Source organism: Oncorhynchus gorbuscha, linkage group LG09 (genome assembly GCF_021184085.1).
Source record: "Oncorhynchus gorbuscha isolate QuinsamMale2020 ecotype Even-year linkage group LG09, OgorEven_v1.0, whole genome shotgun sequence".
In the NCBI taxonomy this organism is placed as follows: Eukaryota; Metazoa; Chordata; class Actinopteri; order Salmoniformes; family Salmonidae; genus Oncorhynchus; species Oncorhynchus gorbuscha.
In genome coordinates this window covers 56,111,540-56,352,591 of record NC_060181.1, presented here as the reverse complement: position 1 = coordinate 56,352,591, position 241,052 = coordinate 56,111,540, and the positions used below count along the sequence as shown (strand labels likewise).

The following is a 241,052-nucleotide window of genomic DNA, read 5'->3' as shown; positions in this document are numbered from 1 at the left end:
TGCATTGTTTGTTCCAATATGTCTGAACATAAAGGTATTCTCAGTATTCATATTAGAATGCACAACACCATTATCTGAAGTGATTTTACAGGGGTACTACTGCTCTTCGTCTGTGGAGTCTTGGGGGAAGGGAAGCTTTTTTTGCCAGCTTGTAGGAGGTAGTCAGGTTGAGCGATCCCTCATGCTTGTTTTTACCTGCTGCCTGTGCTTTTGTGCAAAGTTTGTCTCCTGTGAAGATAGATAAGGTGCATTATGGGGTTGCATCAATAGAACATGACACCTATGGAGAAAGGTTCAAATCTGGGACTTATCACTGCATGTCAACCATAAACAGTGTTGATGTAGACAATTAGTCATAAAAACAAACAGGTTTTGCTTTACATAACACTAAGTAGCTGGAGTTCATCAGAATTCATTCAATTCCACATGAAATTGGCATTATTAAAAATCTTAACAAGCCTTTTCACACTCCATATTCTTAGCCCAAGACGAGACTGACCCTGGGATAGCTTAGCCTGTGTACACACAAACATTCGTTAACCATGGACTTAGTTTTTTGCCTGGCTACCCAAGGCCTTTTCACACTGCATTGTTCTTAGCCCCAGGCTATCCTAGCCCCATGCTAGACAAGACCTGGAATAGTTTAGCCTGTGTTCACACAACCATTTGTTAACCCTGGGCTAAGGATTCACACTTTTATTCCAAAGCCCTGGGCAAACGTGAACAAACACAACATGCGACCAACAAGCATTTCGCTACACTCACATTAACATCTGCTAACCACCGTGTATGTGACCAATAAAATTGGATTTGATTATATCTCTGACACGTGACCAATGTTATAAGTAATGAGACATGTGTTAGTAACACATTGCCTTTCGCTTCGAGCCTAGCATTTGATTTCCAACCCTGATGGTTTGTATAAACATTGCCACCTCTGTCTGACCTCAGAAGCAATTGTTTCACTTTTGAAATTCAATTTCGCCCTACATCAGAGAATTATGTGCACGGACGAGACAACTTCTCCGATTAAGGCGGAATCATGAAGCAATGTTATTATAATGGATATATCCAATAAAATGTCAATACAAAAGCTATGAAAACAGATGAAAATTGAGCGTTTGCCAGCCTGCACAGCAACCAATGTTTTTGCAAGGATGAAAGTATTTCGTTTTTTGTCCTCAGATGGAAGGATGAAATCACGACTTGTCCTTGTTCGGGCGGCGTTCGGCGATCGACGTCACCAGCTTTCTAGCCGTCGCCGCTCCATTTTCAAGCATCCATTTGTTTTGTCTTGCTCCCTGCACACCTGGTTTTCATTCCCCAATCACACTACATGTATTTATTCCTCTGTTCCCCTCCCCCCCTCATTTCTTTGTGTGAGATTGTTTCGTGTTACGTGGACACGCTAGTGCTGGTGTGCGGTTATTCCGTGTTGTATATTCACGAGCGAGGTATGTTTATTTGTCTGTACTTTATTATTATTGTGACTGTTTGCGAGTTTTTGCACTTTGGCATATTGGATAGAGGTTTCGACACAGTGGCGTCAGTCTGTTGGTTTTTTCCTGCCTAAATCAAATGTGCGCCTGTTCACAACTCTCTGCTCTCCTGCACCTGACTCCGCTCCCAGTACCCACTCCATTGACAAATAGTATGAATTTGCTTATCAAACTAACGTATAGAGCACATTACAGACATCAGGAGCAAATGTTAATTAAGTGACAGTGCAGCTTGTTGTGATTGGACAGTGAACATTCAAGGCATTGTTTTTGACCTTGTTTCACACTTGCTATTTTGTGTTTCTGGGGCTAACCCCGAAAAGTCCGTGCTAACCCTGCACCGGAACAGGTCCAGCTAACCCTGGGCTAAGGGGGATGCTAGACCACTTTAGAATGTGCAAGTGTGAACACATGCTTAGCCCCAGGCTAAACTCTCCCTTAATCCTGAGCTGTGAATGAGCCTAATTATTCTTGTGTGAAAAGTATTTCAGTACGCTTCCAGAAGGCATGTTTAAATACTTATGATTAAAGAAAGTCCTAAAAATGTGAACAATAGACCCACTAGCGACAAAGGGTGTCCTTATCTTAGGAAGGCACCTTCAAACGTCCTACTTGGGGTATGGGGTGACTGATTGGCTTTAGGAAAGTTCATCCAGGGGCATCATTGGTCATGATATCCTGGTTAGCAGGACTGTTGCAGTATCTGAATCACCTGTCAGGGGGGAAAAACTCTTGTGACGTTATGTTTATCTTATTAAAGAAACATGTTAAGTGTACTTTATTCAGACAGTTGTACCACACCAAGTGGAGGCAGACAGGTGGAAGAAAAGGTAGGAAGGAAAGGCCTGGGGACTGAAGCCAGGGCTCCGGTGGGGAGAAGCATATTCGGGGAGTGTTCACTGCTCCACCGCAGACTCCACATGTGAAGTTCAGTCTTGTCAATTGAGCATACCCCCCCCCCCCAAGAAAAAAGAAACAATAAAAATCTAATCAAATGTTATTTGCCACTGGCGTCCGAATACAACAGGTGTAGACTTGCTTGCTTACGAGCCCTTCCCAACAAAGCAGTTAAAAAATAATGGTAAGAATACTAACACGAGGAATAAAATGCACAAGAATGGAGTGTTACAGGGGGTACCAGTACCAGATCAATGTGCAGAGGTATGAGGTATTTGAGGTAGGTATTACATGAAGGCAGGGCAAAAGAACTAGGCGTCAGGATAGATTATAATACAGTGGCTTGCGAAAGTATTCACCCCTCTTGGCATTTTTCCTATTTTGCTGCCTTACAACCTGGGATTAAAATATATTTTTGGTGGGTTTCTCATTTGATTTAAACATGCTTACCACTTTGAAAATGCAAATTGTTTTGTGAAACAAACAAGACCCCCCCCCCCCCAACAACAACAAAACATTTTTTTGAATGTGCATAACTATTCAACCCCCCCAAAGTCAATACTTTGTAGAGCCACACCTTACAGCAATTACAGCTGCAAGTCTCTTGGGGTATGTCTCTATAAGCTTGGCACATCTAGCCACTGGGACTTTTGCCCATTCTTCAAGGCAAAACTGCTACAACGTCTTCAAGTTGGAATGGGTTCCGCTGGTGTACTGGTGTACAGCAATTAAGTCATACCACAGATTATCAATTAGATTGAGTTCTGGGCTTTGACGAGGCCATTCAAAGACATGTAAATGTTTCCCCTTAAACCACTCAAGTGTTGCTTTAGCAGTATGCTTAGGGTCATTGTCCTACTGGAAGGTGAACCTCCATCCCAGTCTCAAATCTCTGGAAGACTAAAACATGTTTCCCTGTATTTAGCATCATCCATCATTCCTTCAATTCTGACCAGTTTCCCAGTCCCTGTTGATGGAAAAACATCCCCACAGCATGATGGTGCCACCACCGTGCTTCACTGTGGGGATGGTGTTCTCGGGTGATGAGAGGTGTTGGGTTTTTGCCAGACAGCGTTTTCCTTGATGGCCAAAAAGCTGAATCCTATGGACAGATATAGGGGCCTTTCAGAACAGGTGTATATATACTGAGATCATGTGACACTTAAATTGCACACAGGTGGACTTTATTTAACTAATTATGTGACTTCTGAAGGTAATTGGTTGCACCAGATCTTATTTAGGGGCTCCATAGCAAAGGGGGTGAATACATAATGTGTGCAAGCACCATTTTTCCATGTTTTTTTTGTTGCATTTTTTTAAACAAGTTATTTTTTTAACTTCACCAATTTGGGCTATTTTGTGTATGTCTATTACAGGAAATCCCCCCCAAAATCAATTTAAATTACAGGTTGTAATGCAACAAAATAGGAAAAATGCAAAGGGGGATTAATATTTTTGCAAGCCACTGTATTAGTAAAATAAAGAACAGAGTAGCAGCAGTATATGATGTCTGTATGTGTATGTGTATGGGTTTTGTGTGAGAGTGTCAGTGTAGTGTGTGTGAGTGTGTACATAGTGTGTATATATAGTATTTTGAGTGTGCATAGAATCAGTGCAAGATGGGGTCAATGCAGATAGTTCGGGTAACCATTAATTAACTATTTAGAAGTCTTATGGCTTGGGGGTAGAAGCTGTCTCTGAGCCTGTTGGTCCGAGAGTTGATGCTCCAGTACCGTTTGCTGGATGATAGCAGAGTGAACAATCTATTGCTTGGGTGGCTGGAGTCTTTGGAAATTATTCAGGGCTTTCCTCTGCAGTGGTGTAAAATATTTAAGTAAAAGTACTATAAAGTACTACTTAAGACGTTTTTTGGGGGTATCTGTACTTTACTTTACTATTTATATTGTTGACAACTTTTACTGTTACTCCAATAAATTCCTATAGAAAATAATGTACTTTTACTCCATACATTTTCCCTGACACCAAAAAGTAGGCCTACTTGTTACTTTTTGAATGCTTAGCAGGACAGTACCATTGTCCAATTCATGCACTTATCAAGAGAACATCCATGTCATCCCTACAGACTCTGATCTAGCGGACTCATTAAACACAAATACTTCATTTTTTATTATGTTACAGTGTGCCCCTGGCTATCCTTTAATTTAAAAAAGATACAGCCCTGTTGATGTGGATGGGGCCGTGCTCTTCCCTCTTTCTCCTGTAGTCCATGATCAGTTCCTTGGTCTGACTGACGTTGAGGGAGAGGTTGTTGTCATGGCACCACACGGCCAAGACTCTGACCTCCTCCCTGTAGGCTGTCTCATCGCTGTTGGTGATCAGGCCTATCACCATTGTGTCGTCAGCAAACTTGATGATGGTGTTGAAGTCATGCGTGGCCATGCAGTTGTGTATGAACAGGGAGTAGAGGAGAGGACTAAACAGTGGGGCCCCCGTGTTGAGGGTCAGCTTGTCGCAGGTGTTGTTGCCCACCCTCAGCACCTGGGGCTGTCCCGTCAGGAAGTCCAGGGTCCAGTTACAGAATGCAGTGTGGAGTGTAATGGTGATTGCGTCATCTGTGGATCTATTGGGGCGGTATTCAAATTGGAGTGGGTCCGGGGTATCTGAGATGATGGTGTTGATGTGAGCCATGACTAGCCTTTCAAAGCATTTCATGGCTACAGATGTGAGTGCTACGGGGCGACAGTCATTAAAACAGGTTACCTTGGCGTCCTTGGGAACAGGGACTATGGTAGTCTGCTTGAAACATGTAGGTATGACAGACTGTGTCAGGGAGAAGAAAAAAATGTCAGTGAAAACACTTGCTAGCTGGTTAGTGGATGCTCTGAGTACTCGTCCTGGTAATCCGTCGGCCTTGTGAATGTTAACCTGTTTAAAGGTCTTACTCACATGATTACGGAGGGCGTAATCACACAGTCGTCCGGCATAGCTGGTGCTCTAATGCATGATTCAGTGTTGCTTGCTTCGAAGCAAGCATAGAAGAAATTTAGCTCATCTGGTAGGATTGCGTCACTGGGCAGCTCGCGGCTGGGTTTCCCTTTGTAATCCCATAATAGTTTGCACGCCTTGCCACATCCAACAAGCATCAGAGCCAGTGTAGTATGTTTCGATCTTAGCCCTGTATTGACTCTTTGCCTGTTATGGTTCATCGCAGGGCGTAGCAAGGATTTCTTATAAGCGTCCGGATTAGAGTCCCACTCGATCAAAGCGGCAGCTCTAGCCTTTAGCGCAGTGCAGATGATGCCTGTAATCCATGGCTTCTGGTTGGAACATGTGCGTACTGTTACTGTGGGGACGACCTCGTCGATGAACTTATTAATGAAGCCCGTGACTGATGTGGTAAACTCCTCAATGCCATCGAATGAGAACATATTCCAGTCTGTGCTAGCGAAACAGTCCTGTAGTTTAGCATCCAATTGAGATTGCGTCATCAGCGGATCTGTTGGGGCAGTATGCGAATTGGAGTGGGTCCAGGGTGTCTGGGATGATGGTGTTGATTGTGTGTCATGACCAGCCTTTCAAAGCACTTCATAATCACAGATGTGAGTGCTACAGGGCGATAGTCATTTAGGCAGGTTACCTTTGAGTTCTTGGGTACAGGAACAATGGTGGTACAGCTTGAAACATGTTGGGATTACAGACTGGTACAAGGAGAGATTGAAAATGTCTGTGAAGACTCTTGCCAGATAGTCTGCATATGTTTTAAGAACACTGTATTCTGCTGTTTTATGAACAACACCCTTTTTGTGTAAGATCTCTACATAGAGTAATGCCACTCAAACTTGTGTAAACAAAAATAGATTTTTGGTTTCACCACCTGTTTAGGGTGAGGCCTTGTCTATATAATGCTTACAAGCCAATTCCTTGTTGCTGCTGGCTTTGGAACAGCCAGACAGACTCTTAGGCGATGTTTACAGCTCATTGGTAATAAACCTAACACACGCGGAGTAACTTATTGTTGAAAAGTATTTTATTATTGTATTTTTCTGTGCTAGCAGTTGCCTACATCAGAACAGGCAGTGAATGTACAAGTGATGACTGTGTCCATCCTTTACTACATGCTTATATAAGCGGTCATTAGCTCTTCTCATATAGAAATATAAAGAGACCCGTATAAAGTCAGCAAACACAACTTTCTCTCTAAAGGCGGGTGAAACAGGAAGTGGTAGGTTTTGGAACATCTCTACCCTGCTGACGTGTGCCCTGACACGGGTTCACTCAGTAGTAGAAATTTGAAAAAAGGCACAAGCCAATAAAAATGTAAATGGGTGAAACTTCCCTTGGGGCTGTTGGGGAAATGCATATCCAATTGGCTCAGAGCCCAAGTACAAGTCACAAGAGTGGGTGAGAAACACAATGTTATGTTGTATAAGGGAAGGGTGTTTTTTTCTGTGTGTCCATGATAAATGCAACACGGGTTCCCTTTCCTTTGCTCCTAACGGCTAAATTGTGGTTTGCTGTGTGCAATAGCCTTAACAATAATTCAGAGAAGGCGCTAAGTCTTTTTTTTTTGGAGATCTCTGATACTGTATGTACAGTTTATACTATTTACACAGACCTGATGCGCTAACCGTTTTGCATTCAGGCCTACACTTTTCGATGTAATCAGAAGTTTCAGTGGTTGATACAATCGTTCTAAATGTAATGTGGATCTTTTTTTGTGAGAACTGTTTTGTGTGTCAATGTTCAATGAAAGACAGGTGATTTAGCATATCATTCAATAGATCCCCTTCAGTCGGAATGCTCCTCCTTCAGTGCTCCTCTTTCCATGGGCAGGAGGAGAGCTCTTTGCGGCACCTATTCATGACAGAAGGCACTGAAAGGGATCACCACAGGCTGCCTTTTCAAGCTTTCACTGGTCTGAGACCATCCATTTGGCTTCAGTGGCTTATAGAGGAGAAGGATGACCCCATCCAACGTATGGGCAGGTCAACACTGCCTTGATCTACCTGCATAAGAGGAACTATGGTCCAGATGACAGTAGATAAGGTTTATAGACAGTCTTGAGTAGAACAAGTCATACACCTGCTGTTAATCCAGATTGAATTCAAATCCACTACAATAGCAATCAGTGAGATATCAACATGTGAGTAAGCATCACTATTGAATAAACATATATCTTTATTATTAATTATCATTATTACAGAATACGTCAAATGATGCTTGACTTATTGAAAAAGGGAAGACATGTTTCAGTAATATATAGAGGACAAAAATAGCTTATAAACATGCGGTGAACATGGATGAAAAACATCAGACTATTACCACATAGTTTTACATTATCCCCCTAGAGTTAATGTGTCAATTTAAATTATATAACAAAACATAAAAATCCATCAGTTTAAGAGATATCAGTTTTTTTCCACTGGATGCGTCTCTATTCACCGCAGTGTCGCACTTCCGCATCTGTGGTGAAAGGTGGCAGAGCTAGAGTCTGTCTGTAGCATCCGAACGGTTTGACCTACAAACTATTATGACCACTCTATGGAAAGGGGAGACTCTAACATGTCAGGAGACTCGTCGGAAGTCGGTGCCATCCATGTGCCAACTTGTGTTTGGTCGTGTCCGAACTATTTGGGCTACAAATGAATGGGCTCTGCGAACCCACAAGCATCACAGGACTCATCTGAAGGTAAACGGTACTGGTTTAAAAATATGAATGGAAGTATGAAGGTAGTTTTGTGCCTACCCAACAAAAAGGGTTTAAATGCCTAAAAACAATACATACACTTCCGCTCAAAAGTTTTAGAAAACCTACTCTTTATTTTCACTCATTCCTACATTGTCGAATAATAGTGAAGGCATCAAAACTATGAAATAACACATGGAATCATGTAGTAACCAAAAAAAAATGTTAAACAAATCAAAATATATTTTATATTTTATACTATTCAAAGTAGCCACCCTTTGCCTTGATGACAGCTTTTGCCATTCTCTCAACCAGCTTCACCTGGAATGCTTTTCCAACAGTCTTGAAGGAGTTCCCACATTTGCTGAGCACTTGTTGGCTGCTTTTCCTTCACTCTGCGGTGCGACTCATCCCAAACCATCTCAATTTCGTTGAGGTCGAGGGATTGTGGAGGCCAGGTCATCTAATGCAGCACTTCATCACTCTCCTTCTTGGTAAAATAACCCTTACACAGCCTGGAGGTGTGTTGCGTCATTGTCCTGTTGAAAAACAAATGATACACCCTGATCTGTTTCGCCTGTCTTAGTGCCTGTCTCCACCCCCCCTACAGGTGTTGCCCATCTTCCTCATTATCCCCAGTGTATTTGTACCTGTGTTCTCTGTTTGTCTGTTGCCAGTTTGTTTTGTTTCCCTGTGCTCCTGTCTTTCTCTAGTTCCAGTTTTTACCATTCTGCCTGCCCTGAGCCTGCCTGCCATTCTGTACCTTGTCACACCACCCTGGATTACTGACCTCTGCCTGCCCTGACCCCGAGCCTGCCTGCCATTCTGTACCTTTCGGGCTCTGCTCTGGATTACTGACCTCTGCCTGCTCTTTACCTGTCGTTTGCCTGCCCCCCCCCCCCTGTTTTTGTAATAAACTTTTGTTACTTCGAAACTGTCTGCATCTGGGTCATTTGGGACAATAGTCCCACTTAGCGCAAACCAGATTGGATGGCATATCGCTGCAGAATTCTGTGGTAGTCATGCTGGTTAAGTGTGCCTTGAATTCTAAATAAATCACTGACAGTGTCACCAGCAAAGCACCTCCACACCATCACACCTCCTCCATGCTTTACGGTGGGAAATAAACATGCGGATATCATCCATTCACCCACACCGCGTCTCACAAAGACACGGCGGTTGGAACCAAAAATCGCTAATTTGGACTCCGGACCAAAGTACAAATTTCCACCGGTCTAATTTCCATTGCTTGTGTTTCTTGGCCCAAGCAAGTCTCTTCTTCTTATTGGTGTCCTTTAGTAGTGGTTTATTTGCAGCAATTCAACCATTAAGTCATGATTCAAGCAGTCTCCTCTGAACAGTTGATGTTGAGATCTGTCTATTTCTTGAACTCTGTGAAGCATTTATTTGGGCTGCAATTTCTGAGGCTGGCAACTCTAATGAACTTGTCCTCTGCAGCAGAGGTACCTCTGCCTCTTCATTTCCTGTGGCGGTCCTCATGAGACCCAGTTTTTACGACTGCACTTGAAGAAACTTTTAAAGTTCTTGAAATGTTCCGTATAGACTGACCTTCATGTTTTAAAGTAATGATGGACTGTCATTTCTCTTTGCTTATTTGAGCTGTTCTTGCCATAATATGGACTTGATCTTGTACCAAATAGGGCTGTCTTCTGTACACCCACCTACTTTGTCAAAACACAACTGAAGGAAAGAAATTCCTCAAATGAACTTTTAAGAAGGAACACCTGTTAATTGAAATGCATTCCAGTTGACTACCTCATGAAGTGAGTAGGTGTTCTAAAATGTTTGACCGGTTGTCACGTGTGCTCCCTCTCCAGCCTCTAGGTCACCAGGCTGCTCGTTATGGCGCACACCTGTCACCATCGTTAAGTGCGTTATTACACTCACATGGACTACATCACCTCCTTGATTACCTGCCCTATATATGTCACTCCCATTGGTTCCTTCCCCAAGTGTCATTGTTTCTATTTCATGTCTGTGTGCTATTCGAGTTTGGCACCTGTTTGAACTTGTTATCAGTATAAAAGACACCTGTCCACAACCTCAAACAGTCACACTCCAAACTCCACTATGGCCAAGACCAAAGAGCTGTCAAAGGACACCAGAAACAAAATTGTAGACCTGCACCAGGCTGGGAAGACTGAATCTGCAATAGGTAAGCAGCTTTGTTTGAAGAAATCAACTGTGGGAGCAATTATTAGGAAATGGAAGACATATAAGACCACTGATAATCTCCCTCGATCTGGGACTCCAAGCAAGATCTCACCCCGTGGGGTCAAAATGATCACAAGAACGGTGAGCAAAAATCCCAGAACCACACGGGGGGACCTAGTGAATGACCTGCAGAGAGCTGGGACCAAAGTAACAAAGCCTACCATCAGTAACACACTACGCCGCCAGGGACTCAAATCGTGCAGTGCAGGACGTGTCCCCCTGCTTAAGCCAGTACATGTCCAGGCCCGTCTGAAGTTTGCTAGAGAGCAGTTGGATGATCCAGAAGAAGATTGGGAGAATGTCATATGGTCAGATGAAACCAAAATATAACTTTTTGGCAAAATCTCAACTCGTCATGTTTGGAGGTCAAAGAATGCTGAGTTGCATCCAAAGAACACCATACCTACTGGGAAGCATGGGGGGTGGAAACATCATGCTTTGGGGCTGTTTTTCTGCAAAGGGACCAGGACGACTGATCAGTGTAAAGGAAAGAATGAATGTGGCCATGTATCGTGAGATTTAGAGTGAAAACCTCCTTCCATCAGCAAAGGCATTGAAGGTGAAACCTGGCTGGGTCTTTCAGCATGACAATGATCCCAAACACACCGCCCTGGCAACGAAGGAGTGGCTCCCTAAGAAGCATTTCAAGGTCCTGGAGTGGCCTAGCCAGTCTCCAAATCTCAACCCCATAGAAAATCTTTGGAGGGAGTTGAAAGTCTGTGTTGCCCAGCAACAGTCCCAAAACATCACTACTCCAGAGGAGATCTGCATGGAGGAACGGGACAAAATACCAGCAACAGTGTGTGAAAACTTGCGAAGACCTCCAGAAAATGTTTGACCTCTGTCATTGTCAACAAATGGTACATTTACATTTACATTTACATTTAAGTCATTTAGCAGACGCTCTTATCCAGAGCGACTTACAAATTGGTGCATTCACCTTATGACATCCAGTGGAACAGCCACTTTACAATAGTGCATCTAAATATTTTAAGGGGGGGGGTGAGAAGGATTACTTTATCCTATCCTAGGTATTCCTTAAAGAGGTGGGGTTTCAGGTGTCTCCGGAAGGTGGTGATTGACTCCGCTGTCCTGGCGTCGTGAGGGAGTTTGTTCCACCATTGGGGAGCCAGAGCAGCGAACAGTTTTGACTGGGCTGAGCGGGAACTGTACTTCCTCAGTGGTAGGGAGGCGAGCAGGCCAGAGGTGGATGAACGCAGTGCCCTTATTTGGGTGTAGGGCCTAATCAGAGCCTGGAGGTACTGAGGTGCCGTTCCCCTCACAGCTCCGTAGGCAAGCACCATGGTCTTGTAGCGGATGCGAGCTTCAACTGGAAGCCAGTGGAGAGAGCGGAGGAGCGGGGTGACGTGAGAGAACTTGGGAAGGTTGAACACTAGACGGGCTGCGGCGTTCTGGATGAGTTGTAGGGGTTTAATGGCACAGGTAGGAAGCCCAGCCAACAGCTAGTTGCAGTAATCCAGACGGGAGATGACAAGTGCCTGGATTAGGACCTGCGCCGCTTCCTGTGTGAGGCAGGGTCGTACTCTGCGGATGTTGTAGAGCATGAACCTACAGGAACGGGCCACCGCCTTGATGTTAGTTGAGAACGACAGGGTGTTGTCCAGGATCACGCCAAGGTTCTTAGCGCTCTGGGAGGAGGACACAATGGAGTTGTCAACCGTGATGGCGAGATCATGGAACGGGCAGTCCTTCCCCGGGAGGAAGAGCAGCTCCGTCTTGCCGAAGTTCAGCTTGAGGTGGTGATCCGTCATCCACACTGATATGTCTGCCAGAGATGCAGAGATGCGATTCGCCACCTGGTCATCAGAAGGGGGAAAGGAGAAGATTAATTGTGTGTCGTCTGCATAGCAATGATAGGAGAGACCATGTGAGGTTATGACAGAGCCAAGTGACTTGGTGTATAGCGAGAATAGGAGAGGGCCTAGAACAGAGCCCTGGGGGACACCAGTGGTGAGAGTGCGTGGTGAGGAGACAGATTCTCGCCACGCCACCTGGTAGGAGCGACCTGTCAGGTAGGACGCAATCCAAGCGTGGGCCGCGCCGGAGATGCCCAACTCGGAGAGGGTGGAGAGGAGGATCTGATGGTTCACAGTATCGAAGGCAGCCGATAGGTCTAGAAGGATGAGAGCAGAGGAGAGAGAGTTAGCTTTAGCGGTGCGGAGCGCCTCCGTGATACAGAGAAGAGCAGTCTCAGTTGAATGACTAGTCTTGAAACCTGACTGATTTGGATCAAGAAGGTCATTCTGAGAGAGATAGCGGGAGAGCTGACCAAGGACGGCACGTTCAAGAGTTTTGGAGAGAAAAGAAAGAAGGGATACTGGTCTGTAGTTGTTGACATCGGAGGTATAGAACTAAGTATTGAGTTAAACTTTTGTTATTGACCAAATACTTATTTTCCACCATAATTTGCAAATAAATTCATAAAAAAATCCTACAATGTGATTTTCTGGATTGTTTTTCTAATTTTGTCTGTCATAGTTGAAGTGTACCTATGATGAACATTACAGGCCTCTCTCATCTTTTTAAGTGGGGGAACTTGCACAATTGATGGCTGACTAAATACTTTTTTGCCCCATTGTATATATATATATATATTTTTAAATGATCTCCTAGATTTAGAAAATACACATCAATACCTTGTTTCTTATGATATATTTTTGGAATGCCTTTTTGCCATTTATGAACGTGTTATTCAATGTGTTTTTATGGGCTTTAGTAGTAGTAAAGGCCCATATCTTATCAAATCATTTTTTCATATTTTTTAAAAACCTAAACGGGTCCTAGAATGCTAAATCAAACAACTAAATGATCCATAGTATGACCATCTTAAAACAATTCCATTTGTCATCTTAGCACCCAGCTTCCCCCAACGTCTTAGACTCTAAGGAATTACATCGGATCCTCATTAGCTTTGTAAATGTAAAGTAGGTGGTGCCTTTTTAACATCCCCTCGGTCAAGACACTTAAAGTTGCATAAAATCTGTTGCCTCTGGCATTTGCTTTTAGGCCTTATTTATAGCACTTCTCAACACATTAGGACTGATGACATTAACTATTTAACTCTGTATATGATCCTTTCTGTCAATACATGATCCATTCAATGAGTAGATCACTGGAATATATATACTAAATCATGGATCTGTACATAGGGACAAGTCCCAAACACGAGCTAAGAACAAAGTACTGATGGATGGATATCAGTCCAGCCAGAGGGACACATTTTACTACTCTCTGCTGCCTTGAAGTCTGAAGTCTGACTTCTTTCAAATACACTGAACAAAAAATATAAACACAACATGTTAAGTGTTTCATGAGCTGAAATAAAAGATCCATGAAATTTTCTAGACGCACAAACACCTTATTTCTCTCGAATTGTGTGCACAAATGTGTTTACATCCCTAGTGGAGAGCATGACAGGTGTGACAGGTGTGGCATATCAAATTGCTGATTAAACAGCACGAACATTACACAGGTGCACCTTGTGCTGTGGGACAATAAAAGGCCACTAAAAGATGCAGTTTTGTCACACAACACTATGCCATAGATGTCTTAAGTTTTGAGGTAGTGTGCAATTGGCATGCTGACTGCAGGAATGTCCACCAGAGCTGTTGCCAGAAAATGGAATGTTAATTTCTCTACCATAAACCGCCTCCAACGTCGTTTTAGTGAATTTGGCAGTACGTCTAACCGGCCTCACAACTGCAGACCACGTGTATGGCATCGTGTGGGCAGCGGTTTGCTGATGTCAAGGTTGTGAACAGAGTGCCCCATGGTGGCAGTGGGGTTATGGTATGGGCAGGCATAAGCTACGGACAATGAACACAATTACATTTTATCGATGACAATTTGAATGCACAGATAACCTGACGAGATCGTGAGTCTCATTGTGAGGCCCATTTCTTTTTTTTAAGGTATCTGCATTCCCAGTCATGTGAAATACATACATTAGCGCCGAATTAATTCATTTTAATTGACTGATTTCTTTATATGAACTGTAAACAGAACAATCTTAGGAATGGTTGCATGTTCAGTTTATCATTATGTTCAGTAAAGTTGTTTTAAATGTATTTTTCTGGTGTCTCCAGGAAAGGGCATAGGAAGTAAAACAGGCACCTTAATTTGTTATTTGTTTTTGCTCTCTTTTCCGGGAAGTAAGTTATGATTATGGGCCTCCAAGTGAAGCCATACTCCTAATTACAATGTGTTCAGCTGTCTTGTGCTTCCAGGGGGCCAGTATAAATAGGTTGCCAGTTGGAGTTTGAGATAGAGCAAAAGCAGTTACTCAGATTTTGTCACGTTCGTCGTAATAATGGTCGGACCAAGGCGCAGCGTATGTTGAGTTCCACATAATTTATTAAAGAAGTGAAACGTTACAAAACAATAAACCGTGACTAACAGCGGTGCTATGTGCACATACTCAAAACAATATCCCATAACACACAGGTGGGAAAAATGCTACTTAAGTATGATCCCCAATTAGAGATAACGATAGCCAGCTGCCTCTAATTGGGAATCATACCAAAAAAAAACAACATAGAAAAAAACAAACTAGAACCCCACATACAAAATATAAACTAGACTAAACCCCTAGTCACGCCCTGACCTACTCTACCATAGAAAATAAAGCCTTTCTATGGTCAGGACGTGACAGATTTATTATTGGTAATGTTCGTTATTTTAGAAGAGTTCGTGATGGGAAGGTTGGCGACGGATGAGACCATTGATTTACGTGTCCTCTGTAAAAATTTAACTATCAGAAACGCACAGGGGAATAATATAACACTTGATTGCTGTATTCTGGAAAAAAAATCGGATTAAGGGAGTTTCCCATGAGAATATTAAAGTTGTGGGTTTTAAAACAAAGTAACCAACACTCACTCCCCTAGTGGTATAGTTTTCTCACCGTATAGTCTCTGTGGACATATCCAAAAAGATCTCACTCTGGGCCCGAGGGCTATGTATTCTGCTGGTTTTAAGTTTATTTTCACATAGTTTGAGGCACAATTTAATTATTTTCTTTCCAAAGACAGTTAAAGACTTAAGATCCCTTTGCTGATATGGAGTGTTTATTTTCCTTGCTTGCTTCCCTGAATCCTTTGAGGATTGTTTTAGAGTAAATAAAGATCAGGGCCCAGATTCACAAAAACTTCTTAAGAAGAAATATCTTCTTAACTGCCATTTTGTCCCTTAACTATAGACCTATGAAGAAAGTTAAGCAAAGTTAATATTCCTAAAAAAAAGGTTATTGGAAATGTTCTTTCACTATTTCTTATGTTTCTCCTTAAGAAAAAGTTCAGAAGAAATTTGATTCTTGGAAATAAAGTTATTGGATTTGTTCCTAATTCCAAGATAGCTAAACCCTTGTTGTAAAATCTGGGCAGTGAGAGCATAAGCTCATGAAAGCAATTGAACACGTTTAATTCACTCACAAACTTCATCTGAAAGTTTCAGTATTGATTATTTTAAACCCAAGAACATGTTTTAGAATAGTAAACTCAGTACGAAATATGCTAACATGATTGCCATAGCTAGCTAAATCGGTTGCCTAGCAACAAACATTTTAAGAAGATATTTAAGAAGTTTGTAGGAAGATATTTGATAAGTTCACAAGAAATCGTGAAATCTTAAGATTTTGTTGAGGAATTGCACTTACGAATTATCTTAAGAACTTGTTTTTTTCTTCTTCAGAAGCTTCTTAATTTTTGTATAAGAAGTGTTTTTGAATCTGAGCCCTCTTGTAAATAATATATTTGGGTTTACCACTCATTGATCCTGTCTACTTTGTCTCTTTTTATGGAAAGCAAACAGCCCTTTAATGAGTCAGAGCTTTTTCTTTGGTTGGGTAATTGTTTGCAGGTGCAATTTGCAGAAGACAAAGCTCCCTCAGTAATATTGGCAATATTTGTGTGAAATGTATTTTCTGAATGAAATCTGTTTTTACTCACATGTGAGGTGCCTGTATTTTGAGAAGGAAATAGGACTGTCTGGAAGTTCCCCATAGATTCTTTGTGGAACTCTGCTTAATTAGACTTGTGAGTTTATTGTGGGGATGAAATGATCTTTTCTCTAAAACTATCTTTCAACTTGAAGATAAACAAGTTGACAATAACCACGTATAAACGGATACTGTATAGACTGATTGTCATTTTTCAAGGACCCAGACACTTGAATGTTTGCTATGAGCTATGGCAGTGCCAGAGAAATTTTCAAACCACAAGCTTTTCAAAATGCTCAGCTGCTCTGGGTTCATCTACCTTGCTGTAAGAGCTGTGTACTTCAGTTATATTTGTCAGTGGTCATGTTTTTACTTTGGTCCTGTATCAAGAAAAGCCTTGAGTTTTTTTAAACATATAGTTGCAAGAAAAAGTATGTGAACCCTTGGGAATTACCTGGATTTCTGCATAAATTGGTCATCAAATTTTATCTGATTTTCATTTAAGTCACAACAATAGACAAACATAGTATGCTTAAACTAATAACACACAAATTATTGTATTTTTCTTGTCAATATTGAATCCATAATTTAAACATTCAGTGTTGGTTGGAAAAAGTGTGTGAATCCCTAAACTAATTGGAGCCAGCTAACCTGTAGTCCAATCAATGAGATGAGATTGGAGATGTTGGCTAGAACTGCCTTGCACTATAAAACACTTACAAAATTTGAGTTTGCTATTCACAAGAAGCATTGCCTGATGTGAATCATGCCTCGAACAAAAGAGTTCTCAGAAGACCTAAGATTAAGAATTGTTGACATGAATAAAGCTGGAAAGGGTTACAAAAGTATCTCTAATAGCCTTGATGTTCATCAGTCGATGGGAAGACAAATTGTCTGTAAATTGAGAAAGTTCTGCACTGTTGCTACCCTCCCAAGGAGTGGCCATCCTGCAGATGACTGGAAGAGCATAGTGTAGAATGCTCAATGAGGTTAAGAAGAATCCTAGAGTGTCAGCTAAAGACTTACAGAAATAAATCTCTGGAACATGCTAATATCTCTGTTGAAGAGTCTACTATACGAAAAACACTAAAAAAGAATGGTGTTCATGGGAGGACACCATGGAAGAAGCCACTGCTGTCCAAAAAAAAACATTGCCTCAAGTCTTAAGTTTGCCAAAGTGCATCTGGATGTTTCACATCGCTACTGGCAAAATATTCTGTGGACAGATGAAATTACAATTGAGTTGTTTGGAAGGAACACACAACACTATGTGTGGAGATAAAAAGGCACAGCACAGCTCACCAACATCAAAACCTCATCCCAGCTGTAAAGTATGGTGGAGGGAGCATCATGGTTTGAGGCTGCTTTGCTGCCTCAGGGCCTGGACAGCTTTCTATCATGTACGGAAAAATGAATTTCCAAGTTTATCAAGACATTTTGCAGGAGAATGTTAGGCTATCTGTCCGCCAATTGAAGATCAACAGAAGTTGGGTGATGCAGCAGGACAATGACCCAAAACACAGAAGTAAATCTACAACAGAATGGCTTCAACAGAAGAAAATACGCCTTCTGGAGTGAACCAGTCATAGTCCCGACCTCAACTCAATTGAGATGCTGTGGCATGCCCTCAAGAGAGCAGTTCACACCAGACATCACAAGAATATTGCTGAACTGAAACTGTTTTGTAAAGAGGAATGGTCCAAAATTCCTCCTGACTGTTGTGCCGGTCTGATCTGCAACTACAGGAAATGTTTGGTTGAGGTTATTGCTGCCAAAGGAGGGTCGACCAGTTATTAAATCCAAGGGTTCATATACTTTTTCCACCCTGCACTGTGAATGTTTACACTGTGTGTTAAATAAAGACATGAAAACATATAATTGTTTATGTTATTAGTTTAAGCAGACTGTGTTTGTCTATTGTTGTGACCTAGATGAAGAGCAGATAAAATTGTATGACCAACTTATGCAGAAATCCAGGTATTTCCAAAGGCTTCACATACTGTTTCTTGCCACGGTAGCTACTTCGTACAGTATACATCTGTGTCATTCCCACAGTAGAAATATTTGTATCGAAACATACTGTCAAAATATTTGTGTGCCTGTTTTAAGCACAATGCCCCAAAGGGGTCCTGTTTGGCAATGAATTGCACAGAAATTGTACATACGTAGTTACAGCCATTTCTTTTTTTTTGTTCATGAAAAAGTGGTTCATTTATATTTCACACTAATTTGTACAAAAGGTGATTGTTCAGAACAGGCTGCCCGCCAACTTACAGTTCCTCAGTGAAACCTCTGGACACTCATCATTCAATCATCGTTCACCTCTCCAACAGAGGTCACAGACGTCGGCTTTTACTCTTCCTTCAAATCAAATTACTGTCTGATCCATCATGGAGGCCCAGGGGCTAGTAGGGATCAATCTGCAGGGTGGTGTCTGTCCACCAGATAGCTGCTTGTATTTGGGACTGAGGCACGTGTGTCTGTAGACTAATTGAATTATCAGGGGTAGTTTGCTCCCTTGGGATGTTTCCATCTGGTGTCATATGTATCTGACGAGATTAGGTTATAGATACATCAGAACATGCAGTTGATGCTCTGTCTGAGTGGAGCTTCTCAGTGCATATCAGGAGTCATAGTCCTTAGACATTATGAAACGAGTGACATTATGATCCCTGGGGGATCTTTAATGTACACTACACGACTAAAAGTATGTGGACACCTGCTCATCGAGCATCTCATTCCAACATCATGGGCATTAATATGGACTTGCCTCCACTCTTCTGGGAAGGCTTTCCACTAGATGTTGTAACATTGCTGCAGGGACTTGCTTCCATTCAGCCACAAGACCATTAGTGAGGTTGGGCACTGATGTTGGGGGATTAGGCCTGGCTCGCAGTCGGCGTTCCAATTTATTTAAAAAAGTGTTAGATGGGGTTGAGTTCAGGGCTCTGTGCAGGCCAATCAAGTTCTTCTACAGCGATCTCAACAAACCATTTCTTTATAGACCGTGCTTTTAGGCATGGGGGCATTGTCATGCTGAAACTGGAAAGGGCCTTCCCCAAACTGTTGCCACAAAGTTGGAAGCACAGAATCATCTAGAATGTCATTGTATACTGTTGCGTTAAGATTTCCCTTCACTGGAACTAAGCAACATGGAACCAAGAAAAACAGCCCGAGACCATTATTCCCCATCCACCAAACTTTACAGTTGGCACTATTATTTCGGGCAGGTAGCGTTACCCTGGCATCCGCCAAACTCAGATTTGTCCATTGGACTGCCAGCTGGTGAAGCGTAATTCATCACTCCAGAGAACGCATTTCCACTGCTCCAGAGTCCAATGGCGGTAAGCTTTACACCACTCCAGCCGATGCTTGGCATTGTGCATGGTGATCTTAGGCATGTATGAGGCTGCTCAGCCATGGAAACTCATTTCATAAATCTCCTGACGTATAGTCATTGTGCTGACGTTGCTTCCAGAGGCAGTTTGGAACTCGGTAGTGAGTGTTGCAACCGAGGACAGAGGATTTTTATGCACTTCAGCACTCAACAGTACCATTCTTTGAGCTTGTGTGGCCTACTACTTCGTGGCTGAGACGTTGTTGCTCCTAGACATTTCCACTTCACAATAACAGCATTTATAGTTGACTGGGATAGGTCTAGGAGGGAAGACATTTGATGAACTGACTTGTTGGAAAGGTGCCATCCTATGACGGTGCTACGATGAATGTCTCTGAGCTCTTCAGTAAGGCCATTTTACTGCCAATGTTTGTCTATGGAGATTGCATGGCAGTGTGCTCGATTTGATTTACCTGTCAGCAACGGGTGTGACTGACATAGCCAAATCCACTAATTTCAAGTGGTGTTCACATACTTTTGTGTGTATATATCGTGTATTTCAAACAACACTGTTGCTATTGTCCTCTTCTGTGACCTTTAGCTCAGTCTGTACATTAGTCTTACTCATCTAACAGAGTCTATGTTCCCTGACAGAACTACAAAAATAGTTACTCAACTACAGACTCACCACTTTTGTCTCTCCCTCAAGACAACCGTCTCTCATTTCCAAGCTATTCTCTTAGACATGATTCATTATATCTAGTACTTTTAGTGCCGACAGGCAAATTTTCATGGTAGGCAAAATAAAGGTTGTTTCGTAAATCATGTTTTTTCTCAGGCTATTTTCTCCAAAAGGCATTGTGATAGCATATTCCCTTTGTAACTGAGAAAGTTGACTACAATAATTCACATCATAAAATGAATCAATTTTGTATTCAGTTTAATAGCCTAATGTTGTCTTAGACAACTATTTCCCTCTACGCATTTCTACTGCTGCAAAATACTATTCTAGTTGTTTAACATTGGATCAGTGTGGTAATAAATAATTCTATCCAAACACAAAGTTTGATATTCAACGGGCCAAAGATACAAAGGCCAGAGGAGCAAATAGGTGTTTTATTTCAACATGCAGTTGTGTGGGAGCAGAAACACATTCACAACCCTTTTATGCTCAAACAAGCAGACGAACCCACAGTGAGTTATGCCTCAAGATGGGTGCAGACATGCAGCTTTTCTCTTTTACGGTATTCTCTTTACATAACTCCTACCAAACAGTCAACACCTGTTACGTTGACGACAGTGGTGTGCCATTGCCAGAAAGTGTGAACTCTAACTGAACCTGTCCAGCTTGTTGTTGTTGTCTGTCTGCTTCATCATCACACGACAACTCTGTCTTTACTTCCCTCTTCTGTCTGTCTGCTGAATGAGGTGTGTCCTCTGATAGATGAGCCAGACGCTGAGAGCCGAGGGGGCTGCTGTGAAATCAACAGACCTCACAGATTGAGTCACTATCTCACAGACTCATCTGCCTACACCAGTCTCCACTTCCCTGATCTCGGTTTGCGTGAGAACTAGAAGAACAAGAAAGGCGTAGTGAGTGCTCTTGTTTCTGTGTCTGCTGCGTGCACACTGCCGAGCTGACGCCGGACTGTGTCAAACGGTCAAAACACTTCCTCTTGACACATCATTCATTTGTAACCTCGGGACTATAAGGTTATATCTGTGCAAAGCAGAGTCTGAGAAAATGAGCTTCAAAGTTTTCACATGCCAGATCTCAGAACTGTTTTGCAGTGAATTCTTCTTTCCTCACTTTAGAGGTATCTAAAGTGCAGGCATCAAAATCGCAATACATTTGAAAACCAGTTTAAACACTATTTAAAAACATTAGTTTAGCGAGATAGAGCCAGAACACATCATCAAATACATGAAGCTAAAGATATCTGTTTATTTGCACTGGATGTGTCTCAATCCACAGCATCTGCCGACGTCACACTTCCTCACCTGCGGTGAAATGTGGCAGAGCTAGGGTGGTGTTTGTCAGACCATGAGACTTCCTGAAAATGAGTCTTCTCATGAAAAGGTCTGTAGTGTCCAAACGGTTTGACCACTCTATGGAAAGGGGAGACACTCACGAACACGATGGTGGCCTCTGTGTCGGTGTGGAAGAATTTGACTGACCTGCACAGAGCCCTGACCTCAACCCCATCAGATGCCTTTGGGATGAATTGGAAGGCTGACTGCGAGCCAGGCCTAATCGCCCAACATCAGTGCCTGACCTCACTAATACTCTTGTGGCTGAATGGAAGCAAGTCCCTGCAGCAATGTTCCAACATTAAGTGGAAAGCCTTCCCAGAAGAGTGGAGGTTGTTATGGCAGAAAAGAGGGGACCAACTAATGCCCATAATTTTGGAATGAGATGTAGACGAGCAGGTGTCCACATACTTCTGGTCATGAAGTGTATGTGTACAAGAAAATACATTATTTGACTGTCTTTTTTAGCCATTTATGAATGTGCTGTGATTCAATGCGTTTCTCTGGGTTATAGCAGTAAAGGCCAAATTCTATATTTAATCAAATAATGTTTTTACATATATTTTCTTAGAACTAAAATTCGAAATGTAAAAGCTAAATGATCGTACTTAGAGCCAAGTTCGCAGATGGAATTATGCAGTTAAAACGTTCTAGTATTTCATTTTTTTCCCTTATTAACTTACTATTTGAAAAATCTAGCTTCACAGACATGAACCATCTCAAGATAAATTATAAGTGACTTACGCAAAAACGTCAGATAGAAACTTACACTCCCAAGTTCTCAAAAAGTTAGAGCCCATTTGGAAATGAAGGATCTGTCTTATCAGGCTAACATCAGTAGTTTGTAAAAAAGGTCATAACTTATCAAGGGTTAGTGGTGAGTTTCACTTCCCATAAACAAACTACCAGTAAACCCAACAATCGAAGTATTGACAGCATTAAGCCTTATAGACAGAGACACTGGATAAATATTTAACGCAACTGAAGTCCCCCTCATTAGTTCATTCCTCTGATTTGGTCATTGTGCATGCTTGGGGTGGGGTGGGGGGTGGGGTGTGCCTGGTCAGTAGTCAATGGCCAGTGCTTAGCTCAACAGGCCAAAGACACAAAGGCCAGAGGCATAATGGCAACGTCAGGGTGCTTTATGGCTCTGGACAATGCAGGACGGCACATCTGGAGCAGGGCCATACTTAGCTCCGTGTGGCGACCCTCCTACTGAGAGGCTTTACACCATTAGCTGTTCATTGGGCAGAAAAGGGGGCACCTCCAAGGGTTATGTTGCTACCAGACGATTAGGGAGTGTTACCCATCTTTGTTCGACTGAAATTCTTTTAGTATAAGGAATGCTCAGTAGACACACATTCGAGGGACTACAGAAATTAGACACTCAGAAAATACACACCGTTCAAGCGTTTGTTTTGGACTTGTCTGGTGACAAATGGCTCTGTGACGGTTAGGGAAAGTTGACCCTGGCTGACCCTTTCAGAGATTCTCTGTTTACTCACTGTGTGTCAAGTCATTAGAGCATCTAACACACGCTCACAGGTGCCTAACCCTAGCCCTCATAAGTACTTGAAGTGAGTTGCAAGTGTTAAGTATCTACCGAGTAGATGCTCTTCAACACTATTACGCTAGTTTCATCCATCCACACCCTGAGTAGATTGAAAGCTTGGACTAGTAAAAAACAGTAAACTTTTTTTTATTAAGCACATCAATCATTTACAGATTATTTTGCCCTCTATTTTGTTAAAAAAGAAAGAAAAAGACATACCGTCAGACCTCTGGTTTTGAATTAGTGATATGTAACGCCTCAGGAAAATAGATAATAATTCAAGAGATGGTTTAGATTAATCAGATTAAAGTTGTGTATGCCTACTAGGTCTTGACAGTAGGACCATTGCGGTTGACATAACTGTCATCGTTTAAAATACAAGTGTTGGTAGAACAAGAACTGGGGTGGGTTTACAGGTTGGTTTTCAATTGTTATTGGTATGTTGTGAATTTGGTAACTGGTAACAGTAACACTTGTAAAGCAGCAAGTCTTATATTCAAAAAAAGTTCTATTGCGCTTTCATCTGTCACCGCACAACTATTGATCCAAACCAAGTTTCCTGTGAAATATCATGAGAACATTGATTTCGTCACCATAACATAATGATATCTTCTCAATGGAGTTGTTTTAACAACAAGTTAATTCAATGAACAAAGAAAATGCTAGATACATGTTTAAAAATTTGCCCTTGGAATGTAATAGTCTACAGCACTGTAAATGACAGTACATTACACTGTTTTCACATTAGGCAATACACTTGCACTACACATCAAAATTGACCCATACATTTGTTTAAATCAAATTTCCATCATTTCTATCCCGTGTGATAAATAGATTTATATTTTACAAATATTTACAACATAGGTAAAACTGTAATCAAATGAAACATAATGTTTAGCAGGCACTAGTTTGCATCAAGCCTTGTTGAGCATTTGGCCATAGGTTCTCATTGACGTAGCAGTAAATGTTATGTCATGCAGCTGGTGAAAACCTTTTTGGCATGGTGAATCCAAGCCTGAAGGAGGGTGGCACGCTCATGGGGATGGCGATCATACACCTTCCACCCGTATTGTAATCATGTATCGTATTTTACAGTATTGCGTTGTAATTATATATTATAGGGGTCATGTGTGGCTCAGTTACTAAGAGCGTGGCACTAGCAGCACCAGGGTGATGGGTTTGATTCCCAATGGGGTCACATACAGATATGTGTGGACTCAATGTTGTCAGTTAGGATAAAAATGCCTGCTACGTAAATGACATATATTACGCTGTTACAGTACTGTAATGGCCAATGCAATTTTAGTAAAGCATGGTTTTGTGTGTGGTACTTAGTTATTTGAAAATGTGCTTAGAGTTTTGAAACAACTGCCTTTTTGATGATCTCTTTTGAATTTTGTATTAAGCGTTGCGAGAAAATGTTCTCGATACTTGTGAAAATTGCACCAAAGCGATTGAAAAAAAATGTAAGAGAGCACAAGTCAAAAACCAACTAAATCTTTCACTTAGAAGTGGAACCAACAACATTTTTATTTAAAAGGTATTTGATCAGGCGCTTCATTTCTAGTGTTGTTGACTTGGCATTTCTTTTAAACTGTGATTTCAGAGAAACACAGTGTTTTAAAAGGTTCATTGCTGTTTTTGAGTTTTATTCTTTGAGGATAATTATCTGGTTTCAGCTGAAGCAATCTGCTGTCACTATACATTCTAATTTAAGATGAATTTATTACCTAGCATATAAGGTTGTGAGCCTGTGGGTCACTCTAGGGTTGGACATATGACACAGTGACCATAAATCTCTGCCCCAGCGACCCCTTGTCGCTCTCTAATGCATGTGATTGGTTAGGGTCAGACCTGGTTGTTTTGACTTCAGTTATAAAATGACTCTGCCTGTTAGAGTATACCCCTACCTACTCCTAGTCACACAAGGCACATGTGCAATACCAGTTGTTAAACAAACTGTCTATTGCGTCATTGTGTGTGCCCTGTCCTGTTTCTGTTGTTTGTGTATGCATCCACATACTTCTCGCTTTCTAAACAGAAGCATCAACAACACAGAGACAACTAAATGAAAAGCTGTTAGGGAAAACCGGTATTTTATTACGCCTACGCCTCTGTTGTAAAAGATCATCCTGTCTGTGCATTGAGTGCTTTCCTATTCACATCCGTTTTTTTCATGTAGATTACTTGGAGGGACTGACTGTTGCAGCACAAGTTGCCCGTGTTCTCCATTGTATCCGATGTGAATGACGTTTTAGGCCATAAAGAGAAAAGCTACCAGATGGTGCTCAGAAAATCCGTACCATTTAGTTATTTATTTATATACGGATTTAGTATTTCCATACTTTTTCCAACCTATTCGTTTAAGATATGTAATATTAGATCACTTCACCTCTCTGATTAAATGTTTGCGTGCTAGTGTAGCTACCATTATGCATGTCTTTTTGACGAATGATTGTGCTTCATGTTAAGAGTCCCACTCTCAAGAGTCCAGGCGCTGTCATAGTTTCATGTTTTTACACCGGATACGATTTTGTATTGTCTTGATCACCCTTTTCTATTTCTTTGAACGTCTGAAACTGAAAGTACATATCAGAAGCCTTATTGGGTCACGTTACTGGAGATTTGTGTACTACTTTGTAAACTCCAGAATGAGAGGAGCTCAAACCCTGATAGAGGGGAGAGGGAGAATATGGGGGGAGAGGGTCAAAATAGCATTACAGTAAAGAGTAAACTCGCCCATGGGTGAATGAAAGCTGCCACATCACACAGCTCCTTCATGCTCTCTCCTACACTCATCCCTCCTGCCACTCTGTTTGGCCACGGTACTCCATGCTTTCTCCTGTTTCCTTGTGATGACTACTTGGACCTCTCCCCTTGTTTTTACTGGCCTCTTTTCGCTATAAATCAAGAGAGGAATTGTACCAACTCCAAGATAGAGCTCATGTTATGCCCTGCAGCCATGACAGGCGCTCTGCACTCCGGTGACAGAGTATTCCCATGTGTATCTGTGCATGGATCATAGGGTAGCTGCTGCCTATAAGAAACAAAAGATGGCTTGTAATGTTGTGACCAAGTGCCCAAAGGCTAATTTGTCAGAAAAAAAAGGGACTTTCATTCAAATATGTTTATGAGAGGCCTTGGGAGGCAAATACATCAAATTGATGAGCAATATATGTCTTGACACTGAGTAACGGATTTAATTTTCTCTCTTGCTCTCTTGTTCAACGACAAATACAATGCACATCATATCCAGGCATTTACGGAGGTCCACTATGTGAGGGACAGCAGAGTTGTACTGAAGTCCACTCCTCTAATATTCTAAGTGAGAATACTAGAGAAGACACTGTTGAGGGATTTCACTGTGAAACGTTTACTGATGATAGCACGTGAAACAGTCTGCTGGGCAAACCACTTCCTGAATTGGGTAGAACATGTTGTTACTTTTCCCACAATAGAACAATTGTTTGGTCTCACATAATGCTTTGTCTATGCAATGTAAAACAACTACTTTCTACTTCAGGAATTGACATCTAATACACAGGTGGATCTGATAATTGATCAAATTCTAGATTATTTTACTGAATCATTTCCCCCTTCTTTTCTCACAAACTCTGTACAATAAAAGGCTACTATATCAGATCGCATCTGTTTCCATCTCCTGTTGGGCGAGGGTAGATTCAGAATAAGCTAGTCTGCGCACATTCAAAAAAAAAATTATGTAATCTTTCACTACGTAGTTGAAAATCGATATGAATGTATTTATGGGAGGACAGGGATAATTGCATCAAGTGTCAGAGCTCAAATTCACAACTTCACAATAAATGTTTTTACTTGGTACAAGGGCCATCTAGTGGAAAGACAGCTGTCATCACACAATGGGTGCACCCTACAACGTTTGCTTAGTTATTTTCCTAAATGCCAATGTCATTTTCTCAGAATGAGTCTGAAATGTGTCCCGTCTTGTGTTTTTCTATGAACAATTGGGAACCAGTCAAATAAATCCCCAGAGAAAACAAAGTGTTGTTGTGACTCTCGAAACAGACGCATCAAAATGTGATACTATTAGGTTACAGAGGGACAATAGCTAGTTAGTGGTGAAAAGGTTTGTGAGCAGAAAATTAGATATCAGTTGAATAAACTACCTTAATGGTAGGATTGAATAGCAGATCAGAAACTCAATAAATACAGTAGATTACTTTTCAAATTCTAATTGATTTACCAATATTTATTATTAATATTTTTTTAGGGGGTAGATCAGTGTTAATATTGCAGGTAGATTGTGGCTTCCTGTCAATGTAATTGTCTGCATAATTTCCAATCCCGCTTTCTTTTTACAATATTATATTTACATAAATATTCAGACCCTTTACTCAATACTTTGTTGAAGCACCTTTGGCAGCGATTATAGCCTCGAGTCTCCTTGGGTCTGACGCTACAAGCTTGGCACACCAGTATTTGAAGAGTTTCTCCCATTCTTCTCTGAAGATCCTCTCAAGTTATGTCAGGTTGGGAAGCGTCGCTGCACAGCTATTTTCAAGTCTCTCCAGAGATGTTCGATCAGGTTCAAGTACGGGCTCTGGCTGGGCCACTCAAGGACATTCAGAGACTTGTCCCGAAGCCACAAATGCATTGCCTTGGCTGTGTTCTTAGGGTCGCTGTCCTGTTGGAAGGTGAACCGTTGCCCCAGTCTAAGGTCCTGAGTGCTCTGGAGCAGATTTTCATCAAGGATCTCTCTGTACTCTGCTCTGTTCGTCTTTCCTACGATCCTGATTGGTCTCTAAGTCCCTGCCGCTGAAAAACATTCCCACAGCATGATGCTGCTATCACCATGTTTCCCCGTAGGAATAGTGCCAGGTTTCCTCCAGCAGTGACGCTTGGCATTCAGGCCAAAGAGTTCAATCTTGGTTTAATCAGACCCGAGAATCTGATAGTCCTTTAGATGCCCTTATGCAAACTTCAAGCGGGCTGTCATGTGCCTTTTACTGAGGAGTGGCTTCTGTCTGGCCACTCTACCATAAAGGCCTGAGTGGTGGAGTGCTACAAAGTTGGTTGTCCTTCTCGAAGGTTCTCACATCTCCACTGGGGTACTCTGGAGCTCTGTCAGAGTAACCATCGGGTTCTTGGTCACCTCCCCCATTGCTCAGTATGGCTGGGCAGCAAGCTCTAGAAAGTGCCGTAGTGGTTCCAAAGGTCTTCCATTTAAGAATGATGGAGGCCACTGTGCTTGGGTTCCTTTAATGCTGCAGACATTTTTTGCTACCCTTCCCCAGATCTGTGACTCGACTCAATCATGTCTTGGAGAATTCATTCAACCTCATGGCTTGGGTTTTGCTCTGACATGCACTGTCAACTGTGGGACCTCATATAGACAGGTGTGTGCCTTTCTAAAACATGTCCAATCAATTGCATTTACCACAGGTGGACTCCAATCAAGTTGTAGAAACATCTCAAGGATGATCAAAAGATACAGGACGCAGCTGAGCTCAATTTTGAGTCTCATAGCAAAGGGTCTGAATACTTATGTAAATAGGATTTTAAAATATATATTTTTTTGCAAAAATGTATACAAACCTGTTTTCACATTGTCATTATGGGGTATTGTATGTAGATTTATGAGGGTGGAAATTATTAAAGTCGAGGTCTGAATACTTTTCGAATGCACTGTATTTAACCCCTTTACTTTGGGGGGGGGGGACAACTACCTCCATACACCCATAAATGTTTTAAACCGGATACCGGTTACCAGACAAGTCCTGACACTTGTGGGGTCATAGAGCAAAACAGAGAACACCATCATGTTCTTGCGAATCTCCCCTTTCTACAGTCACATTCGTTTCTACGGTTCGGACCGATTTTCGGGATGTCTCATGGTCTGTCAAGCACCGCAGTAGCTCAGCCACCTTCCACCTTCCACGGCAGATGTGGAAGGCCGCCATAGGCGTATAGGGAGGATTAAGAAGTAGCTCAGCAAAAAAATAGGTATTTTTATAATCTTAAATGTAAGATTTTGATGGGGATTTTTTAATTATGTTACTTACAGTAGATTGACACACTGGTGCGTCAATAGACTAGTGGCTAATGGCAATGTGTGCCTTGTTGCAAGGGTTGTTACCAGGTTGCAGTTTATTAAGATCCACATATCAACATCATATTAACCCTGGGACTATGTGGCCTTGTGTAGTTACATGTTTGGCATTATTAACATGGTAATTCACAGATGACTTTCAGCACGTGTAATTACAAAACATATTTGTTTCATAGTGGAACAAGAAAATGTGTAATAACATGAAATAAATCATGAGTAATTATACATGTGCTTGCTGGTGTGCCCACCAACAGACCTCAATTCACACTGGAGGGAGAGAACGTCGCCATGAGCTGCCGTCACAACTTCAAAGAGATCCCATTGTGGTGTGGTACAGTTGGTCAACCAGACGGCAAGAACTCGTCATCTCCCCCAAACTTGGTGATCCTTGGGCGGGACTTTGCTCAAAAATAATTGCAAATACTGCACAAGTGTTGAGACAGCAGATGCTGTTTTGCGTAAGATTAACATGACTTTGCTTTCTTCGTTGTTGTTGCTTGAAAATGAATCATTGTTCCACTGTGAATTAGTTTTTTATTTAACTAGGTTTGTCACTTAAGATTTATTTTTATTTTTACAATGACCATCTAGGAACAGTGGAACAGTTTTGTTCAGGGGTAGAATGACAGATTTTTACCTTGTCAACTCGGGGATTCAATCTAGCAACCTTTTGGTTACTGGCCCAACGCTCTAACCACTAGGCTACCTGACGCCCCGAGTGTTGATGCCATAGACTGATTATTTCAAAATTGAAATAAATATCATTGCAGTAATTTATCATTTTGAGTGTTCTTCATGATGTACTAGTAGTAGCAGTAGTGTAGTTCATTAGATTACTTTCGTTTTCAGTGATGTTCTTGGATGTGTCTCTTCAACAGAGGTATCTGTCATAATGAAGGATACATTATTAATTTACTTTGCTTTACAATTTGTAATTATCAGTAAACTGTGTTGTGTGTCTGTTGCTGAGTTGGTAGAGCATGTTGTGTGCAACGCCATGAAGGAAGGTTCGATTCAGTCTAGCTGTCCCTGCGTCTTGGCGATTTATGGTATTTTTATTTGTTTTGTCATTGTAAAAAGAAGCTGTTACTGTGTTTCAACGCACATACTTTTTTGTTTCATAGTTGTACAATGGCACTCCATGAATAAAATGTATTTAACACTTGGAATTCTGTATTTTTTTGTGTGGGAGGGGGTTTACATGTAGCCGACAATACGTAATTACAACTCTGTTATGTTTTTAAAATAATAATAATCGTATTCTGTTTCCTAAGACCTTCATAAACACAATCAAGGGATTATTTGTCCGATAGCATATATGGAATTGATTTATTGGATTGTTAGAATGTTGATGTCCAAAAGACGTGTCATTGGCTCAAAGTAGGGTCCCTTGAGACCTAGAGACCTTACTTGAAAACTGCAACATTTTCTATACGCCCCATGCCAAAATGTGTAGAATGGCAGGAAATTAACTTTAAAACATAAAATCATTGTCATGGGAAAATGGAAACATCTCCACCTTAAAAATTATTATAGTTACATTTGACTGTTTTTGGTACAGTAGGCGTGTTATGATAGTTGTGTAAGAATCAACGCTGGTAGAGACAAGAAGCAGGTACAGAGAGTCAACATTTAATGGCAACGGACATGGAACAGGACAGAACAGCGTCTGGACATGAACACATAACAACATTATTGCAGACACAGGGAACAAACGGGAACAGACAGTTATAGGCGGGGCAACATAATGATGGTGAGAGGTGTGCGTAATGAAGGGCAGCCTGGCGCCCTCGAGCACCAGGGAGGGAGAGCAGGCGTGACAAGTTGCATATTTGGGAATATTTGGCTTAGTGTGTTGACTCTCATTATTGACATGCATACTTATTCCATTTGTTTTCAATCACTGTTGCTATTTTACAAGTATATTGTGAATTTTCTAAACTTAGTACAAAACTCCAAACTGGTAACACAGCAAGTCTTATATTCAAAACCTTTTAATGTGCATTCATTTTGTTTGGAGATACATTTCCATTTCGATCCCATGTGTAATCAAAGTGATCATTGCAGACAACTTCCACAGTCGTTGATGTAAAAATGAATGTCTTGTTCAGATATAATTCAAATGTACAGTACCAGCCAAAAGTTTGGACACTAACAGAGTAACTGATTCAAGAGTTTTTCTTTATTTTACTGTATACATTGTAGACTAATAGTGAATATATCACAACTATGAAATAACACATGGAATAATGTAGTAACCAAAAATGTGATAAACAAATCAAAATAGATTTGAGATTCTTCAAAGTAGCCACAAATTGCCTTGATGACAGCTTTGCACACTCTTGGCATTGTCTCAACCAACTTCATGAGGTAGTCACCTGGGCTGCATTTCAATTTACAGGTGTGCCTTGTTAAAAGTTAATTTGTGGAATTTCTTTCCTTCTTAATGCATTTGAGCCAATCAGTTGTGTTTTGTCAAAGTTTTGGTGGTATACAGAAGAAGCCCTATTTGGTAAAAGACCAAGTCCATATCATGGCAAGAACAGCTCAGATAAGCAAAGTGAAACAACGGTCCATCAGTACTTTAAGACATGAAGGTCAGTCAATCCGGAAAATGTCAAGAACTTTTAAAGTTTCTTCAAGTGCAGTCGTAAAAACCATCTAGCGCTATGATGAAACTGGCTCTCATTAGGACCTAAACAGGAAAGGAACAAACAGAGTTACCTCTGCTGCAGAGGACAAGTTCATTAGAGTTACCAGCCTCAGAAATTGCAGCCCAAATAAATGCTTCATAGAATTCAAGTTACAGACACATCTCAACATCAACTGTACAGATGATAATGTGAATCAGGCCTTCATGCAAAGATACCACTACTAAAGGACACCAATAAAGAAATACGAGCAATGAACACGAGAAACACGAGCAATGAACATGTGATGGTGTGGGGGTGCTTTGCTGGTGACATGGTCGGGAATTTATTTAGAATTCAAGGCACACTTAACCAGCATGGCTACCACAGCATACTGAAGCGATACGCCATCCTATCTGGTTTGCATTTCGAATTATCATTTGTTTTTCAACAGGACAATTACCCCACATACCTCCGGGCTGTTTAAGGGCTGTTTAATCAAGAAGGAGAGTGATGGAGTGCTGCATCAGATTTTTAGGATGAGTTGGACTGCATAGTGAAGGAAAAGCAGCTAACAAGTGCTCAGAAAATGTGGGAACTCCTTCGAGACTGTTAGAAAAGCATTCCAGGTGAAGCTGTTTGAGAGAATGCCAAGAGTGTTGTCATGACGTTGGCCTGGGGGGTTGGTTTATGACAGTCATAAATACCTCTTACCCCCCCTTTTCCTCTCTCTACCCTACTAAGGTTACATTTTCAAAACCCTTGGTTAACATAGAGATTCTGGGAACGTCAGAATGTGGAGGGAAATTAACTATATTCTGGTAATCCGAACAATTGAGCATATGCGGTTGTACTTCATGAATATGATGTCAGTTTGGTTGTCATCTGAGACATTCTCATCAATGATAAGATGACATAAACTCTACAGTGGAAAGTCTACACATCAGAGTTATCAGATTCACATAGAATTGTTGTTCAATTTAAATGTTTGAATATGAAATTATTTGTGATGGGATGAAATATATTTTAGCTTCTAAAATGTGACATTTGGGTTTTCATAAGATAGTGCTGCTCAATCAGTGGCCCTACCCTGTGATGGGACAAGTGCTATAAAACTGTTCAAACATGCCCTCTTCTCCCTTCCTATATAAAGCCTTGACGACAACAAAACTTCCTGTTCCGAGGATATGAGGGCGACGGTCCTATGTCAGAATGGTTCAGAACGAAGCCAACATTAGCATGAGCTTTGGTTGCGAATGGTATGAACTTTGAACTCTTATTCACTACAGAAGTGATACCTCCTAGCTGTTGAGTTAGCGACCACAGCTGCAAACACAGGTTAGGAAGGAACAGACAGAGTATCCCGTCTATCACACAACGACGTTACTACAATGTATCCAATTGACAACCAGAGACATTCTTCAAAGGACAGAGGACTCGGTTTGGCAACACGGCCTTCCATCTACCACCAACCTACTGAAGCGCAGCTCAGAGTAAATATTCATTGCATTTTCCTTTTCCAAATGGGCGGTAATTTAGAATGCATAAGATACTGTATTTACGATAGCACAGCTTTGCCTTTGTTCCTGTCTTCCCGCTCTTTCACTCAACCCAGCCCCTTTTCCTTTGTGTAACAAGCCATCATATCTGTTCCGCCCGCTAGGGATGTTTTCCTTTATGACGTAATTTATAATCAAGTTATGATTAATTGTGTGTATGTGAATTCAATTTTCTATTGCTGATTCAAATTGTTTGCCAGGGTTCTTGCAGATAAAATAATTTAAAACTTTCAGATTATGAGACTGAAGTAAGATGAAGATTAATGTTGACTGCTATTGTTGTAAAATATTACTAGTTCTTTAAGAGTTTATTCGGAAGATAACAGCTCTATAAATATTATTTATTGGTGCCCGACTCTCTAGTTAATTACATTTACATGATTAGCTCAATCAGGTGATATTAATTACAGAGAAATTATTTTATGGAATAGCATGTTTTATCAATTAATCCGGCATAGCCAAAGACACGACAGTGCGCAAAGCTGTCTTCAAGGTGAAGGGTGGCTACTTTGAAGAATCTCAAATATAATATATATATATTGATTTATTTAACACTTTTTTGGTTTCTACATGATTCCATATGTGTTATTTCATCGTTTTGATGTCTTAACTATTATTCTACAATGTAGAAAATTGTTAAAAAATATAGAAAAACCCTTGAATGAGTAGGTGTGTCCAAACTTTTGACTGGTACTGTACATTTTACAGGCACAGTCTATTTTACAATAGTTATATTTGGTTTGTTTTTACTCCTGTCCTTCCTCTAACCTCAACCTTTACAATTGGCTCAATCATCCCCCTCCTCTCCCCTGTAACTATTCCCCAGGTCGTTGCTGCAAATGAGAACGTGTTCTCAGTCAACTCACCTGGTAAAATAACGGATAAATAATAAAAACCTCTCCCATCTCTTTCTTTCACAAAAGTTCTGAAACTGTACGTTTTACTTACACTGTATGTTTTACATGAGTTATCTTGTTGTTATTAGTTATTATTCCCAACCTTCAGCTCCATTCAACCCCTCCCATGTCCATCCATATTGGATTTCTATTTGTCATATATTTAAACTGTGCTGTGATATTTCACCAAAGTTCTGAACCTTTCTATTGTCATAATTTCTACAGATTGTAAATTAAAAATACAACATTTTCTTAAAAGTAATATTATATTATTGATCGATTGACTATGACTTTTCAGATCGCTCAGTAGTGCTGTCTGCAGAGTGTGCTCCAGGTCGAGGTTGCAAATCTTCAGCCATTCCTGGACCTGTGACCAAAAACAAGCTACATATGGACAGTACCAAAACAAATTATCTAATGATTCTTTCTCTTCACAGCAAAATCTGCAGAGCTGGGAATGTTGTATCCCCCATATATATAACACTATATTGGTTGCAATATTTTTTTATAATAATTTACATTAAAAAATTATACATTTTGAATCCGGTGTTGTTTTGCATATCAGTTCATAAACCATGTGCTGTGGAATCGGTATGTTGAAACTATTTTGCAATCTATATGGAACAGCTGTCAATTTTTGGTCCTTAAATGAAACTGGTATACTTTTTTATTTATCACAATTATCTTTAACCAATTATGGTCGTTAAGGCAGGGCCGACAGACATGTTCCCTACTTTTTCCCCCTTCCACTTTCCTCCTCCATTTCTGCGGTAATGCTGCAATTAGTTGGTTGTAATTTTGGGTAGAGCAGACGTTTCCAGAGAGCAGACATTTCCATATATTTTTGTTAGCTGCATGTGTAACAACTCCACCAGTCCAATTTATGATATCATTTACAAACATTCTTCCTTTTTTCCCTTCTTTTTTTCATCGATTAGTATATTTGAGTTTAACCACAATATTTGCTGTATTGTTTGTTATTTTTTTCTTCTGGTGGATTAAATTGAAATTGCAAACAATTTTCTCTGGCTTGTTTTAAAAAATATCGATATTTGGGAGATGATTTCCTTTTCAAATAACTGAAAGTCCGAGGTTGTTATCTGAATAAAGGGAAAAAGGCCACTCTTGAACATGGGATGAGACATTCTTATGAATTTGCTAGAGAACCAGTTTGGATTCAAATACAACTGCTTTTATGACTGAAGACTTTAGTGGTAGGTCTAATGCTTTAATATGAAAGAATTTCGGCCCTCCGAATTCATATTCATTATATAAATAGGCACGCTTAATTTTGTCTGACTTGCCGTTCCAAATAAAATTGAATATTTTTTCCTCGTATAATTTAAGTAACTTCGCTAGGTGTAAGGCAAGATCATAAGAAAAAAATATAAATTGGTTGTATGATTAAAGAGTTAATCAGGGTGATTTTTTCCACAAAAAGACAGGTATTTTCCTATCCATGATAGCAAGATCTTATTGCTAACTTTCTATTAAAATGTATTGGAGGGATAATTTTTTTATTTTGGGATATGTATACTGAGTATGTCCACATCACCATCAGACCATTTTATTGGTAAACTACACGGTAATGTAAAAGTAGTGTTTTTTTGGTGATCCAATACGTAATATAGGGCATTTATCATCATTTGGTTGTAATCCAGAGAGGTTAGAAAAAGTATCTTGATCCTCTATGAGGCTGTAAAGGGATACAAATTGTGGATTTAAAAGAAAACAATTATCATCAGCATACAATGACACCTTTGTTTTTAACTCGATGTATAATGATTTGTGTAAAGCTAATAGTTACGAGCATTGCTGATGATCCACACACGCCCATTTCCAGAAACACTCCATTCAGTTAGTTAGCTCGCTAACGTTAGCTAGGATACTGGTTAAGATTAATGTTACACTTAGGAGTTAAAGGTGTTAAGGGTTAATGTTAGGTGAAGGGTTTTCTAAAAATAGTTCAGGTTAGGGTTAGCTAAGTAGTTGCAAAGTAACTAAAAAGTAGTAAGTAGTTGAAAAGTCGCTAAAATGCTAAAGTTGTCCTTGATAAGATTTGAACTCTCAACCTTTGGGTTGCTGGATATTTGTGTTTTACAACCACCCATCCACCTGTCTAACACCTCATAAGAAACGGGTTTATGTACAGAATAATACGAAATCCTCTGAGACCAAGTTGCGTGGGAGGGAGATGACAAAACCTGTAAGGCAGGCCTGTTACGTGACGATTAACGTAAAATAAGTCTCTGGTCGGGAATTCACGAAGGCTTCAAGAGGAAACAACTGAAAAACATTCTCATGACTTGTGTACGGTGGATATTTATGTGATAGAGAGCACCGAGTCGAAAGACACAGGTAGGCTTTCACAAACCGTGACGTCTCACAAACAATTATGTTTTGATAGTCAATGACTACAGTATACATTTAAAAAAAAAATCCTGGTCCGCTACAGAAATAAAGGTAAGAAAAGCTAATGCTGCTGTAAAAATGGGAATGACAAGAAGTCGGAAGTGATGGTAACACTGCCGATACACGCTGTCTGTTTGTTACCTATGCATATAGTAACTTTGCCCCCATCTACATGTACAGATTACCTCAACTGGCCTGTACCGGTGCCCCCTGTATATAGCCTCGTTATTGTTATTCTTGTTACTTTTTATTATTACTTTTTATTTTAGTCTACTTGGTAAATATTTTATTATCCTTGAACTGGCTTGTAAGTAAGTATTTCAACAAGTCTACACTTGTTGAATTCGGCGCAAGTGGCAAATAAAGTTTGATTTGATACGTAAATAAAACACAATATGCAGCACATTTTGATAATGGGTAGACTATTCAAAAAGAGCACAATCATAAACTATTACTTATCTGGACAAAAATAAGATTAATTTTACAAGCACTGCTCCTTCAATGGCCCTCTCTGAAGTGTAATTGATTTGGCGTTTTTAATATTCTTTTGTGTTGGCATTGTACCACAGAATGAGTCAATGGAAACAAATTCAACAGCTCGAGTTCAAATACCTGGAGCAGGTGGATTACCTTTATGATGACAACTTCCCTATGGGGATTCGGCAGGTGCTTTCTGACTGGATTGAAAGCCAGGACTGGTGAGTGTGTGTATCTGTACTGGTGTCTGTGAATGTGTGTTTGCACACATGTATGCATTTGGTTTGGAGTGTCAAAATACTACACTACAACACTGGAATACTCTGTCTTAATCTCAATGGATGCATTAACTGAGCTGTGTGCAATATTTATTTTTTGATGGGTACTTTACAAATATTATCAGATCCCACAGCAATATCCCTGATCTCTGTTTTTAAAACGTGTGTTTGTACATAATGTTTTCATGTCTATATGTTCACCCGGGGAGACTGCAGCTGTAAATAATTCTGTCAGCTAAATTTGGTGCAAAACATCACCTTTTTATACCCCCCCAAGTGACATTAATATGAGATTATAGCTTTCATCTGGATTCCCCTGGTCAGTCTATGTCATGGAAAGAGCAGGTGTTTTGTCATGTTTTGAATACTCAGTGTATCTTCTACATGTTCTTATTAATCACATTTGGATTAAACACGGTGAAATTGGATACACTTTCTCTTAGCTGTGTATGTGCCTTTTTTCAGGGAAATGGCCGCACACCATGAGTCCATGGCGACAGTTCTCCTCAGCAATCTCCTGTCTCAGTTGGACAGGCAGTGTTCTCAGGAACAGAACTTCCTACAAAGACACAACCTGAAGAACATCAACAAGCAGTTACAGGTGCCACAACAACCTCCCTTACAATACCATACACCCAGGGCAAAAACATCAACAACAAAAAATAATTGGTAGCACTGGTGCTTCCAACTTAAAATTAGGCGCACAACATAACATTCAGGAGCATCAGAAAAGCAGATTTGTACGTTGATTTAGATAAAAGCCTTTATTGGGCCTATATGAATTCTAGCTATGTTTGAAGCACATGCTGTGCTCTCGAAATGAATAACCCTTCAAATACATTGTTTATACATTGTTTATTATCTGACTTTTCTCACGCGAGAAAGACCCGATCGCGTGATGGAGTGCGCAGCACTCGAGGAGAAGGGCACAACAGCCACTGGACACAAAAGGCATGTTTTTTTAGGGTGCATTACGGCAACACAAAGGGGATGCCGCTGTGAAATTCTAGGCATTATCAAGTGCTTGTCAAATTGTGAGTGAGAGACTGATGTAGTGTGTACAACCTGTGCAAAAAAAAACAAAGCAGAGTTCATCTCTTTCTAGCACCTTTTTTCAAATAATCATGCAGCCTTAATGTATTAAAAATCTAAACATATAGCCCAACATTTGTAGAACAATTACATTTACATTAATAACTCTAAATTAAGCATATAAGAATACCTATTTCTTAACCACTCAACACAGAATAGCCACATGTGCACTACCTCAAATCGTTTGGCGAAAACATCCTACTTTATTCAGATTTGTTACAATTGTATTCTTCCTACTATAAAATAATGCCACGGAATTCTAAACAAATCCTGTCTGAACTGTGTAGCCCACAGCCATTTGGCATAGTCCGATAAGGACAACTCAGAGTATGCTATTCTGTTCTTCTGAAATAGACTACATTTTCTTATCATGCTTGTTTAGACCGGTCTAAAACAAATGGATTTATTAGACTTTTTCAAATGTAGATGTTCCATAGGTCAGCATCAGTGGCTTGTAGGCCAGGCCATGTGTGGTAGCCAGGAGATGCTAAATGTGTTTGTTAATTAACGGTCAATTACTGTGAGACCGACAGTTATTTGCTTGACAATCACTGGCTGACGAAATTTCGTGACCATCAGACCTAATACAACAACCCATAACTTCCTGCTAATGGGGAGTGGTACTGTGTAGTCCACGGTTAATCAACTACTTTTTCAAAAGGTCTGGTCACACATCCCCTAGATGGCAAAGGTCAGGATGGATATTGTTGTTTATCAGCTTAGTAACAAACTAAACCTATGCGACCCAAACTGTTCAAACCGTTCCTACCTGGACATATCTGATAGGTAAAAAATATCTAAGGTCGGTGAATGACATAACAAGAGGAAAACTGCCCATGCCCTACCAAATTTCGAAATTGATCCTTGTGCATTCTACTATTACAACTCTCAGCAGCAGTAAGTTAAAGGGATACTTCAGGATTTTGGCAATGAAGCCCTTTATCTACTTCCCCAGAGTCCGATGAACTCATTGATACAATTTTTATGTTTGTCTGTGCAGTTTGAAGGAAGTTGCTGTCTAGCGTAATGGCTGAAAGTTTATGATAACAGCTGTGCTAACGCTAGTAAGTACTGGCTCGCAAAACCACCTCTAACTTACTTCATACTGGATGTAGAGACGTACAAATGGTATCCATTAGTCCATCTGACTCTGGGGAAGTACACCACATTACTGAAAGAATGTGGACACCTGTTCGTTGAACACCTCATTACAAATCATGGGAATTAATATGGAGTTGGTCACCCCCCTTTGCTGCTATAACAGCCTCTTCTCTTCTGGAAAGGCTTTCCAGTAGATGTTGGAACATTTGCTGCGGGGACTTGCTTCCATTCAGCCACGAGCATTAATGAAGTCGGGCACTGATGTTGGGCGATTAGGCGTGGCTCGCTGACTGCGTTCCAATTCATCCCAAAGGGGTTAAGGTCAGGGCTCTGTGCAAGCCAGTCAAGTTCTTCCACACCGATCTCGACAACCAGTTCGGTACGGACCTCGCTTTGTGCACGGGGGCGTTGTCATGCTGAAACAAAGGACCTTCCCCAAACTGTAGCCACAAAGTGGAAGGCTCAATCGTCTAGAACGTCAGATTTCCCTTCACTGGAAAGATTTTTACACGCTTCAGCACTCTGTGGTCCCATTCTGTGAGCTTGTGGCATAAGATTTTGCGGCTAAGCCCTTGTTGCTCCTAGACGTTTCCACTTGACAATAACAGCACTTATAGTTGACCGGGGCAGCTCTAGCAGGGCAGAAATTTGACAAACTGACTTGTTGGAAAGGAGGCATGCTATGACGGTTCCACGTTGAAAGTAATTTGAGCTCTTCAGTAAGGCCATTCTACTGCCAATGTTTGTCTATGGAGATTTACATGGTGGTGTGCTTGAGTTTATACACCTGTCAGCAACGTGTGTGGCTGAAATAGCTGAATCCACTAATTTGAAGGGATGTCTACATACATTTGTGTATGTATAAGTATTAAAAGCCAGACTGAGTTCCAAAAAAAACAAATTCTGGTTCCGGATCCAGACAGTGGTCCGCTAGTTGAATATGACTGGAGTAGTGTGTGTGTGTGTGTGTGTGTGTGTGTCACGACTAGTCAAGGTGGGTGGAATCAGGCGCAGAGAGCAAATAATGAATAAAGGTTTATTCTCCGGTGAACAACAATAAACACGGACAACCCAAAAATACAAACGGGGTGAAAATATCCAAAACAGGAAATAAACAGACAAACCGGAGAAAAAAAACACAAAAACACTGACAGCCGAAACTAAATGTAAAAAACAAACAATCCCGCACAAAACAAGGGCGGGACAACCTACATTATATACAGATACTAATTAACTAACACACAGGTGAAAACAATCAGACAAAACCAACAGATAACCGAAAAGGGATCGGTAGTGGCTAATAGGATGGTGACTACGACCGCCGAGCACAGCCCGAACGGGCAGGAGAGCCAACCTCTGCGGAAGTCGTGACAGTGTGTGTGTGTGTGTGTGTGTGTTCAGTATGGATAGGGAAGTGAAAGACGATATTGTCTTTAAAAAAAACATTTGTTTAAATGTAGCTTTAGAGATTGGCTTACACGTGTATTGGTCTTCCCCATACTGAGTATTCTTTCACTGATAAGTGTTTTCCCAGTCATAATTTGACCTCTTACCCTATTGAGGCGAATCAAAGAAACATGTTCGGAATCTTGCTGAGGTCTCAGGACATTGACTGGTAGATTGGTAGTATATTTCTTAGATTCTCTGAGAATTGTACCTTAAAACACTAACGGGAATAGAAAATGGCTGTTTGAGGTTGATGGGCATGGGGCCATATTTCTGTGTTACACTAACGGATGTAGGGAAGACATACCTCAGCAGAACTTTGTGGTTTCCACACTTTCATTTCATGTGTGTGCAGATCATGTTATGCTTCTCAGAGGTAGTAGTAGCACGAACATTGAGAGGTTTGACTTGGGGGTGGTGCTTGGCGACGTGCGTTTTGTTGTTTAGGTGTAATGTCTATGACGCACAGAGGACAGGCGGAAAATATCTCTTTCCAGACAATTTGTGCTGATTGTTCCTTGAAGGTATACAAGCATTGTTTGGGGTCTGTTCTTTTGAACTCAGTCAATTTAGGGAATTCTATGGAAATGCATTTTATGGGGGGAAAAAAAACCTTCTCCAATGTTTCATACCTGAATAGCATTTTGTTGTGATGGCACTGAATGAAGAATATATTCAACCCACTATGCAAATCTATTAGTACTGGAAATCAAGATTGCAGTGCTTATGTCTCATCTAAAGCTACACTCTTAAAAAAGAAAAAAGGTTACCAAATGGTTCAGCAGTCCCCATAAGAGAACCATCGCCAATACATTTTTTTTATTTTTTAGATTTGAGTCATTTAGCAGATGCTCTTATCCAGAGCGACTTACAGGAGCAATTTAGGGTTAAGTGGCAGATATTTCACCTAGACCGCTCAGGGATTCAAACCAGCAAAATCTTGGCTACTGGCACAATGCTCTTAACCACTCGGCTACCTGTCGCCTCAGCCAAGTACCAGGTAAAACCCTTTGCTTCTAGATAGAACCCTCTCTGAAAACCAAAAGGATTCTTCAAAGGGTTCTCCTACGGGGACAGCCAAATAACCAGTTTTTAGGTTGTAGATAGCCTTTCATACACTCTTAGAGCCGAACACTCAGACACTCTATTTTTCTAAGGGGATTTCTCTTGATCAGCTAAAAAAAAGTCAGAGGGGTGATAGATGGGGTTTTTACTGTCTTTCTCTGAATACAGTAGGCTGAATTACACTGTTGAGCTGACGTTGTTTGTTTGTGCTGTAGTTGTCATTGTGATGATTTAAAGGGTATCGCGTGGGGTTTCAAGACTGAATCACCCTCCTGTCATTGGTCACAGACAAAGACTGAAAGAGAAATCAGGTTTCACATGTTCACATCAAAACTTTCCATTTTGTCACAGAGGCCTTGAGAGAATCTGCGGCATTTTGCAAAACCAGATAAAAATATGGCAAGATGCGTGTGGTGTTTGAGACACATTTTGCAAAGAACTGAGTTCAGATCACAGAGACTGCTAAAGCTAACGAAAGGAACAAATTAAGGGGTACAGAGGGCAAGTCCATTCATGGTTTTGTTCATTAGGATACACTGTAGCAAAACAAGCATTTCTTATTGAATAAGTTCAGCTAATACCTCCCTGTTTCCCTCTTTCTTACATTTTGTGCCTAATAAACACGGCCCATGTAGGCCTGGTCTTTTTACAGTAAAATGTCTCCTTGTTCAAACTGTCATAGTAGATTTTGTTTTTTGCTGATGGCAGACCTGATACTTCACACACACACAACTGATGGCAGACTTTCTCTGTGTGTGCTGTGTCGGTTGTGGTGGAATTATTCTAATCCAAGACCATTTTAGACTTCCTCAAAACAATCAAACATTATTATTTAATTACTGCAGTAAAGGAGCTTGTCAACGACCCACCCGTGGGTGATTTAGTTGAGAGCCCAAACAGCAGGTCTTAAGCCACAGCATTTTATAGCAAAGTCCATCCTCTTGAATGTTCATGACATTTCACAGATAAGAGAGTGTATACAAAGGTACATTGTGCTCTCATGCAACAGACATCAAGATGTACATGGCACCAAATATCGCTCTCTAGTTCATTTACTGCTTGCTTATACAGGAATACTAATGCAACAGACCTAGGTCCTTTCCTTTAAAAAAATAAAAATGGAGGTTGGGTCTCCCTGGCACCGACAGACAGGCACACACACTATTCATGGCATGTTGTCTTATCACCAAGCCTTCGTAAATCTACTGTTGACGTTCAATCTCAGAGGCTTCTCTCTCTTCACACCGACACATGAGAGTTAAGAACTCTTTTGTTGCCTCTAAATAAAAAGTGAGTACTAGTATAAGATTACATTCTTATATAAGAGTAATGTGATTAACGTGTTGTAATTCTACGACACGGTGGAGAGCAATGACAGTACAGTGGGTTCAGGTTACTCAAGGATGTACAGTGTCTGGAAAAACCCCTTTGAAGTTAAATACTTCCTTATTGGTCAATACAATATACATTCTAATGAGAAAGTAGGGCAAACCTAAAAGGATCTGCATGGTCAATCCGAATCTGCGTTTGGCCGTACAGCATTTACGACGATACGGCCTCTGCAGAGGTCAGAGCATTCTTACTACTTGTGCTTTGCAGAGCAATTGAGCAGACCTGTTGTCAAGGAACTGAGTTTGTGTGTGTTTGCAGGAATTCCCGCCCCCGCCTACCATCAACCAATCATGTCAATGCGGAGCTATACGGAGCCCTCCGCATTGTTACAAAATTTGGGAGGCACGCCATCGCCATACAAAGCTCGATTGGGCCTCCGGATGCTCCACAATTGCATCACACCCTCCGTACAGAGCATCCAGACCGTATTTCCGGATCAAGCATAAATCCGCTATTAGCCTCATGTTCTCCCCATGCTCTATTTGTGTTTCTGAGAAACCACCATATCTTGACAGAACACACTTTCAAAAGCTCTTAGAGAAAATCATTTTATTTAGTTTTATTTCACCTTTATCCGTTAAGTTCGAAAAATGTAAATGTTGTGTTTCAAATGTTTTTTTTAATAGTACTTTTATTGACAGGGATAGACATTAAATGAGAGGGAGACAGAGACCCACTGGGCACACCACATCATTTCAACATGAATAGTATTTGTTTGAGTCGTTGATCAATGAGATTGCAACCTAGATTCACCCACTCACAGCCAAAAGTTAGTTGAATTTCCATTGTGCTATCAACCATCTTTAAAAGGACAACCAAATTCCAATGGAAAAACAATGTCAGAGTTTTGGCTTACTTGTCACCCAAATGTCTAAAACTGGGCTTTCGCCCATTTTTTTTAAAAAGCACATCAAAGTTCAAATGGGAATATGATGTCAGATATTTTGTTTATTTATACAACAGATCGTGTTGTCCACTGTGCTTAATCTAGTAGCAAAACCAAATGACCTGGATTGCAGTTGAGATTACGTTAAAAGTACATGGTGTAAGTGATCAATGCTGTTCCAGATTCTACGCATATTACAGAAATTGTGAAGACCTCCACAGACCTGCGACGATCGATGCATGCTATCGTGAACATGCAAGCTTTTATATGATTACATAACTTTTATAGTTTCCCAAACCTCAATATGGTTACTGAATGGATGTGTTACTCGTTTTAAGGTTGAATGTTAGATGACTTAATATTATATAATTGTATTTGGTTGACAACGCAACCAAATATCAACATTTTAAGGAGATGTATCTACTGCTGTCCATCTGAGCAACTAGCTTAGCCCTATTCTTTAAGTTCGATTTTTGCTTGACATGGCTTGACATGGTGACGTGAATCAAACACAAACTATTAATTTGGAAAACCAACAAATGAAAGCTAGTCAATGGTACAGGTGGCACTATCCAAGCAGAAGATATCTCATTCAAATGTTGATATCTGGTTGCGTTGTCAACCAAACACAATTCAATAGTATTAAGTCATCAACCTTAAAATGAGTATCACATCCATGGCCATATTGAGGTGACAAACTATAAAAGTCATGTTATACAATTCAATATCCTACAATTTTAAATCAATCAGAGCTTGAAACACTAAGCCTATGTGTTGTAAAAAATAAACAATAGCTGATTACTTTTAGTCCTAAATAGAATCATTTGACATTCGAGTGATAAAGTATGGTCACATTTCATTTGCTCTGTTAAACCTACCCTTTTGGCATGACTTCGACAGCAACAGTAAATCTATTATTTTATGTGGAAATTGTGGAGTAATCATTCTCACTATAGTGCATTGGTATTAGTCAGTGACAAAAATAGCTAAGCAAGGCTGGGTAGGATTAAAATCCTGGATGGAAGACCGAAGGGTAGCTGTAGATAGATCTATTCTCCAGTAGGATGTGCTGCCCAGCCTATATACACTGCTCAAAAAAATAAAGGGAACACTAAAATAACACATCCTAGATCTGAATGAATGAAATATTCTTATTAAATACTTTCTTCTTTACATAGTTGAATGTGCTGACAACAAAAATCACGCAAAAATTATCAATGGAAATCAAATTTATCAACCCATGGAAGTCTGGAATTGGAGTCACACTCAAAATTAAAGTGGAAAACCACACTACAGGCTGATCCAAGTTCCTGCAAGAGGAAGGCATTGATGCTATGGACTGGAGCGCCCGTTCCCCAGACCTGAATCCAATTGAGCACATCTGGGACATCATGTCTCGCTCCATCCACCAACGTCACGTTGCACCACAGACTGTCCAGGAGTTGGCGGATGCTTTAGTCCAGGTCTGGGAGGAGATTCCTCAGGAGATCATCCGCCACCTCATCAGGAGCATGCCCAGGAGTTGTAGGGAGGTCATACAGGCACGTGGAGGCCACACACTACCGAGCCTCATTTAGACTTGTTTTAAGGACATTACATCAAAGTTGGATCAGCCTGTAGTGTGGTTTTCCACTTTAATTTTGAGTGTGACTCCAATTCCAGACTTCCATGGGTTGATAAATTTGATTTCCATTGATAATTTTTGCGTGATTTTTGTTGTCAGCACATTCAACTATGTAAAGAAGAAAGTATTTAATGAGAATATTTCATTCATTCAGATCTAGGATGTTATTTTTAGTGTTCCCTTTATTTTTTTGAGCAGTGTATTTTTTTTCTTCTGATAGTGGATATAACCTTAAAGATCTGACATTGTTTTAAAGGTACAAATTCAACATATTTTATATAAGGTTTGTCTATGTTGAAAATTGGTTACCATGATATAATCCTGTGGTTGAAATGTTACCCTCAAAACAACAGTGTAAGTTAAATACGTTGACAAATTACAATGAAAGCGCTTTGATTCAACAAGTTTGTGCCCAGTAGAAGTGCAGTGGGACCGGGTTTAGATCGCATGCAGGCAGGGGCCTGCATATGTAAGTCGCTCTGGATAAGAGCGTCTGCTAAATGACTTAAATGTAAATGTAATATGTCAAGCGGTGTAGACAGCAGTAGCATAATATTGCAGTGAATTCAGGGGGTTAGCCCGCACCAGAATTCAAACCCAGGTCCAGCGACTGTCAACCCAACACATTAGCAGTTTTACTAAGAGATTCAAATATTGTGCGTGTGTGTGTGTTTCAGATAAAATACAAAGCCTACCCTCTACTCATGGCCGGGGTCATCTCCACTAGCCTCAGAGAGGAGCGTCGTATCATCGCCTCAGCCAACATACCGGAACAGGTGTTTCACTCTGTTATGTCACCAGGAAACCTCCATGATTTTCCCCCTCTTATCTTTCTTTCCTCAAAATACCTGGGAAAACAGAGGGAGGAAGAGTTTAGACTAAAGTGCAACCGAAAGGCCTGTGTGTGTGCATACAGATGTAGCATCTTAATTTGATCACCCTGTTGCTGGAGAACATTCTCACAATGCAGGAAATGTTAAACTTGTAGTGTATTTGAGGTTTAAAAAGGCTTCAAAAGTTTGTCATGATCCTTTTCAAAAAATGTATCGACCCCATTTAATTATAATCCACATAATAATTTGCATCCTGTTGCTGCAGGATTATTTTCCTGCTGTAGGAAACTGGCTCAAATTTTAAGATCCTACGTGTGTGTGTGTGTGGTTAACCTCTATCTTCTTGACAGGGCCCGTTGGAGAAGTCTGTACAGAATTCCGTGGCCTTCGAGAGACAGAAGAACATGGACAACAGGGTGGTCGTGATCAGGAGTAGTGTGCAGATGCTGGACCCGGCAGTGAAATGTCTAGAGGACATGCAAGATGACTTTGACTTACGCTTCAAAACTATCCAGTCTCGAGGTCAGCTATCTGGCCAATCTGAAATCAACTTCCAGCTCCTATCCCCTATGGAATCCCCAAAGATCTGAGATGATTTGATAGCTCTCATATAATATCGGATAGCTGTAAGTAATATGGCAATAGCTGTGTCTTACCCTCTGGTGGCCTGATGTGGTGGAATGATTGAATAACTAAGGGTAAGACTTTACTTAAGCCCTGCAGGTGTAATGCATTGTGATGCGGTTATAATGCACTGTAAGACTTATCGTAAGCATATAGGCTTAAAATGGGCAATTTGGGATTTGAAAAACAACATAGCGATCACCACCTTTTTGTTATATTCTTCAATAATCAATGGCTATACTGCATTAATTTGAAAGTCTAAAAATGTACATACAAATCCCAGATTGCCCCTTTAAAGTGTTACCAAAGTTGTTATTCCCCCCGCTGTCATATTAGATGTGCTTGTGTCCCTCAGATCAGGCGGACAGGAACACAGAGCGGATGGAACCGGAAGTGGCCCGTCTGCAGGAGATTCTCAACAACCTGGACTTTAGGAGGAAGGTGTGGGGACACTGTAACATGCATACATTTAGATAAACCAGCAATCAGCTATGTTTGTCAGCTGCACCTTTTTACTCTCTATGGCTGTAAACAGTCAAAGCCCTTATCTGGGAGTGAATATGCATTTATTTGAATTGGTGCCACCATTTGCCATTTATAACTGTGTTAGTTACTTATGCAATTGCTGTCTGATGCAGTTTAAGTCTATACAACTCTATGAATATTTATCTACAGTGTATAGATACGATTGTTAAAGATTTTCCTTTTTTGGGGCCTGCGACATGTGGAGCGCACCGAGGCATCAAGCACAATACTGCAAGTTTGATTTAACACTGCAAAACAGTTCAGTGAGTTACGATATCAAAGAATGTTAATTGAATTTGCTTTGGTGCTTATACTACTTCCATCAATTAGTGCATACATAATCATATGGATTGGCCCCAGTGGGAATCGAACCCACAACCCTGGCGTTGCACGTCCCATGCGCTTGCCAACTGAGCCACACAGCAGTCCGGACCAGCATTGAGATTTTATTGTTCCACCATAGGAGATCCTGTCTAAAATGAGTGATGTGATAAAAGAGATTGACACTCTGATAGCCTCCCAGCTGAACCCAGAGCTGATGGAGTGGAAACGCAGGCAGCAGATCAACTGTATAGGTGGCCCACTGCTCACTGGACTGGACCAGCTCCAGAACTGGTAAAACGCACATGTGCAGGAATGCATGCACACGTACATATACCGTACACACACAGTATCAGTCATTTTCAGATCAGCTTTGCTATCACTTAAGGGGTGGGCAATTCCAGTCCTCGAGGGCCTGATTGGTGTCAGTTTTTCCCCAGACCCAACTAACACACCTGACTCCAATAATCACCTAATCATGATCTCCAGTTTAGAATGCAATTTTGATTAATCAGCTGTGTTTGCTAGGGATGGAGAAAAAGTGGGATGCCAATCAGGCCCCGAGACACTGTTCTTAACTCATAACTCAATCCTAAAACACAGTAACTTGGGACCGCCCTCTCTCTCTCTCTCTCTCAGGTTTACTCTGACGGCCCAGAGTCTGTTCCAGATGAAACGTCAGCTGGACAAACTGGGAGAACTTATCCTGAAGGTGACCTATGCGAGCGACCCCATCTCCTTGCAGAGACCGCAGCTGGAGGAGCAGGTCAAATACCTCATCGACCACCTCATCAAAAGGTACTAACCTCAACAAAACCACACACCTCTGGTCAGATACCTACCCTTAACTAAATGCATGTCAGACTCTACTTTAGAGTCGGCGGCGCACCAGTTTAAACAAAGCATAAACTGTCTGCCAGCCTCCCTTTGGTTAAATGACCACGCTTGTGAATTTAGAAAGGCTGAACGTAAATGGAAGGACTGCAAACATTAGGATGCAACCACACTTGTAAATACAAATAATTTTATAAAATATCCATCACAAAATAATTATCCCAAAAACACTGGACACATAGGGACGCATTAATGGTCTTGTTGACAGGGAAATGGACTTATATTGCCTCCACCCAAATCTAGGTGGTGTACACAACTGCTCTCGTGCTATTGTCGTTCTCTTGTGTGCCATCTTTGTGTCATCCTTTGTGCAATGTCCACAGCTCATTTGTGGTGGAGAAGCAGCCATGGATGCCAACCCACCCCCAGAAACCTCTCATCATCAAGACCGGGGTGCAGTTCACCACCAAAGTCAGGTACAGTATGTGTATCAAGATGCAACACAACTCAATTGTGATTATCAATTTGTTGTGTGGGTGCATATTAAATGTGTTTTTAGTCAGTATTTCTGTTTTGATCACGTTGTATATCCAGATTGTTGGTCAAACTCCCAGAGGTGGATTATCAACTGAAAGTGAAGACGATATTTGACAAGTAAGACATCCGCAAAAGCATTTTAATCTCCATCTTTTAGCCAATGTTTGTACACTGGTGACAATGTAACACATAAATATTGTGGCACATTCACTTTGAAGGGTGAGCGAACCAGTGGTTGCTCTTTGCAAGCTCTGTTACACATACTGTGTGTGAACATGTCACGGATATACTGTGTTCTATAAACAATGTTTCATAGACATCCATTAGCAAGCTGGCACTACAATACAGAGTAATTTAGCTTTTTTCTATATTATTTACCCCTGTGTGTAGGTACCTCCCCCCTGGCAGAGTGTGAGTATACTTGTGTGGGCTGTTCAGTGGGAATTTCCTTCTACTGTTATTTAGGCCAATATCAAGTAACGTGTGTGTGTGTGTGTGTGTAGGGATGAGGTAGAACAGTGACCAAAAAGAGCGATACGAGAAGCCATTTTTGATTACAAATCAGATGACCCGGTTTAAAGGATCGGAATGATCAGTTGCCTGGAATTCACCTTGAAATTGAGTTGTTTTTACCTCTGCATGCGTTTGCCATGTATCTTAGCTCATTGTGTGTGTGTGTGTGTGTGTGTGTGTGTGTGTGTGTGTGTGTGTGTGTTTAGTTCAGACTTAACTGTGGCTTTACCGCATCCCTCTCCCTTCAGACATCGTCAGTTCTTCATCCTGACTTCCACCACCAAAGTAATGGACGTGGAGGAATCATCTAATGGCTGTCTATCTGTAGAGTTCAGACACTTGGTAATCTCTCACCTTCACTGTCGCCACTAACATATTCATAATAATTTCAAACTCAAATCTGTTAATCCACAGGTTTAGTGAAACTCAAAACTGAGTTGGTCCAGTGGGGCTGGCTGCAGCAGCCATACTGGACGTATGCAACTGTTTGCAGTGACCCTGTTATATTGCAAAAATGATTTATTATGATCGGTCTGGCCTAGCTGTATATTAAATTGTATGAATAGTTCATTTTATTATTAATTTCTGTATATTTATCTTCAGCAGCTGAAAGAGAAGAAATATGTTAACGGTACAAAGGTGAACGAGGTGAGGGGAAATATGACAGTTGAACAGTAATTTTTGTTTCTCCCTAAATGATGGTTAAGGGTCAGTGACTCAAGCCTATCAATAGGTTACACTCTAGCACAGTGAACTTTAGGAAAGCGTGACCTTTGAAACTTGACCTTCAGATTTGTTTGCGGTTGACACTAGTTTCCACAGCCACAAACTCAAAAACGCTGCCTATTCCTTCTTAAAATCTGATTTGAAACCTAACAGTAACCACACTGCTAACCTTATGCCTTAAATTAAGCAAATATTTGTTTTATGAATTTTTGCGATTTAGCCAAATTAGACCTTTTTGACTGTGGTTACTAGTGCAAACCTTTTTGTTTTCCATGTTAGCCTTTTTTAGAAATGCTTTGGGGAGAAACTAAGTCTTTAAATGACAACTACAAAAAATATAAATTCTGGTCAACCAGAGGTCATTTAATTCAAGTTATTGGACACTGAGGTGAATTAAGAGTTTAATAATTCCGATTTATTTAGAGGTCAATTACTTTGCCTGGGGTGATATCGTTTAAAAAACACAACTTAAACACTTCCATTAAGAAAAAGTAGTTGCTTTCTTAAAACGGTAGAGGGCAACATTACCATGGTTTTAAAAGTTTTCCCCTTAAAAAAAAATGTTTTTACTCCTTTTCAGGACAATAGTGTGTTTGTTTGTATACGTTTCGAGGTGGCACAATCATTTTACCGCAGATGAAAAAAACTTGTTAACTCGTTCTGAGTTAAAAAATAATCATAGATAAATATTTTTATTTGACCTTTTTTTTTATTCACATGACTCAACAAAACTCAGGTCAAGCCTTCCCTCAGATGCTCTTAGGATACAGGATTCTTATTTCATCCAGAAATTTACTTAATGAATGCCACTCAAACTGAAGAGAAAATATTATTACTTCATAGGAGATGGTTTTCCCAGCCTTGTTATGGAATGCTGTTATTTGTTAAATAGGACAAATTCCTTATCCTTGTTGATAGTTTGTCATTGAAATGTATGACACTTTTTAGTGGGTCACTCACTGAACAAAAATGGTTTTGTAGCCCTTGGCTATTGTATTTATTGTGTTCTGAGGAAAGGGTTTAGTAAAGTGTGTGTGTGTGTATTCTGCTGGTTCCAGGGTCCTCTCTCTGTGACGGAGGAGCTCCACTCCCTCAGCTTCGAGGCCCAGTTCAACATACAGGGCATTAACATCGACCTGGAGGTCAGTCAGTCTACACACTCTACACACACACTCCCACACACATTCTTACAATACTCCACATATAGTCCCTCATACATGCCTTAGAACCCCCACATAGCATAAATTGTCAGTTATTATTAGTCCTTGTTAAAAATATGTTATGTAGTTTAGGTCTTAGGAGCATGACTAGATACTGTCGTGTCTTTACTATCATTAACTGAAGACTGATAGTAACTAATTACAGAGAATCTTTGATAAAAAACTATGTGATCAACTGATTAATCATGTAACTAATTAACTAGGAAGTCGGGGCACCAAGGAAAAATATTCAGATTACAAAGTTACAATATCTGAAGTTATTTTAGGAAATGATATCTGATCAATTAGTCTTCGAATTAATGAATTATTTACTTTACCTTACATTAGTCTCATTCCAAATGTCGTAAGTTGTTGGTTATCTGCATGAACCCAGTCTTCACTATGAGTCATCCTTACATCAATTGTCTTAAATAATTGATTTATTACTAAGTAATTCACAGAAATGCATAAACAAAGGTAAATGTAATGATAGGAGGATGTGACCTAGTGGGCTAAACCGGCATGTCGGCTTGTTAGACAAAGGAGAAGTGTGTCGTCTTGATCGTTGGTGAAAAGTCTTTCTTTTGTAGAATTGTCAGTCTCTCTCACTCTCTCCCTCTCTCTGTCTTGGTTAGAGGGGATAGTTCAAAGTGACATTCGTTATAGAATGGATGTTTTGGCGGTTGTCGTTCTCCGCGTTCAATGATACCGAATTCCTAGCTACAGACTAGTAATTAATATCAAAGACATGTTCTCATTCTGTCAGTATCGATAGTTTAAGAGTTTAACCATGTGGTATGGTTAAAAGATTCTGCAACCTTTAGCCATCTCGTAATTGAGGTAAGCACGGTCTGGTGATAATTTCTCAAAGTTGGGTTTTATTCGGAATGGCATAAAAGGGCTGTCCCAGGATGTCTGACCCTAACTGGGCTCAGGGGCGGTCCTCTGATTTAGTTCAAATCCAATTCCCTTTTTGAGTTTTCCTTCATTAAACAGTCCCAAATCACATTGTAAAATTGTGTAAACAGTATCATACACACTCATTCATCTTATACAACAATTGGATGTAAACCTTATATCTGGGGCTATTATATAAACAGCGTTATGGTAATGTGGCCACACCGTCTCCCATGAGCTTCCCAAGTTGTGACAAACGGACCAGTTTGTAGCTGGATTCTTCACCGATCTTTTACACTTTCTCCGGAACATGAAATTTGTTCGTACCTCAAGTTCTGTGAGGCGGAAGGATTTCCTTTGTCTCCATGAAAAACGACTCTCTATAACTGTCCATGAGGTCTTCTCAGGAATTTACGACCTCTGACCACAGCAGCCTAGTTGAAGGAGGCAAGGGGGAGGCAGGGAGCGGGGGATGGGCTTGCTATACATTTACATTTACATTTAAGTCATTTAGCAGACGCTCTTATCCAGAGCGACTTACAAATTGGTGCATTCACCTTATGACATCCAGTGGAACAACCACTTTACAATAGTGCATCTAAGTATTTTAAGGGGGGTGAGAAGGATTACTTTATCCTATCCTAGGTATTCCTTAAAGAGGTGGGGTTTCAGGTGTCTCCGGAAGGTGGTGATTGACTCCGCTGTCCTGGCGTCGTGAGGGAGTTTGTTCCACCATTGGGGAGCCAGAGCAGCGAACAGTTTTGACTGAGCTGAGCGGGAACTGTACTTCCTCAGTGGTAGGGAGGCGAGCAGGCCAGAGGTGGATGAACGCAGTGCCCTTATTTGGGTGTAGGGCCTGATCAGAGCCTGGAGGTACTGAGGTGCCGTTCCCTCACAGCTCCGTAGGCAAGCACCATGGTCTTGTAGCGGATGCGAGCTTCAACTGGAAGCCAGTGGAGAGAGCGGAGGAGCGGGGTGACGTGAGAGAACTTGGGAAGGTTGAACACTAGATGGGCTGCGGCGTTCTGGATGAGTTGTAGGGGTTTAATGGCACAGGCAGGGAGCCCAGCCAACAGCGAGTTGCAGTAATCCAGACGGGAGATGACAAGTGCCTGGATTAGGACCTGCGCCGCTTCCTGTGTGAGGCAGGGTCGTACTCTGCGGATGTTGTAGAGCATGAACCTACAGGAACGGGCCACCGCCTTGATGTTAGTTGAGAACGACAGTTTGTTGTCCAGGATCACGCCAAGGTTCTTAGCGCTCTGGGAGGAGGACACAATGGAGTTGTCAACCGTGATGGCGAGATCATGGAACGGGCAGTCCTTCCCCGGGAGGAAGAGCAGCTCCGTCTTGCCGAAGTTCAGCTTGAGGTGGTGATCCGTCATCCACACTGATATGTCTGCCAGACATGCAGAGATGCGATTCGCCACCTGGTCATCAGAAGGGGGAAAGGAGAAGATTAATTGTGTGTCGTCTGCATAGCAATGATAGGAGAGACCATGTGAGGTTATGACAGAGCCAAGTGACTTGGTGTATAGCGAGAATAGGAGAGGGCCTAGAACAGAGCCCTGGGGGACACCAGTGGTGAGAGCGCGTGGTGAGGAGACAGATTCTCGCCACGCCACCTGGTAGGAGCGACCTGTCAGGTAGGACGCAATCCAAGCGTGGGCCGCGCCGGAGATGCCCAACTCGGAGAGGGTGGAGAGGAGGATCTGATGGTTCACAGTATCGAAGGCAGCCGATAGGTCTAGAAGGATGAGAGCAGAGGAGAGAGAGTTAGCTTTAGCGGTGCGGAGCGCCTCCGTGATACAGAGAAGAGCAGTCTCAGTTGAATGACTAGTCTTGAAACCTGACTGATTTGGATCAAGAAGGTCATTCTGAGAGAGATAGCGGGAGAGCTGACCAAGGACGGCACGTTCAAGAGTTTTGGAGAGAAAAGAAAGAAGGGATACTGGTCTGTAGTTGTTGACATCGGAGGGATCGAGTGTAGGTTTTTTCAGAAGGGGTGCAACTCTCGCTCTCTTGAAGACGGAAGGGACGTAGCCAGCGGTCAGGGATAAGTTGATGAGCGAGGTGAGGTAAGGGAGAAGGTCTCCGGAAATGGTCTGGAGAAGAGAGGAGGGGATAGGGTCGAGCGGGCAGGTTGTTGGGCGGCCGGCCGTCACAAGACGCGAGATTTCATCTGGAGAGAGAGGGGAGAAAGAGGTCAGAGCACAGGGTAGGGCAGTGTGAGCAGAACCAGCGGTGTTGTTTGACTTAGCAAACGAGGATCGGATGTCGTCGATCTTCTTTTCAAAATGGTTGACGAAGTCATCTGCAGAGAGGGAGGAGGGGGGGGGGGGAGGATTCAGGAGGGAGGAGAATGTGGCAAAGAGCTTCCTAGGGTTAGAGGCAGATGCTTGGAATTTAGAGTGGTAGAAAGTGGCTTTAGCAGCAGAGACAGAGGAGGAAAATGTAGAGAGGAGGGAGTGAAAGGATGCCAGGTCCGCAGGGAGGCGAGTTTTCCTCCATTTCCGCTCGGCCTTCCGGAGCCCTGTTCTGTGAGCTCGCATTGAGTCGTCAAGCCACGGAGCGGGAGGGGAGGACCGAGCCGGCCTGGAAGATAGGGGACATAGAGAGTCAAAGGATGCAGAAAGGGAGGAGAGGAGGGTTGAGGAGGCAGAATCAGGAGATAGGTTGAAGAAGGTTTGAGCAGAGGGAAGAGATGATAGGATGGAAGAGGAGAGAGTAGCGGGGGAGAGAGAGCGAAGGTTGGGACGGCGCGATACCATCCGAGTAGGGGCAGTGTGGGAAGTGTTGGATGAGAGCGAGAGGGAAAAGGATACAAGGTAGTGGTCGGAGACTTGGAGGGGAGTTGCAATGAGGTTAGTGGAAGAACAGCATCTAGTAAAGATGAGGTCGAGCGTATTGCCTGCCTTGTGAGTAGGGGGGGGGAAGGTGAGAGGGTGAGGTCAAAAGAGGAGAGGAGTGGAAAGAAGGAGGCAGAGAGGAATGAGTCAAAGGTAGACGTGGGGAGGTTAAAGTCGCCCAGAACTGTGAGAGGTGAGCCGTCCTCAGGAAAGGAGCTTATCAAGGCATCAAGCTCATTGATGAACTCTCCGAGGGGACCTGGAGGGCGATAAATGATAAGGATGTTAAGCTTGAAATATATACCCAAAGAGGCCAAAGTCATGACAATACTTCAACCCTCCATCCCCAGGGGGGCAGCACCAACCGGGTCTAAATGCTGAGCCAAGCCTTTATAAGCCCACAAGTGCAGGCAATCAAGGTGTTTGTCAGTCAGAGCCGTGAGGCTGCTTGGTTCTTTGGTGGACATGAGGCCTTTCGTTTGGTTTAGAGTCTGTTTGGGTATGCCTGTCTCTAGTTTTCCCTTTTGTATGTTTATTTTCGTCACCATCTGAACAAATGATAATCTGCTTGGCCTGGCTGACCAAGAAGTCAAGACGGAGCTGGCCCTGAACTCTGTACTTTTGCTGTCTCCTGGGTACATGCATTCAATACCTAGTCGCATATGCTTACTTCTCATATTAAGTCACACAGTCAGGTTACAGAACAATTAGTTAAGCCTAGGGCCTATAAACCCAGCAAGTAACGGTAGGATGTCTATTCAGTTCTGTAAAGGCAAGCATATATTTTCTGTGTGCAGTCAGGTCCATAATTATTGGCCTCCTTGCAGGCTCAAGAAAATGGACACATTTATATTTTATACTAATAAAATTGCTCAATGCAATTGTTTAACAAGTAATAAACTCTGCGAAAAAAGAAACGTCCTCTCAATGTCAACTATGTTCATTTTTAGCAAACTTAACGTGTAAATATTTGTATGAACATAAGATTCAACAACTGAGACAATCTGAACAAGTTCCACAGACATGTGACTAACAGAAATGGAATAATGTGTCCCTTAACAAAGGCGGGGGGGGTCAAAAGTAACAGTCAGTATCTGGTGTAGCCAGCAGCTGCATTAAGTGTTGCAGTGCATCTCCTCCTCATAGACTGCACCAGATTTGACAGTTCTTGCTGTGAGATGTTCCCCCAATCTTCTACCGAGGCACCTGCAAGTTCCCGGACATTTCTGGGGGGGAATGGCCCTAGCCCTCACCCTCTCATCCAACAGGTCCCAGACTTGCTCAATGGGATTGAGATTCGGGCTCTTTGCTGGCCATGGCAGAACACTGACATTCCTGTCTTGCAGGAAATCGCGCACAGAACGAGCAGTATGGCTGGTGCCATTGTCATGCTGGAGGGTCATGTCAGGGTGAGCCTGCAGGAAGGGTACCACATGAGGGAGGAGGACGTCTTCCCTGTAATGCACAGCGTTGAGATTGCCTGCAATGACAACAAGCTCAGTCCGATGATGCTGTGACACACTGCCCCAGACCATGACGGACCCTCCATCTCCAAATCGATCCCGCTCCAGAGTACACGCCTTGGTGTAACGCTCATTCCTTCGACGATAAACGCGAATCCAACCATCAACCCTGGTTAGACAAAAACGCAACTCGTCACTGAAGAGCACTTTTTGCCAGTCCTGTCTGGTCCAGCGACGGTGGGTTTGTGCCCATTGTTGCTGGTGATGTCTGGTAAGGACCTGCTTTACAACTGGCCTACAAGTTCTCAGTCTAGCCTCAGCTTATTGCGGACAGTCTGAGCACTGATGGAGGGATTGTGCCTTCCTGATGTAACTCGGGCAGTTGTTGTTGCCATCCTGTACCTGTCCCACAGGTGTGATGTTAGGATGTACCGATCCTGTGCAAATGTTTTTACACATGGTCTGCCACTGTGAGGGCGATCAGCTGTCTGTCCTGTCTCCATGTAGCGCTGTCTTAGGCGTCTCACAGTACAGACATTGCAATTTATTGCCCTGGCCACATCTGCAGTCCTCATGCCTCCTTGCAGCATGCCTAAGCACGTTCACACAGACTGTGATCTTAATTGCCTACCGCCTGTAAGCTGTTAGTCTTAACGACCGTTCCACAGGTGCATTTACATTTAAGTCATTTAGCAGACGCTCTTATCCAGAGCGACTTACAAATTGGTGCATTCACCTTATGACATCCATGCATGTTCATTAATTGTTAATGGTTCATTGAACATGCATGGGAAAGTGTTTAAACCCTTTACAATGAAGATCTGTGGATCTATTTGGATTTTTACGAATTATCTTTGAAAGAGGTTCCTGAAAAATGGACGTTTCTTTTTTTGCTGAGTTAACTAATTATTGGCACCCCTGTTTTCAGTACTCTAGCACTTTACCCTTGCAAGGATAACGCAGCATTTTAAAAACGGTTTTATGAGATTGGAGAACACATTGGGAGGGATCGTGTGTGTCTCTCTCTCTGCAGACCTGCTCTTTTCCTCTGGTGGTCATCTCCAATGTTAGCCAGCTGACTGGAGGCTGGGCCTCCATCATGTGGTACAACATGCTGACTGACGAACCCAGGGTGAGCTGACGACACACACTACCATTGTTTTAGGTGTTATCTTTTATTATGCTCTCTAACCCTCCCCCTCTGCCTTTCTCGCTCTCTCTCTCAAAATTCAATTCAAGGGGCTTTGTTGGAATGGGAAACATATGTTAACATTGCCAAAGCAAGTGAATAGATCATATACAAAAGTGAAATAAACAATAGATTAAAAGTAAACATTGCACTTTAAGTTCCAAAAAAATAAAGACATTTCAAATGTGGTGTGTGTATACATTCTCTCTCTCTAGAACCCGGACTTCTTTGCCAGTCCTCCGCGGGCCAGTTGGGGCCAGCTCTCTGAAGTGCTGAGTTGGCAGTTCTCGACTTTCACTGGGCAGGGCCTCAACAGGGAGCAGCTGTGCATGCTGGGAGAGAAACTCATGGGTACAGCAGCCTAGTTGTACACATTACATTTCATTAGAGCATAAAACTCTTGGCATACATACACCATTGATTTGCCCAGTTCATGAGGAACGGCGAACAGTCGCAAGTGTTTTCAAGTTTGACAGAATAGCAATATGAATGATCAGATATTTGTTTAGAATCTCTGACTTCCAAGTATGAAATCGTTCTATATTATCTAAGGATTGTTATTTTTGTACAATAATAGCTGAATATTCATAGTGTATGAAATGTGTACTGGTTAGTTGATATTCAGAATTATATTACTAATCTTCACTGTAGGTCAGCAAGCCTCTCACAATGAATGTCAGGTATCCTGGTCCAAATTCTGCAAGGTAGGTCAAGCAGTCCTGCCAATTCCTATAGTCCTACTACTGCAAGTCTTAAACACACAAGGTAGATGATGTCATGTCTTAGTAACAAATGCTCCCTTTATGTAGAAGCTTTCATATACATGCTGTACTGTCATTCTCCATCTTGACGGGCTTGACTTTTTCATTTCAGCTCCTAGTGGAGTCCTTCTCCAACAAAAAAATCACCTCACTTCCCCTTAACCTACTTCCAGTGGTCAAAGTAAATTGATAAATATTTATGGCATTTTTCAGTATAAAGTTAAGGGTAATTCTCATCTCTTTCCCATTCTGTCTGCTTTTTCCAGGAGAATATTCCTGGAAAGCCTTTCAGTTTTTGGATGTGGCTGGATTTCATCCTGGAGCTAATCAAGAAGCACCTGCTTCCCATCTGGAACGACAAGTGAGACTTGTGGCCTGTCCAGAAACAACCCTTATCCCCTTAGGCCAGGGCTGGCGTGCCCATTAAGAAAGATTAGGTGGCCGCCTAGGGCTGCAGATTGACGAGGGTGGCATTTTGCTAGCTAAACTCGCCAAGAAGACGCACTTCCAACAACGCATAACACCTCACATAATTCTGCCCCAAAACAATTCACTTTTCTCACCCATTGTCATATGGGCTATTTCCACCCAATGATAAGCAGCGCTTACTTTGCCAAAGGCAGGGACTCAAAAATATGTAGCTTGCCAATGCCCAGCTCGCCTAACCAGGGCGCTGTTGGAGAGATGCAGCACTTTGGCGCTCCACCAACGAACGCTCTGTAGTAGCTTTTGTGGTTTTTCTGTAGCCTAGACTGGAGAACAAATTCATGTCATGTGACAGACACTTTTTACATCATTAAATAGCATAAATGGCACCCCATATCATTATTGAAAAAATATATATATATATGACTTAACATTTTAACAAACACCATATCCTAAAAACCGGTCCAAATAAAATGGACAATATTAAACTAGACTACTCACGACTGCTAAATTGTCATGATAATCAATGATTTCACATTGGTATTAAGTCTTTTTTTTTTTTTTTTTTGCTGAGCTGATTCATAGCGAATACTGCATTTCCCAGTGTGTAAATACATCAATTATCATTGCAAATTGACTCCAGATAACTCCTGATGTAACTTGGGTAGCTGATATTCAGATCTTAAATAGTCAAAATGATTATAGCCTAGTTTTAACCTTTTGTCAGGAATCAATCAAGCCAATGCAACTACCTGTTTTACAAACGGTAGTCGTCATAGAACTGTATAGCGGGCCGACAATGTAGGCCTACACTTCTAGTTTTGCGGGAATCGGGAAATGAATCATTTAGGTTCAGTTCCATTCATTTAATCTATTTACTCAGAGGGCTTTAGAACAGTGTACTTCATTACGTTAGTGGGTGTTTCTGCATAATGTAACTGATGGTGTGGTGTTGCTTGTGCTTCTTTCAGCTGCATCATGGGCTTTGTCAGTAAGGAGACAGAGAGGGCCTGTTTGAAGGACAAGGAGCCTGGGACATTCCTGCTGCGCTTCAGTGAGAGCCACCTGGGTGGGATCACTTTCACCTGGGTGAAGCAGTCCGACAGTGGTGAGGCCCGCTCGGTTGTCAATTACTGTGGCGACGTGAGAAATTGACCTTGAAAAGGCTATATGGAACTTTTGCATCTGCTCTTGAGCCAAAAAGGGGTCCCCTTTCATGGAGATAAATATTGTCCAGAAAGGACATCATTAGACATAAAGGGTCACTTCCCCACACCATTTCCTAAAACAAATTATTTGTGTGGTTTCATAAAATATGAATCCATTTATCTTATCTGAACCATGCGGTCAACATTGAAATCCCAAAATTTGAAACAATTAGCACCTAAACTTTCAGTGTCTTAAAATGTATTCTGTAATCATCCAACTCTGATTGGCTCTTTGGTTGTGTCTGTGTCAACAGGAGAGGCGAAATTAATCTCGGTGGAGCCGTACACCAAATCACGCCTCAGCGCTCTCCCGTTCGCCAACATCATCCGGGACTACAAGGTCATCACAGACGGAGAGGTCCCTGAGAACCCGCTCAAGTTCCTCTACCCTGGCATCCCCAAAGACGAGTCCTTCAGACGACATTACAACAGTCCGCAGAGCAAAGGCAAGATGGTTACCAAGACACGTTTATGATAGAGGGGTTTGACTTGTACTTTAGATATAGGAATTGTGACCACCTAGGTTCCAGCAACTTCTCTGTGAATGAAAGTATGTTATGGAGAGTGAAACATTTTCTAATTGTTTTGTGGGGATGTTTACATGTGGTACCTAGTTACTGGGGAGGGGTCAGGGGGCTGGTTGGTACACAACATGCAATTATCATTGGCTGTTTACTAAAATGCCTATATTCTCTTTTTATCTTCTTGCAGTCTTTCCATATATATCAGCTACATGGATCCCCATCTCCACTTTGCAGTGCGTACACAACAGTTTGTTATTATCTTCTAATTTGAGCAGACCAGACAATGCATGCAGACCTGCACCAAAGATATATATATATATATATGATACTTTTGTGTATATATAGTGTGTGGAACACCCCTTCAAATGAGTGGATTTGGCTATTTTAGCCACACCCGTTGCTGACAGGTGTTTCAAATTGAGCTCACAGCCATGCAATCTCCATAAACAAACATTGGCAGTAGATTGGCCTTACCAAAGAGCTCAGTGACTTTCAACGTGGCACCGTCATAGGATGCCGCTTTTCCACCAAATCAGTTCGTCAAATTTCTGCCTTGCTAGAGCTGCCACTGTAAATGCTGTTATTGTGAAGTGGAAACGTCTAGGAGCAACAACCGCAAAGTGGTATGACACACAAGCTGACAGAACGGGACCGCCGAGTGCTGAAACGCATAGAGTGTAATAATCGACTGACTCTGTTGCAACATTCCTCTGGAAGCAACGTCAGCACAGGTACTGTTCATGAAATGGGTTTCCATGGCCGAGCAGCTGCACACAAGCCTAAGATCACCATGCACAATGCCAATCGTCGGCTGGAGTGGTGTAAAGCTTGCCGCCATTGGACTCTGGCGCAGTGGAAATGCGTTCTCTGGAGTGATGAATTACGCTTCACCAGCTGGCAGTCCGACGGATGAATCTGAGTTTGGTGGATGCCAGTAGAATGCTACCTGCCCCAATGCATCTTGCAAACTAAAGTGTTGTGGAGGAATAATGGTCCGGGGCTGTTTCATGGTTCGGGCTAGCCTTCTTAGTTCCAGTGAAGGGAAATCTTAACACTACAATGACATTCTAGATCAATCAAGTCAATCACCACCTTCCGGAGGAAACCCCACCTAATGGAATACCTAGGATAGGTTAAGTTCCCTCTCACCCCACCCCCTGGTTTTAGATGCACTATTGTTAAGTGACTGTCCCACTGGATGTCATAGTTGCACAGTGAAGGGGAAATCTGCTAAATGACTTAAATGTAATGTAAATGTAGATGATTCTGTGTTTCACCTTTGTTGCAACAATTTGGGGAAGGCCCTTTCCTATTTCAGTATGACAAAGCGAGGTCCATACAGAAATGGTTTGTCGAGATCGTTGTGGAAGAACTTGACTGGCCTGCACAGAGCCCTAACCTCAACCACCTCGAACACCTTTGGGATGAATTGGAATGCCGACTGAGAGCCAGGCCTAATTGTCCTACTTCACCAATGCTCTTGTGGCTAAATGGAAGCAGCAATGTTCCAACATCTAGTATGAAGCCTTGCCAGAAGAGTTGATGCTGTTATAGCAGCAAAGGCGGGACCAACTCCATATTAATGCCCATTATTTTGGAATTAAATGTTTGACGAGCAGGTGTATACATACTTTTGGTAGTGTATGTTAGTCAGGGGAGGACCATCCTCTGAACTTCTGAAAAATGTGAATAGTGAAACATTAGCTATCTTTTTAGATAAAACTATACTAAATATATTCACGTCACCAAATAATTTATTGAAACAACGTTTTGCAATAAAGATCTACAGTATCCTCAACAGCACACTGTAGGGTAGCACCAGGGTAGCACCATGGTGTAGCCAGAGGACAGCTAGTTTCCGTCCTTCTCTAGGCACATTGACTTGAATACAAAACCTAGGAGGCTCATGTTTCTCATCCGCTTCCATAGACTTACACAGTAATTGTCAACTTCTGGAGGATGTCCTCCAACCTATCAGAGCTCTTGTAGCATGAACTGACATGTTGTCCACCCAATCAAAGGATCAGCGAATAAATCTAGTACTAAAAGCATAAGCTACAGCTAGTTAGCACTACAGTGCCTAACATGTGGTGAGTAGTTGACTCCAAAGACTATAGTTGAACAGTTTTGAAATCCATGTCTTAAATAAAGTGAGGGCTCTAGAGAGCTAGCTTTGATTTCTTTACTATTTTTTTCAGTTAACTAGTGGATGCAGCTAGCTAGTTTAGCCTACTGAAACACCCGGTTGAAACGGAGGGATGCTATGTTAGCTAGCTATGGCTATCCAACACTGAAGCTCTTCTCCACTGCTGCCGCCCCCAGTGCCTAAACTCCCTCCCCAGAACCCCCCCCCCCCCCACGTCCCCTGGGATGTTTGACGTACTCACAGCACCTAAGCCCCTTGGAGATTGAGACTGTCGTGAGTACAGTAACCCCCCTACCTAAAGACACACTGCAGCTAGCTAGCCTAGCCCCATACTGTAGACCTATCTACTGTAGCCAACTCATCCATCATTGCAGAGATGCAGTTGTGCCTCTCTAAGCCAGTCTCCAAATAACAATGGACTGAACCTGCTGAAATTCGATAATCTTATCTTTTATTTGCATTGTCCTCAGTTAAGCATTTGTCTGACTTTTACTTCCCTATTATACAGATGAGTTCTCCGTACTCCGAGTAACACAAGATGACCTGCAGAGTATGCCAAGTAACTCACGCCTCTACGACTTGTGTTCCACTGAGGGTCACTGGATGTGGCATTTTCTCTTACATCTGATCACAATATATTGCTCTTCTATCCAACTGCTAGTATTGTCTTTGAGCCCATTGTCATGAATACAAACGTATAATGTTGTAAGTGTAAAGTAGATATTACATGCAGTGGTAGATCACTTCTCATAAAATAGATTTATTTAATTATGTGTATTCTGAAATGTCTTGTATTATGTGGCACTAATGTTAGCCTATTGTAGGACTATATGTCTTAGAGAAGTTTATCACAAACTAAGGTTTGGACAACGAATAAATGTTTATTATCCCATTCTTTTTCATTAGTTTAGCTACCAATTTGATATTTTTGCACTAAGAGCCCAAGGCCTCTCGAGTAGAAAAAGGGTTTAACTACATATGATTTCCCCTATTGTCTTTACTACTGAGTAGAATATACCTATAGATAGCCATGATCAACAGCCAGAGGATGGATAAAATATTGTACTGGACAAAGCAATATTTTTTTTCATCAGCTTTTCTCTCCTTGAATATGTGGAATGCTTTTGCTGTCTAAAATTTAACACGTAAACAAATTCCCAAGTAAGATTTTTGTTTTTTGTCATGCTCTTCAGAAGTGCACCGTTTCCTCATATGTTGAAATATTTCGTGAATGATTCAAATGCAGATGTACCCTTCATCTGTCATTTAAACAGTAAAGTATGAGAACCCGGGGGATTATCATGAATTACACACGACGAAGGCTGTTTTCAAACGCCTGGATTAAACGGTTGCCAACATACAGTACATGCATTTCTTTTACCTTAACAATCAAACCCTTTTTTTCCTTCTATTTAGCCAGAGTCAGATTAATTCATGGGTACCTTTTTGTATGTCTGCGTGCAATGCTGAAGGTCGTTTATCAAGCCAATGCTAACTAGCTAACGCCCAATGATTGAAAGTCTACAGAAGCAGCTAGCGTGCTAGAGTGAATAGTTTGGGCAAAAGCAAGTAGTTCAGAGATTCTGAAGTTGCTAGCCAAGCGGACTGGTGGTCCATTTTAAGCAACAACAAAAAAAGGTTGATATGCAGGCTGGGCAACTAAAGCTAACACACAATCACATCAAGCAGCTGTCCATTTTAATTTGTTTTACCCTTTTCTATTTCCATTTCTTTGGATTTATCTCCATAATAATGATGATTTCGCCTGGCTCAGAGAAGCTGTCAGTCTTGTCTGGACACATTAATACAACTGGTGAGTCTATTCTTGGATGCTATTAGGTTAAAACCACATTCCAACAATGTATCTATTTCACAACTCACTACTGTTGTGAAATAACATAACTAATGAATGCATAGGTCGGAGAGGCAGGCTTGCAAGGTTCAGAGTTGGACTCATTGTGGATATGACCCAATTTAGCATGGACATTGCCATTGAGGGCTTCCACCATATTAAAGTAGTCAACTGAGTTTCTTATGGGTTGGGAGCTATCAGCCAATGATCAGAGCATTGTCTTCAAGTTGGGTTAACTATGATTTTTAAATGTCTTTAAAATACTGTATCACCATTCTAGTGGCCACAAGTCAATGACACAATTTGGTTCAGGACTCAAGCAATGCAAGTGGCATTAAATCGCCAATATTAGCTGTATGCTTTTTTTTCCAAACACAAAATAAGAAAATGTAATACTTCAAAATGGAGATGGCCTCAATGACACTGTGCGTGCTGTCACAGATGCCATAGTACATTGTTCATTCAAATGGTTATTGTGAATAACTCGCGGCTATCAACCAACCAGCATCCAAGATCCAAATGTACAGTTTTATAATGACTGTAGCCTATAATGGGTCAAAGGACATTCTGATATTGTAATTGGTTGACTGTCTGCATTGTACCATAATCTTGGCATTAATGTTTTTTAATCATTATCTCTATTGTAGGCCTATGTTTGATCTTGTAGGCCTCATCCTAATATTTTAAATATTTCTTAACTCCATTCTTTTACTTTTCGATTTGTGTGTATTGTTTGATATTACTGCACTGTTGGAGCTAGGAACACAAGCATTTTGCCACACCCCAGGAACATCTGCTAAATATAGGTATGTGACCAATAAAATTGGACTTGATTTTGATGGTTTTGCATACGTGATCAAGCTTCTGTGTATGTGTGCAGGGGCAAGGGGCCAAGCTTTTTTCCCCTTGACTTGAGGGATAAAGTTTTATTGTATATATTTCAGAAAGTGATCAAAATAAGAAACAACTCAATATAAAAATAGGCAGACTAAATCATGATTCATGCACAAAGTGCATTCGAAAAGTATTCAGACCCCTTGACTTTTTCCAAGTTTTTATGTTAGTCTTATTCTAAAATGTATTAAATACATTTTTAAAAATCCTCATCAATCTACACACAGTACCCCATAATGACAATGTGAAAACAGTTTTTTAAAACATTTTTGGAAATGTATTAAAAAAAACACCTTGTTTAAATAAGTATTCAGACCCTTTGCTATGAGACTTGAACTTGAACTCAAGTGCATCCTGTTTTTATTGATCATCCTTGAGATGTTTCTACAACTTGATTGGAATTCACATGTGGGAAATCCAATTGACTGGACATGTCTATATAAGGTCCCACAGTTGACAGTGCATGATAGAGCATAAATCAAGCCATTAGGTCAAAGGAATTGTCTGTAGAGCTCAGAGGCAGGATTGTGTCGAGGCACAGATCTGGGGAAGGTTACCAAAAAATGTCTGCAGCATTGAAGGTCCCCAATAACAGACTGGCCTCCATCATTCTTAAATGGAAGAAGTTTGGAACCACCAAGACTCTTCTTAGAGCTGGCCACCCAGCAAAACTGAGCAATCGGGGGAGAAGGGAAAGAGAAAGGGGGATACCTAGTCAGTCAACTGAATGCCTTCAATTGAAATGTGTCTTCTGTATTTAAACCAAACCCTCTGAATCAGAGAAAGACCTTGGTCAGGGAGGTGACCAAGAACTCGATGGTCACTCTGACAGAGCGTCAGAGTTCCTCTGGAGATGGGAGAATCTTCCAGGACAACCTCTGCAGCACTCCACCAATCAGGCCTTTATGGTAGTGGCCAGACGGAAGCCACTCCTAGGTGAAAGGCACATGACAGTCCGCCTGGAGGACCTCAGACTAGGGTGATTGTACACCTTACCACAGGACAAAGACCCTAAGCACAAAGCCAAGACAATGCAGAAATAGCTTCGGGACAAGTCTCTTAATGTCCTTGAGTGGCCCACCCAATGCCCGGACTTGAACCTGATCAAACATCTCTGGATAGACCTGAAAATAGCTGTGCAGTGACGCTCCCCACCCAACCTGACAGAGCTTGAGAGGATCTGCAGAGAAGAATGGGAGAAACTCCCCAATACAGCTGTGCCAAGCTTGTTGCATCACACCCAAGAATACTTGAAGTTGTAATCGCTGCCAAAGGCGCTTCAACAAAGTACTGAGTAAAGGGTCTGAATACTTATGTAAATGTGGTATTTCAGTTTTTTGTTTTTAATAAATTTGCTAACATTTCTACAAACCTGTTTTTGCTTTGTCATTATGGAGTATTGTGTGTGTGTGTGTGGGAGGGGGGGGGTTTAATCAATTTTTAGAATAAGGCTGTTACAAAATGAGAAATGTCAAGTGGTCTGAATACTTTCCGAATGCACTGTACGTTCCTGAAAAAAATACTGACTTGGAATTTGAGCAGGTTACGTTCAGGCTGTTTCCTATCAGTGGAACTGCACCATCTACTTTCGCTTTCTCGGAAACCACATGGTTTCTACACTGCCGTTCCATCATTTTCTGCCCCTCCCGCCGACAGAACCTGAGAGCACTTGCAAAGATAAATGAAGATACGACCACGACTGTTGAACTTTGCCAAGCAATTGTAATACATGCAGTTTCGTCAGCAAGACAGCTTTTTGAGTTATGAATTAGCTTTTTAAAATGTTGAACATTCCATTGCAGTACAGAAGGAACTACCCCAAAAATATGTGACATTACTTTCAATGCCCTTTTTCAATAATATGTTAGGTTTCTATTTACGGTCTGAATGAGTTACGTTTTTAAATTTAAGTTTCTGATTTCATGCGGATGAGGGAGGTTGCCCGATAGAAAGAACAGCGCCAAAACGCGCACTGGACTTTGATTGGTTCTCTACTGAATTTATGCAAAAGCTTAGCTGCGATAGGCTATACAGAATTAAAAAGCCGACCTAAATGTTCACATGTTTTCTGAAGCAAAGGGCTGGAGATGTTATTGGAGGAACTTTTTCCCATCTATCTTGACTTCACCTTTTTGTACCGTTTTCAACGTTAATCAAGGTAGGTACAGCTTACTGTACCTGGTAGTTACTGTAATCAATACATAGCAGGTCAAATACGCCCAAAAAAGCAATTGTGCATTGCAGGGAATTTTGTGGATATATTATTGAAACGGTCAAATATTGTACATATTTCAAATGATTGTCACAAAATAGATTGTCTGCTCACAGAATTTGGTTGGTAAGGAAAAATATCATTTTTGCCATTTTCTTCTAATGATTTAAAAAAATAATTTAATTAGAAAATTGTATTAGGTTTCATTGGCAGCTACTGACACATACGTTTTTGCATAGCGTTACTTGTGCGGATTAATTTGACAAAAGTGATTAGGCCACCTAATAATTGCATACTGAATCAATGCATGTGCAATAACTACAAGTGTGGTACAATAGATTACCATGTTTGTAATCATGTTTTCATTTGATTTTTGTCTTGCAATGCTGTTTTCAGAATGTATTTGCTTGAATCATCATAATCATATAAAGACACTTCAGTTGATCTTGCAATGCTTCAAAGATGCAGGTTTAGAACAATCACACACCCCATAACCATAGCTGTTGACTGAATATAATTCGCTTCAATCAATCAGCATGTGATAATGGTTGTATATTCTTCATTTGGAACAGGAAACGAATTAGAAATATATCTTGATAAGAGACACATGATACTCAATGGCTCAATGCGTAATCTAATCTATTGATGAAAATACAACTGTTCATCAGTGCAGGAAAGGCTGCAGTATTGTCACTGGGCATCCCTTGTAACCAGTGATGGAAAAAGTATCCAATTGTCATACTTGAGTAAAAGTTAACATACCTTAATAGAAAATGACTCAAGTAAAAGTGAAAGTCACACAGTAAAATACTGCTTTGAGTAAAAGTCTAAAAGTATTTGGTTTTAGATTAATCAAAAGTAAAAGTATAAATAATTTCACATTCCTTATAGCAGTGGTTCCCAAACTCTTTGGGAATGCAAAACTCTGTGTACCCCCTCTAGCGCCAGGGTCAGCACATTTTCAAATGTTGTTTTTTTGCCATCATTGTAAGCCTGCCACACACATACACTACACTAGTTTTCATGCTATTGAGGGCCGAGAATCCTCTCTCACATACTGTTGAAGTCGGAAGTTTATATACACTTAGGTTGGAGTCATTAAAACTCATTTTTCAACCACTCCAGAAATGTCTTGTTAACAAACTATAGTTTTGGCAAGTCTGTTAGGACATCTACTTTGTGCATGACACAAGTCATTTTCCCAACAATTGTTTACACACAGATTTCTTCACTTATAATGCACTGTATCACAATTAAAGTGAGTCAGCAGTTTACATACACTAAAATGACTGTGCCTTTAAACAGCTTGGAAAATTCCAGACAATGATGTCATGGCTTTAGAAGCATTTGATAGGCTAAATTACATAATTTGAGTCAATTGTAGGTGTACCTGTGGATGTATTTGAAGGCCTACCTTCAAACGCAGTGCCTCTTTGCGTGACATCATGGGAAACTCTAAGTAAATCAGCCAAGACCTCAGAAAGAAATTGTAGACCTCTACAAGTCTAGTTCATCCTTGGGAGCAATTTCCAAACGCCTGAAGGTACCACGTTCATCTGTACAAACAATGTTACGCAAGTTTAAACACCATGGGACCACGCAGCCATCATACCACTCAGGAAGGAGACGCGTTCTGTCTCCAAGAGATGAATGTACTTTGGTGAGAAAGTGCAATTCAATCCCAGAACAACAACAAAGGACCTTGTGAAGATACTGGAGGAAACAGGTACAAAAGTATCTATATCCACAGTAAAACAAGTCCTATATCGACATAACCTGAAAGGCCACTCCGCAAGGAAGAAGCCACTGCTCCAAAACCGTAATAAAAAAGCCAGACTACAACTTTTGCAACTGCACATGGGGCCAAATATCGTACTTTTTGGAGCAATATCCTCTGGTCTGATGAAACAAAAATAGAACTGTTTGGCCATAATGACTTGTTTTACTGTTTTATGTTTGGATGAAAAAGGGGGAAGCTTGGAAGCCGAAGAACACCATCCCAACCATGAAGCACGGGGGTAGCAGCATCATGTTTTGAGGGTGCTTTGCTGCAGGAGGGACTGGTGCACTTCACAAAATAGATGGCTTCATGAGGAGGAAAATCATGTGGATATATTAAAACATCTCAAGACTCAAGTTAAAGCTTGGTCGCAAATGGGTCTTCCAAATGGACAATGACTCCAAGCATACTTCCAAAGCTGTGGCAAAATGGCTTCAGGACAACAAAGTCAAGGTATTGGAGTGGCCATCACAAAGCCATGACCTCAATTCCATAGAAAATTCGTGGGCAGAACTGAAAAAGCTTGTGCGAGCAAGTAGGCCGACAAACCTGACTCGGTTACTGTAGCTCTGTCAGGAGGAATGGGCCAAAATTCACCCAATTTATTTTGGCAAGCTTGTGGAAGGCTAGCCGAAACATTTGACCCAAGTTAAACAATTTAAAGGCAATGCTACCAAATACTAATTGAGTGTATGTAAACTTCTGACCCACTGGGTATGTGATGAAAGAAATAAAAGCTGAAATAAATGATTCCCTCTACTATTATTCTGACATTTCACATTCTTAAAATAAAGTGGTGATCCTAAGTGACCTAAGACAGGGAATTTTTACTAGGATTAAATGTCAGGAATTGTGGAAAAACTGATTTAAATGTATTTGGCTGAGGTGTATGTAAACCTCCGACTTCATCTGTAGGTACGTGGTTGCAAAGGGCATCAGTGTCTTAACAGCGTGATTTGCCAAGGCAAGAAACTCTGAGCGCAGCCCTATCCAGAATTCTGGCAGTGGCCTCTGATTAAATTACATTTTCAAACAACCGCTTGTTGTAATTTTGATGAGTCTCTCTTGTTCAGATATTGTTGAGCAGACTGGAGGCAGGGCATGAAAGGGATAACGAATCCAGTTGTTGTGTGTCGTCCGTTTTGGGAAAGTACCTTCGTAATTGAGCTCACAATTCACTCAGGTGCTTCACTATATCACATTTGACATTGCCCGTAAGCTTGAGTTCATTTACACACAATTAAGAATTAAGTCCTCCACAATACTATGGGCCTTGCCTGTTCTATCCACTCGAGAGCTCACCATATAAGATGCCCCTTCTAGCCCCTTTTATTAATGGTATCTGTTGCTTTTATACATGTCTTACTACTCAAAAGTCATCTTTATTCTTGCTCAAAAAACTCCAGTGGCTTATTTTTCAAATTGTCATGTTTCGTTCCTAAATGTCTGCACAAGAGTGAAGGTTTCTGGCGAGAGAGTAACGGTTAATGTGATTGGATGTTAAATATTTCACGAGGCTACCTGTATTTGACATTGTGTTGTTATTTCGCTGAACACTAGATGGTTGAATTTTATTTTTGGCAGTAAAATGAGGCTACTTAGGCGAGAGAGAAAAAACTCACCCAAATGTATAGCCCCGTTGGAAAATATAAATTTACAGTTTGAAAATGTGAAGAATTAAAAAATATATATATATTATTTTTAAAAAAAAATGTGAATCACATGTTTATTTGGCGTATCCCAAACGGCATCCAGTCTAGCTACTTTTAAAGCTTGTTTAAACTATATCCCTTCACCGAGTTACACAGAACGCAGTAAAAAGATAATGGAAAACAGTTCAGCCATTATCACATTAGGCAACATTGGTGTTACCCAGCAGTACTATAGAGCAGCTGACTCTTCCTCAACCCTTCAAAAACTAAAGAAGCTAACTGTATGTGCCTATGGAATGGTACAGGGGGAAACAATGATTGCCATGTCTCTGTACCTGGTTCCTAGATGGCCCAGTGGTTCCAGCTGCAGAAATTAGACTCCAAGTACCTGGAGCAGTTGGACCAGCTGTATGATGATACTTTCCCCATGGAGATCCGCCAGTACCTCAGTGCGTGGATTGAGAGCCATGACTGGTGAGTGAGCAGCAGTGTCTGACTAGGTCTGTCATTTACACAGTATGTGTAGATGTGTTCAAAGGCTGTGTACTGTTCTCATCATTTAAGATGCTGCTGTTTGTTAATCTAGGGAAGGGATGGGCAACTGGCTTCCAGTAGATCAAACCCCCCCCCAAATAAAATATGTAAACTTACTGTTGAGAGTTAGAATAGTATAAAATGCCCAAGGTGCAATTTCAAAATGTGTTTGTGTAAAACCGGATTCTCTTGTTATTTCTGTCACTGACAGTCATTCAATTAGCCCATGTCAGCAACAATTCTTTAGTCTAGCAGCCAGCTAATTTACCAATCTAAACTTGTCACTCAAATATCATATTAAAAACTGCAATAACGTCTCTCCAGCCTATGGCAAAATATGTAGAATGTAACGAGTGCGCTGAGAGATGGGAAGCAAGTACAGGGAGCGAGTGTTTTTAATAAGTAAACCAAAAAAAAAAACCCACACCGACATGAAACAGAGTCAATAACACCTGAGGAATGAACCAATGGGAGTGACAGCTATAGGGAAGATAATCAAGGAGGTGATGGAGTCCAGGTGAGTGTCATGAGGCGCTGGTGCGCTTGCCGATGGTAACAGGTGTGCGGGATAATCAGCAGCCTGATAACCTAGAGGTCAGAGTGACATAGAATTGCAGGAAATGCATGGGTAGACGAAAGCCTGCGCCAACTACCGTAATAAGAAAACTGAAAGTAAAAGTAAGAGATGTATCAAGGTTGACACTTTCGTTGTTGTTGATGTGCAGTTTGTCAAACTCTTCACCTTCTAAGACACTGTGTGTTATGTTCTGTTAATTACTGATGTCCCCTTTAAGGATGGAGCACCCTTGGTCATGCGCAGTGTTGTTCTGTTATTCTGGTACTAACTCGTTTGAGTAAATGTGAAGCTCCAGTTCAATTACTTGTATTCAGAGTCTTTCTTATTATATAAATATGTACTACGTGTTAAGACACTACAATGGTAACGAGGATGATTACCTGCAGTGTGCATCACGAATACAGATGGAGCTCCTGGAAGAGAGGACGATTTTGACTCTGTAGCACAACAGTTGGCAAGCAGTGAAGACGAGGGGAGAGCTGACGAGAACGAGGCGGCAGATCAAAGACCCGTGGAGCCGGAAGTAAAGAGAATGGCTAGCATCGGGAAAGTAGATGTGTTTGATGACACGCAAGAAAACTGGGCAACTTACATTGAACGACTGGAACAGTACTTCATTGCAAACGACATTGCTGATAACAAGATAGTACCAGCGTTGTTGAGTTTAATTACACCAAAAACGTACAGTTTGCTAAGAGATCTGACTGCCCCTCTGAAGCCCTCAAATAAAACATTCACAGGTGATTTTGCAATATCTCCACAATCTTTATCACCTAAACCACTCCTCATCGCAGAACGTTTTTGTTTCCACAAGAGAGATCAGAATGGGGGGGGGTGTTAGTACATATGTAGCAGAGTTGAAGAAACTCTGAACATTGCCAGTTTGGAGAGAACCTAAATGACACATTAAGGGATAGATTTGTTTGTGGACTGAAACATGAACACATTCAAAACCGTTTGCTCACAGAATCAGATCTCACGTTTGCAGGACGTTTGCAAAGGCGGTTGAAATTGCTGTGGCTATGGAAATCGCGACTAAAGATGCATTTGAGTTGCAAAGTAAAAGAAGTACTGACCTGTCACATTTCCCTGCACAAGTTTTCACGCAGCCGACAGCCCCCCCCCCCGTAGCCGAAAAATGCAACAGGTGTGACAGATGGTCACAGAGCAGAGGACTGCCGTTTCAAAGACGAAATTTGTCACAAATGCAGTAGAAGGGGGGGCACATTCAAAGAGCATGCAAAGCAAAATTCAGTCACAAAAGGAAAGCTGAGAAAATGAAAGGGTCTGTGAATGCACTAGCAGAGAACAGTGGCAGTGATTCAGATGAACGATTAATTGGTACAATGGAGTTAAACACAGTGACTCCCAGCAGTAGCATAATATGGGTGACACCAGATATCGAAGGAAAACCCCTCAAAATGGAGCTGGACACAGGATTTGCAGTGTCTATAGTTTCCACTACCAACTACAATGAGCACTGTAAGGCTATGTTGCTGAAGACCTACTCAGGAGAGAGATTGAGCCCAATGGGGGCGTTGCAGGTCAGAGTGCGTTATGGGGGGCAAACACAGCAGTTACAGCTGTATGTGGTGCCTGGAACTGGCCCCCCATTATTTGGCAGGGAATGGCCTTCAAAAAATAAAGCTGAACTGGTGTGACTTGAAGATGCTCCACATGTTCCAGTCCAAAGAGAAAGGCACAGACCAAACACTGGAACACTTGCGGAAGAAATACAACACAGTTTTCAGTGATCAGATGGGAACAGTAAAAGGCTTCACAGCAAAACTTGTACTAAGAGATGACGCAACCCAAATTCTGCAAAGCCAGATCTGTTCCATACTCCCTGAGACCAAAGGTGGAAGCGGAAATCGATCGATCGCTTGCAGGATACAGGGATCCTGACAAGTGGACAGAAGCAAATGGGCCACACCCATAGTTCCTATTGTGAAGAAAGACTGGTCTGTTAGAATGTTTGGAGACTTCAAGGTATCTGTGAATTCAATGTTGCATGTGGACCAATACCCCCTACCACGTCTGGATGACATCTTTGCTGCACTAGCTGGTGGGAAACACTTCAGTAAAATCGATCTGAAACAGGCTTACCTGCAGCTACCGGTTGAAGAGAGCTCCAAACAGTACCTGACAATAAACACACACAAAGGTCTATACAGGTATAACCTCCTGGTTTTTGGCATTGCATCAGCTCCAGCCATTTGGCAACGAACTATTGACCAGATTTTGCAAGGAATCCCAGGAACCCAGTGTATCCCGGATGACATGATCATAACAGGACGCACCGACAAAGAGCACCTGGCTAACTTGGAAGTGGTCCTGAAAAGACTGAAAAAGTATGGTCTACAGGCAAACTTACAGAAGTGTGAGTTCTTCAAAGACAAGATTGTCTTCTGTAGACATGAAATTGACTGCAATGGATTGCACAAAACACAGGACAAAATCGAGGCAGTGGTAACGGCACCACAACCACAAAATATCACAGAAGTGAGATCTTTCACGGGATTGATCAATTACTACAGAAGATTCCTCCCAAACCTTTCAGCAGTACTCCAGCCTCTAAATCAGCTCCTGGAAAAGAATAGGACATGGCGGTGGACAGAGCAGTGTGAAAATGCATTTCTGGAGGCAAAACGGCTCATAACATCTGAACAGGTCCTGATGCATTACGACCCTGAAATGCCAGTGAAGTTGGCTTGTGATGCGTCCCCTTATGGATTAGGGGCAGTCCTTTCACACACACTGAACGATGGGTCAGAGAGGCCAGTTGCATTCGCGTCACGAACATTGAATGATGCAGAGAAAAACTACTCACAAATCGACAAAGAAGCACTGGCACTAGTGTGGGGCGTCAAGAAATTCCATGCATACCTATATGGCAAGCGTTTCACACTGGTTACAGATCACCAGCCGTTGCTTTCCACTTTCAGCCCAAAGAAAGGCATTCCGGCAATGGCAGCAGCCAGGTTACAGCGATTATGCCCTGTTCCTTGCCAGTCATATGTATGACATTGAGTTTAAGCCGTCATCCCTCCACACAAATGCAGATGCATTATCCAGACTGCCGTGTACAAGAGAAAGACAAAGGAGGGTGGATGCAGTGGACATGTTCCATACCGCTCAGCTCGAGGCCATACCAGTCACAAGCACATTTATCAAACAGGAGACAAGGAAAGATGTGACCTTGTCAAAAGTGTACACCTACACCATGTCAGGATGGCCAGCTACTGGCAGAAAGGAGCTGACTCCGTATTTCCAGCGGAGAAACGAAATTACAACGTACCAAGGATGTTTGATGTGGGGAATGAGAGTCATGATACCCCAGAAATGCCAACATCTAGTCTTGCAGCAACTACATGAAGGTCATGTTGGAATTGTCAAAATGAAGCTGCTCGCAAGGAGCCACTTCTGCTGGCCAGGTCTGGATCAACAGATAGAAAACATGGTGAAGAACTATAGTGGATGTTTGGAAACCCTTCACATGCCTGCTCCTGTCCCAGTCCACCCATGGGAATGGACCGCAGAGCCATGGCAGAGAATTCATGTGGACTACGCTGGTCCCTTTGAAAAGCACATGTTTCTGGTTATAGTTGATGCCGATTCCAAATGGCCAGAGGTGTTTTGCACCGACTCCTCCACCTCAGCTCAGACGATAGAGTGTCTCAGAACAACGTCTGCCGCTGCAGCTGGTAAGTGACAACGCACAAGCTTTTGTAAGTGACGACTTTACAAGATTCATGACAGTAAATGGAATCAAACACTCCACCTCAGACCCGTACCACCCTGCCACCACTGGGCTGGCAAAACGCTTTGTGCAAACCCTAAAGCAAGGACTCCGTGCAGAACAACGAGACGAAAGGGACTTTGAAAACAAAACTGGCCAAGTTCCCACATGCCACGAAATGAAAGCCCAGCCGCACTGATGTTCGGGAGGCCTCTCCGCACACAGCTGGACATCATGAAGCCCAACAGGCATAATGAAGTGCTGAACAAACAAGCCAAGATGCTCTCCGGTGGCCGGGAGCGCCATCTCCAAACAGGACAGGAAGTGATGGTGCGAGACTACAGAAGAGGAGGGAAATGGACAAGAGGGAACGTACACACACAAACGGGACCCAGAACTTACCAGGTTCAAGTGAGCCCAGACATAATGTGGCGGCATCACATTATCCAAATGCATTCTACGGAAAACAGCACAACAATCGAGAGAGAACAGGCACAGAGAGATCCTGAGAGTGACACACAAGGAACTGTAGAGGACGGTGGGGCAGTAAAGAGACCCCAGGCTGAAAGAAGGGAACGTGTTGATGAAGGTGCTGCTATAGCAGAAGCTATAATGGAACAAGCACACACTGAGGATGTTCAGGAGCCTCCAGACAATCCGAGGCACTACCCAGAACGAAGGCACCACCCACCAGACAGACTAGACTTATAAACAAACAAACAAAAATGAACTGTTCAAATTAAAAGATGCAAAATAACTACAAGTTCTGGGAAATGTTTCAGTTGTGGTTTGGTAAAAGTAACTCTGATTGTATAAGAGAAGGAATGTTATGTTCTGTTAATTACTGATGTCCCCTTTAAGGATGGAGCACCCTTGGTCATGCTCAGTGTTGTTCTATGTTATTCTGGTACTAACTCGTTTGAGTAAATGTGAAGCTCCAGTTCAATTAGTTGTTTTCAGAGTCTTTCTTATTATATAAATAAGTACTAAGTGTTAAGACACTACACTGTGTTTCCGTGGTCTGGTTGCTATCATTTTAAATGATAACAATAGATTTTAAATCCCGCCCCTTTTGGTTGACGCCCTGCAGGGACACGGTGGCAACCAGCGTTTCCCTGGCGATGGTCCGTTTCCATGACCTCTTGGGCCAGTTGGACAACCAGTACAGCCGCTTCGCCCTGGAGAACAACTTCCTGTTGCAACACAATGTACGCAAGATTAAACGCAAACTGCAGGTAAGGCCAGGGTGGAATGTGGATTGAGGATTGACATTCATTTACAAGGTATAAACACTCAGGCATATTGGGCAATTAGGCCTGGCTTGCAGTCGGCGTTACAATTCATCTCAAAGGTGTTCAATATAGTTGAGGTCAGGGCTCTGTGCAAGCCTGTCATGATCTTCCACACCGATCTCGACAAACCATTTCTGTATGGACCTCGCTTTGTGCACAGGGGCATTTTCATGCTGAAATAGGAAAGGGTCTTCCCCAAACTGTTGCCACAATGTTGGAACATTGTGATCTAGAATGTCATTGTATGCTGTAGTGTTAAGATTTCCCTTCACTGGAACAAAGGGCCTAGCCCGAACTATAATAAACAGCCCCAGACCATAATTCCTCCACCAAACTTTACAGTTGGCACTATGCATTAGGGCAGGTAGCGTTCTCCTCGCATCCACCAAACCCAGATTTGTCCGTCGGACTGCCAGATGGTGAAGTGTGATTCATCACTCCAGAGAACGCGTTTCCACTGCTCCAGAGTCCAATGGCGGCGAGCTTTACACCACTCCAGCCGACGATTGGCATTGCGCATGGTGATCTTAGGCTAGTGTGTGGCTGCTCGGCCATGGAAACCCATTACATGATGTGCCCGACGAACAGTTCTTGTGCTTCCAGAGGCAGTTTGGAATTTGGTAGTAAGTATTGCAACCGAGGACATATGATTTAATGCGCTACTCACTTAAACACTCGGCAGTCCCGTTCTGTGAGCTTGTGTGGCCTACCACTTTGCGGCTGAGCCGTTGTTGCTCCGAGATGTTTCCACTTCACAATAACAGCACTTACAGTTGACCAGGACAGACATTTGACGAACTGACTTGATGGAAAGGTGGCATCCTATGAAAGTCACTGAGCCCTTCAGTAAAGCCATTCTACTGCCAATGTTTATCTATGGAGATTGCATGGCTGTGTGCTCAATTTTATACACCTGTCAGCAACGAGTGTGGCTGAAATAGCTGAATTCACTAATTTGAAGGTGTCCACATACACAAAAGTATCTTGAGGTTCTTTAAGCTAATCTTTAACCATTGTACTGTTTGAGTTTTCAATCAGGATACTGGCTATCCAGTCCTTTGTTACATATGCCTTTGATTTAGCAAATGTAAAGAAATGTGAGGTATAGATATGTCATTCTCATTGAAAGCAAGTCTTAAGAAGTGGTAGAGCTGTTCTATGTGCACTCTTTCTATGCTTCTCATGTATAAGTTTAGTTTTAGCTTCTTTTACTTTCGGATGTGTATCCCAGCTTCAAACAGCTGAAAATACAATATTTTTTTGTTATTGAAAAGATATTTCACATACTGAAATTAGAATTTTAGCAACCAGGAAAAAATGGCACAATTTCTGCATATTGCACCTATAATGTTTTATCTGGTTTGGTTTGCAGGTTGTTTATAATCAGGATAGCAGTGATATTTCCTTTTTATAAATTACATTTCCAAGAGGTAGCAACTAGCAAGTATGTGAAAAAGAGCAGTGGTCCTGGAACAGAACCTTGAGGAACACCCATTCGACTTTTAAAGTTGATTAACTGTCTTCTTAGGACCACTTTCAGGAGGACCCTTTGCACATGGCCATGACTATATGTAAATGTCTGAAAGAGGAGAAGAAAATCCTGGCCTGTGCCTTAAAAAAAGAGGTGAGACACTGATCTTGCCTTTTTCATACTGCCTTGTGGAAATGTGGGAGCATAGTTTGTCGCAGTGTGCGTAATGAATTGTGATTGACACATTCTTTTGTGTTTCTGAGAAAATTTATTGCATGGACAATTTAGTCATGAACTGATTTTTCAGCAAATCTCTTTGCAGCATATATATATATATATATATATATATATATATATATATATATATATATATATATATATATTTTTTTTTTTTTTTAAGTGTTAAACCGCCTCTGATATGATGTATTTTATCTTCAATCATTGCTGCAACAGAAGTAGCATTTCAGAGTGTGAAAGAAGACCATATTGTCTGTAACTGTTTTTGTCAGGAAAACGTTCGGTCTACACAAAACAATGTGGTGTTGGAGAAACAGAAAGAGTTGGACAACAATGTCAACGACCTGAGGAACCAAGTACAGGTGCGCTCATTTGGGCATTACCATGTGATATTGGTTGTGTTTTTTTGTTGTCATGCAGATGACTACGGCATTATCTATATGAAAATAGCCAGTTGAACAGTCTGGAAGAGTAGGACAGAAAATGTTATTCACAAACATCATCGATGTCCATGAAAAACCAATAGTGTGACTTCTGCCCTCCTTCAGAATGTAGAGCAGGAAATGAAGTCACTGGAGGACCTACAGGATGAACATGACTTTAAGAAGAAGACCCTGCAGAGCCGAGGTACTGTGTGAGTTATAGCCTCTGAGCCTGAGCCTGGTCCTAGTCTATTTCAACAGCCTGGGTCTGGGACACGAGACTAGACTGGTCCTAGATCTATTGCTATACGTCAGGGTTGGTCCTAGATCTATTGCTATATGTCAGGGTTGGTCCTAGATCTATTGCTATATGTCAGGGTTGGTCCTAGATCTATTGCTATATGTCAGGGTTGGTCCTAGATCTATTGCTATATGTCAGGGTTGGTCCTAGATCTATTGCTATATGTCAGGGTTGGTCCTAGATCTATTGCTATATGTCAGGGTTGGTCCTAGATCTATTGCTATACGTCAGGGTTGGTCCTAGATCTATTGCTATATGTCAGGGTTGGTCCTAGATCTATTGCTATATGTCAGGGTTGGTCCTAGATCTATTGCTATATGTCAGGGTTGGTCCTAGATCTATTGCTATATGTCAGGGTTGGTCCTAGATCTATTGCTATATGTCAGGGTTGGTCCTAGATCTATTGCTATATGTCAGGGTTGGTCCTAGATCTATTGCTATATGTCAGGGTTGGTCCTAGATCTATTGCTATATGTCAGGGTTGGTCCTAGATCTATTGCTATATGTCAGGGTTGGTCCTAGATCTATTGCTATATGTCAGGGTTGGTCCTAGATCTATTGCTATACGTCAGGGTTGGTCCTAGATCTATTGCTATATGTCAGGGTTGGTCCTAGATCTATTGCTATATGTCAGGGTTGGTCCTAGATCTATTGCTATATGTCAGGGTTGGTCCTAGATCTATTGCTATATGTCAGGGTTGGTCCTAGATCTATTGCTATATGTCAGGGTTGGTCCTAGATCTATTGCTATATGTCAGGGTTGGTCCTAGATCTATTGCTATATGTCAGGGTTGGTCCTAGATCTATTGCTATATGTCTAATGCTATATGTCAGGGTTCCCCAACTGGCGGCCCATGGGTGGTTTTATTTGGTCCCCCAAGTTATATTGAGCCCCCAAAAAATATATAGAGTGCTTTCGGAATTTTTTGTTACGTTACAGCCTTATTCTCAAATTGATTAAATCATTTTCGCTTTGTCATACTAATGACAAAGCAAAAAGAGGTTTTTAGAAAATGTATTACAAATAAAAATGGAAATATTACATTTACGTAAGTATTCAGACCCTTTAATCAGTACTTTGTTGAAGCACCTTTAGCAGCGATTACAGCCTCAAGTCTTCTTGGGTACATACTCTCAAGCTCTGTCAGGTTTAATGGGGAGCGTCACTGCACAGCTATTTTGAGAACTCTCCAGAGATGTTCGATTGGGTTCTGGCTGGGCCACTCAAGGACATTCAGAGACTTGCCCTGAAGCCACTCTTGCGTTGTCTTGGCTGTGTGCTTAGAATCATTGTCAGCATCATCCCCACAGCATGATGCTGCCACCACCATGCTTCACCGTAAGAATGGTGCCAGGTTTCCTCCAGATGAGACGCTTGGTATTCAGGCCAAAGAGTTCAATCTTGGTTTCATCAGACCAGAGAATCTTGTTTCTCATGGTCTGAGAGTCTAAGTGCCTTTTGGCAATCTCTAAGCGGGCTGTCATGTGCCTCTTACTGTGGAGTGGCTACCGTCTGGCCACTCTACCATAAAGACCAGATTGGTGGAGTGTTTTAGAGATGGTTGTCCTTCTGGAAGTTTCTCCCATCTCCACAGAGGAACTCTTGCGCTCTGTCAGAGTGACCATCTGGTTCTTGGTCACCACCCTAACCAAGGTCCTTCACCCCCGATTGCTCAGTTTGGCTGGGCAGCCAACTCTACAAAGAGTCTTTGTGGTTCTAAACTTCTTGCATTTAAGAATAGTGTTCTTGGGGACCGTCAAATGCAGACATTTTCTGGTACCCTTCCCCAAATCGGTGCCTCGACACAATCTTGTCTCGGAGCTCTACGGACAATTCCTACGACCTCATGGCTTGGATTTTGCTCTGACATGCGCTGTCAACTGTGGGACCTCGAATAGACATGTACAATTTACCACAGGTGGACTTCAATCAAGTTGTCGAAACATCTCAAGGATGATCAATGTTAACAGGATGCACCTGAGCTCAGTTTTCGAGTCTCATATGGTCTGAATACTTGTGTAAATAAGATACTACTGTTTATTATTTTTAATACTTTGGCTAAAATCTCTATACTTTTCGCTTTGTCATTATGGGCTATTGTGTGTAGATATCGGAGGAATTTTTATTTTTATCCATTTTAGAATAAGGTTGTAAAAGAAAAACATGTGGAAAATGCCAAGGGGTCTGAATACTTTCCAAAGGCACTTATATATATTATTTACTGAATAAAAAAAATATTGGACATGAAAGACTGTAAAAACACCAGGATATCCGCTCTGAGTGATTTTGGAAATCTTTTCCCAAGTATTCCAATGCATAATAGAGAAACACGTGATCGTATACAAATAGTTTTAGTCTAATATTGTATCTGTTTGGGCTTCTTTCAGTCATCATCTAGTTGATGATCTCTGGTCTATGCTTTAGCCAATGTGACGGTACTGAAATAACAACTTACTCCTACTGTACTAAAAACTAGTTTCCAGACTGAAATATCTATGCTGTAAAATTCCAGATCCTTTTTTAAAATATCATATTGTGAATGCTTAAGGCTATATCAGTTGTGACTCTATGTACTTGTCAGTGGAACAAGAGGTGAATGGGATGACACAGTCACCGGTGGTACAGAAAGAGATCCGTGAAGAGGAGATGGTCATCAGAGAGATGTTCATCAAACTCAACATAACCAGAGAGGTGCGTGTGTATGCGTGTGTATGCGTATGTACGTGTGTGTGTGTGTGTGTGTACTCTGTATGGTTAGCTTGTGGTGTATGATTAGCTTGTGGTGTTTTTCTCCCGACCTGTAGGTGGTGGTGAATCAGATAGCTTACATCCTGAACTTGGCCGAGCAGATCCAGTACACCCTAGTGACGGGGGAGATACCTGAGTGGAAGCACAGACAGCAGATTGCATGTATCGGTGGTCCACCTAATGCCTGTCTAGATCAGCTACAAACCTGGTCAGCCCTGCCTCCTGTCCACTTTAGCTCCTGCCCCTGCCACTACACATAACCTTAGACACTGTTCAGATACTTTCAACCATAACCCTGTGTGTTTGTGGGGGGGGGGTGCAGGTTCACTGCGGTGGCAGAGGGCTTACAGCAGGTACGCCAGCAGCTGAAGAAACTTCAGGAGCTGGAACAGAAGTACACATACGAGAACGACCCCATCACTCAGGGCAAAAGCACTCTGGAGGAACGCGCTCTCATCCTGTTCAAGACCCTCATTGTCAAGTGAGACCCCGCTCCGTCACCTATATCTATGTTCTTGTAGCGATCACATACACATTAGGGTTTAACCAGTATACCGGGACTTACCGACCAAGATCCTTCCCGATTCCCAAGAATAATATTGACGGGTCCCGTGAACCGATGGTATACACATTTTATGCAGCGCTAATGCAAAATATGCTTTGCGAATAGCTGCATGAATGAAGCGGACATATCAATATCTGGCTTCATTCATAGCCTACATTAGGCGTGCCCTCACGTCGCTAGTAGCCTACCATATTTTGCCTACTCAATGTAAAGTCCCCGATAGAAAACATCCCTTCTATAAATTGCATTGCTGACTATCAATAGTAGGTTACACGCAACCTCTCGACGCAGTTACTGGAGGCTTTCTCCATCTCACATTCACAAATCTCCAAGCTATCTTTGTGGCACTGGCAGAGTCTCTAAACATAAACTGCAGCTACCCACTGTTATCAAAATGTCTGGTACATTGTGTCCACAAATGTGCTGGAGGAAATAGACATTGGCAACATTGATCAATGATGTTACAATAACACAAATAGTGCACGTGTGCTATCCTTGTTAATGAGTCGCCACTACTAGGCCTATTTGCATGTCTGTTTAGCGGAGAATCGGATATGTTGTTCCCTATGATAAAGTCACCACAATACCACGACCTTACGAAATCCCCCTGATAGCAAGGGGATGGAAAAGGGCCAACCAACTGGCTGTCATGTAAAACCAATGACATTTTCACTAGGCTGTAGGCTAATAACCTCATCATATTTTTGCTATGTCTCCTGGGCTTCATAACCACGTCTTTATAACAATTCAATAATGATGAGTCTGGAGACAGGAATGTGTTAAAAAATGTATCTAGAACATGTTTGGTCTCAACATGCAACCCCCATGATGCTCTGTGGCACAACCCCAATACACCACATCTCCTCCTTTTCCTACTTAAATTGTAACCCATTATGAACAACAGTCCTGAGAAGGTGACTGTGAGCCCCTAGGTGACTACTGCTGGGTCAGGGTGTCACCCAGTAACAGTTCTGGACCACTCACGACTGGTGGTTCTGTCTGTGTGCCTTTTCCAGATGACGTCCTCTGCAGTCTGGACAGTGTAGAACACAGGACCAGTCGGAGCAATGACTGTAGCAGGAACCCACTTTTGCCCGTCAAGGTAGTTCTTAGCAAAGACAGTCTCCAGGATTAAAATCTCTGCCCTTTGTTCATAATGTTTGATTTGACCTGTTGACTTCGCACTGCCTCCTTTGAGTTCTGAGGTTTGAGTAGGTCGAAGCTTGTGCGTAACACTCTCTTCTTGAGTAGCGATGCAGGCGAAGCCTTGGTGGTTGCGTGAGGCGTGTTCCTGTAGGATAGCATTAAGCTGTTCAAGCATTGTTGCAGTGTCCCTTGACCCTGAAACACTTTTAAAGCATGTTTCATGGTCTGTACGAACCTCTCTGCCAGCCCATTGGTAGATGCGTGGTACGTGGGGCGGACCTGCCGTACGCCATTCACATGTAGGAATGTAGTCATTTCTTAGGGCACTAGCTGCGGTCCGTTGTCGCTAATGAGTTGGAGTGTCGATCCAAACTGACTAAACACTTTTCCAAGCTTCTCGATGGTCTTCTCAGCAGTAGTAGGCCTCATGATGGCAACCTCTGGCCACTTGCTGTGAGCATCAAAGACCACGGGAAACATTTTGTCTTCGAATGGACCTGCAAAGTCGACGTTTACACGTTGCCATGCTTCCTTCGGCCAATCCCACGGATGAAGTTGAGGTACATTGCGAACCTTCTGACATGAGGAGCATGTTTTTGCTTCCTCCTCAATGCTTCCATCCAATCCATGCCACCAGAAGTAGCTTTGTGCAATTTCACAATGACCTGGGTGTAGCTGTTGCAACACTGGTATCCTCAGCGAAGGCAGAATGATAACTCTCCTCCCCCACAGCAGATGACCAGATGTACTGACAGCTCCGTTCTCCTGGAAAGGTACAGTTTCAGTTCTGGAGCATCTCCTGCAGCCTTACTTTTGATGGCAATGTCCATTACTTCAGATAACACTGAGTAATTTCTAGTGTTTCTACGCACTTGTGTTGAAATGACTGGTGCATTTTCCACTAATCTGAGGTAGAAGATATCCACTTGGGTGACTTCGTCTGAGTTGTCCATCTGAGTCCATCAGGGTTGCAATGCAGTTTTGACTTGTGGTACTTGATATCGTAGGTGTGCGCTGACATTAGCAGAGCCCACGTTTTGCGTTCTGCTTACAGCAAGGGACAGAATACCAGAATGCGGTCCAATGATGCTCGTCAGCGAACAATGACCTGCAAGAAGGGTGAACTTCCTCCTGTACAGATACTGGTGAAACTGACGCACTCCAAAAATGATACCTAGGGTTTCTCGTTCTATCTGTGCGTAGTTACTTTTTGCATTGTTCACTTGGATGGATCCTTGTGAAGGCCTCTGGCGTCGATGACCTGTCCAACGTATTCAACTGATGATTGGAAGAATGCGCATTTGACCGTACGAACTCACAGCCTGTAGTCCTTCAATCTCTGCAAGGTCGCACCCAAGTTCAGAGGTAGTCCTCTTCGTCTTTCCCAGTAACGAGGATGTCATCCAGGTAGTATTGTACTCCTGGCAATCCACTCAAGATCTGGTCCATCTCCCTCTGGAACAGTACTGGCACACTTGTGATTCCAAACGGTAGATGACAGTACCTGAAAACCCCCTTGTGTGTCACGACGATCAGCAGTTCCTTTTGACTTTTCATCCACGTGCATCTTAAAATCTTCTGACTTCTGCGAAGTCTACTTATGCTGAACTTTTGACTTCCAGCTAAACCCGCAAAAAGGTTGTCAATGTGTGGTAGCGGATACTGCTCAGCAGACAACACCGGGTTAACTGTGACTTTGAAGTCTCCCATATATCCTGATTCCACCATTATTTTTTTAAAGGGATACCTCAGGATTGTGGCAATAAGGCCCTTTATCTACTTCCCCAGAGTTAGATTAACTTGTGGATACCATTTTTATGTCTCTATGTCCAGTATGAAGGAAGTTGGAGGTAGTTTCGCGAGCTAGTGCTAACTAGCGTTAGCACAATGACTGGAAGTCTATGGTTATCTGCTATCATGCTCATTTATTCTGTTTGTCTTCACAGTTTAATAAATGTCCTTTCCTTTACTCACTGTATATTCCTCCCTTTTATCATGTTGTTTTCCCACTTCAACGTCAGTCTCAAATCCTTTTCTGACATCCCATGACAATGCTATCTCAACTATGCACTTGCCTCGGTTAGCAATACACTGTGCAGCATGGGAACTAACATTTTTAAACATGTAAAAAAATGACTTCCAGACAGAATATGTTCCCATAGGTCCAGACTTACACGACGCCAATCTTTTATGGCTTGTGGGTTTCATAACCATGTCTTTATAACAATTCAGTAATTTTAATATGGGAGACCGGAGTCAGATCAACCATTTATCTAGAACATACAATCCCTATAATCCTCTGCGGCGCAACCCCAATACACCAACATTTTAGGCCTAGATTTAAACTAGGTTAAATTAACAAATTGTGTTGTGTGGTGACTTTTTGACAGAACTGTGAGTTGATTCAATTGTGACTAATAAAAAACATGAAATTCCTGTCTATATTTATAAATAAAAATAATCACTGGAATTATATGATTTTAAATAGCTTTTCCGGTTTGAACGAGAATATTACCAGGATGGTTGCAATTTTCTCAGGAATACAAATGTGTAGTTTTTCGGGAAAATATTAAACCCTAATACACATGTTTAGTAAGTTTCTTTGGACAAAAGCATCTGCTAAGTGGCATTATTATCTATCATTATTATGTAGCAGAGTGGGTTCAGTGAACTACTCTCGCATGAAAGGTAACCTTGCCTGAGATTTGGGGTGTGATCATTAGTCCAAACCGTTACAAATGGAAAACATTTTGCTGTAAAAAGTTTCTGCTGGACAAATTCAAGTAGGGTTCTCCCTGTTTGGTTCCTGATTACATCCCAGAAGACTAGAGTTAGCTCCCAGAGTTAATGTCTAGACTAGGCTTTAGTGGAGTGCCATAGGAGTGTGACTATCAGATGATTGAGAGTATGTTTCTGTGGTGTCTGTCTTTCAGTTCTATCGTGGTGGAGAGACAGCCCTGTATGCCCACTCACCCCCAAAGACCTCTGGTGCTGAAGACTGGGGTACAGTTCACTGTCAAAATCAGGTGGGGGCACCAGTGACACACACACTCCAACCTCAATGTGCAATACTGTATTGATTAGTTAGTAGAATCCGCTGGGTTATATGTTATCAGGTATGCTGAATGTCCCCTCTAGGACCCACAGAGGAGTACAAGAGTTCCGGTGAGGTGGGCTTGTTGCCTTTGGACTCCAGAGTGGACCAACTTAAACTTAATCATGCGTTTGACATCTTAAATGATCATGCCCCAGGTTACATGGAAAAACCACATTGATATGGTCTATAACCAACACAGTCACAATACCAGAGCTTGTGTTATGTCTTGTAAAATCCCAAGAGTAAACAGTACTGCGAGGAGCACATTTTCCATACAGGCATTTGTCTATGGAATAGCCTTCCCTTGGAGACCAAGCAAATAAAAAGTAAAAATAGCTTTTAAAAAGCAGACCGAGGTTTTTTTCTTTTTTTCTTTTCTTTTTTTTGGACAAGGTTGTCTACTAAGGGAAACCAATCCACTGCCCCTTGTGCTCCCTACTGCTGGCCAGTTGTATTTATTTCAAGGATCATTATGATGTGCAATTAATAGATTGTTTTAATGTGAAATGAATACTGTTGATTTTTTTTGGAGGGGAGAAGCACAGTGAATAGTGGCAATTTTTAGGATTTAGGACTTATGGCTGTTTTGTAATTTTGTCTTGTCTTTTAATCATAATATGTGTTATTTTTACCATCGAAGACCACTTTGGAAACACAGAGTTTTTAATTAATACCTTCAAGTGATATCCTCTGGGTCCACATTGTGCATTTTGTTCTATATGTCAAAATACATTCAATTCAATAGCAGGGCTGGAGCAAAAGCCTGCAAACCTGAACAACCTTATTTGAACAATCTTGTGTCAATGTTATCCCCAGACTGCTGGTGAAGCTTCAGGAGTTGAACTACCAGTTCAAAGTCAAAGCTCTGTTTGACAAGTAAGTGAATGTGTTCTAGAAGTGACCTGCCCTGAGAGTATTCTTGATTCTGTAACCCTTTACCTCGAAGGTATTAAGACTACACCGCACGTTCGGAAGTAATGAATTACATTTTTATCAATGACAAGAGTCAAAGCTTGAGTCACTGATGTGGGTTGTCTTTCTTTAGGGACGTGACTGAGAGGAATGCAGTGAAAGGGTAGGAATGAATTTGCTCTTCGTTTTACAACCTATACCTGAAAAAGCCTCGACGTGATTACATTTCCTCTAAATTGATGTCATTGTCCAGGTTCCGGAAATTCAACATCTTTGGAACTAATACTAAAGTTATGAACATGGAGGAGTCCAATGGAATCTTGGCAGCAGAATTCAGACACCTGGTATGAATTGATGCAATGTCGTTGTGTCATATCCTGTATTTAATAATTGTATTTATTTGTCAGGGACCATGTACAACATGCCATTGCACCAGATATAGCTAGATGGCTTGTTTTCATCTGTATTTAAATATGCAACAATAAACAATATAATTATAATATTACATAACAGTTTAAATGTCCCTTGGTCCTACAGTAGCGGGCATCTTAAGAGTCAGAATGTCTTAATGTTCACATGACTGGTTTGCCTTTAGCCACTTTTTCAGGTTTGCTTTGGAGCTTTCAAAGGTACTGGACTCGGTCACACTGGTTGGCAGGGTGCCCCATAATCCAGACGCTCTGACTGAAAAAATTTGTCTGGCCAAATTGTAGTGGTCGTTAGTCTGTTACGAACTCTCCTAAGAGAGTGGGTTGTGGTAAGCGTTCTTGCCTTAGGGTCAGGCGACTCGGTTTGGAGTCCCCTAATACTGTACCGACCGCTGGTCACAGCAATATACACTGAGTGTACAAAACATTAAGAACACCTTTTTTAATATTGCGTTTGCCCTTAGAACAGACTCAATTTGTCTGGGTATGGACTATACAGGTTGTCGAAAGCGTTCCACAGGGATGCTGGCCCATGTTGACTCCAATGCTTCCCACAGTTGTGTCAAGTTTTCTGGATGTCCATTGGTCGGTGGACCATTCTAGATACACACGAGAAAATGTTGAGCGTGAAATCTCCAGCAGCGTTGCAGTTCTTGACGCAAACCGGTGCGCCTGGCGCCTACTACCATATCCCGTTCAAATGCACTTAACACTTTTGTCTTGCCCATTCACCCTCCATTTACCCTCTGAATGGCACATACACACAATCCATGGCTCAATTGTCTCAAGGCTTAAAAATCCTTATTTAACCCGTCTCCTCCCCTTCATCTACACCGATTGAAGTTTATTTAACAAGTGACATCAATAAGGGATCATCGCTTTCACCTGTATTCACCAGGTCAGTCGATGTCATGGAAAGAGCAGGTGTTCATAATGTTTTCTAGACTCAGTGTACAGTATACTGTAAATGCCATACCGATATTTGTGTGCTGCATGTGGCATCTCAACTACAATTATTTTCTTCCCCAGCAACTAAAGGAGCAAAAGGCTACAGGCAACAGAACAAACGACGTAAGGAAATATAACAATTGTTTTCATTTGAATCATTATACGTGTGGTAATGCTGTATCTAAGCTAAGCTACAGTCTTTTAATAGCTTATCATCATTGTCAAAAGAAAGCCTGCGTGTGTGTGTCCACTCAGGGTCCTCTCATAGTGACAGAGGAGCTCCACTCCATCAGCTTTGAGACACAACTCACTCAGTCAGGACTCCAGGTCAACCTGGAGGTGAGAACAACATTCTACTTTGTGGAGCTTTTACTAAACATGGTATACAGTCATGGTAGCAATATTTATAAATAGTACGTACCAAGGTACCTTATTGTCTACTGATGTCCCTTTTCCCTTCTGACTGTGTGTGTGTGTGTGTGTGTGTGTGTGTGTGTGTGTGTGTGTGTGTGTGTGTGTGTGTGTGTGTGTGTGTGTGTGTGTGTGTGTGTGTGTGTGTGTGTGTGTGTGTGTGTGTGTGTGTGTGTGTGTGTGTGTGAATGCGAATGCGTGTGTGTGTCCAGACGACGTCCCTGCCCATTGTGGTCATCTCCAACATTAGCCAGCTGCCCAGCGCCTGGGCCTCTGTCATGTGGTACAACATGCTGACCAGTGAGTCCAAGGTACTCATCTCCTCTCACCTCACAAAATATTTCCTTTCCTGCTTTCTTCCGTCATGTGATCCATGGGCTGCCAATTTCTGAAGAGCTACTGGATGTGCAGGCGTTTGTTCCACCCCAGCTCAGCTGATCATCTCTGTCCCTCTCTTTCCTCCTTCAGAATCTGCCGTTCTTCCTGAGCCCGCCCCAGGCCACCTGGAGCCAGTTGTCGAAGATGCTGAGTTGGCAGTTCTCCTCCGTAACCAAGCGAGGCCTCAACGACGAGCAGCTGAGCATGCTGGGAGACAAGCTCCTGGGTGAGTCTGGGAGAGGGAGATCGTATTGTGACTAGGAGTGGTTTTGTGCCACGACCCAACCACCGCAAAGCCGTCTGTGATATAAAGGCGCATTTGTTGGTTAGACATGAATACAGTTGAAGTCTGAAGTTTACATACACTTAGGTTGGAGTCATTAAAACTCGTTCACATACACTTAGGTTGGAGTCATTAAAACTCGTTTTTCAACCACTCCACAAATTTCTTGTTAACAAACTATAGTTTTGGCAAGTCGGTAAGGACATCTAATTTGTGCATGACACATGTCATTTTTGCAACAATTGGTTACAGACAGATTATTTCACATATAATTCACTGTATCACAATTCTAGAAGTTTACATACACTAAGTTCACTGCCTTTAAACAGCTTGGAAAATTCCAGAAAATGACGCGAGGGCTTTAGAAGCTTTGATAGGCTAATTGACATCATTTGAGTCAATTGGAGTTGTACCTGTGGATGTATTTCAAGGCCTACTTTCCAACTCAGTACCTCTTTGCTTGACATCATGGGAAAATCAAAAGAAATCAGCTTCAGAAAAACAATTGTAGACCTCCACAAGTCTGGTTCATCCTTGGGAGCAATTTCCAAAAGCCTGAAGGTACCACGTTCATCTGTACAAACAATAGTACGCAAATACACCATGGGACCACGCAGCAGTCTTACCGCTCAGGAAGGAGATGCGTTCTGTCTCCTAGAGATCAACGTACTTTGGTGCGAAAAGTGCAAATCAATCCCAGAACAACAGCAAAGGACCTTGTGAAGATGCTGTAGGAAACAGGTACAAAAGTATCTATATCCACAGTAAAATGAATCCTATATCAACATAACCTGAAAGGCCACTCAGCAAGGAAGAAGCCAGTGCTCCAAAACCGCCATTAAAAAGCCAGACTACGGTTTGCAACTGCACATGGGGACAAAGATCATACTTTTTGGAGAAATGTCCTCTGGTCTGATGAAACAAAAATAGAACTATTTGGCCATAATGACCATTGTTATGTTTGGAGGAAAAAGGGGGAGTCTTGCAAGCCAAAGAATACCATCCCACGGGGGTGGCAGCATCATATTTTGGGGGTGCTTTGCTGCAGGAGGGACTGGTGCACTTCACAAAATAGATGGCCACATGAGGGAGGAAAATTATTTGAATATATTGAAGCAACATCTCAAGACATCAGTTAGCAAGTTAAAGCTTGGTCGCAAATGGGTCTTCCAAATGGACAATGACCCCAAGCATACTTCCAAAGTTGTGGCAAAATGGCTTAAGGACAACAAAGTCAAGGTATTGGAGTAGCCATCACAAAGCCTTGACCTTAGACCCATTGAAAATTTGTGGGCAGAACTGAAAAAGCATGTGTGAGCAAGTAGGCCTACAAACCTGACTCAGTTACACCAGCTCTGTCAGGAGGAATGGGCCAAGATTCTGAAATGTTTGACCCAAGTTAAACTATTTAAAGGCAATGCTACCAAATACTAATTGAGTGTATGTAAACTTCTGACCCACTGGGAATGTGATGAAAGAAATAAAAGCTGAAATAAATAGGTCTCTCTGACATTTCACATTCTTAAAATAAAGTGGTGATCCTAACTGACCTAAGACAGGGAATTTTTACTTTTTAATTTTTATGATTGAATGTCAGGAATTGTGAAAAACTGAGTTTAAATGTTTTTGGCTAAGGTATATGTAAACTTTTGATTTCAACTGTAGGTGAGATGGCCAATAGTTTTTCTTGACATTTATGTCTGGCAAGTGAGTTTAGGTGGCCAATTGATTTAGCTAACTAATCTTAAATAATGGCTAACAATGCAATTGTTGCTTAAGATCTATTCACCATATAAAAAAGTAACATCAACATTCCTCACTTCCCTCCTCAACTCATCTCTGACCACTTGCTGCGTCCCATCCGACTTCAAAATGGCCCGAGTCGTTCCCCTCCTCAAGAAACCAACACTCGACCCCATCTGACGTAAAAATTTAAAAAACTCTAGACCTGTATCCCTTTCTTTTCTTTCCCAAACACTTGAGTGTGCTGTCTCTGATCAACTCCCTCACTACCTCTCTCAGAACAATCTTCTTTACCCTAACCAGTCAGGCTTCAAGATGGGTCACTCAACCGAGATTGCTCTTCTCTTTGTCACGGAGGCTCCCCGCACTGGCAAAGCCGGCTGTCTCCTCTGTTCACATCCTCCTAGATCTATCTGCTGTCTTCGACACCCATCCAATCCTCCTCTCCACCCTTTCAGGGCTGGGCGTCTCAGGCGCTGCACACTATTGGATTGCATCCTACCTGTCAGGCAGCTCCTACCAGGTGACATGGAGAGGATCTGTTGTCTGCACCACATACTCTCACTACTGGTGTCCCCCACGGCTCGGTTCTAGGCCCTCTTATCCTATACACAGAGTCACTCGGCTCCATCATATCATTGCTATGCGGATGACACTCTACTACTTTTCTCCACCCTCCCCCCTTCTGACACCCAGGTGGCGACACCCAGCTTGGATGTTGGCCCACCACCTCAATCGCAACCTAATCCAGGCAATTGTCATCTCCTGCCATCAAACCCCTGCAACTTATCCAGAACGCTGCAGCCTGCCTGGTTTTCAACCTTCCCAAGTTCTCCAATGTCACCCCGCTACTTCGCACACTCCGATACCTTCCAGTCGAAACTCGTATCCACTACAAGACCATGGTGCTTGCCTATAGAGCAGCAAAGGAACTGCCCTCGTTACTTTCAGGCTATTCTCAAACCCTACACCCCAATACGAGCACTCCGTTCTGCCACCTCTGGGCCCTCCCGCTCAGCCCTGTCCAAGCTCCGGCTCCCGTGACCCAACGAGCTAACTTAAGATGAATGCGCTAACTGTAAAGTCGCTCTGGATAAGAGCGTCTGCAAAATGACAAAAAATGTCAAGTGTTATGTAAATGTGAACAGCTTATGACATGTGTCCATGTAATGCTCATAAGTGTACGCTAAGGTCATTCCATTAAAGTGAACCAATAATACTAGGATGTTCCTGTGACAGGTCGAGAGGCTGTAGGAAATCCTAATGGGCTCATCCCCTGGACCATGTTCTGCAAGGTGAGCATCGCACTTTAAGTTTGGCGTTTTGGCCAACCCCTGTGTTTTACTATGATCTGTGTAGTAAGTGCATCTTTGCCTGAGCAGAATGTGAACGAGAAGGGCTTTCCCTTCTGGCTGTGGATCGATGGAATCCTGGACCTGATCAAGAGACATCTCATGTGTTTGTGGAATGACGGGTAAGAGCTTTGATTTTCACATTGTCTGAATACGTCTAGAGTACCTCGCCAACAAAAAATATCAAAATCAAAATCACATTTTATTTGTCACATACACATGGTTAGCAGATGTTAATGCGAGTGTAGCGAAATGCTTGTGCTTCTAGTTCCGACAATGCAGTGATAACCAACAAGTAATCTAACTAACAATTCCAAAACTACTGTCTTATACAGTGTAAGGGGATAAAGAATATGTACATAAGGATATATGAATGAGTGATGGTACAGGGCAGCATACAGTAGATGGTATCGAGTACAGTATATACATATGAGATGAGTATGTAGACAAAGTAAACAAAGTGGCATAGTTAAAGTGGCTAGTGATACATGTATTACATAAGGATGCAGTCGATGATGTAGAGTACAGTATATACGTATGCGATGAATAATGTAGGGTAAGTAACATTATATAAGGTAGCATTGTTTAAAGTGGCTAGTGATATATTTACATAATTTCCCATCAATTCCCATTATTAAAGTGGCTGGAGTTGGGTCAGTGTCAATGACAGTGTGTTGGCAGCAGCCACTCAATGTTAGTGGTGGCTGTTTAACAGTCTGATGGCCTTGAGATAAAAGCTGTTTTTCAGTCTCTCGGTCCCAGCTTTGATGCACCTGTACTGACCTCGCCTTCTGGATGATAGCGGGGTGAACAGGCAGTGGTTCGGGTGGTTGATGTCCTTGATGATCTTTATGGCCTTCCTGTAACATCGGGTGGTGTAGGTGTCCTGGAGGGCAGGTAGTTTGCCCCTGGTGATGCGTTGTGCAGACCTCACTACCCTCTGGAGAGCCTTACGGTTGAGGGCTGAGCAGTTGCCGTACCAGGCGGTGATACAGCCCGCCAGGATGCTCTCGATTGTGCATCTGTAGAAGTTTGTGAGTGCTTTTGGTGACAAGCCGAATTTCTTCAGCCTCCTGAGGTTGAAGAGGCGCTGCTGCGCCTTCATCACGATGCTGTCTGTGTGAGTGGACCAATTCAGTTTGTCTGTGATGTGTATGCCGAGGAAGTTAAAACTTGCTACCCTTTCCACTACTGTTCCATCGATGTGGATAGGGGGGTGTTTCCTGCTGTTTCCTGAAGTCACACACCGCTCAAACTCTCATTTCAGTAGGCCTTTCTGAAGCCTAGGTCTGAAGCCTAGGTTTTGTGAAAAGTGACATTATTGTGCTATAATCCATTGAATCTCTGGGATGTAGGTGTATCATGGGCTTTGTCAGTAAGGAGAGAGAGAAGGCCCTGCTGAAGGACAAGGAGCCTGGGACTTTCCTGCTGCGTTTCAGCGAGAGCAGCCGGGAGGGAGCCGTCACCTTTACCTGGGTGGAGCACTCCAATAACGGTGTGTGTGTGTGTGTGTGTGTGTGTGTGTGTGTGTGTGTGTGTGTGTGTGTGTGTGTGTGTGTGTGTGTGTGTGTGTGTGTGTGTGTGTGTGTGTGTGTGTGTTTGTAGCTATACTGTAACATTTATTTAACCTATATTTAAGTAAGCAAGTCAGTTAAGAACAAAATCTTATTTACAATGATGGCCTATACATACATACCCATGCAGACAGACACATGTTTTTGTCGTTTCTTTTACACATTATGAATGTGTGTCCGTCTCTCTCCTTGTAGATGGGTTTCCGTTTTGTAGTATTTTACCAGGTAATCTGACTGCGAACACATTCGCTTATCACATTCTGTGTGTTCATTTATGTGTAACTATGAACATGCAGATGTCCATTTCCACACGGTGGAGCCCTACACTAAGAAGGAGCTGGCCGCCGTCTCTTTCCCTGACATCCTCCACAACTACAAGGTGATGGCTGCCGAGAACATCCCTGAGAACCCTCTGGTCTACCTCTACCCCAGGATCCCCAAAGACAGCGCCTTAGCACGCTACTACAGCCGCCCCACAGAAGGTCACTAACACTCGACCGCAGCCCAAACATAGTTAAAAAGGTCAAAATGAGTAGTTAAAAAGGTCAAAATGGTGATGTGGACTTCCAATTCCAGTCAAAGCTATTTCTACACGATGTTCACTGCATACTTTTTCATATTTTGTTGTGCCACAATTTTTCCCATTTGAAATACTGGCCACTGGTAATGTCTTGGTTCTGATTTTATGATCCCTAAACGTGTATAACCTTTGACCTTCCCAGCCGCTGAGCCAATGGAGATGGAGAGTGAGTTTGATGCTGGCTACGTTAAGAGGGAGCTTATCTCTGTGTCTGAATTGTAAGTGTGATTCTTGTTATGAAACACCTTCTAGTGTTCATTGGTTTTTAGATCACACACACCCACCTAGCCCAAAGTACAATGAAAGGTCAAATGAAGGTGTAAATAAATAATGATAACACAAAAGGTACAGTAAATGCCAAATTACCTCTAGATTTCAGTTTTATTGATTTGAGTTATTCATGTCTAAAGTTGATATTTTCTGCTGGTTGGGTTTCTCCTCAGCCACTCCAGACTACAGGACACCATGATGCCCAAGAGTGCTGAAGTGTACGGAGAGCTGACCAGGATTATTAACCCTGCTGAGATTGATACTGTGGTAGGTTTCAGCCAGACAGCACCAGCCGCACACATATTAGAGACGATGGGAAGATCTCAATTGCATACTTTCTCCTCGAATCCTTCTCAAAACCCATTGGATGACAAAGCCAGAGGTCCCAACTCCCTGACCTCCAATGGGTTTTGAGAAGGAGACAAGGAGAAAGAGTATGCAATTGTTGTGGTAGGTTTCAATAAGGGCAACACCAGCCTACTATGGTAGGTTTCAAGCCAGATAGAACATGTCTAATCATCAGAAAATAGCTGGACTAGCATCATAGCTAGAGCATGTATTTCCAAACCTTTCATGTAAGGATAATTCATGCATTTTTACAATGTGAGAGTACACACTCAATGCAATCACAAAAGTGCAGCATTCCACTATTGAGATGCAGCCCATTGTCCTTGATTCTGGTATTTCTCATGTCCCTCTCCCTACAGATGTGCAAAGCTTTCCCAAACTAACCTGCCCTCTTCAGGCAGCGCCCCATGGAAAACTTGTTACCCCTCTGCACCGAACTGATCTGAAGCTGTTGATTAAATTGAAGAGATTTGTTGGGTTTCCTTTGTAAATACAACTAAAACTGTATACTTATGTAGTCTGTCGTTTTAATGTACATGCATGAGATTTTGGGGCTTCAAGTCCAGCTGTTTGTATTAAGGAATGTCATTCTGTGTGACCGGATAATATTTTGTGAATGCATATGTAGTGTGAAATGGTTAAGCTGTTATACAGTGAGCTTCAAAAATATTGGGACATTTGTTGTTGTTTTGGCTCTGTACTCCAGCACCATGGGTTTGAAATGATACAATGAGATTACGTGTAGTCTGTCAGCTTTTAATTTGAGGGTATTTTCATACATAGAGGGCACCGTTTAGAATTTACAGCTCTTTCTGCACATAGTCCCTTAATTTTAGGGGACCAAAAGTTAATGTGACAAATTCCCTTAAGTGAATTTCAGTATTCAAGTTTAGAATTTGGTCCCATAATCTGAGCACACAATGATTCCAAGCTTGTGACTCCTCACTCTTGTATGCATTTGCTGTTTGTTTTGGTTGTTCGATAATTTTGTGCCCAATAGAAATGAATGGTAAATGTTTGGACAAAGAAGAGGGCTCACACATGCCTGAATAGCTTTGATTTATTTAACCTTGTTTATTAAAATAAATGTGTATATATTCCACTGCCAGGAGCAATCGCACATCTGCACATCAACTATGCCCTAAAATATGAACAGAAAAGGACATCCGTGTTTAGCAATACATTCAGAACTGTCTTTAGTTGGAACTTTAGACTGGTCTGCAACTACTGGTGACACCTGACTTGAACCATCTGTCCATATGACCTACAGGGGTTCAAACACCGGTCTTCTGCGAACCACAATATTGTGTTTGCCCTCTGAGCGAAAGCCTAGGCAGCTGACAAGTTCAGATCACAGGCAAGGTTACCTTTCACTGAATCAACAATAGCAAAACCAATGTCTGATTTTGAGACCTTTCCCTGTATGTCACGGATACGACAGTGTTATGGAGGTGATTGTTTGGAGGGTTCAGGTCTTGTGTTTCCCGGACTACTGGGAGTGGTGAAGGAGGTCGAGTTTCTGTGGCAACGTGTTCCGTTATCATTCTTTGGCTTTCGTTTGAACATTTTTCTATACACAATGTCACCGTCTCAGACAGATCTGGGGAGTTGCTGAAAACCGGCCACGTTGCCTTACAGAGACCAACAAGTAGTGGTAGAGATGTTATGTACATAGAGGACAGAGCTTTCCAATCCACTTGATTTTCCATCTGTGTATTCGTTATCTGGATTAGAACGTTGTGGAAGGTTATTCCCCACTGTGTCAATGAAGCTGTTCTTTATGCTACATCGGTCTTATGGGAAGAAAAAAATATACCACTGTTGTTAATTTATAATTTGATCTATTGTACAGTATTGCTTCATGCGGCCTTAACATTCACGTTAACATCAATTTAAAAAATAAAATAAAAACAGGTTGTAAATTGACTGCAAGTGGTTGTTTTTGGTATCGCTCATGTCATACTGTGCGTCACTCCTCAAGTGGATGGATCTGACATTCATATTGGACCTCATGAGTGGCTATGCATAAAACTGACACACTAAATCAACCAACTGTCGTTGCACCTGTCAAGGATACAACGCTACTGTGCATATTCAAGTAGCAAAGCATAACATACAAATGCAATAAGTCATTCCGGACTTTCCATTCATCTCTTAAGACTCTTTGGAAATTAAATGGAATATGACTACGCTATAATTCCAATCCTGAATTAAGCCTAGTTTATCTTGTGTAATATGGTCCTTTACACACCAGCTGATCTTAACTACTGTGGGGAAATTGATTCCTGGCCACAGGCACACGCTTATTCATAAAACATGACAGCCAAGAGGATTCTCTTTGACAATATTCATGTCAACTGCCATATGTTTATGTATTTAACACGTTAGCCCGCTCTTTTACACAAAACACGTCCAATTGGTTTCCTCCTTTCAGAAAAGTGCTTCCGATGAAGAGTGGGTAGATGGTTTACTTGTAGGCTTCAGTCCTGTTGTATTGGTTTGATAGAAAGTATTCTGTATGATGGCAGACTGGTGTTTTATCATGGGGACGCAGATACCCCCGTTGTGTCGGCAGTTCCTGATTTAAAGACCTCTCTACAAACAGACAACCGCCTGTGTTATGCGCATTACATACAGTATTTAACTATAGGGAAGTACAATTCCACTGTTATAAATGAGAAAATACAGAAAAACAGACAAAAAATATATACAAATTAAAGAGGTTCTTGAATTCTTCACAAACAAAGTCAAAGTACAGAAAAATGATATTGAAATGAAAGCGCATATAGTTCCTATGCAGTAGGGTTGATAAAAAGACCAAGACAAGTCTGAACCCGGATTAGTGGAAGCATAGGAAGTCTGGCAACATCTGGCATCCTTTACATGTGACTAGGGCGGCCATATAGTGCCTCTACCCTAGTGGTGGCCCATCATGTCCCACCGTTTATTTAACTGTCCAACCAGGCATTAAAAGAAGCATTGAAGCTAGAATGGTACGGAGTGACATTAGTGCCAACATCATATCACTCCATAGAGAGTGCCTGATTTGGCCAAAGATTACTGGACATTGTGGCCCTCCAGGAAGAAGACCAAACTGCTAGATGATCTACTACAGGAAGTATTGGTCCTTGATATCATGAAATGAACTAACTTTCAACAGTACATAAATATACAATTTACATGTAGGAGAATATGTATAATATCACTTTATAATTGTACACCATTGTCACAAAGATTCAATTCAGATTGTGCACTTTGATTTGGGACCCTAACACACACACCACACATACTTGGTGATGGAAGAGAGACAAGATACAGCAAAAGTAAGCAACACGGTCGCAAAAGGAGCAAAGCGCACGACAAAGGTAAAGCAAAACGCTTACGGTAAAAGGGAGTATAAAAAAAATATATTTAAAAAAACACACGTTCAATCAAACACACAGTTCAGAAATACGACATCATACAAAGTCGACAAAAAAAGAAGAAGTCACTCCAAAAAGCGTATCCCACCACAAAAACAGCAGTCTAGTATAGTAGAGATGATATAAAAGCAGCGTGGTGCCACCTGCTGGCTCGCAAGGCTACACTACAGCAGGCCGTCCAGGTTGTTCTCCGTCGTCTCCTTGCCCTTCTTCTTGGGGGCCTCTTGTGGGTTGTACTTGTTTTGATAGTCCTGGAGGATGGTGACCACGTCGTGATGGCCAAAGTGCAAGGCCTCCTCCATTGGAGTGTTGTCCCACCTATAGGGAAGATAACGAGCGTGACTGACTGGGGTTAGACTGGCCTACAAAAGGCATAATAGTTCTGGGAGCGAACACTAGTTGTTCTGAAAATGACCGGGGACAAACAAAAGTGTTATTTTGGAGTGGGAGTACACTTGTATTGTAGAATGTACATTGTAGACGCTTACTGTCTCTCGTCCACCCACACACAAAAAAAAACACACCTAAACACACACAAGGCAGACAGACACGTTTCTGTGGGCTTACCTATCCCTGGGAACAGGGTTCACCTTGCACGCCTCTAAGAGGAAGCGCACCACCTCCGCATGTCCTGAAAGGAGAGCAGATGGCAGAGTTGCGTAAGAAAAAAAATACAAATTTTAAAAAACACACACACACACACACACACACACACACACACACACACACACACACACACACACACACACACACACCACCACGCAGTGCAGCTGCCGAGGGACAGCAAATTAACCCCTACGAAAACAGAGGGGGCTGAGTCTGCCAATCCCTCCCAGAGGACCCTGACATTACACAATTTGCCCCCGTGTGTGACAGGAAGAGGGAGGCTGTGAGACGCACCTTCTGCTGCTGCAACATGTAGAGCCGTCCTGGAGTCGTAGTCCCTCTGCTCCATGTCCATGGAGGAGAGGGCAAACCTACAGACAGAAAAGGTCAGCAGTGTCAGATGGAAGATAACGGGCAGAGAAAGAAGACCGAATTAATTCAGAGATACAATAGAAGACGGATAATTATGATTATTATAACTACTCAAGTATTATGAATTTAACATGATTGAAAGAAAAAACAAAATAAATCCCTTTCAATGCGTGTGTGTCATCTGTGTGTAAGAGAGGTGCGTACTGTACCTCCTTAGTGCCGAGACGTCTCCGGTGTAGGCGGCAAACAGGAGATTGATGACAGACTTGACCTGGAGAGAAAGAGGAAGGCAGTTTGTGGAAACAGGCAAACACACACATGCATATGGGGGGGTGTATGTGCCCTACCACAGTCCTTCACCAGCTAAAAGAGAAGCGGAATCTGACAAACATCAATCAGGACTTCTGGATCCCAATCAACTCCTTACAAAAAACCCATGGCAATGGCAGTATTATTAATTATGTAGAATGTAATGCCATGTAAGACTTGCCAGAAGTACTTTTTTTCAGAATAGAGAACCGTGGCTAATAAAGCTGTCAATATTTAATATTGTCCCAAAATATATATATTTTTAATATGTGTGCAGTGAGACCACTGAGCAGTTGGTACGACCAGTAGGTATGTTAGTGAGTAGTGAGTGTATTTTGAGTGATTTAGGAGTTAAGAGAGTTCTCTAGCCCCAGGCAAACCGTGAGTCCTGGCTCGAGCTGCAGGGCAACCGGGGATATTGACAGATTTATTAACCATGGTTATCGATTCTGCCACCCAGTCAATTAGATGCTTAAGGAGCCTTGAGTCATGTTTGAGGAGCTACCAGTATTGACTACAGACCAGATACTATGGTTGGATTCTGGCAGTGTTTTCTAAAGATTGATTGGAGAAAAAAAAAAAAAGGTAGCGATTCACATATTGGGAGTAACACTATGGCACTAGAATAGAAATAGAATACAATTTGAGCTTATTCTCGTGTGATCCATTTACTAACTTGAAGCTTTAGCAGACTATGTGTGCCTTTTCTGCTGCATTGCAGGCTATGGGTCTGTGGTAGCTTTCTCTAATCTAATCATCAACCACTAGAGGGTGCTGAAACATTACTGAAGGCATAGTGACATTGCCTTCAGTAAATGGTCTCATGTTTTTCCCATTGGGTGGCGGTGGTATTGTGGGTAGAGCTTCAAAGCGTCAACGTCTAATCATGTAAACTACTGTTTGGATTGGAATTAAATGCTTTAGATACTCAACTGTACTGGATTGAATTAAAAGAGTGAATTTAAAAAACAGTGCTGGGGTATCAAAAGCATAAAACCCTTGATTCACATTCACAACAAACCAGTAAACCAATCAATTAATGCATTACTCAGTTAATGACAATATGGAGTTATTACCAATTTAGATGTTTTTTTGCTTGGGGAGGAACAGTTGTGCAGTGTTTCAGTAACATCTCAGAATCATTTTGATGATGCTGCAGAATTCAGAGACAACTGCCCAAAACAGAACATATAGGAGCTCCACATCACAGTAGAACACCAATCAGAACAGAATAAAGCAGAGCAAAAACTCGGCATAGCCGTCGGTAGCAGAGCTAGCAGAACTGTACAAAGTAGAATAGAGTCGAGCAAAGGCATTTAGCAGATCAGTGTCACAACTCAGTAGCAGAAAATAACTAGTTAGACTGCAGAGCGCAAAGCAGAGTCGTCCCATATTTCAGCAAGCCATGACACCCATCATCTCAGATGGGTTTTTTATAGTTAGAAGCAGATAAAAATGTGCATTTCTGCAACATTTTCTTACAATGGAATTTGATCTGAGAAATTAAGCTAATTGATTACAACCAATTTGGCCCTTTCAAATTTATAGGATTCATATAATATTCAATAAATATAGTACCCAACATCCAATTTGGACTCAACTTCTTCCTACTATTGAGTAAGACATGAGGAAACCAATACAATGGTTAAAAGCCACCCACGGACCACCCACACCAATCCCACCCCAACAACCAGTATACAGTATCAGTTCTGTCTGACAAGTAGTATGGAGCTGCGGCTTGAAGTATTGCTTCTTAATCTTATGTGATGTATTCCTGTGAATCTAATATTCCCCCCCATTCAAAGAAAGCCATTGAAGTCACTTGCATTATTTACCACAAAAAGATAGCATCCTTTTCCAACCCACAGTCATCAACAAACATGGGCTATGTAGGCTAGTTTTTAAATAAACAAATGTATAGACAACCAATGTGGGGCAGAGAATCTCTGAACCACACCGTTCATATGGGGCCAGGGAGGCGTTTTGGACCGAGATTCTTTTGACTATTAAGAGGCTAGACACGGACAAGTCACTTAGACACACCCAGTCTGAGCATTGTGCCAATAGGTGAAATGTAACACCATAGGCATGTGACCAAAATTGCCACTGCCATAGAATTACACAATTTACTTATATTTCTATGGCAGTGACTACATCTCCCCCACAGGTATCATAATGTGTGTTTGAATCCAATCTGGCCAATATCAGCCCAGCCCTGCACAGACACTGGTCACTGTAGGTGAGATCACACTGCAACACACAAGCGAGCACAGCATGTCAAGGGTAGTCCAGCACATTCCCATACAAAAATGTTTAGACTGTATACAAAAGTGTATACAATTCACCCTAATAAAACAGAACGGGCTCAAAAGAGGCTAATTTTGACTTATTACTAAATAACTTAACTACTTTGATAGTTTTTACCCCTGCTATCACCCTGAAGCCGAAACAGTGACTATTCAGTCACGTTTGTTATAAGTGTGATGGATGTTCCTTGACAGGCTGAAAAAGAATGGCTACAACAGAAATACATAACCATACTATACAGACAGACATAGTACAGCAAGTAACACAGTTGCCAGCAAAGAGAGCACACTTGACTTAACTCACCAAGTAAAAACTGGTTCAGACCAATGACCGGAGCGTGAGCATACAGACCAAGCTCACACAGATCAAGCACAATGCATTCTGGGGTCTCTTCTGATTGGTTCCATTAACTCTGAAAGGGTGCACTGCACTGCATACCACACAAGACCCCTCCCCAAATCACCCACCCCCTCACCTTTCTTTTTCCTGCTCAGGTTGAACTGCGACCAGAAGAGTCAAAGCTAGTCACAGAAACTGCACTTTCAAAGTATTTAGCACACAGACATGATCAGGTACAGTATTTACTTGGGAATTATATGGTGAAAAACAGTAATTAAACAAGAATAACCAACTATTTAACATTAAATTACTGATCGTTACAGATTGTTAAGGGTTCATTAAAACCTCTAGGCACCGTTTAGTACAAACCAGATACAAAATTACCAATTGTGTTGAAGGTACATGTCAATAAGTACCCATTGATACCACAATTTCCTAGTAAGAGAAAACCAGTGGAAACAATATAACAAAAGTGCTTTCACAAAATCCCCTGTTAACTAATAAAACAAAAAGGGTTAAACCACTTAGTTTCAGTTGTGGTAATTTGACAAACAGGTATTTGTTGGATATAGTACTTTATTGGTTTATAACATGGCAACATGATTTCAACAGGTAATTCACCTGTCATTGCAACACACTTCTAGCATTACAACTACTGAAGCTATTTGCTAGTATTTGCAATACTGGCCTCTTGTAGAACTACAAAGTTCTACAAGACAAATACCTAGTGTATTCATCCAAACCAAGAGTCAGTGTCTTTACTATGAGGAGAAAGCAACACCCTTTTATGCCCAAGACACTAACTCAAACTGGTTTTGGTAATAAATCAACACTCCAGGTAGATCAGGTTAAGATCTCAGGAACTCACGAGAAGTTCCTGTTAAATGCAGTGATACACATTCTCAATAAGTTAACAGTGTAGGCTGCTGGTGTGTATAGTGTGTTAGACTTGGAGGGCTACAGCTGTTTTCTCCAAGGCACAGATATGGAATGAAACAGAAAAATGAAAAAAGTACAAGGACTAAAATGAACTTTAAAATATCAAGGTGGGATTCAAACACATTTATTAAATCATACAAAAATATGCCATTTGAAAGAAAGTAAAATAATGACATTGTGGGAAACATTAAACATGTTGCTGTGAAATCATAAAACAAAATCATAAATTGTAATGAAAATACTGGTACGGCATTCAAAAAACCCTTGTGTAAAATTTGATTGGGGTTATTAGTCACATTTTGCAATAGAGTAGAAAAGTTCAGTAAGCCCCATAACTTCCTCCTGTATCCTCTAACGTCACCCTAACTCCTAAGTCTTGCAAGCTTTCAGCCCCTGCATTCTCCATATTATGTCAACATGGGCAAGACATTAGAAAACGCACTCAAACGTGTTTCAGAACATACGAGTAGCAGAAGAAAAATAATTATACAATTTCAGTACAAATAAATAGAATCGATTTAACAGAACTGATTATTTGGTAAATTAGCATTAGCAAGCAAGTTAACGTTAGCTGCTAGGCTAGCCACAGCTAGCTTCACTCCACAGTGGCAGAGACTTGTGAATGCTTTGCACCACACACTGACTGACTGACATCTAAAGGCCTACACCTTAAAAAAAAAAAATCCTTAGTGAAATAGTAGTCCTAGTTCCAAATCACAAGTTTAAATGAAGTCCAAGCATATTGACATGACAAAACAACAAAAATATATTTTAAGTAAAAGTCTGATACTAAAATAAGCTAAAAACTAACTAAAGGTATATGGGATAGGGTTCAAATCAGCCAATTCAGGAATTCCAATTCAATAATTGAAAAACAGGGCATCTGTGTTCAATAACTTGTCAACGAACTGAAAGGGAGAAGCCATGTATCTTTCAAAAATCTTTCCATTTATGAATTTGACATTTAAATCACTTTCTGATTTGACTTCAATTCAAATTGACCCCAACCTTGGCCGGTATGGGACCCATAGACTTATAGAAGAGCACATTCATGACGAAGTCATGGGTAACAAAGGGCTACAACAACTACAGTGTATACCAATTCAACAGTCCAGTTTCAAGAATGATTGGATAACAACATTGAACAAGAAAAACCGCCCCAGCAGCAGGACACCCACGGTGTTGGTTGACGTACATGTGCAAATGTGGCCAACGTTTGTGAAGTGGATTCCCTTGCCGTTCTGCGCTGCTGTTGAGTTTCATCAAGATTACTGCAAGATAACAATCCCCCCCCCCCCCCCCCCAAAACACACACCAGGCAAATACAGTCTTTGGGAAAACTGTAGATACTGTACAGTGCATATTGGAAATAAACATGATGCATTCTTAAGCTACAGTATAGATAAGAGGAACTGGTTTCCCCTTCCTCTTTAAGGGTAGCTAAGCATAATTCACAGTAATAATACGGATTAAATATAAAATTGGTAACAATGTATGATCACACTTTCTCTCAATGGTATACTGACTTGTACAATACATATACGCATGACCTATATAACCACGATATGCCATCTGACATACATACTGCAACTGCCAATGGAATAGATCCAGCAGGATTCTACTAGGCTATGTCATGAAAACTAAAGGGTTGTGCGGTGTCTTGTCGGTCTGTCAGAGCAAGGGTCAAGGTCCCCTCAGCATGGGTCACAGCTTAGATGAACATGGCACACACACACACACACACACACACACACACACACACACACACACACACACACACACACACACACACACACACACACACACACACACACACACACACACACACACACAAAAAATGGGGTGGAATGAATCACCTTTTACGTCCTTGATGAAAAGCTTCGGTCCACTCAACAGTAGTTGAGAAATCGGCTCATGTGAGATCCGTTGTTGGTATGTGAAAGGTAAAGCACTGGTATGCAAGTTAGAATGGTCCGACTGATATCATCTCCGTGTCACGCCTGATAAGTGCCTTATCGTTATAATCTCAGTTTGCTCTTCTAAAAGCATACTACAAGCTCTATGCAGACGCAAAATATCGGAGTGTTGCAATGTCGTTTTTCATCACAAAAGGGCCGGTTCCTTGTAAAAAAGCTCTGGCGTTCGGCGTACCGTTTTTCTACCTGAAAATTGAGACATGCAGTATCATTATTTCTGCAGCCTTGGGGGCAGTATTATTGCTTGGTTCCTTGATAGATATATAGAGATAGATATCTATCTATATAGGCAATTCATCAAAGTAGACTATTTTGCATTGATAACCAAATATAATCTCCGCAACTGAATCCACCCGAAACATTATTTTATTTAGAAATAGTAACTAGTGATTCCAGGCTACTGTGAAATGGTATAACCTGCTGTAGCCAACTTGCTAGCCATGTGTTTTTGTTTTACAACAAAAAAATAAATGCTGTTCTATCTTTAACTGATATGGGAATGAATACACAAGCAGTATATCAAACTGGCATAATGTTTTAGGTTACACCAGCAAGTAGAAGAACATTTGCCAGGGCATATTTCTAAATAATCAATCTGATTATTTCACATGGTGATGTGGGGAGCTAAAAAAGACTAGCTAGCTTGCTATGTTTTTCGCCAGGTTAAAGCCAGCCTACTACTATAAGCAAAGGAAGGCTACGGTTCCTTGTTTTCAAAAAATGAAGACCAAAAAACCCCGCCCAAAAACGTGAGGGACCGGCAAGGATATCCTGTTACCAAAAGGTGTCCTCTACTTCAAAAATCCCACTACACACACACACACACACACACACACACACACACACACACACACACACACACACACACACACACACACACACACACACACACACACACACACACACACACACACACACACACACACACACACACACACACACACACACACACACACACACACACAGTTAAGCTTGTAGTAACCTTAAGAGTCTGTCAACGCATATAATATAATGAGATACATTGTATTTATGTGTGTCAAAGCACAACACTCCACATCTTCCCTTGGCTTTTGGTTTGAGAAAAACTCCCTCGCTTTGGTTAACAAACACATTACAATGGGCCTAATACCCACACTGGCATGTTCGACAGATACAGGACTTCAAACCTGTCAGTAGATATTGAAGCACACATGAAATGATGGATCAAGTCTACTTGCAAAGCCTCAATCTGAGCCAGGCAATCCCTTCAGGCCCCTAAAGTCTGACATTCTAGACAGGCAGCCAGAAGGGCTTCCCTCAGCTCTGCAGGGACCCCAAAAACACAAGAGATGCATTTCAAACTCATAAAAGACACACCCTCGTCCACTTACCCTCGCCTTATTCCCTAGGGGGAATCCCCACAGCCATATTTGTCGTCGGTCCAAATGATTAGCCAAGCAAGGGAAGTGTGCAACGCAAGCCCCTCAGCCCTCGTTTTTAATAGAGTTTGCGAGGGTACAATTATGTTCGCGTCGGGGCCTGAAACACCCCATAATTCAATTCGCGATGATTGTACATCCGCTAAGAAAAGTCCACCAAAACTTAAAACCTCTACGTCAATATGGAGTCAACATACAAGTGTAAGTAAAAACGAATGTAAAGAAGTTACAAATTGTGCTACACAAACACGTCTCGTAAAAGGAATGATGTTTGTTTGGTTAGCTTTTGGAAATTGTAGAAATAAAACATTCCCCGTCTTCAGAAGTTCCAGCTAGACAGGCTAACGTTAGTTAGCTGATTCATATTCTAGCTATGATACAGTAGGCATATATTAATAATTATGTAGTTAATATAAGGAGACATGCAATCATAATTGACTGTGGCGCATACAAAGCACCCACACGCTACTGGTGAATGAAAAGACAATCGTTGCGAGATGAACAAGTGATGAATTTCCGGGCAAGGGCGACTCATTTAAAAATCATTCCTTCCTCCCTCTCCCTGCAAATGTCAACTCGTCAGATGTCATGATATATCATCAAAAGTGTCCACTTCATTTGAGGGCTGAGGGTGTGTCTGTTAAGTGTTTGGATTGCAGCCACGGACACACAGAAAAAAAAGAGGGAGAAAAAAAGTACAGTAACCCAGGTAGAATCAATTATCATTCATCACCAGTACATAATGTAACATTACATTATGTAAAAAAATAAAAACTTATAGAAATAAATAATCCTCTTGATAATTTATATAAATATATGAAGTCATATATGGGTGTAGAAAGGGGACAGGAGAAGGTGGGAGGTAGGGAGCAGAGAGGGGGTCCTAGTTGCGCTCCCCGACACTCTCCATCCTATAGACTACAGTGGTGGAGCTGTCCTCGTGGCAATCAGTGGGCACCACCTTTTTCCACAGAGAGTCTTTGAGAGCTAGCTCTTGCTGAAGGCTCTCGTAATCCATTGGTCCGAAGGTAAACTGCTGTTTCAAGCAACATGGGATAACAGATTAGTTGGGTCTGCCTGCACATGCCACGAGTGCGGCTGCTCTAGGGATGTGTGTCTGACTATCTATGCGTGGTTGGTAATATGTTAAGTTTTGTAACTATGTAATGGAGAATGTGTCGGCCTTTCTTTATTGTGTCTTGACTGTTTGGCGTGTGTGTGTGTGTGTCTGGTTTGCTCTGACAGAGATGCCACTTGCCTCTCAACATACGGATTAAAACACTATTAGACCAAAAGGAAAGGATAATTCAAAATCAATCCTAACCTTTCATGAATATTTAACCAAGCATGCCAAAGCTTACTGACCTCGAGATTAAATCAAATTACAACCCCCCCCCCCTCCAAAAGGGCAAACCAGATAAACAAGTCAATTCCCCAAAATATACCTAAAATTATCAAACATCCACAAACATAATCCGAATGTCAATAAATTAGAGTGTACTGTGGCTATCTAAATAACTAGGGCAGCGATTTTTTCTTTAGGAACTCTCATTAGCAACCCTTAAGATACTCGGCTACAGCCAATTTAGCTCCATTAAATCAGGCACATTATGTCATTCTGGGAAGGTGTGGTAACAATGGAAGAGGGGTGTGTCTGTGTAAAGGCGTGTGTGTGTGAAGGGGATGGTTGTTTCTATGTGTACTCACCCTCTGGTCGCCTCCCTCCCTGCGAGGATCGTGCTTCTTGGCAAAGTGCCTCAGGTTGTCGTAGTTGTGGAAGTTAAAGAGAGACACCAGGTCCTGGAACGCATAGAATCAGAGAGGGTCATGTTCCGACAGAAGGAGGGAGGGAGACACAGAGAGAAAAAGACAGACAGTGACAGAGAGAGATCGAGTGAGATAGAGGGTGAAAGAAACAGAAAGAGAGAGCTCGGACTAAAAATCTAAACTCTAGAGTGAATCAGAATAGCGGTGGGGCTGGGATTCGATCCCATGCGGACATGTCCGTACATGTTATGTGCAGAAGCCGGTGACGCTAACCATTGGTCTAGTGGCAATGCCAAGTCACATGAGTAGGTAAAGTTAACTTCTCTAGGGTAGGCAGCATTTGGAATTTTGGATGAAAAGCTTGCCCAAATTAAACTGCGTTCTACTCAGGCCCAGAAGATAGGATATGCATATAACTGGTAGATTTGGATAGAAAACACTCTGAAGTTTCTAAAACTGTTAAAATAGTGTCTTGAGTATAACAGAACTGATTTGACAGGCGAAAACCTGAGAAAAATCCATTCAGGAAGTAGGAATTTTTCTATTCAATGCCATTGCAGTATCCATTGACTTAGGACTTAAATTGCAGTTCCAATGCCTTCCACTAGATGTCAACAGTCTTTAGAAATTGTTTCAGGCTTGTATTCTGAAAAATGAGTGAGTAAGAGCAGTCTGATTGAGTGGACTCTGCCGTGTCACAAAGCCTTTTCATGCGCGCGACCTTGAGAGTGCCTTTCTTGTTGACCTTTTATATTGACAACGTTATTGTCCGGTTGAAATATAATCGATTATTTAGGCTAAAAACAACCCGAGGATGGAATATAAACATTGTTTGACATGTTTCTATGAACTTTACATATACAATTTGAATTTTTATGTCTGCCTGTTGTGACTGCGTTTGAGCCTGTGGATTACTGAAGAAAACGCGAGGACAAAACAGAGGTTTTTGGATATAAAGAGAGACTTTATCGAACAAAAGGAACATTTATTGAATAAATGAATGTCTTCGGAGTGCAACCATATGAAGATCATCAAAGGTAAGTGATTAATTGTATCTCTATTTCTGACTCTTCTACTTGGCTCGTTACTGTTTGTAATGATTTGTCTGCTGGGCTATGTTCTCAAATAATCGTAAGGTATGCTTTCGCCGTAAAGCATTTTTGAAATCTGACACCGTGGTTGGATTCACAAGAAGTTGATCTTTTAACCTATGTAAAATAGTTGTATCTTTTCTGAATTTCTATAATGATATACATTTCTATAATGTATTTGCAATCTCACTGGATGTTGGCCAGGTGGGATGCTAGCGTCCCACCTACCCTAGAGAGGTTAACACCAGAATTGCTGGTGTTAAAAGTATCAGCTAGAGAACACCTGGCCTTGATGGACCCTCCTTCCAGCCAATGACACATCGGCATTCTAGCAGTCTAATAAACACATTTCATATATATGCTATCGGAAGAATCATAATTTGGTTGTGTTTATGAAGGTCTTACAAAATATTAGAATACTAAAAAACTATTACTTCAAATAACAATTGAATGAGCTTATGTTACTCTAGTCTATAAATAAATAAAAAACACTATTTCAAGAGTTATATCCATCAGAACGAAATTATAATTGAGTTTTTGCAGGTTTAAAGAAACATTGTGATAATAAGAAAATGTATAAAACAGCATATTTTAATGTATTATGTTACTAGTCTTTTCTTAGTAGACAGAGCAAAGCTGCCTCACAACTGGCCATGTTCTGAAAGTATAGACAACCCAGATATTGTAAAAAAGGGATATTTGGAAATATTTATTTATTTGACAACAGTAATTGTCATAAACGGCAGAATATCCCTTTCTGATACTATATAGAAATCAAAACGTTTGACCTGCATGTGACTGAATGAGGATTTGATAAAGTGATGCTCCTTTCCCTGCATCTGTCAATTCCAAGCTACGCCCATCTCTTCATGAAAAATTTGACAACTGATAATATTGTCACTCAGACTATTGTCAATTTTATTTTTAGGCTAACTCTTATTACATGTGAAATTAGTTTCGGTATAGTTGATGAGCCGGCTGTGCAGGCTGACTGGCATTGTTTGCTTCCCCTCGGAAGCAAACATAGAATCAAGGACATCAAGGATAGAATGAAGGACACGTTTCGCACTATTCTAAAGGCCTAATGCAACAGCATGTTTTCGTTTCCCTTACAATAAATTTGATTCGCAATAGAGTAATAGTAAATAAAACAGTAACAGCTTCTTTTTAGAAAGTAAAACATGAAAGAGAATGATATCAACCCGCAAGGCACGCATTCAAATGATTTGGTTTAAACATGAGCCACAATGCTGATAAATAGGCATAAACTGATCACTGCACTATTGTTGTTCTAAATGAAATCAACCTCTTCTCCCTCCTTGTCGTTCAGCTAGGCCTAATTTTCAGCTCAATTGTGAAGTAAAGTGCATAATTATCACCCATTCATCTATTTGTCATTCATTCAGTGGAGGAGAGAGAGATACTCATTAGCGCCTGGCTGAGCAAAGGATCTAAATCATTTTCTGTTTATGATTTTTTTTTTCGTTCCCCAGTTTATGTGTTGTAGTTTGTATATTTGCATGTGTTTATTTCAGGGAATGGGTTTTTATTGCAAACTACAAACATTTTGAAAAATATATATCTTTTTTTTTATTTTAATCAGGGAAGGAGCAGGAGGTTGCTTTTTTTAAATAAACAAAATCAAAACGTCAGTGGCCGTTAGCCTATGGCAGTTCTAGTGTTAAAGAACATTGGCGTTCTTCAACTACATGTTGACAGTGATCCCTGGCATTGTTTTCCAGCCATGCGATCTAATCAATCATCACTTTGTTATTAAGGAGCAGACTAGTGTGGGGCCTCTCTCTACGGCTCAGAGCTGTATCTGTACGTAACCCCACCGCCAGTGACTGGGCCTCAATGAGAACGCACCTACTAGTTCACTATGGGACATACATAAGTAAAACATACATCTACATACAGTATGTACCATTCATAAATCTTGTTATGCAACACATGTCATACAGCATACCATTGTGTGAAATGCCATAACCAAGCTTAGTTGGTGCAAACAGAAACTAGCATCCATCAAAAAAAAAATATACCCGTTTGAGAATAGTAAACAGTAGAGAGTAGAGTGTTACTTTATTGATCCCAACTTGGGAAATTGTTTTATGTCTATGTACTCGTCTGCACAATGAGTTTCCTTGCAGGAACAATAACGTTTGAATTGTAGCAGGAAATGTACTAAATAAGATGTTTCTATGAGGCCTCAGATGCTCCAGGAGGACTATTTGGCTAGGCTAGCTCATTTCTGATGGTAGAAAGATTAACATGTAGCGGTGGCTCAGAGCGGGAGAGGGCGATATATAATAAGCAGAAATATGATCACGTGTGAGGGTGGTAGTAGTAATGTGTGTGTGTGTGTGTGTGGGTGGGGGGCTGAGTATGTCTATTCAGAGGTGTCAATGTGTGTTTGTGAGTGTGTCCCCGTACCGTGCAGAACTGAATGCCTCTGACACTGTTGCCCAGCTTGTCCAGTGGAGGAGACCAGCACATGATGCCCATAACGTTGGGCACCACCAGAAGGATGCCCCCTGCCACGCCCGACTTGGCTGGCAAGCCCACCTGTAGACACAAAGACACAGGGAGAGGTTACCCACAACTCTGTGGACATCAGGGCCCAAATTGTAAGTAGTGCATTATCTAGGATCAGCTCCCCTTATTCATTATGATCCAAGACAAAAGTGATCCAATATTAACAATCCTACTCTGAGACTCAAGGTGAATACAGGCCCAGGGCATTGTACACACTAAGAGTGAGTCGCAGACAGACTCACAGAGTGAAAGCAAGGCAGGGATCAACTAGATTCAGCCGCAGGGCCAATTTTTTCTTGAGGACGGTCTGGGGAATAATTTGTAGACTGCAAATTGACCGCAAGAAGCCAAAACAGATATAATATTTGACTAATACATAACCATTTCAAACTTTGTTTACATTTGTATACAATCACGTGTCTCCCTATCATGCGTGGGAATACTTGATTGGATAATCCTCCATGGGGGCTATAGGTAGAATATTGACCTGGTTTGTTCTGGCAAGGACAGTGACTGGAGCCCAGTGGAGGGAAATTGGGGACATTGTGGGGCAGAGACAGGCTGGATGGGACTAAAAGGGTCGTAATGGGCAGGAGGAAAGGGCAGATTTTGTCAGAGTGGCAGTATTGGGCAGAATAAGCTGTGCTTTAACTGGACCACAAAAGTCAATGTTGTGGACTGACAATCAAGGTGCATCTCAATAGTGTAAAATGGCTTCCCTTTCTTGTCTCCTCTCTTTCATCTGCACTTTTCTGAAGAAAAAAAAACAGGCCAGGTGAAAGCTGTTTTTTGGTCAGAGCAGATAAAGAACGGGAGACTATGGAACATTTATATACAGCAGTGTTGTGGTGCTATATGAGCTATGGCGGCGAGGTACAGTATACTTACGTGGAAGGCGAACTGGCCAGAAAAGTCGTACATGCCGCAGGAGTGCATGAGGCTCAGCGTGTCACGCACTGCCTCCGGGCTCAGCACGCGCTCGCCCGTGATTGGACAGAAGCCGCCATTGGCCAGGGTGGCCGCCATGACGCTGGCGCTCTCGCAGGTCACCTCGATGGAGCATAGCTGGAGGGACAGACAGTTACAACACAAATCTAAGATTAAGCCAAACAGTAATAGTGGTAGAAATACATTAATATAGAACATGCACACAGAATAAATATGACAGTCAAGCGTGAGCCTAGGGCCCCCACTCTGGATGAAAACATACTACAGTATAATCAAAATAGAGTGTATGCACAGAGAATGAAAACCATATACTATAAGCAAAGTACATGCAAATGCATAGAATATAATGTACCCAGTACAACTACTCCTCTCTCTTGTCCTTCTATGGTTTTAGGAAAGGCTCCAGGTTATGCGAGTTCTCAGTGGGCCATGGCAAACATTACCAAAGGACCAGCATGACCGGAGCCTATACGTCAGTGGGTTGTCAGCGTGACACCAGAGAGGAAGGCTGTCAACACCCAAAGGGATGTGACGTCAACACAGCTATCCCATTACACACATTTCCCTTCTCAGCCAGAGAAGCACATGAACAAAGTCACAGTCACCAGACCCAGAAAGAGAGAGAGGGGGAGAGGAGGGGGATTCACAATCTAACCAATACCATAAGCCCGCTCCTTTCACCCTCCCCATTTCTCCCTCCACTGGCAGTGTGTAGTTGTGGGCCGTCTGTCTGTACGTACCTGGAAGTAGAAATCCAGAATGGACGTCATGTCTGTCCCCTCAGGAAAACACTGCAGAGAGGGGAGGGGGGGGATATAAACAGACAGATTACAGCCACACAATATATTTTGACATGACTGATGTGCTGTTCTGTATTTCAGCAATCTTAGACTATACATTGGATAGAGAGAGAGAGCGAGAGAGTGAGATGGCTTAAGTTTAGTTACTCCTTATTAGGGAAAGATAGAATAGCTCCTAAATCAAAATGAACACAGTTGAAGTCAGAAGTATACATACACCTTAGACAAATACATTTAAAACTCAAATTCACAATTCCTGACATTTAATCTTAGTAAAAAAATCCCTGTCTTAGGTCAGAAGGATGACCACTTTAAGAAAAATAGTAGAGAATGATTTCAGCTTTTATTTCTTTCATCACATCCCCAGAAGTTTACACACACTCAATTAGTATTAGGCGTGTCCAATCAATTTTGTAACCACTCCCTCTTCCAATTAGGGCTAATTGGAAAAGCTGTTCTAAAGAAAACATTGTATTCCTTTTTTTTGTACCCCCCTTGACGAAGGCCATGCAGCCGAAATGCATCATTTAAAAAAACAAAAAACAACAACTTAGTTTCTATTGAACATGCCATACTAAAAGGCATTTTAATTAATTAATTATATGAAGAGTGCCTTGGTCCTCCTTTCTTTTTAGTATTTGGTAGCATTGCCTTTAAATTATTTAACTTGGGTCAAACGTTTCAGGTAGCCTTCCACAAGCTTCCCACAATAAGTTGGGTGAATTTTGTCCCATTCCTCCTGACAGAGCTGGTGTAACTGAGTCAGGTTTGTAGGCCTCCTTGCTCGCACACGCCTTTTCAGTTCGGCCCACAAATTTTCTATAGGATTGAAGTCAGGGATTTGTGATGGCCACTCCCAATACCTCAACTTCGTTGTCCTTAAACCATTTTGCCACAACTTTGGAAGTATGCTTGGGGTCATTGTCCATTTGGAAGACCCATTTTCGACCAAGCTTTAACTTCCTGACTGATATCTTGAGATGTTGCTTCAATATATCCACGTAATTTTCCTCCTTATGATGCCATTTATTTTGTGAAATGCACCAGTCCCTCTTGTAGCAAAGCACCCCCATAACATGATGCTGCAACCTCTGTGCTTCACGGTTGGGATGGTGTCTTCAGCTTGCAACTTTAGATACTTTCCCCCTACTAGCACCGACTTTGCTGCTAGCTAATTAACTTTTAAAAATGTACTTTCTATGATTGAGATATGTGGCTTTCCCCCCTAGCTACAATATCTTAACATGAATGCACTAACTAAGTTGCTTTGGATAAGAGTGTCTGCTAAATGACTCAAATTTAACCGTAAAGGCAGCTCTCCGACTTAGTGAGTTGTACAATGGGAACAGCAAACAGTGCCAAGTAAGAGAACAGGGAGGATAAGAGGAAGTGGAAAGATGAGAGGGAGAGATAGAATCACGGTTCTGACCTTCTTTTCTTTCAGGTAGTAGCCGATAGCGAAATTCCGGTCTCCTGACTCGCGCTCCGACTGGAATCTGCGTAACAAAGAACACAACAACAGTTAACAGTCTACACCGATGTGAGTAGGTGTGTTTTCTTTCACCACATTCCTTCATTGCCATCATAATTAAAAATCCTCTTCCAAATAAGATCCTGAGCCTACTGTGATTAACTTCTGTAAACATCCAGACTTGAGACTGCATGCCTGCAGTCTAAACAATACTGAATAATGGAGAAGGGTTCGGAAAGGAGAAGGAGGCCACACAAAGCATCTGAAATGGCGTCCTATTACTTATTTACTGCATTACTTTTGACCGGGGTCCACATAGTACACTGTATACGGTGCATTTGGAAAGTATTCAGACGCCTTGACCTTTTCCACATTTTGTTACCTTACAGCCGCATTTTGAAGTGGATTAAATAAAATGTTTTCATCCGTCAATCTACACACAATACCCCCATAATGACAGTGAAAAGAAGTTAATTTAAAAAAAAAACAAATGTAAATAAGCTATTCTGTTTTTAATACATAAGTATTCAGGCCCTTTGCTATGAGTTTCAATTTTGTTCAGCTGCATCCTGTTTCCATTGATCATCCTTGAAATGTTTCTACAACTTGATAGGAGTCTACCTGTGGTAAACTCAATTAAATTGGACATGATTTGGAAAGGCACACACACCTGTCTATATAAGGTACCACAGTTGACAGTGCACGTCAGAGCAAAAACCAAGCCATAAGGTCGAAGGAATTGTCCATAGAGCTCCGAGACAGGATTGTGTCGATGCACAGATCTGGGGAAGGGTACGAGAAATGTTCTGCAGCATTGAAGGTCCCCGAGAACACAGTGGCCTCCATCATTCTTAAATGGATAAAGTTTGGAACCACCACTTGCCGCTCGGCCAAACTGAGCAATCGGTGGAGAAGGGCCTTGGTCAGGGAGGTGACAAAGAACCCAATGGTCAGTCTGACAGTGCTCCAGAGTTCATCTGTGGAGACGGGAGAACCTTTCAGAAGGACAACAATCTCTGCAGCGCTCCACCAATCAGGCCTTTATGGTAGAGTAGCCAGACGGAAACCACTTCTCAGTAAGAGGTGTGTGACAGGCTGCTTGGAGTTTGCCCAAAGGCACTTAAAGGGCTCGCAGGCCATGAAAAACAAGATTCTCTGGTATGATGAAACCAAGATTGGCATTTTTGACCTGAATGCAATGCGTCACGTCTGAAGGAAACCTGACACCATCTCTATGGTAAAGTATGGTGGTTTCAGCATCATGCTGTGGGAATGTTTTTCAGAGGCAGGGACTGGGAGACTAGTTAAGATTGAGGGAAAGATGAACAGGGCAAAGTCCAGAGAGATCCTTGATGAGAACCTGCTCCCTCATACTGGGGCGAAGGTTCACCTACCAACAGGACAACGACCCTAAGCACATAGCCAACAAAATGCAGGAGTAGATTCGGGACAGGTCTCTGAATGGCCTAGCCAGAGCCTGGACTTGAACACCGTCAAACTTCTCTTGAGAGACCTGAAACTAGCTGTGCAGCGACGCTCCCCATCTAACCTGACAGACCTTGAGAGGATCTGCAGAGAAGAATGGGAGAAACTCTCCAAATACAGGTGTGCCAAGCTTGCAGCTTCATACCCAAGAAGACTCAAGGCTGTAATTGCTGCCAAAAGTGTTTCAACAAAGTACTGAGTAAACGGTCTGAATACTTATGTAAATGTTATATTTCAGTAATACATTTTATTTGTAATAAATGTGCAAACATTTCCAACAAGCAGTTTTTGCTTTGTCATTATGGGGTATTGGGTGTAGATTGAGGAGAAAAAAAAATGTTAATACATTTTGGAATACGGCTGTAACTTAAAATGTAGAATAAGTCAAAGAGTCTGAATGCACTGTAGGGAATAGGGTGCCACTCTCTACTTACGTGGCATTGCTGAAGCCTACATACTCATTTCCTGCCATCTTATTCAGGAAGTTCATGACCTGGAAATGAAACAACGGAGTCAGTTAAACTTTTTTTCTAACATATATTACAAAATACCCAATACAACTCCAAACAGCTGCTACAATGCACAAAATGTGGTATTAAACTTACATAGTCAAACTTCTCAGCATTGCTCGCTCCCTGCTGAAAGGTAATAGAAAAGGTATTAAGTCAAGTTTGTTGGACAAAGAGAAAATATTTACAGCAGAATGAAAGTAGCAAGAAAACACAAGCCTTGGCTTAAATAATAATACTGTCATACACAAAAACTAAAAATATGATCAGTTTGATGCATTATAAATGCAAAGTTAACTGAGCTTCGGTGAAACCTAGACAAACATACACAATTCAACATGGATGAAGAGAATCTGAAGGGTGTTAAATAGTTACAGAGAGAAGTATAATGAATGTATAGAGTCAATAGACACAAAAAGACAGTTAATGCGTGGGCTTTGGTTGGAATCAAATTGAAGGAGATGATCCATCATAATCACATTTTGTACATAAATGTAACACTAGGGCTGGCACAATTACATATAACCGTGTAACCGGCGGTCATGGTTACCATATAACCAATGGTTATGGATGAAGAATAACCATCATACCCATTAAAAAAATAGAATATATATACACATTCTTTAAATATTTTTGGAGGGGGAACAAACAGCTGACTGAAGCCGGGACTGCTGGCCATTCGTGCAGGTTGAGTCCGTTTCTGCCATAACATGGACTCTTAACATGAAACTTTTTTGCCCCTTGCTGAAGCAAGAAAGGTGTTGTAGCAGACGATGAATAAATGTGCTTGGAACATCTAACCTTGGCAATAGGTCATACTTACATAACTCTGATAGAGATAAATGTGCGCAATTGTTCTGCATGGAATAATCGGAAATGAGTAGTTCTCAAATGCTCTTTGGGTGATATTAAAACCAAAACAGTTGCAACATTTATTTAAACAATCATTTGAAAGTGGCACGTAGCTACCTGTCAATGGTTTTAGAGGAGCCTGGGGTCTCCTTTCACCCGAGCAGCCAAATTGTACACTCGGCACCATATTGTGGCGTTTTATTGATAACCTATTTGCCTGGTAAACTCATGGGTACACTCGTAATAGCTGCCTGGTATAGTGACGCAATAATTTCCATGGTAATGGAGCATGTTCATTAAATTGATGTTAAAGATGCACTATGCAAAAGTCGCTCTGCCATTTCCTGATTGCTAAAATTCTAATCGTTCTCCTAATTTCAGTTTATATGTGACAAAACAAGCAAATATAGTGTATAGTAAAAGACGCAAAAACAAAACTTAAGAATGAGAAGCAAAGAAATAAGTCACAGAAGCACAGATCTAGCACTTCTTTATGAATTTGGTAGGGTCGCCCAAAAGCTTACATATTGCAGCTTTAAAATGTGGCTCATGCAATGGAATGTATTTCATGTAATGTCAGTTGAATCAACAAATCACACTTCCTATTTGAACGGTTCTTACAGAGAGACTGCAGTCATTTGGCTGTCCAAATATTTTTCATCCAAATTTACATGTCCGTCACAGCCCTATTTAACACTTATTTTATTGCAGTGTGTGTGTGTGTGTGTGTGTGTGTGTATATGTATTATAGGCTAACACGTGTCCTGTGAACAGCTCTGGGGATCAGGAGGGCTTATTAGCATGGAGTGTTGATCGCCTGGGAGAGTAAACAGAAGAGCAGGAGGTAGAGAGGGAGCAAAGATGCGTAAGGGAGGAAAAAAAAAACTATCTAGTATGCTCATATTTCTTCTCATATTTCATATTTGCTATTACTGGCTTTGCTAGACATGCCCCCCCCCCCAAAAAGGCATGCATGTCTATTGACTATTGAACTCAACCTGCTTCATATATTCAGAGAAAAATACCAGACAGCATTCTAACATATGTATCGGTACACATAACCAAGTCAAACAAAAAATGACAGTGGTATGTTGACAGAGATGCATCTATTCTATCCGGGCTTGTTCAATGAGTGGGATGTTGGGGGGAGGGAGAAAAGGAAGAAAAATTACCAACGTAATTTACCAACGACATGGCAGCGGTGGTCATAATATCCCACAGTTCCTAAGTCTGCAAAATATTCAACAACATACACACAAAAAAGACACAAGAAGCCATCAAAACCATGGTTACATAGTCGGGGTGTGGCCCCGGTGGCGTTGTCATGGACACACAGTGGGGTGTGTAAGCCCAACATATTTCCTGTGAGTGGGATAATCAGCTCAACACTATGCTATATGATGCACATGCGGGTACATACTGAGGGAGACAGGGCATTGAGAGGGACACAGACATAGTTCTATTAACTATTAACTATTGACACGGAATGTCAATAGTTAATTGTGGAAAACTCACATGGGAATGAAATGGACACCCAGACAGGGTAACACAACACCTTTCAAATCAACTCCATGCGTGGCTTAACCCGATAGAAACATATACCTTTCAGTGTGTGTGTGTGTGTGTGTGTGTGTGTGTGTGTGTGTGTGTGTGTGTGTGTGTGTGTGTGTGTGTGTGTGTGTGTGTGTGTACAGTATGTGGTGTGTGTGCTCCTGTTTCCATGTATGCGAAGGTGTAGCCCCTCCGTGGGTGTGTGTGCATACTCTGTATACACTTAGCTGCTTGGTAGGCCAACATGAGTCTCGATTTCCATAGACAAAGTCTGGAAGGACATACACTGGCACATGGGAATGTAATGGACATCTCCATCTGTTTATCATTTGGTGCATAATATTTCTGTCATGTATTGTATTGTCATGTCTTGTCCCTGTGCTTTCTCTTCTCTTCGTTTCCCCCTGCTGGTCGTATTAGGTTTCTTTCTCTCTCTATCCCTCTCTCTCTCTCTATCTTCCGTTCCTGCTCCCAGCTGTTCCTCATTCTCCTAACGACCTTGTTTACTCTCTCACACCTGTCCCCTATTTTGCCCTCTGATTAGGTCTCTATTTCTCTCTCGGTTTCTGCCTCTGTCCTTGTCGGATCCTTGTTTGCTGTGCCCTTGTTCTGTCCTGTCGTGTTTTGCCTTTTCATCAGATGCTGCGTGTGAGCAGGTGTCTCTATCCGCTACGGCCCGCGCCTACCCGAAGGGACCTGCAGTCTGTTGCCGCTTGTCCTGCAATTCGCCTCAACAACTAGAGGATTTATGTTTTCCCTGTTTGGACATCTCCTGTTAAGGATTGAGGATTATGTTTTCCCTGTTTGGACTTGAATAAACTCAGTTTCTGTTAAGTCGCTTTTGGGTCCTCACTCACCTGCATAACAATTTCAACGAAAGGGGGTCAGTTTACTTCAGGCACCCGAAAAGGCCCAAATCCCCGTCATTCGGTGAAGAAGGGAGAGATATCGGGGACGTAGGTCAGGCTGCCTTGTAAGGGTCCGAAGGCGAGTGGGTAATCAACCTCTTCTATCAGTCCTATTGGCCAACGTGCAATCATTGGATAATAAAATGGATGAGCTTCGATCAAGACCATCCTACCAACAGGACATTAAAAACTGTAATATCTTATTTTTCACAGAGTCGTGGCTGAACAATGACATGAATAACAGAGCTGGCTGGGATCAGTGCATTGGCAAGATAGAACAGCTGCCTCTGGTAAGACATGGGGTGGCGGTCTGTGTCTATTTGTAAAAAAACATCTAGAAATCTAATATTAAGGAAGTCTCAAGATTTTTCTCGCCTGAGGTAGAGTATCTCATGAGAAGCTGTAGACCACACTATTTACCAAGAGAGTTTATCTATATTTGTCGTAGCTCTCTATTTACCACCACACGCTGATGCTGGCTCTAAGACTGCACTCAAAGAGCTGCATAAGGCCATAAGCAAACAAGAAAATACTCATCCAGAGTCAGCGCACCTAATGGCCGTGTACTTTAATGCAGGGAAACTTAAATCCGGTTGACCTATTTTCTACCAGTATGTTAACATGTGCAATCAGATAAAATAAAAATAAAAATTATACATAACTCTAGACCACCTAAGCTCTCCCTCGACCTCCATTTGGAAAATCTGACAATATCTCTATCCTCCAGATTCCGAAGACAGGAAGTAACAGTGACTCGCTCAATACGGAAGTGGTCAGATGACGCAGATGCTAAGCTACAGGGCTGTTTTGCTAGCCCAGACTGGAATATGTTCCCGGGATTCATCAGATGGCATTGAGGAGTATACCACATCAGTCACTGGCTTCATAAATAAGTGCATCGATGATGTCGTCCCCACAGTGGCTGTACGTACATACCCCAACCAGGCAACAGCCGCACTGAGGTAAGGGGTAGAGCTGCCGCTTTCCAGGAATGGGACTCTTATAAGAAATCCCTCTACGCCCTCTGACGAACCATCAAAAAAGGAAAGTGTCAATACAGACCTCAGATCGAATCATACCACACCGGTTCCAACGCTCGTCGGATGTGGCAGGGCTTGCAAAATATTACAGAGTACAAAAGGGAAGCACAGCTGCGAGCTTCCCAGTGACACGAGTGTACCAGACGAACTAAATGACTTTGAAGCTCGCTTCGGGGCAAGCAACACTGAAGCATTTATATGAGAGCATCAGCTGTCCCGGACAGCTGATGATCACGCTCTCCGTAGACGATGTGAGTAAGACCTTTAAACAGGTCATCATTCACAAGGCCGCAGGGCCAGACGGAATACCAGGACATGTACTTCAAGCATGCGCTGACAAGTGTCTTCACTGACATTTTCAACCTGTCACTGACTGAGTCTTTAATACCAACATGTTTCAAGCAGTCCACCACAGTCCCTGTGCCCAGGAATACTAAGGTAACCTGCCTAAATGACTACTGACCGACGCACTCATGTCTGTAGCCATGAAGTGCTTTGAAAGGCTGGTCATGGCTCACATAAACACCATTATCCCAGAAACCCTAGACCACCTCCAATTTGCATACCGCCCCAACATATCCACAGATGATGCAATCTCTATGTACTCCACACATGATGCAATCTCTATGTACTCCACACTGCCCTTTCCCACGTGGACAAAAGGAACACCTATGTGAGACTGCTATTCATTGACTACAGCTCAGCGTTCAACACCATAGTGCCCTCAAAGCTCATCACTTAGCTAAGGACCCTGGGACTAAACACCTCCCTCTGCAACTGGATCCTGGACTTCCTGGCGGGCCACCAGGGTAGGTAACAACACATCCGCCACGCTGATCCAAAACATGGGGCCCCTCGGGGGTGCATGCTCAGTCCCCCCCCGTTCTCCTTGTTCACTCATGACTGAAAGGCCAGGCACGATGCCAACAACATCATTAAGTTTGCCGATGACAACAGTGGTAGGCCTGATCACCGACAACGATGAGACTGACTATAGGGAGGAGGTCAGAGACCTGACAGTGTGGTGCCAGGATAACAACCTCTCAACGTGATCAAGACAAAGATCTGATTGTGGACGATTGTAAAAGGAGGACCGAGCATGCCCCCCCATTCTCATCGACGGGGCTGTGTTAGAGTAGGTTGAGAGGGTTCCTTGGTGTCCACATCAGCAGCAAATTGTCATGGTCCAAACACACCAAGACAGCCATGAAGAGTGCATGACAACGTCTATTCCCCCTCAGGAGAATGAAAAGATTTGGCATGGGTCCTCAGATCCTCAAAAAGTTATACAGCTGCACCATCAAGAGCACTGGTTGCATCACCGCCTGGTACAGAGGGTAGTGTGTACGGCCCAGTACATCTCTGGGGCCAAGCTTCCTGCCATCCGGGGCCTCTATACCAGGTGGTGTCAGAGGAAGGCCCAAAAATTGCCAAAGACTCGAGCCACCCCAGTCATAGACTTCTCTCTGCTACCGCAAGGCAAGCAACACCGGAGTACGAAGTCTAGGTCCAAAAGGCTTCTTAACAGCTTCTACTCCCAAGCAATACGACTCATGAACAGCTAATCAAATGGCTACCCAGACTCTTTCTGACAGCGAATGGCGGGTCAACAACAAGCCTGCTCCCAGATTGGTTTGTGTTTTCTTGCCAACTCCTATAGTCAATGTTACGCCAATGACCATAGGAGATGGGGAAACTGTACAAACAGATCAGACCAAACAACATACGCGTCCTATAGTCCATGAAAAAGTAGCCTAGTTCTCAGAGAGAACAAAGGTCAAATCATACAGCGCCTTTGAGTGATAAATCTGTCAGACAGCACGAGAGTTGCTGCTCTCGGTCCTCAAACAGCTCTTTCCTTGCTGCTGGAGTGAAATGTGCTTTTATAAACACAATCATTGCGTAACAATTCTAAAAGGCAATCACCTATTAAAATGAGTTACTATTGTTATTTCTCAACTAGTAATTGAAGCACGCTTCTTATTCGCCTGTGCATAGGTAACAGAAGGCAGGTTTCATTCACGCGCCACACTACTTTGCAATGAGCTGGCGGCAGTATGCATTTTGAAAACATGTACTTAATTGTTTGAAACCTGAACGTTTTACTACACATTATGAATCACACCATATGCATGGCATTTGGAAGTCTTCCATATGCCACTGAAAGCAGTAGCCTATTTCTCTATTTCTCTCGTGTGCTATTTGTAGTCTTTGCATCTTTAGATCTCCCCTCTTTCTAAATTTCTAATGGATATTTTCCTCTGTGGTTTCCCACCGATTGTATTATGGGATGAACATCCACACCTAGCCTACTGCCTTGTCTGCATTGCTACACTTATAATGTGAAGATATAATAGTTTATCAACATTTTAAGCTAAATGTTCTGATCGGTTGTATAAGCCTCATTGCTTTTTAACGTTGTTTTATGTAGCCTACTACTTTGGGATCTATAGTCCCACAACTGTCCCAGAGTCTGTTTGGAATAGGCTATTTCTTTCTCGCCAAGCTGACCAATAAAATAGGTCAACTTTTCTACTATAGGGGATAGTAGATTGACATAGACTAGTGATTTGACTGTTCGTTACTCGTCTTGTTGGCTGAGGAAAAGTACATGTGGACAGTTACTCTAACATCTTCAAAGTGCGCATCGGAATTCGGTATGGATACACGTCTTTGCATGTTCTGTTAAGATTAATGACCCTAATCTAAATGGGATTTCTGTACTTCCGAGCACCGTGGGTGGACGGCCTAACCAAGTTACGAACCCAATTCATACTGGTCTGATAAATTGAAATGCTGCCAGGCAAATGTCCAGTGCCACATTTTACTAATGGAAACCCTGCTTGGCGGGCTCAGCTAAAGTGCTCCATGATCTCTCTGACATAGCTTCGTCTGTTTGTGTGTCTGCCTTTCTGTCTCTGTGTGTGTGTGTGTGTGTGTGTGTGTGTGTGTGTGTGTGTGTGTGTGTGTGTGTGTGTGTGTGTGTGTGTGTGTGTGTGTGTGTGTGTGTGTGTGTGTGTGTGTGTGTGTGTGTGTGTGTGTGTGTGTGTGTGTGTGTGTGTGTGTGTGTGTGTGTGTGTGTGTGTGTGTGTGTGTGTGTGTCTTTGTTTGTCCATCCAGGTTATTATCACCGGGGGCGGCAAAATCATGTCCCAGTGTGGCTGCCCTAAATCCCTCTCAGGGAGAATTACGACAGGCCTTAATCGCCATGGCAGTCACCTAGCAGTCGACTTCATGCCTCTATTAAGTCGAGAGGTGTTCTCTCAGACAAACAAGATGATGATGACAAACTAGGTTAACCCCCTTGAGGCTTTCCAAACGTTATCTGTCTACCACACTGACCCGGACTCTGTTTTTATCAATATTGCAAGCAATAACAGAATAAGCTAATTTTGTACATACCTACAGTAAAAAAAAAGAGAAAAACAAATCTACCAAATCTATTCATTTAAAATGTTGATTACTTCTCCCTGCCATTACCATTGACCTAATTGCCAACATATGATGGGGTCCCTGGGTCGCCTGTGTGCCATGACTGGGGCCCCTGGGCAAGAAAAGGTTGAAGACCTGTTAAATCGCGGCGCTCGTCAAATATCGACGCTGGCACAGAGCGAACAAGGCAAATTTACCTTATCTGGGCCGGAGGTCATTGGTATGAACAATGAATGAGACAGACAGTAAAAATACATAGAAACACAAGTGGATTCATACCTTTATCAATGAGGTGCAAACAATAGCGCCGGCGTTCACCATGGGGTTGTGGGGCTTATCTGGAATTTAAAAAAAAAAAGGAAAAAAATATACAACTTAAAATATTGATTATAAATCTCAGACCTAGAGTGGGAATGATTCCTTGCAGAGCATTTTTTTTAAATGTACTACGGTATTGGTTATAAATGCTTGCTACGAAGAATGTTGGAGTGACGTGGCTTTCATTGTAAAAATGACATACAAATTCCTAGAACCATATCAAACACAGACCACTGTCAACACTAGACAATCCATTAATAATTTAGCAACCCTTTTTTAAATGTATTGTAATGAAATGGATATGCAAATGTCATTTGGCATAGAGCACTGAGAACAGATGCAAGCCTGCACTTGAATCAATCAGGTTTGTTATTCAAACATGACAGACAAACACTTTCTCTCCGACTACTTAAATACTAATGAGATTTGTCAGGGTTAGGGGCAAAGTGAAATTAACACCAAACAAACAAAATGATCTGGGTCCTGCTCAATGTCCAAATGTCAAGGCTACTTCTCTCGCTGCAGTGAGTCTTAACCTCTTTACATAACCCAAATTGACACAGCTATCCTGGCACCTCCACCAGGGGATTCTGAGAACAGTGGCACATGGCCCACGCAGACAGGACCCGTATCCACAGTGTCTGAAAGTAGGAGTCCTGATCTAGGATCTGTCCATATAAAAAATAAATTTTGATTTTATTTATTATGATCTAAAAGGCTAAACTGATCATAGATCAGCACTCTTACTCTGAGAAGTTTTGAGGATATGGGCCCAGATTGCTACTCAGATGTGCACCAGCACTAAGGATTTATGGGGTTTCAGTGACTGAACACAACCCTGAGACAGTTAGTGCCTTCAGAAAGTACTCATACGCCTAGACTTACTCCACATTTTGTTGTTACAGTGCGAATTAAAAATGGATACAATTTATATTTGTACCACCCATCTACACACAACACCCCATAATAACAAAGTACATTTTTTGTTGTTGAAAATGTTGCAAATGTATTGAGAATGAAATAAAGAAACAATACTTTGTAGAAGCACCTTTGTCAACAATTACAGCAGTGAATCTTTCTGGGTAAGTCTCTAAGAGCTTTCCACACCTGGATTGTGCAATATTTGTAAATTCATCTTTTCAAAATTCTTCAAGCTCTGTCAAATTGATTGTTGATCATTGCTAGACAACCATTTGTAGCAATTAGATTTAAGTCAAAACTAACTCAGCCACTCAGGAACATTCAATGTCTACTTGGTAAGCAACTTCAGTGTACATTTGGCCTTGTGTTTCAGGTTATTGTCCTGCTGAAAGGTGAATTAATCTCAGTGTCTGGTGGAAAGCAGACTTTCCTTTAAAATTTTGCTATTGAAAAGCTCCCCAGTCCTTAACGATTACAAGCACACCCATAACATGATGCACCCACCACTATGCTTGAAAATATGGAGAGTGGTACTCCGTAAAATGTTGTATTGGAATTGCCCCAAACATCGCATTTTGTATTCAGGACAAAAGGTTAATTGCTTTGCTACATTTTTTCTAACAGTTTTACTATAGATCCTTGTTGCAAACAGGATGCATTTTTAGGAATATTTGATTTATGCACAGGCTCCCTTCTTTACCCTCTGTCAATTAGGTTAGTATTGTGGAGTAACTACAATGTTGTTGATCCATCTTCACTTTTATCCTATCACAGCCATTAAACTCTGTAACCATTTTAAAGTCACCATTGGCCTCATGGTGAAATCCCTAAGCGGTTTTCTTCCTCTCCGGCAACTGAGTTAGGAAGGACGTTTGTATCTTTGTAATGACTGGGTGTATTGATACAGCATCCAAAGTATAATTAATAACCTCAGCATGATCAAAGGGATATTCCATTTATGTAATAGGTGTCCTTCTTTGTGAAGCATTTGAAAACCTCCCTAGTCTTTGTGGTTGAATCTGTGTTTGAAATTCACTGCGGGCCCTTACAGATAATTGTGTGTGTGGGGTACAGAGGTGAAGTAGTAAAAAAAACACATTTTAAAACACTTATTGGACACAGAGTGAGTCCATGCAATTTATTATGTGACTTGTTAAGCACATTTTTATTCCTGAACTTATTTAGGCTTGCCATAACAAAGGGGTTGATTACTTACCGACTCAAGACATTTCAGCTTTTCATTTTGAAATAATTAGACTTTAAAAAAATGTTTTTTTTTTTTTTAAATCAGGCTATAACACCAAATATGGAAATAGTCAAGGGTGTTAATACTTTTGACGGCACGTCATTACATACTGTATCTTTATGACGCGCGCAAATTTAACAGAGTTGTCAATGTATTGAAATGGAGGAGGTAAACCCTGAACATATCCAATACAAATGTATAGTTATCATTTGCTCTGATTTACCAGCACAATCATATCCTATTTCTTAGGGTGAGGAGGACAGTGAAATGTATCCTCCATTTGGTAGTCAAATGTGTTGAGGGAATGAAGGTCACCTTTACTTTGACTACATTATGTGTGTGTAGGAAAAAACATTGAGGTTTCCGTACAGCCAGCTTGGACACACACAACCCTTTGGGACTCTTTGACAGGTTCTCTTCTATTCCTGGGTCACCATTGATCTTTCTATTGGTATTCTGAGATGGAGCAAGATGAAGAATCATAGGTGGAAAAGCAAGCAGGAGGACACTGTGTGAGACCCCCGACTCCTCATCATACGCCAGCCCACCCCTACTGAGCAGAGGGAGGGAATGACCTCTGAATCATTCAAGTTTCACTGTCGCCATAGCAACAGTTGCCGAAAGGCCAAGTTGGATTGAAAATAGACTAAGGCGGTTGGGGTTGGTGTGGTGCAAGTAAGGGCCTCTCCCCACTCTTTTTAATGTCAACATTAACAATCAATCAGCCCGCCTTGTATACCGCGGTGGATGCGTCATCAGCTGGAGAGCAGTTAGAAAGCAGTGGCATCTATAACCGTGTTGGATGGATGATGACGCTCGAGGCATCGATGTGTAGACAGAGGGGACTGGAGAAAGAGACATCACTTGTGGGCTCTTCATCAAAAGCACTTAAGAGGTAAAACAATCAAACAAAGGGGATGGCGAGAGGACAGGGGACGGGGGCGTTCAAAGGCAAAGCGGCTATGGCGTACGTTGATTTAGCTACGTCATACCGCTCAGAAAAATACCCTTTTTATTTATTTTAGATGTCTGGACACAGGTGGAAAAAAAACAGTCCACTTCGACACAGTGATGCTGTACCTGCCTATTTACCTGACCTGTATTGATTTGAAATAACATTTGATGACAGGGATACAGAATTTAACGGTGTGATCTGGATTCAACATTATTGTGATTTGGATTCAAACTGGTCCCTGGCATGATCTGAGGGGCTTTCCCCCATTCTGGTCATTCTAGTCTAATTCTGTGCACCAGCAGGATCAGCTCTGAGAAACAGCTCACCGTCCTCGTCCAGGAAGAGCTTGTTGAAGCGCAGGCCGCTAGGCTCCTTCCCGATGAAGCGGTGCACGTACTCGGTGCCGTGGTCGTGCACCGCGATGGCGTATTTCAGAGGCTTCACACACGACTGCAAGCAGAAGGGGACCTTGGTGTCGCCTACCGTGTGTCTGAGGAGAAACAAAAGCAGGCTTAAGTACAGGTTAATCCAGTCCCACTTCCCTGTTCTTTAAGGCCTCCTACACATCACAAACCAGATTCATCTTATTTGACTTTATGTGTCATCACGTCACATGATACACTGATGTGAGAGAAGCTTTGTTAAGGTAATAATAACACTGATATCACAAGAACGGCTTGAGGACAGTTAGAAATTGTTCATAAAAATATCATTTCAATGCAGATATTGGCTTCAACTCTGCCAAGAACCGCTGTGTGCATGCAGGAACTATTTAACTGGGGAGATTTTCTTGTTGCGGCTGAACACTAAAGCAGTGTGCAATATCTGGAGCGCATGATGGCTCTGTCAACACCATATAATCAAGTGGGAGAGGCGTGAGCGAGTAAACAGATTGTTACAGAAGGTCACTATGACCAGACATCGTCACTCATGGGCCATCATTAACCAGTTGGATATAGGGGGCGCTCTTTTAATTTTTGGATGAAGAACGTTCCCGTTTTAAACAAGATATTTTGTCACGAAAAGATGCTCGACTATGCATATAATTGACAGGTTTGGAAAGAAAACACTCCGACGTTTCCAAAACTGCAAAGATATTGTCTGTGAGTGCCACAGAACTGATGTTACAAGTGAAACCCAGATAAAAATCCAATCAGGAAGTGCAGCATTGTTTGAAACCGCCTCATGCCAATGACTTCTTATATGGCTGTGAAGGAGCTAGGAGTCAGCTTACGTTTTCCACAAGGTGTCTACAGCATTGTGATGTCTTTTTAGGCATTTCCATTGGAGAATGGCTGTAAGAGACCATATAGGTCAAGTGGTCGCATGGTGTCTCCCGGAGAAAACCTTGTGTAAAATACTGAGGTAGCCATTTTTCCAATCGTTTCTTATGAGAAACCAACTGCCTCGACGGATATATTATCGAATACATATGTTAAAAACACCTTGAGGATGGATCCTAAAACAACGTTTGCCGTGTTTCTGTCGATATTATGGAGCAAATTTTGAAAAAAGTTTGGCGTTATAGTTGAAGTATTTTTCGGTCAATTCCTCAGCCAAGCAGGATGAACAAACGGGACGTTTTTCACCTACAAAAATATTATTTTTGGAAAAAAGGAATATTTGCTATCGAACTGGGAGTCTCCTGTGTGAAAGCATCTGAAGTTCTTCAAAGGTAAATTATTTAATTTGGTTGCTTTTCTTATTTTCGTGAAAATGTTGCCTGCTGCCAGCAGAGCTAGCATAGCATTATGCCATGATAAACTTACGCTTAAATGCTTGTCTAGCGTTGGCTGTAACGCATATTTTGAAAATCTGAGATGACAGTGTTGTTAACAAAATGTTAAGCTTGTGTTTGAATATATTTATTTCATTTCATTTGCGATTTTCATGAATAGGAAAAGTTGCGTTATGGTAATGCGCTTGAGGCTATGATTACGCTCCCGGATACGGGATTGCTCGTCGCTAGAGGTTAAACGAGACGGGGAGAGGAGACACAGAAAAGTGAGAAGCTCAGAAGGGGGTGGAAGAAAGTGAAACAAGGTAGAGGGAGAAAGACTGTGGTGGATGGAGTACAGACGGAACAAAAAGAAGATCGGGTAGAAGGAAAGAGATGAAGAGCAGAAATAGAGAAACCGAGAGGAAGAGGTAGGTTGAAAGAGAGAGGGGGAATAGATAAGACGGATAAAGACAGTAAGAACGACAGAGAAAGAAAAGGAGAGCTGCTAAGGGGCATCCAGATAGCTGCCCCTCCAAATTTAGTGCATCATTGTGTTTCAACATGCTGTAAATCATAAAAACCGAACATAAACAAAACACCTCATTCCAATGTTATCTTTATGACTTTCTATCCTACAGCAAACATCATAAAGAGAGATTGTGTTTTTATATGTCTGTAAACGACACTAACACCCCCTAAGATTGGTTGTTATTTTACCATATCTATTATCAATGAGTGCGCCAGAACTAAACTGCGGACCCCACATTGTAATGTTTGGCTTTTCCTGGAAGTTTAGCTGGCCCTTATCCCAGTTCAGATGGCCTTGAGATATCCTATCACTGGCTAAATTTGCAGATGTTAAATAGCGGGACGCATGTGCATTTTCAGTGTTGCCAACTGTTGACCAACTTACCAACTGTTGGTCTTAAAGATAATAATAATAACCCTGTCTCAATCACATGATAAAAGCTTTGTGAGTACATAATGGTGGGGTGAGGCGGGAGTCTAACCTTTGTCCATCCACAGTACACAGAGACACGGCCCACAGGTCTGGGCTAAATTTGGCAAGCTGGGGGATGTAGTCTGCAACCTGCGGTGGAGGGAAAAATAGTTCCAACACCTGTAATCCAAACTGTTCGTGTAAGACTCCCTTGACAAAAATACATAGTCTGAGAAAGGAAAAAAAAAGGTGCTGTCTAGAACCTAAAAATGGTTCTTCGGCTGTTCCCATAGGAGAACCATTATTGGTTCCAGGTAGAACACTTGAGTTCATGGGGACAGGCGAAGAACCCTTTTTTCTAAGCGTGTACAGTTAAGCACACACACACACACACAGAAGAAAAGGATACATAAGAAAACTCCAGCTACACAGCTATCTGCCATTGACGATACCACAGAGGAGGTGGAAGACAAAGAAAAAAAGGTGAAAGAGGCAGACTACAGGAACAACGAGAAGGATGGCGTCCACCCACCTCCCCCGGGATGGGCTGATTACCAACCTGGCCTTCGGTCAGATTTTTGGCACTCTCGTAGAGCTCGTCGATGTGAGAAGAGAAGGACTGGAAGTCGGGGATGACAAACTTCTTGCGGAAGGCCTGGGTGAGCAAGACGATGTTGCTCTGGACACATCTGGAGGAAGGAGGGTGGTAGAGATTATTTGGACATTACATGACACGAGTCCCTCTTAGCTCAGGTAGTTAGCATGGAGCTAACATAGCCATGGTGAGCAACAAAATGTGTTCTGACTTCTAAACTTAAATATAAAATATCCTTATTCATGTCACTGAGGGAGAGAGGGGAATGTAGAATGTTTACTTTCGGTCAGAACATGTTATTGTTAGACATCAGGGATACATGGGAAGGAGAAGGGCCACAGTCTGGTACAAGTCAGGAATATGGGCCGAGGTCAGGTCAGATGAGGTGAGAAAGACCATGCATCACTGAAGTCCTGTCTAGTAACAGATGTACTGGCTGTTCAGATGTGTAAGGATGAACGTTTAAATACATCTCTGTCTTATGCAGCTGTGTGACCCAGTGGGTGAAAAAAACAACACTTGGTTTGAGCTTTACTAATTGTCTGTGCTCTTGGTTTAGAACCTAACAATAGCCTGGGGCCACGGGATGAAATACTAAAACACATGAACGCGTCGCATGCACACACACAAAAACAATATGGGTAAGTGGGGGGGGGAAACATAGGCCTAATAGAAGTATTCCCAGATGCTCTCAGTTAACCAGGCATGTGGCGTTGGCGTCAACTTAAGATAAACAAAACTCACTTACTGTAGCTTTGCGAGTGCTACATGAACATTCATAAAAAGATGCTCATCTCAACGACCACAGTATATGGCCTACTAAAAAGAAAAAAGTGAGGTGGCAACTAGGGCATGTTTGATCATTTTATTTTTATTTCATTTAACCCAAATTCTTGTTTACAATGACGGCCTACACCAGCCGAACCCGGACAACGTGCGCCACCCTATGGAACTCCCAATCGCGGCCGCTTGTGACAGTCTGGATTCGAACCGGAGTGTCTGTAGCGACGCCTCTAGCACTGAGATGCAGTGCCTTATTCCTAAAGATCCTTGGGACCTGGCCTAGCTCTTCCATCCTTGAAGAACAAATCGATAACCATACTGTATCTAAAAAAAGGTTTGAATGCATGGTTTCTTGTGGGATACTGTTTTCAACGTGCCGCTGGGCCTCAGGAGAGCGTTGCTAGCCAATATTAGCAGTTAACACATTGAAGGATATAACACCCAGGTGTGTCCAGGAGACAGACATCCCATAGTTTCATCACCATCCCTCTGCTGCAATCATTTACATACACGTCCCTCAGGGAGCTATAAGCTAGGCCTTGGAGACTCAGCGAGCAGGCTGCTGTTACAAAAATGTTCCAGGGACAAACTATTCCAGGGGGGGTGAATAACAGAAGGGTTGTCTTTAGGGAACCACCCAGAATGAACTGTATACGCACACAGACTTTTCTGGAAACCACAAGGACAACTATTGTACCAAGCAGCACTACCTCTAGCAGATGAAAACAGGAAGACTGGCATGGGCATAACTGGGCACGGCGTGTGGACATGGACCAGTTTCAGTGCGACTGTATCGTAGTGCCATCACTCGTTTCCGCCTTGCCCCGGTGTCTTAAAAATAGCTGACCATTGCCACACATAGATATTTGACATTTCATTTGTGGTGATGGGTGACACTGGGCAGAAAAGCAGGCAGCGAACACCTGACACGGCACCAGCCGAGCAATCATGTGAGCTCTACACAAGACATTACCATTTGCAATGTTCAGAATGCAGCCCTGGGTCGTATTCGTTGGGCAACAAACGTTAGAAACAGGGAGGGACTACCTGAACTTCTCCAATAAAGAAACGTTTTTCCGTTACAAAACGTTTCGATACAGTGTGCCCTAATGAATACAATCCTGACGTTGCAAGCACCGCACGCCAATCAACGGAGTCATTTGAGTCTACGACCGAACACTGCAGTACATAGACTTTCTGTGGTTTAGCTCTGCTACTCCAGGAGGTCCAGACCCCCTGTCTAGTCTAACGTCCATCAGCAGGAGAAAGGACGAGTGGACAGAGCCTATCGTTTTACAGAGTGCCCTGTCAATGTTAACCTGGCCAGCCTACTACCACCCTCACCCACAATGTATTCAGCGGGTGACAACAGAGAGAATGAAAGTGCCTGGTCAGTGGTTCCCAAACCCCCCTCTTTTTTTCCTTCTTTTTTTTTTTTACCTCAGTCCAGCTTTCAACATACTCTTGAAAGTTGTAATAGTAGAATGAAATTTCGAAATTGTGTAGAGCATCACCAGTTTTCCTCTTGTCATATCAGTCATTGCAAACCTTAGAGAGCTATTTATAACGTGTTAGAAATGTCCAGATCAACTAGCCCATGTCCACTTAATGTTTTTTTTTGCTAGGTTATTCAGCCCATACATTTTGTTGTAACATTTGAGTTGCTAAAATATATCACATGAATACATGTTAGACATGGCAAAATGTATAGAAATGCAAGAAAAATGTGGTTTAAAAACAGCAACATTTTCTCTGCCCCCCCCCCATAACAAAATGTGTAGAATTGCAGGAAATAAATTTCCCTGCAAAATTCTCTCCACCAATAAGAGGGGTGTGAACAGTTTGTGTCCTGAACAGTACTTGTGCCAATAGTAAGAAAGGGTGGACTGGGTGAAAAGGTTTGGGAACCCCTCTGCTAAATTGGCCAGTTAGGGCTTAACGGTGTCCAGAGGGTGATGTTAAGTAAGATGAGGAAGGGAGAACGAATGAGTGTACTCATGCACTGCTAAGTCATTTCCCTTCGCCACAGAAGCTTAGAAATAAGACACCGCGTTGGCCGCTAATGACAACTGTCAGGCCCAGTGTGCGCGATTCTATGTGGATTGCCCTTCGATACCGCCAGTTTATTTCAATTTGAGGTTCCAAACATATTGCTCACTGTACCAGTACCAGTCAAAAGTTTGGACACACCTACTCAGTCAAGGGTTTTACATTGTAGAATAATAGTGAAGACGTCAAAACTATAACATAACACATGCTGCAGTGAGCACATGATGTCCTGTGTCATGGCGCAATACGTGAGCCTGACCGACATCCTATTGGCTCTGGTGGGGGTCTCGGTCTGATAGAACCTGTTCTGGAAGAGTTTGGGGTTACGCTCTCTGTTAAGCCACCCCGTTATAATGCATTATGAATGCACTTTAGATGGCCTATTATCACGTCACGTTCACTATGGCATAGCGGACGACACGACCTCCTGTACGCATTCGTAACAGCTCAGGGCTCATCGTCACAGCCGTTTGTGGCCAAAAGACACCTGCATTTATATAGCATTACTCAGAGGTGGTAATATACATTAAAGACATGCTATAAGCATTCATAATAGCTCACCATGGCTCATTGTAAGAAATTCTAACAATGCATAAATACCTATAATGTATTTACAATGCATTTTAAAAACGTGTGGCTCATAGAAACACAGTGACATCACCGGGATTAGTTAGTTTACATTGCGGTGACAAGGTTCAGGACAGGATGTCAACAATTAGGGTCAATCTGGGCCGTGTGACATTGTGGCAGGAAGTAGATCACTGGGTTTCCTCTAGCTTGGCACAGGCGGGCGAGACGTGAATAATGGATTCCATCTTAACCCAGAGAAGAGACGGGCTGAATGATTCATGAGCTAGAGCTCTTATGATGAGGAAAACACGCAGGAACTGGAGCTCTGCCTGCACAGACACGTCAACTCGCAGTCATGAATCAATCATTCCTCATTAGGGCTTTTCACACTACTGAGACGAGCTGAGCTGGTCGGGTTAGGCATTCACCATAGTTGCTTGAACAGTGCTGATAGATGTGAAAAGAAAATATCCAAGCCAGCCTTGTTCGGGTGGGTACAATATTGTGAAAAGAGGAATGCATAGCCAACAGCATATTCACGCCCCACTCTATCAATACATATATCGTTAACATTACTGAGCGTCTCTGATTCGCACCGGGAACAACACTTACTTCTTGAAGAGGTCTCTGTCCAGCATGACTCCGTCCGAGGTGTTCTTCAGGGTGACTTTAAGGGTGTCCATGCATTCCTTCAGCCGGGGATCTCCTGTGCGTAGTCCCGTGGCCTTTAGTGCCTGCAGAAGGGTTGGGGGATTGGGGGAGGGGGAAGAGTCACAACTCTGGTTTAGCCTTGGTGAGCCCGCACTGAGCAATCAGAAACTCAGTTAACATTGGTGGGCCCAAAGTGGGGAAAAAAAAAACATCCTTGGTGTTGAAAGGCGTATGAAAAGCGGCCATTCCTGGTCTCTTCTCCTTTATTAGCACTGACCAGACCTGATTAGCTCTCTGTGATCGTGAAGGAAAGGAATCAAGGAAAGGAAGCTATTCAAGCGGCCTGGGAGAACAGTTATAGAAAATCTAAATAAAACAGTATATACTGTATATAGCCCGAGACTGTTTGTGCCATCATGGCAACTTGTCACTGATTATCATGCCAAATAGAAATGAAGTTGGCAAGAGCACAACCAGATCTGGGACCTAAAGACCAATATTAAAATCAGCTGATATTGGCCTTTTACTGATATTGGACGATAATTCCACCGATATTCGATAAATAGAATAAAGGCAAATATGCCCCCCCCCACCCCATCGGTATAGTTAGGACGCTCAAACACGAGATTACCACATGATTACGGGAAGCCGCTTTCTCAGCAAAACCTCTCACAGGCCGAGCCTGGTTCAAAATCCAGATCTTCTCCTATGCCGTTACATATATTGCCGCGTTGGGAAAAACTGTCAGGAAAATAGTTCTCTCCACAAGATTTGTTTCATGAAATTGTAAAGAAAAAAAATCAATGGCTGTAAATATGTATGTGATTCTTGGCATCATACCAGCGATAGTCAGACTGTAAGTTCCAACAGAATCACCTATATTCACAACAGCCCTATTTCCCTGACAGTTTTTCCCTTGGCACACAACAGAAACATTTTGAGTTTCAGAACTAGACGGTCATACACTTGTTTGAGGACGTTACAGCAGGTCAGCACACCCACCAGCGGGGAGAGCCTGCTGTAGCTGTTATCCCGATCATCTACAGTATGCCTAAATTGGGTCAAACAACTCGTTGATATACTATGGGGCTACGGGCGCAATCCAAGCTGGGCACAGTTCTTAACCCAATATCCCTGGTTAAGAAGATGGGCACAGTTCCTAGTTCCCTAAAAAAGGGATTGAGTAGGAGACACAGGAGAACGTTGGAGAATGCCCTACCACAAAAAACAACAATGTGTGCAGGGTTCTGTTACGTATTCCTCCTACCCAGGGAAGGGTGTAAAGAAAGCAGTGAAGAGGACACTCTGGTGATTAATAGCCCAATAAGATCAGATAAGCTGGAGTAATAAAGGATGGTGTGTGTGTGTCAACAACCTTTTGGCAGCGCCTCAATCTGTGATGTGTAACACAGAGGACAAATGGCTAAATGTCGTGATAGGGCCGGGGGGGGAATAGATTTCACACCCTTCAACCACCTCCCCATTACTCCGTCTTGAGGACTCACTTCAATTAACTCTAGACAGGAGACAGGGCAGCAGCAGTGATCCAACGCTTATGAAATAAACCTGTCGTGATAATGAATATGGCAATAATATGATCATGTGGATGGTGCCAATGGAAAACTGTGTGGTGGTGCTGAAGTATGTAGCATGATCAGTGTAACCTTATGTAGTTAATGTTACTAAAAATGTAATTACGATAGTGATGAGCAATTGTGTCGCTCTGAATAGGATGTTGTAAATATAATAATGCTGATAACAACAATGATAATATTGATGAAGATGGTTACAGCATCAAATAATCTGAGAACAATGGTGTCTAATAATGAAAATGGGTTAGGATGGTGTGCGTGTGTGTATGACTCACTGTGAGAAATTTGTGGACGGGGATCTTCTCCTGGCCCTCTGCGATGGTGTAGAAGAGCAGGTCCTCCAGACTGGGCAGGATGCCTGCCTTCCTTCTCCTGTAGGAGAGGAACACACAGGAACAGAAGATGTCAGAGAGCAGTACCTTTAATAATACCTTTAGAAATGCGGGGTGGTTGTCACTTCCATAATAGAACTGTAATTCATAGAAAGGACATATCCGCTTTAGACTACTGCAATTGAGCTGGTACGTCATTGAAATGTAAATTGATGTACCGAATTACTACCACAAAGATGACTTTCGGTGGTTGGTCCGGCGGCTAACTTGCATGGAAATGTATTTTCTATTACCTATATTTCTATGATTCCCATAGGTTTCCTATGGACGATTGACAGTATAATTTAAAACAAACGATATTCCCCATTCAAGTCAACATGCTCTGATCCATTTGAATGTAGAAATGTCTATTTTATTCCCATTTTAGTAAATTTATCAGCCAAACACGACACCCATCCTGCATTGAAGAGCATGCCGTGTCAACACAAACACTAGGGTCCGGAACCTATTTGTCAGGATCCAGTACCTCTTGTGACAAGATAACACTTTTATTTTTTTTACTGTTCGCAATGGGAAAAAATTATAATAAAAGCAATCAGAGTTCATTTGATTTGCCTCTAATTTCCCTGCCCCATTTTATCAACATCCAAATTGTCCTATTGAGCAAAAGACATTGTTTTACAGACTAAAACAAAAGAGATAGGCTTTTGGCACGAGCACACATTAGCCACCGCCGGTGAGTGAGCATCATTGGGTGAGCCAGTGAAACTGGAAAGTTTTTTTTTTAGGACTATCATTTCCTCCTCCTATTGTACAATGTGTCCACACACACACACCTAGGTCTAGGCTACTGACATTTTCATTTATCTCAGATTCTCAATTTGACAGTGTCATTTTAAATCATTTGTGCGGCTAAGTGACGACCCTCAGACGACTTGGAAGTTTTGGCTAAACCAGACATAACAGTTCCACTTGAATTTGAGTTACATTTTTTTTTTTTTACCTTTATTTAACCAGGTAGGCTAGTTGAGAACAAGTTCTCATTTGCAAATGCGACCTGGCCAAGATAAAGCATAGCAGTGTGAACAGACAGAGTTACACATGGAGTAAACAATTAACATGTCAATAACACAGTAGGAAAAAAAAGAGTCTATATACATTGTGTGCAAAGGCATGAGGAGGTAGGCGAATAATTACAATTTTGCAGATTAACACTGGAGTGATAAATGATCAGATGGTCATGTACAGGTAGAGATCTTGGTGTGCAAAAGAGCAGAAAAGTAAATAAATATAAACAGTATGGGGATGAAGTAGGTAAAATTGGGTGGGCTATTCAAATCAAATCAAATTTTATTTGTCACATACACATGGTTAGCAGATGTTAATGCGAGTGTAGCGAAATGCTTGAAATGCTATTTACCGATAGACTATGTACAGCTGCAGCGATCGGTTAGCTGCTCAGATAGCAGATGTTTGAAGTTGGTGTGGGAGATTAAAGTCTCCAACTTCAGCGAATATTTCAATTCGTTCCAGTCACAGGCAGCAGAGAACTGGAACGAAAGGCGGCCAAATGAGGTGTTGGCTTTAGGGATGATCAGTGAGATACACCTGCTGGAGCGCGTGCTACGGGTGGGTGTTGCCATCGTGACCAGTGAACTGAGATAAGGCGGAGCTTTACCTAGCATGGACTTGTAGATGACCTGGAGCCAGTGGGTCTGGGGACGAATATGTAGCGAGGGCCAGCCGACTAGAGCATACAGGTCGCAGTGGTGGGTGGTATAAGGTGCTTTAGTAACTAAAAGGATGGCACTGTGATAAACTGCATCCAGTTTTCTGAGTAGAGTATTGGAAGCTATTTTGTAGATGACATCACCGAAGTCGAGGATCGGTAGGATAGTCAGTTAGTTTTACTAGGGTAAGTTTAGCGGCATGGGTGAAGGAGGCTTTGTTGCGGAATAGAAAGCCGAGTCTAGATTTGATTTTAGATTTGAGGTGTTTGATATGAGTCTGGAAGGAGAGTTTACAGTCTAGCCAGACACCTAGGTACTTATAGATGTCCACATATTCTAGGTCGGAACCATCCAGGGTGGTGATGCTAGTCGGGCGTGCGGGTGCAGTCAGCGAACGGTTGAAAAGCATGCATGTGGTTTTACTAGTGTTTAAGAACAGTTGAACCAAAGAAAATGGAAGAAAAAAAAAAATAGCAGAAGGTGGTCAGCCAGCTTGTTTGTGTGTGTCCAGAGCCATTCTCACCAGGTTAAATAAAGGGTTTATCTAGCGGCTGTTGATGTGGTATTATCACATTAGGTGAGGGATTTCTGAAGCTCGCGTTGGAAGGCCTGAATGTGTGGGAGCGTCCATATACATACACATGTATGTATGTATGTATGTATGTATGTATGTATGTATGTATGTATGTATGTATGTATGTATGTATGTATGTATGTATGTATGTATGTATGTATGTATGTATGTATGTATGTATGTATGTATGTATGTATGTATGTATGTATGTATGTATGTATGTATGTATGTATATACACACATACATATATATATATATATATATATATATATATATATATATACACATACACACATACATATATATACACACATACATATATATACACACATACATACACACACACATACATACACACACATATACACATACACACATATATATACACACATACATATATATACACACATACACATACATACATACACATATACACACATACACATACATATACATATATACATCCACACATATATATGCGTCCCTGCGCGTTTCTGTGGTCGCGTGGTTAAATAAAGTGGTTACCTAACCCTGTTGATGTTCTATCCCTGTTATCACATTAGAGAGGGCTTACGGTTGCCTGCACTGGCAAAGCAGACTGGGATTGCCACGTGTAGCCCAGCGACTGACTGTGCATGGCAGTGGCACAGTTACCAGGAGCGACAGACGAGACTGCCACTTTCAAGGCACCAGTCAAAACACAGTCACTTGCCAGCCGAGCTACCACCGTTTCAATTCAATCTCTGTACTTCAAAGTCATTACTGCTGGTCACAGTTGACATGTTTTTTTTTATTTTTACATGGCAGTTAAGAGTACTTCCTGTAGTTTCTGGGTGTCTGAGAATAAGTCACATCTGGTCTTCAGGGCATGGCTAGTGTTGCAAGGAGATGATGGGGGTGGGGGGACTCTTTGGATCAAATCTCTGACATCCCTTCTGGATGTCTGATCCATAGGTGTGCAGTGCAGTGAGGAACTGGGAAATACATCGCACAAATGTCACAGACAAGAGGTAAACGGGGGGGTGTAAGGTAGAGGAGAACGAGAGAAAAATATCTACCTGTGATATCTACCTGTGAGAGACAAAAATAGTAATATACTTACAGACACAAAATGTAAAGCAAGCAGGACGATGGAGAGAAAGCGGGGGAAAGAATACAGGCAAAAACAAATGAGACATTGAACACACAAAACAGGAACCCAACCCTTTGTCATGCTCCTGGGAATAACCATTGGTGTCATCCTAGAGGTACCACTAGTTATGGATACCCCACCACTGGAGAGAAACATCCATGCCCTGGAAGAGTTACAAAAAAAAGCAGGAAACCTCCTGAGAATCCTCAGGAAAGTCTATGTAATGGGTCAGTTGTGGCTACCAAAACATACAGTAGGTAAATACAGTTAAACAAATATTCTCTCTATGCATGCCATTAGTGGAAATATAACATTGAGCTTGGAGACATTAGTATTGAGTCATAAAGTTCCATGCATCATCTTCATGAGAGAGAGGGATAAAAAAAGAGAAAAGAGCGGGAGATGAAAAAAAGAACGAGGGGGGAGAACTGCACTGGGCCTGCTGGTTTTAATTACACTTCCTGCTGTCTGTAGTGGGGTGACTAAGGACACACTCGCCTCTGTAGGTTAGACTGACACACGCAGTATCCAGCCTACTTTCTCAGCATTGGCTCCCACTGAGCACAAAACAAAGCAGATCGAGTCACACACATCCCCACTGAGAGTATAGGCTACACACACACACACTGCCCAGTTCTCACCCTCACTCAGAGTTTACACACAGCATTCTGTTCAGCACACACAGTCTACCATCCCCACTGATGTGGGATTGCCAGCTTGTAGAAACAAATAAAGGAAATTAGTAACCGCTGGTTCGTTCAGCCATTCCTATGAGGGAAATTAAATTGGGAAAGAATAGGGTTTTGGGATAAACGCCGAAAATAAGGTCGGAGGTTAACACAGGCTTAAGAGATCTTATACATTTCGTTCTATTAGATAATATCAGGGCCTCCCAAGTGGGACAGCTAGCGCTGCGATGCAGTGCCTTAGACCACTGCGCCACTTGAGATTCTGGGTCCAAGTCCAGGCGCCGTCGCAGCCGGCCGCGACCGGGAGACCCATTGGGCGGCGCACAATTGGCCCAGCGTCGTCTGTGTCCCATCGTGCACATTGGTGCAGCTGGCTTCCGGGTTAAGTAAGCATTTTGTCAAGAAGTAGTGCGGCTTGGTTGGGTTGTGTTTCGGAGGATGCACGGCTCTTGACCTTTGCCTCTCCCGTGTCCGTACGGGAGTTGCAGCATTGAGACAAGACTAACTACCAATTGGATACCATGAAATTGTGGAGAAAAAAGGGGCAAAAAATAGATAATATCAGTTAGTTAACATGACCTTCATTGATAATGAATCCTTTGTGGGTTTTTTTATTACAGAAATTCACCACAAAAGTGAAGTTAGCTGATGTAGATTATCTCATAGAACAAAGCGTATGAGATCTCCTAAGCCCCGGTTTACCTTATTTTTGGAGTCTATCCCAAACCCCTACAAAAACTCCATTCACTTCGTGGTATCCAATTGGTTTTGTCCAACCAACCATGGCGGAGCTACTGCCAACAAAAAGACGCCATAAACTATTGCTCCCTATGCTACACACTCCAGCAGCGTCAGAGTGCGGCAGCCACATTCCTGGAATGCCCCCGGCCAGTCCCGCCCCTCCGACGGGATTAATAAAGACAACATTCCTGGTCTCGTTCACACGCCACTAACCACACTACAGAGCCAACTCAGTCCGGACCCACCGGCTACAAACTACCAGGCAGACATGCATCATTATATCATCTACTGCAGAATCCAGAACCCTTACAATGGTGGGACTGGCACACAACTTTGCCCTTGCTCAGAAGATATGGTAACTGTCCTTTCATCAGTCTTTGACTAGAAACCAGCATGGCTCAAATGCTACATCTCAGATGGATCTCTTCCCACCTACAGAAAAAAAATAAAAACTTGCAGAGTCACAATATCAAGATAGTAATTCACGTTGACTGAACATGCAAGAGTTTTGTCTCAATTTGCCCCAGGTTTACACCAAATCTATAATAGTGTTCCAAGGTTTGTTTGATTTTTAATTCAATTGATGTTTGTTGACAACCGAATCATGTATCAATCAAGACTAAACGTTTATCTGAAGTATTTGCCCCAGATGGTTACGTCTCCCTAAGAAAAAGACAATCCAATGGTTTCTTGCACCTCAGCAGTTAAGAACCCTAACACAGCATTGCCAATAGATCAGCCACAGACATCCAAACCATCAGATTGCTGAGTCACAAAGACACAGATGCCAGAAATAGCCAAGAGCTGGCTCACGTCAAGGTGACTATTGTCATGTTTTAGTTGAAGAATTCCATTAGAGGATTAAAATACAGTATGTGGAGAATTAATTTATGATCATTCAGGATAGGAGTCAGACAATCATTTCACAGGGTTCACCGCCATCGACTACAGGTACAAATTGAGTAACTAAATCTGGCACATTTACAGAAATCATGATCGATGTGCATTATCCCTGTCAAATAAATCTAAAAAGAGTAAAAGTCATACTACGTGGCAGGTCACTGACTCCAGGTCCAAAGCACTGAATCCTGATGAGGCAGTGCCATCCAGTCGTAGGTTGATCCTAGATCAGCACGTAGGGGGATGTTCTGCTTGGAGCATGTCCAACAGGGCTGCGCCAGACAGACACAGTATTGACTTTGCCCAATGCCAATGACACACCCAGTAATAAATGCTAATGAAAATATTGTTTCTCTCGCTCCCTCTCGAATGCATGGGTATTAGGCTTAACTTTTTAAAATTTTATACGAACACTCCTTAACCATCTTGTGTCTAGCCATTTGAAAATATACTTTGCCTATATTCGCTTTGCTCTCCATTCGAGAAGCTATGAATGTGATTGAAGGCTACGCTTCATTGTTTTATGCATGGCTTTCTCCTAAGCAAACAATCAATGTAATGGATTGACATCTCAAAAAGTTATTTGAATAGCCTAGAAACGTAAGACTAACAATGAGAGAGAACAAATAATATCAATAGCCTATAGAAAAATCTAATGACAAGTTTAATCAAGTTTACCATTAAAAGAAATACACATGTCAAATGTTGAGCTTAAATTTCACAGGCGAAACCATACTTATCACATGGAATTGGAAGTTCACATGTGTAAAAACACTCACTTGAATATCAAATTTGCAGTTTCACATGTAAGAAAACTGTGGTTGAAATAATGGTATTCTCCTCGTATGTGAAAAGATGGCGTTAACATATCGCAGTAGCAATGTTTCATTCGGTGGAATTAGGGTGACCACATCTCAAATACGCCACAGGTTTGGATGTCCGTGGCTGATCTATTGACAAATGTCATTTTTCTATCATGGATTGTCGATCCTTGCATCCATTGCGTAGTCTATGGATTTGAGAGTGGTTGCATTTCTCCAGCCTCATCCCTCAGCTTTTTACTGAAACTGGGGGGGGGGGGGCACTTTGTTAATGTTTCAATTAAGGATTGCTGCTTTAAATGCCTTCAATAGAGTAGTGTTATTACATCCTCTAGTTGGGACCATTTCCCCTCAGTGGCGTGCAGTCAGGGTAGGGAGTGTTTACCCTGTGATAATCTAATAAAGAAATGCTGTTATGAACAGCCAAATAAAAAAGGAATTAGAATATTTGTCATCTAATGTTTTTTCCTCAATGATTATAGTGGTTTTTATGCTAAATAAAATAAATCTAAAACTGCATCAACAACCTGAGGAAATTCTCCAGAGTATTCAAGCTTTCATTTCCAGCCATTGAAATGCATTCACATTGATAATGCTGCAGCTGTTCCTGAGTCCAGTTACTGTTAAATGGACAGGGTAGGCACAGGCCTCGCTGTTTTGCCTAGCTTTCTTGAGCCGATTTCATATTTTGCGCCTGCGTATTGCCCAAACATGTTGTGTTGGTATTGCGTGGGATAAACGGTGCATATTAGGGCATGTCTACACCATTTGGCGTTCGCATCCTGACAAATGGTCATTATTGCACCTGAAAAATGTTCTTAGTTGGAATAATGTAACTCATCGCTTTGGAGGTTTTGAAGTAGTGATGGGGGACAAAAATCGATACAGCTACATAGTGATATTTTTCTTGGACGATACATCGATATTTGACAAAGTATCACACACACAACCGTTGAAAAGTTTGGAGTCACTAACTTTTTAATTTTTTTTTAAAGAATAGACTGGTGTTATATAGTACCGGTCAAAAGTTTGGACACACCCACTCATTCAAAAAAAATAATATATATATATATTTTCTACATTGTAGAATAATAGTGAAGACACCGAAACTATGAAATAACACATTTGGAATCATGCAGTAACCCCCCAACAAATAAAAACATTTTAGATACTTCAAAGTAGCCACCCTTTGCCTTGATGACAGCTTTGCACACGCCCCAGTCTGACAACTCCAAGCGGACTGTCATGTGCCTTTTACTGAGGAGTGGCTTCCGTCTGGCCACTCTACCATAAAGGCCTGATTGGTGGAGTGCTGCAGAGATGGTTGTCCTTCTAGAATATTCTCCCATCTCCACAGCGGAACTCTGGAGCTCTGTCAGAGTGACCATCGGATTCTTTGTCACCTCTCTGATCAAGGCCCTTCTTCCCCGATTGCTCAATTTGGCCGGGCGGCCAGCTCTAGGAAGAGTCTTGGTGGTACCAGACCTCTTGCATTTAAGAATGATGGAGGCCACTGTGTTCTTGGGGACCTTCAATAATTCAGAAATGTTTTAGAACCCTTCTCCAGATCTGTGCCTCAACACAATCCTGTCTCGGAGCTCTACGGACAATTCCTTCAACCTCATGGCTTGGATTTTGCTCTGACATGCACTGTCAACTGTGGGACCTTAAATAGACATGTTCAATTTACCACAGGTGGACATCAATCAAGTTGTAGAAACATCTCAAGGATGATCAATGGAAACAGGATGCATCTGAGCTCAATTTTGAGTCTCATAGCAAAGGGTCTGAATACTTATGTCAATAAGGGATCCGTTTTCATTTTTGAAATAAATTTCTAAAAACCTGTTTTTGCTTTGACATTATGGGGTAGTGTGTGTAGATTGATGAGGAAAAACATTAATTTAATACATTTTAGAATAAGACTAACGTAACAAAATGTGGAAAAAGACAAGGGGTCTGATTAGTTTCCGAATGCACAATATGCAAATGATACCAATTAAATGTGTCCATATATTGCTATTTCAGTGGCAACAGTTGTGCGTGTGGATGCTACATCGGTCTATGGCTGAGCTGAGTAGAGCAATATTTCATTTTGTCGGATGATATGAAATATGCCGACATTGAAGGCTATCGCTTGTGTATCTTGACTACATTGGTATTTACCAAGGATGTAACGATTCATAGGTCCCCGATTCAAAATGTTTAAGATCTGAATGCATCGGTCCTTGGGCTCCAAACCGATCAAAATGTAGCATGCAAAAGGTCAGAAAATGGATTTCAGTTACTTTCTTCCTAAATTACAAAAATACCTATTATTTTTAGACAACTGATGCGTCCTCTCCTTCAGTGTCGAACTAAGCATGTAACTGTGTTGACAGTCATTGATCTACAAGTAATTTTGCCTGCCGAACAACCTTAGGGAATATCAGTAGCCTAGTCAAACTGTGCACTGTGCCCAGCATCACGCGCTGACCAAACTCAAGGTGGGCGGCCTGTTCCTGATCTTGCACATCTGCGCTGCACCTTCAGCATTAAAATGCTAAAATGGCTTGCGTGATTTTAGGCTGGATTAGTTGAGTGACAACTGATGTCATTTGCTAGGTCATCGTCATAAATGCTCTGTTCAAAACTCTGTTTTACAGGGATTAAAAGTAAACTAAACTATCTGACTATACCTACTGAATGGGCTTACAATATAATTTATTTTAATTCTTCAGGTTCACCATCAGCATTAGTCATGGTAACAATCAGTGTATATGGTCATTCTTTGATAGAGGGTAACGTTGATAATTTCATAACGACTAATCACTTTTGCGAGGTACATTGCATGGCCGAAGCTGGAGGAAAAAAGAAGCTTGCTAAAAAACTACCAAACGGTCAAAACCATTTGATTTTCAGATGGGGGTGAAATCCCACATTGTGATATTATATATTCATTGGCTATGTCATAGCTAATTTGTAAACAATATTGACACATTACTAGCTCAAACACTTAATGTGCAAAAATGACAAGTTCATTAGTGGTTAATGGTAATTTCAGAATCAAAGTGGGGGGAGACAAAATTTGATAGTGCTTACCCAGCCACTGACCTAATAGCAACCCACAGAGAGCTAGTCACTGTAGCCAGACAGACCAAAGCAACAAAAGAGAAAATGGATGACCACCAAAAGAGATGAACAGGCCAGTGAGACACGAGAAAAGAATGTCAGAAGAAAAACAGACAGGGCAGAGATTTTTAGCAATGGCAATTTCTTAAAACTCACTACAATGTTGTTTGTAATATGTCCTTTTTTTCCCACCACAACAGACAATTAACTTACACAGTAGGAAGTAAAACAAACAAAAGATCGAAACGACGAAAACCACGACTCGACGACTAAGTGCAAACGCAGAGGCCCGGTTACCAGGAAACGGGAAGGTGTTTTGATTTTAATTTGACCAGCAAGCGGTCACTTGGAAGTAAACGCATTCAACCATCTGCCGCTGTGACTGCTGCATACGTGAGGGGACCTTTGCTCCAAAATATGGGAGGGGAAAAAAGCAGGGGCATGTAGAATGTGCTAGGTCGGAGGACGTGTCCTTTCTTGGAACAGGGGCCCAGGTTATTTTACACAGGCACTGCACTAAGTGCCTCTCTCCACCCTGGAGCTTGGCTTAGGGCAGGATGTGTTCACACCGGACTGGCATGCTTCACTTCCTCCTTGGGTCCTGTCTGGTTCTTCCTACAGTACCATGGGCCACAGGCCATGGCATCCACCATCCACACACCTACATCTCACTCTGACTCATCAAGCTCACGCATTACAACAAGTATTGGAGATTGCCCATTGTGTTTGTGATGCTTTATGAAATTAGATATGTATAAGGAAACAATGACAAAATATCTGGCTTTAATATCCTAAAAGCTTTTTAGCTGTTATATGTCTGACTCAGAAGTAGACAATGTTACGTAAAACTCATACTCTCGGTAATTGTACCAGAGATCAATCTCTTACCCAACAGATGGGTGATGGTTTAGCGACAGATGTTAGGTCAATAATGTCAGCGTCTAGATTAGGCTACAGTGGATGGATGGCCTGCTAATCGACCGGGCCTGAGAAACTATTCCAGTGTGTTTGCCCATCTGAGGACGAGGTTGCCTGGGCGCAGGCTTGAGTGTTATTCTTTTAGAGTGAATGAGAGAGAGAGACCCTGTATTCAGAATTAGAACTGCTGACACAGGCATTCTGCTTTAAGGCTACACACAGAGGTCTGATAACTTCTTCCACACAGCAAACACCTGCAGTAGAAATGCAGTGGATTAAAATACACTCCACCTCTAAAACGGGAGATGTGGACAAGCTTTCTGACATGGTCATAGACAGATGAGGGAAGTGCAAGTAAACTTTACTGTAGGGATGATACTAGTATCACGATACTCGTTGGTATCGTGTCAAGGAAACAAAACAAATCAGATTTAACTTCTTTTGTAAAACAGCCCTAATGTTGCAAACAAACATCATTGTTGTCATCGAGTCAATTATTTATTTTTCAAGCCATAGCGCACAATATCTTACATACAGCATGTTTTTAAAAAGGACCAAAGTTTTCTGTCTGCTTTGTGTTAAAAATTTTCCCATGGAAAAAAAGATTGCGATACTGGTATCATCCTGGCCCTATATTACTGCATATCATACTTTCCATACTTCTGTGGCCAATAATACTTTTCCTTTGAGCTAGCCCAGGCAAAGGCCAATTGGGGCAAACAATTTCAACAAACCCTAAATATCCACCATGTGTCCTAATACACACGTTGTTATTATGGAACACGTCATTCCTCCAATGGAAGACTTTGGGCATTATTACATTTGCGCAAATCCACTATGAACAATACAGAACAAAACGTGCACCAATGGCCACTCTGCCAGCACTCCTTCCTCGCATCATTTCCCTCCATTATGGCTTCCCCATTAATGCCACAATCCTCTATTCTTACTCCTGTTCTCTGGGGCTTTCACCACTTCCTTCCCTCTTTCACTGACGCGGGTCCCCGGGCCCCTGCGGAGATCGGGTTCCAAAAGCTAGGACTCAGAAGTGGCTGGGTAAGACAGAGCTCACCACCGCCACACTCCACTGTAAATAACTCTGCTCACCTGACCCAGCCTGCCACACCTCACTTAATGCTATAACGACTGGTTTCATTTCCAGTCTAAGCCTCTGACTTCGCCACTATTGTGTTGTGAGTTTATAATGACAAATTGCTCTCTGAGATGTTTCCCAATAGCGGAGAACAGTAGCGGAGAATGGTTTCTGTGTTGGGAAAGAAATTATAGTGCATTCTGTGTAGTAGGCACGTGTTCAGATTCTTGCATGTTTTAATGAATGTACAAAATGGGTCTGTGCAAATGATGTCTGTGTTTTTATGGGTTGTATGTGATTTTACACTATGCCAACTTAACTGGTTTATTACTTCCAGTAGAGGGCATGCAGGGTGACTCAGGGCTAACGGCTTTATCCCCTCATCTTTAGTACTGTAATAGCTTCCGGTCCTGTAGCATAAATCTAGCTTCCTACCTAGCCTAATCTCTTACTATAAATGGAATACGGGTCACATCATGGCGGAAGGAACCAAGGGAAGCAAACGTAAACAAACACACACACACACACACACACACACACACACACACACACACACACACACACACACACACACACACACACACACACACACACACACGAGCTGTAGGCTAGATGGCAACCAGGCTAGCTGGCCTCTAACTGCATAGCTATTCACGAGTCTGTTGGTGGAAAAAAAGAGGGGAAGAGAGAGAAGAAAAAAAAGAGGGAGCCTCTGGGGATGCCAACAAAGGCCAGTCTAGTCTTCACACTCAGTTGTCTCTCACACAATGAGCAGTGTGTGTGTAGGCCCGCTGTCATACACACTCCTCTCATTAGGCGAAAGAGCAGCAGTCCACCAGTCAAACCACCCCCCTGACCCGGCTAGTCTACAGCACCCTGGGAGAACTGACACTGCGCTAATGCCCTTCACGACACAGAACCGTACAGCTCAGTCAAGCAATCTCCACCAGAGTACATTTTTGGAACAAAAAATGTTCACTGCTGAAGAGGATTACTCGACTTGATTCAATAGTCTGAAGAATATCCTGTAGGCCCAGTCATTCCGAGTAGTTTTTGTGGATCTCTTTGAGAGAGCACATAGAGGAACCTGGAGGAGGTTTGTTCTATTTAAAACTTACTTAGGTGTGTTCCACCAATGTTCAGGTTGACTTATTTGAGCCCCCGGGAAGTTAGTGACCTAAACTACTCACCCAGCTAGCGAGCATATGCCGGCATAAGTGTATCCTCTACAGATATGACTCAGGGCTAACTGTGTGGGTACGGCAGATGTTTGTATAGCACAAGAGTGTATACGGCAAATTATGAACGCTTACACAAATGTGTATTCCACATAAGTGTACATAGTGCAGATAGCCCCAGTAAGACTGCCATTCTGCTCCAAGGCTCTTATCCTGTATCAATGCTCTGTAGTGGACAAGTACTTAGCCAGGCTGATAAGGAGAAATTACACTGACCTTTCTGGTGCTACAAACAGTACTGGGAGAAATACAAATGTTGGATGTTTGCCTGCTCATAGGAAATAGCCATTACACTGATAGAAGAATGAAACCATTAGATAAGCATAGCAAATTGTAACCAACAAGTGTTGCTTTTATTTAATCCATTTTAAAATAGGCTGTAATGTAACAAAATGTCTAAAAAGCGAATGTACAGTGTCTTGCAAAAGTATTCACCCTCCTTGGCATTTTTCCTATTTTGTTGCATTACAACCTGTAATTTAAATGGATTTTTATTTGGATTCATGTAATGTACATACACAAAATAGTCCAAATTGGTGAAGTGAAAAAAATTACTTGTTTCAAAAAAATGTCAAAACAGAAAAGTGATGAAAACCAAGGAGCTCTCCAAACAGGTCAGTGACAAAGTTGTTGAGAAGTTGGGTTGGGTTATAAAAAATATCTGAAACTTTGGACATCCCACGGAGCACCATTAAATCCATTATTTTAAAAATGGAAAGAATATGGCACCACAACAAACCTGCCAAGACAGGGCCGCCCACCAAAACTCACAGACCTGGCAAAGAGGGCATTAAATCAGAGAGGCAACAAAGAGACCAAATAAAACCCTGAAGGTGCTGCAAAGTTCCACAGAGGAGATTGGAGTATCTGTCCATAGGACCACTTTAACCTCTCTGGGATATGTGGGATGCTAGCGTCCCACCTAGCCAAAAGCCAGGGAAAATGCAGAGCGCCAAATTCAAATTAATGAATATAAAAATGTCATTAAATCACACATGCAAGATAACAAGTTAAAGCTACACTTGTTGTGAATCCAGACAACATGTCAGATTTCAAAAAGGCTTTTCGGCGAAAGCAAACGATGCAATTATCTGAGGATAGCACCTCCGTAAACAAAGAGAGAAACCATGTTGTTTCAACCCTGCAGGCTTGACACAAAACGCAGAAATAAAAATCTAATTATTGCCTTCCCTTTGACGAGCTTCTTTTGTTGGCACTCCAATATGTCCCATAAACATCACAAATGGTCCGATTCGGTTAATTCCGTCAATATATATCCAAAATGTCAATTTATTTGGCGCGTTTGATCCAGAAAAACACTGGTTACAACTTGCGGAACGTGACTACAAAATATCTCAAAAGTTACCTGTAAACTTTGCCAAAACATTTCAAACTACTTTTGTAATACAACTTTGGGTATTTAACGTAAATAATCCAAAAAATTGAAGATGGGATGATCTGTGTTCAATACCGGAAGAAAACAAACTGTAGCTAGCTTTCTGGTCACGCGCTTCTAACAGTACACTTCAAGTGACCCTCGTTCAAGATGGCCGTACTTCTTCATTACACATAGGAATAACCTCAACCAATTTCTAAAGACTGTTGACATCCAGTGGAAGCGATAGGAACTGTAAGAAGGTCCCTTAGAAATCTGGATTCACCTCAAAAAATAGAGTAACCTCAAAAAATAGAGTAACCTCAAAAAATAGAGTAACCTCAAAAAATAGAGTAACCTCAAAAAAAAAGTCTGAATGGTTTGTCCTCTGGGTTTCGCCTGCTAAATAAGTTCTGTTATACTCACAGACATGATTCAAACAGTTTCAGAAACTTCAACTTGTTTTCTATCCAAATATAATAATATGCATATCTTATATTTTGGGGATGAGTAGCAGGCAGTTTAATTTGGGCATGCATTTCATCCGGACGTGAAAATACTGCCCCGTCAGGTTTTAAGCTGTACACTCCACAGAGCTGGGCTTTACAGAAAAGTATCCAGAAAAAAAGCTATTGCTTTAAGAAAAGAATAAGCAAACACATTTGGTGTTCGCCAAAAGGCATGTGGGAGACTCCCCAAACATATGGAAGAAGGTACTCTGGTCAGATGAGACTAACACTTAGCTTTTTCCCCACAGTGAAGCATGGTGGTGGCAGCACCATGCTGTGATGTTTTTCCCATCGGCAGGGACTGGAAACTGGTCAGAATTGAAGGAATGGTGGATGTTGCTAAATACATGGAAATTCTTGAAGGAAACCGGTTTCAGTCTTCAGGAAACTGGGACGGAGTTTCACCTTCCAACAGGACAATGACCCTAAGCATACTGATAAAGCAACACTCGAGTGCTTCAAGGGGAAACATTTAAATGTCTTGGAATGGCCCAGTCAAATCCGAGACCTCAACCCAATTCAGAATCTGTGGTATGACTTAGATTGCTGTACACCAGCAGAACCCATCCAATTTGAAGGAGCTGGAGCAGATTTGCCTTGAACAATGGGCAAAAATCCCAGTGGCTAGATGTGCCAAGCTTATAGACATACCCCAAGAGACTTGCAGCTGTAATTGCTGCAAAGGGTGGCTCTACAAAGTATTGACTTTGGGGGGGGTGAATAGTCATGCACGCTCAAGTTTTCCATTTTTTTGTCTCGTTTCTTGTCTTTTTCACAATGAAAAATATTTTGCATCTTTACAGTGGTAGGCATGTTGTGTAAATCAAATTATACAAACCCCCAAAAATATATTTTAATTCCAGGTTGTAAGGCAACAAAATAGGAAAAATGCCAAGGGGGTGAATACTTTGCCAAGCCATTGTACTTTACAAAATAGTTTAACCTGCCAAGTGTCTAGTCTTGCCTTCTATGAGCTAAATCCTAACATTTACCCAGATGCTGCTGTTGCTGACAGCTAATCACCCCATCCACCTGCAACATGCACCACACAAACTCTTCTCATCTGCTTTTTCTTTCGCATCTCAGTAATCCATTTTTGTTACATAAATGCAATGTGCCGAGTCTAGGGAGTTTGTGAATCTGCATTTACATGCATTGCCTGTGACGCAGTGGATTTTAGTCAAATCCATGAACTACATTTATAGGAAGTTTCTGCGGCTACGATAAAAATGAAGAAAGCGTTGGCATTGGGGTAAAATGCCACCATTGAGGCCTGCGGTTTTCTGCCTTCATTAGAAAATGAAGTACTGTCCTTGTAAGCCACATGTGACGCACATGTTGAGGCTGTGAGAGAGAGGTCTGTCTGTGGAGCAAGCAATCCCCATTTAAAAGAACTAGTGAGCATCACTGCCTCATTGCATCACTGACTCATTGCACTCCTGATTCAGAAGGGCTGGGTTAAATGTGGAAAACACACTTCAGTTGAAGGCATTCAGTTGTACAACTTACTAGGTATCCCACTTTCCCTTTCTACATTTACATTTACATTTAAGTCATTTAGCAGACGCTCTTATCCAGAGCGACTTACAAATTGGTGCATTCACCTTATGACATCCTCTCTGTCAACAGTGACAGAGAGAAAACTCTGCAACTTCAGTATCATGCACCGCAAACCAGCTACTCAACCCCATCAGAACTCACATTACAGATTATTTTGAGGGTATAGCTCTAAAAATAGTTAGTCTGAGGTCTGAACCGATGTTATATTTGTAACAGTTGCAGTATTTTTATGGCCCTAGTTCAGGGGTCTCCAACCTTTTCTAGCATGAGAGATATATATTTTTTTAAAGTAATATGTCACAAGCTAAAAAACAATAAGCACGTTCTTCTCCTCTACCCTCAAACTCTTCTCCTGGTCCTTAGGGTACAAGATATGCGTTTTCTGTCAATATACCTGGTATATACATTTGTGTTATTTGTTTCCCAGATAAGTTGTCCTGATACGACCCATACCAGCTCACTGTCTGTCAACTGATTTAACTTGTAATATACGCTGGCTCCTTTCCTGTTGCAAATTTATTACGGGGAACGTATACATTTCCCAAATTGACCTTCTCCTGTAACATACAGTATATACAGTGCCTTGCGAAGGTATTCGGCCCCCTTGAACTTTGAGACCTTTTGCCACATTTCAGGCTTCAAACAAAGATATAAAACTGTATTATTTTGTGAAGAATCAACAACAAGTGGGACACAATCATGAAGTGGAACGACATTTATTGGATTTTTCAAACTTTTTTAACAAATCAAAAACTGAAAAATTGGGCATGCAAAATTATTCAGCCCCTTTACTTTCAGTGCAGCAAACTGAAAGTAAAGAAATTAATTAATTGACTGCAACAAACAGTCACTAACTTCTTGACTGCACCCTCTTTACTGTACAAGTCGTATAACGGTATTTGCTTTAGTTCCTCCTTTTCTTTCCAGATTTCAATAACATCCTTGCCTCATGAGGTCACCTGAGTAGGATCTAAGGGTACATGTGAAGCTTGCTCTATGTACTGCAACTGTGAACAGTTGGAGCATGCTCATATGAGTTCACTATAAAACATCCACATAGCACTGACGTCATACCTTTCTCACATCATATCCCTCATGACCCCCCCCCCTGCTAATAGTAATACCATGAAAACATACATCCCACTTTTAACACATCTCCCCCTCCCCCTCCCTCTCCCATAGTCTAACTAGACGAGGACTGTGTGCATTGATTTCCTGGGGATGAGCCTGGTAACATGACCTAGGCCACGGGTAGGGTTCCCGGCCTGAGGTGGAACGGACCCCTCAATGGGAACATCCCCTCACTGTGTTACAGCAGCAGCAACAGTAGGCGAGTGTGTGTGTGTCTGTATTTAGGCCAGGCAATCCCCATATTTATAATACTGCTATGCAAGTGTGTGTCACCTGACACTGGCACTCAATAGATCAGGCGTTTATACTGTTCTTATGCCCCCAGCAGCCCATCCCAGCCCACCCCCAACATGCTTATCAAACACACACCTTGTGTCTGCCCTCTCAACACACAAGAAGAAATGAGGCCACTGATTAAATGTGTCACACACACTGGTTTACAGGCATTAAGAAAGAACATTTTCTTAAGATTAGGCATTAACTTATTTATAACCGCTATACAAACGGTCAGTCAAGAATACCTTTTGCCCTCTCCTCCCAATCGAAACTTCAAATGGAGTGTCTACTTCAAGATAAGTACATTGCAATTCCTCTTTGGCTATAGATAAACTATGGTGCCAAGTAGTCTTTCATATGAGCACCTGTTTCACAACTTGTTGATGGTGAGTCATTTAAAAAGGTTCAGTATTAGGTGAAAAGCTAGTGGAGAACAGTAGATTGACACCAGTGTGGCGGTAGCCAACAACGCATTCTTCAGTAGTGAGTCATGCTGGAAAAGGTGTTGCATAGAGATCTCCAAAGATGACCCAAGTCTGTCGGCTAATACTTGAAAGCTACTTTCCTCTATGACTCCCATTCTACATGTCGAAGTATGTGTATTTCCACTCTTTTTGAAAGCTTCTTAATTCAAAATGTACCTTTATGGGGAGTAGGCCTTGCCTATCATGTCACTTGTTCGCAACCAGGTGTCACGGAAAAACACAATTTTGTTGTTTCGGCAGTAAGATAAACAACTTTTTCTTTCTGTAGACTGTGTTTATGGAAAGGGAATGACAATTGACATTCCTAAAGTGCCATGTTCACAAAGTCAAAGCCAGTCTTGGACTGGAGCCATTTGATAACATCTATGTAGCTATGTTGTAGTCTTGGGTCTCTCTTTATGTAATGTTGTCTCGCGTGTTGTGATGTGTGTTTTTTGTCCTATATTTTTATATCATGTTTTTGTATTTTTAATCCCAGCCCCCTTCCCTGCAGAAGGCCTTTTTTTGCCGTTTGGTAGGCCGCCATTGTAAATAAGAATTTGTTATTTAACTGACTTGCCTAAAGCCTCATAGTCCGCCCCATCCCGCATGCGGTATCGTTACTACAGCTTCAAGCTCATTACCATAACGCAACGTTAGCAATTTCTAAAAATCGCAAATGAAATTAAATAAATATGCCTGCTCTCAAGCTTATCCTTTTCTTAACAATCCTGTCATCTCAGATTTTCAAAATATGCTTTAGAACCAGAGAAAATCAATAATTTGTGTAAGAGTGGTGATAGCTAGCTTAGCATTTAGCGTTAGCATTTAGCACGCAACATATTCACAAAAACCAGCAAAGGAATCAAATAAAATAATTTACCTTTGAAGAACTTCAGATGTTTCAATGAGGAGACTCAGTTACATAGCAGATGTCCAGTTTTTTCTGAAAGATTCTTGTGTAGGACACATCGTTCCGTTTTGTTACTATACATTTGGCTACCGAAACTAACCAAAAATGCAGTCACCTACACGTCGAACTTCTTTCCGAATTAACTCCATAATATTGACCGAAACATGGAAAACGTTGTTTGAATCAATCCTCAAGGTGTTTTTTTTTCATATATCTCTTCATTGAAATGCCGTTCCTGGAAGCCTGCATTCTTCGGATGGAAAAATACTGGTAGCTGACTTTTGCGCACCAATTTCCACACAGACACCGTGCGGGACACTTGGCAATTGTAGTCTCTTATGGTCAATCTTCCAATGATATGCCTACAAATACGTCACAATGCTGCAGACACCTTGGGGAAACGATAGAAAGTGTCCGTTCATTCCTGTCGCATTCACAGCCATATAAGGCGATCATGGAAAACGTAGCTTCAGAAATCCTGTTCATTTCCTGGTCGCTCAAACATCTTGGTTTTGCCTGTAGCTTTAGTTCTAAGGCACTCACAGTGAAAATCTTTGCAGTTCTGGAAACGTCAGAGTGTCTTCTTTCCAAAACTATCAATTCCAAGCATAGTCGAGCATCTTGACAAAATATTGCGCTTAAAACGGGCACGTCTTTTTATCAAAAAATGAAATAATGCCCCTAGAGGACTAACAGGCTAATTAAATAACTTTTTTTTTTAAATACAAAATATAAAAACAAATGTACACTTCCACGAGGGAAACAAACGTGGGCGAGCTTACAGAGGCCTTATCAAGGTAAGCACGCTACACAGTGAGAACTGAAAAGGTGGATACACGTTTGAGAACGGTTGTTATGACGTAGAATTAAAGTTATTTTACCACAAAGTGTATTACATGTTTATAAGGACAGTATGGCGGCAGGTAGCCTAGCTGATAGAACATTGGACCAGTAACCAACCTCTGTAGTCGTGACCATTTTCAGCCCGTCAACAAAATGCTTTTGAGAGGTATTTCACAACAAGGGAAGCAAATCGTTTTATTTCTTCTAAGGTCGCTGGTTCGAATACTTGAGACAAGGTAAAAATTAATCTGTCGATATACCCTTGAGCAATGCACTTTTACAAGCATTTAGTTACACCCGCAATAACATCGGCAAAATATTTGTAAGCGACCAATAATGTAACGTTATTTGATTAGAGTGGCTTAGCCCAGGAACGTGACTGGCTAACTAATGGAATAATTAGCCTACGCTTTGTAATCAAATGGAATAAAAACTCACCAATAGGCGCGCCTGGTTCTAAAAATAATAGTAGGCTACAGGCAAATATCCATTGGCTAGTTTCGACTATGACAAATTCTACAATTTGCTGATAATGTGGAGCCCACCCAAATGCCTTCAACTTACTTCTCCGCCGCTGCTTCTTTGGCAGTCTCATCTTTCTTCTCCTGGTCGGTCACCGGTATAGCACTTTCAGTCACAGGTATAGCAGCACCTTCGGTCTTCGTGCAGTAGGTCCGGGTCCCAGGTGTGGCGCAAAGCAAAGGGCGGTGGACACCGGCATGGAGAAGCTTCAATTTGAAGCTGACTTGGACATCAAGAGAGGCGTTGCTGGAGCAGTAGTGGATTGGTAACGACGTTTTATTTCTTGTAATACATGTCAAAGGGCGCTTTAGGTTGGATTGAAACAACTCCTTCAGCACTGCCGAAAACCTCAACTGTAACATTTCAATCCTTTCGAGCAAGTTGAGAATGTCTGCCTGAAAAAAATCCTAAAACTCGAAATTGAAAGATAGGTCACTGTACCACGTTAACATTCAGCGTGGGCAATGACTAGCACTGTAATGTACTGACGTTGTAAAAATGAATAAAATCCCTTATCTTACGCCCCCTAAACATCCTATTGGTTGGAAGCGTCTTTATGGCGGATTGGCTGGTCTTGGTTTCTATCATCATTTTGTCCTGCATCATTTCCTCTGACGAATTGCGGTTCCCTAGCGGCGGGAAATATTTTAATTATTGAAGGGCATTGATGAAAGTTATTGCGCCTGCCGAATACCGATTTATTTCCCAGAATGTATGTGAAAACTTTAATCACACTATTCATAAAACACTGTTCAAAACAAGGATGACGTCCCATGTGGAGGTCATTCAGTTTGTCTAGAAAATGTTATTTATTTAGTTGCTCTTTTAATTTGAACTTAATCTATGGATGTATTGGAAGACTTTCAATAAAACATAGATGATGAATGGAAACAAATGTACATTATCTAATGATAGCCTAATGATGTAAGCCTACGCTCAGAAGTAAAACAAAAGCACAGCTATTATCATTCAGACATGGAGCAGTAGCAAATCATTCTAATCAAATTAATGAGTTGTGACAACAAACCCTTGTCTACTGGGAGAGACAGATTGATCCAGGCTCTCTCTCCCCCAGCTGGACAAATACAGTGTCAGTTCCCATCCTCAACCTTGGAGTGTGGCATACTTAGATTGACATTTTAAATTGGACAATACTCTGTCAGCACCAAAATATCATAGGCATTTATTGGACAGTCTTGTTGGTTCACTGTTAAAGTGCTGTGTGAGAAACAGAGAAGAGGCTTCTATATTGTTCAGTCAGCCCTCTCATAGAAGGAAAGGTTGACTGGCATTTCACTGTACTTGAGCACGTGACAATAAAACTTGACTGAATAATGAACAGTATGACCTTGATGACCATCCTATACATCACACATTCTCTCAATTACGTGACATTGGCTGGATCATTCCCACGAGATCATATTCCTGCTGATGTATTATATAGCCTTGCCTCTTGCTGTGACGGCCAGGCAGCGCCACTGGAAAACACTACATGCAGATGAGGTGCCCATATTAGGAAATTGGATTGCAGACCGTTTTCGGACAACGCCTCTTATCACTGATGGCTGTAGAAGAGAAAAGGTGAAGGATGGCGAGATGGAGAAGCACTTTACTATAAAAAAAGTGTTACTGTATTCTCTCCCCCACCACACACCTTTCTCACTCATTCTGTCTCTCTTCAGTGTGCAATAAAGTGCACTTCCTGTCTAGCTACTATCAGTTGATCAGCTGATATAGTGAAAGTTAGTGTTGGAGTTAAGTTCTCACAGTGCCAACTCATCACTGGGTTAGAGTCTCATACTATGTGGGCTGGAACACTGCATGAACCATTATTCACCACCATAAGGGTGTATATTTTACTACCCTGTAAAACCTAAGATCAACTAACCCATTTCTGTCAATGGAGAGAGTAAGGGAGACAATGTAATTGGGTTTCCTTTTGAAAGTGCTCTCACACTGACACCATGAGCTCTTTTTCTTCTCCGGTTACAGAGATCTGAGGCATGCGTCACATCCGTTCCTTTTCTAGAAATATCTCACTCCTTTGCCATTAAATTCTTTCACAGGGTGCCCCTAAATGGTATGTATGTGATTAGAGGCAAAAGGGTGCCCCCTCTCTTTTAAAATAGGTACTGCAATTACTTTAAATGTAGATATTGTAATGGTCTCGCACTGCCATCTCACATAGAAATGTGCATATATCTATAAGCACACTGTTATAATCCTGATTCAGATGACCATCCTACCCATGCTAAACTATGGCAATGTAATTTATTGGTTGGCAGGTAAGGGTGCTCTCGAGCGGCTAGGTGTTCTTTACCATTCGGCCATCAGATTTGACACCACTGCTCTTTATAGGACACATCACTGCACTCTATAAACTGGTCATCTCTGTATACCCGTCGCAAGACCCACTGGTTGATGCTTATTCATAAGACACTCTTCGGCCTCACTCCCCCCTATCTGAGATATCTACTGCAGCCCTCATCCTCCACATACAACACCCGTTCTGCCAGTCACATTCAATTAAAGGTCGCCAAAGCACACACATCCCTGGGTCGCTCCTCTTTTCAGTTCGCTGCTGCTAGTTACTGGAACGAGCTGCAAAAAACTCAACCTCTTCATTCAAAGACTCAATCATGGACACTCTTACTGACAGTTGTGGCTGCTTTGCGTGATGTATTGTTGTATCTACCTTCTTGCCCTTTGTGCTGTTGTCTGTGCCCAATAATATTTGTACCATGTTTTGTGCTGCTACCATGCTGTGTGGTCATGTGTTGCTGCCTTGCTATGTTGTCTTAGGTCTCTCTTTATGTAGTGTTGTCATGATGTGTTTTGTCCTATATTTTTAATCCCAGCCCCCGTAGGAGGCCTTTTGGTAGGTCGTCATTGTAAATAAGAATTTGTTTAACTTTCTTTCCTAGTTAAATAAATATAATGCTACAATGGTTTTTGTAGCAACTACACTATACCCCCCCCCCCCTCCAACTAGTCAAATAGTGTCAGTACCCATCCTCAACCATGGAATTTGGCATACTTAGATTGACATTTTAAATGGGACAATACTCTGTCAGCACCAAAATATCTTAAGAATGTATTGTACAGTCTTGTTGGCTCACTGTTAAAGTGCTGTGTGAGAAATAAAGAGGCCTCCTGTACTCCCTGTTCACCCATGACTGTGTGGCCAAGCACGACTCCACCACCATCATTAAATTTGCAGACGACAACGGTGTTAGGCCTGATCACCGACAACGATGAGACAGCCTATAGGGAGGAGGTCAGAGGCCTGGCAGTGTGGTGACGGGACAACCGCTCCCTCAACGTGATCAAGACAACGGAGATGATCGTAGCCTACAGGAAAAGGAGGGCTGAGCACGCCCCCATTCTCATCAATGGGGCTGTAGTGGACCAGGTTGAGAGCTTCAAGTTCCTTGGTCATCACATCACCAACAAACTATCATGGTCCAAACACACCAAGACAGTACGACCACACCTATTCCCCCTCAGGAGACCGAAAAGATTTGGCATGGGTCCTCAGATCTTCAAATGGTTCTACAACTGCACCATCGAGAGCATGACTGGTTGCATCACCGCCTGGTATGGCAACTGCTCGGCCTCCGACCACGAGGCACTACAGAGGGTAGTATGTACGGCCCAGTACATCGCTGGGGCCAAGCCTCCTGCCATCCAGGACCTCTATACCAGGCGGTGTCTGAGGAAGGCCCTGAAAATTGCCAAAGACCCCAGCCACCCTAGTCAGACTGTTCTCTCTGCTACCGCATGGCAAGCGGTACCAGAGCGCCAAGTCTAGGTCCAAACAAAAGGCTTCTTAACAGCTTCCACTCACAAGCCATAAGACTGCTGAACAGCTAATCAAATGACTACTCTGAATATTTACATTGACTCCCCCTCCCTTCAACCCTGCTGCTACTCGCCCTTTATTATGTGCATAGTCACTTTACCCCTACCTACATGTACATATTACCTCAACTAACCTGTACCCCCACCCCCTGTATATAGCCTCGTTATTTTTGCCCTTTTATTTTGTAAATATTTTAAGAAAAAATTGTTAACTGCAAAGTTGATCAAGGGCTTGTAAGTCAGCACTTCCCGGTAAGGTCTACACCGGTTGTATTTGGCACATGGGGAGGCAGGTAGCCTAGTGGCTAGAGCGTCAGACTAGTAACCGGAAGGTTGCAAGTTCAAATCCCAGAGCTGACAAGGTACAAATCTGTCGTTCTGCCCCTGAACAGGCAGTTAACCCACTGTTCCTAGGCCGTCATTGAAAATAAGAATTTTATTCTTATCTGACTTGCCTGGTAAAATAAAATAAAAATCTTCATATTGTCAGCACCACCACAAAGCATTTCCCTCTTCTTGGGATCATTTTCCTCCTTATCACTGCAGATCAAAGTGTCACTGAGGGCTGTCATGACATGTTAAATATGAAATATTCACTTTAACATCATCCTCTCTGAAAACAACACTCTGCTCCATAAACTGTTCATTAGTGAGAATCTGAAAGGTCAAGAAGACACCATCTCCTCAACCACCTTGGTGCTGGAGAAACCGCCACTGGCAAAAAAGAAAGGGGACATTCACCCAGAGATGGGAGCAGATGGCCACCAAGATTATGTCGTTCACCTTTGACACGTCCAGGTGAGTTTCATGAAGCGCAGGTACGTGTAACGATGGTGGCAGGTGTGCGTAATAATGCATAAACTGATAACGACGAGCGCCGGAGAGGGGGAGCGGGAGTAGACGTGACAGCTGCCGCTTTTGCAGACCTTCAGGCTTGTGCTAGATGATCTCCTTTCAGAGACTTAACGGATACTGGAGATATCCGTACAAAACATAGAGTTGCAGGGATTATGACTTCCAGGATGGCCTTGGATATAAACCGTACAATCTCCATGCACATTTCTGCAAGCAGTGCCTTTATCACATGTGGGACAGAATCAATGTAGATAGATTACTCATAGCCAGGCTCTGCAACCAAGCTCCTCAAAGAGATACTCATCCTTAAAGAGGTACTATGCAGAAAATCACTCTGTCATTTCCAGGTTTCTAAGATTCTAATAGTTCACCTAATTTCAGTTGACAAAACAAGTAAGTATAGTGGAGGGAGTCATTGTACCATCTAATCCGCTGTGAAATACATTTTCCTTAACCAAAAATATTACATATTCAGCTGTTTGAGCTGGTGTACAAAACCGAAATTAAAACACCCAAAACCAAAACTTATCAACGGGAAGCATAGAAATAGTGCACATTGAACATATCTACCACTTCTTAGACTTGCTTTCAATGAGAATGACAGATCTATTACACACATTTCTATGCGGATTTGGTCAGGTTGCACAAAAAGTATATTGACGCACCTGTGTCAATGTAATAAAAAATATCAAAATCCCTATCAAAATTCATCAGTTTGGCCTCCCGAGTGGTGTAGTGGTCTAAGGCACTGTACCGCAATGCTAGCTGTGCCACGTGAGATCCTGGTTCTGGTGCATGCACACTGACACGGTCGCCAGGTGTACGGTGTTTCAAATCAAATTTTATTTGTCACATACACATGGTTAGCATATGTTAATGCGAGTGTAGCGAAATGTTTGTGCTTCTAGTTCCGACAATGCAGTAATAACCAACGAGTAATCTAACCTAACAATTCCACAACTACTACCTTATACACACAAGTGTAAAGGGATAAAGAATATGTACATAAAGATATATGAATGAGTGATGGTACAGAACGGCATAGGTAAGATGCAGTAGATGTTATCGAGTACAGTATATACATATGAGAAGAGTAATGTAGGGTATGTAAACATTATATTAAGTGGCATTGTTTAAACTGGCTAGTGATACATTTTTTACATCAATTTTTCCAATATTAAAGTGGTTGGAGTCGAGTCAGTATGTTGGCAGCAGCCACTCAATATTAGTGGTGGCTGTTTAACAGTCTGGTGGCCTTGAGATAGAAGCTGTTTTTCAATCTCTCGGTCCCTGCTTTGATGCACCTGTACTGACCTCGCCTTCTGGATGATAGCTGGGTGAACAGGCAGTGGCTCGGGTGGTTGTTGTCCTTGATGATCTTTACGGCCTTCCAGGGACATCGGGTGGTGTAGGTGTCCTGGAGGGCAGGTAGTTTGCCCCTGGTGATGCGTTGTGCAGACCTCACTACCCTCTGGAGAGCCTTACAGTTGTGGGCAGAGCAGTTGCCCTACCGGCCGGTGATACAGCCCGACAGCATGCTCTCGATTGTGCATCTGTAAAAGTTTGAGTGCTTTTGGTGACAAGACAAATTTATTCAGCCTCCTGAGGTTGAAGAAGCGCAGCTGCGCCTTCTTCACCACGCTGTCAGTGTGGGTGGACCAATTCAGTTTGTCCGTGATTTGTACGCCAAGGAACTTAAAACGTACTACCCTCTTCACTACTGTCCCGTCGATGTAGATGGGGGGGTGCTCCCTCTGCTGTTTCCTGAAGTCCACGATCATCTCCTTTGTTTTGTTGATGTTGAGTGTGAGGTTATTTTCCTGACACCACACTCCAAGGGCCATCACCTCCTCCCAGTAGGCTGTCTCGTCGTTGTTGGTAATCAAGCCTACCACTCTACTGTCGTCTGCAAACGTGATGATTGAGTTGGAGGCGTGCATGGCCACGCAGTCGTGGGTGAACAGGGAGTACAGGAGAGGGCTCAGAACGCACCCTTGTGGGGCCCCAGTGTTGAGGATCAGCGGGGTGGATATGTTATCTACCCTCACCACTTGGGGGCGGTCCATCAGGAAGTCCAGTACCCAGTTGCACAGGGTGGGGTCGAGACCCAGGGTCTCGAGCTTGATGACGAGTTTGGAGGGTACTATGGTGTTAAATGCTGAGCTGTAGTCGATGAACAGCATTCTCACATAAGTATTTCTCTTGTACAGATGGGTTAGGGCAGTATTCAGTGTGGTTGCGATTGCGTCGTCTGTGGACCTATTGGGACGGTAAGCAAATTGGAGTGGGTCTAGGGTGTCGGGTCCATCCATGATTAGTCTCTTTAAAGCACTTCATGATGACGGAAGTGAGTGCACAGCTCTCAACCTTTGCCTCTCCCGAGTCCGTACGGGAGTTGCAACTACCAATTGGATACCATGAAATTGTGGAGAAAAAGGGGTAAAAGTCAATTCATATGTGTGTGTGTGTATATATATATATATATATATATACTGTATATTATTCCATCAGCTAAAGTTGACTGTTTTTGAATGGGCTTTGTCTCAATCCACCTCATTTGCCTATGTCTGCCTTCCACATCTGTGGTGGAAAGTGGCAGAGCTACAGCGCTCTTTGTCAGACCAGGAGACATTCTGAAAATCGGTCTTCTCACAAAGACATCTGTAGTGTCCGAAACAGTTTGGCCTACAAACTAACGACCCCCACAAGTGTCCCGGGATTAATCTAAAGGAAACCATACATACTGTATGAATGGAAGTATGGAGATAGTTTTGTGCCAACAAAAAGAAGGGGTCAAATATATATACAGTATCTGTAACGGTTTTCTTGAGGTGAAGGAGAGGCAGACCAAAACGCAGGGTGGTGGTTATTCATGGTACTTTAATAAAGACTATACATGAATAAACTAACAAAACAAGAAATGTGAAAACCTAAACAGCCCTATCTGGTGCAAACACAGAGACGGGAACAATCACCCACAAAACCCAACACCAAACAGGCTACCTAAATATGGTTCCCAATCAGAGACAATGACTAACACCTGCCTCTGATTGAGAACCATATCAGGCCAAACATAGAAATAGACAAACTAGACATATAACAGAATGCCCACTCAGATCACACCCTGACCAAACAAAACATAGAAACATACAAAGCTATGGTCATACAAAACTATGGTCAGGGTGTGACAGTATCTCCTAGATATAGGACAGACACTTCAAAACCTTATACCTTATGATTTATATTAGGACTGTCTTTTTTGCCATTGATGAATGCATTATTCAATGCTAGTAAAGGCCAAATTCAATATTTTATCAAGTAATAAAGGCTTACTTTAAGAGATTAAGGGACTTACAGGGTCCATCCTGCCAACTCTTAACTGCCTCCATTGCATCCTTTTTTTTACCACAAGAAAGCACACCAACACACATAACAATTTAAAAAATAATTCACATGACATTGCATACTAATCCTACAACAGAAGTTTTGACATACTCCTCAGTAATTTATTTTCAGACACTGGATGATAATCGGGTTGAAAGCATGTCAAGAGCCCTGGTCTGACAGGCCTTTGAGACACTCACTCTGGTTCATTTCATAACATTGCCACTGGTGAGATATCCCCTGAACTTCCATCCCAGTGAATTCCACATATGTGAAGGGACCTGTGTGCAAAGCAGAATTAAAGTAAAAATGAATCCAAAAATCTTTGACATAGTCCCCCCAAAAATTCACAGCAATCAAGTGTTCAAAATATAGTGCATTCGGGAAGTATTCAGACCCCTTGTCTTTTTCCACATTTTGTTACGTTACTGCCTTATGCCCCATGCGCAGCCCTTACCTGTCCACTGTTCCAAGGGGCGTATCTTCGTACCCTCTGTGTGATCTCCTGGCCTGGGCACACACATCACCTGTGTCGGGGGGCACCCAGATATGGCCCGTATTATTGACTGTCTCTCCGCCAAGTACTGGTGGCCCACCTTGGCCTGGAACATCCAGGTTTACGTCTCTTCCTGAGCACAGAGCAAGACACCTAGACACCTCCCCTATGGCAAACTCCACCCGCTGCCGGTTCCACAGCTACCCTGGTCCCATCTATCTATGGACTTTGTCATAGACCTTCCACCATTGGAGGGGCACACCACCATCCTGGTCGTTATGGACCGGTTTTCCAAAGCCCATCCTTTGATTCCTCTGCCTGGTCTCCCTATGGCCTTGCAGACCGCCGAGGCTCTCTTCTCTCACGTCATCCGGCACTACGGGATCCCAGAGGACATCGTGTCTGACCGTGGTCCTCAGTTCACCTCCCGTGTCTGGAAGGCCTTCATGGAATGACTGAGGGTCACGGTCAGCCTCACCTCCGGGTACCGTCCCCAATCAAATGGGCAGGTGGAACGGGTAAATCAGGAACTGGGTAGGTACCTTTGTAGTTACGGTCAGGACCAGCAGGGGAAGTGAGCTGTGTTTCTGCCTTCGGCAAAATACGCACAGAACTCCCTCTGTCACTCCTCCACTAACCTCACACCCTTTCAGTGTGTTCTAGGCTATCAGCCGGCCCTTGTACCTGAGTCAGATCGAGACTCCTGTGGTGGACGATTGATTCCGGTGCGTCGAGGAGGTATGGAACACTGCGCACACCCGTCTCCAGCGCGTTGTCCTCCGGCAGAAGGCGCAGGCCGATCGTCACTGCAGTGTGGCCCCGGTCTTTGACCCCGGTGACAGGGTCTGGCTTTCTACAAAAGGGCGTGCCCTGCCGGAAGCTGTGCCCGCGGTTTGTGGGGCCATTCCAAGGTCCCACAAACCGCGGGCTCAGCTTCCGGAAGGGCAGGCCCTTCGTAGAAAGCCGGTGGCAGCTGGTCCCTTGGCTAGTGCTAGACCCCATGATGCACCTCCCCCTCCCTTGGACATCGAGGGGGCCCCCGGCGTACTCCGTCCGCAGCCTGTTGGACTCACAGCATCATGGGTGGCTTCTCCAGTACCTGGTCGACTGGGAGGGATATGGTCCCGAAGAGCGGTGCTGGGTTCCATAGTCGGCGTCCAGACCGACCAGCACTTACCAGCCTCAGAAATTGCAGCCCAAATAAATGCTTCACAGAGTTCAAATAACAGACACATCTCAACATCAACTGTTCAGAGGAGACTGTGTGAATCAGGCCTTCATGGCCGAATTGCTGCAAAGAAACCATTTGCTAAAGGACACCAATAATAAGAAGAGACTTGCTTGGGCCAAGAAACATGAGTAATGGACATTAGACAGGTGAAAATCTGTCCTATGGTCTGGTGAGTCCAAATTTGAGATGTTTAGTTCCAACCACCGTGTCTTTGTCAGATGCAGAGTAAGTGAACGGATGATATCCGCATGTGTGGTTCCCACCATGAAGCATGAAGGAGGTGTGATGGTGTGGGGTACTTTGCTGGTGACATTTAGTGATTTATTTAGAGTTCAATGCACACTTAACCAGCATGGCTACCACAGCATTCTGCAGGGATATGCCATCTGGTTTGCGCTTAGTGGGACTATAGTTTGTTTTTCAACAGGACAATGGCCCAACACACCTCCAGGCTGTGTAAGGACTATTTGACCAAGAAGGAGAGTGATGGAGTGGTGCATCAGATGACTTGGCCTCCACAATCCCCCGACCTCAACCCAATTGAGATGGTTTGGGATGTTGGATCGCAGAGTGGAAAAGCAGCCAACAAGTGCTCAACATATGTGGGAACTCCTTCAAGACTGTTGGAAGAGCATTCGAGGTGAAGCTGGTTGAGAGAATGCCAAGAGTGTGCAAAGCTGTCATCAAGGCAAAGTGTGGCTACCTTGAAGAATCTCAAATATATTTTTATTTGTTGAACACTTTTTTGGTTACTACATGATTCCATATGTGTTTTTTTCATAGTTTTGATGTCTTCACTATTATTCTACAATGTAGAAAATAGTACAAATCAAGAAAAACCCTTGAACGAAGGGTGTCCACACCTTTGACTGCTACTGTGTATATACATATACATATGCAGTAATTTAAGTAGAACGCTTGAGGGCGACTAAGCACCAGTTGTGAATAAACAAGAACAGAAGATAGCCACGTGTGGTTCAGATGCGATGGTTCATAGTTGAAATTCAGAAAGATGGTGGAGATGGAGATCCGCATGGTTCACCGTGGTGGCAGCAAAATAAACTTCAGGGAGCCAGTTATTACACATGACTCCAGGTACTTATGTATTGCTTGCAGCAGACATTAGCTAAACCTGAACAAAATATATGTCACAAGTATGGACGCAAATTGTAGTCATGGTTAGCTAATTTGTTACTGTTACAACTAACGTGAGCTAGCTAACATAGCTAATATTATAGCAGTATTCTACAACGTCAGAGAAACAGAATTCTAGAAAGCCACGGATTCAATTAAGGTAACGTTAGCTATCTGGCTACTGTACTGTGAAATAACGTGTAACGTTAGCTATCTGGCTACTGTACTATGAAATAACGTGTAACGTTAGCTATCTGGCTACTGTACTATGAAATAACGTGTAACGTTAGCTTACTTTACCGGCATGTTTACGTTAGCTAAATAGCTAAACGTGCATTTGCTATTTAACTAGCTTGCTGGTTTGTTTATTACAATGAACTATCAGGCATCTTTTCTTTCCCCCCTTTATTTAACTAGGGAAGTCAGTTAAGGACAAATAAGTATTTTCGATGACGGCCTAGGAACAGTGGTTTAACTGCCTTGTTCAGAGGCAGAACGACAGATTTTTACCTCAGGTAAATTCGATCTAGCAACCTTTCGGTTTCTGGTCCAATGTTCTAACCACTAGGCTACCTGCCGCTCCAATCTAGTTAACGTTACATTGAATCTGGAATAACCGTAGTCTGTAAACTGATTTCAATCCGGTCGTTTTCGGCAGGTTCCTTTTGTGTGCCGCAGGGGAGTCCGTGAACGTGTACAGTACCAGCACAGAGGAATACGTCCATGATTTGCAGGGACACACTGACCTGGTGACAGGCGTTGTCCTCAACCCTTCAAACCATCTGCAGGTTTGTCAAATACAGTTGCTACATATATGTGTCTGCGAACTTTGATCAGCAACATGTTTATGTCTAAAGAAACATGGTTTGTTGTCGCTCCTATTGTTGGGTGTCTGAGGAGTGTTTGCACATTGGGATGTTTTGAGTGTAGACATGACATTGTCTCACTCTCTTGCAGGTATACTCGTGTTCAGCAGATGGCACTGTCCGATTGTGGGACTTCACGGATGCCATCCTCATCAAGGTACTGCCACAGCAGCATTCTTTACCAAAGTCAGTTTTAATCACTGCTTCCTGTTTTCATGTGCTTAATATTAAATGACTTACTATGATACGTTTCAGACCTTCATTATCGGGTACCCAATCTACTCCATTTACGTCTCGGAAAAACATGGAGGAGTTGTTTTTCTCGTCGTTCCCATGGCAAATTACAAAAGCTCCGGTAAGTATAGCTACGCTTTGAAAAGGTGTTGCTATGTGAACGCTTCCGTACAGCCGTTACACAGTAGGTCATGTAAAGCACAGTACAGAGAATTTTCGACCAACCTTTGCGATACTTCCTCAAATCCCGACTTGGAAGACACCACGTCTTCTAAACGTCCATGTCTAGTTACAAGGGGTTTATTAGAATGTAGAAAATGATCCGTTATTACATTTTAAATCCATTAACTAATCCAACAATGTGTACGCTGCTATATTGTCTGTTTCATATCATCTCTCATTGATTGAGACAGCTGGGTGTCCACCCCAAAAGTGCCAAATGTCATGTTGATACTCGCCTGTCTCGATCAATGAGAAAATCTGAAATAGACAAGATGGCTTTGTTCTTTCAAGTCAAAGGTGATTTCTTTGTAGTTGCACAACAAAATGGTGCAGAATGTTGAAGAGGGTGACATCTGACACACATGTGGTGTGTCTTCAGAGCTGTTCCAGCTGGTGGCTGTTCATCTGCCCCACAGTGGGGACCAGGAAGTGGAAGCGCGAGAGCTCTCAGCCGTGCTCTGTGATGTCAGCCCACACCCTGGGGCTGCCTCCTTTGGCAGAGAGGTATGTGTAGTAGGCCTATACTTCGTATACCAGGTACTCCAGTAGCAAACAAGTCTCTGGCAACGAATGACTTAGCCAAGGGTAACACTTAAACCATAATGATTGCTTTTGCAGGAGACATTACAACAATCTTTATGCACACTCTTGTCATAGTTTGCACACTGTTGATTTTAGCAAAAGGCATGACATGTTTTATTATCGCCTTCAACATTGACGGCAGTTTTTTTTACTCCTAGGAAACAAACAGGCTGAAACTGGGAGGGACCCCCTTGAACATCATTTACAACAATGTGTGCTAATGAATATATTGCACCTCTTGTTTCTTTCTCACAGGGTGAATACATAGCTGCCGTCAAAGGTTTACAGCTCGAGGTATTTTTCTTCAAGAAGCAGAAGTCCTACAGGTAAACACCATTCTCGCACATCGGGAGACTGTCCCCTTCAATGACAGTAGGCATGAATGGTAATGTGTGGTTTTGTCTCTCTGGTTAGTGTTTGAGCAACACAAGTCCAACCACGCTGAACGGCAGCTTATCTGTTGGATGAGTGGCCTTTCTGCTTGTCTGTAGTCAGGAGTGGGAATTCAGCCAGCCCTCTCCATTGTTTTGAGCTACCCCTTATCTGTAAAAGGGAACTAATAAGCCCCATAAGGATTCATTACATGACAGTATTTTTGACATTGTCCATATTTGACATTGCCCAAATAACATTGCTCATGACTTTGTCATAGTACTCATTCAATTGTATTGTTTGTGTCTGTGCCCCACAGGTTTTCCCTGAAGTCAGGGATGAAGAAAGGGGCCAAGAATGCCTTCACCTGCGTTTCGTGCCACCCTAAAGAGGACTGTATTGCCACAGGTCACGAAAATGGCAAGATTCGCATGTGGTGAGTGATGCTCGAAGAACTTAAACCATGCCCAAACATGGCCTCACCAAAGACCAAATCTAGGGGAAACACTTGATTGGCATCACTCACAGTCAATGTTCTTTCCCTGTCTTCATAGGAGAAACTTCAACCAGAAGAAGGAGTACACATACTCCACCTTGCACTGGCACCACGGTGCTGTCAACACACTGTGCTTCACCCCAGAAGGTAATATAACTGTTGAATTATACCTAGACATATCATCTCTGATCACTCTATGCCAGGGTTCCCCAATAGGTGGCAGGTTGATTTTATTTGCCCCCTCAAGTCTAATGAGCAAAAAAAATATATATATATATATATTTTAGTTTTTGGCAAGTTGGTCAAGGACATTAATTTGTGCATGACACAAGTAATTTTTCCAACAATTGTTTAGACAGATTATTTCACTTATAATTCGCTGTATCACAATTCCAATTGGTCAGAAATTTACATACACTAAGTTGACTGCCTTTAAACCGCTTGGAAAATTCCAGAAAATTATGTCATGGCTTTAGAAGCTTCTGATAGGCTAATTGACATCATTTGAGTCAATTGGAGGTGTCCATGTGGATGTATTTCAAGGCCTACCTTTCAACTCAGTGCCTCTATGCTTGACATCATGGGAAAATCAAAATAAATCAGCCAAGACCTCAAACACAATTGCAGACCTCCACAAGTCTGGTTCATCCTTGCGAGCAATTTCCATGCCGGAAGGTACCACGTTCATCTGTACAAACAATGGTACGCAAGTATTAACACCATGGGACCACGCAGCCGTCATACCGCTCAGGAAGGAGACGCGTTCTGTCTCCTAGAGATGAACGTTCTTTGGTGTGAAAAGTGCAAATCAATCCCAGAACGACAGCAAAGGACCTTGTGAAGATGCTGGAGGAAACCGGTACAAAAGTATCTATATCCACAGTGAAACGAGTCCAAAATCGATACAACCTGAAAGGCCGTTCAGCAGGGAAGAAGCCACTGCTCCAAAACCTCTATTAAAAAGCCAGACTACGGTTTGCAATGGCACATGGGGACAAAGATCATACTTTTTGGAGAAATGTCCTCTTGTCTGAAGAAACAAAAATAGAACTGTTTGGCCATAATGACCATCATTATGTTTGTTTGAAAAGGGGGGAAGCTTGCAAGCTGAAGAAAACCATCTCAACCGTGAAGCATAGTGGTGGCAGCATCATGTTGTGGGGGTGCTTTGCTGCAGGAGGGACTGGTGCACTTCACAAAATAGATGGCATCATGAGGGAGGAAAATTGTGGATATATTGAAGCAACATCTTCAATATATCCACCCCCCCCCCCTTAAGATTTAGATGCACTATTGTAAAGTGACTGTTCCACTGGATGTCATAAGGTGAATGCACCAATTTGTAAGTCGCTCTGGATAAGAGCGTCTGCTAAATGACTTAAATGTAAATGTAATGTAAACATCTCAAGATATCAGTCAGGAAGTTAAAGCTTGGTCGCAAATGGTTCTTCCAAATGGACAATGACCCCAAGCATGCTTCCAAAGTTGTGGCAAAATGACTTAAGGACAACAAAGTCAAGGTATTGGAGTGGCCATCACAAATTCTTGACCTCAATCCCATTGAAAATTTGTGGGCAGAACGGTAGAAGCGTGTGCGAGCGAGGAGGCCTACAAACCTGACTCAGTTACACCAGCTTTGTCAGGAGGAATGGGCCAAAATTCACTCAACTTATTGTGGGAAGCTTGTGAAAGGCTACCGGAAACGTTTGACTCAAGTTAAACAATTTAAAGGCAATGCTACCAAATACTAATTGTGTTTGTAAACCTTTGACCGACTGGGGAATGTGATGAAAAAAGTTCAAGCTGAAATAAATCATTTTCTGTACTATTATTCTGACACTTCACATTCTTAAAATAAAGTCGTGATCCTTCTGACCTAAGACAGGGAATCTTTACTCGGATTAAATGTCAGGAATGGTGTAACTGTTTAAATGTATTTGGCTAAGGTGTATGTAAACTTCCGACTTCATCTGTAAGTGAAAGAAATAGGTTTTGATTGTTTTACTGGTAATGCCAACAAAATACATTTTTGGTCAGTGTGTGTATGTGACCTTTATTTAACTAGGCAAGTTGGTTAAGAACAAAAACTTATTTACGATGATGGCCTAACTCAGACGATGCTGGGCCAATTGTGCGCAGCCTTATGGGACTCCCAATCACGGCCGAATGTGATACCATCTGGATTCGAACCAGGTACTATAGTGACGTCTCTTGCACTGAGATGCAGTGCCTTAGACCGCTGCGTACGTGTGTTAACTATTTAACTGTACTAAAATGTTAAATATCGGTATGGTTTTTTTGGGGGGGGGGGATATTGGGTATCGGCCAAAAAATGTCATCGGTGCATCAGTATAATTTGACCATGAAGGCCTGATTTCACGGTCTCTGAACAATTGATGTTGAGATGTGACTGTTACTTGAACTCTGAAGCATTTATTTGGGCTCCAATCTGAGGTGCAGTTAACTCTAATGAACTTATCCTCTGCAGCAGAGGTAACTCTGGGTCTCTGCCTTTCCTGTGGTGGTCCTCATGAGAGACATGAGTTTCATCATAGCACTTGATGGTTTTTGCGACTGCACTCTTGAACGTTCTTGACATTTTCCGGATTGACTGACCTTCAGGTCTTTAAGTAATGATGGACTGTCGTTTCTCTTTGCTTATTTGAGCTGTTCTTGCCATTCTATGGACTTGGTTCTTTAACAAAAAGGGCTATCTTCTGTATGCCACCCCTACCTTGTCACAGCACTACTGATTGGCTCAACCGCATTAAGAAGTAAAGAATTTCCACAGATGTAATTTTAACAAGGCACACCTGTTAATTGAAATGCATTCCAGGTGACTACCTCATGAAGCTGGTTGTGAGAAAGCCAAAAGTGTGCAAATGGTGGCTACTTTGAAGAATCTCAAATGTAAAATATTTTGATTTAACACTTTTGGTTACTACATGATTCCATATGTGTTATTTCATAGTTTTGATGTCTTCGCTATTCTACAATGTAGAAAATAGTAAAAATAAAGAAATCCTTGAATGAGTAGGTGTCAACTTTTTTGACTGGTACTGTGTGTGCACAGTGCATTTGGAAAGGATTCAGACCATTCCCTTTTCCCACATTTTGTTACATTACAGCCGTATTCTAAAATGGATGACATTTTTGCCCCTCAAGCTACACGCAATACCCCATAATGACAAAGTAAAAACAAGTTTTTAGAAATGTTTGCACATTTTTTAATAATAAAATACCTTTTATGTAAATAAGTATTCAGACCCTTTGCTATGAGACTCAAAATTGAGCTTCGGTGCTCCCTGTTTCCAATTGATCATCCTTGAGCTGTTTCTACATCTGTGGTGTATTCAATTACATTTACATTAGTATTCAGACCCTTTACTCTGCACTTTGTTGGATTGCGAGCGTTGCTGCACAGCTATTTTCAGGTCTCTCCAGAGATGTTTCGATCAGGTTCAAGTCCAGGCTCTGGCTGGGCCACTCAAGGACATCCTGCATTTTATTGGCTGTTTGCTTAGGGTTGTTTTCCTGTTGCAAGGTGAACCTTCGCCCCAGTCTTTACTCCGTTCATCTTCCCCTCGATCCTGACTAGTCTCCCTTTTGCTGAAAAACATCCCCACAGCATGATGCTGCCAACATGCTTCATTGTAGTGATGGTTTTGGCCAGCTGGGCGGTGCCTGGTTTCCTTCAGGTGTGGCGGTTGGCATTCAGGCCAAAGAGTTCAATCTTGGTTTCATCAGACCAGATAATTTTGTTTCTCATGGTCTGCGAGTCCTTTAAGGTGTCTTTTTGCAAACTCCCTGACCAAGGCCTTTCTCCCCTGATTGCTCAGTTTGGCCCGGGCGGCCAGCTATAGGAAGTCTTGGTGGTTCCTAACTTCTTCCATTTTTAAGAATGATGGAGACCACTGTTTTATTGGGGACCTTTAATGCTGCAGTAATGATTTGGTAACCTTCCCTAGACGTGTGCCTCGACACATTCCTGTCTCGGAGCTCTACGGACAATTCCTTCGACCTCGTGGCTTGGTTCTTGTTCTGACATGCACTGTCAACTGTGGGACCTTTTATATAGATCGGTGTGTGCCTTTTTTACAAATCATGTCCAATCATTTCAATTTACAACAGGTGGACTCCAATCAAGTTGTAGAAACATCTCAAGGATGGTCAATGGAAACAGGATGCACCTGAACACAATTTCGTGTCTCATAGCAAAGGGTCTGAATACTTTTATGGAAAAAAATTTTTTTAAATAAATTTGCAGATTTCATAGCCTGTTTTTGCTTTGTCATTATGGGGTATTGTGTGTAGATGGATGAAAAAATGTCATTTCGGACATTTTAGGATAAGGCTAACAACATTTTGAAAAGGGGAAGGTTTCTGAATACATACATACATACATATTTCGTTGATGGACATAAGACTGTAAAATCAGCAGTAAATGAGCTGAAATTGATTTTTAATTTAGGAAATCTGTTCCCAAGTATTTTGACACATAATGGAGGCATTCTAGCCACTCCCTACTGCTTCAAGTCCCCAAGACACGTCTCTGAACTACGGGGACCGAGGCTTCTGCTCCCTTGTGCCTCTCCTATGAAATGCTCTCCCTGACCATCTGAGAGCCACTTGATCACTCTGAATTGTTTGGCCTTAACCCACTTCTATATGCTTTTTAATGGTCCTAGTCCCAATCTAAAATGTATTTAGTGCATATTTTACCTGCCTTGATTCTAAATGTATGTTTATATTTTGAGAACTAATGAAAAATGCTATACAAATTATTATATGCGTTCGTGTCCCAATGCAATCGAGGTTTGAAATGATTTGTTTTTGTCATAATTGCGATCAAATTTGGAGTGTACAAATTATTCATGACGTTCCGGGCCCCCGACCGTCAACTCAAGAAAAAATCTTCCCGCGGCTGAATGTAGTTGGACAACTGCTCTATGCCAACTGTTTTCGTGGTGGAAGGATTTTGACCAGTGGCGTGACTCTTTGTTTCCTTTTCTGTAGGCACTAATCTTCTGAGTGGGGGCATAGAGTCCGTGCTGGTCCATTGGCATTACACACAGGAGAACCAGAAAGACTTCTTACCCCGCCTGGGCGCCGCCATCACACACATCGCCGTGTCACCTGACGGTTCCTTGTTCTCCACCTCGCACTCTGACAACAGTAAGGACTATTACAGCCTGTTACAAGAATTTCACGGTTCATCTCCCCTCCCTCCCTCCCTTGAAGTAATCACTGATCTGACATGACTGGATTGGTCATTGCTGTGTGCTGAATCCATGCTTGCACTTATCCAATCATGTTAGATCAGTGATTCTTCAAGGAAGGATGCTTAAATCTGGTCAGGGTCCTAAGTCTCACATTTACAGGGTACAGTGGCCATATGATTTCATTCTATGTACGTTCCTTTTGTCAACTGCTAGAAAGATTTTAGGAGTTTAGGAATTCAATCTAGTCCTAATCATTCTTTCGTTCTGGTTTTTTTTTCCCTCTCCCTTTTTCTCTGTCCCCCTCTCAAGAGATCACAATCATTCAGAGTTGTGTCAAAGTGTCGGCCGTCATCCAGGGGCTGGTTAAAGGTGATGGTGTGTGGACAAACCTAATCATTGACCCGCGCAGTAAAGCTTTGGTGCTTAATGGGAAACCAGGGCACCTGCAGTTCTACTCCCTCCACCGCGACAAGCAACTCTACAACGTATGCACGCCTTTCTGTCTACAGTAGCTGTCAATTTAAAACCACCATACGCTGTCCTTGTAAACTTGGGCAAGGCAGCGACCTAGGAATGTTCTTGAACTTTGTCACATGATTTGTAGAAATGGAATGACTAGAATGGATATTCAAGTCATTTTTATTTCTATGGCCTGAGTCTTGACGGTCTGGCTTCGCTCATTTGTCATGAACAAAACATGTAACTGTTTGATAATGAATTAACTCTTATTGACCAATCAAGTTAATGAAAATTATTTTACTCTTTCTCTTCTACCTTCAGTTGGACATAGTACAGCAGGAGTACATCCACGAGGAGGGTCTGGACCAGTTTGAGGTGGTCAAAGCGGCATTCGACGCCCGCGGCGACTGGCTTGCCACCGTGGAGGAGAGGAGAAAAAAAGGTGCTGAGCTTGAGATCAATTTGAAGCTGTGGGCGTACGACAAGCTAACTCAGAGGTACTATTTATTTATAAGCCTGGTTGCATGTTGTACATGTCTTCATATCAACATGTCGTGGCATTGTTTTCATGCTCGTCAATAACAAGCCCCTTAGTTATTGCTGTTCACACATTTGGCTATAACGCTGCTCCATTTGTGATATATTTAAGTATGTGGTTTCCATCTTTCACCCACTCTCCACCCTAACTTGTCCCCCTCTGTAGTTTTGTGCTGAACACCACAGTGACAACTCCCCACGAGGACCGGATTACAGCCATGTTCTTCAGCCCCTCCCCAGAGACCACCATGCTGGTGACCACTAGCCTCGACGGCCACTTCAAAGCCTGGCTGCTGGCAGACCACTCAGACGCCAACGGTAAGTAGTCCCGAGGTGGTTCTTTCTATGGGTTTTGGTTGAGCCTGATGGCCAGGATTTGGCAAGTCTTCCTATGTAATAGGTCCTTGAGACCTGCTAGTTATTATTCACCGACACATGATTTGCCCAATCAAGGTACCGATGAGCCAAATCAAACTGGTGCTCTAACGTTCTCCCTGGCTTTTCCTTTCTCTGTATGCATATGACGACCAGCAGAGGGCTTCTGGGCATGTGACTTTGTGGGTGGGTATCATCTCCTGAAGCCCGGTTGCTGCTCCTTCTCGGCTGACGGCTCCCTTTTGTCCGTTGGCTTCCAGGAAGTGGTGACCGTGTGGAGCCCCGCTTCCTGGGAGCTACTCACCACTCTGTCCCAGCCCCCAGGGGCCATCAGGTCAGAAATCACACACACTTACAAACATTCACACACTGATACAAGTATACACAAACACACACGACCATTGAAACGAGCAGACATTTCAACAACTTTGCTAACAAAAAAACGAATGTTGGCAGATATAGCAGTCTGTCAACAAACAAGATGGCCTAACACTAGAAAAGCCTAGGCCTCGTTGGACCACTAGCATTTTTATTAGTTTATGTACAAACGTCACAATTCAAGTGTTAAAATCTATTAAATAAACACCATAGCAACGATCATTCATTATTAATTTGTTACGGGCAAGTCTTAAGGAACAGTATGCATTTCAAAAGAACAGAGTGGCATAATGTATTCTGAGTCCAAATATATTACTACGCTTTGGAGTGTTGCAGTGCACACCGGGAGCGCCTGAAATCATGGTAATTCTGCCAAAAAGTTATATTTCGAAATGGAGCTCAAGGGGTCATTTGTAAGAGGTGTTTGGCAAGGAGAGGTGGTTTTAGAAATGGCGGAACCTGCTCTTTCTGCTACAGTATATTCTTACCTGCTTTTGACTCTGTAGAATAATGTCCCTTTTTGCTGCTGCAATTCATGTCTATTCCAAGCTGTGCTGTTCATCAGGTTCTTCGTATACAGTTGAATATATTATTTTCCATTAGACTATTGTCAGTTTAATCTTGTCTGTAGGCTAACTCTGTGAAATTGAGTTTCAATATAGTTTAGGTTGAGTGTCAACGGGCCATCAGCTGGACAGGCTGACTACCAGTGAAATAACTGGCTGTAAATCACATGTCCTCTTAAAACTGCTTATAACACATTGTGTTCGTGATATTACAATTCTAACAACGACTGTGTGTTATATAGACTTACTTAGGAAAAGTCGAGGACAGGAGGACATGACTTAAAAAATGGCTGCGTTATTAAAAAAGTAAGTCCATTTTGAGTCAACTCTTGACTCTCCTAGTGTTAAACCAACAGTTATGACTCGTGATATGAACTTGGGTTCACATTTCCGTTGTTTACTTGTGTAACACCCTCTGTGGTACTTACAGTTCCTTCAGAAAGTATTCATGCCCCTTTACCACTTTACCTTGTGTAATTATGTTTTTAGAAATGAATCAAATGACAAAGTTAAATGTCTTGAGTCAAAGCATTTAATCCCTTTATGGCAAGCCTAAAGTTCAGGAGTACACATTTGCTTAACTCGAATAAGTTGCATGGACTCACTGTGTGCAATAATAAGTGTGTAACATGATTTTTGAATGACTACCTCATCTCTACCCCACACATACAATTAAGGTCCCTCTGTCGGACAGTGTATTTCAAACACAGATTCAACCACAAAGACCAGGGATGTTTTCCAATGCCTCGCAAAGAAGGGCACCTATTGGTAATGGGTTAAAAAAAAAAGAGTGGGAAAAAACAGATATTGAATATACTTTTGAACATGATGAAGTTATTAATTACACTTTGGATGGTATACACCCGGTCACTACAAAGATACAGGCGTCCTTCCTAACTCAGTTGCCGGAGAGGAAGAAAACCGCTCTGGGATTTCACCATGAGGCCAATGATGACTTTAATTCGAGTTTAATAGCGGCGATGGGAAATAACTGAGGATGGATCAACATTGTACAGCCGTGGCCAAAAGTTTTGAGAACGACACAGATACTCATTTTCACAAAGTCTGCTGCTTCAGTGTCTTAAGATATTTTTGTCAGATGTTACTATGGAATACTGAAGTATAATTACGAGCATTTCATAAGTGTCAGGCTTTTATTGACAATTACATGAAGTTGATGCAAAGAGTCAATATTTGCAGTGTTGACCCTTTTTCAAAACCTCTGCAATTCACCCTGGCATGCTATCAATTAACTTCTGGGCCACATTCTGACTGATGGCAGCCCATTCTTGCATAATCAATGCTTGGAGTTTGTCAGAATTTGTGGGCTTTTGTTTGTCCACCTGCCTCTTGAGGATTGACCACAAGTTCTCAGTGGGATTAAGGTCTGGGGAGTTTCCTGGCCATGGACCCAAAATATTGATGTTTTGTTCCCCGAGCCACTTAGTTATCATTTTCGCCTTGTGGCAAGGTGCTCTATCATGCTGGAAAAGGCATTGTTTGTCACCAAACTGTTCCTGGATGGTTGGGAGAAGTTGCTCTCGGAGGATGTGTTGGTACCATTCTTTATTCATGGCTGTGTTCTTTGGCAAAATTGTGAGTGAGCCCACTCTCATGGCTGAGAAGCAACCCCACACATGAATGATCTCAGGATACTTTAGTGTTGGCATGACACAGGACTGATGGTGGCGCTCACCTTGTCTTCTCCGGACAAGCTTTTTTCCGGATGCCCCAAACAATCGGAAAGGGAATTCATCAGAGAAAATGACTTTACCCCATTCCTCAGCAGTCCAATCCCTGTAGAATATGTAGAATATCCATCTGTCTCTGTTTTTCCTGGAGAGAAGTGGTTTATTTGCTGCCCTTTTTGACACCAGGCCATCCTCCAAAAGTCTTCGCCTCACTCACCCACCTGCTGCCATTCCTGAGCAAACTCTGTACTGCTGGTGCCCCGATCCCGCAGCTGAATCAACTTTAGGCGATGGTCCTGGCGCTTGCTGGACTTTCTTTGGCTCCCTGAAGCCTTCACAACAATTGAACCACTCTCCTTGAAGTTCTTGATGATCTGATAAATGGTTGTACCTAAATCAATCTTACTGGCAGCAATATCCTTGCCTGTGAAGCCCTTTTTGTGGAAAGCAATGATGACGGCATGTGTTTCCTTGCAGGTAACCATGGTTGACAGAGGAAGAACAATGATTCAAGCACCACCCTCCTTTTGAAGCTTCCAGTCTGTTATTTGAACTCAATCAGCATGACAGAGTGATCTCCAGACTTGTCCTCGTCAACACTCACACCAGTGTTAACGAGAGAATCACTGACATGTCAGCTGGTCCTTTTGTGGCAGGGCTGAAATGCAGTGGAAATGTTTTTGAGGGATTCAGTTCATTTGCAGGGCAAAGAGGGACTTTGCAATTAATTGCAATTCATCTGATCACTCTTCATAACATTCTGGAGTATATGCAAATTGCCATCATACAAACTGAGGCAGCGGACTTTGTGAGAATTTATATTTGTGCCGTTCTCAACTTTTGGCCACGGCTGTAGTTACTCTACAATACTAACCTAATTAACAGAGTGAAAAGGAAGCAATTATAGAATATTAATATTCCAGAACATGCATCCTGTTTGCAACAAGGCACTAAAGTAAAACTGCAAAAAAAAAATTGGCAAAGGAATTCACTTTGTGCTGAATAAAAAGTGTTGTGTTTTGTTAGATTTGCCCCATAACATCACTGAGTTTCACTCTTCATATTTTCAAGCATGTTGGCTGCATCGTGTAATGAGTATGCTTGTCATCCGCAAAGACTCTAGAGTTTTCTAGTAAAATAATTGTCTGCTTTCCAACAAACGCTGGGAGACATTCCCCTTTTAGCAGGATAATAACTTAGAACACAAGAGTAAATATACATAAATATGGAATTGCTTACCAAGATGACATTAAATGTCCCTGAGTGGCCTAGTTGCAGTTTTGACTTAAATTGGCCAGAAAATCTACAGCAAGACTTAGCTGAAAATGGCTGCCTAGCAATGTTTAACAACCAACTTGACAGAGCTTGAAGAATTTTGAAAAGAATGTGCAAATATTGTATAATCCAGGTGTGCAAAGCTCTTAGACATAGCCAGAAAGACACACACAGCTCTAATCACTGCCACGGGTGTTTGTAAATTTATTGACTCGGGTGTGAATACTTAAGTAAATGAGATTTCTGTATTTCATTTTCAATAAATGTGCAAAGATTTCTAAACATATTTTCACTTTGTCAATATGGGCCATTGAGTGTAGATGTGTGAAAGGAAAAAAAAGATTGTTGTTACTGCCTGAATTCAAAATGTATTCAATGTGGAATAAGTTGAGGGGTATGAATACTTTCTGAAGGAACTGTAAGTCTGTATTATTTGCACAAAACGAGTGTACTTCATGGCAACGGATCGGGAACATACAAAAAAAACAAGTTCTATTGGCCAGCCGTGTCAGCCTGGGAGACAGAACCTGCTGCGCAACATTGAGTGTCAGCCTCTACTCTAATATCTTGCCAAGTCAGCCCCCTCCCCCCTCTCCTTAGGTCAGTGAGTGCAGACAATTTGTATTTGGTGTTGTCTTATTCAATTGCACGCCAAAGCTTCTTAGCTGCAGCCTGCAAATGACTACACACTGGTTTTAGTGATGGTATTCACAATGGCCCCAAGCCATTGCATACAGTGATAGTCAACTATACATCACTCTCAAATTTTTTTTACATCCTTTGCCTAAAATCAGGATGAAATTTGCTCCCTTTGTGATTTTCTCTATTTTTGCATGTTTTTTTATACAGAATTATCAGATCTTCAACCAAAAGCTAATATTAGATAAAGGGAACCTGCGTTTACGCATTGGACCACCCACTTGGGAGCCAGGCCCAGCCAATCAGAATGAGTTTGACGATCCCGCAGGTGAGGAAGCCAGATGTGGAGGTCCTGGGCTGGCATGGACACACCTGGTTGTGAGGCCCGTTGGACGTACTACCAAATTCTCTAAAATGACATTGGAGGTGGCTTAGGGTAGAGATATTAATATAACATTCTCTGGCAACAGCTCTGATGGACATTCCTGCAGTCAGCATGCCAATTGCTCGCTCCCTCAACTTGAGACATCTGTGGCAATGTGTTGTGACATTTTAGTGGCCTTTTTTGTTGTCCCCAGCACAAGGTGCATCTGTGCAATGATCATGCTGTTTAATCAGCTTCTTGATATGCCACACCTGTCCGGTGGATGTATTATCTTGGCAAAGGAGAAATCTTCACTAACAGGGATATAAGCACAGTTGTGCAACCAAAATTGAGAAGCTTTTTTGTGCGTATGGAAAAATTCTGGAATCCTTTTCAGCTCAGGAAATATGGGACCAACACTTTACATGTTGTGTTTATATTTTTGTTCAGTGTATGTATTTATTTATTTAAATAAGTTATGCAACACTCAATTCCACTGAGTGAAAAAGTAATTTCCCCCTTATACTCAATAAGTGGTTGTGCAACCTTTTGCTGCAATGGCTGCAACCAAATGCTTCCTGTAGTTGTTGATCAGTCTTTCACATTGCTGTGGATTAATTTTTGCCCACTCCTGCTTACAGACTCTTGCTTCTTTAACTCTGTGACATTTGTGTGTTTTCAAGCATGAACTGTTAATTTCAAGTCCTGCCACTAGATCTCAATTGGGATTAGGTCTGGACTTTGACTAGGCCATTCCAAAACTTCAAATTTGTTGCATTTTCATGTAGACTTGATTGTGTGTTTTGGATGATTGTCTTGCTGCATTACCCAGCTGTGCTTCAGCTCACTGTTGGATGGCCTGAAATTCTCCTGTGGAATTCTCTGATACAGAGCGGAACTCATGGTTTCTTCTATTAAGGCAAGTCGTCCAAGTCCTGAGGTAGCAAAGCATCCCCAAACCATCATTTACATTACATTTACATTTAAGTCATTTAGCAGACGCTCTTATCCAGAGCGACTTACAAATTGGTGCATTCACCTTATGACATCCAGTGGAACAGTCACTTTACAATAGTGCATCTAAATCTTAAAGGGGGGGGTGAGAGGGATTACTTATCCTATCCTAGGTATTCCTTAAAGAGGTGGGGTTTCAGGTGTCTCCGGAAGGTGGTGATTGACTCCGCTGTCCTGGCGTCGTGAGGGAGTTTGTTCCACCATTGGGGGGCCAGAGCAGCGAACAGTTTTGACTGGGCTGAGCGGGAGCTGTACTTCCTCAGTGGTAGGGAGGCGAGCAGGCCAGAGATGGATGAACGCAGTGCCCTTGTTTGGGTGTAGGGCCTGATCAGAGCCTGGAGGTACTGAGGTGCCGTTCCCCTCACAGCTCCGTAGTCAAGCACCATGGTCTTGTAGCGGATGCGAGCTTCAACTGGAAGCCAGTGGAGAGAACGGAGAAGCGGGGTGACGTGAGAGAACTTGGGAAGGTTGAACACCAGACGGGCGTTCTGGATGAGTTGAAGGGGTTTAATGGCACAGGCAGGGAGCCCAGCCAACAGCGAGTTGCAGTAATCCAGACGGGAGATGACAAGTGCCTGGATTAGGACCTGTGCCGCTTCCTGTGTGAGGCAGGGTCGTACTCTGCGGATGTTGTAGAGCATGAACCTACAGGAACGGGCCACCGCCTTGATGTTGGTTGAGAACGACAGGGTGTTGTCCAGGATCACGCCAGGGTTCTTAGCGCTCTGGGAGGAGGACACAATGGAGTTGTCAACCGTGATGGCGAGATCATGGAACGGGCAGTCCTTCCCCGGGAGGAAGAGCAGCTCCGTCTTGCCGAGGTTCAGCTTGAGGTGGTGATCCGTCATCCACACTGATATGTCTGCCAGACATGCAGAGATGCGATTCGCCACCTGGTCATCAGAAGGGGGAAAGGAGAAGATTAATTGTGTGTCTTCTGCATAGCAATGATAGGAGAGACCATGTGAGGTTATGACAGAGCCAAGTGACTTGGTGTATAGCGAGAATAGGAGAGGGCCTAGAACAGAGCCCTGGGGGACACCAGTGGTGAGAGCGCGTGGTGAGGAGACAGATTCTCGCCACGCCACCTGGTAGGAGCGGCCTGTCAGGTAGGACGCAATCCAAGCGTGGGCCGCGTCGGAGATGCCCAACTCGGAGAGGGTGGAGAGGAGGATCTGATGGTTCACAGTATCGAAGGCAGCCGATAGATCTAGAAGGATGAGAGCAGAGGAGAGAGAGTTAGCTTTAGCAGTGCGGAGCGCCTCCGGGATACAGAGGAGAGCAGTCTCAGTTGAATGACTAGTCTTGAAACCTGACTGATTTGGATCAAGAAGGTCATTCAGAGAGAGATAGCGGGAGAGCTGGCCAAGGACGGCACGTTCAAGAGTTTTTGAAAGAAAAGAAAGAAGGGATACTGGTCTGTAATTGTTGACATCGGAGGGATCGAGTGTAGGTTTTTTCAGAAGGGGTGCAACTCTCGCTCTCTTGAAGACGGAAGGGACGTAGCCAGCGGTCAGGGATGAGTTGATGAGCGAGGTGAGGTAAGGGAGAAGGTCTCCGGAAATGGTCTGGAGAAGAGAGGAGGGGATAGGGTCAAGCGGGCAGGTTGTTGGGCGGCCGGCTGTCACAAGACGCGAGATTTCATCTGGAGAGAGAGGGGAGAAAGAGGTCAGAGCACAGGGTAGGGCAGTGTGAGCAGAACCAGCGGTGTAGTTTGACTTAGCAAACGAGGATCGGATGTCGTCGACCTTCTTTTCAAAATGGTTGACGAAGTCATCTGCAGAGAGGGAGGGGGGGGGGATTTAGGAGGGAGGAGAAGGTGGCAAAGAGCTTCCTAGGGTTAGAGGCAGATGCTTGGAATTTAGAGTGGTAGAAAGTGGCTTTAGCAGCAGAGACAGAAGATGAAAATGTAGAGAGGAGGGAGTGAACGGATGCCAAGTCCGCAGGGAGGCGAGTTTTCCTCCATTTCCGCTCGGCTGCCCGGAGCCCTGTTCTGTGAGCTCGCAATGAGTCGTCGAGCCACGGAGCGGGAGGGGAGGACCGAGCCGGTCTGGAGGATAGGGGGCATAGAGAGTCAAAGGATGCAGAAAGGGAGGAGTGGAGGGTTGAGGAGGCAGAATCAGGAGATAGGTTGGAGAAGGTTTGAGCAGAGGGAAGAGATGATAGGATGGAAGAAGAGAGAGTAGCGGGGGAGAGAGCGAAGGTTGGGACGGCGCGATACCATCCGAGTAGGGGCAGTGTGGGAAATGTTGGATGAGAGCGAGAGGGAAAAGGATACAAGGTAGTGGTCGGAGACTTGGAGGGGAGTTGCAATGAGGTTAGTGGAAGAACAGCATCTAGTAAAGATGAGGTTGAGCGAGCGTATTGCGTGCCTTGTGAGTGGGGGGGGAAGGTGAGAGGGTGAGGTCAAAAGAGGAGAGGAGTGGAAAGGAGGCAGAGAGGAATGAGTCAAAGGTAGACGTGGGGAGGTTAAAGTCGCCCAGAACTGTGAGAGGTGAGCCGTCCTCAGGAAAGGAGCTTATCAAGGCATCAAGCTCATTGATGAACTCTCCGAGGGAACCTGGAGGGCGATAAATGATAATGATGTTAAGCTTGAAAGGGCTGGTAACTGTGACAGCATGGAATTCAAAGGAGGCGATAGACAGATGGGTAAGGGGAGAAAGAGAGAATGACCACTTGGGAGAGATGAGGATCCCGGTGCCACCACCCCGCTGACCAGAAGCTCTCGGGGTGTGCGAGAACACGTGGGCGGACGAAGAGAGGGCAGTAGGAGTAGCAGTGTTATCTGTGGTGATCCATGTTTCCGTCAGTGCCAAGAAGGGACTAGGGACTGGAGGGAGGCATAGGCTGAGATGAACTCTGCCTTGTTGGCCGCAGATCGGCAGTTCCAGAGGCTACCGGAGACCTGGAACTCCACGTGGGTCGTGCGTGCTGGGACCACCAGATTAGGGTGGCCGCGGCCATGTGGTGTGGAGCGTTTGTATGGTCTGTGCAGAGAGGAGAGAACAGGGATAGACAGACACATAGTTGACAGGCTACAGAAGAGGCTACGCTAAATGCAAAGGAGATTAGAATGACAAGTGGACTACACGTCTCGAATGTTCAGAAAGTTAAGCTTACGTAGCAAGAATCTTATTGACTAAAATGATTAAAATGATACAGTACTGCTGAAGTAGGCTAGCTGGCAGTGGCTGCGTTGTTGACACTACACTAATCAAGTCGTTCCGTTGAGTGTAATAGTTTCTACAGTGCTGCTATTCGGGGGCTAGCTGGCTAGCTAGCAGTGTTGATTACGTTGCGTTAAAAGAACGACAATAGCTGGCTAGATAACCTAGAAAATCGCTCTAGACTACACAATTATCTTTGATACAAAGACTGCTATGTAGCTAGCTACGATCAAACAAATCAAACCGTTGTACTGTAATGAAATGAAATGAAAATGTGATACTACCTGTGGAGCGAAGCGGAATGCGACCGGGTTGTTGAGTGCGGAAATTCTATTCGGTAGACGTTGGCTAGCTGTTGGCTAGCTAGCAGTGTCTCCTACGTTAAGGACGACAAATAGCTGGCTAGCTAACCTCGGTAAATTAAGATAATCACTCTAAGACTACACACTCTAAACTACACAATTATCTTGAATACAAAGACAGCAAAGACAACTATGTAGCTAGCTAACACTACACTAATCAAGTCGTTCAGTTGAGTGTAATAGTTTCTACAGTGCTGCTATTCGGTAGACGGTGGACGTTTGCTAGCTGGCTAGCTGCTGGGCAGATAGCAGTGTAGACTACGTTAGGACGACGAAATACGATAATTACGCAATTATCTTTGATACAAAGACGGCTATGTAGCTAGCTAAGAAGAAATTGCTAAGATTAGACCAATCAAACCGTTGTACTATAATGAAATGTAATGAAATGTAATGAAAAGGTTATACTACCTGCGGACCGAAGTGCGGATGCGACCGCTCGCTCCAACCCGGAAGTACTTCCACCACCATGCTTGACCGTTGCTATGAAGTTCGTACTGTAGAATGCGGTGTTTGGTTTTCGCCAGACATAATGGGACCCATCACTTCCAAAAAAGTTGACTCAAGTTTTCCAAAAAAGCAACTGGCAGATCAACAAGACTCTTGGAAGAATGTTCTATGGACAGATGAGTCAAAAGTATTAACTTGTTTTGGGATGACATGGGTCCCATTATGCCTAGTGAAAACCAAACACCGCATTCCACAGTAAGAACCTTACGCCAACAGTCAAGCACCAAATAAAATTGTTGGTCACACACATGTTTAGCAGATGTTATTGTTGGTGTAGCAAAATTCTTGTGGCAGCTCTGCTTCTCTGCATTGCGGTGTTAGTGTGATGTTTTGGGGATGCTTTCCTTCCTCGGAACTTGGACGACTTGCCTTAATAGAAGGAACCCTAAATTCTGCTCTGTATCATATAATTCTACAGGAAAATGTCAGGTCATCCGTCTGTAAGCTGAAGCGCAGCTGGGTCACGCTGCAAGAGAATGATGGAAAACACACAAGTCTACATGATTTGAAAAATGGCTAAAGAACCATTTTTAAGTTTTGGAATGGCCTAGTCAGTCGAGACCTAATCCCAATTGAGATGATGTGGCAGGACCTGAAACAGGCAGTTTATGCTTGAAAACCCACAAATGTCGCTGAGTTAAAGAAGAGTGGGCCAAAATGTATCTGATAACATTCAAAAGTATAGAATTAGAAAGGGGGCAAATACTTTCTCACAGCACTGAATAGGGATATCTCTGCCTCGTATGTGCTCAGATGTAGGCAATTGCTGGTACAGATGGCTGGAAGTCAAGCACTGGGACTCTGCATTGTTATTCCAGCTGCTCATAGTCTGTTGTGTAACCACCTATGGATTTTTCTGTTTGGTGTTTTACATGTGGTCTGAACTGAAATGATTTCAGGTGACTGCATTTTGTAGTTGGAGGTCTGGTGTGGAAAAGCTTCTTGCCACTAATCCTGTGAAATATGTTTTTAGGGTGGGTGGTGGTATGGTCAGGTGGACTTTATCAGTACGGTAAGAGACGGGTGACGTGGTTTGAAGGTTAACAGACTCTTTTGATCCAACAGGGACCTTTGTTTTGGACGGTTAAGCTGTTCCAAGTACCTGTTGGGGGCCAGCACCAAGAACCAACTCTGCTGCTGGAACCTCCTCACCTGCTCACGTAAGACAGTGGCTCTCTGACGTGTGTGCTCGTGTGCAACTGTCCTATAAGCAACACATCCATGACTTAAGAAATAAAACAAATCTGTTCAATCTGTAAACTTTTCTCTTTTTCCTTTTGTTTCTCTCTTCCCTTCTCTCTCTCAGTGGAGTGGAGTACCCCCATGGACGTAAGCCTGCTCCAGACCGACCCGCTGTCTGAGAACATAGCTGCCTTCTGCAGCCAATCTGGCAGCTCTGACTGTGAGTACTACCTAGTTTCTGGTTCTAGCTGCCAGTACCAACATAACTATTTTGCCTCATTTGGTTTAGATTGTTTTGCCACACCCACTCCAAGGGGCCAAAGTGTAGCTAATTGCACATGGCAGGGTCCCCTTAGGTATTGTATAATATGTGCTGTAGCCTTGTCGTACAGTAGACCCAGCCATGTCTATATAGGTTAAATGGGCTTCCCTCCTCTGCCCTCTGCTCCCACCAGTGTTTGTGTTCAAGCCCAGCGAGCCACGGCCCCTCTACTCCCAAAAGGCTTTGTGCACGGGCAAGGTGCAGCATGCAGTCTTCGCGCCGCGCGACCAGATGCTGGAGAGCTGCGAGGAGCGTACCCAGTGGCTCAACAGATCCCAGCTCTACTTCTTCACCCAACACATGGTGAATATATACATGTAATACACAGTCTCCAGACTCATGGTGTCCTCTCCTCGTCTCCTTTCCTTTGTCACCGCTAGTAAATGAAAGGACTGGACACAACACATGTTTGAAGTTCCTCCAAACTACTAAATTACATTTGAAAGTAAGGAAACTGTTAATCTGGGGTGTAGGAGCATGCTTGAGTTTGACTTCTTATTCCACTGGCAGGTAACTAACCACAGAGGTTCTGTCTGACATCCGTTTATAGGATTTGTTGACTTTTAGCACCAAGACTGAAGAGGACAGACTGTTGACATCCAGTAAACAGGTACAATCCCATTTCGTTCCAAAATGGCTGTGAACATGTATTGTCATTCATTTTAGTTTTTTTAGTTTTTATTTTCTGTGATAATGTATAGCATTCTCTGCGTCAGTTCTGACTCTTTGTTTTCGGGGTGTTTTTCAGCTCATGGTAGACGACAGTGTTGCCGTGACGCCGTTCTACCTGTTGTTAGGGAAACACAGAGGGCAGCAACTGGAGAAGCAGGAAGCACTGACCAATCCCATGGCAGAAAGGACTCAGCTCCCACAGGGCTCCATTGCCATCAAGGAGGTGTGTGTGTGTGTGTGTGTGTGTGTGTGTGTGTGTGTGTGTGTGTGTGTGTGTGTGTGTGTGTGTGTGTGTGTGTGTGTGTGTGTGTGTGTGTGTGTGTGTGTGTGTGTGTGTGTGTGTGTGTGTGTGTGTGTGTGTGTGTGTGTGTGTGTGTGTGTGTGTGTTCATGCAATGTTCACTGGCTGTTAATTTGCTGACCTGTAAATAAGCCTTGTGTTTCTACATTCTGCAGTGTTGTTCCTCAAAGTTCATGTTTAGCTTTGCTAGAATGCTTAAAAAATGCATGTGCCAAGTATTTGTATACTTCCAAGCAGCGAACTACTGAATATACTGAGCTCACTTTAGATGCTAGGTGAGACGAAATGGTCTGCAAACATTCCCAGAGTGTATCAGAAAGTTAATCAATAAAGGTTTTATTGGCTAATAATTGTAACGGTAAACAGGGAACACTTACTTGATTCTCTCAAGAACCCAGCGTAACTTTTTAGACCAGGTTATTGATCATTGGCCCTGAAGGGCATAGTCAGTGAGCAATATGCATCAGGACCTCTGCGTAACTCACTCCTCTCCCGCTCTCTCTCCCTCAGCTGCTGCACACCCCAGCCCACGTCCTGCCTTCAGCCTCGTTCCTCTGCGCCATGTTTGTCCGCTCCCTGCTCATCTCCAGCTCCTCTGCCAGGTGAGTCCAGTTACTAGTAGTTTGTTTATTGTTCCCAACAAGATAATGGTTTGTGGCATACAGTTAAAAAAACAGAATATGTTGACATAGAATCACAATGAATAGGTTCATCTACATTCCCCTGAAAACAACGGAGAGGTGAAAGTAGTATGGTGTAGATGACCTTACACCCTAGCACAAGTGTTTTTCAACCCTGGTCTTCGAGTACCCCCCGCCAACAGTACACCTTTTATCAGTGCGCGTGGTGTGTGTCGGGTTTAAGTATGAGTGTGTGGGTAGAGTTCAGTTCGTGGACTCCCCCATTGTTTTTAAGTACGAATTTGTTCTGTCAATATAATCTTAAACCTAAAAGGTTATATACAGTGCGTTTGGAAAGTATTCAGACCCCTTGACTTTTTTCATATTTTGTTACGTTACAGCCTTATTCTAAAATTGATCTACAATCTACACCCAATACCCCATAATGACAAAGCTAGACATTTTTTATTAAAAATTGAAATATCTCAATTACATATGTTTTCAGACCCTTTACTCAGTACTTTGTTGTAGCACCTTTGGCAGCGAATACAGCCTAGATTCTTCTTGGGTATGACGCTACATGCTTGGCACACCTGTATTTGGGGAGTTTCTGCAGATCCTCTCAAGCTCTGTCAGGTTGGATGGGGAGCGTTGCTGCACAGCTATTTTCAGGTCTCTCCAGAGATGTTTGATCAGGTTCAAGTCCGGGGTCTGGCTGCGCCACTCAAGGACAGAGACTTGTCCCGAAGCCAATCCTGTGTTTTCTTGGCTGTGTGCTTAGGGTTGTTGTCCTGTTGCAAAGGTGACTCTTCGCCCCAGTCTGAGGTCCTGGGCGCTCTGGAGCAAGTTTTCATCAAGGATCTCTGTACTTTGCTCCGGTCATCTTTCCTTCGATCCTGACTAGTCTCCCAGTCCATGCTGCTTTAAAACATCCCCACAGTATGATGCTGCCACCACCATGCTTCACCGTAGAGATGGTGCCAGGTTTCTTCCAGACATGACGTTTGGCATTCAGGCAAAATAGTTCAATCTTGGTTTCATCGGACCAGATAATCTTGTTTCCCATGATCTGAGATCTGACATGTGCCTTTTACTGAAGAGTGGCTTCCGTCTGGCCACTCTACCATAAAGGCCCGATTGGTGGAGTGCTGCAGAGATGGTTGTCCTTCTGGTAGGTTCTCCCATCTCCACAGAGTAACTCTAGAGCTCTGTCAGTGACCATCGGGTTCCTTGTCACTTCCCTGACCAAGGCCCCTCTCCCCCTATTTATTGCTCAGTTTGGCCGGGCAGCCAGCTCTAGGAAGTGTTTTGGTGGGTCCAAACGTCCATTTAAGAATGATGGAGGCGACTGTGTCCTTGGGGACCTTCAGTGCTGCAGAAATGTTTTGGTACCCTTCCCCAGATCTGTGCCTCAACACAATCCTGTCTCTGAGCTCTACGGACAATTCCTTCAACCTCATGTCTTGGTTTTTTCTCTGACATGCACTGTCAACTGCGGGACCAAATTATCTCCCAATTGAATTTACCACAGGTGGACTACAAACATCTCAAGGATGATCACTGGAAACAGGATTCACCTGAGCTAAGAGTCTTTGCTATGAGTCTTGAGTCTCATAGCAAAGGGTTTGAATACTTACTTAAATAAGTTATCCATTTTATTTTATACATTTGCAAGCATTTCTAAAAACCTGTTTTTCGCTCTGTCATCATGGGGTATTGTGTGTAGATTGCTGAGGATTTAATATATATTTTTTACATTAGTCTTAACGTGGAAAAGTCGAGGGGTCTTAATACTTTCCCGAAGGCACTGTAGGTACAGTAACATGCTACATCTCACTTCCTTGAGAAAGCGGGCTGATATGCACTTTGGGTCAGAAAAATTCCCCACATATGCTAGACAGTACTATGGATAATCAAATTTTATGTTGACTGTTTTAATATTTTGGAATACTTGCTTAGTCATGAGGGCTCTCACCCCACTTACATGTGTTTTTTGTTTTTTTGTAAATTGCTGAAGAGAGGGAAAAGAACATGAAGAAGGGGAAATGGAGAGAGAGAAAGAGGAAGAGGACTCCGAAGGGGAAGCAGACCCCCGTCTGGGGGAATCTGCAGCATGGGGCCCACCCGAGGAGTTTGGGGCACCAGCTCTCACCAAAGCCCAAGAGAGGGAACTGAGGAAAGTTAAAACATTTGACCACAGCTGGCTCAGCAGCCTACTGGACTGTTAAGCATGAACAAGCCCAAACACACACACTTTTCACAAAGGCTGTATTTTCATATAATAAATATATTTCTGTTTTCAAATGTGCCGTATCATTCTTGTTTCTGGCATTGCCCCAAGAATGTTTCAGCTTTGCTGGATCAAAACCATTTTAAAGTTAAATATCACTTTGTAATATGTCTAGCTCTGTACAGTAGTGTTTGTTTTGCAGAGTGATTAACTTATCACTCATTTAATTCATACTGTGTGTCAAGGTTGCTGGCATATACATGTTCCAGTTTGCCTATACAGTTGAAGTCGTAAGTTTACGTATGCTTAGGTTGGAGTCATTAAAACTGATTTTTTTTTTTAACCATTCCACAAATTCCTTGTTAACAAACTATAGTTTTGGCAAGTTGGTTAGGACATCTACTTTGTGCATGACACAAGTCATTTTCCAAACAATTGTTTACAGACACATTGAATTGTAAGTGAAATAATATCACAATTCCAGTGGGTTACATACACTAAGTTGACTGTGCCTTTAAACATCTTGGAAAATTCCAGAAAATGATGTCATGGCTTTAGAAGCTTCTGATAGGCTAATTGACATCATTTGAGTCAATTGGAGGTGTACCTGTGGATGTATTTCAAGGCCTACCTTCCAACTCAGTGCCTCTTTGCTTGACATGGGAAAATCAAAAGAAATCAGCCAAGACCTAAAAAAAAAAATTGTAGACCTCCAAGTCTGGTTCATCCTTGGTAGCAATTTCCAAACGCCTGAAGGTACCACATTCATCTGTACAAACAATAGTCCGCAAGTATAAACACCATGGGACCACGCAGCCGTCATAATGCTCAGGAAGTTCTGTCTCCTAGAGATGAACGTACTTTGGTGCGAAAAGTGCAAATCAATCCCAGAACAGCAAATGCTGGAGGAAATGGGGTCAAAATATCTATACACAGTAAAACGAGTCCTATATTGACAACCTGAAAGGCCGCTCAGCAAGGAAGAAGCCACTGCTCCAAAACTGCCAGACTACAGTTTGCAACTGCACATGGGGACAAATTTTGTACTTTTTGGAGATATGTCCTCTGGTCTGATGAAACAAAAATAGAACTGTTTGGCCATAATGACCATTATGTTTGGAGGAGAAAGGGGGAGGCTTGCAAGCTGAAGAACAGCATCCCAACCGTGAAGCTCAGGGGTGGCAGCATCATGTTGTGGGGTGCTTTGCTGCAGGAGGGACTGGTGCAGCTAACAAAATAGATGGCATCATGAGTGAGGAAAATTATGTGGATATATTCTGCTTGCCTATTGTCCTGTATCCCATCCCAGCCTGGTGCAGGTCTACAATTGTATCCCTGATGTCCTTACACCCTGTCTGGTCTTGGCCATTGTGGACAGGTTGGAGTCTATTTGAGTGTGTGGACAGGTGTCTTTTATACAGGTAACGAGTGGAGAACAGGAGGGCTTCTTAAAGAAAAACTAACATGTCTGTGAGAGCCGGAATTCTTACTGGTTGGTAGGTGATCAAATACTTATGCCATGCAATAAAATGCTAATTCATTACTTAAGAATCATACAATGTGATTTTCTGGATTTTTGTTTTAGATTCTGTCTCTCACAGTTGAAGTGTACCTATGATAAAAATTATAGACCTCTACATGCTTTGTAAGTAGGAAAACCTGCCAAATCGGCCGTGTATCAAAAACTTGTTCTCCCAACTGTATGTAATCAAACTACACACAACACTCCATAATGACGAGCAAAAAAAGGCCCAAAAGAACACAGTGGCCTCCACCCATTCTTAAATGAAAGAAGTTTGGAACCACCAAGACTTCCGAGAGCTGGCTGCCCGGCCAAACTGAGCAATCAGGAGAAGGGCCTTGGTCAGGGAGGTGACCAAGAACCCAATGGTCACCCTGAATCTGCTCCAGAGTTCCTCTGTGGAGATGGGACAACCATCTAGCAGAACTCCACCAATCGGGCCTTTATGGTAGAGTGGCCAGACGGAAGCCACTCCTCAGTAAAAGGCACATGGCAGCCCGCTTGAAGTTTGCCTAAAGGACAGACCATGAGAAACAAGATTCTCTGGTCTGATGAAATCAAGATTGAACCATTTGGCCTGCGTCACATCTGGAGGTAACCTGGCACCATACCTATGGTGAAGCATGTTGGTGGCAGCATCATGCTGCGGGGATGTTTTTCAACGGCAGGGACTGGGAGACTAGTCAGATTCGAGGGAAAGATGAACCGAGCAAAGTACAAAGAGATCCTTGATGAAAACCTACTCCGCACTTCTGACTGGGGTGAAGCTTCACCTTCTAACAGGACAAAGACCCTAGCACACAGCCAAGACAACGCAGGAGTCGCTTCGGGACAAGTCTCTGAATGTCCTTGAGTGGCCCAGCCAGAATCCGATCGTACATCTCTGGAGAGACCTGAAAATAGCTGTGCAGCGACGCTCCCCATCCACCCTGACAGAGCTTGAGAGGATCTGCAGAGAAGAATGGGAGAAATTCCCCAAATACAGGTGTGCCAAGCCTTTAACATCCTACCCAAAAAGACTCAAGGCTGTAATCGCTGCTAAAGGTGCTTCAACAAAGTACTGGTTAATTGGTGCAATTATGTATGTAAATGTGCTATTTCAGGGTTGTTGTTTTTTACATTTGCAACAACAAAAAAATCCCCAAAACAGTTTTTGTTTTGTCATTATGTGGTATTTTGTGTAGACTGAGGAGGAAAAAAACAATTGTAATACATTTTAGAATAAGGCTGTAACGTAATAAAACGTGGAAAAAGTCAAGAGTCAATACTTTCCAAATGCACTGTAAATATTCACACTCTGAGTGTTAGAATAACCTTTGGCAGCATTTACAGATGTGAGTCTTTCTGGGTAAGTCTCTGAGAGTTTTGCCCACATGGGTAGTACAATATTTGCCCATTATTCTTTTCGACATTCTTCAAGCTCTGTCAAATTGGTTGTTGATTGTCGCTTGACAACCTTTTTCAAATCTTGCTTCAAACCTGCAGTAACTCGGGCCACTCAGGAACATTCTCTGTCATCTAGGTAAGCAACTCCAGTGTATATTTGGCCTTGTGTTTTAGGTTATTGTTCTGCTGAAAGGTACATTTGTCTGATAGAAAACAGACTAAACCAGGTTTTTCTCTATAATTTTGACTGTGCTTATAGCTCCATTTAGTTTAGTTTAATTTTTATCTTGAAAAACACCCCAGTCCTTAACGATTACAAACATACCAATAACATGATGCCACCACTATGCTTGAAAATATGTAGAGTGGTACTCAATGTGTTTTATTTGATTTGCCCCAAACATAATTTGTATGAAGCACAAAAAGTGTAATTGCTTTGCCAAATTATTTGCAGTATTTCTATAGAGCCCTGTTGCAAACAAAATGCATGTTTAGAAATATATGTTTTATTCTGTACAGGCTTCCTTCTCCATCTGTCAATTAGTTTAGTAGTGTGGAGTAACTACAATGTTGTTGATCCATCCTCAGTTTCCTAACACAGCCATGTAACTGTTTTAAAGTCACCATTGGCCTCATGGTGAAATCCCTGAGTGGTTTCCTTCCTCTCCGGCAACTGAGTTAGGAAGGACGCCTGTATCTTTGTTGTGATTGGGTGTGTTGATATGCCATCCAAAGTGTAATTAATAACTTCACCATGTTCAAAGGGACATTTCATGTATTATTTATTTATTACCCATCTACCAATAGGTTCACTTTTTTTGCAAGGTTTTGAAAAACCTCTGGTCTTTGTGGTTGAATCTGTGTTTGAGGTTCACTGCTCGACAGATGGGACCTTTATAGATAATTGTATGTGTGGGGTACAGAGACGAGGTTGTCATTTAAAAAGCATGTTAAACAATATTATTGCACACATAGTGAGTCCATACAACTTATGTGACTTGTTAAGCACATTTTTACTCCTGAACTTATTTTTGACACAACGAAGGGGTTGAATACTTATCGACTCAAGACATTTCAAGATGTTCATTTTTCATTAATTAGTCAATCATTCTAAAAACATAAACCCAGTTTGACATTATGGTGTGTTGTGTGTAGGCCAAGTGACCAACAATCCCAATTGAATCCATTTTAAATTCAGGCTGTAACACAACAAAATGTGGAAAAAGTCAAGAGGGTGTGAATACTTTCTCAAAAGCACTGCGGTTCCTAGGTCAGTTCTTCAAGAGGAAGAATGCTCTAAAAGCCTTGACTAGGCACCGAAAGAGGTCACGTTTTTTCCTGTTCCTCCAGTTCAATAAGGCAAAGTGTGTCAATATTAGGCAAGTGTTCTTAATGGTTGGTATACTCGGCGTATAACGGGTCACACAAATTACAAGTGTTCAGTTAGCAGGAAATATAAAGAAAATAAGAGGAGCATTTGTATCTGTTGGGGGAGAGAGTGTCACTACAATGAACCAGGCTTCTTGGAGAGCTTGTGAGCATTTTGGGGGAATGGCAGCGCTGACACAACTCCATGAAAGCCAGCCAACACCTACTGGCCACAGTCTATCACTCATGTTGTGTGAAACCAGGTCACTCTTTGTCTTTTGCCCCTGAGCACACAGGTCCAGATCATACAACTCAGTCAGTCTTCTGGGGCAAAACAATTGTGACTAACCCCTCTATGGAATGTGACCCTTAACAGTGGTGGCCTGGCTAGAGAACAGGTGACTAGCAACTGGGGGGGGGGGGGCTCTCCAAATGACTGCCATCTTCTTGTACAGTACAATGACTTCAGTTCCTGTGATTACATTAAGAAAACACTAATGAGACAGAATGTATAAACATTTTCTTTTTAATTCAGAGCTCATGCAAAACAAGCTGTATAAACGTCCTCCACTATCATGGAGTGTGAAGTGATTCTTGCATATTACATTTAAACAAAGATTATATCAAACAATGGTTTTAATGTATTTTTACAATGATGGGAGACTATGGACAGTATAGTCCATTGGCATGTTGTATGATTTTCTTGGTTTATGCATGAGAGCATTGATTTCTACACACGAGGCAGAGAACAATTTCACAAGCAAATTGTTCAGAAAACTTCTCCATTAGCAACAACTGTTAACACTAGTATATAAAAACATTTATTAAAGTTGTAAAAAAAAAAGACTTCCAACATTTAAAGACGACAACATAATCTGATGTCATAAACAAATTATTTTACATCCAGTACAGTTTGAATATTGATTGACGGCCATTGTTACTTGTATGAAAAAGATATGGCCTTGTATGAAATATTCCTGAATAAATGTTCTGAGAAAAAGGCTCTGTTCTGAAGAATGTGCTTACTTTACATTTTGGGGGGTAATCCATGCCAAACATTAACATTGAGCTCAGTTCCTGGCATGTCTCTATAGAACACCAGCTGCAGTTCCACAAACCTGCAGATCTGTCTGACTCCACTTCAGCCTACAGGAGCCTTTAGTACAACCGCCCAGGGCTAAAGAAAGGCCTCACTGTTCTCTTAAAGTGCCATGTCTATTCTCTCCAACCATAATATTTTCCTCACCAAATCACCTCCGTGTTGTAAGTCGGCAATGGTTTTTCATGGGCAGAGGTAATAACCATGAAGTCTGTGCATATGACATCGTGTCGGAGCATGTTTTAAAAATAAAGCTTCTGCAAACCTTCACAGTGGTGTTGGAGTGCTCCAAGAGCTACAAACTGACAGTTTTGCCTGGCTACAGCATGGTTGGTGTAATTGCAGTTAGTGGCCAGCTAAGACAACCTGAACATGATGACTTTCTACTGTGGCAGAGGAACACTGGTGGGGAGGTCTGCTGGACTTAGGGAGGGGGGAGAGAAGGAAATCTGAGGTAAACTTGGCAGGATTTTGAAAGCCGCCCACAGGAAAAAGTGTGGTATGGTTTTCCATGCTCACACCTGGTGTCTGGGTTTAGGATTGTGCTGTGTGTGCATTTGTGGCAAAGATTAGCGTAATGATGGCCCTTTATCATGGGCCTGCCAGTAAATGCAAAGTCCTTCAGCTCGGCCTTGTGCAAAATGCAGTAGCAATGCCTGAAGGTGTTTTCATTATTATGGACATAGTAGAATCAGTTAAAGTGCCTGTGTAACAATCACGATTAAAAATCACCTTTTGAAGACAGATAAATCAATGATGACAAACAAGTACAGGTATAACAATTGCAAGGGGGGTTAGACATCTGTACACGAGGTGTCTACAAAAGCGTTAATGAGCCTATACGAGATTCATTTTCACTTCACATCAAAAAAATTATTGGAATGCTCATAGGGGAAACAACAGGGTTTCCCTCACTTCCTTTTAAGCTGTATAAGAATGTCCACTTTGGTCATTGAGAACATTGTTAATGGGAATGCATAGTTTTCTAGTTGTTCGCTATAACTAGCATATCAGCGCCACCATGGCTGAGAGACAATACTGATGATACATTGAGAATAGTATATATATACAGTACCAGTCAAAAGTTGACACACCTACTCATTCCAGGGTTTCTTTATTTTTACTATTTTCTACATTGTAGAATAATAGTGAAGACATCAAAACTATGAAATAACACATATGGAATCATGTCATAACCAAAAAAGTGTCAAACAAATCAAAATATATTTTATATTTGAGATTCTTCAAAGTAGCCACCCTTCGCCTTGATAACAGCTTTGCACACTTGGCATTCTGTCAACCAGCTTCATGAGGAATGCTTTTCCAACAGTCTTGAAGGAGTTCGCACATATACTGAGCAATTGTTGTCTGCCAATGGTTCACTCTGCGGTCCAACTCATCTCAAGCTATCTAAATTGGGTTGAGTTTGGGTGATTGTGGAGGCCATGTCATCAATTAACAGGCGTACCTTGTTAAAAGTTAATTTGTGGAATGTCTTTCCTTCTTAATGAATTATAGCCAATCAGTTGTGCTGTGACAAGGTAGGGGTGGTATTACAGAAGATAGCCCTTTTTGTTAAAGAACCAAGAACCAAAATGACTGTCCATCATTACTTTGACCCATGAAGGTCAGTCAATCTGGAAAATGTCAAGAACTTTGAAAGTTTCATCAAGAGCAGTCGCAAACACCATCAAGCGCTATGATGAAACTGGCTCTCATGAGGACCACCACAGGAAAGGAAGACCCAGAGTTACCTCTGCTGCAGAGGGTAAGTTCATTTGAGTTAACTGCACCTCAGATTGGAGCCCAAATAAATGCTTCACAGAGTTCAAGTAACATGCAATGGACATGATACCAGTTGAAATCTGTCCTTTGGTCTGATGAGTCCAAATTTGAGATTTTTGGTTCCAACCGCCATGTCTTTGTGAGACACAGAGTAGGTGAATGGATGATCTCTGCATGTGTGGTTCCCACTGTGAACCATGGAGGAGGAGTGATGGTGCTTAGCTGGTGACACTGTCTGTGATTTATTTAGAATTCAAGGCACACTTAACCTGCATGGCTACCACAGCACACTGTAGCACTATGCCATGCCATCTGGTTTGCACATAGTGGGACTATCATTGACCCAGAGCACACCTCCAGGCTGTGTAAGGACTATTTGACCAAGAAGGAGAGTGATGGAGTGCTGCTTCAGATGACTTGGCCCCCACAATCACCTGACCTCAACCCAATTGAGATGGTTTGGGATGAGTGAAGGAAGTGCTCATGATATGTGGGAACTCCTTCAAGACTGTTGGAAAAGCATTCCAGGTGAAGCTGGTTGAGAGAATGCCAAGAGTGTGCGAAGCTGTCATCAAGGCAAAGGGTGGCTACTTGAAGAGTCTCAAATATGAAATATATTTAGATTTTTTTTAAACCCTTTTTGGTTACTACATGATTCCATATGTGTTATTTCATAGCTTTGATGTCTTCACTATTATTCTACAATGTAGAAAATAGTAAAAACTAATTTAAACCCTTAAATTAGTAGCTGTGTCGAAACTTTTGACTGGTACTCTGTGTGTGTGTATACAGAACAAAAATATAAATGCAACATGCAACAATTTCAAAGACTTTGCTGAGTTACAGTTCATATAAGGAAATCAGTCAATAAAAAAATGATTAGGCCCTAATCTATTTATGTCACATAACTGAGCAGGGGCACAGCCATGAGTGGGCCTGGGAGGGCATAGGCCCGCATAGGCCCACCCACTTGGGAGCCAGGCCAACCTACTGGGGAGCCAGCCAATCAGAATTAGTTTTTCTACAAAAGGGCTTTATTACAGAGACATACTCATCCGCACCCCACCTCCCCCCTCGGACGATCCCACAAGTGAAGAAGTCGGATGTGGGGGTCCTGGGCTAGCGTGGTTACACGTGGTCTGTGGTTGTGGCGTACTGCCATAATCTCTAAAACAACATTGGAGGTGCCTTATGGTAGAGAAATTAACATTAACACAGCTCTGGTGGACATTCCTGCAGTCAGCATGGCAATTGCACACTCCCTCCAAACTTGAGACATCTGTGGCATTGTGTTGTGACAAAACTGCACATTTTAGAGTGGACTTTTATTGTCCCAAGCACAAGGTGCACCTGTGTAATGAGCATACTGTTTAATCAGCTTCTTGATATGCCACAACTGTCAGGTGGATGGATTATCTTAGCAAAAGAGAAAGGCTCACTAACAGGGATGATAACAAATTTGTGCATTTTTGTGCATATGGAAAATGTCTGAGATATTCTTTTCAGGTCATGAAACATGGGACCAACATGTTGCGTTTATATTTTTGTTCAGTCTATTTATCTATGCATCTATCAGTATCTGCACTTCTTGAATAAATAATTTCCATAACCCTTATAACCATGTATTAAAGAGGCTCATCCCAGGCTCATTAAGCCAAATAAGTAAGAACCTGTTTCTCACTGGTAAAACCGGTAATTTAAATTATTGTCAATTACTAAAGCTTAAGTAACTGACAGGTTTCAAATGCTAACGTGAATGGCTATAGTAACAATGGACTACTGAGAAACAAATGTGGAAATGAAAATCCCGCGAGGCTGATGCAGAGCTGTAATGAGATGCAAACACCACTAGAACCACAGAACATACTTAAGTAGTATGTGGCTGTAACCGTAGTAACTGCAAGCAATACCTGCATTTTTCCTCCCTCATTTTCTGTAGCTCTAGCTGCAGCCCCTTGAATAACAAGACAGCTAGATTGAAATATTGGAAGTAGGGAGAAGTGATGTTTATTTTTTGACACCTCTCTATAAGGCCTCATTCAAGCTGAGCTTTTTGTCTGTGAGGGGTTGCTTCTCTGTGTCTGAGGCTGCACTACTCTTCCCCCTTCCGCAAAACGGCTAATGCTATATCTCAATGGCAAAGGACAGCACATGCTAGGGTTAGGCGCTGTGGGGGCTAGACGCAAGCATGTTTAGGTTGATAGCTAGCGGGCAGGAGAAGGAGTGGACAATAGTGTGCACTGCAGGCTGCAGGTAGAGCTATTAGCAGGGACAGCGTCTCTTTAATGGGCTACACGGTGGTGGGAAGCGAGGAGAGAGAGTCCGGGAGGGCCTGGGCCTTCTGCTCTGGCGAGCAGCAGAGGAAGAGGCGCCGCCCGAGGCTCTTGAAGGCAAACCTGAAGTACATGATGTGGCCCATGGCCACGAAGGAGACGGAGAGGATGACAAGAAGGCCAAAGGCCTCAGGGTTGGGCGCCAGAATCACCATGATAAAGTGCAACAGGTCCAGGAGGTAGTTCATGGAGTTCTGGACACCATTAATCACCCCCCTCTCCGACTCGATCACATTCTCTTGGATGAGCTGGGTCACGGTTAAGTCAAAGGACCATAGACCTGCAGAGGGGAAAACAGCAGCACAGCAGTCATTTAGAATGGCATTTTTACGACCACATAAAAATGATATAGGAACAGGAAATCACCGCTATGACTGTAATTATCAGCTGATATTGGAATCAAAGGTTGACAATATTGCTCTGTGGAGACATTAACACCGGATCTGGAGCCAACTTCCCTCCAAGTGGTGCCTGCCTTTTATACAACAAAGTTCATACGCCAACTGTTAACACATGACATAGCAGCACTCATCAAGCACTTTTCCCAGTGTGGACTTTTGAGTTACTCACCAATTCTAGCAGCAATAACCCCTGCAAACAGCAGGCTGACTGACAGATAGGACGGCAGAGGCGGCAGTTCTTCAGCGGGCAGTGCAGTCGAACCGTTGACCAGCAGACCATCGATGTTCAGCATGCTAGCCGGATGGTCGGCCTCTGGTAAGTTGCCGCTGTCTCCGGTCAGGTGGCTGTAGATGTCCTGGAAGGGCGAAATGCTGAGGTCGAAGGGGCTGCCCGGTGCAAAGACGGACGCCACGCACAGAACTAGGCAGGAGAGTTGCACCACACCCGAGATGAAGCCTGTGCGGATTAGGCCACACTTCTTGCGAACCCAGGTGAAGGCCACCGTGCCACAGATGCCTGACACGGCTGAGGCACCCATCAGCAGGCTAAGCACAGAGCCGTTGAGGCCCTGGGTGTAGGCGTAGCCCGTGGTGATGCAGTCAAATCCCAGCACCGTCATGTAGAGGAAGGACAGTGACATGCCTGCGAAGAAGATGGACTGGTTGTAGTAGGCCACCCAGCCGTCGCGGATGGTGCGCAGGGGCTCTGTTATCTGGTAGCAGCAGCTCGTCTTCTTGGGAGAGTCGGCCTCGACGACAGCCATCTCGTTCATGAGCTGGGAGCCTTCTACTGTGCCCTTGCCGTTTTCTAGCTCTACAGACCACAGGAGGAAGAACAGACATACATGAGTGACTGTTTTGGGGCCACAAGACCGTACACAGATAGATCTCATAATGTTGTATTTCTCTAAGGGAGGGCCAGCCCAACTAACCACCTCAACAACAGATGTATATTTGACAAAAATGATCTTACAACACTTATGTTCATTGACATTAAGACATGTCTGTTAGTGATGTTCATTGAGGGCCAGAACATACCTTTCGGGAAGTTAAGTTGTTTCAGTTCCTGGTCATCCTCTTTTTTGCCAGCCTTCAAGGCCAGTGCCGGGGTTTTCTGGTAGACCTTCCATAGCAGACCGTACTCAAGGCACATAGAGCACAGGTTCCAGCCCGCAATAAAGCCGCAACCAATGAAGTTTGAGCCAAAAGACATGATCTGACCCACCAGCATGGGCGCTAGGATGTTGGTCAGCTGGTCGATGATCCGCACTGTGGCGTTCATGTCTATTAAAGAAGAGCATAATTACATTGTTGTCCACAGGAAACATAAATTCATATTTTACTTTACCCTGTCTAAGCTCGGGTGGTATACCGTATACCAGGGTATTTTTAAATATAGACGGTATGATTTTCAATACTGTGAAAAGTAATCATAACATTTTTGGGGGTTTGGGGCATCCCAAAGGTATGGTGCAGGAACAGTATCTGGATACCGCCCAACCCTAACCCTGTCTTAAGTTACACGTTCCCCTTAATTACAATATTTGCTGACAGGAGAAGTTCACGGAGTCAAACATGGCTTCTAATTTGTATCTGCTTTCCTTACAACCTTATCTGAAAAGGACTTGATTGACAGATTTAAGTAGAGAAGCTGCTTTAAGTGACTGTGACATGATAGGACAGCCAAAGTCTTATTTGATGGTTTTTCCACTAATTCATGACAAGGATTTTTATAGGTTTCCTGAAAGGTAATACACTTCAGGTTAATTGACTTCATTGGTGCAGACAAGCAACATGTAGCACACAGTTCTGGTCATTCATGAACTGTTAGTCTTTATGGCGTGTATGGTCCACATTCCTTTGAGATTATCTGTGCGGAAGTGTTGCATTTTTACTGTGAAAAAAATCTGATTCATAGCTTTAGTGAACCAAGGTGAAATGGACAGTTCTAAAAGAAAAATGAGTGATTTAGCTGTGATTGGGTTCAAAGGTCCCGCCACTGCAAGACGATAAAGGTCCGTTCACATGAGCTCTATTGATTTGGGCCAGTTTTCCATGGAGACTCACCTGCCAGCTTGCTGCTGTCCTGTCCAGCCACAACCACCACCCAGTCTCTCTGGATGGTAATTGCCATGGCAGTACTGGCCAAATTAGCAATGTTGGCTATGGAGATGACCAGGATATAGCAGCATGTCTGAAAACCAAGAAAACTATACATTTTTGTTTGCTTTGGTAAAAACAAAACATAAAAACATTTTTAACGTGTACAAATTTACTTTATACAATGAAAATGTTGGCCTCGACATATCATTTAAACTAGACACCGCATACAACCATAATCCAGCGTGAGACTGAAATAAACAGGCCTGCTGTTTGTTTTATTTTTTGTTGTGTACATTATAATTGCAGCTGTTCTGACCAGGGGAATAGAGATGGACTGGCTCAACTGGCCAGGCAGCATTTCTCTCCCTCACATGACGGCCCTAGAATAACCTGCTGACTACACAGTCGTGAACAAGACACTCAATCTCCTGTTTCACCAGCACCTCCAGAAAACTCACAGCCCCCACTCCCCCTTAAAATCCAAAGGCCCCTTCACAAATGCACGATTTGTCCCACAATACACTGACAACACCACGTGATAGACACTTTGTTCATGATCCTGATAGTGTAGCAGCCAGCAGATTGTAACATTCGCTATTGCAACAGTCTTCTTCTATCGACCATAAAAACAAGGCACAGTTTTTCTTCCGTGGGACAAAGTCTCGCTGTAGAATATAAATTAAATCCGCTCATTTGGGTCTACATATTTCACCAAAAGAAAGAGCCTCTACAAGAAGCCAAACATGTTTCCCGGCAAATCCTTGCGTAATCTTAATAATCAAAAGATTTTTCCTTGATTTGATTTAGCAACTCGTGCAGGACACTCGTGCCTGCCTGTGTGGGTGGGGTGGGGGGTGGGGGTTGGGGGACTATGGATCTGTCTCTATAGTAATCAACGGATATTCCTAACTTTGAACAAGCATATCTCCTGTCCCGTTTGAGCAACAGTCATGACATTCTGTGCATATATGCATCTCCTAATGAGCAACACATTTCCCATAAGGACCTATAAGCTGAGCCCATTACATTTCCGCAAATGGAGTCTTTTTGTCCCCCACCAAACTTTGAACAACTTCTGAAAAGTCTGCATACATATTTTTTTTAAATTGAGATTTACAAATGTGGCGCATGACATACATACGGATGTTTCCCGTTATAAATCAGACAGGTCGTACAACGGTGTGCGAATGAATGCTACAGCCCACACTTCTATGCAAAAGACAAATTGTTGTTACATTTTTCATTTATCAATAGATTAGTGGGTTTCTTTGCTCTGCCTTGGTGTAGGCTCTGAGATTAAACCGTACAATGATGTCGCGCTCCTAATGCTCACCAGCACTGTGGCCTACCTAAACTGTCAAATATTTTATATAAGCTACTGGTCTATTTACTCTGTTGGCAGAATGTACATTTAAAAAAAATTGTATAAAAGGACTGTCAGTTTCTATAGAAAACAATTTGTACATACATGCATCTCCTCATGAGAAACAAGTCTCCCATAAGGCTCTTTAAGCTCTGCCCATTCACAAAAAGGTGAACATTTTTAAAGGGTGTGTAGACTATATACAGTGCCTTGCGAAAGTATTCGGCCCCCTTGAACTTTGCGACTTTTTGCCACATTTCAGGTTTCAAACATAAAGATATAAAACTGTATTTTAAACTTTTTTAACAAATCAAAAACTGAAAAATTGGGCGTGCAAAATTATTCAGCCCCTTTACTTTTAGGGCAGCAAACTCTCTCCAGAAGTTCAGTGAGAATCTCTGAATGATCCAATGTTGACCTAAATGACTAATGATGATAAATACAATCCACCTGTGTGTAATCAAGTCTCCGTATAAATGCACCTGCACTGTGATAGTCTCAGAGGTCCGTTAAAAGCGCAGAGAGCATCATGAAGAACAAGGAACACACCAGGCAGGTCCGAGATACTGTTGTGAAGAAGTTTAAAGCTGGATTTGGATACAAAAAGATTTCCCAAGCTTTAAACATCCCAAGGAGCACTGTGCAAGCGATAATATTGAAATGGAAGGAGTATCAGACCACTGCAAATCTACCAAGACCTGGCCGTCCCTCTAAACTTTCAGCTAATACAAGGAGAAGACTGATCAGAGATGCAGCCAAGAGGCCCATGATCACTCTGGATGAACTGCAGAGATCTACAGCTGAGGTGGGAGACTCTGTCCATAGGACAACAATCAGTCGTATATTGCACAAATCTGGCCTTTATGGAAGAGTGGCAAGAAGTAAGCCATTTCTTAAAGATATCCATAAAAAGTGTCGTTTAAAGTTTGCCACAAGCCACCTGGGAGACACACCAAACATGTGGAAGAAGGTGCTCTGGTCAGATGAAACCAAAATTGAACTTTTTGGCAACAATGCAAAACGTTATGTTTGGCGTAAAAGCAACACAGCTCATCACCCTGAACACACCATCCCCACTGTCAAACATGGTGGTGGCAGCATCATGGTTTGGGCCTGCTTTTCTTCAGCAGGGACAGGGAAGATGGTTAAAATTGATGGGAATATGGATGGAGCCAAATACAGGACCATTCTGGAAGAAAACCTGATGGAGTCTGCAAAAGACCTGAGACTGGGACGGAGATTTGTTTTCCAACAAGACAATGATCCAAAACATAAAGCAAAATCTACAATGGAATGGTTCAAAAATAAACATATCCAGGTGTTAGAATGGCCAAGTCAAAGTCCAGACCTGAATCCAATCGAGAATCTGTGGAAAGAACTGAAAACTGCTGTTTACAAATGCTCTCCATCCAACCTCACTGAGCTCGAGCTGTTTTGCAAGGAGGAATGGAAAAAAATGTCAGTCTCTCGATGTGCAAAACTGATAGAGACATACCCCAAGCGACTTACAGCTGTAAACGCAGCAAAAGGTGGCGCTACAAAGTATTAACTTAAGGGGGCTGAATAATTTTGCACGCCCAATTTTTCAGTTTTTGATTTGTTAAAAAAGTTTGAAATATCCAATAAATGTCGTTCCACTTCATGATTGTGTCCCACTTGTTGTTGATTCTTCACAAAAAAATACAGTTTTATATCTTTATGTTTGAAGCCTGAAATGTGGCAAAAGGTCGCAAAGTTCAAGGGCGCCGAATACTTTCGCAAGGCACTGTATATAGGCACTGTAATTCCATACAGATACAGTTGACAATTAAAATAAAACTATTTTGGTATTTATTTCATTAGTCCATTGTTGATAGAGTCCCAAAATGCTTTGCATGTCAGCAATCAAGTTTTCAAGAGATATAACTTGTACAGAAATACAGCCAGTCTGATGTTGACCATGTTTTTTCCCCTCTTTCGCATTAATCCACGTAACGTATATTTGAATAATATGACTAATTGGCCCAAGGAGGGGACGCTGCATTATTCATGGGGGACGACATGTTTACTGTTACCTTGTTCAATGTGTAGGCTAGGCTACTGTCCAGAAGCTCAAATGATATGTAAAGGTTGTTGAAATGACACACTGGATTTCACATCATAGTAGACTTAGGATAGAACGTTGTACTTGTCAAACGGGTAAATGCTTTCGTTGCAAATGACCACTTAAGGATCATGACTGTATGAAAAGTCTAGGAAATTAAATCTTACCAGAATCCATCCATTGTATAACTCTGCAATCTGTTCTTTGAACTGGAAAACCACCATCAAGAGGATCCCACATAGTATGACAGAAAAATTCTGGACTACCAGCGAAGTCTGGGCCACTATAAATGAGAGGATAAGCATTAGAGACATAGGGTTGGTGGTCACAAACAGTTTATTTATGTCTGAGTAAATCACTCAATTGGAGATTTCCCTCAAGACACAATGGGTTCTTCGAATGGTCTCGAATAGAGAATTATGCCAATTTCCATCTAAATTAACACATTCCCCAAACATTCTAATCCCAAACATTTAAAATGAATGATCAAGTAATGTTTTGACTATGTATATTGTTAATTCCTGTTCAATGTATTGTGTTCAATGTATTCTAACTTTAGACTTGGTCTAATTATGGCTGCATACCTTTGAGTCTTGGGTTTTTGTCAACCCAGTCACCGATAATGGCTCCAAGGAGCAGCACTGACCCTGCCACCACCAGTCCGTACACAGCCGTGAGCAGGAGGCTGTTGCCATACAGCCCCACCAGAAATACGGCAACAGCGAAGTTCCACATACGATCGCCCTACAAAGACATGCATGTTAACTTTTGTTGTTTCAACCAGCTGTTAAAATGCACTGCACACTAGGCTACAGCCGATGAATGATGCTTGCAGAAACATGATCCTTGTCTACTACTAAGCAGGGCCGACCCCAGAATGAATCAGTTGGATGGACATTTGATTTCAGTAGGGGGTGCATTTAAAACATTTTTTTTATATTTTTTATAGTAAATACATGTAATTTAATTGTAAAACGATATTACATTTTAAATGTGGCAAGAACACTTTTTTTAAATGACTTCATAATTTCACAATCAGAGTTTGTATTGACAGGTGTAGCCTATTGAATATCATTGTAGAATAGGCCTATGCATAAAATGCATCCTCCAATTGCAACGTCTGCCTATGCCCACACATATTATCTCAAGAAAATTGTTATATTTTGAATACCCTCAAACACCAAGTTAGGCATAGCCTACCTAACTTTAAAATAGGCCGTCAGTCATCACTGTCAATTGCGAAGGGTAATTCTTCACGTTTTACCGGTGAAATGTCCAAACTGCATGCCAATCACTTCAGTTTCATGGGAATATGCATTGAGATCTTCTTGAATGACTGTTTTGTGAGCGAATGAAAGCAGATGGTGTTAACAAAATGTTAGCCTCTCTTGTAGGCCTTCCTCTGTATCTGCTAAAGCCACTTTCTGTCACTCTAAATGTCAAGCTTCTACCGCTAACCCTAGGAAACTCTTTTCCAACTTCTCCTCCCTCCTTAATCCTCCACCCCTCCCCCTCATTCCTTCCTCTCTGCGGACAACTTTATCAACCACTTTGAAAAGTAGGTTGACGACATCCAGGCCTCATTCACTCAGCCTATTGTTTCCACTGGTCCTACTGGCACAGAACTATCGCACTCTCACTCCTCTGTTCTCATCCTCCTAGATCTAGCCGCTGCCTTCGACACTGTGAACCATTAGTTCCTCCTCTTCACTCTCTCAGGGCTGGGCGTCCCAGGCTCTGCACACTCTTGGATTGCATCCTACTTGGCAGGCCAGTCCTACCAGGTGACGTGTAGAGGATCTGTTTCTGTACTAGGCTTGGGCAGTATGCTGTATACTGGAGTATTTGTAAATAGCCACGGGATGGTTTGTCAATACCTGCAGATCGCATTCTTCATTTCACCTGTCACATTATTTTACATTATGAAGCTTACTGTAGTTCCCCAGAACAGTTGAGCCAGTCACGTGTTTGTACAGCGGGTGAAAGAAGGCAGTAGGTGAGTCCAGCGGTGTATTGACAGGGGTTGCATTTTATAAGGAAAGTCAACAGTGTTATTTATCCTTCAATAGAGATGACGTGCAACTATAGATTTCCTTCACAGAATATACCTTGGTGTGCAATGCATTCGGCAGAAAATCGCTTCATTTTCTGAAGTGCAACGCTATTTGGATGGCAGCCACAGGTAAATTAGTTTACAAAGAATAAGCAAGGTTTTTTTTGCAAAACAAAATTCATGGCCATCATATTTCTAATGTTCATCATAGAAAGAATGTAGCCAGCTACATTTCCTAATGTTTTGCGGAAGGTTAATCTAGCATTTTATTGGAGAAAAGTTGTCTGGCTACACTGAGAAAAGAATGCTTGTTCGTTAATTCTCATCCAAGTGGAGAAGTGCAACTGAAGCACAAAATGAGTCGGATGCCATAATTACAATAGGAAGCATTTTACATCTGCATTTACAAAACGCAGCAAGATATTTCTTATGTGTTTTATCTTTTTTCCTCCTTGAAAAACGTAGAATTCTTCGTTAACCCGATTCGTAAATTTAACTTCCTAGTTAATCTAAGTAAGTATTTGAATTAATAAGTTGACAGGGCATCATGTTGTGTTATCTTTCTGCCGTGTTTAAAAAGTCAAAGCCCTTTGGATTAGTTATTTGTACAGCTGCCACTATCTTGATTTCCTTGTTTATTTTCTCCGTTCTCGACCTGTCTTCTCCTCCTCCCTGTTCTCCAAGCAGAGCAGGCAGGCCATTGCCCTAGTGACTCCAGCTCCACACAGACACAGCGTGTAGCCTACACATGCTGCTCCCGAGCCATTACTGTTCTTCCTTCAGACAAGCATGTGTCAATACTTTGTTCATTTACACAATGTCTATCATTCGCATTTGCTTGGAAATGTCCAAACTCACCAAAAATGACATTTGGCTGTATAAATGTATAACTTTATGAGCTGGATTGCCTGTCTCTGCAATTTGTTAATTTTTGTTTGCACTTGTTAGCATATTTCGCTAGCAGCCTCCATGGAAATGTGCCTTACTTGTGCTAATTTTGTAAGCATTTCGGCAATAGATGCCCAATGGGCTTTTTTTGGCGCCCCATTGTCTACTAAACTGGTAATACCCTATATCCCGGTATGAGAGAAGGAAGGTATGACGATATGAAAATCTAGATACCGCCCAACCCTAGTCTAGTCTGCATCACGTGGTCTCACTACTGGTGTCCCCCTGGGCTCGGTTCTACGCCCTCTCCTCTTCCCCTATACACCAAGACACTCGGCTCCATCATATCCTCACATTGTCTCTGCTATCATTGCTATGCGGATGGCATTCAATTACTTTTCTCCTTCGCCCCCTTCCGACATCCAGGTAGCGACACGCATCTCTGCGTGCCTGGTAGATATCTCAGCTTGGATGTTGGCCCACCACCTCAAGCTCAACCTCGACAAGGGAAAGGCCTGCCCGCTCCAAGAACAATCCATCAACTCGACAGTGTCCCCTCCCAGAGCGCAAAGAACCTTGGCGTGACCCTGGACAACACCCTGTCATTCTCTGTAAACAGCAAAGTAGTGACTCACTCCTGCAGGTCCATGCTCTACAATATCAGTAGAGTACGACCCTACCTCACACAGAAAGAGGCACAGATCCTAATCCAGACACTTGTCATCTTCCGTCTGGACTAGTGCACCTCGCCTGTGGCTGGGCTCCCTCTGCTTGTGCCATCAAACACCTGCAATTTATCAGAACGCTGCAGCCCGCTTGGTGTTCAACCTTCCCATGTTCTCCCATGTCACCCCGCTCCTCCGCACACTCCAATGGCTTCCAGTCGAAGCTCGCATCCACTACAAGACCATGGTACTTGCCTACCGAGCAGCAAGAGCAACTGCTATGCTCAAACCCTACACCCCAACCTGAGTACTCAGTTCTGCCACTTCAGGTCTCTTGGCCCTCCCATCCCTACAGGAGGGAAGCTCCTGCTCAGCCCAGTCAAAGCTCTTCTCTGTCCTGACACCCCAATGGTGGAACCAGCTTCCCCCTAAAGCTAGGACAGTAGAGTCCCTGCCCATCTTCTGAACCCATCTGAAACCCTACCTCTTCAAAGAGTACATTAAATAATCCCACAGCACCCCCGCCTCGCACCTCCCACCCCCTTTTGTGAACTATCACGTGCACTTGACTCTTTTCCCCCCTACTAGCACTGAATTTGTTGATAGCTACTTTATTGAGGAAAAATATACTTCCTTTGACTGAGATATATGGTAGTCCCACCTAGCTATCTTAAGATAAATGCACTAAATCTAAGTCATTCTGGATAAGAGGGTCTGCTAAATGACTAAAATGTCAAAATGTAGGATTATTTTGTTTCTATCAAAGCATAAATTTAATGCCTAGTGAGGCGCGGTGCGCTGATAAGTTTTGGCCGAATGAGGGGGAAAAAATGTACTATTCAGCTTCGGATAAGAAATGACGAGGGATGTGTTTTTGGTTGTAACATATTGCCCTACTAGGTTACAGTATATGCTATTATATTTAGTTCTGTTATGTAAAATACTAATTCATCATGTGATCTTGCGAGACATTGACTCAGCTTTGATCTAGCTTTACTAAGCACACACCAATGTGAGAAGTAAAAGTCTTCCATTTGTAATAATAATAATAAAAATAAAAAAAATAAGTGATGAGTTGGACTACTACTTATTTTAAGCAATTTGAGTGTGCGTCAAATCATGGTGCTGAAAGGACAGCACCATAACCAAGTGGTCCCATATCCTTTTGGGTCCCACTGAGCAAGAGTGGGTCCGTGGAGTTTTATGAACATCAAGGCAGACACTGTGAATTCGGATCCTAGATTTCGTCGGTGGATCAGTTTGTCTGCATATGCATTAGAGGTAGTACGTTTCTGTAAACTCAGCACACAGACAGCAGGGTGAGTTCAAGTGCGTCATACACGAGCCCAAACTGTTTTGAGGACAGACGGTTTAGCAACCCCTGGTAGTTTTTTTGTTGTCTGTGGCTGTTTTTGTTACAGCTCGAAGTGGTCAAGTTTTCGTGGAATTATTTTAGTAATTATACCGAACAGAACATGTAAAGTGTTGGTCCCATGTTTCATGAGCTGAAATAAAAGATCCCATAATTTTCCATACACTATTTTTTTTTCTCTCAAATGTTGAGCACAAATTTGTTTACATCCCTGTTAGTGAACATTTCTCATTTGCCAAGATAATCCATCCACCTGACAGGTGTGGCATATCAAGAAACTGATTAAACAGCATGATCATTACACTGGTGCACCTTAAAAGGCCACTAAAATGTGCAGTTTTGTTACACAACACAATGCCACAGATGTCCCAAGTTGAGGGAGCGTGCAATTGGCATGCTGACTGCAGGAATGTCCACCAGAGCTACTGCCAGAGAAATTTACGTGAATTTCTCTACCATATGCCGCCTCCAACATCATTTTAGAGAATTTAGTAGTACGCCCAACCGGCCTCGACCACAAACCACATGTAACCATGCCAGCTTAGGACCTCCACATCTGGCTTCTTCACCTGCGGGATCGTTTGAGATCAACCACCTAGACACCCGATGAAACTGAGGAGTATTTCTGTCTGTAAGAAAGCCCTTTTGTGGGGGAAAAACACACTCTGAATGGCTGGGCCTGGCTCCCGAGTCATATGAAATCCATAGAATAGGGCCTAATGAATTTATTTAAATTGACTGATTTCATTATATGAACTATAACTCAGTAACATAATTTTATTGTTGCGTTTATATTTTTGTTCAGTGTAAATGTAATATATTTAGAATGTATCTGAATGAATTCTCCAGAAGTATTTTTACCAGCTCCGTGTATTCTCAAATTGATTAAAAAAATTATAAAAAATTGAGGGACCACGGCTGCCCTGCTCCCGCGCAAAGGCAGCATTACATCCCTGTTCAATTCGCAAGTGGCTGCCGAAGAAAGCATCTGAGCGAGTGAAACAGCTCCCCTCTGTGTAACCTATGTGTTGCCAATGTATCTGATGCTGTCTGGACAAAAATAAGTATGACATGCCATACTCTTTTTGTCCAGAAAGCATCAGATACCAAGCTGTCCTCAGAGCATGTCGTATTATTTTGTACGTAAATCCAAGACACCCCATTTAGTAAGAAATGTTACGTTTCGTATGGGATGTATTTACATGTACTATGCTGTGTCTAGTCTATCAGACCAGGCTGGGGTTACACATACTGAGACAGATGAGCCCTGTTTCGCTCGCTCAGATGCGTCTTTGTGTCGGCGCGCATCTTCTCAAATAAATTATGAATATTTAATGTTTTATCTAGACGGACAAGGAGATACGGTAGGGCCCCCAAAGCTCGCCCATCATGCCGACCTTGCTACTGAGCATAAAGTGATCATACCCTTTATAAATTAATAACGGTCTACTGCCAAGGACTGTTGCAACAAAATTAACATTACCTAAAGAATCGCATGCACCTTATTTACAAATACCATAACAGAATAACTATTGTATACATAGAATATTACACACTATATCGAACCATACATGGGTCCACCGATCAACCATTTTTTAATCAACAATTTTTGTCAAACCAGACTAAGCGCGCGCAAGATGCGCACCACTGGATGAGAAATAGCCTATAGCGCCTTCAATTGTGTACCTATTCTTAAACATAAAAAGGCTAAAACATTTAGTCAAATGGCCCTCCACCATGAGCAATAAGGTGATGGCCTACCTACTCCGTATTTAACTTTAAATGGTTTCTCTTGGCTTCGTTTCACTTACCCATGTCGAGAGGCCATGTCCCAGGTAAATAAGGAACTTTGGTGATGTGAAGAACTCTTGGACCGATTCTGCAAGGAAAATAATGTTTACGATTCGTTGTTATTGATATCACCACCTGTGTGGTCAATAGATCGGCAGCCATCATTTATTGATCAAATATGCAATTTAAATGAGTCCTTGTAAAATAACTGAAAACGTCAAATTGACCTACCACAGCAATGTTTCTTAGATCCAGCGTTATCCATTGTAATACTTTTCCGGAAATAATTAACGTTTGCCCAATATGTATTTATCTTCGTAAAGCAAGGCTATCGATGGGAGACACTGTGCATTCAAATTTCGGTAAACGCACGCCAAAGCTCCCCTTTCTCTTTTCCAAACTTAGCTATCACTGTAGCTGAAGTTGGAAACAAATATTTTAGCCGAAAATCCTTTTTTAGTTCAAATGCAAAACAATAAAATCTCCCGAACAGCTCCAGCAACCTTCTCTCGTCTGTTCTGCACTGCCAACAGCGTTTATGTCACTGGTCAATATACAGTAGCCCGAAGGAAAACGTCACAGTCACATGACTCGAGCCTCACAGCCTATACAGATGCATTCAAAACAAACATAACAAAGTTCTTGTGGCGAACTATTATTTACGATGCATTGTTGCAATAGATCTGACATTATCCATGGTTTTGGTGGTTGTTAGAATGTTATTCATTCTATAATAACTGCCTATATCGGGAGGGAGGGGGGATAGGGGGGTAGTTAGTAACTATGTTCAGTACCAGTCAAAAGTATGGACACACCTACTCATATATATATATATATATATATATATATATATATATATATATATATATATATATATATATATATATATATATATATATATATATATATATATATATAGTAGGTATATATATATGAGTATATATATATATGTATATATATATATATATGTATATATATATACCACAGGAGGTTGGTGGCACCTTTATTGGGGAGGACTGGCTGTTGGTAATGAGTGGATACGTGGCAGTTTGGCAAATACATGAAACACATGGTGTCCATGAGTTTGATGCCATTCCATTTACTCAATTTCAGCCATAATTATGAGACGTCCTCCCCACAGCAGCCTCCACTGATGAATATACATACACAGTACCAGTCAAAGGTTTGGACACAGCTACTCATTTAATTAGGGTTTTTTTCTTTATTTGTACTATTTTCTACATTGTAGAATAATAGTGAAGACATTAAAACTCTGAAATAACACATATGGAATCATGTAGTAACCAAAAACGTGATAAACAAATCAGAATACATTTCAAAGTAGCCCCCCATAGTCTTGACAGCTTTGTACACTCTTGGCAATCTCTCAACCAGCTTCAGGAGAAATGTTTTTCCAACAGTCTTGAAGGAGCTCCCACATATGCTGAGCAATTGTTGGCTGCTTTTCCTTCCCTCTGCGGTCCAACTCATCCTAAACCAATCCCCCCGGGTTGAGGTCGGGGGGATTGTGGATGCCAGGTCATCTGATGCAGCACCATCACTCTCCTTCTTGGTCAAATAACCCTTACACAGCCTGAAGGTGTGTTTTGGGTCATTATCCTGTTTAAAAACAATTAATAGTCCAACCAGATGGGATGCTGAGGTAGCCATGCTGGTTAAGTGTGCCGTGAATTCTAAATAAATCACTGATAGTGTCACCAGCAAACCACCCCCACTACATCACACCTCCTCCTCCATGCTTCACAGTGGGAACCACACATGCTGAGATCATCTGTTCACCTACTGTGCATCTCACAAAGACACGGCAGTTGGAACAATTTGGACTCGCCACCCCAAAGGACAGATTTCCATGGGTCTAATGTCTAATTGCTTGTGTTTCTTGGCCCAAGCAAGTCTTTTATTCTTATTAGTGTCATTTAGTTGTGGTTTCTTTGTAGCAATTCAATCATGAAGGCCTGATTCATGCAGTCTCCTCTGAACAGTTGATGTTGAGATGTGTCTGTTACTTGAACTCTGTTAAGCATTTATTTAGGCTGCAATCTGAGGTGCAGTTAACTCTAATGAACTTGTCTTCTGCAGCAAAGGTAACTCTGGGTCTTCCTTTCCTGTGGCAGTCCTCATGAGAGCCAGTTTCATCATAGATCTTTTGTTTCTCGTATTTGAGCAGTTCTTGCCATATTATGGACCTGGTCTTTTACCAAATAGGGCTATCTTCTGTATACTACCCCTACCTTGTCCCAATACAACTGATTGGCTCAAACGCATTAAGAAGGACATAAATTCCACAAATTAACAAGGAACACCTGTTAATTGAAATGCATTTCAGGTTGTAAAAGCATTCCTCATGAAGCTGGTTGAGAGAATGCCAAGAGTGTGCAAAGCTGTCATCAAGGCAAAGGGTGGTTACTTTGAAGAATTCTCAAATATGATTATTATTCGTTTATTTGTTTAAAACTTTTTGGTTACTACATGATTCCATGTGTGTTATTTCATAGATTTTTTCACATTTATTCTACTATGTAGAAAAAAATAGAAAAAAATAAAGGAAAACCCTTGAATGAGTGTCCAAACCCTTGACTGGTACTGTATGTAATGTTTATTTATTTTATTGCAGTGGCAAGTGTTACTGATGTGGACTACCCCTATCAGACAGTTCAAAATAACAAAAGTTTATTACATAAACAGGGGGCAGGCAAATGACAGGTCAAGGGCAGGCAGAGGTCAGTAATCCAGGGCAGAGTCCGTAAGGTACAGAATGGCAAGCAGGCTCAGGATCAGGACAGGAAAGAGGAGACCGAGGTTTAATTATTGATACATGAAATGTTGGATGTATACGGTGGGTGCAGGGCACAGAAGACGGACAGCAGAGGGGCAAAGATCATGGAGATGGGGAAAGGGCCGATAAAACGGGGAATGTTTGCGGGACTCTACCCAGAGGAGCAGATCCCGAGTGGACAGCCATACCCTTTGCCCAAGACAAAAGCGGGGAGCCGGGGTTCGGTGGCGGTCTGCTTGTCGAGGATACCTGGAGGTGGTCTTGAGAAGAGTGGACCGAGCTCTCTTCCAGGTACGCTGACAGTGGCGGATGAAAATCTAGGCCGAGGGTATGTTGACCTCTTGCTCTTGCTCCAGGAAGAGCGGGGGCAGATAACTCACGGAGCACTCGAAGGGCGAGAGCCCAGTGGCCAAGCAGGGAAGGGTGTTCCGGACATACTCCACCCATACGATTTGCTGGCTCCAGGTGGTGTGGTTGGCTGACACAATGCACCAAAGCGTCATCTCCAGGTCCTGATTGGCACGCTCCGACTGGCCATTGGATTGAGGATGAAACCCATAGGACAAGCTGGCCAGTGAGTGACAGGAAGAGGTTGAATGAGGCCAGCCAGTGCTTGAAGAGGATTCTTGTTCTGAGTACTGACAGTTGTTGCAGCGATGAACGCATCAGTGACCACCAAAAGTGTTGTCGCTCAATGGCCAGGGTCCGATGGGCCTGGAGGAATGAGCCCATTCCAGGACCGGGTAGCGGGCAGCCAGACACGAGGTAGGATGGATGGTCTCAGGGTACAAGGGTGTAGAGGCGGGGCTAAAACGACGTGAAAGCGCATCCGGCTTAACATTCTTAGACCCCGGGCGGTAGAAGATGGGGGAAGTTGAACCAGGTGAACAACAGGGCCCAAGATATTCCAGGTTCTTGTGGTCCGTCCACACTATGAATGGAAGTTCCACCCCCTCTAACCATTGTCTCCACTCCTCCAATGGTATCTTCACTGCGAGTAGTTCTCGATTCCCCACATCATAATTCCTCTCCGTGGCGTTAAGACGATGGGAGAAGAAGGCGCAAGGATGCAGCTTAAGGTCCAGGACAGGACTGTTCCGGAGTTCTAAATTGAGCAGCTGCTGAAAAATGAGCTCCTGTATATATTGAGATTTAAATGGTTTTTTAGAGTGAAGTACATCAAAAAAATCAAGAGAAAACTGCAAGACTCAATAGAAGACAAAACACGGAACAAACCAAAAAGACAGGCTTTTGAAAAATTAACTATTTTTCATAAAATTGTACAGTTATCTTAGCTAGCTGAATTGCTAGCAGAATTGTTTACTTGTTGCTAAGCAGTTGCTAGGGACTCTCCTGGAAGAAGCTAGCTAGCTTACAAAGAATAACAACAAAAAATATCTAGTTAACAGAAGAAAGGAAGACAAAATAAGGACAAAAGAAGGACAGAAGAAAAAGGAAAAGAAAGAGGACAACATAGTGAAACAGTACTTCTATTGCAACTTGTATTTCGTCGTCCTAACGTAGTCTACACTGCTATCTGCCCAGCAGCTAGCCAGCTAGCATACGTCCACCGTCTACCGAATTGCAGCACTGTAGAAACTATTACACTCAACTGAACGACTTGATTAGTGTAGTGTTAGCTAGTTACATAGTTGTCTTTGCTGTCTTCGTATCCAAGATAATTGTGTAGTTTAGAGCGTGTAGTCTTAGAGTGATTATCTTAATTTACTGAGGTTAGCTAGCCAGCTATTTGTCGTCCTTAACGTAGGAGACACTGCTAGCTAGCCAACAGCTAGCCAACGTCTACTGAATAGAACTTCCGCACTCAACAACCCGGTCGCATTCCGCTTCGCTCCACAGGTAGTATCACATTTTTCATTTCATTTCATTACAGCACAACGGTTTGATTTGTTTGATCGTAGCTAGCTACATAGCTAGCTACATAGCCGTCTGTGTATCAAAGATAATTGTTGTCGTTCTTTTAACGCAACGTAACGTAATCAACACTGCTAGCTAGCCAGCTAGCCCCGAATAGCAGCACTGTAGAAACTATTACACTCAACGGAACAACTTGATTAGTGTAGTGTCAACAACGCAGCCACTGCCAGCTAGCCTACAAAGTCAACAACGCAGCCACTGCCAGCTAGCCTACTTCAGCAGTACTGTATCATTTTAATCATTTTAGTCAATAAGATTCTTGCTACGTAAGCTTAACTTTCTGAACATTTGAGACGTGTAGTCCACTTGTCATTCCAATCTCCTTGCATTAGCGTAGCCTCTTCTGTAGCCTGTCAACTATGTGTCTGTCTATCCCTGTTCTCTCCTCTCTGCACAGACCATACAAACGCTCCACACCGCGTGGCCGCTGCCACCCTAATCTGGTGGTCCCAGCGCGCACGACCCACGTGGAGTTCCAGGTCTCCGGTAGCCTCTGGAACTGCCGATCTGCAGCCAACAAGGCAGAGTTCATCTCAGCCTATGCCTCCCTCCAGTCCCTCGACTTCTTGGCACTGACAGAAACATGGATCACCACAGATAACACTGCTACTCCTACTGCTCTCTCTTCGTCCGCCCACGTGTTCTCGCACACCCCGAGAGCTTCTGGTCAGCGGGGTGGTGGCATCGGGATCCTTATCTCTCCCAAGTGGTCATTCTCTCTTTCTCCCCTTACCCATCTGTCTATCGCCTCCTTTGAATTTCATGCTGTCACAGTTACCAGCCCTTTCAAGCTTAACATCCTTATCATTTATCGCCCTCCAGGTCCCCTCGGAGAGTTCATCAATGAGCTTGATGCCTTGATAAGCTCCTTTCCTGAGGACGGCTCACCTCTCACAGTTCTGGGCGACTTTAACCTCCCCACGTCTACCTTTGACTCATTCCTCTCTGCCTCCTTCTTTCCACTCCTCTCCTCTTTTGACCTCACCCTCTCACCTTCCCCCTACTCACAAGGCAGGCAATACGCTCAACCTCATCTTTACTAGATGCTGTTTTTCCACTAACCTCATTGCAACTCCCCTCCAAGTCTCCGACCACTACCTTGTATCCTTTTCCCTCTCGCTCTCATCCAACACTTCCCACACTGCCCCTACTCGGATGGTATCGCGCCGTCCCAACCTTCGCTCTCTCTCCCCCGCTACTCTCTCCTCTTCCATCCTATCATCTCTTCCCTCTGCTCAAACCTTCTCCAACCTATCTCCTGATTCTGCCTCCTCAACCCTCCTCTCCTCCCTTTCTGCATCCTTTGACTCTCTATGTCCCCTATCTTCCAGGCCGGCTCGGTCCTCCCCTCCCGCTCCGTGGCTTGACGACTCATTGCGAGCTCACAGAACAGGGCTCCGGGCAGCCGAGCGGAAATGGAGGAAAACTCGCCTCCCTGCGGACCTGGCATCCTTTCACTCCCTCCTCTCTACATTTTCCTCCTCTGTCTCTGCTGCTAAAGCCACTTTCTACCACTCTAAATTCCAAGCATCTGCCTCTAACCCTAGGAAGCTCTTTGCCACCTTCTCCTCCCTCCTGAATCCTCCCCCCCCCCCCCCTCCTCCCTCTCTGCAGATGACTTCGTCAACCATTTTGAAAAGAAGGTCGACGACATCCGATCCTCGTTTGCTAAGTCAAACGACACCGCTGGTTCTGCTCACACTGCCCTACCCTGTGCTCTGACCTCTTTCTCCCCTCTCTCTCCAGATGAAATCTCGCGTCTTGTGTCGGCCGGCCGCCCAACAACCTGCCCGCTTGACCCTATCCCCTCCTCTCTTCTCCAGACCATTTCCGGAGACCTTCTCCCTTACCTCACCTCGCTCATCAACTTATCCCTGACCGCTGGCTACGTCCCTTCCGTCTTCAAGAGAGCGAGAGTTGCACCCCTTCTGAAAAAATCTACACTCGATCCCTCCGATGTCAACAACTACAGACCAGTATCCCTTCTTTCTTTTCTCTCCAAAACTCTTGAACGTGCCGTCCTTGGTCAGCTCTCCCGCTATCTCTCTCAGAATGACCTTCTTGATCCAAATCAGTCAGGTTTCAAGACTAGTCATTCAACTGAGACTGCTCTTCTCTGTATCACGGAGGCGCTCCGCACCGCTAAAGCTAACTCTCTCTCCTCTGCTCTCATCCTTCTAGACCTATCGGCTGCCTTCGATACTGTGAACCATCAGATCCTCCTCTCCACCCTCTCCGAGTTGGGCATCTCCGGCGTGGCCCACGCTTGGATTGCGTCCTACCTGACAGGTCGCTCCTACCAGGTGGCGTGGCGAGAATCTGTCTCCTCACCATGCGCTCTCACCACTGGTGTCCCCCAGGGCTCTGTTCTAGGCCCTCTCCTATTCTCGCTATACACCAAGTCACTTGGCTCTGTCATAACCTCACATGGTCTCTCCTATCATTGCTATGCAGACGACACACAATTAATCTTCTCCTTTCCCCCTTCTGATGACCAGGTGGCGAATCGCATCTCTGCATGTCTGGCAGACATATCAGTGTGGATGACGGATCACCACCTCAAGCTGAACTTCGGCAAGACGGAGCTGCTCTTCCTCCCGGGGAAGGACTGCCCGTTCCATGATCTCGCCATCACGGTTGACAACTCCATTGTGTCCTCCTCCCAGAGCGCTAAGAACCTTGGCGTGATCCTGGACAACACCCTGTCGTTCTCAACCAACATCAAGGCGGTGGCCCGTTCCTGTAGGTTCATGCTCTACAACATCCGCAGAGTACGACCCTGCCTCACACAGGAAGCGGCGCAGGTCCTAATCCAGGCACTTGTCATCTCCCGTCTGGATTACTGCAACTCGCTGTTGGCTGGGCTCCCTGCCTGTGCCATTAAACCCCTACAACTCATCCAGAACGCCGCAGCCCGTCTAGTGTTCAATCTTCCCAAGTTCTCTCACGTCACCCCGCTCCTCCGCTCTCTCCACTGGCTTCCAGTTGAAGCTCGCATCCGCTACAAGACCATGGTGCTTGCCTACGGAGCTGTGAGGGGAACGGCACCTCAGTACCTCCAGGCTCTGATCAGGCCCTACACCCAAATAAGGGCACTGCGTTCATCCACCTCTGGCCTGCTCGCCTCCCTACCACTGAGGAAGTACAGTTCCCGCTCAGCCCAGTCAAAACTGTTCGCTGCTCTGGCTCCCCAATGGTGGAACAAACTCCCTCACGACGCCAGGACAGCGGAGTCAATCACCACCTTCCGGAGACACCTGAAACCCCACCTCTTTAAGGAATACCTAGGATAGGCTAAAGTAATCCTTCTCACCCCCTCCCCCCCCTTAAAATATGTAGATGCACTATTGTAAAGTGGCTGTTCCACTGGATGTCATAAGGTGAATGCACCAATTTGTAAGTCGCTCTGGATAAGAGCGTCTGCTAAATGACTTAAATGTAATGTAAATGTAGAACGCTGGGACAGCATGGCCCCCATTCCGACATCCACCACATCTACCTCCACAACGAACTGACGGGATGGATCCAGATGGATCAAAATGGGAGCTGTGGTGAAGCAGTGCTTAAGGTCCAGGAATGCTCAGTCAGTAGCTGGGGACCACGTGAACGGGAGCTTGGGAGAGGTGAGTGCTGACTGGGGGGGAAGCCAAGGTGCTGTAATCCCGGATAAAACAGCAATAGAAATGGGCAAATCCTAAGAAGCATTGCAGCTGCACTCTGGTCGTGGGTTGGGGCCAATCAACCACCGCTCTCACCTTTCCGGGATCCATCGACACATTCCCAGCAGTGATGATGTATCCAAGGAAGGAGATGGTGGAGCGATGGAATTCACATTTTTCGGCTTTGACAAAAAGCTGGTTCTCCAAGAGATGCTGGTGGCCCTGTTGGACGTGGAGAACGTGTTCTTGAGCCGAACGGGAAAAGACAAGGATGTCGTCGAGGTAGACGAACATGAGCCAGTTCAACATGTTGCAGAGAATGTCAACCAAGGTCTGGAACACAGCAGGAGCATTGGTCAGACTTAATGGCATCACCAGGTACTCAGTGTCCACTAGCAGTGTTGAAGGCTGTCTTCCACTCACCACCTTCCTGTATCCGAACCAGATGGTAGGCGTTATATAATGGTAGGCGTAAACATGCATTATATGTACTGTAAATTATTGATGAACTATTGTATGTGAAAATACTTCAAGAAGTTGAGTTTTGAGTTTTGGGAAATGTTGGGCTGGTCAGTATATACATACTCAGTATGCATAAATGTATACCTACTCAGGTTTTTTCTGTGACAATAGTTCCTTGTACTGTATCTCTTTTTTTAACCTTTTTAAAAATCTTTTACCTCGACCTGGGCAGGAGCTCACCGGAGCTGAGTAATATAGAATATTAGCTCAAATGTATTTTCGAGCTCCTGCACTCAAATACAAACAGTACTGGCATTCAAAATGAGTAACGGCACCTATTTCAGTCCAAGTCAAGCACTGTGTATTTGTGACAACCATAAAAAACAATGTGTGGCTGTCACCCAATACTCTGTACCTTTTGCAACACTGGCTATAAGTACGATGTGAACTTCATTGTATACGGTCCAAAAGTCCATATGCTTTGTTCATAAAGTTTCCACAAAATATTTTTGGATCACCCATCATCATTTGAATTGATGGGTTTTATGTCGCCGTGCCTGCATAGAACATAGTAATACATAGTAATTTGTGACACATTTCTGGGTGGACTGTTTCGGCATTCAACAACGCTTCACTCTTACTTTCCTAAACTCTTGGCAAGACAGCAACAACGGAGTTGGCAAAAGCTATATTGTAATATCACCGACATACAATCTCCAAAAGTTCTGAATAATCCTATAGTTTGGTCGAGATGTCACAGACACCGATGTCTTGCTTCTGGACAAGCTAAACACCTTCTTCACCCACTTTGGGGATAAATCAGTGCCGCCGACATGGCCCACTACCAAAGACTGTGAGCTCTCCTTCTCCGTGGCCGACGTGAGTAAGACGTTTAAGCGGGTTAACCCTCGCAAGGCTGCGGCCCAGACAGCATCCCTAGCCAAGTCCTCAAAGCTTGCGCAGACCAGCTGGCTGGAGTGTTTACAGACATATTCAATCTCTCCCTATCCCAGTCTGCTGCCCCTACTTGCTTCAATATATCCACCATTGTTCCTGTACCCAAGAAAGCAAAGATAACTGAACTAAATGACTATCGCCCCATAGCACTCACTTCTGTCATCATGAAGTGCTTTAAGAGGCTAGTTAAGGATTATATCACCTCTACCTTAACTGACACCCTAGACCCACTTCAATTTGCTTACAGCCCCAATAGATCCACAGACGATGCAATCGCCATCGCACTGCCCTATCCCACCTGGACAAGAGGCATACATACCTATGTAAGAATGCTGTTCATTGACTATAGCTCAGCATTCAACACCATAGTACCCTCCAAGCACATCATTCATCTTGGGGCCCTGGGTCTGAACCCCGCCCTGTGCAACTGGGTCCTGGACTTCCTGACAGGCCACCCCCAGGTGGTGAAGGTAGGAAACAACACCTTCACTTTGCTGATCCTCAACACTGGGGCCCCACAAGGGTGCGTCCTCAGCACCCTCCTGTACTCCCTGTTCACCCATGACTGTGTGGCCACGCACGCTTCCATTGACAAGACCACAGTGGAGCAGGTGGAAAGCTAAGTTCCTCGGCATACACATCACTGACGACCTGAAATGGTCCACCCACACATACCACACATACGTATGGTAAAGAAGGTGCAACAGCACCTCTTCAACCTCAGGAGGCTGAAGAAATTTGGCTTGGCACCTAAAACCCTGCACAATTGAGAGCATCCTGTCGGGCTGTATCACCACCTGGTACGGCAACTGTACCGCCTGCAACCGCTGGGCTCTCCATAGGGTGGTGCTGTCTGCCCAACGCATCACCGGGTACAAACCACCTACATTCCAGGACACCTACAGCACCCGATGTCACAGGAAGGCCAAAAAGATCATCAAGGACAACAACCATCCGAGCCACCACCTGTTCACCCCAATATCATCCAGAAGGTGAGGTCAGTACAGGTGCATCAGAGCTGGGACAAAGAAACTGGAAAACAATTTCTATCTCAAGGCCATCAGACTGTTCAATAGCCATCACTAGGCGGCTTCCACCCGGTTACGTAACCCTGCACCTTAGAGGCTGCTGCCCTATGTACATAGACTTTAAATCATTTGCTTCTTTAATAATGGAACACAAGTCACTTTAATAATGTTTACATATTTTCGCTGTACTCATCTAATATGTATATACTGTATTCTAGTATACTCTATTTTAGTCTATGCCACTTCAACATTGCTCATCGTAATATTTATATATTCCTTAATTACGTTATTTTACTTTTAGTTTTGTGTGTATTGTTGTGAATTGTTATATATTACTGCACTGATGGAGCTATAAACACAAGCATTTCGCTACACCCGCATAATATCTACTAAACCAATACCATTTGATTTGATTTGATTTGTATTGTTGTTTTTGTGTGACAAAAGATATTTGGAAAAATAGCTGCTGTTTTATTGTCCCTAATAAGATCCCGATATATTGTCAATGAAAAAGACCTGAGTGGAATTATTATTATTTTTTTGAATTTTACCCCTTTTTCTCCCCAAATTCATGGTATCCAATTGTTTTTAGTAGCTACTATCCTGTCTCATCACTACAACTCCCGTACGGGCTCGGGAGAGATGAAGGTTGAAAGTCATGCGTCCTCCGATACACAACCAAGCCGCACTGCTTCTTAACACAGCGCCATCCAACCTAGAAGCACCAATGTGTCGGAGGAAACACCATGCACCTGGCAACCTTGGTTAGCGCGCACTGTGCCCAGGCCGCCACAGGAGTCGCTGGTGCGCAATGAGACAAGGATTTCCCTACCGGCCAAACCCTCCCTAACCCGGACGACGCTAGGCCAATTGTGCATCGCCCCACGGACCTCCCGGTCGCGGCCGGTTACGACAGAGCCTGGGCAGGAACCCAGAGTCTCTGGTGGCACAGCTGGCGCTGCAGTACAGCGCCCTTAACCACTGCGCCACCCGGGAGGCCCTGAGTGGAAAATATGCTGTGTGAGTTTTTATAGGAGAAGTGAGAGAAGTTATATTGTTTGCGCTTCACATTGTTTATCCTCTTAGTGTTCCTGCCATTAATCAGCATATTTCTCTGTGCAAATGTTTCTAATCAGCGACCTACTTTCTGAAAACAGACCATTTTCCATGATGGTTTATTGTGTAACTCTAATAGTATTCTTTGTAATGAATAAAATCATGATGTTGAAACTCAGCCTGTCATTGCTCCAATGGGAGACATTTTGATTGAGGGCCAAGACCTAGATTCTATGCAAATGCTGATCCGATGAAACTATTAAGGCAGTTCAGTCCTCTTATTTTCTGCAGTAGTTACAGTACACAACTAATCAAAACATTAGAGTCAGTTTATCAGTGACATCTTCCTTTCAACTTTCCTTAAAATTATGGCCTCCCTATCTCTTTTGCTATACTATGTACAATAACATACTTGGTTTTATCAAAATTAGTAACATGAGTAACATAACATTGTTTTTTCAGAAAGCTTCAAGTTTTCAATAGAAGGTATTTATGGTCAAACACTTGGTTACATCTTCGACCACCAGTAACAAGTACGCTGCTCAGTCTCATTGTGTGGGGTATATAAGGACTCCAACCTCACACTGTGTTTACAAGCAATTACTTTTGTGCTGTGCGGTCACAGAATGAATCCCTCACATAGATTGATCTATTCATGGTTAAGTCAGAGGGGGGAGAGATTTTACCTGGCCCTATTGAAGCGGTAAAAACATCTGACCTATCCTTATTAGTGGGCTGTTATTGTCAGCTGGCTGAGGTGTATATGATCAGTGGTCAGCCTTTTGCTGTGTCATTTTGTGGTCACATGACTTGGAGGTACGCCTCACTGAGATCTCCTCCCAGGCTAACAGTGGAACAACATCTCTGTTTACATCTAAATTCACACCCCTGGTAGGAACACAAAGAAACTATGACTTGCGAGTGTCTTCAATCGTTCTGCTTCACACTTCACAATCGACTCAGAGCAGGTTATTGTGACAAGTAAGAGTGTCCCTTATATTTGAAACATGTTTGCACAGTTTATTCAATTTTCCACCCCTCTCTTCATGCCTGAATGTTTGTAGTTAGTGACCTGGGTACTGCATGTCTTACTCATTACAGCTCTCACTATAATTCTATCCTTCCCTCTTTTTGGAGTTGCTGAAGTTACATCTTTACACACTTATTCCACCATTTATGTTGGTTGGGTGATCAGACAAGCACTTGGAGCTAAACAGACGAGTCATCCTAACCTCTAACAAAGGGTATATCCAAGGAAATACAAAAACAAACAAAAATATCAGAGTTCAGCAGACACGTGAAGCCAAATTGTTTGTCGGTCACATTACTGGCGGCTGAGAGTGTGGGTTGTGTGCAGGGGCGGATTGGCAAATGCCAGATGTGCTGTTACATTTTTAGCCCAGTGGGCCTATCTAAATTGCATGTGTTTTTTTGCACCAAATTATCTGGCTAATAATGGGGGCTTTGAGTGAAAAAAAATGCCAGTGTGGGGGCATCGAGGACCAAAATGGGCTGGTATGGGGGCCTCAAAGAAAATAATGGGCTGGTGTATTAGAAATGCAAGGGCCGGTTTTTGGTCCTAGTCCACCCCTGGTTGCTTGCCTGGCCTCTCATGCTTTTACATGTGGATCAAAATGGACATTTGTAACTAATGACAGAGCAAACAATCACAATCAGACATTTTTGAGTAAGCAGCACAGCAAAAGCAGACCACCTATTGCTGTTTGAGCATGATTTGACTTTGAACTAAGGGGTGGTTTACATTAGTAATATATGTCTAGTGAGATCTACAACTGTGGAAATAAAGGAAACACTTGAGTAAATGAGGGATACAAAGTATATTGAAAGCAAGTGCTTCAACACAGGTGTAGTTCCTGAGTTAATTAATATCCCATCATGCTTAGGGTCATTTATTAAAAATGCCCAGTTGCTCATTATTTTGGCTACCATGACTAAAAGAGGAGATCTCAGTGATTTTGAAAGAGGGGTCTCAAGGAGCCTACGGGATTTAAAGGGTGTGGTGCACGGGTAAACTGCTTGTTCACCCGCACCTGCCCGCAATTGCTAATAACACCTAATGACCTATCCACAACAGCCTGACTATATGTGATTAAATGAAAATCTGAGGCCCGTACCTAACCAACTAATATATAAAATGGCTTAAGGCTACAGTCAGTGATGACGGAACATTTTTTTGTTGACAAGGGGTGCAGGATTTTACCGCCCTGATTTAGATGTCTCTGCTTATAATTTCCTACATATTGGTATTCTATTTGTTAGTCAACTTGTCTAATTAGATACATGCAGCTTCTCTTCTGTCATCATATGTTGCCCTAGAAGACTAAATAAACCCTTGATAACCAGGATGTGCTTTATCTTGGCCAGGTCGCAGTTGTAAATGAGAACTTGTTCTCAACTAGCCTACCTGGTTAAATAAAGGTGAAATAAAAAAATACAAAAAAAAATCAAATAAAAGGATAATGCTATAAATCGATAGAATGAAGGCTTGAATCTAGTTGATGCTGGTAAAGTTTTTTCTGTCATCTCTGTTTTTTTTCGCAGAGGAAAGACGTTTAGGGACCAGGGAGAAAATGCAATAACAAAAAACGGGAACGAATTTCTGTGCAAAATGTAAAAATTGTAAGGAAATAGAATGCTGTGAAAGTGACCCAACATTTTTTCGGATTTCAGTCCGGCTTGGATGAATATTTTATGTGGTTGAAATACAGTGCCTTCAGAAAGTATTTACATCCCTTTACTTTTTCCACATATTATTATAGCCTGAATATAAAATGTATTACATTTAGATTTATTTGTTACTGGCCTACAAACAATACTCCATAATGTCAAAGTGGAATTACGTTTTTCAATTTCTTTTAAAAATGTATAAGAAATCAAAAGCTCAACTGTCTTCAGGCAATAAGTATTCAACCCTTTCGTTATGGCAAGTCTAATAAGTTCAGGTGTAAAAATTTGCTTAAAAAGTCATATAAGAAGTTGCATGGACTCACTCTGCGTCCAATAATAGTGTTTAAAACATTTTTTAATGACTACCTCATCTTTTTACCACATACATACAATTATCTGTATGGTCCCTCAGTTGAGCGGTGAATTTCAAACGCAGATTTAACCACAAAGACCAGGGAGGCTTTCAAATGCCTCTCAAAGAAGGGACCAATAGGAAGATGGGTAAAAATAAAGAAAACAAACATGAAACATCCCTTTGAACAAGTAATTAATTACACTTTGGATGGTGAATCAATACACCCAGTCACTACAAAGATACAGGCATCCTTCCTGACTCAGTTGCCGGAGAGGAAGGAAACCAATCAGGGATTTAACCATAGGGCCAATGGTGACTAAAACAAGATGGATGGATCAACAACATTGTAGTTACTCCACAATACTAACCTAATTGCCGGAGTGAAAAGAAGTAAACCTGTACAGAATACAAATATTCCAAAACATGCATCCTGTTTGCAACAAGCTACTAATGTAATACTGCAAAAATGTGGCAAAGCAATTCACTTTTTGTCCTGAATACAAAGTGTTATGTTTAGGGCAAATACAATACAATACAATACATTACGGAGTACCACTCTCCATATTTTCAAGCATTTGCTGCATCATGTTATGGGTATGCTTGTCATTGTTAAGGACTGGAGAGTTTTTCAGTATAAAAAATAAACGGAATGAAGCTAAGCACAGGCAAAATCCTAGAGGAAAACCTGGTTCAGTCTGCTATCCACCAGACACTGGAAGATGAATTCACCTTTCAGCAGGACAATAACCTAAAACACAAGGCCAAATCTACACTGGAGTTACTTACCAATATGATAGGGAATATTCCTGGCAGAGTTACAGTTTTAATTTACATTTTAAGCGACTTCTGTGGCGGGCCGGGCGCAGTGCGCGCTAACCAAGGTTGCACGGTGTTTCCTCCGACACATTGGTGCGGGCGGCTTCTGGGTTGGATGCGTGCTGTGTTAAGTAGCAGTGTGGCTTGGTTGGGTTGTGTATCGGAGGATGCATGACTCTCAACCTTCGTCTCTCCCGAGCCCGTACGGGAGTTGTGGCAATGAGACAAGATAGTAGCTACTAAAAATAATTGGATACCAAGAAATTGGCGAGAAAACGGGGGAAAAAATAAATAAAAATAATAATAAAAATAATATTGATGGTCAAATAATGGTCAAATGTTGCACAATCCAGGTGTGCAAAGCTCTTAGAGACTTACCCATAAAGACTCACAGCTGTAATCACTGCGAAAGGTGCTTCTACAAAGTATTGACTCACGGGTGTGAATATTTATGTAAATGAGATATTTCTGTACTTAATTTTCAATACATTTGCAAAAATGTTTCATTTTCAATCATTTAAAAAATATGTTTTCACTTTATCATTATTTGGGTATTGTGTGTAGATTTAAAAACAGTGAGAAAGAAAATCAATATAATACATTTTTAATTCAGGCTGTAACATAAAACACAATGTGGAATAAGTCAAGGGGTATGAATACTTTCTGAAGGCACTGTGTACTTTCAGCTTTTATGATGCTAAAAATGATTGCACCTCTGCAGGCAGTATCTAACTGCACATTTGCATTCTCTCAAGATGCTGAAAGAAAGTGTAGTAAGAAAGTGCCCGCTCGACCCTATCCCCTCCTCTCTTCTCCAGACCATTTCCGGAGACCTTCTCCCTTACCTCACCTCGCTCATCAACTTATCCCTGACCGCTGGCTACGTCCCTTCCGTCTTCAAGAGAGCGAGAGTTGCACCCCTTCTGAAAAAACCTACACTCGATCCCTCCGATGTCAACAACTACAGACCAGTATCCCTTCTTTCTTTTCTCTCCAAAACTCTTGAACGTGCCGTCCTTGGTCAGCTCTCCCGCTATCGCTCTCAGAATGCCCTTCTTGATCCAAATCAGTCAGGTTTCAAGACTAGTCATTCAACTGAGACTGCTCTTCTCTGTATCACGGAGGCGCTCCGCACCGCTAAAGCTAACTCTCTCTCCTCTGCTCTCATCCTTCTAGACCTATCGGCTGCCTTCGATACTGTGAACCATCAGATCCTCCTCTCCACCCTCTCCGAGTTGGGCATCTCCGGCGCGGCCCACGCTTGGATTGCGTCCTACCTGACAGGTCGCTCCTACCAGGTGGCGTGGCGAGAATCTGTCTCCTCACCACTGGTGTCCCCCAGGGCTCTGTTCTAGGCCCTCTCCTATTCTCGCTATACACCAAGTCACTTGGCTCTGTCATAACCTCACATGGTCTCTCCTATCATTGCTATGCAGACGACACACAATTAATCTTCTCCTTTCCCCCTTCTGATGACCAGGTGGCGAATTGCATCTCTGCATGTCTGGCAGACATATCAGTGTGGATGACGGATCACCACCTCAAGCTGAACTTCGGCAAGACGGAGCTGCTCTTCCTCCCGGGGAAGGACTGCCCGTTCCATGATCTCGCCATCACGGTTGACAACTCCATTGTGTCCTCCTCCCAGAGCGCTAAGAACCTTGGCGTGATCCTGGACAACACCCTGTCGTTCTCAACTAACATCAAGGTGGTAGCCCGTTCCTGTAGGTTCATGCTCTACAACATCCGCAGAGTATGACCCTGCCTCACACAGGAAGCGGCGCAGGTCCTAATCCAGGCACTTGTCATCTCCCGTCTGGATTACTGCAACTCGCTGTTGGCTGGGCTCCCTGCCTGTGCCATTAAACCCCTACAACTCATCCAGAACGCCGCAGCCCGTCTAGTGTTCAACCTTCCCAAGTTCTCTCACGTCACCCCGCTCCTCCGTTCTCTCCACTGGCTTCCAGTTGAAGCTCGCATCCGCTACAAGACCATGGTGCTTGCCTACGGAGCTGTGAGGGGAACGGCACCTCAGTACCTCCAGGCTCTGATCAGGCCCTACACCCAAATAAGGGCACTGCGTTCATCCACCTCTGGCCTGCTCACCTCCCTACCACTGAGGAAGTACAGTTCCCGCTCAGCCCAGTCAAAACTGTTCGCTGCTCTGGCTCCCCAATGGTGGAACAAACTCCCTCACGACGCCAGGACAGCGGAGTCAATCACCACCTTCCGGAGACACCTGAAACCCCACCTCTTTAAGGAATACCTAGGATAGGATAAAGTAATCCTTCTCACCCCCCTTAAAATATTTAGATGCACTATTGTAAAGTGGCTGTTCCACTGGATGTCATAAGGTGAATGCACCAATTTGTAAGTCGCTCTGGATAAGAGCGTCTGCTAAATGACTTAAATGTAAATGTAAATGTAGTAGTTTGGCAGATTATCTGGTTCATTGATACCACCTTGTGGTACCACTGTGTAGTGTCATTTGTGACCAGATATTTCTTGTATGCAGTGCACCGAATTTGCTCTTGACATTTTATCTCTGTGGGATGGGAGGCATTGGTGTGTCTGGACTGGATGTGCTAGATATAAGGAAAATGGCGTCCCTTGAGAGGGCAAGAATAAGATGTATGTTAGGAGAAGTGCAGTATTATCATAAGGAGACGTATACTTGGAATACGGAGGAGGAATGGAGGTAAAAAGAGAGGCAGAGGATGTTGAAGAAAGAGGGTGAGCTTGAATCGGTTAAAAACGGTGGAAAAAAAGAGAGATGGTTTGTTAATGAAGAATGGTAGAAAGTCTAATCAGAGGGAGCTGTTCTCCGGATTGAAGACAGGAGGAGAAATGGAAATGAGTCAGAGGGAAGTATTGGAGCGGGTAGGTGTGGTGAAGTTCTCAGAGCCCAAGGCTTGCACTGAGGGGCAGGATAAAGATGACTCGTTGACGGCATGAGTGACATTTTTGGAAAAAGTGGACCCTTGCCTGTTGGCGGATTAATTTGTGGTTTCAAGGTGGGTGAAAACAGAGTTGGTTGCTGTGGAATCTGTGAAGGTAACGAGAAGTGGTCTGGTGATAACTGTTTGTGTTTCTGCTGGTCAGAGGGAGCAGGTGCTCCACGTTAAATGAATGGGGACAAGAAATGTGAATTGCTTTGGACTCAAGAAAAGGGCACAATTGAAAGGAGTGATTACTGGGGTAGCAGTAAATGTGAAAGTTGACCAACTGAAGGAGAAGATTCTCAGTGTTTTTGATGCGTTTGGTGGCATGAGTGGTAAAACAGAAGACTAGTTGTCTGTTCTTTTGAGTTTTGATGTGGAGTCTTTGCCCGACAACGTGATGTTAGGATATATAAGTTATAATAGGTGGCGGTAATGCAACATTTATTGGATGCCAACTTCCGTTAAAACTAATTGAAGAAGGATCTTAAAATTAAACTGACCAGCATGGCAGCATCCAGCTTACTTTCAATCTCACTCTCTTCTATTTAATATTACCAAATATATTACAGTAGCGACGAGGATGGGATGCCAAAAACAATTAGGTTTCCCGTAAACGAGATATCAACCAGTAGCTAGCCAGCTAATGAACAATAATGAGAGACTAGCTAAGCTAGCAAACATGGCATTAATAGGCAACATATCTGAATGTAAAGATAGACAAGAAGAGTCTTACCTGGAATGTTAAAGATGAGGTCAGTTTATTCCTATCAGTCATAGGACCTGAAGCCTATAGACTCCTGAAGAATCTCTCCATGCCAGATAAGCCCAGCGAGCTCAGCTACGGCAGCTTAGTAAAACGCTATCTGGCCATTACAAGCCTTAATTAAGCGCACATAGTTGCAGAAAGATTCTGTTTCCAAAAGAGGAGCTAGCAAAAGGGCGAGTCAGTGACTACATTGTAGCTCTGAAGCAACTTTCTACTCACTGTGACTAAGGCCGAAATTTGAATGAAACCCTGTGCGACCGTTTTTGTGAGTTTAAGGGAGCGTGTTACACTGCTTTTTCAATTGAGCTGGCATCCAGGAATACTCTTGAATTTGCTGGGAAAGTGAAGGAAATGAAATTAAGTTAGATACCAGAACCTGCAGTGACACTGGTGTCTGAGAAGGTGTACAGTGAATCACTCCCACCTATCCCTTGAGAAAAGCAATATGCAGCTCTCTACCTTCTATGGTGAGAATATACCCTTACTAGGGCAAGTGACTGTTGATGGGAAATCGGAGAGCAGAGAGCCAAGCTACCTCTCGTAATAGTGAAGGGCGATCGACCAGCCGTAACTGGTTGAATAAAATCAAACATTTTTGCAGTCCGAACTTTAGGAGATGCTATTGATGCTGAGGTGGAGGCCATGTTACTGCGATAAAGCTGTGTTTGATGAGAGCCCCAGCAACATGCTTTGACCATGTGACATGCTTTCTAAACAAGATAATTATAATGGCATGTTCAAGAGTGGAACACATAAACAGACCGGATGAAGTTCTGAGTCATCTTGAAAAATGCAGTATTAGGGTGAAACGGGCCAAGTGCATGTTCATGAGAGACAAATTGGAGTACTTAGAACATCTGATTGACAGAGAAGGGCTGCACCCCACTGAAAAGAAAGTGACAGCCGTTGCCCCAAGTACCACAAACGTCACCGAACTATGTTCATTTATAGGACTTCGGAACTACTACAGTAGGTTCTTGGAAAATCTGTTTACCCTGTTACAACCCTTACATGTCCTACTAAAAAAGGAGGTTCCCCGGAAATGGAAACTGGAGTGCGAGGCAGCGTTCCACAACGCAAAGAGCCAATTGTTGCAGGGTATTAGAGGGGAAATAAACTTCCAACACACTTCCAACACAAGCTTACGTTGTGCTTCCATGAGACTGTATAGCCTGCATGAAGCATTGTCTCGACGAGTTGGCTAACCTGGCCAGAAACACCAAGTGACCTAAAGAATGTTAAACAAATGTCAAGAGAACCTGCGCCGCGGTCTCGCAGACAAACTCATTTGAGCAAGGGCAGCCTGAGCATGCACCGTGAGTATCTTTTCATTAATTGGGCATGGTCGCGAACCCGGGCCTGGCTTGTTAGGTCATGCTAGAAGATATCAATCTTTTGTCAAATGAATGTAAAAAGTTGAAATGTTTTGCATTTTAGCTAACTCTAACCCTTTTCCTAACCTTGACCTAATTTGCCTAACCTGCTACGTTAATAAACTAAGCTGCTGTGGAAATTCTCCTAACCTGCTATGAAATTTCAAATCTGACGTTATTTTGACAAAAGCTGTATCCCTTCTAACCATGAACGGCTTGTTACCCTTCGTCGTTTTGGTGACATAAGCTATCTAACTTATTGTTATAACCAGCCCAAGCAATTTGAGGAATATCTCATTATTTGCGATTAGGAAATGTATGTGAACCATACAAACTTCAGCACACAACGTCCAAGAGGAGAGTATGCTCTACTACTAAGAGAGAGTTTAGTTGGCGCAAATAAGTCTCATGTTTCCGTTGTTTGTTTTAGTAGCCTGAATTGTTCCGGTTCACACTTAGATGAAAGCAGAACAATTGAAGGAATCTTCTTCAATGGGGTTTAATGGTGGTTTCATTCATTTCATTCACCTTCCCAAGTTACACTTAGGCAAGGAGACGGCCCAGTTCATGGTGCAGCACGTCTTCCGGATCTATAGACTTCCGGTGGACATGGTCTCAGATTGCGGTCCTCAGTTCTCGTCCCAGTTCTGGAAGGTGTTCTGCACCCTCATTGGGTCGTCTGCCAGCCTGTCCTCCAGTGTCCCCCCCAGTCCAACCGCCAGTCAGAGCGAGCCAATCAGGACCTGTAGGCGGATCTTCGTTGCCTCATCTCCGCCAACCCAACCACCTGGAGCCAGCAACTCGTATGGGTGGAATACGCCTGCAATACCCTTCCCTGCTCGGTCACTGGTCTCTCGCCTTTCAAGTGTTCCATGGGATATCAGCCCCCACTCTTCCCTGTGCAAGAGGAAGAGGTCAGCATATCCTCGGCCCAGATGTTCGCCCGACTCTGTCACCATTCCTGGAAGAGAGCCCTCAAGACCACCTCCAGGTATCAGCGACAGGTGGACCGCCACCGGACTCCTGCTTCCCGCTATCGTCTCAGGCAGAGGGTGGAGTCACGTAAACCTTCCCCCCGTTTTATGGGCTCTTTCCCCATCTCTAAGATTCTCAGCTCCTCTGCTGTTCGTCTTCTGTTGCCCCGCACCCTCCGTATACACTCTTAATCCCCTCCAAAAAGTTTTTTTGCCTGACATTATTATTTGGAAACGGTACATTGATTATATTTTTGTTCTATGGAGAGGGGATGCAAAACGTTCCATGCTTTTCTTAACTCTTGTTCTGAGCATCTGAGATTTACTATGTAATCTGACACACGTCAGATCAGTTTCCTTGATCTTTTGATTTTGTGTGAGGATAATGTTCTATACACTGATCTTTATAGGAAACCTACTGATCATAACAGTTTGTTGAGGGCTGATAGCTGTCACCCGTTTACCTTGAAAAACAGTTTGCCCTACAGCCAATTCTGTCGAATCAAAAGAATTTGCAAAAAACAATCAGATTTTGACAGAAACATGGCTGAGATGCAAAGTAAATTCAATGAGAGGGGTTACAAAAATGATCAGATTGATATTGCCATTGAGAAAATCCAAAACAAATTGAGACATGATCTCTTTCAAGGACAGTCTCGCAAAAAGAAGCGATCATGCGTTCTTACTACACGCTGTTCA

The 241,052-nt window shown here is 42.6% G+C and overlaps 5 protein-coding genes across 16 annotated transcripts; 3 read left to right on the top strand and 2 right to left on the bottom strand.

Annotated features, from left to right (window-relative positions):
• Window positions 1–36,485: 36,485 nt before the first annotated feature.
• Window positions 36,486–65,037, top strand: LOC124043796 (signal transducer and activator of transcription 4-like). 5 transcript variants are annotated; one of them, XM_046362767.1, is made up of 23 exons: window positions 36,486–36,685; window positions 37,309–37,437; window positions 37,960–38,095; window positions 46,778–46,876; window positions 47,284–47,455; window positions 47,913–47,998; window positions 48,546–48,697; window positions 49,043–49,201; window positions 49,621–49,713; window positions 49,832–49,891; window positions 50,165–50,185; window positions 50,536–50,629; window positions 50,894–50,935; window positions 52,072–52,155; window positions 58,455–58,553; window positions 58,826–58,961; window positions 59,262–59,314; window positions 59,484–59,552; window positions 59,638–59,732; window positions 60,769–60,905; window positions 61,260–61,451; window positions 61,717–61,762; window positions 64,184–65,037. In XM_046362767.1, exons 2-23 carry the CDS (start codon window positions 37,310–37,312, stop codon window positions 64,185–64,187), a joined length of 2,157 nt encoding a protein of 718 aa, XP_046218723.1. In that variant the 5' UTR covers window positions 36,486–36,685; window position 37,309; the 3' UTR covers window positions 64,188–65,037. The 5 variants fall into 5 exon arrangements, with proteins under 5 accessions (XP_046218723.1, XP_046218721.1, XP_046218722.1 ...); XM_046362765.1 differs by having other exon boundaries at window positions 50,891–50,935; XM_046362766.1 differs by having other exon boundaries at window positions 36,486–36,790; window positions 50,891–50,935.
• A 3,387-nt stretch (window positions 65,038–68,424) lies between these two features.
• On the top strand, window positions 68,425–98,526 carry LOC124043794 (signal transducer and activator of transcription 1-alpha/beta-like). The gene is made up of 24 exons (XM_046362756.1): window positions 68,425–68,579; window positions 72,412–72,539; window positions 78,006–78,150; window positions 79,736–79,831; window positions 80,188–80,277; window positions 80,464–80,542; window positions 83,221–83,330; window positions 83,444–83,595; window positions 83,710–83,868; window positions 88,032–88,124; window positions 89,012–89,071; window positions 89,241–89,270; window positions 89,361–89,451; window positions 90,565–90,606; window positions 90,739–90,822; window positions 91,107–91,205; window positions 91,363–91,498; window positions 94,538–94,593; window positions 94,681–94,772; window positions 96,006–96,145; window positions 96,521–96,706; window positions 96,947–97,022; window positions 97,248–97,341; window positions 97,782–98,526. The coding sequence occupies exons 2-24, from the start codon at window positions 72,412–72,414 to the stop codon at window positions 97,803–97,805; spliced, it is 2,262 nt and encodes a 753-aa protein (XP_046218712.1). The 5' UTR covers window positions 68,425–68,579; the 3' UTR covers window positions 97,806–98,526.
• Window positions 98,473–161,222, bottom strand: LOC124043795 (glutaminase kidney isoform, mitochondrial-like). Of its 7 annotated transcripts, none has more exons than XM_046362758.1 (18): window positions 160,755–161,220; window positions 140,115–140,211; window positions 138,209–138,330; window positions 134,132–134,288; window positions 133,670–133,749; window positions 131,266–131,429; window positions 127,779–127,837; window positions 119,813–119,845; window positions 119,642–119,700; window positions 117,681–117,747; window positions 116,192–116,242; window positions 115,392–115,568; window positions 114,402–114,533; window positions 110,818–110,910; window positions 102,032–102,093; window positions 101,745–101,821; window positions 101,412–101,475; window positions 98,473–101,162 (listed from the first exon to the last, which is right to left on the bottom strand). In XM_046362758.1, exons 1-18 carry the CDS (start codon window positions 161,072–161,074, stop codon window positions 101,009–101,011), a joined length of 1,968 nt encoding a protein of 655 aa, XP_046218714.1. In that variant the 5' UTR covers window positions 161,075–161,220; the 3' UTR covers window positions 98,473–101,008. The 7 variants fall into 7 exon arrangements, with proteins under 7 accessions (XP_046218714.1, XP_046218715.1, XP_046218716.1 ...); XM_046362759.1 differs by having other exon boundaries at window positions 119,813–119,842; window positions 160,755–161,219; XM_046362760.1 differs by having other exon boundaries at window positions 134,159–134,288; window positions 160,755–161,218.
• Window positions 161,223–171,503: 10,281 nt separating this feature from the next.
• On the top strand, window positions 171,504–196,404 carry LOC124043793 (WD repeat-containing protein 75-like). 2 transcript variants are annotated; one of them, XM_046362755.1, is made up of 20 exons: window positions 171,504–171,634; window positions 172,332–172,461; window positions 172,631–172,696; window positions 172,795–172,894; window positions 173,375–173,499; window positions 173,833–173,903; window positions 174,269–174,385; window positions 174,504–174,592; window positions 179,462–179,620; window positions 179,977–180,152; window positions 180,448–180,623; window positions 180,830–180,981; window positions 181,198–181,372; window positions 192,070–192,164; window positions 192,311–192,406; window positions 192,642–192,811; window positions 193,059–193,118; window positions 193,257–193,403; window positions 193,991–194,082; window positions 196,118–196,404. In XM_046362755.1, exons 1-20 carry the CDS (start codon window positions 171,552–171,554, stop codon window positions 196,326–196,328), a joined length of 2,490 nt encoding a protein of 829 aa, XP_046218711.1. In that variant the 5' UTR covers window positions 171,504–171,551; the 3' UTR covers window positions 196,329–196,404. The 2 variants fall into 2 exon arrangements, with proteins under 2 accessions (XP_046218711.1, XP_046218710.1); XM_046362754.1 differs by having other exon boundaries at window positions 181,195–181,372.
• Window positions 196,405–204,918: 8,514 nt separating this feature from the next.
• On the bottom strand, window positions 204,919–219,084 carry LOC124043792 (solute carrier family 40 member 1-like). Its single transcript, XM_046362753.1, has 8 exons — window positions 218,774–219,084; window positions 218,563–218,630; window positions 212,358–212,517; window positions 211,941–212,056; window positions 208,292–208,418; window positions 207,263–207,508; window positions 206,394–207,038; window positions 204,919–206,103 (listed from the first exon to the last, which is right to left on the bottom strand). Exons 1-8 carry the CDS (start codon window positions 218,805–218,807, stop codon window positions 205,781–205,783), a joined length of 1,719 nt encoding a protein of 572 aa, XP_046218709.1. The 5' UTR covers window positions 218,808–219,084; the 3' UTR covers window positions 204,919–205,780.
• Between the last annotated feature and the right edge of the window lie 21,968 nt (window positions 219,085–241,052).

Bases quoted from the DNA above. Each gene is read 5' to 3' on its own strand.
- LOC124043795 (XM_046362758.1), bottom strand. From the start codon at position 161,074: ATGTTACAGTTGAGGTTTTCGGCAGTGCTGAAGGAGTTGTTTCAATCC. The intron at 117,748-119,641 runs GTAAGTAGAGAG...TTTGTTACGCAG, and splicing joins GTAGGCTTCAGCAATGCCAC to ATTCCAGTCGGAGCGCGAGT. The intron at 116,243-117,680 runs GTCAGAACCGTG...CCCTCTCTGCAG, and splicing joins ACTACCTGAAAGAAAAGAAG to TGTTTTCCTGAGGGGACAGA.
- LOC124043794 (XM_046362756.1), top strand. From the start codon at position 72,412: ATGGCCCAGTGGTTCCAGCTGCAGAAATTAGACTCCAAGTACCTGGAG. The intron at 83,331-83,443 runs GTGCGTGTGTAT...CCCGACCTGTAG, and splicing joins AACTCAACATAACCAGAGAG to GTGGTGGTGAATCAGATAGC. The intron at 94,594-94,680 runs GTGAGCATCGCA...TTGCCTGAGCAG, and splicing joins CCTGGACCATGTTCTGCAAG to AATGTGAACGAGAAGGGCTT.
- LOC124043796 (XM_046362765.1), top strand. From the start codon at position 37,310: ATGAGTCAATGGAAACAAATTCAACAGCTCGAGTTCAAATACCTGGAG. The intron at 47,999-48,545 runs GTGTGGGGACAC...GTTCCACCATAG, and splicing joins ACCTGGACTTTAGGAGGAAG to GAGATCCTGTCTAAAATGAG. The intron at 50,936-52,071 runs GTGAGGGGAAAT...TGCTGGTTCCAG, and splicing joins ACGGTACAAAGGTGAACGAG to GGTCCTCTCTCTGTGACGGA.
- LOC124043792 (XM_046362753.1), bottom strand. From the start codon at position 218,807: ATGGATAACGCTGGATCTAAGAAACATTGCTGTG. The intron at 212,057-212,357 runs GTATGCAGCCAT...TCTCATTTATAG, and splicing joins CAAAAACCCAAGACTCAAAG to TGGCCCAGACTTCGCTGGTA. The intron at 206,104-206,393 runs GTGAGTAACTCA...TCCCCTCTGCAG, and splicing joins GGTTATTGCTGCTAGAATTG to GTCTATGGTCCTTTGACTTA.
- LOC124043793 (XM_046362754.1), top strand. From the start codon at position 171,552: ATGGTGGAGATGGAGATCCGCATGGTTCACCGTGGTGGCAGCAAAATA. The intron at 172,462-172,630 runs GTTTGTCAAATA...ACTCTCTTGCAG, and splicing joins ACCCTTCAAACCATCTGCAG to GTATACTCGTGTTCAGCAGA. The intron at 194,083-196,117 runs GTGAGTCCAGTT...AAATTGCTGAAG, and splicing joins ATCTCCAGCTCCTCTGCCAG to AGAGGGAAAAGAACATGAAG.